The sequence below is a fragment of the Erpetoichthys calabaricus genome, chromosome 12 (assembly GCF_900747795.2).
Source record: "Erpetoichthys calabaricus chromosome 12, fErpCal1.3, whole genome shotgun sequence".
NCBI lineage: Eukaryota > Metazoa > Chordata > Cladistia > Polypteriformes > Polypteridae > Erpetoichthys > Erpetoichthys calabaricus.
The window spans coordinates 10,275,922-10,491,856 of record NC_041405.2 but is presented as its reverse complement, the minus strand read 5'-3'; the positions used below and the strand labels follow the sequence as shown (position 1 = coordinate 10,491,856).

At 38.7% G+C, this 215,935-nt stretch overlaps 4 protein-coding genes and 1 long non-coding RNA gene across 5 annotated transcripts; 1 reads left to right on the top strand and 4 right to left on the bottom strand.

Annotated features, from left to right (window-relative positions):
- Nucleotides 1–6,051: 6,051 nt before the first annotated feature.
- On the bottom strand, nucleotides 6,052–52,359 carry LOC114661850 (casein kinase I). Its single transcript, XM_028815062.2, has 11 exons — nucleotides 52,147–52,359; nucleotides 33,793–33,876; nucleotides 30,865–30,975; nucleotides 24,205–24,353; nucleotides 23,272–23,500; nucleotides 21,874–22,044; nucleotides 19,151–19,299; nucleotides 14,742–14,934; nucleotides 14,325–14,464; nucleotides 13,743–13,810; nucleotides 6,052–9,227 (listed from the first exon to the last, which is right to left on the bottom strand). Exons 2-10 carry the CDS (start codon nucleotides 33,866–33,868, stop codon nucleotides 13,778–13,780), a joined length of 1,251 nt encoding a protein of 416 aa, XP_028670895.1. The 5' UTR covers nucleotides 33,869–33,876; nucleotides 52,147–52,359; the 3' UTR covers nucleotides 6,052–9,227; nucleotides 13,743–13,777.
- Nucleotides 52,360–57,115: 4,756 nt separating this feature from the next.
- Nucleotides 57,116–57,762, top strand: LOC127529800 (uncharacterized). Its single transcript, XR_007936421.1, has 2 exons — nucleotides 57,116–57,277; nucleotides 57,638–57,762. It is a non-coding gene; the product is annotated as an uncharacterized LOC127529800 (long non-coding RNA).
- Nucleotides 57,763–58,237: 475 nt separating this feature from the next.
- LOC114662273 (GTPase IMAP family member 4-like) lies at nucleotides 58,238–65,962 on the bottom strand. Its single transcript, XM_051934597.1, has 2 exons — nucleotides 65,731–65,962; nucleotides 58,238–60,866 (listed from the first exon to the last, which is right to left on the bottom strand). Coding segments are annotated over exons 1-2 (1,101 nt in total). The 5' UTR covers nucleotides 65,732–65,962; the 3' UTR covers nucleotides 58,238–59,766.
- Nucleotides 65,963–69,535: 3,573 nt separating this feature from the next.
- LOC114661837 (putative zinc finger protein 727) lies at nucleotides 69,536–89,926 on the bottom strand. Its single transcript, XM_028815050.2, has 3 exons — nucleotides 89,245–89,926; nucleotides 82,307–82,810; nucleotides 69,536–77,172 (listed from the first exon to the last, which is right to left on the bottom strand). The coding sequence occupies exons 1-3, from the start codon at nucleotides 89,768–89,770 to the stop codon at nucleotides 76,280–76,282; spliced, it is 1,923 nt and encodes a 640-aa protein (XP_028670883.1). The 5' UTR covers nucleotides 89,771–89,926; the 3' UTR covers nucleotides 69,536–76,279.
- A 12,436-nt stretch (nucleotides 89,927–102,362) lies between these two features.
- Nucleotides 102,363–207,140, bottom strand: tnrc6ba (trinucleotide repeat containing adaptor 6Ba). Its single transcript, XM_051934633.1, is given in 24 exon segments — nucleotides 102,363–109,752; nucleotides 113,480–113,619; nucleotides 115,929–115,999; nucleotides 116,112–116,321; nucleotides 118,349–118,447; nucleotides 119,012–119,155; nucleotides 124,854–125,024; nucleotides 130,247–130,274; nucleotides 130,276–130,408; nucleotides 133,963–134,141; nucleotides 134,572–134,697; nucleotides 134,771–134,923; nucleotides 137,856–137,981; nucleotides 138,912–139,061; nucleotides 139,578–139,726; nucleotides 140,867–140,915; nucleotides 142,772–142,849; nucleotides 146,762–146,943; nucleotides 149,297–149,461; nucleotides 149,874–152,768; nucleotides 153,382–153,705; nucleotides 157,694–157,715; nucleotides 165,875–165,962; nucleotides 206,588–207,140. Coding segments are annotated over 23 exon segments (6,156 nt in total). The 5' UTR covers nucleotides 165,932–165,962; nucleotides 206,588–207,140; the 3' UTR covers nucleotides 102,363–109,247.
- Between the last annotated feature and the right edge of the window lie 8,795 nt (nucleotides 207,141–215,935).

Genomic DNA, 215,935 nt, shown 5'->3' with positions numbered 1-215,935 from the left:
GAAGAAAGCAGGCAGATAGATATATGGACATTTAGACAGATAAATAATATTTTATTTGTCCCCAACGGGAAATTACAACTTTAAAGAAGCTAAAGAAAAAAAAGTACAAATATCGTAAACAATGGCCAATTAAACACACAAAAGAACTTAGAATTTTAAATTAATAGCTGCATTCATAATAAAGTGAACAAAATTTTCTTTCTAAGCAAAGTGTTGGCCTAATTAAAAATACCTAATCATGCATTTTCAGAAGAAATGGGAATCAGATTGACTTGTATATCCTGTATTGCTACACTTTCATTTGAGCCATTTATATAGTATTCGAATATAATCCATTGGTGGGTTATACATCTTGTTACTGTTTCGGAGTAAATGCTTTGAAGAAAATAGAAATGCATACTTCCTAGTTGCAATCTTTAGGTACTTGAAATTACATAGAAATTTAAAATGTTGTTTGTCGGATTATATGTTTGGAAAGTTAAATTCCCTACAACTCTGAACATTCAACAAATTGTTGCATGGAGAACTATGTAATGTCTCCAAAACAGACAAGAGTATCGACTATCAATAGGACACTGTTGCAAAGCTGAAGATAATGCAAATATTTTGTTTGTGTCTGTTGTAGTATAATGAAATGGTAAGCAATAAAGGCTACAGAGAATTCAGTAAAATTTGCTAACCCCTTTCGTGTTTATATTTTTTATCCCACAGTCCAGAGACATAATTGATTGGTAATTCCAGACTATCAGCATATGTGAGTATTTCCCTTGATGGACGAGCATCTCATCCAAGGTTGGTTCATATACTGTCTTCATTTTTTTCCAGGATCTGTATGAGATCTCCTGACTCAGTAATGTGCAAAATGTTTCAGAACTAATAAAATAAGATAATTGCCATTTTCATTTACTACTATTAGTTTATTTTAGGTTCACACATTATGTTATTAGTGTGTTTGTGGGGGTGTTAGACAGTTGTACAATTTTATCTTTTATTTTTTTGGAAGAGGATTTGGTGTGATAGTCAAGAGAGGTGCAAATATTGCTCAACTGTGATATCATTTGGAAGTAGTCTGCTAATCATTAATAAACTGCAGAAAGTATGGGTTAGTAGCTAAGGAAGTTAATTAAGTTCAGCAGGCTGAAATCTCACCTCCTCCTTAATGATGCTAAATAAATCATTTTACCTTCCCCAAAGTGTACTTAGGTAAAAAATAATAATAATAATAATTTCCTACATGTATAAAGCTTTTTACATGTTCACCATGAAGGATGCTGAAAAATTCTTTACTTAATGTATTTTTTCAATACTACAGCCATTTGCTTTTATTAATGTTTAATCCTGGTTTCTTGTATTTTATGCATTTATTAAAGGTTTATACACAAATCTAAATATACATATGTGTTGCCTGTTCTGCATGCATGTTTTCTTAGATCTTGTTTTGAACTTAATGAAAAACTTCTCTACATGTCCACTCCCATATAGTTTTGTTGGTGTCTGGTAAGCGTTTAGTGGCACACAAGGCCTGTTAAGAAAGGAAAATTTAACAGGAATGTAGAAATTTAGCTGCATTTCAGATAAAATGGCTAAACTGCAGCTGTACCAAACTTTGGTCAGGTCTGTACTTCCATCTGATAACAGAGTTGAGTAGACAACTTTGCAGAAGCTCAATCAAACAGAAAGGCACTCAAATGGATATTTATCTTCTGCTTTTGACCACAAACTGAACCTGCATGAATATGATGGGCAAAATAACACTCCTATGAGCAGGAACTGGTTCTGTAACTGGAAGTGACATTGACTCAATCACCAGAGGTTACGCCTTTCTTCAAAACTAGCTGCACTCATCACTTTTGGCTCTTTGGAACCAAAAAGCTGATGGGGAGATGGAAGCCAACAAGAAGAGAACTTTAGGGCCTAAGGTCGTGTACCAGAAAGACTTGCTTTTCCATATGAAGCTGCGGAGGAACACAGCAAAGAGCCTAACAGTGAGTAGAGAAAGGCAGCATTGCAGCAAACCGAAAACAAAGGAGCATACAGCACTGAGAAATGCTAAAAATGTCCTCCATTTGAACCTGGAGCAACAATTCCACACAACATCGGATATCATCCTTAAAGACTTGATATTGTAAAACTGCATCTGTGGCAAGATAAATTAAAACTTTTAAGGGCATGTAAACTACAACCTCCTTTGTATTTCGATATATATATGCTGTTATCGTGTTTTCATAATTGTTGTATTTTTCAATAAATTGTATTGTTCTGTTTCTTAAAACATGTGCTTCAGTTAACTTGATACAAGTGTAAAGGCCCTCTCATACCGAAAAGGGTAAGGAAATTAAAGTAGAATCCTTCCCAAATTATTTGATTATTAACATTGCCACAGGCAAAACCGATAATTGAGTTAAAATTTTCTTCTCTCTCTATATTGGGTTTCCAAAAATTAATAAAAGGGGAATTAAAAGCACTTTATATGTGTTTTACTCTAGTTAAAAAAGTGCTAATATAGTGCATGCATAATGGCTTAACATTCATAGTCACATCTACTTTTTCACACCAAAACTGGAGAGCCATGGGGTGAGTTTTTGAAGGTAAAGCAGGCACATACACCCATTTTTGGATATGTTTTATTATTTATATATTTGTTTTTGCAGGTAGCCTGGGATATTCTAACAGACCAATATGACCTCCATAAAATTAGGTCACTCAGATTTGAAGTGAGTTGGTTTGACAGTGTTATTTTAACTCAATGGTTAGCAGTGTTGCAACAGTTTACAGGGATCAAAGTTTAATTTAAGAATTGGTCATTGTCCTGTGGAGAGTACATTTGGTCTCATAACATTTCCCTAGGTATTCTGATTTCCTTCTGCATGCCCAAGGTAGATGATTCTAAATTGGCCTGTAACAAGGGACTGTGGGAGTGGTAATGCATATGCCTTGTGATGAAGCATGTCTTATCCTGCTGTTGAGACAGGCTTTAGCTTGCAGTAATGGAAAAATGGGACAAATGGAAGAGTGGCCTTTTTTGAAATGTAGATACAGTAAATAGTTTATTTACACTTCATATTGTCTCATTTCATGAGTCATTTTAGGTGTATTCATGAGAAAAGTTGAGCATAGCCTTCATGTTTGCATTTGTCTAATTCTTGATGCTTTTACAGTTTATTGTAAATGAAGTAGGCTTTTTGAAGAATGTACAGTAATTAATGTTCTTCATGTATAATAAGTAACAATTATTAAATGTATGTTCTGTACTTAATTATAAGAACAGCATAAAGAGAAGACCCACTTTCTGTTCCCCAAATTTAAAATACAAAACTGAACTGTTATCATTAACAATGGGGTGGTATTCTTTGAATGTGCGCACCAATGGAAAAACATTAAAGCTGTGAAATGGGCAGGGGCAGGCTAGTTTCTCCCATGCTACAAGGGGACTTACAGCCAAGCAGTTGATATGTTTATCACTGTTGGCTAACAAAGCAGGATGTTATTTGAAGAGTTGGTGACACCCATTTGCAGACAGCTGTCTTGGAGACCTGTAGGAGTGCACCAGGAACTGCAAGATCAGGAAAAGTAGCACTTTAAGGTGGTCAACTAGGTGAGTTACACTATCTGGCAGACAGTGTTAAACATCTGTTAGCAGGGCAAGACTAGCCATAGGTATTTTATTTTCTACTGTATATTTCCAGTATTGATCCATCCTAAGTATTACAATATATTATAAATCCACTCTTGTAAATATATGTCTCCTTTATTATAGATTCTCTTATTTTTTCCCCCCTCTCATTAGACAGGCTCTGAGTAGTGTACATTGCCAAATATACAAATATAATCAAAGGTTTTCAGTCTTTTTTTAAGACTGTTAATGTAAATTAAAGAGAGGCCACATAAAGCCAGATGACAGAGAAAAACAAAATTGCAGACCACACAGATGTTAGAGAAAGTAATCAAATTGAGGGATAAAATAGTGTTTAGGAAAAAGTAGACTATATGACCCAAGCCAACAGATCATTTAGGCCCTCCTTCTGTATTGTACAATATACTACTATGCATGTTTATTGTATGATTTTTTTTGTAGGAATCATACAATGATGTGATGATTTACAGTACAGTATGACATTTGTTAACTGATTGGGTCCAATGGCATGCTGGAGTGTATAGTAGATACTGCACAAAGAATTGCAAACCTCACCAGGAAAATATGAGATACTGCTATATGAAAAAAACTAATAATTTTGCTTGATTTTACAGCAGTGTTTATCCTCATTATTTTTTAATACTACTATGGGCTTTGCGATTAATTCAGTAAAAGGATATATTGAGTAAAGAGCAGCCCCTGGAGGGCTATTTAAACAGGCCATTAATAATCACTACGGTAAATGACCAGAGTGAAAGGTTTCTGATAAAAGTTAAGCTAATAATTTAAATGTTTTTTTTTTCTTTCAACCCAAACCATTTATATTTAAGTCCCTTTATATATGTTCTAAAGAGCCTGTTCAAAAACATTTGAGCATAATATTTTTTTTAAATAGACATTTAATCCAATAATGCTCCTTGTTTTTTATCCATTTATTATCTAATCTCCCTAATCCAAGGGCAGGGGGACAAAGCCTAATATGGTAGCAGTTCCACCAATTTCTTGATACCTTTTCAACATTTCTACCTCTATTAATAATACCAACAGCAATCTTTGTCCTCTAGCTCCACACATCAGGTCTTGTTCTAGAAATCTTGGTATCACTTTTGACTCGTATTTCAAACATTATTAGAGAAATGCTGTGTTCAAAAATAGCTTATTCAGCTTAGCGCCATCATTAAAGTTACACCATTTCTAACTTTTCAATGATCTGGAAAAATGTATTCATGCTTTTGTTTCAGCCTATTTAAACAACTGTAGTTCTCTCCCCTTATGTTGTTGTTTGCCACTCATCTCTGTCCCAACTATAATTAATTAAAATTGCTGCTGCCAGAGACTTAACTGGCACTTAAAACACATTCCACATGCATTAGCTTCTCTTCTTTACCTTCCTGTGAAATACAGAATGGATTTTAAGATTTTATTGCTTGTGTTCAAAGCTTTACATGAGCCTACTCTTGCCTATCTTGTTGATTTCTGATGGCCATGCTCATCTGGATCAGATCCTCTATCAATTACTACTGTCTGTTCCATGTACACACTTGAAGCAGTGGGGTGATTTTGCCTTCTATGTAGTGGGTCTTCACAATGGAAAAGCCTGCCCCTCTCGAGAACATCAACTCGCACAACTAATTTTATATCACAGTTAAACACTTAAATTGTATTCAGTTGCTTCCAGGTCACATTGACATAATAGCTTAGCTTTCTACTTTAAACTCCGTTTTTTAACTCTATAACTATTTTTATGGCTGTTAATTTGCGCCATTTGTTTTGGCTGTCTGTTACTTTTGCCTTTATTTTTTTTTAACTCCTTTTTCTTACCCATTTAGTTTACTGTTGTAAGGCACTTTGGTCAACTCTTAGTTGTTTAAAAAGTGCTATGTAAATTTGACTTGATTTTAACGGAAATCCAAGTTTATTAATTTTCTGATTAGCATACTTGGTTAGTCTACCAAGTAAAAAATGCAGGAGTGTACTTTAAAAAAAAAATTAGTAATTAGAATCCCAAGTTGAGCTGGCTGCAAGCTGTATGGACTCTGCTAGGCAATTAGACAAGACAGAGGAAGCCAAAATAAGTGACAAGCTAGGTTGCTAAGCTAAATTAAATATAAAAAAATAAGTTTAAAGTTATGAGAAATGTTCCTAAACACAACTTAAACATTATATTTAATAGCACTGGGTCACATTTTACGAACACTACTCACAAAGCTGTCTGATTAGGAGTCACCACTTTGATATCCTACCCAGGATCACTCTCATTCTCTCTCATTCTCTCTCTCTCTCTCTCTGGAGTGACAAATGACAATGTCTGTTTTTTTTGTACAATGAAGGGAACAGTCTGACAGGTGATACAGATTAGTATATCGCTAGTAGTACATCCCCACCCCCACCTCCAATAAACCAATAAAACTGACAAATGTATTTTGAGCTTTTTTTATTTAACTTTTAATTATTTCATAAAATATACACAAATGCTGTTGTAAATAAAGTTAAATAGTGTTAAACAAAGAACTGTACAAGATTCATCACGCAATACAACAATTGTGTGTCCTGGCTGAGACAAGGGATGTGTCACTCGTTTGAATCCGTACATTACTACTACAGAAACCATCTGTTCCCTAACCCCCCCCCCAAATCGCAGAACTCCCTTTACACCCCCCTCCCACAACTGCCACCACCACCCCCAGGCTTCTCCCTTCCCACGCCAAGATAAACAGACTACAATAACATTTCAAACATCTACAGGCGCAGCAAGCCAACAAGCGATCTGTAAAGCCACCACATTTTCCAGCAGTCCAATCAAATGCATTTTCCCACACCTAACCCAATCAAACCTATCTTATGGTTCATCAGACCGATTCTCAAATTCAACAACAGCTTCTTTCCACTGAAACAAAGCCCATCGCTATCTTTCCCAATATTTTAGGTGGTTTGGAGAGACAGCAACATGCTGTCTAACCCATGCCACTCTCAAATGTGGGTACTATAATAAGTCCAAATTGCCAGCTCTACGAATTTGAGACTCTGTCTAGACAGGCTCCTGAAACGCAGCACCTAAAAAAAATGCTGTCCTCTAACTTTCTCGTGTCCCTTGTGTCACGTTGACCCCTTTAAACTTCTCCTCCTAGAGTCTAAGGACAACACCTTTAGTGAACCAAAGACCATCCAAAAGTGACCTTTAAAAATGAGCCAAAGAGAAATTATGATTATCCTTCAAATAGGGGGAACAGGCTTGAGGTTATGGCAAATGTCTGTTGCATTTTTTGTCTTAGGATTTGTACTGGGGGAAAATAGATCCATGTTGTATATTGGCTCAGTTTGGCAAATAGAGGTCATTTATAGGAGAATAAAATGAGGCACCCTGGGTGCCAGTCTGGTATGGTTAGACACAATCAAATTGTTGTCCCTGCAGTGGGAGGAGAGGCATCCCATTTAACTTTAATAATAATTATAGAAAAGAAAAAAAAAAGGCAGGGAGGTCAAGACAAAGGAGCACATACGGTTAAGCACAGCTCCAAAATTCCACGTACAGCCAACCGCAACCAAACATACAAGAAAATCTTCAGTGGACATTGTGATCACATCCCTCTGCAAAGTTACCTTGTTAAGTCTTTGTGTGTTTTATTTAAACTTTTCCATTTTTAATTTCTCTACATAACATCATTAAAACAATCATCACGTTTTGTCTTTACACTAAAAAAAATATTTACACTTAAGTAAAAAAAAGTCCATCTCTTCCACCCCTACACAAATATTACTTAAATTATTCAGTTATTATGACAGTAAACATAAGTGAGAAATTCAATAGAGTAAATAAATAGGTGGGGGTGGGGCACTGAAAAAGTGAGTGTGTGCAGAAAGAAATAGAAATACACAGCTCAAAGGAAAAAAAAAGTGTAAATGTAAAGGCTGGGAATTTTTGCCATGGGCATGAAATTACAAAAAGTAGATATTAAAAAAGGGGAAAAAAGTGGGGTGGGGTCTACATTCTCCATTGTGAAATGTTCCAGCTGTTTCATAACCATTAGATTTAAAGTAACTGCTCAAGTAAACACATGAGGGCAGTTCAAGCACACAATAATCTGAAACTGAACAGTAAGGGGGTGCAGCAGGGTATGCTAGATGACAGAAGTGAACAATAAAATATATGGAAGGATTTCATATAATTAGATTCTCTGATATTTTTTCCCCTCCCTCACAGATTCAAGAGTCTGGAATTGCAAACTTGCAGAATGTAGGAGTAAAATCAAAACTACTCTTGGTATTTTTTTTTTTTGGTGTTAACTGTCAAATTAAGTAGTCCAAAGTGGCCTCTGCCCACACACACGCACACGTATGTACTTGGCCATCAGCTTAAGGCAAAGTGCCTCTGCATATCATCTCATAATCACTCATTGTGTTACTTGCGCCAGCTACCAAAGTAGGCTGTAAGCCAGTTTTTTTGGTTAAACAATTATGGGACGTATTCAAGATGGGCTACTCCCCCTTAAATATTCATGTTCGGCTTCCTCCTCTTTGCCACAGGGGAAGAGAATAATTGTTTATAGAAATTGGTTAAAACAGCAGCATGGCAAAAAATCTTTAGAAAAAATTATATATAGCATATTAAAAAACTGAATACTATTTTGCCCTGTAAAATAAACAAACAGAAGCTATACATTAAAATCCAGATGCAAGTAAAAGGTTTATACATGAGTGTCACATAATCACATGTATGCTGGTGCAAATAATCCAATCAATGCCAATGGAAAGGGAGTGTGGTGTACAGGAAGCACCACTTTCCTGGGCAACAATCTTGACAGAAGAATCAAAGAGCAAGTCTTGAAGAAAATGATTATTGTTAAATTGGAGCAGTATGCCAACTTCGAGTGAGAACTAGTCATTGAGGAAAGAGAGAGAGAAATAAATAAATAAATAAAAATGGGCAGAACTGGCCAGCTTTGAATGCTACCCCACCCCTCTGCCATTTAAAAAAGCCACTTTCCAAATTTGGGAGGAGTTGGCTGTTTCACACAGAATCCTGAATAAATGTTGCCACTAAAGGGAACAAATCAGAGGTAATGTATGATATCTTTTAAAAGCAGCAATTAAAAGCAATTAAGTGAGGCGATGATCTGTGACTGCTAGACAAGACAGCAGAACATAAAAGAATTCATTATTTCTGCAAGGTGCTGTGCCAAAAGGAGTGCAGCACCCCACGTGGCATCTGAAGAACTTGTCAAAAATGACGCAGATAGATGTGTATCCACGCCCTCTGATTATATCATGTTTTCTGTGCACTAGATTAGCCTCAACACTAATGTTCCTATCAACCATCCTGCATGCTGATGTGATATTTAAACAGAAAAACAAAAACAAGATTTTGTCGACACGTGACCAGCGCTGTCTATTGTCAGTCCCAATGACATGCCTTTCCCAGTCAGTGGAGAAGACTTGCAGTGAGGTCCATTCCCTCAGATGAGCAAGAGGGGTCTTCATGTTTATTGCCAAGCAAATGGGCTCCAGCTGGCGTCAGGCAGGAAGGGGGGGATGAGCTGTTCTGTTCTGCAACCCCACAACTTAAACCAACAAAAAAGGAACCAGGAAAAAAATCCTGCAAAAGAAGATAAATATGATCAGAGGATGGCATTTTGACTTATTTTTATAATAAAAATAAAAGAAATGGCACATTAATACACCCTTATAGATCTATAGGAGAGGCATCCAAATATTTTGCATAGAAGGGGAAAAAAGATTATGCATAAGTAGTTTACAGATAAAAATGTGATAATTACACAAAGGAAAAAACGCCAACTTGATGTACTATAGTGACCTGAATTCACACTTAACACACAACTACCATTTATACAGCAGATAATCAACTATTTTCATTTAAATGATTAGCAAATTTAAAAATAGAAGTAGGAAATAAGCCTCTTTTTGTAGTTACAAAACTGACATTGGGAAAGCTGTTCTACTTCCCAACTTTGAGCTCGAAGGTCGATGGAGCAGGTCTGAACCCTATGTCTGAGTCACTTCAATGGACTACAAAAAAATAGGCATGTTTCTAAGAACCTAGTTACTAATCAAGGGGTCAGGTCACCGACTATTAAAAAGGTGAATGAATTATATAGGGCACTAGAGTATAGATTTGAATGCATTCATACTGTATCATTTGGAGACATTAGTGATATTCAAAAAATGAAATTCTTTATCACAAATTGAACGTTCACAGAGCAGTTCTTTAACATTCCCTTTGTTAACCCATTTTGCATGTATTAATTGTCACATCTTTGGCCATTTTCTTTCAAGATACAGACTTTCCAGACATTACTTTTACACTACTGTAGTTGGAATCTGCCAAAAAATTTTTTATTAATAAGGGTACCCCATCTGAGATATATATACACATATGCATACATACATACACACACACACACATATACATACATTATATATTATATATATTATATATGAGGGGGGACCCAAAAATAACCGGAAATATTTTTAAAATGTGTTTAATTTAATTTTCTGTACAAAATACAATTAGTCTCCTTCAAAGTACTCTCCATTGGCGGAAATACACTTATCTAACCGTTTGTTCCATTGTTCGAAACATTTTTTAAATTTGTCTGAAGTAATGCCCATTAATGCTCTGGTCGTTTCTTGTTTTGCCTCTTCGACGTCAGCAAAACTCCTTCCTTTCAAGTCTTTTTCATCCGAGGGAACAAAAAGAAATCACACGGAGCTAAATCCAGTGAATAGGGTGGGTGGTTCAGGGTTGTCATACCATTTCAATAACAATAGTTTCTGCAACACTTTTTTCAAGAAGAAAACAAAATTTCACTGTCACGCATTGCTCACGATAATCGGCCATTGTAAAAAAACGACGCTTGCACAAAACTACTTTTATAAAAAAATTCACTGAACACAAGCACAACCTTCCAGACTGATGGCACTTGGCAGACTGACTTGTGAGGAGTGTAACTAGATTGCCCTAGCGGCCCAACCCCGTACTACAAGTACCAACCTAACAACAACAAAATTCGGTTACTTTTGGGTCCCCCCTCGTGTGTGTGTATATATATATATATATATATATATATATATATATATATATATATATTGCATTCGTAGTCTGAGTCTCAACGACCTGAATTGTGTTGGTGGTTACCGAACTATGCAACATTCCATGATCTGCTTCTCGCAACTAAAAGAGGGCACCATGGCGGATGTTTGCCGAATGGTAGACCAACCACGAGCGTTACCTGGTAGGTAACCACCCACACAATTCAGGTTGTCGAGATTCAGACTACTAATGCAATTAATGTAAGTAATTACTCCGGACCTACAGGCTGTCAAATAAACGAACTACACACCATGGCGCAGCGTAAAGGGACTCCGTTTCTGACGCTGACGTCCGAGGTTCGATTCCCCGAGAGGGGAGCAGTAGAGTGTGTACACCTTATGAGCCCAAATGAGGGCGAAACATGTGTCGCGTACTCTTTGCATTATTTGACAGTAAACTATGCAACATTATTATATATATATATATATATATATATATATATATATATATATATATATATATATATATATATATATATATATATATACACACATACACACACACACACACACACACACACACACCCATCCATTATCCAACCCGCTATATCCCAACTACAGGGTCACGGGGGTCTGCTGGAGCCAATCCCAGCCAACACAGGGCACAAGGCAAGAAACAAACCCCGTGCAGGGCGCCAGCCCACTGCAGGGCACACACACACACCAAGCACACACCAGGGACAATTTAGAATCACCAATGCAACTAACCTGCATGTCTTTGGACTGTGGGAGGAAACCGGAGCACCCGGAGGAAACCCACACAGACACGGGGAGAACATGGAAACTCCACGCAGGGAGGACCCGGGAAGCGAACCCAGCAGATATAAACTTTAACATCATTGCAAACACATTCTCTAGTATTCTTTTGAGAAGAAACTGCTTTGTAGAATAACACAGTGCAGTGAATCCTTTGTGTAGCAATTTTTTAGTTAATGACAGACTTTTAAAATGTAAGCTCTCTAAAAAGGCCTAAAGCAACTTAAGTTTGTTATATAATTCATAACAATTTAGACACAAGGGAGATGTTTTTAGATTAGAAATTGCAGCAAATGGACTGTTTCTTAGCAATCTTGAAATTTACAAATTTCATATATGTTGTTACAGTTTTGTTTGCTTATTTCTTTCTAGCAGATATCTGAGTAACAGGATTGTAGTCTCAAACGACTGGCACCCAGTCTATGGTTTGCTTATTTAAAGGCACAAAGTGCTTCCAGGACAGGTTTTAGTGCTGTAAAAGCAGACGAGGATTAAGCAAGTTTAGGAATGTGTGTCTCTGCTTCTGATGTAATATTTTATTAATCTAATCATGTCAAATGAACCATCTGAACTATATTAATATTAATAATCAATGGAGGTCTTCAGCAGCAATACTTCCACTTCTGTGAATGTTTGTTCACTAGTAATACTTTCAGATTTATTCCAGCTTTACAAACAATTGAAATAAAGATTAAAATAAAATACATAAAATGCAGACAGATAAATACTCATTTAAAGCTGTTGTTTTTAAAAAAAAAAAAAAAATAAGCAAGGAATTTGAACACCACTGTACTCACAGTGGAATCAGGTAAGCTTTGTTGTTTTTCTGCTTTACAGTGCTCGTACTTAAGTCACTATTAATTTTAATTAAGACTCCAAAGTTACTTCTTTTTGATATGGCAAGTTACCTAAATACAAACCAATACTTAGTAAGTAGAATATTTACTCTAACACACATACCTCAGGACCCAGAAGAAAAAAAAACCACACTACACAGAGTGAGAAGATAAAACTCAATACTTTGGAGCTGTAAAGCCAATGTTACATTACGGATTTCTAGTTGAGGGGTATGTTAAATTTTCCAAATGCAGTAGTTGATCTTGTCACTGGACTATGTCAATTCACTCAACTGAAAGCTGTTAGGCATGTCACATTTACCAGCTGGCGCCGACCCTCAAGCACAGTTGTGCTGCCTGACTGAGCCCATGCTGTACTAAGGTTTAGCAGGTATGGCAAGTTCAGCTGCAATCTCAACTCCATACCTCCTTTTTCCATTCTGTCGTGGCATGGAAAATACAAGACATCAGACAGACTAGATTCTCTTCCATTGGTTAGGGTCAAACCTGCCCATGTTCCTTATTCCTTGTTGCTGTGAGCATGAATTGATTGTCAACTGTCATGCACAAGCCTGCCACTACAACTAACCTAGGCACGTCATATTACGCGACTGGATTCACACAAGTGTGCAGGCAACTACCGACACACTATTATTATGTAAATGAAGGCTATGACTGAAAACTACTAGAAAAGTCTTCAAATGTGACATATCTTTAATGTGGCAGCAGTAGCACTATCCACTGTACCACACCCAGAGTTAAATGTAAAGCATGCATTGGATCATATTACTACATATTTAAATCATGATCTTTTTCAAATGCAAAACTCTGGCGTTGACTGAAAAAGTTATTTTGTCATTTTCTCCATGTGAAAAATGAATAGGGGATAATTGTGAATGCAGTTAGAGAGATTAGAGCTCATGATTTCATGCTAAATACTAAATAAATACACCTTTTTAAAGTGGCATTTCTCCACACAGTTAGTCAGCTCAATAATCTATTACTTTCCAGCAGCTGGTATCAGCAGAAGTCTAACATGGTTTTATTTAAATGTCCAGAAGAGCAGCAGTGGCTGCTGATTCTTAGCTGCCTCAAACAAGTAATTTGCATTTTTTTTTATAGCTTTCCAGTAGCTGTAATTGATTATACATTTTAAAAGTTTCAGTCCAAACTTCTTGATTTGATAAACCGGTAAAAATGGCAAAACAGCATATAAAAATTAATTTAACCCACTTTGTGCGTAGCTCACAAAAAGGTAACACTTTTGCTCTCCTTATGTATATCAGGTGTATATCAATAATATTGGGGGGGTAAAACATGGTACAGTGCCACTAAGCACTATCTCTCTTAATTCATGACCAAATTCAAGCCTTAACAGTAAATTCTGCTTGGTGTTCATGAATACTCACCAAAAATATTGTCTCATGGGATGCTGGCTTTGTGTTCATTTTCCCAAATGGTCAAAGGGCATGCTGGCCTAAGAGAAGTGGAAGCATATATTTACAGAGATGATTATGTACGATCTTGCACACACATACATGCATGCATGCATAAAATAAGATGTCCTCCAAAAGGACAGATAACTTAGTTAGAAAGATAATCTACAATTTTATTTATTTACTTATTTATTTTAATCTTGGTAAAAGTCTAAATTTGTCAGAAATACCCTTTCCTCAAAACTATCTACAAAGAAAAAGGAAAATACAAGCCAATAATCCAGTCCAACAGGATTAGATGACAACTAGAAAAATCACCCGTGGTAACCACAATAGTCTTTGTTGCCAGGTTTAGTCAGAACAATTTTTTTTAAGTTGTAAAGTGGTATTAAAACGTACACACTACAATCAGCAGTCTGTCAAGATTTTCCTGTTAATGAAAAGCCTGACCGACAGCCTACTTAATATATTCTTCATTTACACTTCTCATCTCCTTTTATCAGTACAAACCATCCCCCAAGTCAGGTTAACTGGTTCCCTCTTTGTGCCACTTGCCTGTGATGCAGAAATTCGGGCCACCTCTTGTCTAGCTGTAAGATCGGAGGAGGAGATGTTAGCGGGTGCCCCACGATGCAAACGCATGCTGACTTTCCTCTCTCGTTCTGCGCGAGAAATTGCTCGAGGGGAAGTGTTCCCTGTTTTAAGGGAGTGAGACATGAGTAATGTATTTCAGACCAAAAAAAAAAAAACTCAGCACTGGGAAAGACAACGCTACTGAACACCCTGAATAGCACCTGCACTGTCTGACTGACAAGCCATGACCATTCCCACACACCCAGTATTCCCAAAACTTAACTTCTAGGCAACTATACTAAGGAGGAAATCTTCCGAACACCAACAAAAAAGTGACTTAGCTAAGGCATAGCACATCTCTAGCACTTCATAACAAAGTATGCTGTCAGAAATACTCGCCTGACTGCTGTACTCGGGACACAGGTGTAGACATCACGGGCTCTGGTCCATTTCGTACACGATTACTAGCTGCTCCAGCTGCGGGCCCAGGTGGCAGAGCCCGGGCTGCCGAGCTCCTTGTCTGCACAATACGCTCTTCTCTGTCATGCTCTCGTCTTTCTCTGTCACCCTCCTCTGGTGTTCTCCCAGCACCCTGGACAAATGAGAATGCAAAACAGTTTAAGATTACAAATCAGTCCACAGCATTTCACAAATGCGGTTTTTGGCTGCAGCACCTCACGTCATGCCCTGACAACAGAAGAGGTAAATAAGGCCCTACATTTTCCTTTGTATTTCATATATAACCTTTCACTGTACACAGCATAACAAAGCTACTCTTTGTACAACACAGTTTCTATAAAAGGTGAACTGTCAGGTTACACACTACAGTATGCCAGTCTCCACTACAAAAGCCAGCTTGCTTGGTTTATTTAAATACAAGTTGATAAAAGTCACTTTTTAAAATGTCAAACTGTTTTGGATGAAAATGGTAATTCTCAAAATCCAACTTATATCAAAACAAGTATAGGAACCCCTAGTTATTGTTGTGCTTTAGCATAGTAAATAAAAACTAATGTCTCAATGTAGTAAGTGTTAAGCAACATGACAGGAGCTTCCCCCTGAGTACATGTTCAGGTCATGAAGAAAGAAAAATATGAATAGAATGGTTAGTGAAGCTGTGAGTGTTGTACCTGCTCACTTGTCACTGCCCCAAATGTTTAATAAAAATGCATAACTAAGGAAAAATTATTTCTGTCCACTTTATAATTTGTGATATTTTCTATGCCAGTCAATAATGGAGCATCTCTGCAAGTTTTACTCATGTTATAGTATTTTATTATCTTATCCATTTTTGTGTCATAATGATTGTAAACAACTTGAAATTTTCCAAGCAGTTAAAAATAATTCATATCTCTCTATCGAAGCTCAATTACAATAAAAACACACTTCTTCCTCCAACCTGTACCAAAACTCACAATAGAATTGTGGCACATACAGCCTTGCTCCTCCTCTTCTTCCCTTCCCTTCTTCTCCTTTAGTAATTTCACAGAAATCCTCAAGATCATATGACCAAACATATGAAGAAGCAAAGCAGACCACTATGACCTTTTGTTTAGTAACATTCATTAGGGTTCTACTGTATAGGTGGTTAATGCTGTCAGATGGACTCCCAAAACTATTTTGATAATCAAGCCAATATCTAAATAATCTCTCCACTATGTAATATAACACTAAGGTCTGTGTGTTTATTATCCCTGAAAGACATCCAATTAGTCAGTTTGGCTTTGGCGTAATTGGCAAGTTTACCTTTGGTAATGTGGCAAAAGAGGAAGTGCGAGTGTGAAATGCATGAGGAGTAAAAGGCACATGCTGAGAGAGTCAACTTCAAAAACGTAAAGTATAAAACTGGACAGAAGGGGAGAAAAGCACCTTGAAAATAATGACAGTCTGAGAAGCAGTTTTTATTGGGACACATTCGAGACAAGGAGCACCAGTAAAGAGAGGTTCAGACGCATGCGAATACAAAGGAAAGGTGCTAGAAGTACACATAGGGCAAGAGATAAATATTTTAAAATGATTCTGTTACCTGTGGCTAGTATGATATAAAGATCAATATTAAGTAACTGGAGGCGTAACCTCAGTATAAAGATAATTACAAGCAATCAATGATCCAACTATTCATTTCAGTAATAGTGATAACTATTTTTTGTTTATGCTTTATTATTTTAATGCAACCAGCTAGTACATGCATAATTCGAGTTCTCAAAGTCAACCATTCATATAGATATTAAAATTGCATATATATATATATATATATATATATATATATATATATACAGTGGGTACGGAAAGTATTCAGACCCCCTTCAATTTTTCACTCTTTGTCATATTGCAGCCATTTGCTAAAATCATTTAAATTAATTTTTTTCCTCATTAATGTACACACAGCACCCCATATTGACAAACAAAAAAAAGAATTTTTGAAATTGTTGCAGATTTATTAAAAAAGAAAAACTGAAATATCACATGGTCCTAAGTATTCAGACCCTTTGCTCAGTATTTAGTAGATGCACCCTTTTGAGCTAATACAGCCATGAGTCTTCTTGGGAAAGATGCAACAAGTTTTTCACACCTGGATTTGGGGATCCTCTGCCATTCCTCCTTGCAGATCCTCTCCAGTTCTGTCAGGTTGGATGGTAAATGTTGGTGGACAGCCATTTTTAGGTCTCTCCAGAGATGCTCAATTGGGTTTAAGTCAGGGCTCTGGCTGGGCCATTCAAGAACAGTCAGAGTTGTTGTGAAGCCACTCCTTCGTTATTTTAGCTGTGTACTTAGGGTCATTGTCTTGTTGGAAGGTAAACCTTCAGCCCAGTCTGAGGTCCTTAGCACTCTGGAGAAGGTTTTTGTCCAGGATATCCCTGTACTTGGCCGCATTCATCTTTCCCTCGATTGCAACCAGTCGTCCTGTCCCTGCAGCTGAAAAACACCCCCACAGCATGATGCTTCCACCACCATGCTTCACTGTGGGGACTGTATTGGACAAGTGATGAGCAGTGCCTGGTTGTCTCCACACATACCGCTTAGAATTAAGGCCAAAAAGTTCTATCTTGGTCTCATCAGACCAGGGAATCTTATTTCTCACCATCTCAGAGTCCTTCAGGTGTCTTTTAGCAAACTCCATGCGGGCTGTCATGTGTCTTGCACTGAGGTATGTGTGGAGACAACCAGGCACTGCTCATCACTTGTCCAATACAGTCCCCACAGTGAAGCATGGCGGTGGCAGCATCATGCTGTGGGGGTGTTTTTCAGCTGCAGGGACAGGACGACTGGTTGCAATCGAGGGAAAGATGAATGCGGCCAAGTACAGGGATATCCTGGACAAAGACCTTCTCCAGAGTGCTAAGGAACTCAGACTGGGCCGAAGGTTTACCTTCCAACAAGACAATGACCCTAAGCACACAGCTAAAATAACGAAGGAGTGGCTGCACAACAACTCTGTGACTGTTCTTGAATGGCCCAGCCAGAGCCCTGACTTAAACCCAATTGAGCATCTCTGGAGAGACCTAAAAATGGCTGTCCACCAACATTTACCATCCAACCTGACAGAACTGGAGAGGATCTGCAAGGAGGAATGGCAGAGTATCCCCAAATCCAGGTGTGAAAAACTTGTTGCATCTTTCCCAAGAAGACTCATGGCTGTATTAGCTCAAAAGGGTGCTTCTACTAAATACTGAGCAAAGGGTCTGAATACTTAGGACCATGTGATATTTCAGTTTTTCTTTTTTAATAAATCTGCAACAATTTCAAAAATTCTTTTTTTTGTCTGTCAATATGGGGTGCTGTGTGTACATTAATGAGGAAAAAAATTAATTTAAATGATTTTAGCAAATGGCTGCAATATGACAAAGAGTGAAAAATTGAAGGGGGTCTGAATACTTTCCATACCCACTGTATATATATATATATATATTATTTTTTTATTTATTTTTATTTTACAAGTTCCCAAGGAGAAATTGTTTTTTTGCATGACCTTTGGAGGTCAGTGCACAGGGTCAGCCATTGTACAGCATGCTGGAGCATTTCTGAAGTTAAGACCCTTGCTCATTGGCCCTGTTTAGCAATGTAAATACCCAATTTTAAATAACAAGTGTTCCCAAAAATGTACTATTGCTTTACCTAGAATTACTAAACAAGATAATGACAATTCCATAGTGATAATTTGGGAAAAAATCATTTTTCTTTAGACTGGCATGTATTCCAAGGGATTTCTTATCCTGTTCAGTATCCTATTTAAAGAACAGAGTGATTGAATGGGGGCCAGAAAAAGATTAACAGATCAGAGTGAAGCTGTGACAGTGTCAGATGAACTTTAGGAGAAGTGTTGTTACTATCCTTAACCATATAACAAAATTCCGATCTTGCAGAATTTCAATAGAAAGGTGTGAAAATTGTGCATTAACAATTTGATGATATTTTAAAATCTGTGTATTTAGCAGCTATTTCACAGGGTCAAATGTATTTTTATGTATAAAAATGTTTATTTTACAAATAGAGGCAACCGCTTTCAACTCCATGACAGTGAGTTATTTTACAAGTTAATTACAGTGCCAGTGGAGAAGTTTGAATGCTTTTGAAAATGCATTTGCTAACTGCTCATTTTCTTAAAAATGTATACCTTTTTCACGTCATTTACAGTATACTTCTGCTAAAGCAATTTATTAACAATATTAATATTTGATTACTAAAAATAACTTGTTACAATATTATTATTACACAGATGAAGTCTATTTAGAAGTTGGACAATTGTTTACATTGGCATGATAAAGTATACAGATCTCTAACCAGCCAAAAAAAAGCTTACTACTTACAAATTTGAGCATATTCCAGTCAAACACATAGTCATACGAGAATCCCTGCCGGTGGAAGAGGTTTCGAAAGAGTTGCCTCAGGTATGAATAGTCTGGCTTGTCATCAAACCGCAGGGAGCGGCAGAAGTTCAGGTAAGTTGAAAACTCGGCTGCAAGGAAGCAAACAAATCAATAGAGGTAAAAGATGAATAGGCAACATTAAAGGCAGAAAAAGTAACACACTATATATTGTACATCTACAGGCTCTGGGCTTCCAATCCTGCATCAAACAAAGCATTTTTTTTCCCCAAGATGATTTTGCATTCTTATAACTTTTGTGGCAGACAGCCGGGACGCCACTTTGTCACTAGATCTGGGGGAGCAGCCATGGGTGCCACGCTTCGTCCTTCGGAACCTTTGTTGGCAGCCCCCCTGGGTTGCATTGGGGCCACTTTCATGGAACACCGGAGCTCATCTTGGTTGGGCTCCGTGGCCTCTGCCAGGGGGAGATGCATGGGTTAACAAGCCCGTCTGGGCGGGAGCGCAGCCACAACCAGAAGTGCAGCCAGAAGTAGGTTAATGAGCACCTGCAGCACTTCCGGGTGGGCTATAAGAGGAGCTTGCAGCCACTACTCAGGGCGCCAGAGTTGGGAGGAGGAGGACAAAGCTGCCCTGGGAGGAGTGGAAGACAAAGATGTGCCCCACAGGTGAAGAAAAAATAAATCTTTGGTTCATTTTACATGTGCCTCCGTTGTGAGTGTGTCGGGTTGGCACCAACCAAGCGCCTATATCACATTTTAAATATATATAATAAAAATAAAAAAAACACAGTAATACACAAAAGTTATAGTAATATTTTAAAATACGTATTGCCTCCTATAATACATATGTAGCTATATAAAGCATACTCATTCTTCTACACCTTTCCAGAAAATACAAATGCACATAAATTTTGCTCATTAATAATTGTATTTCAATTTTAAGTTTATTATAAAAATAATAATGCCATTAAACATTATATTTTTACAGAATTACAATGTGTTCGGATTCAGCGGGTTGGAAAATGGATGGATGGACAAATGCACTAGCTCAGTCACACAGTTCATACAGAATACCTGCAGAGTGGTCTGGTACCTAATGAAGTGGATTTTAAAAATCATAAGTTTGCCAGTTCAACCACTGCCTCTCACAGTATATATATATGTACATAAACATACTGTAAATTATCCTAATCTTATAAATTGCCACAGATAAACACATCTGCCAAACAATAGTAATTACCAATAATTGTTCCCTGTGACCCTGTAATTTAAGTGTTTTTTTGAAACTGGAGTTATACACTAATAATTTAAGAAATCTCTTAAAAATGTTGCATATATGCTGAATTTACACTTAAATATGTTCCATGCATTCATATTATAATAGTGTTGGCACAGTGGTGCAGTAGTGTTGTATCAAATTAACTCTAGTTTGATCCTTGGTTGTCTTTTGTTGGAGTCTGCATGTTCTCTCTAAATTCATGTTAGCTTTGTTTTCTAGGAAGACCTTCTTCTGATAAACAAGAGACATGCGATTTTGTGGACTAGCGATTTCACTTTGTTCTGGTATAATTACATGTATAATATGCTTTTTTGATGACCTGTCCAGGTTTGCTCCCTGAACTGGAAAGGTTAGTTCCGGAAAAGGAGTTGATCAAAGGAAGAACTACCCACACTATGACCAGGAAAGTGAATAATGAACTTCATTAGCAGTAAAAACTTGGGATTTTGTGATGATTCACAGATGCTGCCTCAGACATTTTTATGAAAACAGTATAATACAGTCTTCCTAACATTATAATATACCCATTATTCAATATAGAAGGAAAGTATGCAACCCAACTAAACAAGACACATTAGCCTCAACAAAGATTAAGATATACTCTCTCTTTAATTTGTGCTTTAAAATTGCAACTGTAAGCCATATCTCCATGATACTGTCAATAATTTAAATACTCTCATTGTCTAATATACCAAGGTGGAGAATGTAATATTTCTCCACTAGGGCAAAAAGTTGTATGATGTAATCTTAGATTATCTAGATAACTTTTTTTTTTTTTTTGCTCGGTTCCTTACTACAGTGTGTGTAATATCGCAGTTTTTATTTATTTTTATTATTTTTTTCCTCTCAAGATTCAGCAGTTTAGTTAAGTCTAATACAGTTGTCATTGGTCTTTAAACAATATGGAGATTATGCACTCTTACTTGACGTTATTTCTACTCAATTCTTCCGTAAGGATGGATCTGTGTAAAAAAAAATATGTGGAAATGACACGGGGTTGAGGGCAATGTGAGAAAGTAAGAGAGGAGTAACAGCAGGTGCTATGGCTGTGACTAGCAATGCAGATTCCCTTATTATTAAAAATAGTAGGTTGCTAAACCTGGTCAAGTTTCTCTTCTAATCGAAGAAAAGAGGAGTTCATAATGATGTAACAACAAGTATGACCATGTTAAAATAGTGGTACAGGTCTATAAGACATCATGAGGAGCCTGTTAGGCTGCTTCACACCATTCCCGGTCAAAGCAGTCTATCCAATAAAGGTAAAACTCAGGAAAGAGCTTCATAGTCAAGTGGATACTACGACAAGTAGACTTTGGTAATAAATGGCTAGCATCTTATATCGTAGTACTATGTTCTATTTTAGCTGACAAGAAAGCATCATCTTGTGCTAGATAATACTTTTATCCTTTTAATCCAATACTTACAAGGGTAGCCCTTACAGAGCACCTCGATGGGTGTGGACATTTTCTTCTCACTGATTCTCTCATATTTTTGTCTCTTGGTGGCAGCTTTGAGGCCCTGCCAGGGCAGGGAGCCCAGATTGAAGTACATGAGAACATAGCCCAGGGATTCCAAGTCATCACGTCTGGATTGCTCTACAAAACAAACATGTAAGGTGATCAGGTTTAGGCTTTTCCCAAGTAACCTAATGTATGCACCCTAGATAACAAAGAGAAGCATATCAACAGGCATACAAACAAATATTTCTCTCAAGTCACAGTCATTTTATAGACACAAGGATCCACAATTTGTTTGCCATACAGTCATCTACGTCTCCACAGGTACAACTTCAACATTCAACCACACGCTGTCATTTAGTTGCACTGTGTTATTTATTACATTTTAAGTTAATATTTTTGAAATATATACTTTTATGCTGCAAAATGTATTGTCATGTTGCTACATTTCTTAACACTTTTATACTACATTGCTTCTAACCCCCCCCACTTGTTTGTATTTCTATTTTTCATTTGTATCTGTTTATAGATTTTGAAGAAGTAAATGGTAGAATCTGTTGTGTTATTATATTTGTTTGCTTGAGTGCCATGCCACTGTACTCTCTTGTGGTTTTACTCCCAGGAATTAAAATTTTGATATGTTTATATTTCATGTTGATCAGTTCACCTTTAAAGTGTGATTTTTAGTTTGAGAGATTTGCAATTCTTTTGATTGGAAATATCCTCATGCTCACTGATTCATGCAAAAAAGTGTGAAGTTATGTTTAGCACCATTAACTTGCAACAGCGTTAAATACTGTGGCTGGATATATGACTGAACATAATGAAAATGTAAAATATATCCTAATCAAAGGAAATTTATGCCACAGAACTACCTTTACTTTTAACTTACTAATTTTACTAGGATATATTAAATATTGGTCAGGTCTTATCTTTGGGCATAAACAGAAATTGACCAAATTTAATCTCCCCCTGGACATTGACTACAAATTTTATTACCACTGCATATTAAAAAAAAATGGATGTATATTTTGAAATAGGCCATGAATATGATTTAGCCATTTTTATTCAGTGAAAAGGTAACATTTTTCAATTACCTTAATAAAAAACATTAAAATGTAGTATTTTTGATTGCAAAACTGTTCTTCTACTAGAAGAGATTTGTAAAGCCACATTTCTAATAAAATTCATTTCCAACTGCCTGACAGTTTACGCTCCTTGAGCTTCTTTAAGATACAGTTTTCCCTATTCTTACAACAAAATTGTGGTTATTCCTTTCAGCTAAGGAGCCAGTGGTTCTACTGGCCCAACTCAAACGCATTCATTAGGATCCTCCCTTGCCATTGCAGCACTCCCTGTACTTACCAATGCCAAGATGGGTGTTGATAGAGGCATAGCGGGCCGTGCCAGTAAGGTTCTTATTTTCACGGTATGGTATGTGCTGGTGTGTTCTGGCATCACGGTATTTCTTAGCAAGACCAAAATCAATGATGTAAACCAAATTTCCTTTTTTCCCCAGGCCCATAAGGAAATTGTCTGGCTTCACGTCCCTATGGATGAAGTTCTTGGAATGAATATATTCAATCCGACTGATCTGAAAATAGGAAATTAAAGAGATATGCAGGAAGATAAAGTAAAGGTAGATTGAGAATGCAAGAAATATTATAAACAGCTGAGAAAATAATTACAACCCTTCTTTAAGAAGGGAGACAAACTCTTGTCAAACACTTAACATAGATAAACTTTCCATATTTAACTCCCCCACTCACATTCCAAACTAACTGGACATGCACATAGGGATAAATCAAGAGTTAACATGCCTAGCTTTACACATTCTGGTAAATTACATAAAAAATACACAAACATGCGGTTCTTCCTTTATTTACTTTTTTTTTGGTCCCAATTAGTGCAATATAAATATCTGCCCATTTTACTAAGAAAAGCCATCCAACTTTGTGCCAGACTCAACACCACATACAACATTTGTATTCTGAATGTGTAAACTTTCACAAAAAATTTTAAAAAATGAGAAACTTGTAAAGCCCATGAAAATGGGCAACAGTAATGTTTAGAATATGCCCCAAAATCTTACTATTTATGACTAAAGTCATTGCCTATCTAGTGCCTAATGAGAGCAGTGACTCCCTAAATTCTCATTACCATAGGAAATTTGATTATAGTGGTACAGAAACCAAATTAAGACAATTTTGTGACTACTTTGGTAGAGAGGTATTATATTGTGTTTCCAGGAATCAAGTTTAACAAGGTTTTCTAAGAGAAATGGAGTGGGGCACATACCATCTGGTCAGCCAACAAAAGGACGGTCTTCAGGCTGAATTTGCGAGAACAGAAATTAAAGAGGTCCTCCAGACTTGGACCCAGCAGTTCCATCACCATTACATTGTAATCGCCCTCTGCACCGCACCACTTGATGGAAGGAATACCCACTGAGTAAGTGAGGAAGAAAAAGAAAAACAGGTTAGATATGTGTATTTTTCATACATAAAATTCTGACACCCTCACAATACTTTCAACATCCATCCATCCATCCATCCATCTTCCAACCCGCTGAATCCAAACACAAGGTCACGGGGGACTGCTGGAGCCAATCCCAGCCAACACAGGGCACATATTATATGTTAGTACATGTTGGCTAAAAATGCTCATCTGTTTACTTTTTCTGGCACTGGAATGCTGTGTGGCAAGATACAATTTTGCCACATGTCCTGAAAACACTGTGAGGTGTGCTGGTAAGCAGGGATGTACAGGCACCAATGGCCGAAAGTCACTCTGGGAAAGAATGATTTGTAGATCCCTAAAGTAGATAATTACGGAAAAAAAATACTTTGGATAATAGCACCAATTATTGTACTTTAAATACTTTTCAATTAAAAAACAAAGTAATCTTTCTATTGCAAAGTGTCAGAATGATCAACCAAGATTTGTACTGCATTTTAAACAAATAAATTAAAATTAATATACCTCTGAACTAAGAAAATGGAATGCAAAAGTGATGCAATATTCATATGCTTATATATTTATTCTTCACAGTATTTAACTTAAAAGTTCATGTAAATAGGTTGAATGCAGTGGGGTGAAGGAGGTCTATAAAATGGCCCTTATTAAAAATAATTTGTAAATAAAAAAAAAAAGTTGCATTGCTCTTTCCCCATTCATTTTTCATTTGTCACACTGTGCTAAAAAGCCAGAATTAGCTTGCTAATTACCCAGTACGCCATAGTACTTAACCTTCTCTTCTGCTATGTTGCTGATTGGCCAACATGATCACAACAATGTAGCCCTTCATTTATTTGGCAGTGCATGTGTTTGCACAATGATTAAATGACTACAATGCACATACAGCCAGCATTAGCCGACTGGCTTAATTCTACGAAATGCAGGGAATAATGGCTTGAGGAATAATATACAAAATTAAACTAATTCACATACAATGCATCCGGCGCCGCATCTATCTTTAAGTATAATGCATCAAATGATAAAAATAATATTTTTAAACTGTAGATGGCAGTCTTGGGTGATCTCGGACAACACTTCAGCCAAAAGACTCCTAACAACCACTATTCCAGTTCCAATAAAATAAGGTAAAAACCAGTCATATGGTCGTAATTTACAGTGGTCATTGGTAACAGAAGAATACCAGCTGACATTTAGTTGCTATGCTATCTAAGTAAGCAAACTTGATCATCAGTTGCTGTTTAAAGAAAATGTAGCACACAACACACTGTGCTGATATGTACAATAAATCCTTAAACATACAACAAAAAAATAACATAAAACAAAGTAATGCATGGATTTTCTTTTTCCAAGATATTCCTCCATATGACAACTGTTTCTGACAAAGCATTTAACTGAATTTGTGCAGCACATCATTGACATTTATAGGACTGTATCCCACAACATGCATTGTGCACTGCAGAAAGGACTAAAGTTTAAGTGGGTGGGAAGATGGACACAGACGTAGGTTTTAAAATAATTTATATAAATACATTAATAAAAAAAAAAGTTCCATGTAGTCCTTTAGATCAAAAAGAACTTCAACAAATAAATGACCAGCCTTATGGTTATTAGTAAGGCGTTTTATTACAGGTCACAAAAGGGTAAACACCAAAAATTACATACATTACCTGGGAAACTTTTGGGAGATGCAGCAATTAGTATTCCACCTCTCATTTCTTAAGACTACCAAACCAATTTACCTTATTCAAAGTAACATTTCATCAGACTACCAGGTTCTGTGTTGAATTTCCCTGTCAAAATGTCCCTCCAGACAAACATTTTGTGTGACTCACTGTATCTTCTAGTCTGTTCTGCAAATTTGTGCCTGTCTTTTTCCATTGCAACAATAAAATGTGTAAGGGGCCAAACAGTTAGTATACTAACTTTAGTTCAAACAGCATAAACATTAAAATGATCACTTCTGTGTATCCAAACTGTTGTAAATAACTTAATACAAACATTTTAAAATAAACACTTGCTCACTTCCTCTTCAAATTCTTAAGTTCAGAAAAGTTTTCAGGCTCAAACTCCATTTGAAAAAGTAATTCAATGCAGAGATTCGTGTATAACCCAAAGACTGAGGGCAAAACACACTCAAAAAAAAAAAAAAAAAAACAGTTCATCATAACTATTCTCTAGTTATTGCACTTATATTCTTTGTACATGTTTTAACCATAACAGTTTTATTACTTGAAATCAAAACTGGACGAGAAACTAAGCAAAGTTGATGCAGACAACTTTGCCGGTTTTGCGATTCCTCTCATACATACAACACATGGTGTTGTGTTTCATTAACACAGGTCAACCTGCATCTATCTATCTATCTATCTATCTCCAAACAAGTATAAGTTAAAGCCCAATTCAGAATAACACTCCATTTGTTGGAATGCTGATGTGAAAGGGTCTTGACTCACTATGTGGTCTGAAGGAAGTCAGATCACACAACAGTGCCATATATGTGCATGTATTAAAAAATGGGGAGCTAGTTGTATGGAGAGCAGTACATTATTATAAATTAAAAAGACTGTGGAAACTAAAACAGCTTTTTAATAATCTGTATTTCTCTATAAAACACTTTAGAAATCTTATTAACTAATTATTTAAATTATTGGGTTCATGGTTAAAAACAAAACACCAAACATAGGAAACAATGATTAACAAAAATAACATTTTTATTAATAATCATTGAACATCTTCTATTGTCCCAACATCGTTAACTTTATTGTACTTGCATCCATGGAAAAGGCACATTTTCCACCACTGATTACAGCTTTACTGATTCATTTTATTCTAACACCAAAATCTTTGGTACTGTAACACAGCAGTGCTAACCACTGTCCTGTGGTGTTGCATTCTTAACAGTAGTAATGGAAAGAAACTATAATTAAATAGAAAGCAGAGTAATCCAAGACATGGTTCCAGACCATAAAGAAAACATATTTAGGAGCTATTGGATCCTAAGGTTAAAAAAAAGTTCAGAAGCCAAATATACTTGGGTTTTTCCTCTTTGTGGGTCCATACAATGCCTTCTATGTTAGGCACAATTTCAGACAATTTGGGTTCAAGTAAAGTTTTAGTATGTCAAAAATTTGAGGCTGTCCAGAACAAATTTCAACACACTACACAACCAATAATAGTATTCCATTTAATGCACACTTTGTTTATATAATATGTATTATTTAAAAACTGCAGGTATGTAAACCAAATGCACTAGTGAATAATATTTGAAACCTTTTTAGAACTTCAATGGCTTCTAAATTCTGTTTTTACCTAAACAGTTATTCTCACTTCAATTAGTAACATTAAAGCAAATTCACATTAAATTAGCATTTCCAGTTGTTTTGTTTGCCTCGGCCTTTTTTTTTTAACCTAAAAGTTAGCTAATCTTCCCTTCTTCATTTTACTAAGTGAACCTTTGTGTTTTTGTGTATTTTGCAGTTCTTTATTAAGGTAAGCACCATGTTTTAATTGTAGAGGTTCCAAAATTAAAACAACAACAATAATTATTATTATTGATGTAGAGCCTCATCAGTAAAGGCATTTATATATTTAAAAAAAAAAAAAAAAAAGACTCCCCCCCCCCCCCCATATACCATGTTTTACCCAAGTGAAATGACAACTTTAAACTTGTCACCACCTTGTGCTGCCCTACTGAACTTAATATGAATTACTTTTAAAACAGCACTTCTCATGGATTGTGCCATCATAAAGCAATGCGTTGACTAAAATGCATCACTTCACCTTATTATTCAGTTAGCTTATTCAACGATGCAGTTCTTCAAACCAAAACACACTTTTAGTGGAAGGAATGCCATGGAGTTTTTCGGAGCTAAAAATGACTATTCTGTGAGGTTCATGGATTGTGTTGTTTTTCTTAAGCAGGAGACTCATCTGCAAGAGAGCAGGAGTGAACTAACTTCTACAGATGTGGCTTCAGCTCCCTTGTGCTATGTACATAGCACCTCTAAAGACATTTTGCAGGTATTCAGCTACTTAGTTAATACTTTTTTACTTCTTATGTAATAAGCAGTAATATGTATATACTATGTGTGTTTTATGTACTATAATTCAACTTAATTGTACTGATCCCCATTTAAAGACTGTACATTAATATGAATTTAAAAATGTATGTATACATTTAGTGGCCCTAATTTCAGTAGCAATCTCATCCAAGTCAGAGAATGTGTGAATGTTTCCATTCACATGTCTGACAGTTTTGTATATCCATTTCTGCTGGGCTGAAAACTCTATAGCTGCTATTAGCTGACCCTAAAATTTGATAACGCGGGTACACAAGTTGGCTGGATGGTCATTTACTTGACGACTATAATGAAATATCCTCTATATATTTATAGCAGGTTTTGGCTGGTCACATGTCAGAATTTCCATAAGTCATTATAAGGACATGAAGAAAATGCTGTACAAAATATTGTTAACTCCTTTAAATACCATTTAAACTGTTAAATTCTGATATAAAGTGGAGAGAAGTACATTTGTCATTTAATTTGACCAAGCATCTTCACTCAGGCCTTCACTTACATTTATATTTATCTCTGCTCAGTCCGCAATAAATATGACTAACAGTCTGCATTAATTTCCAGCAATCTCTATAAGCAGAGCCCCATTAAATCCATAATTATTATCTTGCTTATTTGAGAGAAAGAGATTAGTGTGCTCTACATACACATGATATGTCTGTTTCTGTGACTGGTTCAGAGCTTCTCTAGATGTCAATCACCAATGCAGAGTGTAAAATAAGAAAAACTGTCGCATTAGCAATGCTTATATCAAAAGATATAACATCACTCATTTCATGTGTCACAATAGGGAAAAATATTTTATGTAACTCAAAAATGCTACCACCAGGCCAAAAGTAATACAGTAGACCCCCGCAAAGTCGCTGTTCTGAATTCGCGGCCTCAGTCATTTGCGGACTTTTCCTTATAACCTATGTAATTGTTAGCGGAAACCGCAAATATCCTCTGCAATGTTTATGGCTTTTTTCGTGGAAATACTGTACTATAGAGAGAACAGGAAGCAACTGTAGAGGAAAATGTGGCTTGGAATGGTGAAAGTAGCCAATAGAATTTGAAAATGCAACTCCCAGCAGTCCCTGCAGTCGCTCTGATTGGTCTTCTGCTGAGGGTGCTGGGGCTGTTGGGGTCAAAGGATGTCAATGCAGCTTTTAAAAGGGGGGCCGATGACCAAAAGCAAAAAAAAAAAGTTTTTGTAATTTTTGTTTCAAGTTCCTGTCTGTCTGCCTTCTGTTGGGTTACCTGTACTTGTTTGTTTTGTCCTGGATCGTTTTGTTTTTGGTGTCTGGATTGTCTGCAGTCTGCCTGTGTACATGAGGACTGTAAGTGAATTCATGGCCATCCTGCAAAGAAAGGAGCGCTCCTGAACCCGTCTTCACCATTTCAGGAACTAGCGATAGGACTATTTTTACATTCCCATTCAACATGCGGATCTCTGGACTATCTATTTTCACCATTACATTTCATCCGTTGCCGTTTTTCATGATTTACTGTGTGTGTTTTGTTTGTGCTTTGTTGTATTTAAGGTGTAATCGCCGTAAAGGGAACAGGAATGGTATCATTTTCATTTATTTCATTTGTTTTCATTACATTCTTTATTTGCTGTTTGATTACCGGTTTGCTTTGTTTTTGTCTGTTTGTGAGTTTGTGCGGGTCGGGCCAAGGCTGGATGCGTCCCTGGAATCTCCAGCCATATGATTAACTCAAAATGTATCCCCACTAAGAAATTGGTGTTTCACTAAAGTCAACATTTCCACAATGCAAAAGCTTTCTTTAAATATCTGGAATCCCTCACCCTTCACCTATCCACCCCAATGTGAGCCTCTGGACATCTTTGGACTCAAACTGAAATTCAAACTAAAGCTGGCCCTTTCAGGAAATTACTCCACATAATGTATAGCCAAGACACTGAACGATAAACCACAAACCTGCCAGTTCAGTACCTAGCTTAACCTGCATATTTTCTAAATGAATATATAAAAATTAATCTCTTTAAACATTTGTTAAGTCACCCTGAATAAGCGTATCAGAAAAATATACTAAATTTGTTCTTACAGCACCAAATGTTTTTTGTTTGATTCACCATACCAAAAATTTGTACTGTTTTTATGTATGGCATCATCAAAAGAAAAAGAAGTCCCATCGCATGTGGACTTGTGAAGGGAAGGAAATCTCCCATGCTGGGGCTTGTGAAGGGCAAGCGAAATCAAGGAAAAGCAATTCAGAGTTCAAACCTTACCTAGCAATTCCACAAAAGAGGACAAAAAAAACTTACTTGCAATTCTTGTAAATATCAATAATTGAAAAGTCTTTGTTTGTAAAGGGGGAATTGGAAATGCTACAGAATACTTTAAAGAGAAAAGGTGAGGTTTAATCTGCTTGTCCAAGTCCTTTTAGGTTTTCTTACCTCCTCCTTGCATCATTTTATAGAACTTGCTCTCGATGTGGAGTTGCGGGTGTTTTGTTTTCACACATTCCAGTTTAATGGCTACTTCCTCTCCCGTAGCAATGTTAGCACCTGAGGAAAAAAAAAAAAACATCTTTTTAATGATGAGACAACTTTGCACTTTCCAGAGTGATCTTTTTTATTAAACCTTATAAATCAACCAAAAAACTAAAGCCTTCTCCAGTCTAGGCCCACCATCTAAAACTATCATTTCAAATTGTTATAGGCCACATTTTCCCTTATGAAATGCTTGCAAAAGAACTCGCCAAGTTTGCCTAGGGACATGACAAAAACAAATTGTGACAAAAGCAATAGAGCATGAAGTTAAATTACCTTTGAAACTACAGCACTTGTTTCATTTCAGAAAAGCTGTAAACAAATTAGAACATGCAAAGGGAATTCAAGATGGACTAGCACTTTATCATGGGCTGTTTAATGCCTTGCACCAAATGTTGCTAGGACTGGCTTTGAGCCCCAAGCAAAAGCCCTATACCCCCATTAAATCTGAAAGCAAACATCCTCTAGTAGTAGGACTGCCCAACTTTTTGTTTGTAGGGGCAGTATTATCATATGTATGATGAAATTCTTAAAACTTGCATGTGCTCTGGGTTCTGTGAAAGCAACAGCATTTTACAAGAGCTCTGTGTTATCTCTGTTTATCTTTGTTGAGAATATATACATACGGCAAATATAAAAAGTCTACACACCCCTGCCAGATTTTGTGTAATATGAAAATAAGATAAATCCTGTCAGAACCAATTCCACCTTTATACAAAGAAAGTGAAAACAAACCAGAAATGGTTTAGTGAATAAAGGGGGAAAAAAAACATACAAAAACCTTGTGTCATTAGTGTGTAGTCCCCTTAATAATCAAGGACATGGTTGCATTCAGAATCAACCAATCACAATATGTTTTGTCTAAAGCAGTAGTTAGTATACACTTGACATTAAAGTGGCTCTGACTGAGCTCAAATAAAGTTTGGCTGTTCCTGTAGGATTATTCCGATATCCTCTTGGTTGCAACATAAGAGCTTTTAAAACATGAACGGGACCTCATCATTGAAAGGTATCAATCAAACATCCAAAGCATTAAACATCCCATGGAGCATGGTGAAGAGAGTCGTCAACAAGTGGAGAAAATATGGCTCAACAGTGACTCTACTAAGATCAGAATGTCCCTCCAAGATTGATGAGAAGACAAGGGTAAAATTGGTCAGGGAGACCACTAAGAGGCCTACAGCAACATTAAAGGAGCTGTAGGATTCCTGGCAAGTAGTGGCTGTTCCCTACATGCAACAACATTCAGTCGTATTGTTTATATGTCTGGGTTGTGGGGTATAGTAGCCAGACAAAAGCCTTTTCTCACAAAGAAACATCTAAACGTTGCAAAAAAAAAAAAAAATTATGCTCAGTCTCTGACAACCATGTGGAAAAATGAATTATGCTCAGATGAGACCAAGGATGAACTATTTGGTCATAATTCCAAAAGCTGTTTTTCGTGCAAAAATAACACCGCACATTATCAAAAGAACACCATATACACAATGAAGCATGGTGGAGGTAGCATCATGATTTGGGGCTGCTTTTCCTCAGCTGTAATTTGGGCTTTAGTCAAGGTGGATGGAATCATAAATAGCCCCAAGTATCAGTCTATTTTGGCACACTACCGTCAAGGATCTACTAGGAAGTTGAAGAGGAACTTCACCTTTCAGCATGACAACGTCCCAAAGCATACATCAAAATCAACAAAGCAATGGCTTCTTCAAAGGAGGATCAATGTTCCGCAATGGCCCAGCCAGAGCCAGACCTTAATCCAAATGAAAATCTGTGGGGTGACCTGAAGAGAGCTATGCACAGGTGATGCCCTCATAATTTGATAGATCTGGAAATGTTTTGCGAGGAGTGAGTACAAAAAAAAACACACTCCAGATGTGCCAAACTGACAAGTCTCTTTCTCTTTACAGGTCTGACTGCTGTAATAAAATCAAAAGGTGCTTTAACTAAGTATCAGTTTAGGGAGTGTGCACACTAATGCAACCAGGTTTTTACATGATTTTTCCCCCCTTTTTTCACTAAACCGTTTCTGATTTGATACTGACTGCAATTTTATGATAAAGGTGGAATAAGTTCTGACTGGTTTTTTCTTAGTTTCATTTTTATTTTATTTAAACACAATATTTGCGATTTTGACAGGGGTATGTATACATACACATAAACACAAATGAATGGACCTTCTGTAAAAAGCCAAATTTCCCTCTGGGGATTAAAAGTTTGATCTCTTCATCTAGTCAACATATCACCACTCTTCAGTGCCATGCAAGTACAACTATATTAGAAGTAATCTAAAACATTACTTTCCCTCAGAATTATAAAAATAAATTGGGATTATTTCAGCTGAGCAAAACTTGTCTTTGTATCTAGAGCCATGTTTATTTCTGCAAAAATTCTTCCCCGCTGTGGGTCTCCACTCCAGCTAGCTTGACAAGAAGTACAGTACACCACTCCATTAACAACGCATTCCATTGTTCAATGAGCTGGCACTGTTTATTCCCCTATTGCAAGAAAATCTGAATTGTACTTTCACCAAATTTTAAAATGCTTCGGTTTCCCTTGTCATTGTCCAATCAATTTGCCCTCCTCCGTAGAACCTGTTCCGTCAACTGCATACAAATGCTGACAATACAGATTTTTACTTCAGACAATTTGACAACTTAAAAAAAAAAGCTACTTTTGAGTCAGTGATGGAAACTCTTGACCAATTGTTAGCCTGGATTACTAACTCCAGCTGTTAAAACAACCTGAAAAGGATCAAATTGGGGAGTAGGCAAAATATCAACATTGCACTTGTGTCAGCTGACAAATTACTAAAATTAAAAAGGGGGGGTATACCCAAATATATATCGCCAAAAGATCCACTGCCAATCTTCCTCCCCAAGCGATACTTGTTCCCCACTCGAAGCTCCATCTTCGGTTTCTGAAATAGGTAAAAAGTAAAAGATAAGTGAAAATGATTATGTCTCACTCAGTGTTAAGCAATAACACAAACAAAGAGTTTTAAACACAGTTCATGTTTTAAATTGTCCTTACAAACAAGCTTTCAAGTATTCAGGAACTAACAAAGCGCAAGCTGCATAGTTACAGCACGTCCACCTAAAATCATATCTCAAAAAATAAATAAATAAATAAATAAAACACAACAGGGTCAGCAAAAACACTCTCTCACACTGTATTTAGTGCCTGTTAATTTGGAAGCTGGTGGCAGCATTTAAATAACATATTGTCTAGTAAACTTTAAAGACAAATGACATGCACATTAGAGCCAAGCACACAACATATGCATGCAAGCCTAAGGCCATGGAAACAAAACATTTCAATTCCTTTCCATAGGAGAAGTACATATTCAAAAAATAGCTGTAAAATTAAAAATAGATCAAACTAATTCTACATACTAGGGTGGCATGGTATACCGGTACTGAAAAAAATACAGAAACACACAAATTTTAGAATGCATTTCAGGAGTTTCAGTAACAGAAGTAAATGTCAGGTTTCCTAGGGAGACCTCACTGTTTCTACTTCGATGTAATCGGGACTCCATGGCTATAAAGAGGGAAAACAATGCATGATGCTGTGCATTAAGGAGTCTGAAGATAGATCATGGAGGGGGGGATTGGAGTTATCAGCTATTTGCTTCTGCACTGTTTTGGTTAAGGTACAGAGGTTTGAAAATTGATATTCATACCAAAGTCAAAATTTTAATGCCACTACAACGCTATAATACACACCAGATATTTTCAGCATCCAATTGGGCATTAATACTGCTTACAAGTATACACATACATTATATAAACACACACACACGCAAAGGCACCAAATACTGATATTCATCTCTCTATATAGATCTATCTAAAGAGACTGTGCCTATGAAAGGATTTCTTTTAAATATTTTTAGTCTTATCAAGAGTTATACATAACAAGCTAATTAATTTAACAATGAAACTGAAGTAAGTTGATCTGCAGACACTAGAATTAACTAATTGCAAAGAGACCTTCACAGCATACAGATCTGGGTAGATTTTGGGCAGGGGTAATACTTTACATTGACTTACATTAAATTTCACATAGGAATCAAAAATGTTGGATTTGAATAAACAGTAGAAGGTCTAAACCTTGAAAGTATGCTTTATGAGAAGGACCTTGGAGTAGTCACTATCAACTGCCAGTGTATGGAAGTGATTAAGTAGGACAAAAGGATGTTAGGCTATCTGTGGAGTGCAAGATAAGGAAGGTTATACTTGAGTTATACATGGCACTAGTGATGTCTCATCTTGAGTACTGTATACAAAGTTCACTAACACAGCTGCATTACAGACAGTCTAGAGAACAGCATGTTGAGATATGAGAAATGACTGAAGTGTAACCAAATGGTGATTAAAAGGTCTCATGATTGACTTATTTAGAATTAGTATATTGGATATCAGCTATTGCTTTATAAGGAGTTCTTCAATAAGACGACAGGGACTAACAAAGATAAAAAACTTAAGGCAAAATGTTACACAAAATTTTTAAGTTTTTCTTTACAAAAGATTACCACAGATATATGAAACAAGAGACCAAGGTGTGTGGTAAACAGGAGTATTTTTAGAGACATTCAAAACTCAATTCAATGTTATTTTGGAGGATCTGGGTGAATAGGATTGATGAGCTTTGTTGCAGTAAATGGCCTGTTCTCTTTGAAATGATTTATTATCAAGTCTCATTGTCTCTAAAAGATGTGTCCGTGCCTATATTTAAGAGGTGGATTGAGCCTATTTATACACAAATATTGATCCCAATATACACACATAATACATAAAAGTTGAATTTGTTAAAAGTAAAATGTTACCCAAAACACAAAGGATTATTAACATGGCTTTTCAAGTATTAACACTTGTGAACATTTCTCATAAGGAACTACTAAGCCTAACCGTACATAATCTAAAAATTCATTCAACTGTGTGCATGAAAATATTTATTTTATATTCTGAAATACAGCCAAAATACAGTGTAAAGTTACTTTATTTCTTAAAGTGGTTTTACATCTTCGAGACAGCCTATTACTCTCTCTTTTGTATATAAACAAAGCATATTTTGTGTTTGAGAATGTTATGTACTATATATTGCTCGTTTTATATTATACATACACACCAACTTTAAAATTTGACATATATAGGCCAAAATCCACATACATCTTTACATGTATGCCTTCTCCTGCTCTGCGTTCAGCCAATATATATGCTATACTGATAAACACATAAACAATTGAACATTCCTAGACACACATGTGGAGTATAGATATGTAGGAGGAATAATCAAGATAGGCATAAATGAGTAACAAACCAAAACAGGGAGTGAAATAAAAAAAAATAAAAAATAATAATATGAGGGACAGACCACAAAAGATTAATGCACCTTTACTACTACAAATCTGTTCTAAATATATCCCCTAGTATGTGCCTCAATAGAAAACGTCCCCTATCACACCCTCAACAGCTATACTGGAGGACCCGCTCATTGCAATAAATAGGTTAACCAACCATATCAGAGTGAAACAGCACATGAATACCTAGCCAGTCATTACTGCATGTAGTCATTTGAAAAAGTAAGTACACGCCCATGAAATACTTTTTTTTTTTCTTTTTTAACATATGTGGACATACCAAGAATTGACTTTAATTTAAACAGTACCTTTATATAAAGGTGATATAATTGGAAAGAAAATTAATATTTGACTGTTAGTTTATTCAATGAAAAATATGCCATTTCCATCTGTGAAAAAAGTTAAGTCCACCCTTGGTTCTAATAGCTGGTATTGCTCCCTCCCACTGTGGAGGACGATTTCTTTCTGTGCCCTCAACTTGACATTTTCGGCTTGTATACAAGCATGCGAATAAACCTGGAAACATCTTTGGCCGAACTAAGAAGATCTGCAGACATTTTTTCACACACCCATGTAAAAGTATCTATGACAGAACACCACCTTCTAACAGGAGAAAGGGAGTGAGTCTTTCAAAGAGACTCCAGCCCCACTGCATCACTACAGACTCCTCTACTTTACCAAATGTTAAACTAGACATTACTACCCATGGAGACTAAGACAGCTCTGCTACTGGTCATCAACAATAAAACACAATCACAATCTCAAACTAGTTTATCAACTTTTTGTCTCTTACACTCCAAACTTTCAGATATACCTGCCACCCCATGAGCAGCAATCATCACCCTATGATATAAAATCCACCCACGGACATCCTGTGTGAACCCCTAGGATGTTCTTTAAGCCATCTGCATTCCAGATGTGTAAACATGTGCTCATGAAAACTGTGCTTGGTTACTCAAGGAAGGTTCACTTTAAAAAGACAGGTTGACCATGTGCAGAACTGCTTCTTCAATAGGCCAGTCCTTCTAATCTCACAGCACTCCTGCACACACTTTGGCAGGGAGTAGTGGGCTGCTCCCAAAAATTAAACCACACAGGGAGAGACCACTAACAAAAACATTAAATGTGAGCCTTGTCTTGATTATAGGGAAATCCCATAAATGCCCAGGGCTCCAGAAACTGCATAATAAGGGTGAGCAAAAATAGGTAAAAGCACAGGCGTGTGTCAGTCTTTAAAGTCTCTCTTCCTACTTTGCTTCTATGTCAATACTTTGACATACAAGTCTGGAATCCAAAAGATGCTAAATAAAATACCTCATGGTTTTCCCAAGTCCTATTTTTTTTTCTTTTTTTCGTTTTTGTTTACTTCTTATCGGCTTGTGTTGAGACCTTCCTCAAGGCACTGTAACCAAATTGCCTTCTGGGACTTAGAACAGCAGCTGAACAAAGACAGAGAAGGAAGAGAGGGAGGAAAGGAAGTCCACAAAACAGTAAACACACACGGCTAGCCAACGCCTTCCCGCCAGTATGTCTACAGAGCTGAGAGATAATGAAGCCAGTTTCCGATCATTCGCTCTTACAGGCTCATCTTGGACAGCAGCAATCCAAAATCTGTCCCCACCCCCTCCAAATTTATCAAGCCATTTGCATCTCCTCTGCCACTTTATTTAAGCATATACTTTAAAAAGGACAACACATTGCTGGTTAGTTAACACAGATAAATCATCAAAGAAAAAGACTGTCTACAGTGGAGGCAACCAGACTCCTGAGCTCCCACAAGGCAGCAACCTCACACTGGGTCAATTTAGCTCTGCACTCCTTACACTACCACCTTAGTCCAAGAGTCCTGCTGGATACCTTGTGACGATAGCCGAGTGTCATGAAAACAGGCAGAATGACAATTCCCTTTTATGCCTGGGTATTACAAGTGCCCAATCCATCCAAGGGAATAACAGTAATGCACCAGAAGCAGAAATATACAAACAGGAGAAGCTGACAGGAGTAAGGCAGTAGTGTGCATGTAGTACTGTAATTTATCAGTTTTATATAGCAATTTTTCAGTGTAATTTTTATTAAATGTGCCAATCACACAATCAGGTGCAGGTAATACCTTACACTGTAAGGAACGAACATTCATTTTTGAAGATTTCCCATTTAAAACTGCCTTTCACCATCCAGTGCGTTTTGCAAAAATGAGTTCACAATCAACCAATCAATTATAAACATTGTTTTCTATTGAGGTCACGGTCTCTGAAAACACACACACAAGCACTTCAGTATCAATACATTTTAATACATAATCTTGCAGCTCGTTGCAGACGCTTTTATCTATGATCAACCAATTGATTGTATTACCCTTTGTATTATTGTCCTTTTACTATCATCACCTTTTCAATGATTTTTTTAATTTAAATTGTAGCCATCATCCTAAAGCTCTTTACGAATCAAGACAGCAATATCTTCTTCTGTAGTGTCTTTCAATATAAGCTCTATTGTGGTGAGGTTTACAAAAACCAAGCTAGATACAATCAGCTATACAAAAGGCCTTCTTCTTACAATAGGCTACAACTGAAATTTTACCTTTAGCTTCCTTCGATGTGACTCCCATCCTAGAGTTCGTTAAAAAATAATACAGTGCCAATCATTGTGATCAACATTCTTCAGCTCTTTACAAGTTCATCTCACCAATTGTTACAAACTGAATGCATTTTCAAAGCAATTTTTAAAAACAAGACACATTAAATCAGTCATTGGCACATACCAGCTTGTGTAACCCCAAACAAACATAAAAGATACGACTGGATTGTATACAGTCCAAAAAAAAAAAAAAAAAAAAAAACAAACGCAAAATTTCTGATATTAAGGCTTCATCCCCACTACAACATTTAAAAATGGCAATTTTAAACATTAATGATCTTTGACTTCCACCGTTTCCAAATTGTTTACAAAAGTATCTCTGCCCACAGTACAATGACCAAAAACACATATAATGTAGCTGTTCATCTATACTGGACATGCATGGATTGGCAGAAACAAGAAATGGAAGCGTGCTACATACTAGACATTCATTTGCAACTTGCATTTACACACAGAACAGGAATGGCAAATACAAAAAACAAAAACAGTTTGGACTGACAATGAGGTACATTTTTTTAGAGTAACTAACGAGTATTAGGCGAGCAAAGCAGCAAAGAAAATGTCATGAGCAGGACCCAATCAGGAAAGAGCCAAGCAATAAATAAGCACAAACCAAACAAGTACAAGTGTGCATTGTCAAAGCTCCCCGTTTTCATCCATCCACACTACAATGCAAAGACACGATTTTCAGAAATATAGCTCTGGAGAGCATTTTCAAAAGTTGAAGCTTTCAGGGTTAAAAATACCAGGGCAGTGTTGACAAAAGGCAAAAACAGAGACTAAATATCTGCAGGGACCCTGGTTCATCTATTGAGTGAAAGACATTTTAATTTTGATGGTCAGATTTTGCATACATCTCACTAGCAACCTACTAGAATGGAACATAACCCCTAAAACCAAGTGTTGCCTTGAAAATGTTGAAAATAATTATACTGTACAAACAGGGAAGCCATTATCCAGAGGGTCTTACAAGTTCAGCATAAAATCGGAACATAGGACAGGTTAAGTGACTTTCTTAAGAGTTGCACAGTAAATTTGTGGTAGGAGTAAAATCCGTTACAGACATGCTGGTTAGGTGAAAATGCATTGCTATATTGGCCCTAGTGTGTGTGTGTGTGTGTGTGAAGGGGAGCGAGTGTGTACTTGTTAACCGTGTGATGGACCAATGCCCTGTCTAGGTGATCTACCAGCTTTATTCCCAATACTTGCTGGATAGGTTACAGCTGCCACGCAACCCTGCTCCGGATATGCAGATTAAGAAAATGGATGGATAGGAAACTAATTACTTTTTATTATAGTGTACTTTGTTGGTTTGAGTCAGCAGTAAGACCTGAACTCATGAGCTTTTGAATCTGTTACTAGTTTGTTTTATATATACACAACACCCATATATATAGGCACGCACACACACACGCATATATATGTGTGTGTGTGTGTAATACTTTAGAGTACTGCTGAAATATGTTTTCAAAAATAACACTTTTTTACATTTACCAAAAAAAAAAAATCAATATTTGGTGCAAATATCCTTTGCCAATAAAGCTGTGTCAATTCTCTTAGATAACTGTCAGGTTGTTTTATTCAAATAAAATAAACAGACAAAACCTCACTTGTTTCAGTCTCTCCAGGTAAACCCAAACAGCCTCCATGATGTGGAGATCATGGCTCTGTGGAGGCCATAACATCAACCCTTATACTTTTTTGTTTAAAAAAAAAAAAAAATAATAATTTGTGTATGTATATATATATATATATATATATATATATATATATATATACACACACATACACACACACACACATACATAAAATACATACATACATACATACATACACACAGTTGTGCCCATAAGTTTACATACCCTATCAGAATTTGTAAGATGTGTACCATACTTTAAAGAAAAGATGAGTGATCAGGCAAAACACATCCAAATTAAAACTATAAGGCATCACAGAATAGCACAACTATTAAACAAAAAATAGTAAAAAGAAAACAAATAATGAGATGGTCTCTATTCAAAAGTTTGCACACCCTTAGTTCTTCATACTGTGTATTGTACTCTTTAGCAGCGTTTCTCAACCTTTAAGTATTTGCGACCCAAGTTTTCAAAACAGTTTTAATCTCGCCCCCCTAACGTTTTTTGAAACCCTAATAAAATTTATTCCTGTATTTTTTGCTGCCGATACACTGCTACAAGTTTAAAATTTCCCTACGAATAGCGAAATTACACCACATATGACAACATTCGTGCCCCCTTTCTTGTTACTTTAGCATGAATGATGGCATGCAGTCTTTTGTGATAGTTGTGGACGAGGCCTTTGATTTTCTTGTCAAAAAATCTCTAGGTCCTGATAATTCTTTTGTTGTCTTGCATCAACTGTATTTTTGAGATCTCCCCAAAGTGGCTCAATGATACTGAGGTCAGGAGACTACAATGGCCACTCCAGCACCTTCACTTTTTCCTTTTGTAGCTACTGAAGGGTTGACTTGACCTCAACTTTTGGATCATTGTGAAGTTGGAAGATCCAAGTTCGTCCCATGCGCAACTTCCACACTGATGAATGCAAGTTGTCCTCCCAATATTTTCCAGTAACATGCTACATTCATTTGACATCAATTTTCACTAAGTTACCTGTGCCACTGTAGCTCACACACCCTCAGAACATTAAGATCAACCTCAATGCTTCACAGTAGGGACAGTGTACTTTTCGAGATGGACCTTGTTGCGTCCTCCCCAAACATAGCGTTTATGGTTGTGACCATGAAGTTCAATTTTAGTCTCATCACTCCTAAGAGACTTTGTTCCAGAAGCTTTGAGGCTTATCTTGATATTGTTTGGCATATTTTAAGCAGGCTGTTTTGTGGCGATGACACAGTAAAGGCTTTTTTCTTGAAACTCAACCGTGCAGTCCATTTCTACTCAAGTACCTCCTTATTGTGCATCTTGAAACAGCAAAACCACTTGTTTGCAGAGAAGCGTGTATCTCAGCGGAAGTGGCTTGTGGGTTTTTCCTGGCATCTCAACAAATGATCCTGGTAGTTATGGCAGAAATCTTGGTTGGTCTACCTGACCGTGGTTTGGTAACAACAGAACCCCTAACTTTCCACTTTTGAACACTAGTGACAGGCATTTTCAGATCTCTGGATATCTTTTTATATCCTTTTCCTAATTTATACAATTCAACCACCTTTTCTCACAGGTCTTTTGACAGTTCTTTTGCTTTCCACATGGCTTGGAATCTAGCAAAGTAAGTGCAGCCTGCATGAAGTTAAACTGACTATTTATACACAGACACTGATTGCAATTAAAGAAGTTACAGGTGTGGACACTCTCCCTTAATATGAACCTGTGTGTTTCAACTTATGTGTATATTATAAGCCCCAACATTCAAGGGTATGTAAACAATTATGTGATAATAAATTGCTTTGCCTGCGCACATTCCCAAATTAAAAGGAATGCTTTCTGCATAATTACTTATATTTTTCAAACAATAGCCAATATTTCACCAATTCTGCCAGGGTACATAGACTTATGGACACAACTGTATATACACACACACACTACATTTATAAATCATTTATATATAGCCCTGTAGACAAATAAAAGCTCCCTTTGCAGCAGCCACAAATATGAAAATAAAATGTTTACCAGTAGCCATCTGCTTCAGGTTGTGCGAATATTAAAAAACCCGCTGGGACATGCAATTGCATATGCCATATGTTTAAAAAATATATCTATAAAAGACAGAATTACAGAATTTCTTTAGGCAATAGGGGGAACAAGATATTTGAACTTTGCACCAATATAACAGTGATATTCTTCTAATATGGCAGTACAAGACACAGTTGTAGAAAAGAAAAATTAAAAAAGAAGTAAATAAAATTAGTAAAAATAAGCAAACCTGGCCCATGCCAGATGAAGATACAAGAGGATGTTGACAAAATCCAGCCAAGACAAATTGCCTCTGGCAAATGTCTATTTACACCTCATTGCCTTCAAATATCTTTCATCATTTGGCTCCATGCGTTTTGTTAATTTTGAAAATATTAAAATGGTCTTAAAAATCAAATTCCACACAACAGAGATGCCTTGTACATTCTATGATGGGACATTAAAAAAAAAAACAAAAAAAAACATGCTTTTCCTTTTCAGGGTCATGAGGAGCTGGTGCTTATCTTTGTAACACTGGGTGAAAAGCAAAACCCAACCCTGAATGGGGCTCCAGCCCACAGGGGCAGTCTCACTCCCGCCTACATTAATCCAACTTTACACACCACCGTCTCACACACACCTAATCCAATTTGGGGTCATAGGCAGTAAAAGCCTACAATTCGGACAGTGGGTTGAAGGCAGGAAACAACCCTGGATGGGCCACCTATCCATTGTAGACTACTGCACTTTTAATATATATATATATATATATATATATATATATATTTTGTTTTAGTTTTTAGTAGTTATTTAGGAGCACCCCAGGTGGCCTTGTTTACAATCAATTTAAACAAGAGAGGGAGTATTAGTTAAGACTTCATTGTGTCCCAAGATGGAGCAGAGCAGGTCAGACTAAAGACAATCAATCAAATGAAAAGATTACATGAATGCACGACTCTGAATAAAATTGAATATCCTGCTCATGTGTCCGTTCAAGGGCACAATCTTTTTTTTTTTTTTTAACAGTATCTTGCACATCAAGATTAGATTAATTTCACCAGTCAGGTAACTCTCACACGGCAAGTGTCACCATTTCACTTTGACAAGAGCTGTCACAAGCACGCAGCTGACCCAAAAAAACCCTGGATCCTCACCCAGTTTCCTAGGACACGTAGGTAAACAAATATCTGCCCCCTCCCAACCCTCAGACACACATCATTACAGAGGACATGACTAAACAGTACACAAAAAGTAACACCTTCAATGGAAACGCCTGTCCAAATGATACTCGGCTCCCAAGATGAACAGTATGAACCACCCCATGATGCGATGCCACACTACGCCACTCCCATCCAACCACTCCACACCTAGCTCCTCACACCGAATAAAGCGCAATCTGAAGAAATCACTTTGCAGAACTCCAATCAAATTTTCTTTGTAGCCATTCCTTGTTTGTTCAATTGGTGCTGTATACAGGCCCAGTGAGCACACGTATGAATGGATGTATGGGGCAGCATGCTCTATAATAACCTGGTGCACCATCCAGTGTTGATCCTACCCTTGCACAGAAAGCTGTCATGAAAGGGAAAGTCACTCAATTGCAAGGTCAGTCCTCTTTCTTTCATGAAAATGCTTAGTATTGATTGTTCACTATGAAAGGCACAATACATTTCACAAAAAGAATATTATATATATATATATATATATATATATATATATATATATATATACACATACATACACACACACACACAAAAACACCTGTATACAGCGCTCAGTTTAAAGAGTGCTACTTTAGTACTGCATTGACAAACTGGTTGCTCAATATGAAAACCACGGCATATATCCTCCGCAATGTAAAAAAAACTTTCCATAAAGGTAATCTCAAAGTTAAAGTTTAAGTTTCCTTATTAGATACACAATAATTGTGCAGGAAAATATACAAAACAAAATACCAACCAGCTTGTTAAACAGTATCTATGTTTGAAAGTTATCATTTAATGCTCAGCTGCCCTCAAAAATGCTACACGACTAGAGACAAGGTTAAAGGGGCTCTATTTAAAAAAAAAAAAAAAAATCAAATCACTCCGTTAAATCACTTTAGATAATCTTTTATGTTAAACCCTAGCATGCACCTCTTCCCAACACAGTGCCTTTCAAGCAGAACTGAAGCCCAAATATCTATTTGCATAAAGAACCCTGCATGAAAGGCACTTTTTAAAAAATTAACCTGAAAATGCTGAAGAGTTACTTGTGACACAATGAATTAAATGCCAGAAACCCTGATAATGGTGCTAATTAGTAACCTATAATCAGCCAAACTGTGTGTAATAAATGACCAAAAAGATAGAACTTCATAATTTGCACACAGGTCTAAAGACATGATTGGCCTTACTATTTTTAGAAAGCATTGATAGGCAACCAGGACTTGGATTAAATGAGTATGAAATTACAGTACAGGTATAAATAAAATTTAGGACCCAGCTCACACAAACAAAGTACTAGCCTACTATAGCAACCACTAAAAAAAAAAAAAAGACAGAATAATAGAACTGTATTTACTAAACAAATACTCATCAAGGGGCATCTAGACTGCAAGTCTGGGTGTGTGCACACGTAAGCTCTTGTCCAGTAGGTTTCTGCCTTACACCTGATGCTGCCAGGATAATGAAGACATAAAAAACCCCTTAAGGCTGAAAGCCTATTTCCAAGTAAAGATGGCCCATACTTAATGGCATTCCTATAACTGTGTGTGGCCTTTACCTACTTTAATATTTTATTGTGCAGAAATGCTGAATTTTTTCAACTTGTCTGACTACGACTGTTGTATTCTATGCAGGGTACAGACAGGAGTTCATATGCCTGGAGCACAATGAAGAAATCCTGTGTAATGAGAGCCTATTGAGCTAAAAGAACCCAATTCCAGGTTCAACACAGCAACTCTAGTGTACAGATTAATGTATTCCTGAGAAAAAAAAAAAACACACTTCTAATTAAAATGATGACGATATTGGCAATGTGTCCAAGTAGTTTGTTTTTTTAAAGCAAAAGGTTACTGGCTTAATCCTCACAACTGAATAAGTGACCACAAGCTATTCTCCTACCCTGCTTTGCTCCAAACATAGAATACTACATGGTGACAAGTGAATTTGAGATCTACTCTATACTGACCCTTTATAACGGTGTTTTACTGTAAATGACGCTATATAAAATAAAGTGTGTGCTTGTATTGTAGAACTACAGTGAATGCAGGTGCCGTGGTTGCTATGCTACCTCGCAGCAAAGACAATAAGGAATGTGTGTCCCAGGTGCTTCCAGCATGGAGTCTGTATGTTCACCCCATGTCTGCATGGGTTTCCTTTGGGTGCTCTGCTTTCCTCCCACATTGCAAAGGCCTGCAGGTTAATCGGATTGACAATGCTACACTGGCCCTGGCGTGTGTGCACAGATCGGAGTTCATTCTGCAATGGACTGGCGAGCTATCCAGGTGTTGTGCTGCCTTGCACGTGATGCTTGCTAGGACAGGTTCCCTGTGACTCTGTTCAGGATAAGCACATATGAAAATAAATAGAAGGTTGAAGTCAATGCAGTAAGTTTTACTGCCAATAGTCTGGATGTTGAGTGCCCAACTATAAAAGTCTAATGATGGGTTCTAATTTCTCATCCCTGTGCTCATTTTTTAACATCACGTGGCAATCCCCATCCAGCAGTGAGTACCTCAGACTGCCTGTATAGGGAGCATCTGAGAAGCAGATACTCAAGCACTTCATCCTCATAATATTTACTTCGTTAGTTTTCTTTTAATATTAACTAATGCAAAATTACTGATCTGTCTTATCCATGTGTGTAAAAGTTCTTATTCCCCTTCTTCTTTCTCTCTCTCTCTCTCCATTTCACATTATAAAGAGCACGCTGTAAATGGTGCTTAAAAAATAAATTAAAATGACACCCGTAATTAAATGCTATATAAACTTAAAACAGTGCTTTTAACATAGGCTCTTCAACAAAATGATTCACATATTATAGAAAAAAATTACTAGCCTACAAAAGAAAAGTCTGTATGCCTTTCAAGGGCTGCCACTGAAAACAGCCAAACAGTTTACTCCAGCTAACCCAAATCCCACCCCACCGCATGCGCGCACGCACACAGCTCTAAAATATACTGAAGAGAGGCAGCTGCAGCTCCGCTTTTTCTTTCCAAATCATGTTGGTCATTTCCAAGATTTCTGTAAACAGTCTGTATTCTGTTCTAACAAGACATCCACAAATGGAAAGCACTTTTACAATGCACCCGACGCGATTTTGACTCTTTCTTTCTTTCTTACTCTGAGGACATCCCAGTCATGTTTATTTTAATGTACTGCATAGATGTTAAATGTACAAAATGCATGGTATAGTGTACATTAAGATTTATTCTCATTCTTGATATGTATATACAAACATATATAAATACCAAGAAACTTTTTGACACACACACAGTATTAAAATTTGCAATAAAATTCCCAGCCCATTAGCATGCATTCAGTTTATTTAATTTACAATTTACAGTACAGCCTCTTAACAAACACACTACAGTATAGCCCCTCTAATATGCATGCACACACAAAGTAAAACAGTTTGCAGTCTCTGCTTACAGTCTAATAATATTTTCCCAATCAGAGCATTTTCTTTCTAGGACAGCCTCTCCTATGTTCTCTGTGGTCTAATGTAACATAATCTATAAAATATTCTCAAAATCCATTTAAAATTTACAAGTACACAGTAATTACTGTATAGGATACAGTGTGTACAGTCTTTATGTGTCTCTCTCTCTCTATAAATATCTGTATCCCATATAAACACAGTACATGAACAGATCGGGGATATACACTCACGTTCCAGTACAGTTAATACAGCTGGTTGGTTACTCCTCCTGCAAAACTCTCAGAGTACAAACCCCATGTGTTCTACCTCCAAAACAACAGGAAACGAGCTGCCCCCTTCATTTCTCGGCTCGGGGCCCAGTTAAGAGGTCAGCCTACAGATTCTTATCACACTCCCCTCCTCCTCCTCCTCCCCTCCTGCCCATTGACCCTCAACTGTTCTTGGGGGTGGGGGCACTAGGATGCAAACACTTTGTTTTACTATCAAAATTCAATCACAGTTGATTTAATAAAATTAAAATTGGTAAAAACACTCTCAAACAGGTGACAAATAAAAATGTGCAAAAAATTAATAAATAAAATAGCTCATATTGGTTTCTAAACAGACAGATGAAATTATTGGTGCTGAAATGGATGAATGAGCGATAACCAAGAAAGTAGAAATCACTGCCACCCATGATTTATTTGCTAAAACTGAAGAACTACAGAAAATGTTAAATGTGGGAGTAGACGGCAGTGCAGAGAATGGATTAAACCTGAATTGCAAGATAAAAGCTAGTACAGCGTTTACAAAAGTCAAAGTAGTGCCAGCATGCCAGTTAAAGTACAATCTGAAAATGTCAAGCAAGTGAATCACTTTTATTATCTAGGGGGCATGTTAACACAAGATAGAAGAAGTGGTCAGGAAATCAAAAGACTGATATGGCAAAAAAGTTCCTATGCAGTTAAAACACATACTTATAAACCAATACAGAACAATGAAAACAAAGCTGAACATTCAAATATATTACATTTGAAACAATGGAAGGTAGACTAGAGTCTGCAAGATGCATTTTTTTTTTTTTTTTTTTTTTTTAGAAAAAAGTTTCGTGAACAGACAAAGTAGCACAGCCAAAGAGACATTTACTGAGTGAGACAAAGAATTGACAATTAAATTATTTGGGACACATCACAGCTGAAGGCATTGGAAGTGTCAACGGCAAGGAGGAGGCAAGGAAACACCATCAGTGGGATTGCTGTGAGAAGGTTAGGGAACCACAAGAGTTGTAATAAGATTTGTAATATAGCAAGGAAACGAGACAGATGGAAGACCAGGATCGCCACCGTCTGCATCCGACGTGGCACTTAGAGAAAGATGTGCAGCACTTTCCTTCAGTAAATCATGAAGAAGAACTGACTTACAGACCTACATAACCACTCCTTTAATTGCTTTTTCACCCCCCCAATGCCATATGGCGTTGAAAAAAACAGCACATTTTTAGAGCTGCTGAAATGGTTTTTATAAATGCGGTGAATGTATCTAGCTGTAATTTTTCAATGTTAGAAATGGTTATCAAAGGATTTTTACAGAACAACAATGCAAGTATGACTGCCTTGGAACCTTTGTCAAATGTATGAGGGGTTTCTTAAATAAGCCATGTATCTGACTTTTGTTAAATGTCGTATGTGCCTTTATAGTACTTCCATGTAAACATAAGTTTGGTAATGGGATCAATAATTTGCTATCAAGATAATTTCAGATGCTGATCCTGTGATGTCCAAGACTTTGAGAGAAGTTAATTTTTACCACGGAGTCTGTGGAAAACTGAAACAAATTTTCACATCTTAAAATTACTATTTTCGTTGGTAAAATTGTGTTTTTTTTTTTCTTTTTTGCCTGATGTGTAAAGCTCCTGGACGACTATAGCTTAGGAAAAATAAAACGTCAGGAAAAGCAGTTTCTGGGACATCCGTCCCAAATACTATGACCTGTGCACAACAAGCACTTCTGAAAAAAATGGACCTATCATCTTCAAACACATTGCATCGCACTTGCCTTCTTACAAGCTTCTGTTTTTGGTCCAGTACTTATGCCCATATCCTTCAAAACCCATCTTACTTATGCCCAGTGATAATGGCCTTATAATTTGTTGACATTAACCAGGATTTTTGCAGTCTGCTCCATTTAGTCATGAGATCAGAACTATTGATTTGCACATTTTTTTGCACAAGTAGTTTTGAACATACACATGCACACACACATATTCATAGCTGACCGATTGTTTACCCTACAAGAGCACATGCTGGATGATGAAGAGAAAGAAATGAACACACACACAAAACACACCACATAGATCTATAAAGGTCAACATGGACTATCCATGTACCAGTCTGTCTACTAATGCAGATTATTCAATTAACTTGACCCAATGTGTTCGGCTTTAAAACAAATCTCACTAAATTTGTTTATTTGATTCAACTTCCACACAAATCTAATGTACTCCATTCTACATTATTGTACAGTACATTTAGTTGTACCGACTTGTAAAATCTTCCCTTCAGTAATTTCCTATGGTAGTCCTAAAGTAATTAACATGATAGTACTGTATGGACCATTTTGCACCAATTTTCCTTCAATGTAAATGGACGTTTGGTGATGGGTCAAAAGTTTGTTGAAGAGTTAAATGCAGATTCTGATTCTACGATGTTCAAAACATCAAGGCATTTTCAGTTTAGTATGTTGTCTGTATGTGTGTGCGAGTTAAAAAATATGTCCTGTGAGTCTGTATCCTTGCTTTTATGTGTCTGCTGCTGTATACATCTGAATTTCCCCTTGGAATTAATGATTTATCTAATCTAATAACTTCTGAAAAAAAATGTACCTCTCTTTTCCAAACAAGTTGCACCAGAGTTTGTAGAAATTGTTTAAATTAACCAGGATTTTTGCAGTCTGCAATATTCTAGTCTAATAACTACTTAATATAAGTTAATGTACATGAATATGTTATTGTACAGTACAATCAGTTGTATTATATTGTAATATGTTCCATTAAGTGATTTCCTGTGGATCAGTAAAAAGTGACATTTACATGCAAGTATTATATGGGCCATTCCCTACTGTGTGTCTGTCTCTGTATGCGCACGTATAAAGCCTCCTACCTCTCTCTCCCAAAGGAAAACTTTTTCTTCCATTACTTCTGTCCTAACCCTTAATTGGATTAATCAGGTTTGACAATATTAAGTTAATACACAACATTTAATCCAAAAGTGAAGTGCATGAATGGAAACCCCTTGATGTCTCTGTTACGAATGTCGGCTCTCGAATCAATCTAACCAACCAATCACACGAGTTTGTCTGGGCGCAGCACGTTAAACTTCTAAAGGACCCGGTGCCACTAGCCCGTTCACATCCACGCCCGCGCCGCCGGATCCGAACTCTCGTGCACTCCTCCCGAGCCAAGTAACGTGTTACCCTGTTTGTACTTTATGTACCCGACGTCTGCAGGCGCAATGCCTCCCCAAGATGAAAGCCAACAGAGACAGACAGGGACAGTCACACACGGATGCTGTCACGTAATTAGGAATCGTAAGAAAAATTGACCAGGAAAGGGGGGGAGGGGGATAATTGCTTAAGAATCATTTACTTAGAAAGCTCAGACATGCGGGTGCGCACATATACACACATATATATATATATATATTATATATATATATATACACACACACACACGAGAGGTAATCGGGGAGAAGCGGGAGGGCGGGTTCTTTACAAGATTACCTTTCTGATAGGTGATCGTGTTTGGAATGCTGGGGGAGGTTGGCATACGACCACGAATGTGACAGAACGAGATTTTCCACCGGCTGAGCCCACAAGTTGGAAATTCACAGTAAACGTCAACGCATTTTCAGAGACGCAGACGCACAACAAAAGCCTAGTCCGAGCGTGTCAGTCTAGCCGGGCACTCGAACATCACGCAAGCCCTCCCGTTTAGCTCGTGACACAAGTACAGGGGAGAAAAATAAGCAAACACGCAACCAATCTTGGGCTCGAACGAGTCGATCCGTCTCGCTTTCCAAACTGTCTTAACACATCCGCCAAAAGATCAGTACGTCTGCGTGCATGTTGAAAGAGAAAGAAGAAGCAAAAAGGCAAAAACATTTGCTAAGCCAACAGCGTGTGTGAAAGGAGGCACAATCCAGATAATCAATAGCTTATCTCGTATACAACAGGCTCTGGCACATCCACATCTCCCTGCACCCTTTGCGATACCATGATATTCACGGAACATTCGGCAGCACTGTAAATACAGCCTGAACGTTTTTATTATTACCAAAAGACATTTACGTATATTTTTGCACATTTCTGTATTTTGAGCGAGATGATGTACACACAGCATTACAACAGCCATTTCCTACAAACCAAAAATCCTGTAATGTGTCCCGAGTCAACGCACAAAAGCTGACCCTGAACGAGACAGTTCCTGATTTATAGCCATATGTATTTCAATAACTCCAACTGCGTTCCCGATCAGTCTCTTCTGTCTTTTTTTAAAATAATTGAGCTGGGTATTAATGTTGGACTCATGACGTTCCAAACAAAGGGGGGAGGGGGGTGCTTCCTTTACCAAGTTTCCTCCTCCTCTTCCTCCGCCGACCCCAGCTGGCTTTGGATCGCCCCCCCCCAACCCAAGCTTCTGAACCCCTCGGATAAAAGCCGCACCCCTCCCGAACACGGACACCCGGGTGGCCCCTTGTTTCGTGAGGCTACCATTCGAGTTCCTCCTCTACCCCGTACCTTCCTCGGTTCCTACCCACGGAAATCAGTCAGTCATTCAGTCCGTCCGTCCAGTTCAGTCCACTAAGGAGGGGGTGTCTTTCCCCTCGGTTTTCGTAGCCTTCTCCGTCAATCACCTACCCGATTTTGGAGTTTTCGGAACGCAGAGTCTGAGTGGGTCGTGATCGGGTGGTTGTCAGGCGGCTGGGATGCTCGGGAGGGATGGATGGCAGCAGATTGGGTTGGATCTCATACCCCGTCTCTCCCGCGGCGCTGTCCGCTCAGTCCCTGAGTGTCGGCAGCTCGCTCTCGCGTTCTCTCTCTGAGCTTGACTCGGGGACGCGCATCTCTGCTCCAGCAGGATGGGAGGTGACGTCAGGCCTCGAAACAGAGCCCGGATCTTCTTAAAGGAGACGCTCACAGTCTGCGGAAAAATCGGTGCACAGTACTCATGTGACTAGAGCTCGTGTTGCTTCGCCGAGGTTTACGTGGCAAACTTAATTTGTCAAAAAGCAGTATGGGATCTGTCCTCTGTCTCTACCAAATGTAATAAAACTATGAATTAGTCTGAACCTGTTTTATATAGCGCCTTTCACGTCCATCTATTATTAGATTCTGTCCTCTATAGTGTCTTTAACATCCATTTATTATTAGTTTCCATCTATCCTCTATAGTGTCTTTCACATCCATCTTTCAAGATAGATTCCGCCTATCCTATATAGTGCTTTTCACAGCCATCTATCATTAGATTGCATATTATATGTTGCCTTTCACAGCCATCTATCTGTCTGTCTATCTATGCTGCACAGTGTGTTTCACATCCATCTATCATCACTATGTAAAGCACTTCTAGAAGGTTAAAAAGTGATATATACACGTGATTAATTATTATTATTATTTTATTATTATTTGGCATTTATGTTCCACATGACTCAATTCAAGTCAAAGTCAATTCAGTTTATTTTTGTATAGCGCTCTTCGCTGAGTGTAGGCTCAGAGTGCTGTAGCAGTTTTACGGGTAAGTGCACAGACTTTATAAATTACTAATTGCATGCTGGATACAAATAAAGACATAGATTGGCTTAAATAGGTAGGAACACAAATTAGTTTAAAATCAAATAACAAAAATGGAGCCTAACAATATCTGTCCTTTAACGAATTGTTAAACTACAGACACTTGACAACAAAGGAGAGGAAAACAGAAACTCCAGTCAGTAGCCAAAAAAAAAATATCTCAATGAGTTCATGGTCAATTATAATAGACACAGTCAGACACTGTCACATTCTGGAGACTTTATTGGCCAACTGATGATACTGTTGCTGGGTGCTCGTGTAAAATGTGCAGACTCAGGATGAGACAGTATGGATTTTTAATGAAAATGATCAGGAAATGAAATGTAGTTAGTGAACAAGAATACATAAGCCAGCACAGAGAGCATGCAAATTCTACATGGACGGTCCTCAAGCCAGAATCTAATTCTGGATTCTTGAGACAGCATCACAAATGACACCTGGAAGAAGGATTATGAGATAATAAAATATTTAAGGTGTGAGAGGATAGTGAACAAGAAGCAAGGCAAATGTAACACTCGACTGAGAGAAGAATTGTTATAATGTCATTAAGGGCTGGAATGTGAACTGTTACCTCAGTCTGAGGTCACATGCACTCTGGAGCAGATGTTTTTTAAGGACCTCTCTGTATTTGGCTGAATTCATCCTTCCCGAAATTTCACCACCATAGCATGATGCTGCCCCCACCATGCTTCACTGTTGGGATGGTATTTGACAGGTGATGAGCAGTGCCTGGTCCTCATCAGACACAATGCTTGGAATTGTACCCAAAGAGTTCAGTTTTTATTTAATCAGACCAGAGAAACTTTTTCCTCATGCTCCCAGAGTCCTTTAAACTGGCATATGCCTTTAACTCAAGAGTGGCTTCCTTCTAGTCACTCTACCATAAATGCCTGATTGATGGAGTGCTGAGAGGTGGTGATCCTTCTGACAGGTTCTCCAACCTCAGCAGAAAACATCTAAACCTCTGTTAGAGTGACCATTGGGCTCTTGGTCACCTCCCAGACCAGGACCCTCCTTGCCTGGTTACTAAATTTGGCCAGATGGCCATCTATAGTGGTGGTTCCAAACTTCTTTCATTTCACAGTTAGTGACAGCACTGAGTTCCTGAGAACAATCTAAGCTTTAGAAATTTTTGTCTCCTCTCATTGTGATCTGTGCCTCAGTTTTGAGATCCTTGGACTTCACGGCTTGGTTTTGTACTGACATGAAGTGTGAATTGTAGAACCTTTCATACACAAGTGTGTATTTCTTTAAAAACAACAACAAAAAACAGCAACAAACACCTGCATAATGGATGAATGGGGAATATTCTGCTTGCTAAATTTAACCAACTTGTGCCTTTAATGCTCCAAAACGTAATACGGGTTATAGAAAAAAAAAAGTGGTGATGTTATATACAGTAGTAGTAAACATTCAGCTGTCCCAGCTTTTTTGTATGGGTTACAGTCATCAGATTTAAAATGAAAGGATAGATAGATAGATAGATAGATAGATAGATAGATAGATAGATAGATAGATAGATAGATAGATAGATATACTGTATTAAAAAAAGTCCACTAGATAAAACAATAAGTAATGTGTTGTTGTTCTGTTTTTAACATAGTGCAGGGTGAACAGAATTTAAATATCGCTGCTTTTTGTTTGTATCAGAATTTTCCATTCTGTTCCAACATTTTTTAAATATATTATGCTTACTTACATTAGATTTCCTCTGCCCAGGCCTTGATGCTATCCAAATCCTGCCATTCAATCTGTAGTAGTATGGTAATAATCATATTAAATGATAGTATAATAATTTATTTTTATTTAGACATTTGTTTTTGCTTATTTTGACATTATGGAATACTTTGCGTGAGTTACATTAAGTACCTTAGGGTTCCATCGTGTAACACACCTTTGGCCTTATAGTAAACGTAGTGCTTTGAATCTTATGTGACGCTTAATAAACAGCTGATTACCTCCTCGGCTCTAGCAGTACTTTATTGCGTTGCTTTTTTTGTCAACATCAACAAGGGCCTTAGAATGAAATATGGCCGGGCGAGTGAGAAAGGTCCGGCTGCTGGTCGCCCGGATACAATTGGGGCGAGTGGGAGTCACTTCTGTGCTACTGCCCTCTAGCGAGCAGAAAAATGAATCGGTATTCGAACGTACAGAACTTTTTAATTCGCGACTCATTTGCTTCGCTTTTATGTTGCCGGATGCAGAGACAAGCCAGCTGCTGCAGACACGAAGTCCTGCAGTGTGTGTCAAAAATGTGAGCCTGTTCGCGTACTCTCGTTTCCAATTCCCAAGGCAGCAGCGTTTATACAAAACAGGAAGAAAGCTGATGTGCTTTTAATGGTCCTCGACCTGGCTGCGCACACATTTGAAACAAAGTTTCCATTTTCTTCTGTTTAACGCGTTGTGTACTTTGTTGACCAGTGTGTAAGGAATCATTTTGGTAAAGGAGCTTGTGTTTAGTGAGTGAATGGCTCTCGACCGCCGTCTTTATGCAATTTTAATCTGAAATCTCCTTCTGTTAAAAAAACTCACAATGGTCCATTCCACTCGAAATAGGGTGGTGCTCAAGTGTCACCCGTTGTACGGCTGTGCTTGGGTCTTAATTTGGGATCCTGAAATGGTTCGTCGTGTGGTGGGTGTTGTATCAAAGCATGGTCCCAACCGCTCTCTCGCACTTTGGATAAAATCATCGAATATATGACTGTGCACAATATCTGAAAAAGAATATTCACACGCTTGAAAGTTAAAATGCTATTATTATGCAACTTTTTTGACAATGATCAACTGAGAACGACTTTTTGATGCCAACGTGAAAGAAGATCTCTGCATAGTGGTCACAATTAATTACATATATAAAACAGAAAATATTTCACCCCTTTCAAGCCACATAGGTCTGTATTTATCAGATTAGTACTGTACATCTGCACGCTGTCATTTCCCTCCAGTCCTTCTTTTCAAAACTGCTAAAGCTCTGCCAGGTGTCATGTTGATTGTGAGGGAGCAACCTTTGTCAAGTCCAGACAAAAATTCTCACTTGCATTGAGATCTGGACACTGACTATGCCAGTCTAGGATATTAACTTTGTTGTTTTGAAGTTACTACTGACATCTTTGGCTTTATGCTTGGGGTTATTGTCTAGCTGCAAAGAAATTGTGCAATTTTGGTCTCATCAGTCCATAGAACTGATGTTTCAGCTGACAACAGAGCCTGCCATGTGCCTTCTAGCCAAGCTATCAGGCATGTTTCAGAAGGATGCGACTGGTGAAGTACCCGGACAACAGTTGTTGTCTGCATAGCCTCTCCAATGTTATCTGCTGTAGCTTGTAACTCCTTCAGAGTACTCAGAGGTCTCTTGGTGGCCTCCCTCATTCACCTTCTTCAGTGTTTGTGGACAGCCTGGACCAGCGGATTTACAGATGTGCCACACTCTTTCCATTGCTTAATGATCGATTTAACTGGGTGATCAGTGACTTGGACATTTTCTTCTGTCCATCCCCTGACTTGTACTTTTCATGAACTTGCCTGGAATGTTGCTTTTGTCTTCATTATGCAGGTTACGCCACCACACTGACTCACCATAACTTGTCCCTTACATAGTGAAGTGCATTTAGACCACAATCAACTGAAACACCAGAGAGGTGATCTCTACTGAACTAATTCTGGGACCACTAAAACCAATTGGCTGTACTGGTTGAGGATTTAGGGGTGTCATAGTAAAGGGGTGAATACTTACATGATCAATTATTTTGTGTTTTATATTTGCAATTAATTACAGTATACAACTTTGCAAAGGTTTCCTTTCACTTTGACATTAAAGAGTCCTGTTGTGCTGATCTGTGTCAAAAAGACTTATTAAATCCACTGAGATTCAATGTTTTAGAAAAATAAAACGTGAAAACATCCAAGTGGGCAAAACACTTTTTATAAACACTACACATAAATAATGCAAATCATTTAATAAATCCATCACCATTGTGCTGCTATAATTAATCCTTACAGTAATACTCAGTTAACACAAGTAACATTTAATTATCTTATGACAAAATCGGTAAGGAAAAAATAATCAAATTAACTGGAAATAACAAAATGCTTAACAGTACATTATAATCCTATAAAATGTCTAACTAGCATCTCAGAAACACAAAATGGGGACACTTCAAAAACAAAACAATAATTGAAATCAGATTATCCATCCATTGTCCAACCCGCTGAATCCGAACACAGGGTCACGGGGGTCTGCTGGAGCCAATCCCAGCCAACACAGGGCACAAGGCAGGAAACAATCCTGGGCAGGGTGCCAACCCACCGCAGGACACACACAAACACACCCACACACCAAGCACACACTAGGGCCAATTTAGAATCGCCAATCCACCTAACCTGCATGTCTTTGGACTGTGGGAGGAAACCGGAGCGCCCGGAGGAAACCCACGCAGACACGGGGAGAACATGCAAACTCCACGCAGGGAGGACCCGGGAATCGAACCCAGGTCCCCAGAGCTCCCAACTGCGAGGCAGCAGCGCTACCCACTGCGCCACCGTGCCGCCCCCAAATCAGATTATAAAAGAAAAAAAAAAAAAAAACACATGAAAGACATTAAAACCAAAAGCTGGAAACCTGAAAATCAGAAAGAGCAAAGAGAAACAGCAATCAGACTTGCTCCAGAGATTTAAAGATACTAGGGAGGATTCAATCATTGCTTCCCGGGGCTGACCCTACCATTTAAACAAACTAGGCAGTCACCTAGATTGGCAAAATTTAGAGGATGGCATCTTTTTAAACAATACAGACTCTTATTCACAAACACACAGACTTAGTACAACTGTTTGACGTTTGTTAACCTCCATCCATCCAGTATCCAACCCGCTATATCCTAACACAGTGTCAGGGGGGGTCTGCTGGAGCCAATCCCAGCCAACACAGGGCACAAGGCAGGAATCAAACCCCACTGCAGGGCGCGTTCACACACACACACACACACCAAGCACACACTAGGGACAATTTAGGACCACCAATGCACCTAACCTGCATGTCTTTGGACTGTGGGAGGAAACCCACGCAGACACCATGCAAACTCCATGCAGGGAGGACCCGGGAAGCGAACCCGGGTCTCCTAACTGCGAGGCTGTAGCGCTACCCACTGCGCCACCGTGCCGCCCTAACCTCATTATATTCTTTTATATTATTTTCACACAATGTACCAGTGATCTTTGGTCTTAACATCCTTTAACCTACACAAGCCCTTTACAGATGGTCATCCAAACCTCAGGATGCACCAAGGGCACTAATTACAGTTTCGTCTAGGGCAGCAAAAATGCTAGAGCTGGTCCTGACGCTGCCTGTAACAGTCCTGCCATAGCATGAACAAAAACACCTGAACAAAAATACCCATAGAAGGGTTTGTCTTAAATGATTTAATAACTCGGTTATGAATGTGGGCACAGCCAAATCTGATTAACGGACCACGAGAGGTGGAGAAGTGGCCAGAGGAGTGGGTCAAACTATGGCATCTCTTGTAACTCCAGTCTGCATATACTCTAGTGCTGCCATGTCTTTTTTGCATTGTTGGTGGTCAGAACTACATGAGAGTCCAGATGCACATTAAAGAGTCGGGGCATACCATCTGTTGATTTGTTTCTCTACAGTTTTAAGATATAACATAACAGTTTATTTAATTAAGCTCCTTTTTAGCAGTAGGTTGCCCATATCAATATTACACTGCACTTTTCAATTGTTTCTTTGGCTTCATCATTATTTGGTATTCCTTTTATTTTGTTGTCAATGCTTACTGGGTCAGCATGAATATCATTAATATAAATTACAGACAGTACCAGCCATGGCCAACATTTTTTATCTCCTTCCCACTAACCCCTTTCCCCTTCTGTGTTGCTCTTGATATCTTTTCAGTGCCAAAGCACATTAGAGATTTCTCCAAGAGCCCAGTAAGCTCATGTCCTATTCCCAGATCTTGCCTAATACTCCCATCAAAGCACATATGCACAAAAATGCAAAGTGACATTCTAGACTTCTGTATTGTCATCATCTCTCTATTTCAAATTACAATTGCATGGGTTATTCACTATTTTCTCCTTCAAGGTAGACCAATGGGAAAAGAACACCCACTCAGTGACTATTTTTCTGTCTTTCAGGACAGGACAGAAATCCCAGAGCCTGAGAGACACCTCGGAAGGGCCACCAGAAGTCCAGAGATCTCAACCCACACCAAAAAAGAGCAAAATGTCCCTCCAGTTAGAAAATGAGGCGGCAAGTACCAAGGACAAAGAAATTGCTGTTGCACAGGAATTCTGCTCGAGAGAAGGACAAAGCCAAAAGGTACAAACATTGACTCTTACAATATACAAAAATCTGGCCTACCATCCTTAGAAGAGAACAATAGTCTTGTCGGATTTACTAGTTTTTGAGTGCCCCACTAGAGGTCACAATACCACAAACAGCCATTTTATCTTCACAGCCCCAATATATACTATACACATTCTCAAATGCATTCCTTATTTGCACATAGTACACTACGACATTTTATTTAAATTTTGTGGACAACTGTAATGGACAATGTTGTCTTCTCACAGCACTTACAGTCCTTTTGCTTGCTATATCCCAATCCCACCATTATGCACTTTAAAGTTAGGGGGATGCCAAACTCCATTGTGTCAGTCCTCGAACACATCTCACCGAGACTCGCATTGACTGCTTGGTTGATTCAGAAGCTCTTCTTTCTCTGGCTCAGTGTCCCTTGAACGAAAGAGCAATCGAATGCCTGCCCCCACCTTGTTTTGGATAGCCTTTACCCCTTTGACTGCTCCTAAAAAGATTTTTAGAAAGATGAGGCTGGAAACGAGTATTGCCTCCTCAGTAAAGCTGTTCCACTTCTCCGCTTCCTCTCTGGCCTGCATTTTGTACTCCTCTTTAGCCGTCTGCTCCTCTCTCTGAAATTGCTCCTCCAGACACATCAATCTCTGCTGCAGGACATCTCGCTCCAGTACTTCCCGTTCCACAATCTCATCCTGCTGCTGCCAATTATTCTCCAGACTTGTGCACTTATCCTTCAACTTTTGAACCTCACTCCTATGCTCACAGTGCAACCACTCCAGCTTGGCCATAAGCAACTCTGTCTGCCTTTGCTGGTTTGCTTGTTCTGCCATTTGGTACAATTCAGAAGTGTAATAACCGCCACTGAGTGAGACCAGGTCCTTCACTTTTTGGAGGAGCTCCTGGACCTGCACCCGGTCACCCATGTCCTGGTTGTTAAATGCATGGTAGCGGTTTCCAAATTTTTCCACAAGTTTCATGGCCTCCACACTTCCTTGCACAAATGCTTCAATCGGCTGGCCCTTCAGGGCATCTCGATGTGTGAAAAGAACAATGGTGTGTTTATAGGCATCACCATCAAAGTAGTTCATGATCCTACCCATAGCCTGCATGTCCCATTTGTCATATCGCCATAACGGTATCACTAAAAGGAAGGCATGAGGTCCTGGTGAGGAAAGAGAGATGCAGGCTTTGACCTCCTGCTTTACAACCTCTTCACTCAGATCATTGTCAAACAGACCTGGAGTGTCAATCACTGCTATCTCTGTGTCACCCCACTGGACCCGACACTTCCTGCATTGCCTTGTTATCCCAGCTCTAAAGTAGTCCCGTCCAAGGATGGTGTTTCCAGTCGAGCTCTTCCCAGATCCAGTCTGACCTAGCAGGACAACCCTGAGTTCATTGTCATCTTTTGCAGTGCCCTTAGAAGTCAGGTCCAGCCTTCGATTACTGCTAGACACTGGAAAGAAAACGAAAGCTTTATTAATGCAAAATGAAAACTCTACATTTTGAAATAATCAAAGGCTACATCCACACTACTACATTTTTTTTATTTAAAAAATGAAATCTCTCTATTTAGAAAAAAAAAATCTTGGAAGTAAACGATACGTGATCTACTCGGAAGACAATTTGACGTCCCGCGAGAGACACTTTAACGTCATGCGAGACAAGGCAGTGAGACAAAAGGACTGCTGCTGAACAGGCTTTTAAATGATCGAAGCGCAGCGCGCAAGCAGAACATGCAGCTCGCCAGCAGCAGCAGGAGAAAGACAGCAGCTGATCAGACCGCATCTCCTCAGCGTGCGTTCAGCAGGGGGTGGGCACAAAGCCCCCTAGTTTTTAAACTAAAATTATCTCCGTCCACAGTAGTACTTTCACATCACTTATGAAAGCACCCACACTACAATGACCGATAGAGCACATAACATACACGTTTGCATACACTGGGCATGAGTGTCCTGCGAATGTCTAGGTCCCTCTGGCTAAATTACATATTTTGGTCACATTTGAAATAAAAAAATAGTAAATGCAACTTTGACAGTTCATAAACTAAAGCCATGACAAAGTCACTCTGAGATTATCAATTTAAAGGAATACTCACCCCAAAATTATTTTTTTATATGCTAACTTACTCCATGTAGTTTGTAGACATGGCTGAGAAAATATGAATCTCATGTTTTCATGTACAGTGATCCCTCGCTATATCACGCTTCGACTTTCGCGGCTTCACTCTATCGCGATTTTTTCTCATACACGCTTACGTCACTACAAATGCGCTTTCTGAGAACTTTTATCTAAGCCCCATGATGGCTCCTAAATGTGCTGCTTTTTCTAAGCCTTCTGACAATGAAACTAAGCGCCGGAGGAAGCTGCTTACCATCCAGGAGAAGGTGAAACTCTTGGATATGATCAAAGATGGCAATACCCTACAAAAGCCTCCTCACGCATATGAAAAGACAGCGCCAGCAACTGCCTATCAAGATGTTCTTCAGCCGCGCACCCAGACACCCACTGCCTACTCCTAGTACTCCTTCAGCGGAAGAAGACAACGACACACCTGCTGAAGATACTGCACCACCTGAAGACTCTCCTACTGAGGTCGTGCCTTCATAGGTTAGTGGTTGTGTGTAAGAACTGCGTGTGTGTGTAATTAAATGTACAGTACAATAATAATAATATGATATTTGTAACGTCTAATATGTCTTATTTTCTCTTATTTTGTCTAATATATTGAGTAATACGAGTGTAATGGTGACTAAAGGGTGTTATTTCATGTCTAGAGGGCTCTAATAATGTTAAAAAAATGTATTTAGAAGGTCGTAAACAGGTTTTCTATACTCTAACTGCGAAAATATTTGATTTATAAATAAAGAATCCTACTTCATGAAAATTCATTTATCGCGGTAGAGTCTGGAATGGATTAACCGTGATAAACGAGGGTTCACTGTACAACAAGAGATAAACGTTTATGATATCATAGAATCCAATGCTGACCAGTGCTGTATAATGGCAAATGATGAGAAAAACATCCATAGAAACAGAAACAACAAATTCTCACGTTACTCGTGTCACATTATCCACAAGTCATTTATCCAGTCATATGCTCAATCTGTGCAAAATGCATGCATTTTTTGATAATTCACTGGTCTACAAAAAATATTTTTTGTTTGCTTCTGGGAACATCAGAACAGCTCGTTATTAAGTTTTTTTACACTGATTGCATATATGAAATTGGAATTAAGCTAGCACATCAGGTTTTTGACATACACATCATTGACGTTTTGACACTTATGAATATCAATATATCAACACGATATCTGGAGTTTGGACTCTATCGCACCAAAATTGTTTTGATGTGGATGATACCAGAGACACGTTAAAGTATATTTATGTCAATTTACCTCAATATAAAAGTGAGGTCAGCGTGCCGAAAAATGTTGGAGGCACTCGCTTTTGCGCTTGTACTGCACATCTGTCTTTCTTTGCAAGAACCAACAGTAGTCACCCATCATGCATGGAGTGAATTTTCCCCGATATCAGTTTTCCATCACCTTTATATCTTGATGAAATCTTTCCCCGTGCTCATCTCTGACATCGCTTAGATTTGGTGGAAAAAAGTTGAGATGAGAATGTAAAAAATGCATCTTCAGTGACAGTCTGGCTCCCGTAAGCTAATATACTTTCAGCATATCCTCCACAAGCTCAGTATAATTCTCTGCTCTGTGACTGTCAAGAAAATTCTGGACAACCTGCACGAATGAGGGTGCTGATTCAGTGGGCTTCAGTTTCTTTTTGAACTCATCGTCAAGAATCAGTTCACGGATTTCAGGGCCAACAAAACACCTTCCTTAATTTGGCTTCACTTTTCTTGAGACCAAACTTATTTCTTAAATGCTGAAACACATCGCCTTTACTGTCCAGTCACCCTAGTTGTCCAAGACCTGGAACACCATAACTGAAAAATGAGACATGTTGGATGAAAACAGATTTCATATTTGGAGTCAGCAAGTGAAATTTGTTAAAGTACAGGTGAAAGAATCCCAGTAGCAAGATGCTTGTTGACCAGTGTAACATATTATTAAGGTGAATTGAAGACAGGATTCTTTACCAATGAATGAATGAATGAAGGGGGTAAGGTAGACCTTCAATTCAAAAGCACAGTATCATGGAAATTCCTGTTTTATGCTGCATGTTCATTTTTCCAGAAGTAACTATCTATATATTATCTATCTATCTATCTAAATATATCTGTATGTATGAACAGAATGTCTTGCACGTCTATTCCCTATACAATCCTACGCCCTTTTATCGAGCTGAACCACATTTTGCATATTTGCTCTCTAGGACCATACAGATAAGATGGACCACTTTGAACCCACAATTTTGCCCCTGGGTAAGTCCCAATGTTTTGTTTTGTTTTCTCTCTCTCTCACCACCTGCTGGTTCAGAGCAAGTGCAACATCTGAACAGACTGAAGCCAAACTAGCAGACAAAATGAGCAAAGGTTACCATTCCTTAGCCAGGCAACGCCATGTGCTGCTCCTGTCTACTTAATATAAAAAGAAGCATTGTGTGCTTTTACAGGAGTGCATTGGGTGAGGCCTGATCAAGAGTCGAAGTGAAACACAACACGAAGGAGAATCAACGGGATGTTGTTTAACGCCTGCTTTGTCGCCTTTTCTTCGTAATTTAAGCACTACAAACTGTCCACCTTGAAATAAGAGAATCCAATCAAACCAAAAAATTAACAAATTCTTGACTCAGGAGAGCACATATTTCGATAGAGACAATGTGGATGACAGATGGGACAGCTAGCAATAACAACAAGGTCACCACTTCAAAAACGCTTTACCTTAACATATTCTACTTATATACCTGATCAACGTTGGGTACTTCGTCTAGTTAACAATATTTTAGCAAACAATGCACTGTTTTACCATATGCAGGGCCGGATTTATATGAAAAGAGGCCCTAGGCTATTCCACTTATGAGGCCCTTTCACCTTCCATTTTTAAGTTTGTAAATTACATGAGAGATAATAAAATTTTGCTAACAATTTGAATGTAGGCCCCTCTTGATCTTGAGGCCCTAGGCTGAAGCCTAGTTAGCCTATAGGAAAATCCGGCCCTGACCATATGGCTCGATAACAGATGTGGATTATGTGACACAACTAAAGTAAGAATTTGTTTCCATGATTGTTTTTCACATCGTTTACCATTGTAAAACACGGGTTGCCATTTTTGCACTATTCTACGTTAATTGTTTTTCTCTCTGTTCTGCATGTTCTGAAATTAAAAGTGTTTTTCGGTCATTACCACAAACTACACAGGGTAACGTATAAAAAAATATAATTTTTGGGTGGAGTATTCCTTTAAATACAATATGCATTTTAAGGGATGATAAAGGAAAAACAGAGGAAATCCGTGCAAAATCCACCTAAAGTAGACATCGCTCTGCTGGAAATTAAACCTGTAGGTGCTGTGGCAACGTACCTCAAAATTACAAGAGTAATTAATTAAAAATATTACCATCTCAACTGCTCATCTGACAGTTTTGATTTATTTAAATAATTTTTCCCCTGGGGACAAATAAAGCTCTATCTATTTATTTAGCACTGCAATCCAACATGCATTGACGAAGTCTACTTAACATAACACAAAGTATTGGAATATTATACCTTACAAAAACCCGTCTATTTAATAATCCACCATTTCAGTGTCTGAGGGGGTCGGAGTCCACTTTTGGGGCACCGTTGGGGGAAGTTTTGTTGTATTTGGAATCCGCCTGCAATTTACTTTATGACATTTCCTCCGATTGGAACGGAAATTCTGATTCATGTACTTTGTCATCTTCCCTTGTTGAGCACACTCACTTGTTCACACACGGCATCAATTTAGAAACGACACTCATCTTAAACGGCGCCTCTTTCAGATGATTATTCCTCCACAAAGTGACACCCGTCATTTAAAACGACTTTTGGAATGCATAATTCAGCGCGAACGCAATATGTCCTGTCAATTAACAGCGTTACATAGTAATGACGTGATCCAACGGAGGTCCCAGACAAAAAAGCTTGACTTCGGAATTATACACCCTGTGAGGAAAATCAGTTTACCAATTGGAGCGAACTCCATTTTTATTTACTTAGGGGAATTAGTCGTTGAACACGAATAGTTCTAGAAGTGCGGTACATAGACTGTATATCCTCTTAAGGAACCCTTAAATCAGTTATGAATTTCCGTTAGGTTTATTGTTCCCAACCAAACCCGAACTCTGTAAACCCGTTAAAACTGCAGCAGTATGCGTAGTTGTGCTTCACTCACTGTTAAAGTCATCGTTCTCACAGCATAAGATATCCAAGTGTTGCAGCTACAATTGGCTGATACGCCGATGATCGCTGCGTACTGAAGTTTCGCGGAGGTTTATTGAAAGGCGGTAGTGTCAATCCTCACGAATTGCCCAATCAGCGTTCGCTATGTGAAGCTCTGCCCAGTTAACATGCCAACGTCAACGTCGTTACCTGACGAGACAAATAGATACTGCTGCACGCAGCCCGCGGGATTGAAGAAAACGCGTCGCTTGTGCTGTACGGAGCCCAGCCTGGGCGTGGTCTTCTCGAGTACGTCTGCAACGTAAACAGGAAGTGGGTGGGGGATGTCGATGACGTATGTGTTTACATCTTTTCACACTGTGCACGGCTAGAGCTGCGCGTGCATTTGACAGACGATAATGTCAAGCCAGAGTGGGAGCTTCGTTGTGGTGCGGCTTCCACGGATTTTGACTACCTTTAGGTGCATTTCCCCTTACCTTAGGCATAGTTTAGGGTAAACCTGACTGCTCTTTCTTAACTGTCACGTTTTTATCTGAAAAGCTGCATGTTTGACCGTCGCAGGTCAGTTTTTACGTTCACTCACATTGCAAAATAAGGTCCGCAGCTTACGGGAACCGTTAATGGACCTTACAGTAGTTTGTGTAGGACAGGGGCGTTGCCAATTCAGCACAATGCATATGCCTTTAATTAATTAATTAATGCTTGCTTAATGTTTTTATTTGAACTTGCAGCAAAATAATAACGAGATAAAAAAACAAGCCAACAGATGATCAGCTACCACTGGGGTCTCAAACAAATCTCCATTTTCACTCCAGCCGATTTGCTATTTAGCTATTCATGAAACATGTTTTTTTATTCTATGGCTTGTTAGATTGATAGATAGAACTTAATTTGTCTCTGACATTTGAAATTTTATAGCAGGTCAATAAATAAAATTATTATATTAAGATAAACAACAAAACACCAAAATGAAAAGTAGAAAAAAACAGGAGTCTGCAGGCCAAGTGAGGCGCTATACAGGCATATTCCTGTGTGGATGTAGATGCCCCAGTCGCATGTCTTCTGCTGAACAGTTCGTTGGCTGAAAGTCCTCAGTATGTCAAGAGAGGATGTGCAGCATTGTTCATAATAGCACTCAGTTTTGTTTTAACTCTTCTCCTCGTCTACGTCCATAGCGTGTTCCATCACTGAGCCTGCCCTTTTAATTTGGACTGGCCATTGCAGAGTTGTAGAAGATGCAAAGGATATAACTTCCTACATTAAAGGAACGTAGTTTCCTCAGGAAGAACTACTTGTTTTGCCCTTTCTTTATATAGTTCCTCTGTGTCGGAGACCAGTCCGGCCCATCATTGATGTGGCACCCCAAGGACTTGTAGGAGTGCAGCACCTCTACATCCACTCTCTGAATAATGACTGGGCATGCAGGATCTTTGGTGTAGTGAAAGTCAGTAACCAGTTCTTTGGTTTTGGTGATGTTAAATTGCGGACAATTCTTTCTGTTCCATGAGACAAAGTGCTCCACCTGCCTCCTCTCCACTGTCTCATCTTCCTTGTCAATATACAGGTGCATCTCAATAAATTAGAATATCATGGAAAAGTTCATTTATTTCAGTAAGTCAATTCAAAAAGTGAAACTCATATATTACATAGATTCATTACACAGAGTGATACATTTTAAGCATTACTCTTCATTTTACAGATTATGGCCTACAGGTAATGAAAACCCAAAATTCAGTATGTCAGAAAGTTAGAAGATTGTGAAAAAGTTCCATATTGTAGACTCCTGGTGTCCCACTCCACTCAGCTAATTAACCCAAAACACCTGCAAAGGGGTCCTGAGCCTTGAAATGGTCTCTCAGTCTGCTTCAGTAGGCCACACAATCAGACTACTGATTTGACGGTTGTCCAGAAGACAGTCGTGGATGGTAAGCCACAAAAGGTTATTGCTAAAGAAGCTGGCTGGTTATAGAGTGCTGTATCCAAGCATTTTAATGGAACATTAAGTGGAAGGAAAAAATGGGGCAGCAATAAAAGGTGCACAAGAAACAGGGATAAGTGCAGCCTTGAGAGGATTGTGAAGAATTTGGGGGAGATTGACGAGGGGTGGACTGCGGCTGGAGTCAACGCTTCAAGAGCCACCCCACACAGATGTATCGGGGATGTGGGCTACAACTGTCACAGCATTCCTTGTGTCAAGCAACTCGTGCACCAGAGACAACGTCAGAAGCGTCTTACCTGGGCTAAGGGAAAAATGGACTGGACTGGCGCTTGGTGGTCCAAAGTCCTCTTTTCAGATGAAAGTCAATTTTGCATTTCATTTTGGAAATCGAAGGTCCTCGAGTCTGGAGGAAGAGTGGAGAGGCACAGAATCTAAGTTGCTTGAGGTCCAGTGTAAAATTTCCACAGTCAGTGATGATTTGGGGAGTCATGTCATCTGTTGGTGTTGGTCCACTGTGTTTTATCAAGTCCAAAGTCAGCACAGTTGTCTACCAGGACATTTTAGAGCACTTCATGCTTCTGCTGACAAGCTTTATGAAGATGCTGATTTCATTTTCCAGCTGGAATTGGCACCTACCCACACTGCCAAAACTACCAATCCCTGGTTTAATGACCATGGTATCACTGTGCTTGATTGGCCAGCAAACTTACCTGACCTAGTCCCCTAGAGAATCTGTGAGGAAGAGGAAGGTGAGAAACACCAGAGCCAACAATGTAGACGAGCTGATGGCCACGAACAAAGCATTCTGGGCTTCCATAACACCTCAGCAGTGCCACAGGCTGATCGCCTCCATGCCACGCATATGCATTGATGCAGTCATTCATGCAAAAGGAGCTCCGACCGAGTATTCAGTGCCTACATGGACAGACTTTTCAGTAGGCCAACATTTCTGTATTAAAAATCATTTTGTTTTAATGGTCTTATTTAATATTCTAATTTTCTGAGATACCGAATTTTGAGTTTTCATTACCTGCAGGCCATAATCAGCAACATGAAAAGAAATATATCACTGTGTGTAATGAATCTCTAGAATATAGGAGTTTCACCTTTTGAATTGAATAACTGAAATTAAGTTTTTGATGATATTCTTATTTATTGAGATGCACATGTCCTCCACATCCTCTGAGAAGTGACCTGCTGTTCTTCTAGTCAGAGGTGTAGAGCTCAAAGATGAGCAGACAGGCCTGCTCCTTGTTCTGCTCACGTGTTGAATCTCACCAACTGCAGGCTGCCTGACAGATAGTCAGTCCATCATGCAGGACAGCACAGGCTCATTCATCCACCTGCATATCTCAGAGTTTACCCCCTTAACATTGATGGCATTAAAGGACCAGGAGAAATCAAAACACATAATCGTCACAGTGCTGTCAAGTGTTGTGGAGCAGATCAAGATGGCTGCATCTCCCACTCCAATCTTGGTCTGACTGGCAAACTGTGCTGGGTCCAGGTGGTCTTCCACAACGATAACTCATACAGTGCAAAGGTCTTCATGAGGTGAGAAGCAAGTACCACTGGGCTCTAATCGTTAGGTGAAAAGGCTCCCACTTTACAATGAAGGATTGTTTCCAAAGAAGTGGCACTTTTTGTAGCCTCAAAGACATACTGAACAGGTGACAAGAGGAGACCACAAAGTTGGTCAGTACAGACCTTAAGAACTCGAGGACGGACCCCCATCTGCTCCCACTGCTTTTCCTGAGTGTGGTCTCCTCAGGTGTCTTCTCACTTGGTCAACAGTTATGGACAGCACATACTGAAGGATGAAGTAGGAATGGTGTGAGGGCTTGGCCATTGGAAAAAGGTGGCAGTGGGAGAAGAAAACCGGTTTAAAAACTGGCTCAGGGTGTTCACTTTGTCCACATCTCCTACTAGCACCTGCATCTTAGATTGTTTGAGCTCAGTAATTAGTGACCTTATTCTGCCCGATTTTCCTTTTGCCGAGATCACCAACCAAATATTTTGTGGGGCAGAACAGAACACTATTTCAGACCTTTATTTATTTATTTTTTTTAAGAGATTTTATTGAGACAGATATTATATAAAAGACACAGGTGCAAATGAGATCTATAGTCAGGCCCATAAGTATTTGACAATTTTCATAATTTTATCTCTGTACAATAGCACAATGGATTTAATTGTACAGCTTCAGCTTTACTTTAAGAAGTTTACCAAAAATGTCACGTCAGCTGTTTGGGAATGACAGCCATTTCTCTGCCTATACACCCCAATTCCCGGGGCTCAAAAGTATATGGACATTCAACTCAAAAGCTGTTCCATAGCCAGGTGGAAGCAGGTCCCTCATTACTTCATGAGCCATTAAGCATGTAGAAGGGCTGAAGTAGACTCCAAGTGTGGAGCTGGCGCTGTCATCTCTCAAGATGAGGTCCAGAGAGATATCCATGCAAGTAAAAATCATTAGGTAGAGAAAACAAAAGAAATCCATCAGAGAGATAGCAGACACACACACCAGGAGTGGTCAAATCAACCATCTGGTAGATTCTTAATGAGAAGGAACACACTGGTGAGCTCAGCAACACCAGAAGGTCTGGAAAACCACAGATGACCGCTCTGCTGGATGATTGCAGAAGAACCACCAATTCACAACATTTAACCAAACCAAGAACACTCACTGGGAGGTAGACCTACCATGGCCAAAGTCTACATGGAAGAAAAGACTGCAAACCACAAGCATAGGAAGGGCAGATTAGATTTCACCAGAAAGAATAATTTTTAAAAACCTGTCCAGTTGTGGAACAATTTTCTTTGGACAAAGGAAGCTAACATCAATATGTGCCAGAATGTAGGAAAGGGAAGAGAAGAAACGACTCACAATCTGATGAATACATCATCATGTGTGAAACATGGCAGAGGCCGTGTCATGGCCTGATCACGCATGGCTGCCAATGTAAGTCGGTCCCTCGAGTTTATTGATGATGTAACTGCTGCCAGAAGTAGCAGGATGAATTCTGAAATGTCCAGGGCCGTATTCTGATTCAGAAAAATGCTGCATAACCGATAAGACGACACTTCACAGTACAGATGGACAAGGAGCCAAAACACACTGGGACAGCAAACCAAGGGATTTTCAAGGAAAACGAGTAGAATATTCATCTATCCATCCATTATCCAACCCGCTATATCCCAACTACAAGGTCACGGGGGTCCGCTGGAGCCAATCCCAGGGTGCAAGGCAGGAAACAAACCCCGGGCAGGGCGCCAGCCCACCACAGGTAGAATATTCAACGTCAATCAATTCATCTCAACCGAATTGGACATGCATGTCACTTACTGAAGACAAAATGGATGACAGAGTTCAGCAGACAAGCAGCACCTGCAGACAGCAGCAGTAGAGGCCTGGTAAAGCATCAGGAGGGTGGAGACCCAGCACTTGGAGATGGCCAGGGGTTCAGACTTCAGGCAGTCATCGACTGGAAAGGATTTTCAACCAAATCATTATATGGTAGTTTGTCCAACTAATTCTGAGCCTCTGAAAATAAGGGAACCATGTATGAAAATGGCTGTCTTTTCTAAATGGCTCATACGATATTTGTGTTAAACCCCTTAAATTAAAACTGAAAGTCTACACTTGACTGCTTGGTTTCAAATCGATTGTGGTGGTGTACAGGGCCAAAATTATGAAAATGGCGTCACTGGCCAAATGCTTAGAGACCTGCCTGTATCTGCAGGTTGGCTTTGCATTTCATTACCGTTTGGCTGCTCGTTGACAAAATGAAACAACAGAAATGGAAGTCACCGTCTGTGCCTTTAGCATTAGTAACTGGATGCTGATAAAGTTTGTGTTCGAAATACAAGCTTGCAACCACTACAACCCTCCAGGGATACGAGTTTGACATCCCATATGTGGGGCATACTAACAAAAATGGAACACCCAGAGAAAGTCCACACACACACAAACTCCAAAGAGTTACCGGGTTTGCATGTGAACCCAGAATAACTGGGCAGCTGTGGCACAGATAAGGAACTCCTTAGTGGGTAAGGCCGGGTCCACAAAATAACACAAACCTGTGTCACTTAAGAACTTGTCCTTCTGACCTGCACATCCTCCAAACCTGAAGCTCAGCGACCGTACGCACGCTTCCATTGTCAGCCATTACAGTTTATTTATGCTGACCCTTTAAGATGGCGTAGTGTTTTTAAGGACTTTTACAGAATCAATTGAAGTGAAAAATTTGATACTAATCCAACACTAATATATAACCCCTAAATTTAAGCTGTACAGACCAATACAATTTTCAAATAATCCATAAAAATAAATTAAACCCACAGGTATGCATATATTTAATTTTTTTCTAAGCACAATAAATTAAAACACAGTGGCCCACGTAATCAGTCACAGTAGTAAAACTAACTCAGTACAGTACAAAAAACAAAATGAAGAAGTCATTTTAAAAATAAAGTAATACACATTTACAGTTGAGGCCTTACGTTTAAATACAACTTGACTGAAACCCCCAGTAAAAACAAAAGGCTGCCTCACACATGCATCAGCTCAGCTCCACAAGTGCCAGCGTTCAGACCAACTCCACCGGCAGGGTGCATTTGTATGGCCGGCTTTCCGGTTTTAATTTCCCTGCAAGTCCACAATGCAGCAGTCGTAGGCCTTCGAGGGCAGCTCTGCGTCTGAACAGAACTTTAACGCAAAATGTAGCCTTCACTTAACTCCCCTGCACACCCAATGTCAACACGTGCAGGACAACTCTCACACGGTGAAGGCCGTCAGCTTTTAGAAGCACTGCTAGAAGGCCATGTCAGAGCTCAGCGGGGGCTTACTTTTATTTTTCAATTTTATTTACATTGCATCTTCTTCAAAATAAAGAAACACCAACGGTTAAAATTTGACAGAGAAATACAAATGTGTGGCGGGCTGTCCAACGTTTACATTATTTTTAAATTGTTAAAAAAAATCATCAAAATGAGAGAACATTTGAGGCTGATATTGTCAGAACAAACACTTGTGTTACGTTGTCTGCTGTGTTTTATTCTTTATATTTTCTGTACTTTAAAAAGCACCGACAATCTGCTCTTCGATTGGCTGTTGGGCATCAGTGACGGACACGTTTGATGGACCACCAAGCGCAAGTCTTAAGATGAGAATGTGGTCAACCGACTGACAAAGGGCTTTCAGGAAAATCTATTCAAGTATTTCATATTAACATTATGGACACTCACAATGTGTTACTGCAAAATCAAATTGTTTTGCTCATCACTAGTTAAGGAAGACTGAAGTTTTGAGGTAAGGAGGTTCTACTCTCTGATCCTGGCACATTGGCATTGCATGATGATTAGCACATGCAACAAAAACGTCACTGGACTCTATCTGTACACCTGGCACTATGGATCCAACAAAAACCTTACATACATATAATATACACACACACATACATATTTTAAATTATATATATATATTTTTTATGGGGTGCCAAACAGGCTAATATAATGATTTTCGGAATATATATAGTCAGTGTTCTGTATATATAACACCAAAACCTGATTATTTAAAGTCAGCAGCGGAATATATAAAAGTCATTCCCAAATTTATAAAGTCAAAACTTGAATATATAAAGTCAACGTCAGAATATATAAAATCATTCCCGAATATATAAAATTAAGACAATTCACAAATAAAATTGTCTAGTTCCATCAAATATTCTCTAATTTCCGTGCTCATCATTTCACTCGTACTAGTGAAAGGTAAAGTTCGAGAGAAGTCGATTGGGCTTGTGAGGTTTGTCCAAAAATGCACCCCTACAAAAAGAATAAATAAAAAGTGTTCAAAATGCCAGGCACATACATAATTTTGAATAAATTAACTAAACAGTGTTTATTTTTCTGAAGATGTTTTTGTTAACTTATTTCATTACGTTATATTAGGAACTCATTGAGTTTACTAAAAATGTGCCCGAGTCGTTTCAATCAATATCAATATAATCTGACTTTAAATTTATATATTCAGGAATGACTTTATATATTCCAACGCTGACTTTATATATTCCAAAAATCATTGTAATTGCCTGTTTGGCACCCCATATTTTTATATATATATCTCTTAACTAAACCTGCTCATCCAGAGCAAGGCCACTTAAGCTCACCTCAACAAGTGTCGGGCACAAGGCAGGACCACCACCCGGACAGAGTGACAGTCCATCACAGGGTGAAGACACACAAAGTTTTGCTCAGAAAGGCCAATTTAGCAATGCCCATACCATTTTCTAAGCCCATTTAACCTGAAGGTGGCTTGAGGGGGGACTGGAGCCTAACTGAGCAATTATGGGGGGCAAGGCAGGCACAATTTGTGGACAAAGAGGCAGTCCACCACAGGGTGAACACACACACACACACACACACCCCTACTAGGGCCAATTCCATGTTGCCAATCCACCTAACCTGCAGATCTTTGGACTGTGGGAGGCATCCAGAGGACATGGGGAGGACATGCAAACGTCACGCAGGGAGCACAAACCCCCAGTCTCCTTACTGTGACACAGCAGCTCTACCACCGCACCACCATCCTGCTCTCCAGTATATTTTGTGTATATATGAAAACAAGGGTTAAATGTTCAATTCAGTGCTGAAAAGAAAAGGTGAAACACAGAATGTTTGGGCTGTATAGCCGTCATCGTGTGTATATGTACACACACACACACACACACACACAAATGTAACTTTTTAAAAATGCCACTTCTGATGAACACCGAGTAGGGAAAAATCTGCACGCAAATTTTAATATTGTTTTGATTTTCACAGTTCATTTGCACGGGCTGCTGTATTGTCATAATCTGAATACTCTGTGCCTCCATCAAACTCGCCAGACGGATCTGTTCATTTAGTTATTTCGATCGTTTTACACGACCTTATGCAGGTTGCACTAAGCATCCTTCACACCAGAGACAAACTTCAATCTTAAACTGTGACGTTGATCATCTCTAGCAGAAATGCCACTACCATCCCACGACTGTAAAGCTAAGGCAGTGTAGTAGCAGTTGACAGAATACCCTCAAACCTGCCCGAATCATTTCAGGGTCACGGGGTAGCGGTCGGGACGGAGGGGGGCTTATCCTGGCCGCACTCACATGCATGTACACTCACTCAACTCCAGGCCAACTTGGTCCATGTCTCTTCATGGACATTGGATTAAAATCAAAGTCCTCCGAGGAAGCCCACACAAACTCTGCACCAGAGCTTTGGCTCCATGAGAGTACAGCGCTAACCACTTCACCAATACCAGCCGATGGAAACTGGCGAGGACACACATACAAACACACAATACTGCTTGGCCAGTTAGAAGACCTCTTACTCCAAATATCTTAGGCTGTGTGACCCCCTCATTTGAATGATTTCCAGTATTCACCTTTGGTTGACTGCAGGACCCGCGGGTCACCACAGATCTTGTGTGTATATACTGTACTATATTTCTGATGAATGATGTGGGAAGATGTTTCAACCTCCAGTGACAGATTTTATTTATTTCTTTTTTAAAACACTATTAAGAAGGAGTTTTAATATCTCGATGCTCACATCTTGTTTTCAAGCTGTCTCAGCATATTATTATTATTATTTGGCCGATGCCTTTATCCAGGGAATCTTGCAACACGTGAGATACAATGGGCTGCATTTCTTTTGTTTCTGTGATTGGAGCACCGGCAGGTGAAGTGACTTGCTCAGTGTTACACAGGACTACAACCCACAACCTCAGGGCCTCAAGTCCTAAACCTTAACCGTAATGCCACCCTTATGTATCAAAAAAAGGGAAGTGCAAATCGACAGCCTGCCACTGATCAAGCCAACCTCCATTTTGCAAACGACCCTCAAGTATCCCGGAGCGCTGCACTTGGCAATTTCCCACAACAATTTGTTCATTTCCTGCCTCTGTTTCTATGTGAACGAGGATGTAAAAATTCAGAGTCACGCACTCAAAATGTCACACCCGCCTTATACTCGATGTGCCAACGGTAATACAAATAAATCATTTCAAACACATCTGAGCGATGGCGTGTACACATTTACAAATAGCTCACAACGGTTCACACACCAGGGTGAAAAGCTTGCTTTGCATTTGAAGGTACTTGAGAAATTTGTGGGAATTGTACAGATTTTATAAAATAAGGGATATACTCAAACGAAGATTAAAAACATAACTGTTGAGCCTCTTTACTACTTTACACAGCTATGCATGCTAGTAACGCAAAAGCTTTTTTTTGTTTCTACAAAGCAGTAAATCACAATGTCACGTGGAAGCGGAACGTCACGCAGCTGCTGGGAACAGTAAGTGTTATTTTAGACTACACCTTCAGATCTTGGATGTTTCATGTACACTTCTGTTACTCTCCAGCTTCTCATCCAAAGTTCTGATTATGTCTCAAATGCACTTTAAAGGACTGACAGTAAAACTTACACATACAATCAGATCAGCAATTTTCCCATCAATTCCCACAACGGAAGGAAGGTTTGGAGCCGTCTACGAGTCTAGCCAATCCCAGAACTGAACCTGAACACTCAGTGGTGCTGCTGCTGCTTCCTCCTCCTTTCACAGATGAGTTTTCTTGTGCTTCTCGAAAGTGACTTTCCCTTTGAACCGACTTCCACATTCGTTGCAAGTGTACGGCTTGATCTCTGAATGAATGAACATGTGCCTGTTTAGATGGCTTTTTTTGGTGAACGCTTTGCAGCATTCGCTACAGACGTACGGTCTCTCCCCGGTGTGAACTTTCAAATGTTTCTTAACGTCACTTTTCCACTTGAACCGTTTACCACACTCGGGGCAAGGATGCAGTTTATCCCCACTGTGACTCTGCTGGTGGATCAAGAAATCTTGCTTATTTAAGAACTTCATTCCACAAGCCAAGCAACAGCTGGGCCGCTCGACTACGTGCATTTTTTGATGCTTATGAAAAGATAACTTCCATCGGAACATATCTCCGCATTGCGCACAAGTGTATGGTTTATCTGCTGTGTGAGTCTTCAGGTGCCGAATCAGGTGGTTTCTCTTGATGAAACGCTTCCCACACTCATCACAAGCGTGTGGTTTCTCACCCGTGTGAATCTTCTTATGTTTCTGAACATCTCCTTTCCACCTGAAATGCTTCCCACATTCAGAACAGGGGTACGGTTTCTCCCCGGTGTGTATTTTTTTATGTTTCTGAACATCGCCTCTCCATCTGAAGCACTTCCCGCAAACATCACAAGAGTATGGCCGCTTTCCAGCATCGACTCGGCGGGGATTCTCAATGGCTCCAGATACATTTAAGTCACTTCCCGACTCTGTCACGATATATTCAATCCACTGGCAGCTTTCTGCAGCATCTCCGGAGGTCATTGCACTGTGCTGTTTAGAGTCTCTAACACTACCCTGTCTTGACTGCCAATCTTCATTGTCCGCTTTTGAATGTGGAGAGAAATGTGCGGAATATTCTCTTGAATCTATTCAGAAAAGAAAAAAATAATAATAATCACCCACTCATACTAATTGTTCCCACTGTCAAATATCTAAGTTCAGGGTTTACAGAGAAAACACATTTATGGCTACAGGTTTCATATTTTTAGCTTAGAACACAAGTACAGGTAAAGATAATTTAAACTTGTAATACGTGACTGATCAGCTGTCCATCTAAGATGGACCATTTTCACTTCAAGTGACTTGATCGGTAATCAGAATATCTTTATTGTCATTGTAACAAATGCAACAAAATTAGGTGCAGTCCCTGCGGTGTCAAAATATAAATATAATTAAAAAAGGATAAGAAGAAATAAGGTAGAACACAAATGTGTGTGAAGACGGCCGACCTCAAATGATTTATTTTTTCCCCCGAATCTGCTTTTCTAAGCTTTATAGTAATCTAGCTGTAATGTTTTTACATAAAGTATTACGGTATTGGAGGAAGAGTACGAATTGTTTTGCTGCCAGAAATTCCTGTAAGACACTGGAGCAACAAATTAACGAAAGGGGAATCTGAGAAGTCATCCACTGCATTGAGAGGACCTTGGAGTGGAAGAAAATAGAAAAGAGAAGCTGCATTAATTAGTAAGTTCAAAGGTTTTTTGGTTTTGTCAATTAATTAAAGCTCGTGTTTAGTACAGCTACTCATATAAGTGATGAAGAACAAGAATATGCCCTGTAAATTCATACTGAACATTTTATTAGAATTGAGGCTTAATTGTAATTATGACAAGCATTTGAGTTTCTTTTGAGCCATATGCATTCCAGGTTTTGTCTACAAATTTTAAACATGTTAAGGGGATTACTTATTTTTAATATTTTTATGGTTACTGAACATAAAACCTATAGAATTAATTTTGTTAATAAAAAATGAACAGGTTGGCAGTTTACTGCAAAAAAAAAAAAAAAAAAAAAAAACCCACTTTAGCTTGGTGGATAATGCCATTACACATCTGGTTATGTAGGAATTTATTGAAATAAAAATTTAAAATTATAAAGAAAAAAAAAAATCAAAAAACTGGCAAATTCTATTAACATGGTGATCGATATTAGCCTAAAAAACCAGATTGAAGCATCCCTGCGTTAAAAATAAAATCGTATAACAGCATCATAACAAATTTTATTCAGATGTAGATCAAGAAACACAAAGGAATACACCACTTTACGCAGAGATTGGTGTTTCTTGTACTTTTTAGACTGCAGAGCCCTAGATTAAAAAAAAATAAACATTAAATCTGTGGGACCCCTATGGAAAGAAAAAAAGGAAATTACAGAATAATCAGTTGAGATAAACATTTTAAATCAAGAAACTATTTATACATGTACATATATACAGCATTTACCAATGTAAAAAGACCCAATAATAAAACCTGCTTCATGTTTCGGGCATATTAGATGTAAATAATATGGATATGCTGACTCTGCCCGTCACAAATCTTCAAAGTTCGCTGTAAAGTCTGTTAAATATGACCTTCACGTAGGCATCGCACCGTAGTTTGCCTGTTTTGATGTTGTGTTTTCATTGCACCTACACTTCAGAATCTCCGTTCACATAAGCATGTAAAAGAAACTGGAGATCCTAAGTGCTTATTCATTTAAAAGGCCACATTCACTAGGATTTTATTACCAAAAATTTAACAAGCAGTAAATTAGTCTTCACATTTTTATAATAAGGTCTGAGGAAAGATCAGTCAACATATGTTTTTCATTGGCAAACAGATCATTCTTTACTTGATCATTGAGATTAAATTGATACAGACCCCACAAAAAAGAACTCTTCATTTCTCTTTTCATTCATTTATTGGGTTAAAGTTATCAAAGTTTAAATTAATTCTTGGGTCTTCTATTTTTGTAAAAATGTCAAAAAAAACTCAACTTATAAAAACCAATTGCATGTAACAAGGAAAAAGGCAAAATTAGAAAAAAAGACAATAGCAATATGAATATGTTCACTTAAGAATGAACATTGCGTTGCATTCATCACTAAACAGCAGTCATGACAGACAGCAGAACCGATGCTTAACATCTGCCCCCTGACTTGTTACTATACATTTAAAGAAGCCATTAAGAAGGCTAACAGAATGTCAGGTTATATAGCGCCTTGATGTGTGGAGTACAAGTCACAGGAGGGTCTGCTCAAGCTTTATAACACACTGGTGAGCCCTCATCTTGAGTACTGTGTGCAGTTTTGGTCTCCAGGCTACAAAAAGGACATAGCAGCACTAGAAAAGGTCCAGAGAAGAGCGACTAGGCTGATTCAGGGGCTACAGGGGATGAGTGATGAGGAAAGATTGAAAGAGCTGAGCTTATACAGTTTAAGCAAAAGAAGATTAAGAGGTCACATGATTGAAGTGTTTAAAATTATGAAGGGAATCAGTCCAGTGGATCAAGACTTATTTTACAATGAGTTCATCAAGAACATGGGGCCACAGTTGGAAACTTGTTAAGGGTAAATTTTGCACAAACATTTGGATGTTTTTCTTTACAGAAAGAACAATAGACACTTGGAATAAGCTACCAAGTAGTGTGGGAGACAGTAAGACGTTGGGGACTTTTAAAACTCGACAAGATTTTTTTTTTTTTGGAAAAAATAAGTGGATAGGCCTGGCGAGCTGTGTTGAGCTGAATGGCCTGTTCTCGTCTAGTGTTCTAATTTTATAGAAACCGGAAAAACCCTTCTCAGTTGGCTAGGTGTGCAATGGGAGTCAAAAAATGGGGTAAATAAACAAGTAATTCAATTTCAACTTTAATACTCCTATTACCAAGTCCATAAGAAACTGCAAAGTTAGCTAGTGTGCTTAATAGCCTTGCAGTCTTGCAAGTTTTTTATGATCCAAATAAAAAAAATGTTTCTTGGGCAGCCTCAAGGCAGTGTCTCCATTCCTCAAAAGTAAAATGTATTCCTGGTAGTTTTCTATTTCCCACATCATAATTTAGTTGCATTAAAGATAGATTTAGAGACAAAAATAGTACTAAGCTGTAATATTCCCACAATCAGGAAACATAATAATACAGCCTTCCCACCATTTGATGCATTGACATCTAATTCAAAATCAAAGGAAGACTTTGGATTACTTGAACAAAGGTTTGCTGAAGCACATCTGACCAAACAAATCACTCATTGGATTTTCTTTTCTTTAATCAGAGAAACCAGGATAATGATTTCTATAATATTAAGCAAATCGGATCATTTGTCTGGGCTTTTTAATTCAGTCTGATACTGACCATATTTGCTGGGCCCATCAAAGCATCTTGCTAGAAATCACAAATTCTAATTTTTAATGCATTTGTAAATTAAAATTGAACAGATGCTCCTGTCGACGAAGACTTGAGACAGGCTGAAGCTCAACTCTTACCTAATCCATCTGTCCACCCATCTAAAACAGTTCAGGGTCACAGCTATACTGGCAGCATCTCCCACAAAGTGGAAAACATCCCAAGACGGGGTGCCAATCACAAACACCCCTCAGAGAGCTAATTAATAACCTTACCTGCACACATCGGAGATGGAGAAAGAGAACCAATGCAGACACACAATGTGTTTATACTTGTGTCTTAATAATCTGGGTATCCACAGAAATCTGGTTTCTAAAATGCTGATCTGTGTGAGGGTTGAACTCAGGAGGCTGGATTTGTTAGGCAGAATGGCCAATGGATGTGCTTGACCATGAATATCTTACTGAAGTGTGAACAATTTAACAAAACAAAACAAATCTCTCTATTAAATAAAAAAATCCTGTGACGAGACGAGACTTTTTGGAAGATTTTTTCAAGTCCTGTGAGTTGAGACTTTGGCCAAGAGATATTTTCAAGTCACGACCTCCTATCAACCATATTCCACCACACTCACGGTCTTCTCACCTCTCATTCGTGTGAATGCTTTTGTCCGCCACAGTTCTTGCTCTCTTAGCTCTTACAAATATTTACGTTTTTCTCACTAAGTTTCCAATTAAAGAAGAGGTATTATGTCTACATCTTATTGAAGAATTTTATCACGAAGGGTTATCAACAGAAAAAAATGAGTACACGGGCAATCCTAGCACAGAGAAACGCTGAAGTCAAACAAATTAATGCCAAAAATGTCGATCGGTTACACAGCAAATTGGTTAAATGCGTATCAATAGACTCTGCTGAAACAGTTGGTGGTGATGGTGCGGAAGATGAAAACATCAACTTACAAAATCATGAATATCTACAACCGATAACACCGTCCGGTCTTCCACCGTACGAATTACTGAACAGAGAAGGACGTATCCAAGAAAGGTAATGTAGTACATCTTCAGGGACAACATAATGACATGACATGTGAATTTCCCCTTGGGATTAATAAAGTATCTACTTTCCATCTATCTATCTATAAGACAACAAAGGAGATCTTGATACGCCATTCATATTAAAACATTAACAGTTTCAGATCAAAAAACAAATCTCAAGAGCCAACCATTCAAAAACGTTTTATTTAATAGAGAGAAAGAAACGAAATTCACTCACGGGCAGTTACACATTGCGTTGTCACGACGAAAGTCCAAACGCAGAATCAAAATTTAATGCGATATTGGCGGAAATTAAAAAAATTGCTTTTACTGAACTTTTACAGTAAAAGTGTAAGTTTAAAAATGTGTGTGTGTGTTTGTTTGTTTCAAAGCCAAACAGAATGAAAGTGTATAACGCAACAAATTACTTTTAATACATGAAACAATTTACTTTCAAATTATTGTGCTTTATTATTTTTTAATGTGGTTAATTACTTGCTGTAATGTAAAATAGTTCTATTATACGTATGTAACAATTCCCATGAAAATCTGTTTAAATTGTACATCCGCATCCCCATATGCGAGCGACAGAACCACAAAGAGGCTAGCGTGTAGCGCAGGCCCAGGGGTTGGTGAGCGAAGCGAGAAGTGGGGGGGCAAAGCCCCATAGTTTCAATTGAAAAAAAAAAAAAAAACACTAACACACACTCTTCTTCTAGTAAAAGGCAGACCTCTCGGCACACAGGACAGTTTTTACTTCATTGCCACTCTCCACTTACCAAGAGCAGCACACCACAGCTTTAAGAGCAAGGTTTACAGTGTACTACAACAGATAGACATTTTAAAAGGTTACGCCTTGACCTACCTGTCTGCACCATTCTGGAGACGAAGGCCGATGGCCCATCCCCATCTTTACTGTTCTCAGAATCCTCCTGGGGACAACAAAGTCCAGACGTGCCTTGCTCAGTGTTCACAGCCAGCAAGTGAGACGCGGTGCTACCCCTTCTGTGAGAGCCACACTGGGAAGATCTACTGGCATCAAACGTAGTGTTGACAGAGAGGGCATTTAGCACGGAATAGTTGTTGTTTAAACTGTGGATGGACTCCACCTCGGAGTCTACTGTGTGGCTAGGGATGGATTCCTGGTTGCTGTCCTCCTCTTTAATATGTACGAGGATTTTATCAAAGCTACCACAACTGTCATGATCGTCGTCGTCGTCCTCTTCCTCCTGCTCTTTGTCATAAATGCCCACATTTGGAGTCCCAGTGTCAGACATACAGATTTCCTGGTGCTGGACCTCTTCTTTAACACATATCAACTTGATACACAAATCATTGTCAGTGGTGAATGGTGCGTCTCCTTCTTCGCCTGCAAACATGAAAAACATCCAAGACAGAAAAAGAGTAAAGCTTACATTAAGCTCACTGAAATTAAATCTGACACACACACACAAATGAGCGACTCTCAGTAAAGACAACAGGGACTCCTCAACAGACATGTTTGGCTTAGTCTGCGCACAGGTGTAAAACTCCGGTCCTCGAGGGCTGCAGTGGCTGCATGTTTTCATTCTAACCATCCATCCATTTTCCAACCCGCTGAATCCGAACACAGGGTCACGGGGGTCTGCTGGAGCCAATCCCAGCCAACACAGGGCACAAGGCAGGAACCCCCATTCTAACCATCTTCTTCATTAGTGAGCCGTTTTTACTGCTAATTAACTTCTTTTGCTTTAGTTTTTATTAACTTGACTCAGGCCCCTTAATGGTCTCTTTTTCCTTAATTAGTAGCCAAACAATAATGAGACATCAAACAAGCCACCATATGACCAGCTCACCCGTGCCCATCACACAATATCTGAAAATAAATGAAGGTGAAGGTCTCAGAAAGGCTGATCTCTCAAGTCATGAAAAGATTTGGTTGGTGTTCTTAGAAAAAACAGAAAAATCAACAAATTTGGAAATGTCTGCTGTGTCAGAATGAGAGCAGCAACAAGCCACTGAATTAAATAACGAATTTAATTAACAGCAAGAATCCGCTTCTCAGTAAGAGACTGGTTGGAGTGAAATTGGTTGGAGTTTGAAATCCCAGTTGAGTTGGTCATCTGTTGGCTCGTTTCACGTCTCATTTCTGTTTGGCTGTCATTTAATGAAGAAACAAATCAATTCAGGGGACTGAATCCTTAAAAACAGAGCAATTGAAATGAAGGAAAAAGGAGTTAATTAGCAGTGAAAACTGATTAGGAAAAGGGTGAGAATGAAAACCTGCAGCCACTGCGGCCCTCCAGGACTGGAGTTGGACACCCCTGTAAAGCACTTCGAGCTGCACACCCTCTACGAAGATGTGCTGTAGAAGTAAGTATTGCTGGTAAAAGATCCCAAATGTGGAACTCTGTATATAAAATATGTAAAGATGAACTTAACGAATAATCATCATCTTCTTTCGGCTGCTCCTGTTAGGGGTTGCCACAAGGGATCATCATCTTCTATATGAACTTAACTAATAATCAATATGGCCTTATTACCCAGGGAAGATAACCACAGCACACTTTACTAAGAATGTCTACATTTAGCTGGCCTTTTATGCCATGGCATTGTATTACGTTAACTTCAAACGCCATTTCAGCAGGATATCATTCACAATTGTGGTTTGGGCTTTTGATGCAACAAAAACATTGTCCACTCTTAAAAAAAAAAAAAAAAAAGGGATAAATGTTTGTGTGTTCATTTGATTAGTGTCTCTCTCATTCCAACAGACGGTGCATCACAAACATCAACACTGATGTTACAAATGCTGTACCAAATGGCACATCACACCGACACATGCACTGCATGGCGCACATCAAACTTTAACTCTGAGGTCTACGTTGATTTAGATTTCAACCTGCCTTAGACAGATAGCGTAGGTAAGTTCACTCTAATTGATTACGTAGTTCCTAGCATGGCCATCTTACTGCCACAGGTTTTTCCCCTTGCTGCACATCTTGATAAGCGAAACAGATATAATAATAAGATGAGAAAAGTCACACACATTAAAAAGAAGTTCAACATAAAATTTAGAGATGAATTCACTGCCAGTGTCCACGTGGGGTAAATCGCTAAAGCTGAACACCTGGTCCTGGTGTACAATCAGAAGTGTCAGGGCACAAGGCAGCGAGCGAGCGAGTGAGTGAAAAGCCAGAACTGCCCCAACCACCACCATCATTATTATTATTATTCTTCTTCAAGAAATGGACTGATGGATGGAAGCCATTTCACCAGAGCCTTCTAAACGGCTATCGGCCCAACGACTTTAACCGCGGGCACAAAGGTCTAGGCGACTGACCGACCTGCCTGGCGTGTGGAGTGGGAGCTTTGAACGCATATTCCCTCCATTTAACATTCTGCCTTGAAAACAGACGCGGAAAACACTGAGCGGACCAAAAGGAACGCATTTCTACAGAGAATGTGTGCGGCTGATGTCCCGATTATGCGTTTAGATTTGATAAACTTCCAGAGCTCAACTTAAACACTAAAAAAAAAAAAAAGATGGCACTCACTAAACAAATAACACATTTAATCCCTGATGTTTCTCTATGCTCCAAATATAAAATAAAATAAAGGAAATTTCAAACATTGTAACAGAACCCTGTACTGGTCAAAACGCAACTGGATGGTGTGGACTGTATGGAAAAACAAGTGCTACATAAACCAAACTCATTTTAACAGGAATCACGATAAATGAGACATACATCTAAATCACCATCACACAACATATGTGGCGGTAATCGGAAGGTTGCCGGTTCAAATCCCGTAAACGCCGGAAGTGACTCTACTCCGTTGGGCCCTCGAGCAAAGCCCTTAACCTGCAATAGCTCCGTCCTGGTGTGACGTTAATCTGCAAGTAGGCCCTCCAGCCTGCAGGGATAAACCGGACACTCCAGCCACCAGAAGAAACCTCCCACGGTTCCATTCCATCTGAATTCGTGTGGTGCGGAGGGGTCACCCGTCGACATGGCTGCACTCGGGTCCCAATCTGGGATCTTGAGTTGGTGGGTACAGCAATGCGCTGGATCACTGTGTGCTCCTCAACTCTCTCTTTCTCTACATTTTTCTTTTTCTGAGCTATGCTTTTTACTTCATCATGTTCACCTCTTTAGTAATTTGCTTTGGATGAGAACGTCTTTTTAAGCAAAGAAATGTGTTGGAAGCAGAAACCTTCAGAACCTTTAAGACGTCTACAGGTGAGATTTTGAGACCACTTAGCTGCACAAGCTTGTTGGACTGAATGGCCTCCTCGTATTTGTCAGATTTCTGAGGCTCCAAGTTTCTGCTCCAGCAACTTTTCTTTGCTACTCTTGTTGCCAACTGAAGTCCTCTGCTCACTCGCGCTCTTCTACCTGCCAACGTACAAATTACGAGACCCCTGCAGGACTGATCTGGCACGCTGATGCTCCAAGCAATGGAAAACTGTAGACGTCCTGTCTGCCGATTGTTAACCGAGAACAAGAACTGAACTTGGTAAGAACATCGCCAAAGATCAGAGCCGAGTGTAGGCAGAAACTAAACGAGCTACAGCTGAGGGCCTCACAAAATTTCGGATGTTTTTCTCTGGCTCTTTATGTGTTCTGTAGTTTTAAATATGTAACAGGTAAATGTAGTCATGTGAAAAAATTCTGTTGTTCACTTTAAATACTTAGCTGCTTTTAACAAGGGGCCTCCCAGCTTTATACAGCCAAGGGCCTCACTAAGTCTAAATCTGCCAGTGGCCAAGGGGCATAAAAATCCCATGGGGGGGGGGGGGGTTTGCTGGGTTGTTGCTTCATTTTGAACTTTAAAAACGCACAAGTAAGGCTTAACAAATAAAAATCATTTGGAGGTGCCTCTGCAGACAGTGAGGCCCGAGGCTCGTTCAGCTTATGTTCAAATCCACTCTGACATTTAGCGTTTTCTTTAGCTCAATTTTCATTCCCGTATCTAAATACATAATTCGCCAGCCTCCTCACTCACTCACTCACTCACTCACTCACTCACGTCCATCCGAAGCCGAATGCACAGTCGCCTTCTGCGCAGCTGCCCGAAAAACCTTACGAGACCGACATCGCATCAGGCGGCAGATTTACGGCCGGGAAAATTCAAAGAGAAAGGCGACTTCAACCAATATCCAACCCCAACATCGTGTCAGGCGGCGGATGTACGACCGCAAAAATTCAAAGATAAAGGCGACTTTGATTAAGGCGGCACGGTGGCGCAGTGGGTAGTGCTGCTGCCTCACAGTTGGGAGATCTGGGGACCTGGGTTCGCTTCCCGGGTCCTCCCTGCGTGGAGTTTGCATGTTCTCCCCGTGTCTGCGTGGGTTTCCTCCCACAGTCCAAAGACATCCAGGTTAGGTGGATTGGCGATTCTAAATTGGCCCTGGTGTGTGCTTGGTGTGTTTGTGTGTGTCCTGCGGTGGGTTGGCACCCTGCCTGGGATTGGTTCCTGCCTTGTGCCCTGTGTTGGCTGGGATTGGCTCCAGCAGACCCCCGTGACCCTGTGTTCAGATTCAGCGGGTTGGACAATGGATGGATGGACTTTGATTAAAGCTCTAGAGCAGGGGTGGGCAAAGACATTCCTGGAGGGCCACAGTGGCTGCAGGTTTTTGCTCCAAACCCAATTGCTTAATAAGAAGCACTTATTGGTCAAGTAACACTTCTGCTTCATTTTAATTGTCTCAATTGGTAAGATTTTGAATCCTTGTTGCTTATTGTAGTCTTAAACAGCTGTATTTTGTTTTTTAATTGCTCCTTATTAGCAATAAGATACAAACAACAAAAGAAACCAGTATTTCTCCATTTAGTTTGTTTCCATTTACACCTGTGTGTATGTATCATGCACTATTGGGTTTTATTAAATACTTGGAAGGAAATTGAAGAGAAAAAAAGTGAAGGACTGAGAATTAGTCATCTGTTTTAGCCTTCAAATCATTTAAAGGATTCCCTTAGAAAGGAAAAAAAAATCTAGGATATGAGAATGACCTGACATGGCAGAGTTAAAGCAGCAACAAGCCATGAAATTAAATTATTGGCATGCATTGTTTTCTAATTAAGCAACTGGGTTAGAACAAAAACCTGCGGCCCTCCAGGACTGACTTTGCCCACCCCTGCTCTAGAGGCTTGAAAGGCGATTTCGACTACAGCTTGAGGCCTAATTACGCATTCTGATTCAATTACACATTCATTCAATACACCTCTATCAGGTTTGTGGTGCTTTTACTTATTACTATTCCACTTGTGCCCGTTTCATCTTACGTTGTCGAAACGGGCTCTTTCTCTAGTTCGGTTTATAAACTCTACGGCAACTACAGTCGACCCTTGATATACGACCGGCCTGACATGCGAACAACTTGCTTTACGACCAAAATTTTTGTTTTGAGTTATGACCAACATTTTGCATTACGACCTGAATGCGGTCACGTGTATCCACTTGTGTGATTGTAAACAAACAGCCGAGAGCGTTTGTAAGCGTCAGTCGGAGCCCAGATGTGTGTGTTTGTGGACGTAATTTCGGTCAGTGCAGTGATTTATATAATTTATTTCGATAATAGCTAAGGAAGGAAGCAAAGGTAACGAAAGTAAAGAAAGCGATCACAATCAAAACGAAGAAGGAAATTGTGTGGAAATATGAGAGTGGTGTTCCTGTGACCGATCGCTAATATGTACAGCATGTCGAAATCCACCATCTCGACAATTTTACAAAAAGATTTGTATAAGGAAACTCCTTCCAAACAATAACCACCTTCCATTTCATTCTCCTCCTCCTTCTTTCCTGCAAGCCAAAGATGTCAACTTAAATGGCGAGTACAGTATGAAATTGTTGTTTCTGGCAGGCTAAGCAATTTTTATAACTTTTTGGTTAGTACATTAAAAAAATTATTGGTGTTTTTGGTAAATTATGCACATTTACTTAACTTTTTTTAATAGAAAAGGTTTGTATTGTGTTGCTGTGGGCAGTTTGGAACGCATTAAGGGCATTTCCATTACTTTTTATGGGAAAAATAGTCTTGACTTACAACCAGCCCTCGCGAACGAATTGAGTTCTTAAGTCAAGAGTCCACTGTATTGAGGAGACGCAAACAAAGGGAAGAGCACAGTGAATCTGGTGACACCTTCACCCTTTGTGTGTGTGTGTACTGTGCACAATTAAATTGAAATAAAAACGGATGGCTGGATGAAGACATTTGGAGGCTCTAAGCAGCTAAAACATTTGGGCGCCACCATATACCGAATATGAGCTGCACTCCCTCTCAGTGGACGACTGAACGGACAGGTGACGTGACCACGACAAGAACAATCACGTGAGCCTCTGTGCAGCATGTGACAGCTACCAGGTTCTAAGTTTGTACTATTCCCATGACTTGTATACATCGTTAAGCTCTAGTATTACTACTACTGTATTAATGTTTATTATTTTGTGTATATATGGATGTTACTTTTGCTTTTAATGTGGGAACCCCTTTTGTGGAATCTGTTATAGCTGTGCCATATGCAGTTTTGCACCATATGGTCCATGGTAAATCCGGCAATGGAAATTTGTTGTTGTGCCCCCCTTCCCTTGATGCCCTAAGCACGTGCTTACTGTGCTTAATGGTTAACCCAGCCCTGGGAAGGAGAAAAAGAACGTTACAGAGTATTAATCCTTACTAGCACTTTGGGAGATCTTCCCACCAAAGCAGAAGGAGCACAACAGGTGAAAGTGTCACAACGCAGCACCGTCCCTCAACCCACTTGGGCACCGAGTTGGAACAAAAGCAAAGGCTGCCCACCCCCTAGAGTCCGACCACTTTACCGTTTACGGAGCTCGTCCTGTCCACTAAACCTTCTCTCCTCAGATGTGATCGCCCCAAATCGGAGGGCACACTGCCCCGTCTGAGCTGCAGACCCTCAGGGCAAGTGTCACGCACTTTACCCTCGAGCTCCTTCTCCCCGACGTTTGCTGGTCGAGACCTTGGAGGAGAAGCCCGTGCAGAGTCCAGCCGTCGCCTCGCCAGCCTCAGTTCACCCTCCACGGTCTCGAGACGCTCGGTGAGCTGCTGAACTTCTCGCTCCTTCTCGGTGATCTCCAGGCACAGCGCCGTGTTCCTCTTGTCCGCGAAGCGCCTAAACTCTCGGAGAACGCCGTCCACCGCCGCTCGGAGTACCTCCTGCACCGAGGCGGCCAGCTGCTCTCGGAGAGCCCGGCGGCGGTCATCACCAAAGCACGGTCTGGTCGCGGAACAGCTCGGCTCGCTCTCGAGAGCCATTAAGAAGTGACCGACGACTAACGTCGCCGCCTCCCTCACTGTGCGCTCCACGAACGAAGCGTCAGCCTCCATCTTCCCTGCTCGCCAGCTCCAGTTAGGCCTTTCAAGCGCACACCGGACCGCCCAGAACGGCGCACGTGCAGACTTCTCTGGGGGCGGGGCGAAACGGCAACTTCCGGCTATCGCCTCTCCTCTGTGTTTGAAAGGCGCATGGAGATCAGCAGCGGTGTGCTGTTACTGCCCTCTGGTGGATTAAAGATGAATTTCACACACTCCGGTTAGTTGGCTCATATTAGAGACGCAGAAAAAGGAAACAAATACGAAAATAAAAGAACTACTGTGAAACGTGACAATAAATAACACAGAACGTGAATATAAATAAAACTGACATGAAATATTTCTTGCTTATTTCTTTGAATTAAATAAAAAAATACATAATGACACCGCACGCAACAATAAACCCTGAAATGAACTGTCACTTTAACCAAAGTTGATAGGGAGGGATCTAGCGAGTCCTGTATTTTAACTGGTGAATCGTCGGTAGAGGGGATGTAAACTTTCAAGTGACACAGCTAACATTTTTAGATACAAACACCTAACGATGAATTCGGAGTTTCTTGATTTAAAGTCACCACTTCACACGGGAATTCTGGACGTTTACTTGCATTCGGCTCGTGCGCATGCTCAGAGTTGTGACCGTGCGAATCAGATACAAGCCAAACCCAAAAGCACATCCACTGTCGGGATGATTCACCAATCACAAGTCAGTACGCAGTACAACCCGCCTTCTCAACTTTGACGAGTGAAAGTGACAGTTCTCTTTTCACATTGCGTGTATGTCACTAACATAAAATAAATAAGCATCAAAATTATTGTGACAAATGTAACTTGTACTCCGTTATTATTTATAAATCTCATTTCACCATTTTTCTTGCGTATATAGCTTTTTTTTTGTAATTTTTTCAGAAATATTCCTCCATAGGTGCGCCTTTGCAAGCCTTATGTTTTGGTGGGTGAATCTTCGACAGAGCGGATGATAGCCAAAGATTTTCAAGGGTCACGTCTACAGGTGAAAGTTCAAAAGAAGGTGCCTGATGATGAACTCGAAGCTTCTCAAATTAAAGCAACCACTTCGCACAGAAATTCGAGCATTTCCAGCACAGACGCGCACAGTCACAAACTGAGCATGCGCAGGACTCACGATTCCCCAGTCATAAAATAGGCCTTGCCAGAGCCTTCCTATGGAGGAATATTTAAGACAAAATTAAATTAAATAACTTTGATGGGTGAAAACGACAAGAGTATTTCAGGTTCCATCTATGGAGGAATGTTTTGGACAAAGTTAAATAAGTAAATATGCAAATAAATACCAGTACAGTGAAATGTGACAATTAATGACTTAAACGTGTTACGAATATGGTTCTTATTTGGGGGCCGTTTCATTGTGACCTGCAAAGCTGTGGAGCAGAGCCGGTTTGCTTCCTTAGGCGAAGTTGTAAATGTCGTCCCGCCACCTCTTTTGATTTGAGAGGAATCTTCACTGCCAGACTTGAACATTGAGATCTGGGGGTTTTGGGTGGGGGCTCGGGTTGGGGTGGGCAGCCAAGTATTTCAGACCTCGAATTCCCAATTTGAGAATGTCGAGTTATAGCAACGTCTGTTTACAAGACTGTCTCGGGAAAATACGCTCTTGAGGGGAGCCATTTCAGAAAATAAGGAGGAACCGGGCTGGATTAGTAGTCTTTATTGCTTTTAATGTTCCTCTAAATAAAAAAAAAAAAAACAAAAAACAGCCCGTTATTGCAAAAACTACAGTTTAGGTTCCATAGTTAACTATTTAAACCATCCGCCAAACCTGTGCCTTTGGACCATGATGTCATTCTACATATGTTATTACTTTAAACTAAGACATTGCCGTAACATATACATGTCGTTTAGCCTAATAAAATAAATCGAAAACTTCGCATAATTCCAACAATCGGTGAAACGGAGAATGCTATATAAATGTAATGAATTATTATTATTATATTATCTTTAAATAGGAGTCTTTACCCACAATTCTTATTTACAGTATGCTCGTGTATGCACAACAACGCAGAACTGCAGTAGCGAACCCGGAGAGAGCGAATCTCACAAATGGTGGCGAGCAGATGAGAACGACATGTGCGAAGGTAACAAGTCCAGTTGGGAGACGACCACAGTTTGGGTTAAGTCGGCCTTTAGCGTTCACTCAAGAGCTACAGTTCTGCTGCCGTTTTAATCGTTTAATTTGAATTTCGCAATGCCTGTTTCTTCTGTGGATTTTGAGGATTATTACAACTGGTATCATCTTCATCATTGTTGTTTTTCGTGTTATTGTTAAATTGTGTAGGTCGTCAGACGTTAAGACCGAAAAGACCGAACTTGGCTAGCAGGCGAAAATAATAATAATAAAATATTATCGGCCATTCGCTTCGAGTCCGGGTGTTCGTAGGGCTGTATTGTATCCTAAAAAAAAATGTTGCATCGCGCAGTGCCGTTTCAGGGCAACAACAGACTGTGTTGTGCATAGTGCAGGCAGAGCAGGCGCACGACACGAACATTTTCTAAACAAAATAAAAATGGCAATCTGTACATGAGGCTGCAGTAATGCGCCCTGTCCACTAGATGGTGCCGTAGGCGCTTGCCTAGACCGCGTATGCCCAGCAACGGCCCAACTGTGGAGGCTCGCCACACTCAAGCCACAGAATACAAGACAAGGACTGGGGTCCTCTAGTTCGGTCCTTTGGGCCCACTATGGACGTTGGCTTTTGTCTGAATATTTTTTTTTCTTTTTATAAAACAAACTGAAGCTTGACATTTTAGATTTTCTACTCACTAATCTGGGTGTCGGAGATCGGTGATGCATATTGATTGGCACACAGGAGAGAATTTCACTGGACTCGGTACACGTGACAATAAGACGTCCGTCAGCCACAGGATGTTTGAGTTCTCATGTGACAGAACAAAGCGGAGACGTGGCCGACTGTGAAATTCGACCACCCAGACGACCCCCTCCATTCATTGACAACTTTCTGACCATCCTAATCCAATTTTGGGTTGAGGTGATCCACAGGCTGTCCTGACAGCATTGGGTTCAAAGCTGGGACAAACCCTGGAGGGGTCGCCAGCACAGTGTAGGACATAAGCGAGCACACCAAGACAGTGTGATGCCTGCAGCTGCCATTACTCACTTGAACCTGGGACACCGATATCACGAAACCGAGATGGACCGGGAAATGAGACGACAGCATACAGCAATAGATGGTACAAACGTGCAAAATGTTAAGAAAATGCAACTACAACGTGCTCAAAGCAAAATGCAGTGTAGTTTCATTGAATAAATAAATAAGGTAAATAATCCTTGATAAATGCAGTGTTCGTGGAGGTGAAAAGCTCTTTACAGAATTGTAACCGTTTGGATGATTAATGTAAGATCGGTCTCTTTAACAAACACCCGTGAGCCCGAGCGCATCCTTCGCCGGCAGGCGCCCTCAAAACTGGCTCGTGATCCGCCGCCGCCACCCCTCAGCCCGCGAGCTGTGCTCCTTTCTCCCGCCGCCATCAGTAGGAGTCCACCACGAGCGCTCGCTCGGTTTCTCGATCTTTCTCGTCTTCACTCATGTGGTCGGTAAGGAGCTTTGCGGTGAGCACCAACACACTGATGCACTTTCAAAACGGGCCCAATCTGACCAGTAGATGGCAGTGTAAGCCAGGCCGCCGGCGTCTTTCTATTTCATTTTCTAACCGGCTTAGTCCACGTGACAGATTGTAGGGGTCAGCGTCCATCCCGACAGCATTGACCACAAAGTAGGGGACCAACCCTGGGGTCAGAGTGCGCGAAGTTCATAACTGGGTGGTCTCGTAGGAGCGACTGTGACTGGGAGGATCTGGCCGGTGATGGTGACTTTACAAATGGTTCTCTGGTCCACATGGACATTAAAAAATATATGTCACCACGTTAGCCAAAGCGACTTAAAATGGACTTACCACCCGACCTTTGTCCAAAAACAAGTGAGGTGTTGCACTTTTGTTTATTATTATCACTGAAGTTCCAGCACAAGCAGGTGAAATGTACTCCCTCAGGATGGTGGTCTCGGTTGGACATTAAACTGGTGGCTGACAATCCAGAGCATAAGCCAGCAGTCTGAGACGAGTTTACCTTTGTGACGTGGTGGATTATCACTCTGGGGAGAAGACTGGTAAACGGTTGGCATGAAGGGATGCAGATGGTCATGTGACAATAACCCAATAATCCGTGTCATGCTGGCAATGACTGATTAGAATTAACGTGTCCAAAGTGTGCCAAGAAAACATTCCTGGACGGCTGACACAAGGCAGGTGGGGTGCAGGGATTCATGCCGTTGGTGCCAAGTTCTGACCTTACCATCTGTGTGCCTCAGCAGATTCCTCAGACCAGGCTACATTTATTCAGCTGTCCATTATTGGCAGCCTCTGGCTGACTGGAGTGAAGCCCACCGTGATCTTCTTTTGTTGTATCCCATCCACCTTGAGCTTCAGTGTTGTGCGTTCTGAGATGCTTTTTTTACAGATAGAATGGTGGTCCGAGTTACTGCAGCCTATCTGTCACCTCAAACCACTCTGGTCTTCTCCTCTGACTCTTCTCAGCAATGACGCATTTCTTCTATCCACAGAACTGTCACTCTCTGAGCAAACTGTAGAGACTGGCCTGCTTAAAGATACCAGGAGATCAGCAGGTACAGAACTCCTCAAACCAGCCCGCCTGGCACCAGCGGTCAGAATGGCTGACATCAGTTCTAGTGAACAATAACTGAAGCTCCTGACCTCAAAGTGTGTATCCACAGGATTTGATGCACTGCACTGCTGCAACATGATTGGCTGATTAGATAATTACATCATCAGCAGGTCTACAGGTGGAAAACTGGAATCCCCAGGGAGTAAGCTGGACAGATACTGTGGGCACACGCAAACGGAACGCATGAGGCTAAATCAGTGAGGTGGCACCCATTAACCTTTCACATACGTGCCACTCAGGTAAAATACCCAAACTAGAAAACACAAAACCTGGTGATGAATAGAAAAATGGATAGATAAGGTCAAAAGCCCATCCAGTCAGGGTTTGGTTCATTTGAATTATTAAGCAGCTAACCAAAGGGCTACTATGGACCCAAGTAAAGCCTGTAGAAATCTGGCAAAGTCCTACATGGGGGGTTTAAAGAAATGCACTGAATAAAAATGAATCAGGGGGCAAAACCTCACTGGTGTGCATCCCTCACGCCAAAGCACTTTGATGTAACTGAAGCTGAGCAGCAGCAACAGCCACCATGGAAAATTCAGATGGCCGTGCCAAGTGTGGCAGAATCACTGAAATCAAACCAGGCAGCCGGCCGGGGCCAGCAGCGACTGTGCAGAATGTCAGAACAGATTTAGCAGGCGGGACGGCGACCTGCTGAGCCTGACAAAAACAACAACAGTCAAGTGGTTCATGGGGGCGGGTAGCAGCTGCTCAAAAGGGTCCGGGACAGGGGGCACAGTCTAACAGAAGGTCCCCTGTATTCCCTTCGTCCAGTTGTTACTAAATTATATAAATTATTGGCTGACGTATTCATCCAAGGCAACTTGCATTTCTTTTGTGTCCTTCCGATCAGAGCACATGCGGGTCAAGCGAGTCACTCGTAGTGACTGCAGTGGGATTTGAACCCAAGTCGGCTTACGACATTAGGGATACGACTGGTTACATTTCTTTTGACCCCCGCAGTCGGAGCTCATGCAGGTGAAGTGACTTGCTTGAGGTCACACAGTGGTGTCAGCAGTGGGATTTGAACCCACAACCTCAATGCTTGATGCCCAAAGTCTCACCCACTACACCCCACTGCCTGCTGTAACAGACTGAGGTGGGGTCAGAGTGCTATTTAAATAAAATAAATTTAAAGAAGGAGTGACACAGAACACAACTTCAAACTTTTAAGCAATGGATTACACTTTTAAGGTGGAGTTTACATTAAAACAAAAAAGTGAATTCATAATTTTATTTCAACATAAACTCTGCTCCCACACAAATATTGCACATGCAATGAATGGCATTTTGTAAATAAAGAGATTGGCTTACCTGAAGTGTATTAATGGTGGTCTCGTTGGGTGCCAAACCGAGCATGTGACTTGGGGGTTGGAGCAGATTAAATGAAGAGCAAACACGCGCCTTTCGGAGCCAAGCGCATGCCGCAGCCCGAATGCTTTTGCTCCAGTTTCCTTCAAGCGGGAAGATGACCCTCCGCCGGTGACACAGTCATCTGCTTTAGACAACACCTAATAAATAAAATAAAAATAAAAAGGAGAACCCCAAAGCATCTCTGGTCTTCAACAACCGCATGTGCACACAGACTGCTGGTCCTGGAATGACGAGACGGCAGCAGCAAACTCGCGTCAGCCATCTCTGGATTACGTGGGATAAAATCAAACGACACGGGCCAACGGATTTAAAAACAAAAAAAAAAATCAAACACCCCTCCCCCCCCAATTATGATGGCAGCTTCACGCTGAACATGAATTACCATTTCAGACTGGATGTGTATTGTAAGAATTAGGTGGATCATCAAATAAACTCTTGTTGAATTCGGTGTGTTTCACTGCTCAATGATGATCCGACACGTCACTTCACTTGAGCTCACAACGTTTTGCTGCTTGTTGTCGTTTCTGCTCCCCGTCTGACGCTTCTCTCTCGCGGTGTCCCAACAAAAATCAGTCAAAGATGGCGCCTCCTGCTTATTCCAGGGCATTCCAACACCGTATCTCCAATCCAGCTCGGCTCGTTATCCTGGATGACATTTTTTTTTGTTGTAAATGTTTTGCTTCCTGAAAATTTCTTGACGATTACGGTCAACAACTTCAAGCTCAACACAAGTACGATTTCAGATGATCACGTGGGAATTTGGAGAAATGTGACCTTTAACTGAACGTACCGTAGTGTGTTTACTCCCTTAATGATGCGGACACACTGCCATCAATTCAGCTGAGCTCCAAGTGTTTTTTTCCGGCTGATTTTCGTTTGTACTCCTCATGCTTCTCGTTTCAGTGTTCACCACCGATGGATTCTGCTCTTCCATTATTGCGATGTCCCACTGAGAACTTTCTCCATGTTCACCAGAGACGCCACTAAGATTGACAGGGAAGAAGTCCAAGTGCAGGGGGGAAGAAAATAAACCTTTAGCGACATCTTGCACTTTGTGGTTTTTGTAAGCTTGTGGTCAATCAATGAGACGCAGAGTGTTGCTGCGTAGTTGAACTCTCAACAAAATCTCTGAACGCCTTCGATATGACTTCGCCCTCACCTGATGGCAGCAGATCTTCAAACCCCCTGCTATTGGTGATGCGTCCGATTTCTGGACTAACAAAAGTGTCTTCCTCCATCTTAGCATCAGTTATTCGTGGAGATTACTGAACTCCTTCACTTTCCCTGTTCATCACTTGCATGAAATGTTCAGTGGTCTAACTTTTAAATAAAAAGGAGGCAAAAATCATTGGGTTTTTTTTGGGTCAACAAGTAGTTTAATGTGCCACACTTTTCTGCCCACCAAGAGGAGCCAGTTCTGTGAGGTTAGTCCAGCTGCAGACCTCCATATTAGCCCAACTGGACAGCCAATTGGAATGCAGGTCTTTGTCAGCTGATTTTCTTGGCTTAAGTCAGGTACCCTCTCCCCCAACCCTAATCTTAACCAGGCGTCCTCATTAACGTATAACATAGACAACCTGCTGAATGGAGCAGACCTCTGGAGGTCTACAGCGAGAGATCCACTCAATGTAATGAGACTGATTAGCAAGCTTGCCCGATTCACAAATGAAACCGGACTTGGGATATCCAAGCTGCGTTCCTACGAGCAGTGGTGCTGCTATTTTCAGACCAGCATGCTGGATATTTCAACAACAGTTCCATGTTCTCAGAAGTTTCTTACACATGTGCCCTGCCATTGCTAAGATACAACAAGACATCTTTCAGGCTAAACAGGGATGGATCAACAAAGAGACCCCATTGCTGTGGATCGTGCACAAAACCTAACGCCGTGCCCGGACTAAACAAAACAGCTACTTTTGTGAGCAACATATTAGAAGACTAAACAAAAACAAACAAACACAACATGAATGGAAATCACGACAGGTGACCAAAGAAAAATGGTACAATCACAGTTCAATTTTTCGATCGGCTGGCTAAATTCGATAAAATACAGCCATAGGTGTCTACCGTGTAGATTCAACAAGCTCAATCAGTTGGACTGATCTGCAAAAACGCATCAGGCCAAAACCAGGAGAAGTTCAAGTTCGGCAGAAGTTCTTCAAACGTATACTACAGAGCTGTATACTCTGTTGGATTGAGGTGGCCAGATATTGCTTGGTTAACACGGACCACTGAGGCAGGGAATTACATTAAAGTGCACAAAAATTTGATCAAATGAGCCAAATACAAACACTACACAAGTGAAGTAGCTGCTGCATTGAACAGCTAACTGCTGCAGGCCAAAACCATTTTCTTGAATTCCAAAAATATTTGAGCAATCGCCAGCGTGATGAACAATTAGAACATACATGCCACGGTCACATATTACCCCCCTTTCAGAAAACGCAGCTTATTTAATCCTCTGGTTTTCATTCGGCCATGTCAGGTCATTTCTGAGGATATCACCCAAATGAGCGGTGGCCCGGAGCAGAGTAATATTGTAATTCCCAGCCCTCCACGTTTAGCTCTTTTCGTTTTTCTTCAAAAAGATGATTTAGGATGAACACACTCAGATGTAATCAGGACCAGGTTAGACGGCAAACTGCCAATTTCTTTGTTATTTGCATCTCATTAGAAGCTGGTTAAGAAAAGCAGCAGCAGCATAAAACGGAGTAGTAATTTAAGTTATGCAAGGCTATTACTAGACAATTTGGACCCTAAGCGTTATATTAGCGATGAGGGGACCATTTTCTGTATGCGGGCTGGGGGCCCAGCAGGTTCAGAGTGCGTGGCAAGATGGAGAACATCAAACAAGATGTTGAGAGAGATGGTCCTCCCTCCATCTAACTTTGTACTGCAGATTTATAGGGTCATTATTGTCAAAAGTACAAACAGGAGAATCAGTGTTGCCAACATGAATATTCTCCCCCAAATGCCCAGCTGCATCAAGTGCCCATCAAAAGGACCACAACATGGTAATTTTAATTGTTCCAATTTGCCAGCCGCTGTTCTAAACTGATTAGCCACTCACTGTCTTTGTGTAAAGTAAATATGGATGGCTATGGACACTCACAAATATCCATCCCTGTATCTATCAACGATTGTTTGACGTTATACTCACTTGTGACATCAATTATCTGCGATACAAAATGCCCGTGCATTTCAAAAGGAGACTGACTGGAGATCTAAAGCACAAATCCACTTGCACTTCTAGTACTGGGCTGCCAATATTCACCCAATAAAATAACTGAAATCGCCTGAAGTCCATGGAACTATGCTGGCTTATTTAGCCGTGGAAATGGAAGATTTGGGGCAGGATTCCCTAAATCCAACACTAAAGCAAGCAAGTTTAAGCAACAACCCACTGATTCAACATCCACTCAGAATTTGCAACACACAAATGACACATTTTAAGACAGCGAAGCTCCTGTCTGTTACACGATAATCACGTAGTTCTTTAACCTAATGCTGCATTTAATCTATGGAGGCCTATAGGGGTTGCAATATAAGTATCTGCATTTTAAAAAATTTTATTCTCTAAAGTGAATTTCCCAGCAATTCAGCTCCACCCCGCAATTAAATACTATAAAAAAATTAAAGAAAAACACCCTACCTGAGCCCTTCCATGTCTCACCTGCTTCTCCGCCCAAGGTGATACTGGTTAGACTGGACGAGGATTCTGACAGCATCTCCTGGCTATATAATCTAATGTTAAATAACATCACCCTGAATGATTTAAAGGATAGAAAAGGATCTAGTAATTAATATTTCAGAAAAGGACTGTAATAAGAGCCGTTCACAAAATACATCCTAGTTCAATATGTAGCAAACAGGTTATAATTTAAATTGTTCACATATATTTTATCTAACATTGTCTATATCCAAGGCAAAATCCAAAAGGTGAGAAATGTTATCAAGATCATTTGGGAAAGTCCTACACTTTGTCTAATTTGCGCCTAAATCATTTGTGGGATTTAAAATAAGTCCAAACGCATTAACAAGGCACCGTCTGGAGCATTCCCAAAAGACAGAAAAGGGCATCTTGAAAACAAAAGTTGGCTGGAATACGAGACACCAGGCTACCGGAGCAGATTATGTAGAGTTGATCAATGATGATGGACTTTACCTCACACTGAAGAGGAAGAGGACAAAACAAAACAAAAGACCTTCTCTCTTCAAGGATCTGCTTAGAACTTGGCGAGAACCTCTGAACCGAATTCTAAAGTAAACACGCCAGACACGTACTTAACCTTTTTTCGCTTACTGTATTTCCCAGAGTTTTACACACAAACAACCACAGTTGCATAGCTCTCTTGGTGGGGTGGCGTATGACGGAAGACTTTTTCTTATGGCTATGAAACATATTGTGCTTTCTGTCATTTCCACTTCAGAGATGTACTTCATAGTTTGTTTTTTTTAATGCGATTGAGAACAAACACCTGCAGCCACTACAGCCCTTCTGGACCAAACTGTACTCTGAATGAACAAAGGCTGACATGTCATCAAGTGTGTGCAGACTTTCGATATACAATACACACACAGCAGATATCCTTTTTCTCTATCATATAAATATTTATGTATAAACATGTATACACACACACAAATCTACATCTACTCTGTCTCCATCTATATATTTTACTGACTAGAATGCCACCCCACAGGGTATATATATGTATACAATAATTAGTCTGTAGATTGTCCGTTTCTCACGTTTTGGTGACCCTCATCTGTTTACTAGTAGAACGGCTCTCACTTGGGCTTCCACCGTTGTCAGCTTACATTTCCTCCGTGATGGCAGAGCAATCCTCACCGTGTCAGGCACACCTACTGCATTATAACAACACCCCCATAAAAATTAAACGAACAGAACTGTTTATAAAAGAGTAAATTATTACTAAATTCAAAATTACCAGGTAATGAAAATGCAAGACATACAATTCTGGCAATGGAAAATGGAACCAGGCTTTGGTTTTACAAATATGGCAACATTACAGAGAAACACAAACACCAAAATTAAATGCTTAGCAGCCAAACATTTATTAATTTTTTTCTTTCCAAGAACCAATTTTTTTTTCTGTAGTTATAATGAAAAGCAACTGGGTTGCATGTAATACAATCTTCAAAAAAGCGTTTTTAATAAAAGCAAAAAACAAAACAAAAAATAAAATCCAGAAAATTCAGTATATATATATGCATTTAGGACATCTTGGATTTATTTTCAAAGGAAAAAAAAAAAAAAGACAAAGACATAAATCCTCTGTATTATTAACTCCTAAATCAGTTTACACACACACACTGATAAAATGTCAACTTTATTTTAATTATTTATAATCCAGCATAAGAAATACAGTACCTTCCATGGCAAAAAATACACAAATGCAATAAGTTTTTTTTTTTTTTTAATCCTTATTAAATTCAGCTTATTTGAACACTAGAGTTCTACTTATTTGTTTTTTTTTTTCTTACACCTCCCCTCCCCATCCACCCTCAATCCCCCAAAGCCAGTGATTTGTTTTCTCGTTTTTCTGTAATGAATTACCACCCAGCAGTGATAACAGACAGGGACTCGTTCCCTTTTTTTAGCTAAACTGTGAAATGTGCAAACCTTTATCATTTTTTTTTTTTATTTTTTAATTATTATTTTTTAAACTTTCCTCTGTGCCAGACTTCCAGCAGCCCATTAGGATCATACAAAAAAAGTCCAAAGTTAACAGGAATTGTTTGTGGGGACAGGGAGCAGCGCTAATACGGCTGCATCGTTTGGGAGCCTGACACATCATCACTGCATCGTTAAAGGGCTGCGCTGGATAAACCCGCATGTTAGTGCAGAACCTGGCGTATTTCTACCTAAAGATTTTTTTTATTTTTTTAAATGAATTTTTTAAATTTATTTTTTGCAAAAGCATCAGCTATTAAAATATTCATGGCCAACTATGGCTTTAAAACGCTGAAACCCAAAACTGTGACCACTTAGTCCTTCACAAAGGTCATGGATACACTGCAAGCTGAACATTGCGATCTGCTCAACTAAGTGACAAGCTGATGCTCTCTTGAAGTACACAAACACCAACACCCCACTCCCACCTACAAAAAAAAAAAAAAAAAAAAAGCACATGGACGCAGCCCCTTGTGCCAACCGTTTGAGGGTATCCTGTTACGTCTCAAGACTCAACATGGGGAAGTCGACCCCCAAAAAGTAAGGCCTCCAACCAACTGGGCGTCAGGCCTCAACAGGTCGGGCGTTAGAATCAGTTCAACGTAACAAACGCTGCTTCCTTTTGTACCTTTTTGTTACTTTTAGACAACCTACAACCATCATCCCTCCCCCCCCCCCCCAAAAAATTAGGCAGACTGAAGCTGAGGGCAGCTCGTTAACAGTCATCTACTTCTATAATGGCAAATCCTCTTCTTCATGAAAACTCTAAAGCTGGGGTACTGTAATATGAAAAAGGAGACTTTTGTTTTTTGGTTTGTTAGGGATTGACGGTTGAGGGCACAACACGAGTTCAAAATGGTCATTCCAACACTGTTGATCTGCAAAACTCTGGCAACTCCTCCAAGTATGATTACAATGTGAAAAAGCTTCCATGGACAAAAGTAGTAATAAAGTCGATACATTTCTTAAGACACAGTGCTGTTCCACTCTCAGGATTGTGCAGAGTTACAACAAAATGATATTTATAGATAGATAGATAGATATATATATATGTGCATGTAGAACAAATGCTCAACTCCCCTTTCAGTTAAACACGAGGTAGGGAGCCTAGTTTGCCAGTCGTGGAGCGGGAATTCACCATCTTCCCAGCCTGCCAATCGCAGCGCACTAGAAATAAGGGCTGGAGGCGTCCAGCATCCAGTGAGGGAATGTATTCGATCAAAGCACTGAGAAAGTCAAGCAATTCAAGTCAGTTGCCAGCGGCAGCAGTGATTAATGGCAAGGGAGTCTGTGGGGCGCTTTTCAAGTACGAGGACCCAAACCTCAGCCCTAAACCTACAACACAAGTCACCGGAAGGCTTCAACGATGCATCTCCACCAAACAGCGCTGGTTCACAAATCCAGAAACTCTAAATGCCACTTGGTTCAGACTGCAGTTTATAGTTTGGCGAGTTTTTAACTTTTTTTTTTTTTTTATTATATATAAAGAGTGTGCGTGTGTGAGTGAATGTGGTTTTTGACCTAAAATGCAACTCAACCTGAAAGCACCCAAATACACGTCAAAACAAGGCGAGAATAAATCAATCCGAGAAAGAGGAAAAAAACAAGAGAGAGAAAACAGAGAATCTCAGAAAGCTAAACCAAGGAGGCCCACAGGACCCTCTGGCACAATGGATGGCCAGTGTTTTTTTTTTTTTTTTTTTATTTCCCCCCCCCCCCACGCCACCCCCCTTGAAATTAGTAACTTTTTTTTTCTTTTAATTTCTTAAAACAGTAACATGAATTTAGCAACTACAGCTTCACAATTCCGATAATGCAGGTAGGAAACAAGACACAATGGTGTGACGGGAATCTGCAGGTACTGTGAAGTTTACAGCACCTTGGAAAATATCCCCAAAAAAACAGTCAAAACAGTGGCACCTCACCAGCAAAGCAATGCAGGTTAAAAAGCACCACTTCGCTCACTCCTGTTGCACTTTCACACGTAAACAAGCCACCATGTACTTTCCATTTCTAGGGAATTCAAAACTTCAAGTACTGCAAATTTAGTAAAATACCTGCCATGCTTGCTCGGAGGGGTTTTCCTTCTATGCTCAAATTGATCCAACATATGGCATTAGTGCAGCAAAGTCTAAGCCCCGGGAACCTTAACCAGACATACAAAAATACGGATTACTTTCTGTGAAATAAATGTAGAAAACCACTTCTAGAGGAAGGCTCCTTCAGTCTCTTAACCCCACAGTTCTTCCCCTCCAATCAGCTAAAAAGTGTTCACATGACACAGATACATACACTGACCCACATTCCCACAAATCGGTGTTGGGGGAAGACAAAACATGGTTAAAACAAAAAAGCATTCATTAGACTTTTTTTTTTGTATATTAAACAAGCATGCATAATAAAAATGGAGAAAGCTCAAGTGAACGCTGCAGGTAACACAGCTGATATCCGTACCTAGTAAGCCCCTAACCCCACATTCCAAACATATGGGAGACTTCACTTCTGGGAAGCTCCCAAGTGTGCACAAACACCCCCGCCCCACAGAACAAATCTTTTATTTTATTTATTTTTTTTATATAAATAAATAAAATAAAAACAAAACACAAATTTGAGGCACATGACCTAAAAACACCAACATTCTCCTAACAGAAGTCTGCCAGTGAAAGAGCCAATTTTTTTTTTTTTATTATTATTTGCTTCTTTCTTTGAGGCTCAGGCACAAAAATCAGCAGCGTTTTGAATTGAAGAGAGAAAAAAAAAAAAAAAGTATATATAATTGCCCCAGATGGCTGCATAGTTTCTTTTTTTATGCTGTTGTCTAGAATTTTACAAAAATGATAGACAAAACATTTGTAGGAATTTAGTTCTCTCGCCCCCCACCCCACCCTTAAAAAAGTGTAACACATCTTGCAACATTAAAAATTCACATTTGCATATTAATACAGACAAAAGTCATATTCTGCCAGACGGAGGCTTCCCCTTTCACCTTCTCAGGAGGAGGATAACGCTGAAAGGGCGTGCATTTTGCCTCTGTTGGCCTTACCTTGTAGAATTATTTTCGTTCGTGTTTGAAACACGTGACTGTTGCTTTCAGTAAGGTTAAAAAGGTTTCAGCAGTCACCACCATGTAGGCTGGTGTTTGCCGCAAAGCTTTAGTAACTTTGTAAACTAGACCTTTAGGCAAAAACATGTAAATAAGCAAAGCTCTTCTAATACAATATGGACATACATCCCTCTTTAAAATTAAAAAAAAAAAACAAAAAAAAAACTTCTTGACCAAAGACTTTCCCCAAATCTGTTATGAATGTCAAATTTAAAGTACACGACAATACCCTGTAAAATGATAATTAAAAGAAAAAAAAAAAGGTGGGGTTCAACCAATTGTCCCACCTCCATCATGCAGCGTGCTGGTTTGTCATTGAACTTAAATTACTAAATCAGTCACAATCACCCTTTAGCCTTCTTGATTTAAAACACAAACCCCCCCCATTCCCCAAGGGGAATGGGGTGGGTGAGGTGGGGTGGAGGGAATCAGAAGTAAAAGCTCCCTTGCAATGCTAAATGATAGGCTTGTTTACATAAGAACCATGATCAGGTAACCAGTAAAATCTTTCACTTGTAGCAAAATGTTCTCCTTACGCTCTTAAAGCGCTGCAGCCAAAAGCATCCGGTCTCTTTCAGAGTTTTTTTTTTTTTTTTGGCGGGGGAATAAAATTATCAAAACCAGAAACCCATAGTCAGAAATGAACCCAGAGAATAAGACTTTGAGCACAAAAAGAAAATCCAACCAACAGCTTCATATCACAAGTCTTAATTGTATTCAGATTGTATTCCAAGATGCTTTGGCCCAGGAAAGGTGTAGGAAGGAGACTGAAGCTCAAAGTTTTTTCTTTTTTTTTTTTTTTGGGATTAATTTTAGCTTGTAAAGAGTATCTATTTGAAAGGCGTCATGGTTCATCATCCCAAATATTGGTATGTGGCCACAAAATGTGTCTTACTGGGTGCTTAAAGCACATGTGCCAACAGGTGCCAGTTCCCGCTTACTTTGATCATCACTTTAAATTCACAACCAAGATGTGCAGAGTTTAGAGGCCTCCAGGAGCCTGGTGGTGGGGCGTTTTGGGGTGGGGGTGAGGGTGGGATGTTTTCTTACTCTCGTTGTTGTTCAGGGCTTCCTTTCTGACAGCAAGCAGGAGGGAGGGTAGGCAGTCAGATGAGGTACCAGTGTGGAGCAATGAAAGGAAAAAAAAAAAAAAAAAAAAAAAAAAACACACAACAAAAATTCAGTTTGGGAGACGAGGGTGCAGCTCTTCTTGGCTGCAGGAAAGAAGCTGGATGAACGTACTCCCAAGTAGAGTCTCGTCTGTTTCCAAAGTCCTGTCCACCACTTGGTGGCAATTATAATTGAGAAATACAGACATCAACACACAGTCCTTCTTTGCATAAGACCCAAGTTATAAAGCTAATGGGCAGGAAGGGAAGAGAAAGTAAACACTGGGTCTTTTGAAAATGCCACATTATAAATAAAACATGCTTAAACAAAAAAAAAAAAAAAAAAAAAAAACAAACACACACACTGAGAAGGGCAGCAAGTTCAAAAATAAACACTGATCAGCATACACCAAACATTTAAGAAGAGAGCGAGGAGAAAAAAAAAAAAAAAGTTTCCTCAGACTTGGCAAATGGGGTGGGGGGGGGGGGGGCGCAAGGCAGGGAGAGGGAAATAAATTAATAGTTTTCATGTCAAAAATACATTCATGGGAGCAGAGAGTGAAAGAAATAACAAAAAAACTTCAATTTAGTTCAGCCGTCAGTGCTAAATTCAAAAATGATCAGCTCTGCTGTATTTTTTTTTTTCCATTCAAAGTAGTGCACACAAGGACTTCTTACCACAGTTTTGACAAAATGGTGTGTGAGTGTGTGTCCAGCACAAAGCAAATGGTTTGGGAATTCTGCTGAAAAGAAAGTTTACATTCTGATCTGCAGCTTAGCCCACCCCACGTTTTTCACATTAAAAACACAATTCCCAAAAATGTATCTATTGTTCACTTCTGGATTAATGTAACACTGCAAGTCACGTGAAACACTACACATCGTGACAAAAATAAAACAAATCCCCAAAAAGCCCTAAACATATAGAGTATCCAAAACCTAAAAAACAACAGGGTACCCCATTTTTCCATAACTTCAAAAAAAAAAAAAAAAAATGCAAACTTCTTTGGAACACAAATCACAGTCTTATCAGTTTAAAAATGGAAAAACAAAGCAGCAGCACCCCTACTCCACTGACTCACAAGCAACATGTATACCACTTGACCATCCATATAAATGTACTAACAGAAGAGTTACAAACACTTCACACAGGAGTGCCAATTGTGGGTGCTTGGAACCTACTTTTGGGGGAGGGCCGGGGGTTGAAAAAAACAATGTATTAAATAAATAATTAAAAAAAAAATAGAAAAGTGCACAAAACTTATTCCAATACCCACAGCAAAAGCTTTGATGTGCTTAAGGAATGACCATACCTGGGGGTAAAGGCCAAAAGGCAGCTGCAGGGACAAGCAAGGACACCTCTGTTACACATCAGCATGTATCACACATTTTGTATTTTTAATCTATAGCAAGCAGCCATTGGGAGATAAAGGAGACACAGATGTGAGAAGGACATTTTTACAAGCATGGGAATCACTCATGAAATCATGATCCGTACACAACACATCCCCATCCTGGATGTTTGGGGATTTGGAATCCACTACAACAAAACACCATCAAATCAGTAAACAGGATCCCGATATGCAGAACAAAAGTTATCATTCTACATTCCCTCCATTTTAATCCTTTAATTTGTTACGCATCGACAGTTCAGGAAGCGTTGTGTTTTGTGGATTGATTAGCCCAAAAGATTAAATATTTAGTCTTGTCTTGCTTGCTGACCTCCCTGTCACCCTCCCCCCCACTAAATTCCACTTTTGTAAACATCTGGATTTTGCTGGGAACAAAAAAAAAAAAGATCAAAAATTACTGGCTTTCTGTCCTGATAATACTGCAGACACACCATCAAAGGTAATGCACAGCTAGCTGTGTGTATACCTCAAACTAGACAGTGGAAAAAGAAGATGGGGAAGGATGGGAGAGACATTTTGCACTGTTATGAGCAAAAGGTAAAACCTAGCACAAAAAAAAGGTAAAAAGTGGCATCCCAGGTAATCCTCAATTAATATACTGCCAAACTCCAAAATGTAAACCTTCAGGAAAGTACTGATGTTTCCTAGTTTTCTGAATCCATCAAAGTGACATTCATGGAAAAACTCAATATATGAAGGGTTATTAAATATCACATTCAAGTCTTTTTAAAAAGGGAACACACCAAAAGGGACAAGTTTCTGACAATTGTAGCAGTCAGATTCAAGTGAGCCTATTTTCACTGAAAAGAAATGGCCATGGTCAGCTCTGTGAGGTATGGGTTTGAATGATGGGGTTTGCAGAGACTTAGGACTGACGGAGTGAGCCAAAGAAGCAGCCAGATGCTTTAAAAATATGACAATGGACACAAGAGAGGAAAAAATAAAAACGACACTAACACTGTATCTGAAACAAACAAAACTAGTGAAATATTGGAGGCTGATATAAATCAATATTAATAAAGCTACCAGGAGAGAGAAAAAAAAAGAAAAAAAAAAAACACACAACCCTTGCACACAATATCCAAAAGGGATCCTTTTTGTGGCATTTGCACCTAAGCAAAGGAATCTGATTTGACATTAGCCTAACAAAATTTTTTCTACTTCTTTGCATGAGACCTTGCTCTCTGTTACCTCCCTCTACTATAACCTCCACACCCAGCACTTCCTCAAATTGCAGTTTTATTTCCTCCCTATTTTTCATAATCCAAAAAGTTTTCAAACACTTTGTTAAAAGGAAAAAGAAAAAAGTGAAATCCTGCCAATTCTGTATAGACCACAGAAAGCTGAACCCACCCAGTGCAAAGAATATTAAATTGATAGACATCTATATTGAATTTTTTTTACACATATATTAGAGGTCTTTTTTTCTCAGTATACAGCACATCATCAAAACTGTAGCACACACACCATCACCCCCCCACACACACCACCACCCGAAGAAACATGCATGTATGCACTTAGCAGAAAAGAACATTCATTTTCTTCTCTTAAGGGAGATGTGGGAGGGTAATGTAACGCTTCTCACTGGTTGAGATCTTGGTTCAAGTATACTTAGAACTTGATATGTTAAATTTATTCTTTCGCATTAATTTGGTATTTATTCCCCTGGTCAAATGTATTAAAAATGAGGCCCAAAAATGCTGATGGTACATAATTGTTTTTGTTTTCAATATGGGTGCATCTATGTGCTTACAATGCCAAAAAACTTCACCTCCCCATTCCCCATCCCTGCCCCTCACAAACCTCTCTAATTTTGGCTTAAGCCCCCCTTTAAAACATTTCTTTATTGCAAGTTGAAAAGAAAAAAAAATACATTAACCCCCCAAAAAAAACTTAAAATATCAAGTTATTAGTGCTGTTGTTCCAGAACACACACACACACACACACACACACTCACTCACACATACACAAAAAAAATGGTTTGAACGAGGTCAGAGTTGAAAGTTTTTTTTCCTCCTCTCCTCCCCCAAAAAAAGAAAAAAAAATTGCTGTTCGTATTTTTAAATTGAGTCAGAGCCTCCTCCCAAAAGATCCCCTGGAAGGAGTGGAGATGGGCTGCTGATCTGGTGGCTGTCCTCAATGCTTGGGGCACCCCATAAACTGGAGGGGTATCCTGAACTGCCCCCCCAAAGAGACTGGCGAGGCACGTCCATGAGGCTCCCAGTGGCTCCCACGCTGCTACTGCCTGCTGCACTGCTCCACTGACTGAAGAGATTTAGGTTGGCACCAGCTCCACTTCCAGTGGGATCTCCTGGGCTGGAACCAGTATCCAGGCTTTGCCATCCACTGCTGCCACCACCTCCTCCTCCTGCTCCGCTTCCTACCGTTGATGGTACATTGCTTCCTCCGCCACTGTTAATTCCACTGCCTGACCCTGGGGCCACCGAAGCTGCCACGGTGGTCTGAGCCCCTCCCGCTACTCCAGACTGGGAATGTGCAAAATAGCGACTGACCTCCTCCTCGCTCACAAACTCTGCTAGAATGGTAGTGTTGCCCAGCACACACCTTTAAAAATAAAATAAAATAAAATAAATAAATATATACACACACATATACACATGGACACAGCAAAGCTTTACAGATGCTACCAATTTTGCTCAAAAAAAATATATATAATATCTGAAAGTGCATAAATGACATATCTCTAAAAGTGTAGGCCTTAACCTTCACGGACATGAACCTGTGACTTAAAATGCACTACTAAGCTCTTCATCTTAAATTATATACACACGGATCTTCTAGGATTATGATAGGTTAATGCACCATTAACAGAATGGTAGAATTATATAAATTTTGCCACAAACACCATGATCAAGAAGGTTTTTCAGTAATAGACGGTTTACTGTGTATTTACAGATTATGATATTATCAAAAAGCAATTTGCTAGTAAAGTGTATTTCTAAATTAATAAACAGTACAATGAGAATATATTAGTAGAATTGTATTTGAAATTTCTAACTGATATAGTGGGGCAAAAAAGTATTTATTTAGTCAGCCACCAATTGTGCAAGTTCTCCCACTTAAATAGATGAGAGAGGCCTGTAATTTTCATCATAGGTATACCTCAACTATGAGAGACAAAATGAGAAAAAAAATCCAGAAAATCACATTGTCTGATTTTTAAAGAAATTTGCAAATTATGGTGGAAAATAAGTATTTGGTCACCTACAAACAAGCAAGATTTCTGGCTCTCACAGACCTGTAACTTCTTCTGTAAGAGGCTCCTCTGTCCTCCACTCGTTACCTGTATTAATGGCACTGGTTTGAACTCGTTATCAATATAAGAGACGCCTGTCCACAACCTCAAACAGTCACACTCCAAACTCCACTATGGCCAAGACCAAAGAGCTGTCAAAGGACACCAGAAACAAAATTGTAGACCTGCACCAGGCTGAGAAGACTGAATCTGCAATAGGTAAGCAGCTTAGTGTGAAGAAATCAACTGTGGGAGCAATTATTAGAAAATGGAAGACATACAAGACCACTGATAATCTCCCTCGATTTGGGGCTCCATGCAAGATCTCACCCCGTGGGGTCAAAATGATCACAAGAACGAAAAATCCCAGAACCACACGGGGGGACCCAGTGAATGACCTGCAGAGAGCTGGGACCAAAGTAACAAAGGCTACCATCAGTAACACACTACGCCGCCAGGGACTCAAATCCTGCAGTGCCAGACGTGTCCCCCTGCTTAAGCCAGTACATGTGCAGGCCCGTCTGAAGTTTGCTAGAGAGCATTTGGATGATCCAGAAGAGGACTGGGAGAATGTCATATGGTAAGATGAAAAAAAACTCTACTCGTCGTGTTTGGAGGAGACAGAATGCTGAGTTGCATCCAAAGAACACCATACCTACTGTAAAGAATGGGGGTGGAAACATCATGCTTTGGGGCTGTTTTTCTGCAAAGGGACCAGGATTACTGATCCGTGTAAAGGAAAGAATGAATGGGGCCATGTATCGTCAGATTTTGAGTGAAAACCTCCATCCATCAGCAAGGGCACTGAAGATGAAACGTGGCTGGGTCTTTCAGCATGACAATGATCCCAAACACACCGCCCGGGTAACGAAGGAGTGGCTTCGTAAGAAGCATTTCAAGGTCCTGGAGTGGCCTAGCCAGTCTTCAGATCTCAAACCCATAGAAAATCTTTGGAGGGAGTTGAAAGTCCGTGTTGCCCAGCGACAGCCCCAAAACATCACTGCTCTAGAGGAGATCTGCATGAAGGAATGGGCCTAAATACCAGCAACAGTGTGTGAAAACCTTGTGAAGACTTACAGAAAACGTTTGACCTCTGTCATTGCCAACAAAGGGTATATAACAAAGTATTGAGATGAACTTTTGCTATTGACCAAATACTTTTTTTCCACCATAATTTGGAAATAAATTCTTCAAAAATCAGACAATGGGATTTTCTGGATTTTTTTTTCTCATTTTGTCTCTCATAGTTGAGGTATACCTATGATAAAAATTACAGGCCTCTCTCATCTTTTTAAGTGGGAGAACTTGCACAATTGGTGGCTGACTAAATACTTTTTGCCCCACTGTATATACGGTAAGCTATTTCTAGATTTAAAAGCTTATGGAATTTGAGTTTTTGAGAATGAAAAAAGTTACTTTAATTATAATGCTAAGTAGGTTTTATTAATACATTTATGGGGAAAAATAAGGCTTCTCAATAAATAGATTTATTTTTTTTTGGTAAGACTTTCACATAGTGAGCATTAATACATTGTTGGCAATGGTACTATGAGACTCATAAAGTGGTGGTTATCTATAAGATATTAAAAAATGGGCGAATGGGTGACCCCTTTCCCCAACGCACATAAATATTGAACCAGACGTTTTTCAAAACCATCCATGTACTGTTGTACTTGAGAAGTTCATGCTATAACAATTAATTGCCCACAGAACTGATTCAATGTGAATGAAAAAGCTTGTACTGAACAAGTGAAATAAGAGTAAAATTCCCAAACCACAGAAACACGTTACATATTGGAGGGATTATGTCTGTGTAAAGCAAACTATACATCAAACTGTTTTACATCTACATGTTCATCTATCTTATACTGTTACAAAAGTCATGAAATAAATAACCCCTGATCATAAAACAAAAACAGGAAAAATGGGGCTCTTTAATTAATGTTAAAAATGATCTATTTCACATATTTAAAATTCAATGATCCACAAATAGAATAATTATCTTTTTATAGTTGCTAAGTTTTAATCAAAATCAATTTAAAAAAAAATACAAAATGGTATTTGCTTTTTGCATATACCAGCTATATCCATTTGCAATAAGTTTTATTATTATTGAAATAATGCATTATGTTCATATATTTTATGCGAATGCATATTATTTGAACTCTCTGCTCCTTTTTCTATTTTCAAGTAAAAGCCTACACAGTATGTTAGTTTAAACAAAGCACTGTACAGAAACTTGAAAATCTCATCCCAGCTTTACATGACCATTAGGGGGATGCCTTAATATTTAGGCAGTTTATAGTCATTGAGGAAACTGTGTAGTCCAACCTGTAACAGAAAATGCCACATGAAAACAGGGCATCTGTCAGTGACCACCACGTCAGGAATGAATCAAAAATAATCAAAGACAGAGTGGCTTCAATGGTAAATCAGAATTTTACAACAAAGTCAGTTTTTAGCTCAAACTAAATGCTGTTGTATATAAACTGTTAGCTTCTGATCGTACAACATTCCACAAATTCAGTGAAAAATGTGCCAAAATACCCTATATAAATGCAGTGTCTGATTGAAGTTACTGCTTCTAAAGGAGGTTCCACCACTTAAATTTAAGAGTTCACATTCTTTATCCAATACTAACCATGAATATTTAAATCTCATGTTCAATAAATAATGTGACAAACAATTACGTGCGTTATCTGTTTATTACTATGACTTACATAAAGATGGGATTGTATTTTTGAGCCATTTACATAGGAATCCAGAAAAACTCAAAAGGGTTCACAAACTAACAAATATGTACACAGAAAAACAAAAAATGGTTAGCTTTGCTCTTCAGTTAAATAATCACGAGTAGAAGCAGATTATTCATATAAGCACTCAGAAAGGGGATGAAAATCTGGTATCACTTGTGATTATAAAGCTGGATCAACCTCCAGTGTAAGTACTTCACTTTTAAAGCAGAAAGTGGACAATTAGGTCACGCCCTCTTCCCACCTTCACAATTACAAGAAAATTTAAGTCAACAATCCATACCCATGCAATGCTGTCTGAGCCTTGATGGCCTCCTGCTTGCTGCTGTAGCGAATCAGAGCACTGCCCTGTGTCAAGTTCAGGTGGAATGTCAGTAGGGGGCCATGCTGCATGCAGATTGTCCTCAAGGTAGAGCCATCAATCTGGACACAAATAAATCATAGACACATGTATTAATTAATACCCACTCAGTCTTTTGCATTTTTGGTAGTTCCACTAAAACAGCAACACCGCATAAGCACAAAACAATACTTTTAAATCAGAAATAAAAGTCAAGGACCTGCACTCTCATCCACATTCACTGTAAGGCGGTGTGTTTTATCTACTAGCTTTATTTAATGTCGCAAACAAAAACTGACCATAAAAGGCTTCATACAAAGCAGAAAGAGCTGTGATTTCAGGTACAATCACCAAGACGTGAAATATTTTTCCCCTACACCTTCCTAACTTGGACTTAACAGGAAAATGTACTTCAGTGAATCTTTAGTATTATGGAACTGGGGGATTTTACAATGGCAAATGATCAAATCTCTTGTTGAGGATCAATATGCATTGGTGATGTGTAATGTCACCTCTGATAACCTTTCCAATATTTGCTTACTGTTAACTTCATTTTAACATGAGGAAAAGCACAGGCATGGTACAAAGAAAACTGTGATTCAGATTTGAGGCCTAATATTTAGTCCTATTTACTACAGCAGAAGATACTGTATATTGAGGATTGATACAGCCTGATTCTTCATGGCTACAGCTTGTTTCAGCATAGCCAAAATTTTGCTTTTTAACATTTTTATCTTGTAGAATGTCTGATGTCTTACAGAATTTTATACTGCTTTTCAGATGTCTTTCTCCATTTCTTTGCATTGTACACAAAAGTTTGTAACAGGTATTATTTGAAACAACAAGCAACAAACAAACCCTGCCATAATCATCTAAAACAGAACTGCAAAAATTCCAATTAGATTTGTTTTTTAGGTAGAGCACTAAATCTGAAAAGAAGTACAGTAATCCCTCGCTATATCGCGCTTCGCCTTTCGCGGCTTCACTCTATCGCGGATTTTATATGTAAGCATATTTAAATGTATATCGCGGATATTTTGCTGGTTCTGCTCTGTACTTCTAAAATTTATATATATATATATTTTTTTATTTCTTACTATATTGAGAAATTGTTCTGTGTACTGTACTGTATTGTATTGACCCCCTTCTTTTGACACCCACTGCACGCCCAATCTACCTGGAAAGGGGTCTCTCTCTGAACTGCCTTTCCCAAGGTTTCTTCCATTTTTCCCTACTAGGTTTTTTGGGAGTTTTTCCTTGTCTTCTTAGAGAGTCAAGGCTGGGGGGCTGTCAAGAGGCAGGGCCTGTTAAAGCCCATTGCGGCACTTCCTGTGTGATTTTGGGCTATACAAAAATAAACTGTATTGTATTGTATTGTATTGTTCGCGGATTTCTGCGGACAATGGGTCTTTTAATTTCTGGTACATGCTTCCTCAGTTGGTTTGTCCAGTTGATTTCATAACAGGGACGCTATTGGCAGATGGCTGAGAAGCTACCCAACTTACTTTTCTCTCTCTCTTGCGCTTGCTCTGATCCTGACATAGGGGGATTGAGCAGGGGGGCTGTTCGCACACCTAGACGATACGGACGCTCGTCTAAAAATGCTGAAAGATTATCTTCACGTTGCTACCTTCTGTGCAGCTGCTTCGTGAAGTGACATGCTGCATGGTGCTTCGCATACTTAAAAGCTCAAAGGGCACGTCTTGATTTTTGATTGTTTGTTTTTCTCTGTCTCTCTCTCTCTCTGCTCCTGACGGAGGGGCTGTGAGCAGCTGCCTTGATTGTAACTGCTTTGTGCCGCGGTGCTTCGCATACTTAAAAGCCAAACAGCCCTATTGATTTGTTTGCTTTCCTCTCTCTTTCTGACAGTCTCTGCTCCTGACGCGCACTCCTTTGAAGAGGAAGATATGTTTACATTCTTTTAATTGTGAGACGGAACTGTCATCTCTGTCTTGTCATGGAGCAGAGTTTAAACTTTTGAAAAAGAGACAAATGTTTGTTTACAGTGTTTGAATAACGTTCCTGTCTCTCTACAACCTCCTGTGTTTCTGTGCAAATCTGTGACCCAAGCATGACAATATAAAAATAACCATATAAACATATGGTTTCTACTTTGCGGATTTTCACCTTTCGCGGGGGGGTCTGGAATGCAACCCCCGCGATGGAGGAGGGATTACTGTAACACTATGTGAGGAATAAAATGTTGATTCAGTTACATATCCCGACCTGTGGACTAATACTTGCCTAAACCTTATTGGGAAGGATTTAGGAGTAATAAAACAATGCACAATTATTTATGGCTGCTCAGGAAAACCTCTTTGCCCTCATATAAAGTGGGATAAGGGCATACAACTATTGATTTAATGACCCAAGCAAATCTGAGCTTTATTACCTGCGGAGTGAGGTTACTAAGCACCAACCAGCAGCTCCCCCGTACCCCACTGTCACTCCAGGCAGCTGAGCCTGCAAACACAAAAGTACCAATTATTTGCAACTTGGAGTTTTCCAGCATCCTTGGAGTGAATACAGCCCCTAAACTAAATCAAAGTTTCAATGAGCCATGCTTTCCTCTTACCTCCGACATATCTACTATCCTGTCCCACACCTCCCCACCCTCTGTTCACTCGAGGGGCACCTGAAGGCCATGGAGACACAGATGACGGCTTCTGGTTGGTCAATCCAGGGGGAGGGCGAGGCAGCGGTGTAGTGTTGCGTGAAGCCTTCCAAAGCTTGTTGTGGCCAATAGGATCAGGTGGCCAGCTAGACTTGTACTCATTGTACTTTGCTAAATATGGAGATAACAATAAAAGTGAATTAACCTGAAAAGCTAAAATGGAAGAGAGAAAGTACAGAGAACTGAGATTTATTAATTAAGAATGAACACTTTAGCTTGAAGACCAAAACCAAAGGTGGAGTAACCTACCAAAAAGTTACTTAGAAGTCACTCAACCTATTAGCTGTGAACAGTCAGTTCAGCCACTTCCTAGGTTTATTTTTAGGATGAAAGCAAGGATGTGTTCCAAATGCATGGAACTGGAAGTTAATCTATCACATACTGAACATTCTTACCCTACCTGTTAAAGGAAACCAGCTAAAAGCTAATGCTCATCAATGTTTAAAACCAATAGATAAAATCGATTTCCCCCTAATGTCCAGATCCATATAATACATATTTTCAGCTATGCCCTGTTGTGACCTAAATCACAGGCATCATGTAACACTCTCTCCAATAATCATCCAAACTTCAGTTGTTGATTTGGCAGCATTTGAATTTCATTAAGTTGTCAGAGACTACTGTACGCTCTTATAGTACATGAACATTTTGCTCCATACCTGGGATTGAAGGTGCAAGGCGTGACTAACTTTATTATATTTACCTCATCCATAGGGAAATTAGTGAAATAAAGGAAAATGTGGCAGAGGACAAAGACAAAGCCAGGTAGGGCTATTTTGGAAAAATGTGTTTCCATTTATTATCTGGTAATTAATTTATTATTTGAATATTGTTCGAAAGTCAAACTGCCATTAGCCATTATTAAGGAATAATGGATTACAGTTGCTATGAATCATTTTGAGTGCCTTATGATGCACGTTTTTCATTAGGAGCAAGAACATATAAATTCTTTCCTGCTCTGGAACTGGCGACGTACAGCTGGCTGTGTGAAAAGCAAGGCCCTTTGAGGTAAACTATTTATGGACATTGCAAATACAATTGCTAACATACTGGAAATTGAAGTTGTTTGAAATGGAAAGGCAGGTCACTGGAAATCATAGGTACATGTGGAATGAAAATGTCCTCTCCCGTTCCGATTCTGGTTAGAATAGTAGCCTCGATTACATGTGGATTACATGACAGTGCTGCCACATTTCTCAAAACCTTGATATACAATTGTATTCTGAATTAAATTAGAATACTGTTTTAGGGTTTTACTTAATTTTTTCGAATCATGATCACGCATTTATTATTTATTTATTAACCACCGAAATTGTAGCTTTGAATATTCACTCTTCCTCTCACTTGGTAATTGCGTTGTGATGAACATCGGAACAGACAAATTTTCTTGCCTATTTATGACATACATACATACATATATACATACATACATGTCAGTATAGGGATACACTGGAAGCACTGTGTATGTACTGTAATGAATAGTGCTTTGCTAAGGCAACATAAATAAATTACCAGTTAAGTAAAAAAACACATTCTATCCGGGAGAAAACAGATAATGATCTCCTAGAATACTATAGTCCAGGTGACCAACAAGATTCGATGGATGCTCCACTCATCTCCTTATACTGTGGTTTCATCTCCCCAAATATTAAATACATGGCTGAAAGTAGCCCAAACAGAAGGCAAAAAATGGCCTCACAATAGATAGCTCCATTTCAGGAAGAAGAGGCCAGCACAGGATTTTCATAAAAAAGGGAATGCTTGTAGCATGTCTTATTCCAGTTTATTGGTTCTTCCTTCTCCATGTATTTGGTGTAATTTAAGTATTTCAATTTTATTTATTTATTTATTTTAACATTTGACCTGCATAGTATATTATTGTGGTATGGCAGGACCAAAAGTGCACGCCCCTTTCAAAGGGAAAAATTCATCAGTCAAACACCACTCAACAATTCAACGTATGACTTGCGATTTTAGACTTTGGCTTGTAAGAAGTTTAAAGTTACAGAAGAATAAAGCCTGTTGGATATTTGTTGAGCAAAGCATGGAAAAAAAAGTACAAACCCAACAGCTTTGAAAGTAAAGAGGTAAAACCTGTCACAAAATGTCCCAGTGGACACAGCAATGCAAATCTTTACCTGAAGGGTTGTGCACATTTGTGAAGGAGCTGTCGGAGGCACTGCTGTAAGGCCAGGCACCGGGTGAAGGCAGTGGGGTGTTGAGAGAGGGGTTAGACCCTGAAAGAGCAAAAACCAAGAAAAAAAAAAAAAAAAAAAAGGAGAGAGTGCAAGAAACAAGATTATAGAAAGAAAAAGAAATCAGCAGATCACCTTCCACGGTTAAGCCCAATGCTGAACCAGAAATGCATAGTTCCATAGCAGTGTTATAATTACCCTGTTAGTCAGTGTGCTTGTAAAAGTGTTGGAACACTGAGGTTTTTTGGCAATGCTGTATTATTTAGTTATTATTATATGGGTTGCAGAGAAAAATCTACTAATATTTTCTTCCAAGCAAAATAATGCTTATGATTTTTTAAAGCCATCAATAAATGACACAGAAGAATAAAACATTAAAGCAACAGGAATGCAAGACGACAGAATGCATTTCAGTAATTAAGGTCACCCAATGGCAAAAGCAAGAATTCATTCTTTGTTTAAGAATCAGGACCTCCAAAAGAAATTAACGTACATTACTAATATTACAGAAAAATGCTGAACCACCCCAATCTCAACTTAACAAAGCAAGCAAAGTTAATAACATAAAACAATACAGCATGTGGACTTGATGACCATGCAGCATACCTGCATTGTCACGTAGAAGCTGGTGGTCAGTATCAACGACGGGGGACCCTCCTGTACCACCCAAGACACTCCCGGGTGTCATGTAAGGGTCAGATTCCGGATCAATGCTCTGGATTCCTTTCCAAGGGACCCCAGGTTGAAACTCTACAATCAGAAACAAAAAACTTGTGGAGCCCATACAAACAGGTTGAAGTAGGCTTGCATATGTACCACCCTACAGAACCATTTTATGAAAATGTGCGAGAAGGCTGCTCAAGTATAGTGCCTTCATTTGCAAAACTGATAGACACACACATCATAATAATCATTTCATAATTTTGATAAAAAGCCATGCATGCTAATGTACAAAAGAATTGTGCTGAAGATACTGAAAAAGAAAAACATTGGACTGTATGTGAAAATAACACTGCAAAATAATTTTGACGTAAAAAGTATAACTTAAAGATGAAGACAGATTTAATGAAGCATGTTTTCTATTATTTTAAATCAAATAATAAACTCAGATAAAATGTTAAGTTTTTTGGTTGACTTATTAGTTTTTTGGCTGACTTAGTGCTTCTGCTGTAGATCAATGAAACAGTGGTTATAAAGTTCGCAAGCCCATAAGAATGACCAGTATTCAGGTATTGAGTCAACTTAATATTTAATCAGATATCTAAATCCTTAAAGAGTGACTCAATTAAACAATACAAAGAACTCAAAATGAGTGCTGCAATGTTTACAGTTACAATCTTTATTGAAAAAAATGCTCTAGAACAAATCTATAAGCATCCCTATTAAAGGGATATATTTATTTCACTGATGTTCTAAGCAAAGAAATGCCACTTGGGTGACTGTTAGCTGCCTTTCCATAAGTTTAAACGAAAACTGATTTTGTACCTCTTGACAAATCATGTCATAGTAAGAGGATATTATGCCCATGGCTGAAGAGAAGTAAAATACATAAAGATGAAAACCGGACATTAAGTGTGCAAGTAAAAAAATTCAATAATATTGCTATTTTTGCCTGGCCAGTATGACTAAAAGAAACTGACTAACTTTAAATCATATCATACAAAGACCTTTTTTTGTAAACGACAAGAATTCACAAACCTCTAACAATTATTGCTCCACTAAAGAGAAAAAAATGTTTACTGTGATACAGAAAGAAAGATATGACGTAGTTAGCAAATTCTTTCCAAAAGAAACAGAGTTTACCTTAAGTCCGCCAAAGACTACCATGATGATCTTACATGTTTGGAAAAGTTCCGAGGACAAATTAGTCAAAATCTGAACGTTTTAGAATATACAAGAACCAATACACCTAATTCCAACAAGTTTGAGGAAACACACTTATGTATGCAACTTTTCACCTATAGTTTACTCCATTCTTCTCTTTAAAATGATCAACTTTGTGGAAGGAAGAAGCTACCAAGCTGAAACATCCTTTTAATAAAACAAAAAAAGAAAAACCATTGCTAAGACCAAGGACATCATTGATCAAATTATCAACTGGTTCAAGTCAAACCAAATGCAAAAATCTGTAGCCACATTTTCGTTCTAAAATGAAAACACTATAAACTGTAGTATGTAAGATGTAACGGAGGAATACAACTAAATCTGACGTGTTAAGCAAAAAATGTGCTTACCAGTGCACAAAATCAATGAACAAAAAATGTTTTTTTAGGCTAAAAATTCCATAAAAATTCTACAGCCTCACTAGCTTACTCATGTTGTGGAAACCAACACACAAGTAATGTGACAGTTAAATACCATTTAGTCCATTAACCTTTATCTACATTTTCCTAAATCTAAAAGCAGTCCCAATGACTCCATCATATGAAGAAGTGCTTCCAGCTTAACATACTTCTCTCTTATTTCAATATGTGATTCACTAATTAAAACAGAAGAATTCTGGAATAGCTTTATTATTGCCTCTAGTAAGTGTAAGACAAAGATTAGATCCTAATGTAACCTCTGTTTCAAACCCAAGTTAATTCCCTTCCGCTAGAGTATGATGAAGTCCATGAATAACTTTACATGGTATTTAAATAAAACACCACGAACAATTTTAAAAAATAAAAATTAAAACATTTTCAACATTGTTATGTTTTGCTTATACCAAACAGGCTTGTGTTTGTATTACTTAACAGCTGGCACGTGTAAGAAATGTACAAAATTAAAACATAGTTGTCTGAAATTACACGTACAGACCCCTTCTTTAGTGCCTTTGCTTATAATTTATATATAAAAACATGTTCAATAACACCATTAGTCTAGTTTCCTTGTGTTAAGTGGAAAAGCGGATGAACACTCTGCTATGGTTAATTGACCTATGAATGTTTTTATTAGTACTTTACAGATTATAGTAAAATGCTCCACTCTCCAGCTTCATGATTAGTGAGTACTGTCTAATAACCTTACCTAGAAACTTCTGTTTCTGTCTCAATGTCGAACTGTTGAGTGCTACTTATGTACACATTGTGTACAGAAGTCAAAATAAAATAATAAAATGAACTCAAAGTCAAGTACAGTCAAAGTGTTACCACATAAGTGATTTGTGTCCAAATGTATTTTCATTGCCTAGACTCATTCCGGACACACACACATTTTATATAACTGTATGTAAATAAATACATATATACACACACACACACACACACACACACACACACTGCAGAGCATTTATGAAGTCAGGCACCGATGCTGGACAAGATGGCTTGGCTCTCAATCTCCATTCCAATTCATCCCAAATGTGTTCAATGGGGTTAACGTCAGTACTCTGGGCGGGCCAGTCACGTTCTTCCATACCAAACTCATCCAACCATGTCATTATGGACCTTGCTTTGCACAGTGGGCCACAGTCATGCCGGAATAGAAAACGGCCTTCCTCAAAATGTTTCCACAAAGTTGGAAGCAAGGCACTGTCCAAAATGCATTGGTATGGTGAAGCATTAAGACTGCCCTTCATTGGAAGTAAGGGGCCTAACCCAAACCCTGAAAAAACAGCCCCACACCACTATCCGTACTCAATCAAATTTCACAGTTGACACAATGAAACAAGGCAGGTAATGTACTCCCAGGATCCGCCAAACCCAGACTTGCCCATCTGACTACCAAACAGAGAAGTGTGATTTGTCATTCCATAGAACACATTTCTATTGTTCCATAGTCCAGTGGCGGTATGCATTACACCATTCCATTCAATGCTTGACATTGGCCTTAGTGATGCAAGGCTTGCATGTAGCTGCTCAGCCATGAAAACCCACTCCAAACCCATTTTTGTGCTTATTAATGCCAGTGGAAGTTTGGAAATCTTCAACTATGGAATCAACAGAGCTTTGGCAACTTTTACGGACCTTTGTAGTCATTGACCCTGCTCTGTGACTTCACATGGTCTTCTGCTTCGTGGCCGAGTTGCTGTTGTTCCTAAATGCTTCCACTCTCCAATAATACCACTTACACATGACTGTAGAATATCCAGCAGGGATGAAATGTCACAAACCACCTTATTGCGAAGGTGGCATCCTATCACTGAACCACGCTTGAAGTCACTAAGCTCTTCATAACACATTTTGTTTCACATATGTTTGTAAATGGAGACTGCGTGGCTATGTATTTGATTTTATACACTTGGGGCAATGGGTCTGATTGAAACACCTGAATTCAACAATTAAGGGGTGTCCCAATACTTTTGTCCATTTAGTGGGTATATACACACACACACACACACACACACACGCTATATAATGTATACACACACAATATGTCCCCTACATACAAACAAGTTCTGTTCTGAGTGCATCAAAGTCAGCCTAGGCCCCATCAAACACAATGTAATCCCCAACCATCAACTCCTATAGCAAACATGTACCTGTACAGCTATTTGTACATAAGAAAATGCTTTTTAAAAGTTATTGTTTGTTACAGATTTCTTGTGTATTTTAATAATAAACAAAATTAATTTTTGTTTCCATTGTTTTTCGTCAGCTGATATCGCTGTTTACACTATCAGGTAGCCTACGCATGCAGACCTAACCTACCTCTTCTCAACTATTATGAAAAACTATTTGTACTGTACAATACACAAGAAAGTGCTAGCAGAAATTAAAAGATATCCAGACTCATATTTAATTTGAATAAAAGTGTGTGCTTTCCAGTTAACTCTCTAGAACACAATACTGGATTGGACATCTTCCCTTTTATCATTGCAGATCAGTTTAAATACCTAGAGGTAAACATCCCAAGTAAACAAAACTTTTTCAAGAAAATTTTGCTGTCTTCATGGAAAACCTTAAGATAGGTCTACCCTCCATCTCACTTTAGCAGGGAGAATTAACACTGTCAAGATGAATATCCTTCCCAAGCTTTTTCTATTTCAAAGCATCCCCATATACATTAACAAGTACTTTTTTTTTTTTTTTTTAAAGAAATTAGATTCAAATCATAACCTCATTTACTTGGAATTCAAAATATCCACGCATCCAAAGGGCGACCCTACAAATATCTAAGGTAGATGGTGGCATGGCTCTATCTAACTTTCAATTTCATTACTGTGTGGCAAATATACAAGCTATAAAAACCTGGACATAGACACAAATAGATTAACACACACAGGCTTGGTCCACAACAGAAATAAAATCCTGCAGTACTTTTCTATATTTCTTGCTTAGTGCCTTAGTAAATACAAGTTATCGCCAGTATACTAACAACCCAACTGTGCTTCATTCACTCAGAATATGGAATCAATGTAGGAAGTACTTCAAGATAGAGAAGCTTTTATCTGTCGAACCTCTGCATGATAACTACCTTTTTCCACCCTCTCAAACTTTAGTTTTTAATGTTTGGAAAATGTACAAGATTATCTATGTACAAATTTCTAAGTGATTTAATGTTTTTGCATCCTATGAACGATTACACTGAAAATTTAGCTTCCCATCAAAAGAATGTTTCCACTATTTCCAAATTTGAAACTTTGCCAAACAAAATCTGCGTAATTTTACTCACCTCCAACCTACTTCTATTCCAGAAGAAATATTCATCGGCCTTGAGGAGTCAGAGCATTTATATAATATATAAAAACATTTTAAAGTCCTTTCCTTTCAAAGATCACAGAGTGCAGTGGGAAAAGGATCTCTAACTCTACATTTCAGAGAAGATCCAACCTGTGAACACTGCAATCGAGCTCCAGCCTCATTGGGCCATGTGTTTTAGGCCTGCACCAAATTAACATCATTCTAGACTAAAATCTTTAAATGCCTTTCACACAGCTTTGGTGTCGCAATCTCTCCTAACACACTAACAGCTGTGTTTGGTGTACTACCAGATGGGCTTAAAGTAGAGAAGGACAAACCAACCGCAATTGCCCTTACTTCACTATTAGCACATAGACTTATCTTGCTCCACTGGAAGAATCTTAGCTCACCTCTTTAGAGAGTCAATGGGTATCTGATGTCATATACTATTTAAAATTGGAAAAAATCTAATTCTCACTTAGAGGATATGTTCAAAACTTTTTTAAAACCTAGCAGGATCTAATTAATAATATTTTAGAATAAGCATTTATATTGAGGAAAAGGATTTTCTCCCCTCTTTTCTACTCTTAAACGTTTTACTGTATGGAATGTTACTTGCTTTTAATAAAGTCAATAAAATAAAATTGCAAGGACATTATCACTGTGTTATTTTTATATAAATTGTTTGTCTGCACTGACACTATGAAGCATAAAATATTGGTATTTGAAAGATGCATGCAAAAATTGCATCTGTCTATCTACTACTAAAGTATTTTATTCATTCAGATTCGGTAGAAATTGCAGTGGTCAAAAATGATTTAGAACAAAAAGTACAGAAATGTACTTACCTGGTGGCCAGCTTGGATTGCTGCTTTTGCTTCCCATCTTGTTGGCAGAAGATCTAGGTGGTAACCAGCTGTCACCTGAAGAGACTCCATGGCCACTAAGGGAATCAGAACTCATCTCGTACTGGGAGAATGGAGAATCTACCCGTACCTTCACTGGTGGTACCACAGCCCCTGTGCCATAAACAGAACACACTGTATGCAGCAACAGCCTTACTAACCAATCACCCCAACTGCTATTATTCCCCTGAAGGACACCACTATTGACGGGGGGGGGGGGGGGAACACATCCAGGCTAACTTAGTGAACCAATCCTTAAAAAGTGAAATTTGCCGGAAAACAAAGTACTCCCTCAGCAAGAGATGCTAGAATCAGCCCTTTTTTTTTTTTATAAAAGAAACATGAAATATTAAAGCAAGCAAGGAGGAACTTGCTGCAGTCCACATATCAAACCATCATTCCTAATTTGTGGGAGAAGTCTAACCCCCTTCCTTGGCACTCACAAAGTCACTTGCTTTTGTGAATACTATTTATTTTTTTCCTTAGCTTGTCCCATTTTTATATGTGACCGCTACTTATATAAAACCCTTTTTGTTATTTTTTGTAGTCAATTACAACCAGAAAAATGTTAACTTTGTGTACATCACAGGTAAAGCAGCAGAAAAAGTCAAAAAGAAAAAACAAAATTTGCTATTTGAGTATATCCACAGTAATTAATTTCATCAGGGGAGACCATATTTCTTTAAAATGTTTTAAAAAGTTTTACAAGGGAACAACAAAAATGTGTGAACAATACTGTATATCTAGACTCTTATGTTATACTAAACTGGTGAGTGCTGGAATTGCTGGTTTTGAAATAATACACACAATATAATTTTCTGCTGTTGACCTTAGCTAACCTGCCTGATCCCCAGTTCCATCAATATAGTTCTCTTTGGAAAGAACTATTTCTCATCATTTGAGAAAAACTCTCCCTATATTTTCCACATTCCCCACAAGCACTCCCTAATTTTTTGTTGAAAAAGAGATGTTATAGTAACACCTGGTATTCTCTTCCCTTACTTCCTTTATAATTTTAGACACCTGTGACTGTTCTGCTAGTTCTCATCATGTAATTTATTCAGTAGAATTTCTCTGGGAACTGCCCTGGCACAGTGGTAGCGCTGCTGCCCTCGCAGTAAGGAGACCTGGGTTCACTTACCGGGTCCTCCCCGTGTGGAGTTTGCATGTCCTCCCTGTGTCTGCGTGGGTTTCCTCTGGGTGCTCTGGTTTCCTCCCACAGTCCAAAGACATGCAGATTAGGTTGCATTGGCGATCCTAAATTGTCCCTAGTGTGTGCTTGGTATGTGGGTGTGCGTGTGCCCTGCGGTGGGCTGGCCCCCTGCCCGGGGATTTGTTCCTGCCTTGCGCCCTGTGCTGGCTGGGGATTGGCTCCAGCAGACCCCCCGTGACCCTGTGTTAGGATATAGCGGGTTGGATGATGACTGACTGACAGGACGATCATTTCTATCTCCTCCTTATAACAAAATGGAGATCAAATTGCACATATTACAGATGTGAAGTGCCATTTGTTTACAGAAATCATAATTATGTTCAAGAATGTACTACTGTCATGTGCATATAGATCTGAAAATGTCCAAGCACGGCTTGCTTGACATTTATTGAACTGTGTTATATCTGAAGGAGTAAACACCAACTCATCACTTTGCATGTTCTAGAGTTTTACTAAGACACAGCTGTACCAGTTACCAGAAGAAAAGAAAAACAGACTCTCAGTAATATACCAATTTTGAAATTGTTTCACACTACAGTAGTCTACATACTAGGACAACAGTGGACAGGTAATTAAGTAAAATGTAAAGATCTGCAAATAGACATTTTCTTATTTTTTTTCTTTTTAATGACAAATATGTTCTGCTTTTTTCAGGTGAGTAAAACCAAAGTTGCAAGATAAGGTAGTTATTTCAGATAGGACAGACAGAAGTTTCAAAGTAAGGCAGCTATACTCACTAATCATGGCACCAAACAACATGTCGGCTAGTGCATGCAAGTAAATATGCATAGTAGTATTTGTATAGTATAAATTCTATAAACCTATAATCCAATGAAATAGTTTTTATTACACTCAGAACAAACACTGAAGGAATTTATTGGGACTTTACTCATATGCACAAAGTACACACACACGCATATACACACACATATTATATATATATATATATATATATATATAAAAATTGTGGCGGACTACCGGGGCCCTTACCCGGTAAGGACGACTTGATAGTGGAGGGGAGAGAGTTTTATTCAGGAAATTATCTCCTTGGGAACGCTAGAGGGCAGTCCCACTCACTTGTGAATGGAAGCTCAACCCTGCTGGGGCCTGTGGCCACCGCCAGGGGGGCACCTGGACATTTCCCTAGCCCTATTTACCAGCACCTGGAAGTGCTGCCGGAAGAAGAATGTTGGATACCTGGAGTCCTTCCAGACATCCTATTAAAGGAGCCCGGCGCCACTACTCTGGGAGCCAGAGTTGTGAGGAGGTGGATGAAACTTGTTGGGTAAGGGAGTGAAGGCAGAGAAAGATGAAGGAGGAAAGGCTTTTTTGTTGGACTGTGCTGTGGGCAGCAGAGAAAAAGGTGCTTCGCCACATGAATATGCGTGTGGTGTGTGGCAAAATAGTGTCTCTGCCTGTCTGTGTCAGGGCAGCTATATATCATGGTAAACTCGCAAAGACCAACCAATATCTATGAAAATTGTCAATTAAATACTGTGGCTAAAGATAAACAAGATGAAACTGATGTGTGTGCTCATTACAGCACATTCTGGCTCTACTTGATTTTATGGAGATCGAGCAGTCCCTAAGAGGGGAGTAAGAAGCCTCTCAAAGCAGAGGGTTTTCTTCTTGAATCTATACTTAAAAATGTCCTCAATGGAGGGGAGACCCCAAAAACCATCTCATCCATCCCAACCACATGTTGCGGAGTCTTCCTATTAGACACACTGTAATTTCCGCACCAGGATGTAATGTAGCTCGTCAGGACACTATCAATAGTGTCCTGGTAGAAGGTGGTGAGAATGGGAGGAGGGACTCTCACTCGCTTCAGCCTCTAAAGGAAATCTGGGAATGGATGGACATTATAGGTCCAATCACAATGCAAAAACATTAAGATTTTTTTTAATGATTTACAATATACAGGGGTGGTCAAATGTAGGTTTACAAGCAGGTTTTGATTTCTACACTCAAGCACACTTTAATAATAAGTAGAAAAATACAAAAATAAATACAAGAATAAATGCATTGTATAGCGTAGTCACAACTGTAAACCTATTTTTGCCACCTCTGTATTAAGTCATATGATATACTACAAAATACAGCAGTATTGTAATCATTCCCTTTTTATTTAATTCAAGATAAAGTCATATTTCAACAGGCAAAATTGCTTAATGTAACACAGCAAAAGAAAAATCTTCCACATTTGAAAGGTTTCATTGGAAAGAGTTTTAGTTGATCTGGATTTCTTATTTCTCAAGTTTCCAGAACATAGTTATGGCTCTTAACACACACCAGGGCATTGTTTAACCTCAGCTATTGGCGACTCCTTGTAAAAGAGGTTGCTTATTTATGTAACAGGGCTGTCAGCCTATAATTATAAAATATGCTATTTAATTAAATACAACTGTGCATTTGTCTGAGGACTATATTCACATACATTTCCATAAATGGTATATATTAGTAGACCATTTATTTACATGTTTTCTTCATACTAAAAATATTTAAGATGTCATACACAAGTAAAAGCTGAAAACATTAAAAAAGTGTCTCTTATCAAATACTGATGAAGGTTCCATATTAATTAACCTTTGGGGAATAAGCAATTCTTGCTTTTCACAACAGTTGCAAGCATTAATAGACTGCAATGCATTTAAATTCCAATAGATACAACTCCACAGAAAACAAAATCCAAAGAATTGTCTCAAACAAGTCGATAATTTAACTACCAAAATATGTTGTTATACTCTACTGTATCAGTTCTCTCCAACAGGGAGCAGTACATGGTCACACCAGGTAGTAAACTCTAGGGATACTCGAGATAAATTTGAAGCCATTCAAAATAAGCCAATTTTTCATTCAAAAGTACATGGTTGGGGATGTCCAAGTTAGGCAAGTTAGGTATTAAATGTTTTTATGTTCTGTTTTTCTAAGCATTACAGTAATGAAAAGTTGTAGTGCTACTACTTTAAGGACGTCAAATGTACGTGTAGTTTTATTGCCAGGCAGCCAGCAAATAGAGGAGCCGGGTTTAGGAGACGAGGATTGAAATGTTGAATTTCCTTTTAAAGAAAGTGGAATAAGCAGAGAATCATTAATCTAAGAAGTTGTCCTGTGCATAGAAATGAAAGGTCGACAAATGTATTCTCAGGCTCAACTTTGAGTGGAAGAAAGCGGGTCTGTATGCTGCAACACCTACAACTGAATGGAAAAAGAATACTGATACAGTTGAAGTATTAGAATGGTGGGTAGTAATTAGGAGGAGCCTTATTTTGCTTTAGGATTTTTGATAATGTCATTTAAATACATCAAATGTATATCCATTTCAGATTATTTTTTTCCTCATAAAACATGTACACAAAACACTAAGGGATATGTATTTTATTTAAAAATGTTATTTTATGGACCCAGGATAATGGGGCATGTAGATTAAATTGCTAGTCATGGTGGAAATGAATGTAAATAAGTGATGTCAAAAATAAATCAATTCTTATGACAATGAATAAGAGAAAGGTAGTGGCACTAAAAACCTGATCAGGGCCTCCCTAGTAGATGGTCTTAACCTTCTCCTCCTTGGATTATACACAAAGCATCTTGTTTTAGGACAACTTTTTCAGATACTCTTCAAAAAAGATTCTATGAAGCAATTTCTTAAATTTGCATTTGCCTTTAGTTTTATTCACAAATTCCCCACACTTGTTAATTAACAGGTAAACTTCAGGGAGACTTAGCATATGTGAAAATCTTTATTACATGTCTAACCAAAGTGTAACACAATGCCAATCAATATATTAAAACAATTTTATAAAATGTGTATGTTTTACAATTGAAGATCAAGCTCCAGATAATTAAAACTTTTTCTTCCTAGTACACTATGTAAAATAAACAATACTTGACTCAAGATTAAGATCAACTCTTCCTGCTTTTATGCTTATAATGAGGCTGCACTACAGAAAGTAAATTCATTTTTCATTTGAAACTGTGAAAATCTTAACATATTAAAATAACACTAGAACAATGAGGATGAAAAAACCTGAAGGTTTAAAAAGAAATCCCAAATCCTGTCTCTTGTCAATTATACAGATCCTGCTTTACAGACCTTTGTCTGCCATTAGGTGGGTCTTACCATTCTTGTGCAGAGGTGGGTTATGGAGGGGATGCAGCTGGAGATAAGCCATCCATCATAGATGTCCACTGCTTAAAACGAGACTGTTGGGATCCTGCATCCTTGTTCCCACCTCCCACCATGGAAGGAAAGTCTAAACTTCCAATATTGACATTGGAACCAAAAACCTTGAAAAGACAAAGTATAGTTAAAATAGTGCAACAAGATATATCCTGTAATAAACGGACCTAAAAAGGTCAGCTCTTCTAAGCTAGTCCATGGCTAGTCCATCAATAGGCAAGAGACAATAAAATTTTCCATACCAGATTGGTCGAGGCCCGGGTTTAACGTTTGTCACCAGTACTGTTAGCCAACAGGGTGCTAGGGGAAATTGGACTACTGTTGGTAAATGGAGAAGAATAAGGGGAAGGCATGTCCAGAGGCAGGTGGAAAGGAAGAAGGTAAAGAGAAAGGAAATGAGGGCAGGAACTTTGAATTTTAGCAGTTTGACAGGTAAAGGGAGAGAGAGAGTTAGTTGATATGAAGGAGAGAAGGAAGGTTGATATATTGTGTGTGTGCAAGAGACCAGACAAATGTGGAGTAACGCCAGGTGTATTGGAGGTGTGTTCAAATTGTTCTACTATGGTATGGATGGTAGGAGAAATAAAAGTGGTTATCCTGAAAACAATTTTAAACCAGACTGTTTAATGCAATCTTGGGAAGTGAGAGGATGCCTGAGGAGGGGAGAAGAAGTGTACTGGTGCAGATTTTAAAGAATAAGGGTGATGTGCAGAACTGTAGTAAATACAGAGGGATAAAATTGATAAGCCATGGCATGAAGTTATGGGAAAGAGTAGTGAAGCTTGGTTAAGAAGGGAGGTGATTAGTGAGCAGCAGTATGGCTTCATGCTGGGGAAAAAGCAATACAGATGCAATGTTTTGCTCTGAGAGTGTTGAAGATATATAGAGAAGGCCAAAAAGAGTTGCATTGTGGACCTGGAGAAAGCATAGGACAGCCTAGAGAGGATAAATTTGCAAAAACCTCAAGTAAACTTTTTTCACGTTGTCATTATGGGGTGTTGTGTGTAGAATCCGGAGGAAAAAAATTAATTTAAATCCATTTTGGAATAAGGCTGTAACATAACAAAATGTGGAAAAAGTGATGCGCTGTGAATACTTTCCGGATGCACTGTATGCTCTAGAGAGGAGAGGAATGAAGATCAGTAGGACCAAGACAGACTACATGGGTGTGAATGAAAGGGAGGTCTGAGGAATGGTGAGGATGCAGGGAGTAGAACTGGCGAAGGTGGAGGAGTTTAAATATCTGGGATCAATAGTACAAAGTAACGGAGTGTGGAAGAGAGGTGAAGAAGAGTGCAGGCAGGGTAGAATGGGTGGATAAGAGTGTCAGGAGTGATTTGTGACAGACGGGTACCAGCAAGAGTGAAAGGGAAGGTCTACAAAACGGTAGTGAGACCAGCTATGTTAAATGGTTTGGAGACAGTGGCACTGACAAAAAGACCGGAGACAGAGCTGGAGGAGGTACAGTTAAAGAGGTTATGATTTGCATTAGATGTGATGAAGACTGACAGAATTAGGAACTAGTGCATTAGAGGGTCAGCTCAGGTTGGACCGTATGGAGACAAAGTCAGAGAGGCAAGATTATGTTGGTTTGGACATGTGCCAAGGATGGAGCTGCTAAGCATGAGGAAAAGGGGAAAGCCTAATAGGATGTTTAATGATGTGGTGAGAGAGGACACGAAGGTGGTGGGTGTGACAGAGCAAGATGCAGAGGACAGGAAGATATGGAAAAACATGACCCGGTGTGGCGACCACTAACGGGAGCAGCTATAAGACAAAGAATAAGAAGACTGTCTCAAGTTGAAAACTCTTCCCACTGTGACTACTAATGCACAGACAGTAACGTGAATCGAGCCAAAACAAGATATTTTCTACACAATTACATGAGCTCCAAAAATGACAAACTATACAAACATTCATAAGTCCTCAGGACTACTGACAATTAGGAATACCCGTCTAGAAGATGTATACATTAATTTGTTTACTTACAAATATATTTGAAGTTCACAATTTTTTAATTAAAATGTCATTACTTGATTTGCTACCTTTCCCCATTGTCTTCACAGCCTACTCTTAAGCATACAGGAGATTTTACTTGAAAACTAAGATAGTTCTTTGTTTAAGTAAGACATTTATTCAGTAGAAATGTTTACATTTAAAATGATTGTAATATTTGTCTCTGTATGCCACAGCAACTGCTTGACTGACCTTGAGCATTTGGAGAAGCATGTTCATTTGTCTCCTGTTCAAGCACTTTGATATGAATACAGATCTATAGAAATATATAGATCTTTCTGAAATTTCTTTCTGGATTTCTGAAAACCCCAGTGTAACAGCTTTCAAACGAGTGGAGCATTTGCTAAACAAATCTAAATGAAAATGGCTTTCTTTTCACTCATGATTTTCCTAAGAAAACTAATAGTTAAACACACAAACAATACTGGTAAGAAGCCACCTTTGCTGGTCACATATCAATATCCATAATACTAACCGAGAATGGTAAACCGGATATGGAAGCAGGTATGCCCGTGGACGCAGGAGACATAGTGCGCAGGCGCCACACAAACCCCCCCCACAGACTACGGAGTCCATAGAGACTACGAACGACGTAACTACACAAACAACAAGAGTCAGCGCCCCACCCCAGAGTAAAACGGGACAAGAATGGTAAACCGGATATGGAAGCAGGTATGCCCGTGGACGCAGGAGACATAGTGCGCTGGCGCCACACAAAGCCCCCCCCCCCCCCAGAGTGAAACGGGACAGACTGACACGCAGGCGCCACACAAACCTCCCCACAGACTACGGAGTGAAACGGGAGAGACTACGAACCATCTGACATGCCGCAAGCAGGATAAGGCGAGGTCAGAAATAAAAGACAGAGTAGGAAACAAAGTAAAACGTCATAAAGAAGTTAAAGAACGGGGCCAAACACATGGAGAGCAGGTTACAGATGATGAAAACTAGAATGCAACAGCTTCAAAAAAACCTAGGCACGAAACACATGCACAGCGAGATACAGAATATAAAAGCAGAAAAAACGACAGTTAAACGTCCACACTACACAGCGGAGGCAGACCCGGAACATACAGGCGCCTACATCACGCGTCGGAAGGCGCGGGAAAGTACGAAAGGCAAAGGCGCCTACACAGCATGGTAAAACCCAACATAATACGGAAGGCGCAGGCGTTTCCGCCATATAGTGAGTGGCTCTACTGCGTAGTGAAGGCGCAGGTGTCACCGCCATATTGTGCGTGGCACTACTGCGGAGTGAAGTTAGGAATAATGTGCTGCTTGGGATCGTACAAAACGCCGAACGCGACCCACCGTCTGAAACTGCGGAGGAAAAGCAGGCACGGGTACAAACCGAACGAGCTCGACTGACGGATATACGCCTACAACGCGCGTCTCAAACCGCAGAAACAGGGCAAGCACGGGTTCAAAACAATGCAAGCTCCTACAACGCGCGTCTGAAACTACGGCTGCCCAGCGGGCACGGGTTCAAAACGCCGGGGGTAGGCGAGCGAAGCGAGCGGGGGCGGAGCCCCCTTGTAATTATCTGTTTAAATACCTTACTGCACCTAAAATACACTTTGCAGTTGCATAAGATTTAACAAACATAAGCTACAAAATACATAATATAAAACTCACCAGGGTACCCAGGTATCTGTCCTTTGGCGTGCAAGTCTGATATCCCTCCACCCAGCCCTGAGTGCACCAGATTGTCTTGGTGTTGCTTAGACAGATGAGAGGGCGAGTGCTTCAAAACCCCACTAGGCTGTTGCTGCTGCTGTTGACGCTGTTGCTGCTGGAGGACATTCATCATTCTTGCCAACTTTTTAGTGAAAGGGAAAACAGTAGAAAGACAGAAACCAAACTCAAAAAACTATTCCTTAAAATACAGCACAGACACTGCAACTTAAAAGAATGAAAATATCCATCAATCAGTATCAAACAATTGCAATTTTAAGAGTTCTAGGTGACTACAGTGTTATAGTATAACCTTTCAAATGAATACTAAAGGTTGTATGTTACTTAGAAAGTCCCTGCAACATTCTTACTGACCTATTAAAATGTCTTGAGTAACTTTTTTAAATGGTATCATAAATGATTTTCATGCCAGCACCCAATGTGTAAACAATAATACTGAATTAAACAAACAGGCCACTTGAACACATGTATAGACAGCTAACACCTACAGATGATCATTGCACAAGTGTTAAGAGTTATGCATGAAGACTACAATAAAAGTCTACTATACTCACCTGTTGAGGGTCTGGCTGTTGTCTCACACTTTGGGGGAATTTTCTCTGGTTCTGAAGGAGCTGCTGCTGCTGTTGCTGCTGCTGTTGCTGCTGCTGCTGTTGCTGCTGGAGAAGCAGCTGGTAGGCCTATGTATTTAAAAAATATTGTTATATTTAAACTCACTAAATTAATTAGGATCTGCAGTATTGTAATACTCACCAACTGGAACTGGTGAATCTGGGGAAGCTGGCTGAGCATGGCTAATTGTTGAGGTGACAACTGAGACAAAGGTGAAAGCTGTGGGGCCACATTGAAAAGCCCAGGGTTCAGGCCACTGTTTGGGGGAAGCTGTTTCAACATGGAGGCAGAGACCTAGGGGGCAGGGGTGGGAAGAAATACAACAATGATTAATCATTCCAAGCTGTGGTAATGATAGACCTGCGCCTTATCCCTATTACAGAAAAATGAAGAATGATCAAAATATTGATCTTGACCTATTGAGAAAAACAGTCAAATCAAAATTTTTCAACACCACATAAAACAACATTAACTACATTATAACGTTCAAAAAGCTTTTCAATGCCACACAAAACAGTCTTGCTGGCGAACACATTTAATTACCCCTACAATATCAATATCCACTATAACGTGGCTAAGCTGATGTCATAATTAGAAACTGTTCTACAGAAGCAGCCCTTCAGTTTGGGGGAATTGGTGGTATTCACATAGTGGCCATATCTGGAGAAATTAAATCCATAGAGAAAGGGGTATTTTCATAAGCAAAAACAAAGATGGAGACTGCCATAAAAGGCAAAGAAAAGAGCAAAACTAACCAGTTAAGCTGACCGTTTCAGCAATGTAATTAATATGGACAAGTTCCTCAATATGATTAAAAATTCTTCTCTTGCTTTTGCCTTCACCCATTCTGTGTAGAACTTGCTACTGCTTATTTTTTCAGGATAAGGCATAACCAACTGCTGTAATGTCAACTATCATACGCACCACTGTTCTATGATTCTCCATCACAATTTGCTTCGTTGTACGATCATTTTCTTTTGTTGTTGATGTTGAAAGCCAGCTAAAACCTTTGAGTCGCCTTTAAAAGATGACCCATCACAATGGAATTCTACAGCACATCTTCTACTTTGATATATAAATAGGACTAGTAATGGGACATGTTGATATGGCAAGAAGGAATCCTTAAAAGGTGCACTATTCTCCAGCATGAGAAATTCAACAATAAAACTCATGATTGAGTGTTTTTTGCATACACTGCAAAACCAAACAAGCTACAAGCTTGTTTTTCACATACTCTAGTACAGAAGATGCCACCTTTGGTCACTTACAAAATCAGCATCACAGAATATCAATTTCAAAGTAAGGCTCAAAAATGTTTGATCACCCCTACTAGCCTAAAAGCTTGAAACACCATTTAAATTGTTTAAGTTTTAAAAAGTTCCAATGGAAGTATTAATTTTAAATATTAACCTATATGACAAACTTTATCATCCAAAAATAGTCACATATTATATATTTATTGACTCAAATAAGAACAAAACAGAGAACATAATTCAGTCCAACTAGCTTATTTAGACCTATGTCACTTTAGTCCAGCAATATTCAGCTGCTGCCTTCATGAACAATCTTACTGAGTCGTATGTAGTCATGGAGCGCTCCCATGAAACTGGTCAAAGAATCTGGCAACTCAGCAACTCACTCCAACTAGTCCGTAACTTGTTTCAACAAATTTGTCTTTAATCAGAGGGGTGGGCTTGGGTCCATGAGCTCCGACCACTAATAAGTGCTCATCTGGAACGAAGAATACGGAACTAAGAACAACAAGGAAGGTTGTTGTTCTGGACCCCACAAACAGAAGAAAAGTTTATCTGTTTTGCATAACATAATGGAATAGGGGAAAAACAACAAAGGGATGAGATTGTGTATGAAACTCACAATACTTGTTAACCCTTCGTACAGCACTAGCTCTGTCAGGCTGCATGCTATTGGCTGTCAGAAAAAGGGGCAAGCAAAACTTTGCTGGAACCTTGACACACCGTCACTAAATTTGACATGCCAAGAGATTTTCAGTTTTGTAAATTGAAATGGTCTGGTGACAAGATCAGTAACTGCATTTAGCAAGTCTGACATACTCTATTGACTAGAACTTATTTAACACAACAGCTTTAGTCAACTTCTAAATTTATGATCTCTAATGTGCATTACCGTTTTTTTTCTCTTTTTCTTATAAAGACAAAATGTCTGCTTCTTGGACATGATTCATAGGTGATTAAAAATTCTGACAAGTATTTGCAGTGAAAACTTTTAATTCTTGTTCCTGTATGACTCAGTGACAAAACTGTGCTTTTGTATAGGAGAGTGCACCTCCAACACTATTACACTGTTTGAAACATCCGACTCTAATTAGATTACAGAGAAGTTATTAGCCTAGATGTTTACATTCTTTTACAGCCTGGAATGTCAAATCTTAAACAATGAGTTTAGTAATAACAATTACTATAGTAGTGCATTTTTTATATACTATTAGTTTATGTTTATTATTGTGGCTTAGATAAAGATCAGAGCACACTTTAAGTGCAGCAATACAAGTAATTCCAAAAGGTTCACAAATGTTTCTTGCAACTGCATACTTATAACCTCATTTTTCACATGTTGACAAATCTGACTTAAGACAAGTTAAAAAAAAATGTGTATTTTGTTTTAGGAAGATGCTGAAATTTAAAATGCAAGGCATAATCATGTTTAGAACATTGAGCATACCAAAAGTGTTTACATGGAGTAAGGAGCCATTTTACTTTGTGAACGAATTAGAAATCCTTAGATCCTAAAAGAAAGTACATGATTTTTCTTTTACCATTTTGGCTGCATGGAATACTGGCTGTCCAGGCCTGCAATAAATTTTATTGGTTTCTGTATCTGTGCAATGTACTAAGTCAAGCAGGATGCCTAGATCTAATTACCTGAGCTAGAGCTCTAAAATAAAAGTGCAGGTATGTACTGATGAGTGACTTACACAAACACTTCCCTGACTGGAATGGAACAGGACAGCTTGCGTTTCACATTGTACAATTTATAACAAGATTTCTCAAAGTGGATATTACACAACTGTATATGTGTACCACTGACTGCCTAATGTTTATACATATGAACAATTATCTCCATTCTTGTATAGGCAAATACTACATAAAATATTTCCTAATCATGGTCTTAATCATAACTCCGAAGAAAGAAATTTCTGCATCTTGAGGTCAACTACTACTAAAAGAGCATAAAAATGTAGACATACCTGAGGGGACAGAAACTGTGTAGGCACTTGGTTTCGTAGACCAGGGGAATTCATTGTGGGCACCGTTGCTGGATGCACACCTCGTGATTGTGTCATTCCGCTACCAAACATCCCATGATTGCCACCCTGCAGGAACACAAAGATGTATGGAAGAAAAAAAAATAAGCCTGCACATTGTCGGAAATCACAAACATAAGCTTTAAGAATCCACTCGAAAAAAAAAAACCCTCTTTACTGCTACTTCCACATCATTATCATTCTGCAAACCTCAAAACTGTGCTTTATTATAACTATTTCCCTACCATAACCTGAAAGGATAACAACATCGTTCAGTTTTCAAAAATTGCTAAAAAAAAAAAAAAAAAAAAAATACTCCACATCAACCAGCAGTAAGAGGTTGGGGAAAAAAAGACATCTGAACACTTGGCAAAGCAAAACTGTAGCAGCCGTTTCACTTAGTATAAGGCAGGCAAGTGTAGGAGGTGCCAAGTTAATTTTACGACAGCTTCAAAATTAATTATAGTAACAACTAACTTCAGTAAAGGTTCACAAAAACACAAAATAAAAATTAACAGTTGTGTAATTGAGTAAACTAGTGAAAAAATGGGTTGATTACACCAAATAAATTTAAGAATTATACACAAGAATAAAACAAAGGTATAAAATCTACAATTAGATTAATCAATATTTGTCAAAATGAATTGCGGAGTAAATCAGCAAGTAAAATAAAATATCAAAAAAAAGTATAGATAAAATAAATCAGTGAGCAATTAAAAACACAAATTATATCTATAAAAAGGTATACATTTAAAAAAATATATAAGTACATATCACAAAATTGTTTCCCCACAAGAACAAATCTGGCAAATTGTACAAATATGACTGACAAATCTATATTGGCATCTTTAATTTTATTAAAATTGTAGAGGAGCCAAAATGGCATTTAAATGCTTTGACTTGTATTTGGGAGAAAGTTGCTTTGAAGGGTGAACAAGATCTTGAAACAGCAGAGCCAAGGCTGAATCTGAGCAATGCAAAGAAAAGCAGGTCCCTTACTTGTCGAACTGCAGAGCTGTAGTGCTGGGGGTTGAACCCAAGTCCTGAGCCCCCCGATGGGGAGTGCTTGAAGCTGGGGGGAGGGGAAAAAGGGGAGCAGGGGCTGTCTTCCCCAAGGCACCCATCCTGATTGGAGAAAGGCAAGGTCAGCTGACAATATAGCAGAGAGAAAGCAGCCAATCAGCACAAATTAGTGAACAAATGACAATCAAGAAAAAGACAGCAGAAAGGCCCAGTGAAGAAATGAAGAGCAAAAGTTAGTTTTCATTAGACATTGTTTTCTTCTTTGGGTGGGGATGAGAGAAAACACCAACACCATTATACAGCAAATTTCAAGTTGTACTAAAAGCAAAACTGAGCAATCTTGATATCAATACGTTTCCAGTGGTTTCTCCACTTAGATATACTGGAAAACTGTGTGAAGATGTAAGATAACAAGTAGAGTCAGGAGTCTCTGCAAACACTAAAGGCACAGCTGCTATTATACTAAAAGATTTATTTCCATAATTAATATAAAAGAGTAAGCCATTAATGCTTTGCACAAAATGTTTCTGCACCACAAAAACATCTGAGGGGTTGGAAAACTGGACAGGTTAAAAGAACTGAGCAGATAAGTGTTGAAAATGTGAGTTGAGGAACAGGCCATGAGAAACTGCACTCACTCACCTTATCATAGTAAGTTCCGGGGTCAACCGGTCCTATGTCTTTGGGATTGGGCTGGCGGAAGACCTGTCTGCCCTTCCTTGGCTCTCCATTGTAGTCGCCCAAGTTCATCCCTCGCTTATCTGTGTCCAGTTTCTTATCCTGCAGTGGGCCTAAAATAAAATCAATCAAACAAAAAGAGTTCTGTGAGATTGCTAGCAATGGAAAATGTTTTATTTCTTCACTGATGACTGGGAGTGCTCCACCTTCAGGCATGTGATGGAGATACTCTCAACAGAACTAAAAAGAGTTTTCACTTAAAATAAAAAATTTCAAAATACAGTATTCATCCATCTTTCAGTAATGCTAAAATTCTGGGATTCTCGGCATGTATGTAGTCACACAACCTGAACCAGGTTACCTTACAACTCACCAAACCAGGTTACCTTACAACTCACCCAATCTTTTAATACTACTGCAAAAGATTCAAAGCAGAACTAACCACACAAACAGCAGTGTGAGCTACGTAACTACTCATCATGACAGTGGCAACGGGACAAAAATAACTGACAGACGACAGTGGCAATAGCAAAAAGTGTAGTGCATATTTGCTACGATCTGCTCAATCTACAGTTATATGGCAGGTGCCTAGCAATACTGCCTCTTCCGATAGGCTCTGTCTACAAAGGTAGCCACACAGTACAAATAAAGATATGACTTTAGAAGTACATTAGAACAATTGTGATCAGAAAAGGATATTCAGCCCAACAGGTTTGCCCATCCTATTCACGTAGATCATCCAAGATAACATTAAATCAAGATTTGAAGATTTCTAAAGTGCTATTCCCTACTGCACTACTTGGTAATTTACATGACAGTCTACTAGTGGTATTTTCTGGAATCACAACAAGGACAGGGTGAATGTAACATACCCAAGCAGAGTCTAGTGACATTGGAAACTACCACTGTTGGATCAGAAGGCATGGCAAGGTTGCCACCACCCACATAAAACTATTCAGTTATGCTGGGCAAAGGAAATGAAGGATGCACACACAGTGCTTTATACCCAACACTCAAGGTATTTCATTTAAAAAACACTGACATTTTAAGACTAGTTAACTGGATAATATAATGTTCAATATTAAAATCTTTCCTTTTTTATTCAAGAACTGAAAGATTTCTCTGAACAGAGAAATGCAAACCAAGAAACTGTGCCTTTGCTAACACTACCATTTTTCTTCCAATCGCAAAGCTAAACTAACCATTACAGAAAGGTGACAGAAAAGAGTTACACACAAGTAATAATAACTTACCAACTGATACATCCATCTTATTGCCAGTGGGATCATCAGCTTGGGTCTGCTGAAATAAATACAGACATTTATAATATTACCCATAAAAATCCACCGACTTGGTTACAAAATATGAAATTGTAATAAATTTCAAACAAATGCAATTTACACTATTGGGTCACCCTGAAAAATTTTCAGAGAAGTATATAAAATCAATACCAACTATAAATTAACAAAGATTAGGATATGATAAATCAAAAAGATAATTTTAGAGACTTGATTTGTTCTATATAGTTGCATTAATTAACCCATGAGCTGAATGACAGCACTGCAAAAAATTAAATCTAAGCAAGTGAAAAGTTTGTCAATCCATTCACTACATTTTGTTTTTATTATCATACAATTTATTAACTTGTCAAGAAAAGCCAAGCAAAATGACACCTTTTATTGGCTAACTAAAAAGATTACAATATGCAAACTTTTGAGGCAACTCAGGCCCCTTCTCAAGAAATTTGTATTTATCTTAATTGAAGAAATCTTACTAAGCAATTCTTGCTTATCCACTGGCTGATTTATTGGCTAAATAAAGTAAAAACTACTATATTATTTATCAACAAAATCTGCCAATAGGGTTAGGTCAGTTTACTTGACAAGATTTTTCTTAAATAAACCATTCGTTGTGAGCTACAATGTTTTAAAAATGATAAGGAAAAATATCAGATAGAAGATGTAACCCAAAAAGTGTACTAATAACATTACTTTTACTATGTATCAAGTAAAAACATTTTAATAAAGTTAAACTTGCAAAATATGGCATACTGAAAATATTCATTTTGTCTATTCAGTCGCTTGTCTCCTATATGTCTATTCCATGCTACACTACTTCACCTGCTCTTACATGCCTAACCTGCTTCATATCTTGTCACAATATTTTATACCAAGTTGAGCTCTTGTCCTATTTTAATGTGTATTTTGCACCACAGTCCCGGAGAACACGTTTTTATGCCACTGTATGCAGGAATGCAGTATATGGATGGCATGATAATAAAGCCACTTGACTTCTAAACTTTGGTTCATTTGCTCTCATCACAAATGTTTATTATTTGCTCATTCTTGTTCAGTATAAATATCACACTGTAGGAACCATTTCAGGTCACTGCTAACTGCAAATAACAGAAATGCCTCTTACTACCCTTGAGCATATTTTGTCATGAATGCAAATGCACAGTTGCCGCCACAATGGTGAAAAACTGTTGAAGTAGTGGGAAGTAGAGAAACCATCTTGACCCTTCCTCCCTAATAGTTCCTTTTCTGTGTTTCTGATGTTTACTGCTCAAAGCATACTGCTCACTAGATTTTGATGAGCTAGGCAATCAATATAGTTGTGGAATAAACAATCAGAAAACTTTAAAGTGTCTTTTCGGATATGAAAATGACTCTGGTCCAAGAACATGGAAACATAAAAGGGATAAGGTTACAACTATAAATAAGGTATACGTGTGACAACAGCAGAGCTGTTAAAAAATAAAAAGAGACAACTTCAACAGTGAAATAATTTTCTAGATTTTTCTTAATTTGGTATAGATCAGCTATGCATACTCTTGTGACAAGCACTGAATATTTAAGTCACTCACCATAGCAGATACAGAATTAATTATGTATATGAATGAACAATTATAGCACAACAGTGCAAATTCTAAAGAAATTGGTGAGCAGCTGTTGGAAAATTCAGTCCTATATTCTGTGAAGAATATTGGTAATATCCAAGCTCCTTTGTGAGGGATTTGCCTGGTACTTTAGAGCTTAATAGAGAAAATTAAAACAATGTACCAAAAAACAATTAGTTTAGCTTCTTTATGCATCTTCCTGTAAAGGATCGCAAGACACTTAATGAGTATGGTAATGACTCTCTTCGTTTTGCCTTACCAGTAGTCCCATATTTGAGAACTGTTTGGATAAAGAGTTCATCCATGGTTCACTACCACCTCCTCCTTTTAAAGATCCCTGCACAAAGAAAAGTTTTTCATTTAGTAAAATTTATATGCATTTAATTTTACCTATTCACATAATTTTAAAGTAAAAAGAAAAAAAAAAGCAAGAAAGATTAAACAAGTCTTACAACACCTACAACCATTCCATTCTAAGAAACCTGTACTACGTGTTGACTAATGTTGTTGGGGTTAGGGGGTGGGTGAGATGAAGTGCTATAAACATGAAGTGTTGTGTAAAATTAGACAAATGTAAAAATAGTTAAAAAGTGTTATTTTATTTAGTGAATGATTAGCTAAAGGCATTCATGATAAAACTAAGTTTGTTTAATTTTGCCAGTACCTGTAATTTTGAAGTAGCTGGCACCACATCCAAGACTACTCAACGCTCATTCCTAACACTATGATGCTACTTTACATGCCACAATTAAGTGTTGATCACTGAATTTCACTGAAGCATTACTCCCAGCAAATTTGCTGCATTTGCCCTTGTTCGTCATATTATTTACAAATAATTTGGCTGATATATATATATATATATATATATATATATATATGCATACACTATATATAGTATAATTTAATTATAGTGCCCCATAAAGCTTTGCGAGGCCAGTGCAACACCTAACATTGATGGGACTGCCCCCCGGGTATATAATGCTGATCATCTGCATCACAGACTCTGTGGGACAAATGTATGTGTGTGTATGCTAGTAACCAAATGTGCAGGTCGATCTTTCAGTTCCATGTCAATATAAAAGAAGTAGGTGCATGCCTTAACCAGGCAGCATGACGAGTGAAAGCAAACCTAAAGCCCACCCCAAAAAAGGAGACTATCCATATTACTAACCGAGAATGCTAAACCGGATGATGGACGCAGGCACATCCGGCCATGGGCCGTAGCTGCAAAAAGACGTACTGCGCAGGCGCAAAAAGAGTCCGCGAGAGTCGGCTGAGGAGCCGAGAAAGGCGGACAAAAGAGGGCGAGAGAGGCGGATGAGGGGCCGCGAGTGGCGGACAGGACCACAGAAAAAAGGAGTGAGCACATATAAAAAGGAGAAATGAGGCGCAAAGTCAAACGCAGGAAAAGCACGAAACACATTGCACACGAAACAAGACCCGAAAAAAAAAAAAAAAAAGAGGCTCGCGCACAACAGCAAGGCACCCAAAAAGGGCACCGGACGGGACACACACCAAGAGGGGGATTCAACAAGCCCATGGAACACAAAAAAAAGAACACAAAACCACCCCACAGACCCTACAAGCGAGGGACGGGACACACACAAAGAGGGGGATTCAACAAGACACAGGAACACAAAAAGAAAGAAGACGCTCGCGCGACAACAATCCTCAACAATCCCCCCCCCCCCCCCACATCCATACGAAGTCACACCCAAAGCCACATATTCTAAAGTGAACGTCAGCACCTTCACACTAGACAGCATAGGTGTCAGCATTGGTGGATCTCCTTACAATAAAGCACTATTAACCGTTCAACTGCAGAAAAGGAAACATATTAACAGTGACTGCGACCCTCCTTAGAAAGAAACAAGTCATGAATACACGGTCACGGGTACAAAACGAAAAGGAAATGATAACAGGAACAAACACACGAACACGAAAGAAACAACAAAATAGACGGCTATGCGGCATAGGTGGATCTCATTACAATAAGGCACTATTAACCGTTCAACCGCAGAAAAGTCTCCATATTAACAGTGAGTGCAATACTCCTTATTACTTATCCATATTTCTAAAAGAAAAAATGTCTCGACTCCAAAAACGCAAAGCTCAACTAAAGCTTCTAACTAACGATGTACCTAAAAGTAAAAACTTTATGAACTGCGTTAGATCCTACAATAGTTCATTTGCTTTTAGTAAATATCAGGCCACCAAAAGGCAATGGCCCATACTGCTTTCCCATATGTGCACAAATACTGCATCGCATTGGAACAGTGCACCCTGAAACAAATCAACAACGCAAATATGCACAAATCTACATCCTGGATCCACATGACGCAAACTATCAATCAAAGTGCTGCATCGCAACAGGCACGGATTCAAAACGAAACACCTCCCGTCTCAGACATACGTTAACGGCAAGGAAGGCTACAACGGGCGTCTCACACAGCACAGGCAAATCGATTACAGATCCAAAACAACACGTCCCAAATACTACACATGCAACAACGCGCCTCTCAAACAGCACAAGCAAAACATACACCGGGAAAATTCATTCGGATTAATGAATGTCATTTGCAATCATTGTCATTCAGTTCACTTCCCTGAAGAAACAACTGGCAATACAAGTAATACATTTAGACGTTGTTGTCAAAAGGGTCAAATTAGACTGCCTTCTTTACATTCATATACTGAATATCTACAGAAGATTCTAACTGACGATGTACCTAAAAGTGAAATCTTTATCAACTGCATTAGATCCTACAAATCGGTATCCACTATGAACATTAACGGTGGCACTGCACGTGACATCCGTCTTGAAAAAATGTTGTTTATTGATGAATGTTCAATGGCATGAAGTCACTTACTCAACACCATTCATAAACTTCTACAAACGTTTATGAATAATAATATTCGATTTGGAGGAAAGGTACTTTTATTAGGAGGAGATTTTAAACAGTGATTAGCTATTCTTCCAGATGCCATGCACTCAGCTATTGTTCAGTGCACCTTAAAATACGCAGACAATTGGCATTGCTTTCAAAAGATACAGTTAGTAAAAAAGATACGATGTCCAGAACCAGATCATAACAATTGCTTATTACAACTGAGAGATGGTACACTCACCAATACAGATGGACTTCAGCCACATATTATTACAATTCCTCAAGCCTTTATCTGCGACGACTTAGTTACAGAGAGATTTGGAACAGCAATCTCATTAGACCAAATGCCCCTTTTAACACAACGCACTATATTATGTCCAAAAAATATTAATGTGGAAAACATAAATACCCAAGTCATTCCATTACTTCCTGGAGAGACACAACTCTTTCTAAGCACTGACAAAGTTGACTCTGATCACGATAATGACCATCTTCATTGACCTTACAAGTTCTGACCTGGAATTACCTTTTACACTTAAACGGCGTGTACAAAGAAATTTTCCAATAAACCTTTACACTGTGCCACACACTTTATTGTTTGCTTTCTATTTGCATCATCTACACCGTCACACTATTCTATATCTCATTCATACATCACGCTCTTTGTCATTCCCAACACCAGGGGTTGGCGAGCGAAGCGAGCAGGGGGCGGAGCCCCCTAGTGAAATAATAATGAAAGATTTATTGCTATTTATGTTTCTACCATTTTGATAGAAGAAAAAGTGCAAAGCATCAGCACAGACAGCTTGGAGAGCCATCAGCACAACTTCAAAAATTAGAACGAAACTGTAACTTCAATCATTTCACGCCACTTTAAAATTTCTACTTTTAAAAGAGCTACTTATTTTTTCTGACTTAACTACAATTTCGGAATTTCTGCTTTGTTTTGACAAAGTATATGACTGCGCGTCTGACTGCGTTCTTTCTTCTTTGACCTCATGGAGACACGGTGGTGCAGTGGTTGGTACTGCTGCTACACAGCCGAGGTCAGGTCACTTTTTGACCACAATAATTGTTCCAGTATAGTTGGCAGATGTTTTCCTAGCCCTCAGGTACACTTCAAAGATGATTGCACCAATATAATCCAGTCAAATCGAATTCAGTTAGACCTTCTGCAATAAATGTATTGCATTTCACCAAGTTCGTCGAATATTGCGAATGTTTCAGTGAAGCAAAATCGGCAATGTTCGCTCATCACTGGTCACAAAGACTTGGAGTTCAAAAACAGATGCTTTTGTGCTTGGCTGACTTACAAGAGGTTTAAAAGCTCTGTAAAACATGGCCCCACAAGATGCAAATACCTTAGGATTGGCCTTTTTGTTTCCTCCCTGGCCCCAGCCAGATGAATTGTAAGAGGAATTGCTGCCTTGAGAACCTGCGCTGTTCCATACACCGCCATCTTCATCCTCTTCCCAGCTGGGATGACGGGTTGCTGTCACTGAACTTTCGCTCTCACCCCAGCTCTCTTGCATAGATTTCGAACCTTTTAATAGAAACGGAAAAAAAAATAACACAAAAACCTTCATTAACAATGCCAATGCCATCGATAATTGCTTTTTTCCATTCTTAGTTTTGCGTTTCAACCAATTATAAAGACTGGTATTTTTTGATATATACTTTTCTTATTTAAGAATAGCAGAGTTGCTACATTTCAACTATTGCTCAACTCAAAAATAATTATGCCTTCCAATATTTACTGTAATAACAAAATTAGATTCAAGGTTAGTCCCCAATTCCTCCACATGCTCTTCCAATTCTGTTTACACAAATCTCAAGTGGCATTTAAAAAATGTCTCCTCCTGAAAAAACTGGAAACCATGGAGTTAGATTTTTTTTTTTTCCTCACAAGTCTCATATGAGCTTTCATTAACAAGCAGCACTATAAGTAACCTATAGGTCTGTTCTGGAGATTGGTCCATTAAGATTTCTTAGACAGTATCATTTTGGTAAAAAAATTCTCCAGATATTCCTTTACATCACCAATATCATAAATTAAAGAAGCTACTACAATGGGGGAGCTGGGCTTTTCCTAATTTTATTTTCCAAAACGGATGTTAGATACAGGTTTACTCAATACATACTTACAACTATACTATACGTTTTCATTGATAGACTACACTCAAAATCAAATTGCTCACAAGTTTTGAGGGTTCTTTGTGGAAAATGTTGTACAGTAAACCCTCGTTTATTACGGTTAATCCGTTCCAGACTCTACCGCAATAAATGAATTTCCACAAAGTAGGATTCTTTATTTATAAATCGAATATTTTCGCAGTGAGCATAGCAAACCTGTTTACGGCCTTCTAAATACGTTTTTTAACATTAGAGCCCTCTAGGCATGAAATGACACCATTTAGTCAAAAGTTTAAACTGTGCTCCATGACAAGACAGAGACGACAGTTCCGTCTCACAATTAAAAGAATGTAAACATATCTTCCTCTTCAACGGAGTGCACATCAGGAGCAGAGAATGTCAGAGAGAGTGAGAGAGACAGAGAAAAGCAAACAATCAAAAATCAATACGTGCTGTTCAGGCTTTCAGGTATGCGACGCACCACGTGGGAAGCATATCGTATATCATTGAGGAGTTTTATTTAATACATAGTACGTGCTCTGGTTGGGTAGCTTCTCAGCCATCTGCCAACAGCGTCCCTTGTATGAAATCAGCTGGGCAAACCAACTGAGGAAGCATGTACCATAAATTAAAAGACCCATGGTCCGCAGAAATCCGCGAACCAGCAAAAAATCTGTGATATATATTTAGATATGTTTACATTTAAAATCCGCGCTGGAGTGAAGCCGCAAAAGTCGAAGCATGATATAGAGAGGGATCACTGTATTTTGAATTAATCTCTGCACCGAATTATTCGTAAATAACCAAGTCAAATTTCTTCATCTTCCTCGCTGGTTGTATAGTACTCCATTTCAGGACAGAGCATAAGGAAATATCCATACTCAAACTTAAAAAATGCAATACATCATTTTTTTTTTTTTTTTTTTTTTTTTAAAAATAACAGTTTAACCTTATGCCTTAATATCTGTGGGCATTCATAGCTCACCAAACATCCATGCGGTACACAGTCATGACTGCTGCTATAGTGGTCAAATATCTCACAGAAACTTGCTTTTGAAAAATCTGTTTCATCTGCTATAGTACCAAGAGGATATTTGGTAATAAGAAAGCACAGATGCAACTATGGCCCATGAAATAAGATTTTTTTTTTTGTTTGGGGGGCTCACGTCCCTTTAGGGGCTCTGTAAAAATGCAATTTTAAGTAAAATATGTGACTGATAAAGGTTGGGTACAATACTGCACAGGTGGTGCTACTGTATTCTTCCATATATTTCAGATACACTGACTACAAAACATTCTACTTCAAGAACAATGATGTCTGTAACTGACGAGACATCACACTGCCTGAGATCATACATGCAATATGAAAATCTTCGTAAGACTGATATTTACCAATGATCAGTACAAAAATGAGTGTTTACACAAAGCTACTTACAAACACTGTTACAAGTCTCAAAATTACCAATAAAGTTTTTGTTTTTTCCCCCCAGAGACCTGGTATGCAAGATTACATCACAGGGCACAACAAACCAGCATGGACCGAAACACAGTATGTATTTAAATAAATTGCATTCAACATTATTCACCCAAGTTGCAAAATCTAGAAACGTTGTGAATTTTAGAGTAATACTTGTCTAATATTACAGTAAGCCATAAAAACATACTGCATCAATATTACAATGAATTCAAAAGGGAGAGCTTTAACATTTTTATTAGTGTTCTTGTTTTGATAACCAACAATGTTCATGTGTGTAAGCACTCACCAGGTTTAACGGGGTTGGCAGGGTTTGGAGAAGGGTTTCCCCAGCCACTTGCTGCTTTCCCAGTATCTTCTGGATCTCCCCAGGTGGAGCTGGTGTCCGTAGGTTTTCCCCAGGCAGCTGTGCCATTGTCAACTGGAGGGCCAGAGGGAGAAGAGCTGTTCCATACTGGAAAGAAAGAGGGATAAGATATTAAAGTAAACAAACTTATTTGATACAATTCCTCTATAGTGAACACTATACCAAGGTGCTTTGCAATTATACAGTCTTAAGTTCAAAGGTTAAAGTTTTCTGCTAGTTTCACCTAACAAGATAAATCCCAAACACCTATTGGGAAAAGAAAGTGAAACACAGCAAAAAGCTGAAAACAACTTCACATGACCAACTTTTTTTGTTTTCTTTTTTAGCATGGGCTTAATGATCAATGACTACAGGATACCGTAATTACTTCCTATGTGCCCTAACATCAACAGGCTGCTTATGCTTTCATCCACACCAACCAGATCCACTAGAAGCCATTGTTGTTGGTAATTTTAATTTGAAAACATGCAGCATAAAACAGGATAAGTGCTTCACCTACCTGAGCCAGGAGTCTTTCCAACTGATGAGGGACCTGCAATAACATCCCGAGGAGGTGGCTGGCCAGCTCCACTTGGCTGTGAAGCTTGTTGCTGCATGGATGATGCCACTGGTGGTGGCGGCTGCTGAGACGGTGGTGGCTGGGCTGCTAAAGATGCACTGTTCTTGTCCCACAGGTTGACATTCTTGTAGTTGTAGCTGCTTGGGTCCCCCCAGGCTGATGTTCCATCATCAATGTCCATTTTCCGACTGATGGACTGGGGAGATGGCTCTTCCCAACCACTTGGCTCATCATCAATATGACCTGGTGGGGGGAGAGGTCCAGAAGTCCAAGACTGTGGAGGCGGGAGTGAACGTCCTCCGGGTGGTTGACCCCACGACCCCTGGATTGCCGAATCCTGGTGCTGCGAAGACGTCTGTGATAGTGGCTGTTTGCCCCAGTTACTGCATCCACCCTGCTTCCCTCCTGATTCCCCCCACCCTCCTCTCCCTGTAGGTTCATCCCAGCAGCTGGGACCTGAGGTTGCACCAGGCCCAGGCCCAGGCCCAGGCCCACCACTGACACCTCCACCCCAGCTACCCATCTCTCCAGCTGCTACACTCAAAGGGAGGCCAGCCTTTCCCTCTCCTCCAGTCCTCCATCCTGGTTTGTTAACCACAGGTTCTGGTTCTCCCCAGCCATTGTCATTTTTATTTGCTATTGTCCAACTGGGGGTGCCACTGTTGCTGCTACCCCCTTGCCTTCCCCAGCCCCCTTCTTTACTGCCTTCCTTCCAGCTGAATGATGAACTTGGTGGGGATGCTGGTACATTCTTGTCTTCAGAATTACCTCGCCCAGGACCAGAATGGCCAGGAGGACCCCAGCTTGAAGTTCCTGTAGGAGATGGCTTGTTATAGTCCCCCCAGCCACCCTGGCAGCTGCTCATTCCTGGCCCACCACCCACACTTCGCTCCCTCCATTCTGCATCACCCCAGCCAGAAGTCTTGGGCTGCCCGCTGCTTTGGCCTGGGGGAAGAGGCTCTCCCCCCCAGCCTCCTCCATTACCCCCTGAGTTCTTGGCTTGAATGGCTGCACTGTTGGCGACCGATGAGCATGTGGTGGTGGTGGCAGCATGACCACTGTTTGCTGCAGCAGGATTGGCTGAAACAGTGCCAAGATTGGCAGGATTAGCAGTTAGGGTGCTGTGACTACTCTCCCACCCTTCGGTCCCTCTATTATTGTTCTCCACTTTGCGGTTTTCTCCAGCAGCTGTGCTGTTCACAGGGTTTGCAACTCCCCCCCTACTTTCATCTAAATCCCATGCCACATTCTGCCTGATTTGGGTTTGGCCCCAGCCCGAGTTGGACAGCACTCGGGGATCCAAATCAGTCCTGCTTAGCATGCTTTGTAAGGCCGCTTCCGGGTCATGTTGTATAGGCCTTTGGTGGTGCCCCCGACTGCGGCCCCCTGAAGAGGAATTATGACCTCCATTACCACCTCCACCTCCTCCCCCTGACCGGGAGTTGCTTCCAGTGCTGCCCTGACCCCCAGTCTCACTCCCAGCAGAGCTAGATGAGCGACCCCAGCCGGAGGCGTTGTTACTCCCTTGGCCGCCACCTTCCATTTGCAGTCCCTTTTGATTGTCCCATGCTCCAGTAGTGCTTGGATTGGTATTACTATTAGTAAGGGGCAAACTGCTGCTCGCAGGGACCCCACCTGCTCCCCACTCCCCCACTGAGAGGTCCTCTCCCAATGCTGTGCTGCCCCATACTCCCTGAGTTACTGCTGCTGCAACTGCCACAGTCTTTGTCCCCTCCCCTCCTCCATTGCCCCAGGCTTTACCCCCTTTCCCTCCCCCATTACCACCATTGTCCTGATTTCCATAGCCCCATGAAGTGCCACCACTGCTGCTCCCCCAATTGTCCCATGGATCAGTCCTTGATGTGCCCCCTCCTTTATTCTGAAGGGCTGGCTGATGGGATCTCCAAGAGGAGTCCTCCAGTGCTGTACTGACCTCCCCTTTACCACCTTCATCACTACGGGAAGAGGAAGAAGGTGGAGGTGGGCCTCCATTGTTGCCACCTTTTTTTGGTCCAGCAGCTGGCTCCTGGCTTGCTGCCCAGCCTATCAACTCTTCAGTCTCCTGCTGCTCCCTCGGTGTGGACGGGTTCTGGTGGTGAAGATGGCTTGCCGAGTTGATGCTCGAAGATGGGGCAGGTGTGGTAACTGAGGTGGTTGTGGTGGGATTCAAACATGATGTTGCTGCAGGAGGGGATTCTGAAGCAGCCCTTGCCTCAGACTGGCCACTGCTGCTAATGCAGGCTCCATCTTCCAATTCACCTCCAACCTTTCGCACTGACCCTCCACTTGAGCATCCATCCTGAACTAGCGCAGGCCAGGCTGATGGGTTGCTATTTGGATTAAAGTTGGTACTGCCAGTGCCTTTCCAACTGCTTGTGCCACTATTTCCACCAGCAGTCCCATCTGCTGCTGAAGGACTGGAAGATTGTGTGGGTTTGGACTTGGCTGCCACTCCTCCTCCATTCACACCAGCAGTAATCAGGCTCCAGGCCCCCCCATTACCGCTTCCTTGCGTACATTCATTGCTCTGCATCACAGAACTGGAATTTGCTGCCCCTTGTTGCAGTCCCGACGACGGCTGTGTGGGAGCTCCTGAGGCACTGGGGTTGTTACCGATGCTGCACTCGCCACTACTGCTGCTCTCTGCCGGTGATGGCACTGTCCCACTGCCTCCTTCCAACTCTTTCCCAGCAATGCTAGGCCACTCCTCCAAGTCTGACCCGTCTACGATCACTTTGTCCCAGCACTGAGTGGAGGCAGCCGCTGGCCCCCACGTGGAATTTGCATAATTTGAAGCAGCAGCAGAAGAGGAGGAAGCAGCCCCCAAATTAGAATCTAAAAAAAAGAAACAAACTCAGGGGTAGCGCAAAAAAAAAAAAAAAAAGTCGCCTACATGACCTTTCACCTAACCTATATTAATCACAACTGTCCTCTACTGACATTTTCTTTCACATGCTACGTTAAAGGATTCTGCGAAGTTCTTCTGGATACTGGCAGTATTAATTTCTACTAAAAAGAGCACAAGAGTGCAACTCCCGGGTCTGTCTTCTGTGCAGTTCCATATCCAATTTTGCATGTTATACAGCTGGTGGCACTGGGCTGTTCTTCACATTTCTATTTTCCGTTGCTGTCTTTCTGTATGCTGCTCTTTCCTCTCCTCTTTTATGGCTTGTTTCTATACTCCTGCATACTCTTTTCCTGAGATTTCTTCACACCATACCTCCTCTGTATGTATGTGTCTCTCTCTCTCTCTCCCTCTCTTCCTCCCTTTTTCCTCCTGGTATTTTGTACTCGGACCATACTGTGCCAAACATGATGGTCCACAAATCTGCACTGGCAAGCACACCCTAGACTTTAACTCTTTAAAAGGAAAATACAGTACCTTCTCCATATAACCACAACCAAAGAACAGAGTTTTAGCTAGAAATAAAACCAGTAATGAACTCACCTGTGGGACTTCCATTGTCCCCCGGGTTGGTTGTAGAGGAAGTCTGTGGGTGGCTGAGGGGGGCCGGCCCCCCACTCCCGAGCAGCATGCAGGACGGGGGAGGGGGCTGGCCCCGTTTCAACAGCACCTTGTGATCCTGCTGGCAGCGAAATCGCGGAGGCACCTCCCTGGGCATGTAGCGCTGGGCAGGGGCACTAGGCGGCTGTCCGTTCGGCAGCGCCACCCTCTTGGCATTGTTGCCACCGTTGGCGGGCGGCGCAGGGCTGCTGCCAATGAGGCTGGCGGCCGGTGGCTGGGAGGGGTTTGCCTTTGTCACCTCGGGCACTGGATTGGAAGGAAAAAATTGCATTAATAACGCATCATTCTTCTCTTTAAATGCAGAGAACATGTATCTTCTAGAGGTGTAGGTGGAAATTAAAACACTTTAGAAAAATAAGAATATTCATGCTTTTCCATATTAAAGGAGAGTAAAATAAAATGCTAAGTAGTCTGAAAAGTTAGCAATTCTTAATAAATTTAAAAAGTGACCAATATTAAAGGAAAAACTACTCTATTTTAAATTTAAGGTTGTGTCATTGTCACAAATATCCTAAACATATCCTGAGTCTTAGAATTACTACCAACAGGACATTAAAAATAACACCCTTAAACCTGACCATATACTGTAGGCTGCGGTGGGTTGGCACCCTGCCCGGGATTGGTTCCTGCCTTGTGCCCTGTGTTGGCTGGGATTGGCTCCGGCAGACCCCCGTGACCCTGTGTTCGGATTCAGCGGGTTGGAAAATGGATGGATGGATGGATATACTGTAGGTCTATGCAAACTATGAATGTTCCTAGCAAAACAGAGCAATGCGAATATGTGGCAGTATCCTTTCCAAGGTAAGGAAGCCAGTTCTCTTCCCTGATTTTCATGCGATTACTGCCACCAGTTAACAGGAATAGATGAAAACAGCTTAAAGTACTCTAAAGCACAAACTCTTAAATATGAAAATAACCAGTATCATAACTAAAATGGCATAAAATGCACATACATAGGAAGTGAAAATAAAAAGTTTTTACTTTTAAAATTAGCAAATTCAGCAATTCTATAAAACAAACAGGTTGGAATGTTCTACCAGTCCTTTGTGGACAGTGCACTATTCTATACTATGGTATGGTAGGAGAGTAACAACAACTAAAGGGATGTCAAACAGATGCATAAACTGATCAGAAAGGTGAGGCACAGTACAGTAGTGATACTAGAATCACTGGCAGAAGAAAAGGATGTTGGTAAAAATCAGAGGCCATAATAGCAAACGTTCCTAATTCTTTCCATAAGGCGTTGTCCTGGAGCACTTTTACCCATAAGCCAATTCCACCATGGTGAGCTACAGTTGTTTTTTGCCTGCAGTCATAAGACTATGCAACACCGCTCACTGTGCCAAACATCTCTACTTTTACTGGTGATGGTAAACTTTCAAATGGACAGTATTTCTTTATATATCATAATGTTAGCGTATAGTTTTGGGTCTTGTATTTATATAATTGTTCGCATTTTTTCCTTACTATGTAAATCAATTTCCCCTTGGGATTAATAAAGTATCTATATCTATCTCAATAACTATAGCAGTACTGTTCGGAATTTTAGAATGTATTCATTCTAAGAGGGCATTGAAAAAGTCCTTACTGCTAAATTCACAGAATTGCAACATTTCAAAAGTTGTGGATTATATCTTCTTGACGGAGGTAGAACGGGTCCATTTATTGTACACATTGGAACAAAAAGTAGGCAATATTTGTCAATATAGTAATTCAGTGTGTGGCAGTCACCAATAGAATTTCTCCAGGGACAATGAACACAAACCTTTGGATCACAATGAAAGATACATTAGCTTTCTGACATGTTCAAAAACATAAGTACTCCCACTGTTCTGCAGAAAGGAACACTTAAGCTCCAAGCAGCATGCATCTGTGTTTGAGACACTGGGCTTGGGTTCTCTTACCATGCCCCCTGTTCTTATATGCATCAATGGCAACAGGCACTCACCAGCCACAAACAACTCCAAATGACACATCTCAGGTAAGAAACCCTATAAAAACATCTTAACTTCACCCTCTGGATATCAATCATCACAAACCAATCAAGAAGTTGTAAAACAAACAAACACATAATTCTAAAACACACACCTTCCAATCCCGATGTTGAATGACACACTTGGCCTATGCAAAGGAACCTGGGAGCTATACTTCAAAATTCTATAAATACACAGGCACATAAGCAAAAGATGTGAGGCAACAGAGGTACTTTGCACATGGCTCCTCTGGTGGAACTGCAACCACACGTGTGGCCACCTCATTCCCAGAAAAGAAAGGGGGAAAAATACTATCACATATCAACAATGAGGTAGTGTGGAACTTGAAAACATAAATAACTCAAACTCCAAAGGAAAAAATAAGTGTTCATAGGAATAACCATAACAAACATACAATTAAATTGAGCAGAATATAACAAGATTGCATTCATAAGCACACATTAAAACACAGCAAATAACTCTCAAGCAGAATTGTGAATAGTCCAGAGAAGAGCTTTTCAATCATATTTACATTCCCCATCTGTCATATCTCAAAATGTGATTAATGTTATTCTTGAACAATGAAATGACATACCTATTACATAAGGCAACCAAATGAAAACAAAATGTGTTGGTAATTATTTTCAGCGTAACATATCAACATCAATTAGGTGCTTCATCCCTACTTCTGTCCATTAGACATTGATTGGTGTCTACTTTATAATCAATATCCCAATGCTGACTTTACATGGTCATTCACTTGCAGCTAAAAAACTACAAGTCCACTACTTGGAAATTCTGATATCTACAATAAGCTATATGTGATTAAAAACAAAAACATCACTGCTTAAAAGGACAATGTATCTCAGATGAGCAACCTGCTTCTGAACATTTTACTCTTGTTATTAATTATGCTTTTATAAAACAACTTGACACTACATTTGATGCAACTTGATTACTGGAAAATGAAAAAAACACCAATAGGAAGGAATCCACTATGGGATACCAAGTACACGGCACAGTTAAGGGGCAACAATTTTGTGATCGAAGTCTCTGGATCAGAAAAGCACATTGTGGCAATACAGAGAACAGTAAAGGTCAAATCACTGCCACCAATTTATGGTGCTCACAGAAACTGTCGTTTGTCTTACTAAATGCTGTACAGTACTCTGAAGTGCTCTTCATACCTTGTGGACTTCATGCATTGCCTGTCCATTTGAACTCTGCTTGACAGGTTAGGACAAATTCAATTTCCCTTGTAGTATAGTTTAATTGCCGTTTGAACACACACACATTTTTTTAAGACCCACCATAACAAAAGATCAAAGAAGAAACGATAAGCAGTAGGATGAAAATGGACAAAGCTGTAAACTGATGGTTACCACACATGATATTAAATTCATAATGCCACTTGTAGGCCAGTTCTTTACTAAACAAACATTCCCATATTGAGTTTCCTTAATTCAAAAGATGACCCAACAAAAATCACTTTTTCCGGTGTTAAATGTTTTGAGAGAGGTAAATGACTTTTTACTTTGTTACCTCTACTTAAATTAACCCAAAAAACAATTTTTCAACCTAACTTGAATGAAAAAGCCACATAACCACTTTATTTAAAAAGTACTTCAGACTTTTGATTTGTTTTGTGTTGTCTTAGTGACTTAAAATGCTCTTTTAAGTAACCTTGCCTTCCTTGCTGATGAAAACTGGCTGGCATTTTCTGAGATCATTCAATTTAAACATATCACTTACTCACTTTATTTGCTATTAAAACACTGAAGCAGCCTAGCTTGCAGGACTCCTATGCATAAACTACAAGTATATTCTTATCTTAAAATTGATATCCAACTATCTTTTAAGGGTACATTTTTGACATCACTGTTCTGGGAAGCTGGTAGGTACTGCTCTGCTTAAAGGACTCAGGGCTGCACTACCACTATTTGTAGATGTACTGTTATATCCAGCAAGCAAGCACTACATGCGTTTCCAGTGGAGAAATGGAATCTCCAAATTAGGTTGATTGTTCTCATCTCCAGGCAGTTGGTAGATGGGAAATTGAAGGCTTTGGATCAAATTCTTCCAAAGGAGACTAATTATTGTGTATTTATGAGATGGTGAAGTATGGTAAACAAAATAAAAAAAAAAGAAAAAACAGAAAAGCAGAGACAAATGGATACAGAGGATAACTTACCTTTAACCAGAAACAAGAAGCATAAAACCATGCAAAGTAAATTAAAGGGTCTAAATTAATATAAGCTTACCTTTGGTTTTTTGTTCTGTGACCTAAAAGGTGGAAAGAGAGACAAAAAATTATACTAAGTAATAAATATAACATTTTACTGATGCAACAATTATTCAGAAGACATCAACAGGTGAAGAAAAAAGGCCAATCTTATAAACTAAAATATTCATGTAATTTCAAAGGGATTAATCAACTCCAGGCTGGCACACAAGTCCTTTTCACATGCTTAATAATAATGCCCTAACAGAAATCAGAAGAAAGCTTGAATATGCTGCTAATGTCAAATGTGAGAGTAGGTGGACAGAATGAGACTTCTCTACTTAAAGGAAAGACCTACAAACAAATCACATATTACATTGTTTTTAGTTGTATAATTTTCAGATTTGTGAGAATATTAAGAATAAAGAAATAATACTAGCTAAAAATATTCTATAAACATTTCTACCAATGTGCTACAGGGAAACTATTCCTGGAAAGCCCTTGGGTGTCTGCAGTGCATAGTCTTGGCTGGCAGCACAAAATTTTATACCAGTCTTTGACGAAAAAACATTTTGATTTTGCTTGTATGGATCACAGATCTTTTAAACATTGACACCTAGAACCTGAAGTACTCCTCCTCATTTCAAATGACTTAATGAGTGGGTACTTTTTAAAAACACATTAACTGATGAAGTAAAAAAAGCAAAGGCATATGCACTGAATCCCTTTTAACCAGTTGTCCACTAGGGTTTTTTTTAGCATTATTGTACCTACAGAACATACCCAAAAATAAATGGCTATTACTCTGGCTATATAATATAGCAGCTGAAAATAGCTGAAGAGTAGAGAGTACAACACTTGAAATTTTTTTTAAGTATTTATATGATTAAATACTTTGTATACACCAATATCAATTAAATAAAATAAAAATGGAAGCTTCAGGGATTTCTCTCCCAAAAAAAACTGGGTTTTGCAATACATAACCAAGACATTTTATGATGGACAGCCCTGGAATCATTTTTTTGTGCCCAAATCTGTCAGGCATCATCACAGTAACAATTTTATTTTATGTCATAACTCATAGCATTGCAAAGTTATACTGTTTGGTACAAGGTGCCTTCTTGTTTGGGAAAAATACTCTGCCTTTTTGGAAACATTAAGTCTTTTGTGCCTAAACAATCTCTCAAAACATATATTGTGGTGGCAGTTAATGTTTTATTTTTTTTAGAGATAGCTAAATAAATAAATACACACACATACACATATGTACACTTTATATCAATCTGAAGCAACAAGCAAACAATTTGTAACTATTAATCATAATCTATTTTCAAAATTATTTTTCATGCCAGTCCTTGAAACAATTTGTTTACCACGAGACACAGAGACCTGACATTTGGTACACAAGATTGGGGTTTCTGTGCTGCAATTCACACATCTTCTCCTACCTTCTGTTGCAGTTGCCCTGCAGAAGTTCAGTGCCTTTTTATTCATTTTTCTTCCTGTTGTTGCTTTTTTCTTGCATTTCAAGTCTAGAATAAACTTAGTAAAAACATACATTTTCATACTAGCTTCTTCCAGTGCTGGCATAAGGGTGGAGAAAATGCCTTTCCTGGCAGTCCTGACCACAGGGAGTCAGGAAGGAAACAGTTGGAGGCCAATGACTAGATCATGACTGTGGTAACAGTCGTAAGACATATCTACCAAAAAATGCAGATCTTTAGTGATGGATTGCGGTCTTTTTTGGTTACCAACACATATAAGGGGTCTTTCAGCATATACAATACATATCAGTTCTTCTTGTCAGTTTTCCAACAATGCATTGCTTGTCCAATCACAGAGCTGCACATCTGATGTGAAACTAAGAAGGGAGTTGAGTTACCTGCCTAAGCATATCTTTGTACCAGCATGCTTTATAATCAAGCATGCAGAAGATGGTGAATTTCAACATAGTCAAGGGAAGTTAACGTGGACATATTCAATGAAACTCAAAGATGCTCCATCTCAGGTAAGTATTTCAGGTTAGTATTTAGGCTGAAATGTCATGAATGCTTTACAAAGTGTTAGATAGATAGCCATATTTGACAGCTAAAATCAAAAACTGCCAGCACCTTCTGTAAGACATGGGACATCTGCTGCTGTTCTCTTTTCATCACCTTAGTATGTGATCTGATCAGCCCAATCACAACTGTGACTGTATTTTTAAATCAATTGAATAGCAATTTCCCTGTGGGATTAATAAAGTATCTCTCTCTATCTAAAAACATTATCAGTTTATATCAAAAACATGGACATTTCTGGGGGTGTCGAAACTTTTGACCGGTAGTGTATATAAATGTTGTCCACTGTTCCTGAAGTCCATTACTCTTAGGATGCACTGTATCATTTTTAGGCCCATTGTAAAATTTATCTGAAATGTTTTACACTACGCATATTTTCATTTACAGTCTATTATGATATTTTGTACATCGATGCAGAATTGCTCAAGAAAGAATTATCATGCATCTGAATTTTTTTTCCAGCCCTCATGCAGTAGAATAAACAGACAGGTTAACAACACATAATACTAGCAGAACGGGAATTTTTCAACTGGAACGCAGCAAAGTATCTTTAAAAGTCACATAAGTCAGAACCTGATGAATATATATCAGCTGTGCGATATTTTTATATGCTTAAATTTTGAGGGTGCTTTAGTTCCAGGGCACCCACAGAGCTGGCATGTGTGTTGATTTCCTTCTCTTCAACATTCAGCTTATCCATGTTACAATCGGGACAGTCGGAGAGTCTTTCATTGCACACTTTTCTTGTTTGTTTGTGCATGAGAGGGTAGAATGTCAGTGCCTGATCCACATGATTGATGCAACCATTGTGTTATTGTAGGGTACCACAGCAAAAGGCTTTGTGACTTTCACATTTGCCATGAACATTGACAGTTGTTGCATTGTGAACATTGCTTAGAGAGCCAATTTCTTTCTTTCCTTCCACTTGATGGCAATCATTTTGCTTTTTTGCCATGCACCTACCTGCACCGCAGTGAATTTTTAAGCGACTCAAATCACTAGGCAAATAATAGTAAGTTGGTCGTACAGCACCCTATGCATCATTTTCACCATCTGTGTCAACATATGATGAGTAATTCACACTATCATCACAATCACATTATTAACTAATGGTTCAGTTTCAGTTTGGTCTAAAATTGGCTTTACAGCTTTTCATTTTCAACATATTGTGTGATTCGGCTGAAGGCTCCCACTCATAAATACTGAATTATAACAGGCCGGCAAAACACTCAAATACTCAAAGATTTTTTCTGCCAACATAATGCTATTTTATCCATTAGATGGCAGTAGTAAATACTGTCCCAAGGATTATTTGGGCTTAACACTATACATTGGATCATAATAGTTTATCCCAAGACACAGTCAGGCTTAACAGTTTTTTTTTTATATATATATATATATATATACACAATATATATATATACACAATATATATATATATATACACAATATATATATATATATATACACATATATATATATATATATAAATATATATATATATATATATATATATATAAATATATATATATATATATATATATATATATATATATATATATATATATATATATATAAATATATATATATATATATATATATATATATATATATATATATATATATATATAAATAAATAAACAGAATTCCAAGCCTGAGAGATGTTTTGGATTAACACCAAAATTCAGATAGAAGAAGTATATGCAAAGCCTACCTGTAACCCACAGAAACACACACAAAATCGGCTGTGATTACTTAACACTAGAATTACCAGAGCCTACGAAAAAACTCGTATATCCGGCCCACCTTAAATCGCTTCTTAAAACCTTTCTCACCTCTCCGCCAGCGTCTTTTGTCATCTAAATGTACTGATAAAGACAAGCTGCCAGCAGCCGGCTATTCCATCCCCCCCAACGACTTAGAACGTAAACAGGCTTTTCCCAGCTCTTGCCTTGATTGATTATCTGGGAGTGAAGTGGAGTTTTAGAGTAGAAATAATAAGATTGTTATTTGAAATACACGCATTTCATATGTGTTGCATTTCTACAGTAATCTGTGTAAACACATTGTTAAAACAGAAACGTGTTATATATTCTAGTAGCAATTGACAAAATGTAGGCATAAACTATATAATGTATGAAGCCTGAAGTCCAAATATCAAAGACACACTTTCACAAAAGATACAAAAAAAAGCCACCGCCAAAAGAACCCGCCTTAGTGTGAGACATTGATATGAATTAACTATCACTGCTTCCGTGGCGTAACAGTATCAGTTACTGACTACGCATCAGAAGGTCATGAGTTCGATCCTGCACAACTCCCATTTGAGAAGCGTTCTTATTTTCACTAATTTAGAATAAAAAGATACATTTGATTTCAGTCTGTAACAGCTGGTGTAATTTATGATATTTGTAAAGGTTAGCTTTATTTTTTTTAAATTCACTTTTCATTGTCTCAGTCGCGTTCAGGATCCATCCCTACCGCCCCCAACCTGATGCTGCGGTTTTTACATAAAGACGCGCTATAGTACTGCAGTGTATCACGATACATACGACCGCGTGTTTTTTCCCCCCAGTATTGCCAGTCCCCACGTGTTGCTGTATGCTGTTTCTTTTGTACTCCAGGACATGCAGAGGAAAGCATAGTAAAGAGCAGTAACTTCAGCGCTATATGCAATCATCAGACACTCCCCATCTGACACTGCTGTTTTCACATAAAGACGCGCCAAAGCTCTGCAGTGTACTTGTGACTGCATTGTCGTACCAATGCTTGCGAACTGAAGCGTCTGCATGCACTTTTCGTGGCATTACACGCATATTTTTTGAGCATGCCCATGTAGCTCAAACACAGGAACATATGTTGATGCAAAAGTATAACAAAACAAGTGCACTTTTATTCAAGACTATAACCGAAGAAAAAAGAAAGCAAGTTACAGTAGGCGGTTGATATGACAGCTTGCGTGGTGGAATGCTAAGAACTGCTGATTTCCATTCTGTGCTATATAACTTAACATTTGAATCTGATGATTGCATATAGCGCTGTCTGATTTAGTGTGCGCAAGAACATGCAGGTGGCCAGTTGCTGAGTGCTACAACGCACATTTTTAAAAAGAAAGAGCCAAATATATGTGACGTTTTGAAGAAATCATTTTATGACGCGAACAGTACCAATCAGAAAACATCGTCGAAGTAATGCAATATTATTTGAAAACGAACAGCGTCAGGTTGGGTGTGAAGTTATACTGGCGCTGTTTGAGTCAGATCAGAAGCTGAATAAGCTGAAAAAGCTCCTGTTCTGACTCTAAGTAAAAAAGCATGAATTAATCAACAGAAATAACCGCGATTGACATTTTAAAGTTAACGATTTACAGTGCATGCCAATTTATAAATTCAATGTCCGTTTGAGGAAAAAAAAATCACTTTCTTCAAAGCTGGGAATCGAACTCGCGTCTCTGTGGCACAGTAAGGCAGTGGTGCTCCAAGTCAGCAAACCGTCTTTATAACTTATTTTTTTCAAGATCCATAACACACAGACAGACAGAGCACTGCGTAATACAGAGACAGACAGGCAGAGATATACAAATAAACAGGGAAGGCACATGTACTGAAAGAAAAAAAAATCAACATGTGCGTTGTTTCTGCAGCACTGAATGAGCTCACCTGGTCTAACATCACCCCTCCCTCCCGATCTGACTCTCTAAGTAACAGCGCAAGTACAGACACAAATCAAGTGCATGTGTGTACTGTATAATATTAACAAAAAGAGCAGCTTACTACTGAAAACGGCAAATATAGGAGTGAGTGGGGATCGAACCAGTACTCTTGATTACACTTGGTTTGCGTCTGTACTTGCGCTGTTACTTAGAGAGCCAGATCGGGGGAGGGGTGACGTTAGAGCGGGTGAGCTCATTCAGTGCTACAGAAACAACGCACATGTTGATTTTTTTTTCTTTCAGTACATGTGCCTTCCCTGTTTGTTTGTATATCTCTGCCTGTCTGTCTCTGTATTACGCAGTGCTCTGTCTGTCTGTGCGTTATGGATCTTGAAAAAAATAAGTTATAAGGACAGTTCATGTTAATTGCAGTCTCAATTGTTAAAAAAATATTTTAAAAGGAGCATCCCACATGAAAATATAACGATCTCATTAACTGACAGTGCATACCAATTTACAAATTTTATGTCCGTTTGAGGTTAAAAACAAAAAAAAGAAGTAACACTTTATCCCCAACGGGGAATTGAACTCATGTTTGTGAAGCAGAGAAAAGCTACTTGGTCTGAGAAGCAAGTCTTAGCGTGCTACGCCACAGAAACTGTTATATGGTGTGTGAAGCTTTTGTGGAAGTGTTTATTTGATCTTAGGAACTCGGGCTTTACACATTCTACATTTTGTAACATTTATTACTAAAATATGAAAAAGTTTCTGTTTTAGCAATGTGTTTACACAGATTACTGTAGAAACTGAACACGCATGAAATGCATGTATTCCAAATAGCGATCTATTATTTCTATTCTAAAACTCCAGCAGTTCAGTCACTCCCAGATAATCAAACAAGCCATGAGCTGGAAAAACTTAGTGAACATTCTGCGACGGTAGGGGACGGAATAGCCGGCTGCTCGCTGCTCCTCCAAATCGGCACATTTAGAAGACAAAAGAGAGGTGAGAACGGTTTTAAGGTGGGCCGGATCTACGAGTTTTTTTCGTAGACTCTGGTAATTCTAGTGTTAAACATGTTAAATGCAATCAAAACCTATAAACGAGTCTGAATATTTATCAGGAAACTGCTACGTTAACAATAAGGAACAACATTTTAAAGCAAAGTACATGAATTATTCCTATAGTTAGTTCCACTGCTAGACTGTAGGAGACAGAAAAATAAATAAATAAAATTAAAAAAACCATGAAGCTGGTGGTACAGTGTGCTGAATCTGAGCTAATTCTTCAATACTGGACACTTCAGAGTAATGGGCAGGAACAGACATTGAAGGAATGATACAGTACCTAAACTACCTGACTTTACAATTAAACCAAAAATGTAATACAAGTTGCCTGAATATTTGCATTCTGCATCTTTCTTCTTTTAAGTTATGTTTATCAAGTCAGCATTCGACTAAGAGACTATACAATGCTGGTTTGGCTCAGACAACTAAAATGAGCATTTCTGACTCTGAAATGACACAAATTGTGGTCTTAAGACACTCATTGCAAGAAAATGACAATTGGAAACCTGTTTTTGCTTGCTGGCTATGGATGCTTAACATTTTTAGCAAAAACAAAACTAAACTAAAAGATCTCAAAAGCAAGAATGACTTTCAAAATGCCATGGAATTGGTTTAAAATCTGTTATTTAGAGCCAAGCAACATAAATGCAGAGTAAAAAAAAAAGTGTCCCAAAGCAGTGTGAATGGGGCTTGTTGAATACGTAGAAGACTGTAGGTTTTCACAAGGATGATACAAACTAAGGATTCATAAATACAAAATAAACAGATCTTGAAAGTGGTGTGCGCAAAAAGCGCTGTAAAATACTGCAAAATTGCATGGCATATCTAGAAGTGCACTTCACTTGACTTAAGTGCAATGCGTACTTCCCCTTTAAACCCCCAAGACAGCCTGGAATTGAAGATGTATTGAAAGAAAACACCATATACAGTGTAACACTTTACTGCTTTGCCAACCTCTTATTTAAAATTGTGCCCAAAAACTCAAAACAGGCAACTGCAAGATGACCAATGGTGAAAGGCATCAGTTTAATATAGAAAGTCAGCTCATATACAAATCAAGTTAGTCATAGATTCCTGAAAAAAATTGCCCCTTTCCTATCTCCATTAGTTCAACTGCACCATAACAGGCGTTTTATTTTTAGTAATATATACACTCCCAAATTTTTCTGAAGTCCTTAAGTTCTATACACCTGAATGCAGATCTTAACTGGGGACACCCAATCCTAAAGCACCACTACTCTACCAGGCTGCAGCACCAGAACATATCAGCCACTATAGAATTTGAAACTCCAATTGAAACACAGTTTCTCCTACCAAATCAGAGATGATAATTTTTATATGACTTAAAAGAAGAAAAAAAATCTACAGTTAACTGCATTTTTCATAACTTCACTCTTTTACTCACACACTGCAAACAGCAGAAGGCAAAGTTTAATACACACCTTCTGACCAGCGTCTTTTTTCTTTCTTTCTTCTTTCTTCCTTTTCTTGTCTTCCATGAACTACTGTTCTTGTTCAGGCTGTTTTTCGCTATGGACAAAGCACACCAAGATAGATCACTGAACATGCATTTGGAGAAAGCAGAGTGAAAACAGTGACTAGAGTGATTTATATTCCAGATGAAAGTGTAAATCATTAATACCTGAATATCTAGATACATATAGATCTAGTTACTCACACACACACTATATACACACTGTATAAACACAACATTTTACAGAAACCTTTCCAGCTAAAAATAAAACTTTGGATGTTATAAAAAAAAAAAAAATGTTGCAACTCTGGACTTTTCAGGATACATGGTAGCCCCCTCACATTATCGATTTTGCCTTTAAGACATGGAGTGGGTATTGAAAACCGGCATTAAATTGGTATCAGTTCCAGAGTTGTCAGTACTAAAATAATCAAGTTCCTGGAAAAACAATGCCGCTATACTAATTATCCCCTAATGAACACGACACCTCAGGCACCAGGCAATCACTTTTTAGTCTAGAAGTTGCGTGTATACATACTCTGATCTCCAGTCATCATGACAAATAGGCTAAAGCGCTTAGTGTGGCCTCACTTTAGCAAATGTAATGATAATGCAGCCGAGTGCATTGTGTGTAAAAAGGGGTAAAGGGGGCAACATTAGCAACCTTGTGAAACACAACATAAATGTGAAGCAGTGTAGCGTGTTTTGACTCTTCAAGACAAAGGCTGCTGAAACATACTCACACTACAGCCTCCCAGCTCTGATGCTGCTGGAATTTGCCTAACTTAAAATGCAACTGTTTAGACATCATTAAGTCAAGGTAACACTCATCATCATAAAAGTCAGTCAGTAGTTATTTACCCAAGACACACAAAGTGCATAAGTTTTAATTTGTGTTCAGACAGTGTCCGTCAAGCAGCAGCCACACCTTCGTCAGTGGATACCAGAATTCAGACACTCATCCCATTCTACATAGCTCGACGAGGAAAAACAATGAAGGAAAAAACAGCAGAATGTAACAGGGCTGAGGCGAAGTTTATTGTGAATGAATTACAGCCCTTCACCCAAGTGGAGTCGAGTTGGTTTAGGCATGCATAGCATAGCACAAATCGCTAACTGCTATGCAAGTTACCTTAAGCTTGAAGTGAGCTGTCCTGACAACAAAGGATAAGTTAATTTATAACCATAACTGTTGCCCTTTAAACCTTGAGTTACAAGGTGATAATAGCAATGTTAATGATATAATTAAAATTGGATTCAAACTGTTTATTTTATTATGCAGATTGTTAAATTGTTATGTAATTATATTTAGAATACTTTGAATTTAAAGTAAAACTCTTGTACTTATGCTAATTTATTTTATAGGTCTGGACGGTAGCTAATGAGGGAATAGCTCAGAGGAGAGAGGAAAAAAAAAAAAAAGGTAATCGGGGAGTAATGGCGTGGGTCTCGGTAAAGTTGTCGACAAAATAACTATATGTAAAACTTTTACCATAAGAAATTTGGTAACCTTAAAACAAACAGCTGATTCCAGCACAGACTTAACTGTCGGGAGAGAAAACGTGGACGTGCTGGTGATTAGACGTATTTTGTTGAGAATGCCAAACTGCTGAGCACCGGGGAGCCATCCGTGAAAGGCTGAACAAAGCAGACATAAGCGGGCATTGGAGTTCATCTTCACTGTTGGATGTTGTTGCAGCTGACCAACTATCACAGCCAACTTGACACTTTCCACTACATATAGGAATGTCTGCTTGCTTCCGCTGGGAAGTCAGTCACCAAGTAAAGCTGCAATCTCAAGCAAGTACCAGGCCGGCAAAGTTTACGTGTGGTAGCATTTACATGACTTTCTTCTTTTGCTGGCTTAAGTATAATAAGAGCATTTTACTTATTTTTTTCTTTATGCTTTCAGAGAAAGAACTGTGGAGTAAACAAATTGCTTTCTGGTCTTAAACCTACTGAATTTATGATTTTGTATGGGACCTATACTGTATATGAAAATACAAGTTCATGCAATTAAACTAAACAATTGAGTTCTTGTGTGTTTTTGATAATTGGCGTAGCCATAAAGGGGAAAAGAAGGCAGGGATTTAGCATGTGGCTGAAGTATTATTAAATGTGGTTTAGTAACAAGGGGTGCAATTCATGGTAATGTTAAGTAAATTATTGAGTTAACTGATTAACATATTAGTTTTTTTTATTATAGTATGAGTTCAGAAGATTATAATCTTAAGATTTAATAGTTCACTAGATTATTAACATAGGTTCGTTCATTAAAATATAGTGCTGTGTATAACAAGGTCATGTTAAGATTTATCATTTGAAAGAAAAAAAAAAAAACTAAACTTGGATCAGCTCCATCAGTAAAAGCTATGGGGTGGTACATAAGCAATGCAAAAATGAACAAAATTAGTTCTCAGTTGTAAAAAAACATTTCTTCAGCTGTAGGGAGATGACGACATCCCTTATGCCCAGTTACCACCCCTCTTCAAGAGACACATTATCTCACCATATTATGGAGAGTGGTATCAATAAAAGAATCAATAAGTATCGGTATCGAGACGCAGTACTGATATTGGTATTGATAAAATCCTAATGATGCTCATTCCTACTTAAGATATTGAAAAGGTTTGTTTTTGCTATAATATCAATTATGTACATCTACATACAAGTAACTGCATCTGGAAGTAAAACAATCTGACAGTGAGGTTAAATTCTGCCTGTCTATTAAACTGAACAACATATCTCAAAGCAAGTATATCAGGTGTTGCAATGCAGTAAGCCAATAAAGCTTTCCAACACAAATTTAAATTAACCATATAAGACAACCAAGTTTAAACTCGAGTTAACTGAGCAGCAGTTAATTATTAACAAATGTTATCCCACATATCCTAAGGTTATTTTATACGCATTCAGTAAACAACTGGTTCTGCACCTACATATAGGCTATAAACAAATGTCTGGATTAATTTTCTTCTGACCACTATTCACAGGTGGTTTCCATTTAAGAAACAGAACCAAACATGCAATGCTTCAAGTGTGATAATTATGTTATGTGCTATAGAACTGCAAATCTGATACCAATTGGACAACATGCTGCTTAAAACAGTCACTGCATTTACCAGTAGGGAATACAGTAGTAATCAAATCTACAGCCACCACTTTTTTTTCTTTTTTAAATTTTGCATGTCTCAGAAGAAAGGTGTTGGGCACTCAAATTTGCATTCACAGCAGGAGGCGTCCAAGATTCCTGTGCTACGCTACTTTAGCAGGAATGTGCTGTAGGTTTGGAAATGCAGCCTGATCAGTGTGTCACACACAAAATTTGAATGAGTGCAGGTAAACGCGTAGCACTGCACCATTTTGTTGCTCGCAGGCTTCAAGTGCCCTAAGTTGAGAGCTTTATGCCAATAGGGCATCATGATCAACAAGACAAAACTCCTGCACCCCAAACTCACACACCATTCCCCCACCACCCCATGTAGATGTTACATGGGTAGATCAGCTAATTACTTGTAATCCACTAGCGTTTCTCGAACAACCCCAAACTACAAAGAGGGGTTGGTATCACACATTGGTGATTTTTGCAATGGTGATATGAACATTTAAGACATTGCATAGCCCTAAACTCAATCTTCCGAAAATAAATAAATCCACCATTTATAACAGGGGGACAAAAACACATTGAGTGAAAAATAAAAATGTAAATACTGATCAATCAGGGCACTGGTATTATTAACCATCAACATTTAGTTTTAGTTCTCTAGTTAATGAAAATGTGTTGAGTAGGTCTGATGAAGAATACAGAACAAAAACAAGCTCCCTGTTTCCATGTGTGTAACAGCACTGTTTAACAGGTATATTATTACCCAAGAGAAGAATCCCATCTACATTGACTGTATCCAAGCAGAAGGTGTTTTCTTTTGTGGACAACATATATAATATATATATTAAAAAAAAAAAAAAAAAAAAAAAGTGTTTGCAGTTTGAGAAAGTAGTTTCCCATCATCTAATTGTCAAAATACATGCATGCCTACTTCCCAATTGCCTGTCACTTTTGGGTAGCATATACTGCAAGATGTTCCTTTCCCAATATTTGTCTTCAATTTTCAGAAAAGAGCCCATAAAAACAGAGCACCCAATGTGATTAACATGATTATTATCCATTTCCTTCTCCAAATGGGCTGTCCACAATTAGGCATCCATATGCATTTTTTAAATCATATTATGTTGAGAAATGGTTGCTTTTACCAACACATCTGAAACAAAGTGAACTGTGCTCATTATTAGACATAAGTAGCAGTCACAGTACCATTTTTGCAAATCTGATCTTCTTTAATCTGTTCTCTCATATAAGGTTGCTTGAACAAACAATCCTGTTATCTTCAAGCAATGCCATTTTAATGGTTTTTCAGTGTTTGCTTCACGCCACTGCTGTATAGCCCAAATTAGATACTGGCCAATGGTTGTGTAATCAAGATCAAAATAATAATAAGTCTTTGCATTTATACAGCGCTTTTCTCACTACTCAAAGCGCTCGGCAATTGCAGGTTAAGGGCCTTGATCAAGGGCCCAAAAGAGGAGAGTCTCTATTGGCATTTACGGGATTTAAACCGGCAACCTTCCAATTGCCAGTGCAGATCCCTAGCCTCAGAGCCACCACTCCGCCTATAAAAATAAAATAAACCACTGCCTATTTAAAACTTAGAAGGGAACATAAAACAGTCTAACAAGCAGCTCTCTTCCAAAGGCCATACTGACTATGCCTCCCATTCATATTCAAAAAGTTATTTTCAAAGCATTAAATTAGGGGCAAGCACGTCATCTTGGCTCTCAGGGAATTTTATTACTTCCTAATGTAGAAAATAACTGCAGAATCATATGTGCAACTATCTCTATGCATTTAATTTAAAAACAAAAATCCTTTATTTCTATTTGTCATCTTTTTTTCTGCAGGAGTAACCCTATGCTTCTGTTGATGGAAAAGTGGAACCATCACTTTTCAGAGGAATATTTTTGGTCTTCAAGAAATGCAGATTTTTTTGAAACCTTTACCTTCAAGAATACTGACAAAGTTTTCTCTTGAACCTGAATGATGTAATATTAATTAGCTGTTTTGTGCTATCGTGTTTCCATGATATGTAGTCTTTTAATTTCAAACATTTTCTTATACAAAGCCAAGTCTCTGAAGGAAAGTGAGATGTGATAAATACTCTTTTTGAACATATGGCAGTTTCCATGTTTGTCACTATTTTATATGAATGTATATCAAAATAGGCAATGCAACTTAAATGTATAAGCATTATTTTACATTACAAGTTCGCATGCGTGAGGACATACCTTTAACTTAGAACCCTTCATATTAATTCTGAACATTTAAACTAAAACACAATAAAAATATATTTTGGAACTAATGCAAAACTCTTTCCATTAATACAGAATACAAGGTATGTAGGAATATCACTTGTAAAAAATAGGAAACTGTCTTTTCGAAAGTAATTTACTGTTTAAACTGCCTTAAAAGGTAGAACTAAATTTTTATAATTTAAGGTAAAAGCCAAAATGTTGATGATCATCTGCAATAGCAGGAGCATGTTCATGTGATAAAAGCTCTTAACCCATGGCTGGCTATGGCTTTGGTAAAACATGAAAAACTGAAGTCTTTATTAGGATTAGGTATTGCTGCTGCATTCCAGCATTAAGTGCACAATATATTGCTACCAATGAAAGATTTCTAGTGAGCTTTATGATGGGTAGATAGCCTAAAGATGCACTTCCTAAATTGTTAATTGCAATGAGATTGCAAAATTCACACACAGAATTCTTTCCACATATAAAGTAAACCAAAGGACAAAGAACCTTGCCTGGTTAGCAGAGAAGGGTTGGGCGGTGCAGCACACAGCTCCTTACTACAAAGGCAAATGCTTCAGAAAAAAGCAGCTTCTGTTAACAGCAACTAAGGCTTCTGAAAAAGCATTTTCTGCTTTTACAGCTGCACTGATTTCTAGTTCTACTGCTCCCATCTTCATGCTAGACTGAAACATCTGTAGAGTATAAACTTAAGAGTTATGTCTTGAAAGAGGTTGTCACAATAAATATTAGTAGAAGCCCAGCCAAGTGTACAAATTACAATTAAATTCTTACTTGCATATCTCACAAACACCTTTAAGAGAAGCATAATTGTATTGTCTGTCACCACTTTTGGTTATGCACAAAATGAACAACAAATGCCCAAACTTCTTTCAACTATTCAGACTGACTGCTTAATGGGGAGAGAAAACAGTCTTTGTTGTGGAGCGCCTCTGCCTTATTTGGTTTGTAGCATGCACTGAACTCTTCCACATGTTCCCGTTCCCAGCTGATTTCAAATAATGCAATAAAACTAAGAAAAGGTTTCTGAATTGTAATTAGTTAGTTCTGCCGTGCAAAAAAAGACAATGCACACTATACAAGTATAGCCAAATAATAAAACAAAAACCTACTTTAGTTTTAGATATACAGTGTGTATGGATCCTTTAAGAATATTTCATCCAAAATGGTTCTTGCAAAAATATCAATGAGTTACAGGAATATATTAATGCTTAAGTATTTTAAAAGAAAAAAAGTGTCAACATAAACTGATACTCTTCTAAGAAGTTCTTTATAGAGCACTGCAAAAATGAACTTGTGCATTAAATAGATGATGACTGAAAATGTTGGCTAATGGCACATCAAAACTTCATTTGTAGGCTTAAAACTAATAGTTTCTTGGACATTTTTAAGACGACTTCTGAGAAACCTGTAAAGAAACTTTGACCCTAATGGCAAAGACGTGTACACACCACAAAAGTAAAATCAGAATATGTGTGTAATACAGTGGTAAATATTTTTTACTGTAGTGCAGAACATTCTCAGAATAAAGATGATTATTTTCAACTTTCAAATTACTACTGGTGTTATCGCTATGGCAATGAATAAAGAAAAACTTAAAATTAATTAGATCTTTAAGTTTTATTAAAACTTAGTAATTACAGGTTTTACAATATCCAAAGTCCAAAAATCAAAACTTCAATTTAAAATATTGGTGAACGGAAATAAATCCCAAGGAAAGAACACAATTTACAAATACTTATGATGGAACCAGAAGCAACATAAGAAAAACCTCATTAAAATTAAGATTAGAAACTAACCAAAACACACACACACACACACACAGAAACCTCATCCTTGATGGAAATAATACAGCTTAACCGAAAATTGACTTTTGTTGGTTCCACCCTTAGAAGACAGTCAGCTAACCAACACATCACTGACTTTATCAGAGACTTGCATGTGCCTCATGTGACTCTTCTACCTCTGCGATATCTGGTCTGGGTTGTTAGGCTATTCTCCACCCAACAGCTGGTACATGTGATTTTTCGGGCGTCCTTTAAAAGTAAGGTTCAGTCAATATAAACTCACGAAAGCATTCAGAGGAATGAACAATATTTATTTCCTAACAACTAAAACAGCAGGACATCACTAAAGATTTTTTTTGTAGTGTAACTACACCGGTGTTCTGGAGAATGAAAGCGGATGCATTATTTGGATTATAATCTAACAGTTTAGATGCTGGACGGTCATACCATTAAATAAAACAATGTGGAATGAAGAACAGCTCAGAAAGCATTATCCTCAGTTTATAACAGGCGACATGGCCATGAAATGCTTCATGCTACAGTAGTTTCCATTTCCTAACATGTTCATAGTCAACAATAAGCTGAATAAACTAGAATCAGTCCACATATTATTAATAATGTGGCGCTATATTAAAAAAAAAAAAAAAATTCTATAAATATATATATATATATATATATATATATATACACACACACACACTAATACTGGCTTAGCCTCACATCGTGCTATAAAGGATTGGCATATAAAAAGGCTATACAGAGAAGCATATATTGGGTTTTCTTAATTTGTTATCTTGGATTAGTGGGGAAAAGACTTCAGCTGGCACTAGTCAAATAATAACAAAATGAAGGGAAGTTCACTGGAAGACATAGTAAAACATAAAAGGAAACATTTAACAAAAATTAGTGAACATCCATCATGCTTAAAGATTGTTACAATGAAACATTTAGTCTAATTGGTTTACAGATGAAGTCAGCTCAATAAAGACTTGAAATGTCTCAATTTATCAAAAAGAGAGATATGCATATTTCCTATATTCTACCCTGTATTAGCAAAAATGAAGCATAACTGGAGAAAGGGAGAATCTATTAATGACTGCATCTACATAATCAAAATCAATTATGTCTGGGTTCCATACATGTACTACATACAGGTAGGAGCCAGCGTGTATGGCTGCACTTTCACTTTGATTACATCACTTTGCACTTGCAGTGAACCTGGTTTCTGAAATAATCAACATATCAACATGAGATTATCAACATATCCCACAGCCCAGAATCTGATTAAGCATGTTTAAAGATGCATCATCATCTATATATACCCAGCAACATCAGCTCAAATAAAACATTTCTACAAAGTAGTCTGACGCGCAATTTTGTAAGCTTTCAGTCTTGTATTTACCTATAGTCTGAAATATTACAAACAGTGCACACAGGAAACTTTAAATGTCACTATAACATAAGCAGAATTGGGAGGAGTATGGGTAACAATAATGGCATATTGCAGGAATTCACTTACAAAGAACTTCTGAGAAGAGTCACAAAAGAATGAGCTAAATGCTTAGAAGTTACTATAACCAGTTTATAGCAGGCTTCGGATTATTAAAGGAGAGAGCATTACGAGTGTTTCCTGTCCGATTTTTGTCATGCTCACTGCAAAAAGTACAATAAAGGCTCCATCTATGAGATTTTATAATAATGGTGTTCGGCCTCACTTGTCGTAATTTCTAGAGAATTTCTGGTCACAGAAATGTAATGCCTAAACAAAATAAAATTCTTCCATTAAGCATATTTGGTATAAAACAACCTATATCTGTTAATTGCAAATAAAACAAAGTGCAGCAAAAGATTAAAATTAGATCAAAAGAAAAAGCCAGTGTCTCATGCACAGAGAGGAGTGAAAAAAACACAAACAAAAGCTTCTGTGAAGACTCAAGTGATCACAGAAAACCACTTCCTAAAATATGCTGCCAAAGTAATGTATGTACAAATCACCTGGCTGCTCAACACATCTGCTCAGAAACAACCGGATGTAGGTTTGTTTAAGAACGTTCCAAGTACAGAAAGCTCCTTATGAGCATGACATAGAAGTAGGTCACTCACTACCACCTACAACTGAGCAAAAAACCTAGGTCAACTTAACAGTTCCAATAAATAGTAAACATAATAATAAAACATCCCAAACTAAACACAAGTCATGTTCCTAGAATTATGTTCCAGAAAAAAACAGGTCAGTTGCACCATATGCAAGCATTCTAACAGAACATCATATAGTAGTATGAGTATGTATTATTTAAGTACATATAACCTACATAATTAGAAAACAAACTGGGTGGAGAGGGGAAATCTCATTTATAAGCAGATGAACCGAGATTTATGTTTCTTATAGTGAGAAAAAACATAGGCTTCATAAAAAGCCTGAACAAACTGCTATTAAGAGAATGTTGCTAAAATCTAATTTACCCAACTATTAGCCACATGAAAAAAAAAACAAAGTAGTGGTACTACTTTTGATAGAATTCTTGTATCAAAAAACACAAACAAACCAATCCAATCTTAGACAGGGATGCTCCAATCAGGATTATTAAGGCCAATACCAATCACCAGCTTCATGTTACTTGATCGGCCGATTCAGATATGAGTTTTCTATTTTTTTTTACTTTTTACACTAAGCGCCAGCATAACAAAATGCATAGAAGCCTTATGAACTATACTAAAGTGTATTTTTATAATTAAACTAAAAAAACGACATGAGTTAACTGTTCATTTTTTTTTAACAAAATTTCGACTCATTGTTCAAACGACCAGAAAAATATCAAAATAAATAAAATCTTAAAATTCATACTTTATCTAATACATATACAAATATGTATACACAACACATATGGCATTGAAGAAAAGGCTTCTCATAATTACAAGCGGTTATATTGTTTAATTTAAAACAAGGCTTAATTAAAAAAAGTAGTTTTCACCAATTCTCTAACAAAAAAGTGCATCTATATATATAAAATTCTTTTCATGTTTGAAACGGAAATTACGTATGAGTGTTTGAAACAGAAATTACGTATGACCACAGGGGAACAGGAAAAACATTCTTAATAAACCTGATTGCTAAGAGAGCGAATGGTGACATAGCTCTGGCTGTAGCATCATCGGGAATCGCTTCTACATTATTAGATGGAGGCCATACAGCACATTCGGCATTGCAATTACCATTAAACCCGCTCACGATTAAAATCCAATTTGCAACATACGCAAGGGCTCTGGAAAGGCAAAAAAGTCTTGCAACATTCAAAGATAATAGTTTGGGATGAGTGCATCATGGCACATAAAAGAGCTTATGAAGCCTTGAACCGAACAATGCAAGATCTCAGAGATCCTACCAAAATAATGGGAAGTACTGTCATTTTACTCGCAGGAGATTTGTCAAACATTACCAGTTATTTCACGAGGGACACCAGCAGATGAACTCAACGCGTGTTTAAAATCCATGCTTCTCCCACGGTCAGTTATATGTCGTGTGTTCTCGGGTAGGTACACCAAAAAATTTACTTTTATGCACGTAATGGGCAAACAAAAAATGTATACCCGAAAGCACTGCAGTAGTACTCAATGTATCTTTACTTCTTAAATGTTAATGTTTTACTGTTTAATAATTTATACGCTTCTTACATGTTGTTCAAATTTTTATCAGAATACCAGTAACGGCGCACTGCATCGTGCTGTGAATACACTTGACTTGAGCTTTCATAGTATTCACCCTCTTTCTCTGTACGTTTAGCATTCGTTTGCTCAGAGGTTGATGTGCCTGCTGCTTCCTGAGCAGCTCTTCTTTACACCACCCTAGCGGCCCGCTGCTTCTCTTTCGTCAGCATCTTTTCGCGTTAAAACTGATTGTTAGTATTTGTGTTGCAATTACTTAGTACATTTACTTTAACCTTTCACTTAATCTGGCACTTAAGTCTTCAATCTGCCTCAAGAATGATTAGCGAATGTGGTAGGGAATGAGAATGGTGCCCATATGCATCCGCCGCCCTGCTGCACGCTGCCGAGAGTTGATTCTACAATAAAATAAAATAAAGATAAAAAGAGTAATAAAATCATCACCCCGAAAGCGGATAGTAGACGTCATGTAGTATATGTGTACCAAATTTCAAGTCAATAGGTGAAACGGTTTGCAAGCTACAGGTGATTTAAAATCCTGGACAGACAAACGAACAGCCACAATAGTGTATTATAGAAGATTTTATGGTTTAATAATTTATATTTATATGCAATGTGCTTCTTATATATTACTTCATATTCTCATATGATAATGTTAATAATGTTGTTTATATTAATTTCTATGTTATTGTAAGTGCTCTTTATTTGTTGAAAAATAAAATTGGCAATTAAACTTATTTTGATAAATACTACATTTTACTTTTTTCCCTTGCACTCAGTGAGCGAAGCCACTGTGTAATCAGCTAGTGTATAAATATTTTTCCCCCACTCACAGTCAATTGATATTGGCAATTAAACACTGCTTAAATGTAAATATACTTGTACTTACAGGTTTTAATTTAAATAATTGCACTACAGTTTTTTTTGTTTGTTTTTTTTTAACTGTTAAAGTACACATTTACTATATTTATATAGGTGCGTGTTTATTTTAAGTGCAAATGTTCACAAGTTGCTCATCAAGAAGACTTACAAGCACAATAGATTTATAAGTAAAAGACGCACTTGCTGTTAAGCTAACACGCCTATTGCTTACTAAGTGGCAATTTCAAAATTGTTTTCATCTTTTCATTTTCCAATTAAAAATGTAAGCTGCTGCATTTAAAAGAAGCTTGCTGTCCAAGCTGAAAGTGTCCATTTTAATTAAAAAAACAAAATAAAAAGGTCTGAATTCATTAATGTAGCTTTCCCTGCCATTTGTCTAATTGCGCAAGACGACTTCTCCAATTCTTTTTTCTCACTGTATTACTCAACTTTCTTTAATGCAAAGGCTACTCCAATCATCCCTCGCTCTCTGTTGATGCTACAGAAATTTTGCTGGAGGGAAAAACTAAATAAATAAAAAACACACACCCACACACATCTGGCTCAACTACCATAATACATCATTAGTAAAGGAACATACAACTAAATTACTGCTAATATTAGAAGAGCAGGTGCAGAAAAGATAGATTTTTTTGTGATCAGCCAAATTACAGATCACTGAGTCTTTTGATGTAAATCAGTCCATTCAGATCAGCGACCGATCGATTGGAGCATACCTAAATTAGCTTTCAGTCATATATGATGTATGCCGTCTGAATTTTTGAATCATTTGGTTTTCAATTATTGGATTCCACATACAATTGTCAAATAATGCATTGGAGGCAATGGGCAAAAACAGAGAAAGTCAGCACAGGAAGCAGACTAAAACACTACACTCCTCTTGACACACTATTTCTAAACTGCAGGAAAAGCTTCAACCAAACACTACGAATAATGCACGTGATCTTGGAATCCAAGTACATGAGACATAAAAATGACAGGTATTTTAAGAGGAGTGAATTTTGCTGCAATTTCGCCCAACAATAAAGTAAATCACAATAGAATAGCTACCTGTGTTCACTTCACTCAAACAATTTTATTTTATTGATAGAGATAGATAGATTGAGATAGAGATAGATAGATACTTTATTAATCCCAAGGGGAAATTCACATACTCCAGCAGCAGCATACTGATACAAAAAATAATATTAAAGATTGATAATAATGCAGGTAAAAACAGACAATAACTTTGTATGATGTTAACGTTTACACTAGCTACACTGTGTACAGTTTCCACAAGGTGTGCTGGTTAAACATGGTGCTATGTGAGTTAAACAATCTTCTGCTTGACTTGAAATGAGGAAAGCTCCCTTACTGCAAGCCATGGAATTGGTATCAAGCTCATCAAGGAACAAGTTTCACAAAATTATTAAGGCGGCATTTTAATGATGGGATTACACAAATGATTAGCAGCATACTTTTACATAACCAGGATTTACCTGATGTGGATATATGAAAGAAGTTAATACTTTCCAATATAATGAAAACTTAATATTAAAAAAATACAGTCCCAAGTAGGGTTGTCATGATACCAAAATGTTAAACTTTCATAAGATACTACTGTATTGAAATTTGATACCATTTTCAATACAGTATATAATGTAACTCAAAAAAATAAAATTGCAAATCTTTATACATTCACATTTTTACATTGATGGAAACAAAGAAATTTTAGCCATTACAAGAATAAATACTTCAACTAGTTCAAACTTCTGTAAAAGGCAAGAGTAAAGCTCTGCAAATAATAAAATGTAAAGATAGTTAAATGCAAAGTTTTTTTTTTTTTTTTTTTAAAAAAACACTGATGAAAATACTGTTACTAAGGTAGTATGTACAAAGTATAAAAAATTAAAATATGAAACATTCAATTATCATTTAGAAACATTTGTAACAAGCATTACAATCTTTTGTAAACTATATACAGTGGAACCTCGAGATACGATCACCTCTGTATACGAGAAATTCAAGATATGAGGAAAGTATGAGCGAAAAATTCAGATCTAAATATGAGCATTGGCTCACGTAACGAGCCAGGCTGTGGGTATAGGTCGCGGCTTAGCGAGGGGGCGTGGTAGCAGTAGCGAGCCGCAGGGCGATCTGCGTTTCTCACCTAAGTGCACAGGTGGGAAACTGCCCACATCCATGATTGTTCCTGTGGCTGATGGGCTGCAGCTGCCATGTCCTCCCCGCATATATAGAGAAGCGCGAGCCGGTTAAGGGGGAGAAGAAGTAAAAGAAAAGAGAGAGGAGAGAGAACGGAGGTTGCAGGAGGAGGCAGGAAGCAGCAGCAGTAGGAAGTCGGTGCGGGAGAGCGAGCGAGTGCAGACTCGCGTGTAGCTGAACAGTGAGCTGAACAGGCGAGCCAAACAGCTGAAGCAGGGCGGTGTAGAGAAGATCAGCTGCATTAAGAGTGTCTCGCCTGTTGCAGAGCCCGCATGGGAGAAGCAGGTGAGACGCTGACGCTAACAGAGAAGAAGCACCGGGGATTGTCATCTGTTTTTTAAAGACTGCTTCCCGTTGACGTTTTAACCTCGTGTTAAAGGATTGTTATTCTTGTGTATTTTAAACCTCCACTTCACAACTGTTTTAAGGATTATTTATTTAAAGATTTATTGAATACTCTACTGCACTTTGGACACCGGTTTTGATTCTTTTAATAATCAGTTATATTATTTACCAGTGTTGTTTATTAAAGGTAGACTACAGTATATATTATTTATCAGTGTTATTTGTTAGGAAAATTGATTTTTATGTTAATATTTTTGGGGTGCGGAACGGATTATCTGGATTTCCATTATTTTCAATGGGGAAGTTTGTTCTAGATACGAGAAATTCGCTATACAAGCTCAGTGCTGGAACGAATTAAACTCGTATCTAGAGGTTCCACTGTACTTAGAAATATTAAAACAAGCTTTACACATTCAAAGACAAGAACAGCAATGTAGTAAACTACAAAAAACTGTTCAGAAAATCAACATACAAACATATCACTAACACACTTAAAGGTTTTGAATAAACAGAATCACACAAATAATCTATGTCTTTATAACTTCCAATTCCCCCCGCCCCTCAAGAAAGACTACCCTATCAATGTGATCTTCTGTGAAGTGTGATTCAGTTGTCCTGCAAATGAGTCCTGACATACTAATTACACACTATGAGGCACAGGTGGAATATGTGATTCTATGAAAAGTAGAAACACTATTTATATAACTGAGCACTGAAAAATTATAGCTCCTTACATTATATAGTAAATGTGATTTAATACAATTTTAAAATCAACCACAATAAAAGAATGTAACACATTATGGTAGCGCACTTCGCAGCAAGGAATTAAAAACTGAGGGAGGGACTGTGCTCTACTGCCAAATACTGCTGATGCAGCAAAACAGAACTGTCCTGGGAGGTAAAAATAATTGCAGACGCCCCCCATCATGATGTATTAAATGGTTGCCTGACCTAAAAAAAAAAAAAAAAACCTGTTGAAAAAATAAATGTCTCATCCCTACTTTAAATGCAACAGATTATAGGTTACCTATACAAGTATAAATAAGATACCTCTCAAAATTTTTTGTACTGATATTTGACAATCTTTCATGCATTTGGCTGATATTATGTAGTACCAAATCTTACATCTTGCATACAGAGTTGCATGTATCTTGTAGCTTTCTGTCCCCAATTGTCATGAAGTCAAAGTATTTACAGACATCACTCTAGCTGCCCTCTTTATTAATTAATCACGCTGGTAAAAACTGAAGACAGTGCTGAATATAACATCTTATTAACACCTACAAACTGAGCCATGCCAAATGACAGCCTACAAAGCCCAACTTTGAAAAGTCAGACCAAACTGGAAATGCTATTGCAATATTTGTTGTAGAACTGAAACTATCAAAACGGAGTACTGAAGTAATTTTAAAATGTTAAAATTGATACTTACCGATACTTTTTATAACCCTAATTGCAAGATTAAAAGACCACTGTAAACATAACCATAACAGTACAGATTTACATAGAGCTGTCATCTGAGATTCTAGTGAAGCTTGTTAACCTGCTTAGCATTAGACCAAAGCATCACTTAGGCTGTAAAAACAATGCTAAAAGAGTTACTCCAAAGGAAGGCATGTCTTGCGTAAGCATCAGGTCCTAGTGTTACCTGGACAACGGTAGAGATGCGTCTTCTCCTAGACTCATAATGCTGTTTTGTAAGAAACGCCTCTCATCAGCAGTGATGATGAAGTGAATCTGTCTTTAGGCAGTTAAACAAACAGTCAGTGAAACCGAAAGTGATTGAGGGAATCCGAAATTGGCACTCACATAACTCACACATGTGCAGTGTGTTCATATTATTGTTATAATTCATTATAATTATTTATATCATTATACTTTTTACACTTCTGAATTTTAGTTTTTTTGTACATTTCACAGATGAGATTTAATAAAAATGTCATTTTTCAAGCCAAAAAATGCAATGCTTTTTTTTTTTTTTTTAAATGCAATTCTAAGGAGGTTCTAAATTACAATATCAGAATGTTCTAACTACAGTGTTTGTGAAGGAGATCACTAGATAATGATGTACCAGAAGTAAGAGACTGCAAGTTGCGCCAATCTATCTATTATAAATAATAAAAAAAAAAAAAAAAAAATCTTTGGGAGGGAGACGAGACGTAGTCTTCTTGGAAGACAATTTTAAATCCCATGAGAGACACTAACTTGCTCCTAGCTCTTAAAACAGTGACAGGCAACAAGCAAAACATGCAGTTCGCCAGCAGCAGAAACCCAGCAGATGATCTGACCACTTCTCCTTGTGTTCATTCAGCCACCTAACATCCCCCCGACCCCCCCCCCCCATAAAACACATGAGCGGGCAGAGACGCGAAATGGCAGAAGGACATCTGCTGTACAGGCTTTAAAATGATCGACGGCAGCGCGACAGCAGCAGCAGTAGAAAGACAGCAGATGATCCAACGGCATCTCCTTAGCATGCGTTCAGCCGCCCTCTACCCCCCCCCCCCCCCCCCGCCAACCTTCCACCTTTGACAAAACGCGAGCAACGTTATATGTCCTGCAAGATAGAGATTTAACCACACCCGGGGCCAGAAATAAAGGACAAGTATTGTTTTTTTAATGTCATGCGAAATAAGGCAGTGAGACATCATTTAAAACAAGTCCACAGACGTCTAACCTAGCAGATGTTGGATTGCTGTTGGCAGACATGTTTCATGAGCTCCCAGCTCTTAAAACGACGACAATGGACAAGCAAAACATGCAGCTCGCCAGCAGATGACCCGACCACTTCTCCTTAGCGTGCGTTCAGCCGCACCCCCTTCACAACGCGAGCAGCAGTATACGTCCTGCAAGAAAGATGTAACCACGCCCGGGGCCGGAAGTAAAGGACAAGTATTGTTTTTACAAAAGTTTTAAAGTAAAAGTGAAAATAATGCATATGTAACAATTTCCATGAAACTAACAATCTCTTTAAATTGTATATCCGGTAAACCAAACCCGGGGGGTGGGTGAACAAAGCAAGCAGGGGGCAAAGCCCCCTAATTTAAAAAAAAAAAAAAAAGTGTGAAGGAGCAAGACAGACAAAATACAAAGTTATTAGCAACCATCAAATGTAAACAAATTCTTCAGTAAAAGGCAGGAACTGTTACACCCATGTACGAAGCTCTAAGATGCAGAATTAATTAAATCACAGAGGCATTACTAATCATGCGTCTTATGCCTTACTATTTATATCCACGAAACCAAACTGCTGGCTTCACTTTTCCTGCATTACATGATGCTGTAACTCTACACTTCCTCTTTCAAATCAGAACACACTTGTAGCTTTTCTTTAACCAGTGAAAGGAGACCCAGCAATATTAAAAATGTTTAAACATAAGTTGGGGAGAAGAGAGGCTTAAATAAGCATTGTAGCATGTCAGGGTGAAAGTTACGACAGCAAAATGAACTTAACCTTTAATACAGACTTCAACCTTTCAAAATCTACATGAGCTTAAGTAAACTGGTTGATAAATAAGCAAGTTGACACAGGCCATTCTTTAAAATGCGACACTCTGCTTCTGTCTGTACTTGTAGCCAGAGTAAAGAAAAGAGAAAAACTAATAGTTGCATTTAAATTACAATTTTGGATTTGGATCAAATGTTCTTTCTTGTTTGGAACTACAGGTGCAGATCACGCTGATGCGATAACATTCGATCTGTCTGGGAATGTAAATGTTTGACCAATGAATAATGCAAGAGACTACAAATATTCTCGTTGAATCTTTGCTGTAATTCTTTGGTGTGTGGCAGTGGAATATATACAATCAGAGTAGGAGATAATTTAAGAGGCAATTTTTGTCCTCACCAACTGAAATTAAGAACATTTTATAAACAATTTGGAATATTTTGTGAAAGACAAAAAAAGTGTTTAAATTGATCACAGTAGTGCATAGCATCTTTAATTTCAACAAAAACAGAAGCAAAAATTACAAATGTATTAAAAAATTAAACAGATTAAATTTCCTCTCTCATTATATGTAGTACTAGGGTGTTGTACCGTGTTAGCCATTATGAATGTAGAGAAAAGCCATATATATATTTATATGAAATTAGTCAAAATATAAGCAATATACTAAAATAAAAATTTGGATGAATTGTGTACATTTTAATATGGGAAGGTTTAGTGTAATCAGTGCACATTTTCAGAAATTTTCATAAGGACATTTTCATTGTCGTCACCAATGCTAACATTAGCCAGCCTGCTGGCTAGCTGATTTAACCCATTCATAAACCATTATCAAAGAGATTAACCAACATTCACCATAAGCAAATGCATGACGCTTTGCCGACAGCTGATGAAAACAAGTGCATTTTTTAACATTTCACCTGCCCTTCATAAAATTTGCTTAGGACTCCTGCTCTGAAGCTACTGCAAAGGAAACTTCAAGTTTTTCAGTATATTAGAAGTATTTTATCAGCACTCCTGTCTACTTCAAGCCAACCTAAATTTTCAGTGAATAGTAGCTTGACTTGGTTAGCAGTTACAGACTACTGTGTTGAAGGTACTGTATTTTATTTGGGTAAGTAGATGGTTGAAGGAATGAATGATAAAATTTTAATTGTATATCAGTCATGGTATAATTATTTTTCCCAAACAATGATTTTACAATATAGGAATGTTTCTTGAATAATTCCAACAGATTTTTTTTTTTTTTTTTTTTTTTTAAAGTACTGTAAGACTTGAGTATGTTTAATGCCTGGAGTTAACTATTAGATTCTTATGAACTGTTGGTTCAAAGCGAGAGAGTAACTTTTTGAGTTCACCGATAACTACAGTATACCAACTGTTTTTAAGAGCTTGTTAGAGTCAAATGAGAAGTGCACTATACAATGCCAAATGCTTTTAAAGTTGGGCAGTATGAGCCTAAGCATTTGCAGTTTCTGAAAACAATGGAAAACTTTCAGGGATCTGTGACCAAATACAGTTATGCTGTGGTGACTTTGTGAACCGTTATGAGAATAGTGTATGTTGCACCAAATGTGTCAAACTGATAGTGAAAAAACTAATACTGTGAAATTTGAAGCTTCTTGCCAATAGTTGTACAATAAAAAGCTTTGTCTGCTTTGTGGATGTGTGTTATAGTCCGCATCGAAAATAGCTTAGTTGAAAAAGGGCAAAAATGACCCAGAATTTGACTGTTGAGTTGTCATTTTGATTCTGGTGTGTTCATTCCAGTTACTGTATATAATTCTGAACAAATTTGCCTGGCTGATATATTGAAATCTGCTATGTTTGGAATTGTTAGTCTTTTAAGCACCCAGTTGTTTGCTGCAGTCATTAAAATTGTTGCCATTCTATTCAGTTTTCCATGAAAGCAAATGTATATGGTGTTCTCACAAATATTACAAGATCAGATCAAGCAATGAAATTGTTGAAAAGTATTAACGATACTCTGATCAGGAGTTTTTTGAGGCCGATACTGATCACTGATATGTTATTTGAACAGTCGATTCAGATTTTTTAAAATCCCTTTAAAAACTTTTTACACTAATCTCCTGCATTACCAGACAAATAGAAGTTTTATGTTAAAAATTTATTTGTATAATGAAACTATAGACTACGGGTGTTAATTGTTCATTTTTTATTAACAATGAAATTCTGGAGGCTTATTGTTCAGTGACCATAAAATACTAAAAATACAAATTTCCTTAAAATACATACTTTAATAAAATATGTACAAAAACATTTATCCATTAATACATGGCAAGTATGGACATGTCCATCTGGGTCTACCCTGATCAGAAGCCCTGGGATGTCAAAAGTACTCCAGTGCCAGCTCAGGGACAAAAACACCATTTTCAGGTCTAGTGATGGGGCACAATATAAGCACTGGTAGAGCCAAATTGAAAAAAGGCATAAAAAAGGCTAAGGCTGCTTACAAGAGGAGGATTGAGGACTGCTTCTATAGTAACAATACAAGGCAGCTGTGGCAGAGGGTTCAGCACTTCCAACTAGAAATCCAGCAACCCCTTAGCTGCTGAAGGGGACGATTTGCTGCCTGAGAAGCTGAACGACTTATTTGCCCACTTTGAGGTAAAGTCACCAGAGACAGCTACCTTACATCCACCAGCCCACAACAGTCACATCCTTGTGGTGGAAGAGCATGAGGTCAGGTGCACACTGAGGACAGTGAACCTGAGGAAGGCTAATGGACCTAATGCCATCTGTGGTCCAGTGCTGTTGGATTGTGTGGATCAGCTGGCTGGAGTCTTCATCAAGATCTTCAACCAGTCCTTATCCCAGTCCACCATTCCACCCTGCCTGGAGTCCTCCATTATAGTTGCACTGCCAAAAAAGTCTACCACCATTAGCCTAAATGAGTGCCGTCCAGGTACTCCTGTGATCATGAAGTGCTTTGAGAAACTGGTCCAAACTAACATCATTTCAAGCCTTCCACCAATGTTAGACACACACCAATATGCTTACAGGGCAAACAGGTCTACAGAGGATGCCACAGCCCCAACTCTCCATACTGTCCTAACCCACCTAGAGCAGCAGGGGAGTTACACTAGGCTGCTCTTTTTAAACTTTACCTCAACATTTTGATAGCATCCCCCCTCATAAATTGTTGAACAAACTGACAGATCTGGGTATGTCTCATTCCATCTGCCTCAGAATTATGGACTTCCTCTCTGATCGCTAGGAGAGGGTAAGAGTAGGCCCCCACATCTCCTCAGCCATGGTTCTCCATAGGGCTGTGTGCGGAGCCCCCTTCTCTTCATCCTCTACACACACGAGCACCAGCATCACCATTGCAGAGGACGCCACCATGGAGGGGGCTCATCTCTGGGGGAGAATGAGTCCACTTATCAGGACAAAGTGAAACGGTTGTCTGGGTGGTGCAGACAACACAATCTAGTTCTTAACACAACAAAAACCAAGCAGCTGATCATTGACTTTAGGAAGGGGATTGTGTGGAGAGGGTCTCAAACTTCCACGTCCTGGGTGTGCACATAGAACTGGACCGGAATTGGAATGTTAACACTAAGGAGTTGGTAAAAAAAAGGTACAGCAGAGGTTTTACTTCCTGAGGAAATTCAGGAAAAACTATTTCACCCAGAAACTGTTTATGTCCTTCTACTATTGCATCATAGATAGCATATTGGCTTATTGCATCTGTGCGCAGTTTGCCAGCTGCACTGCATCAGAGAGGAAAGCACTGCAGAGGGTCATCACCACTGTCCCCAGAAGATCACTGGAAGTCCTCTCCCATCCTTGGAAGATCTTTACTTCCCACTGCCTGAAAAGGGCCTGGAGCATAATTGAAGATCCATCCCACCCCGGTCATGCTCTGTTTGAACTGCTGCCTTTGGGCAGATGATTTAAGACAATAAAAACACTGACAAATAGGCTAAAAAACAGCTTTTACTCAAAGGCCGTGACTGCACTAAATGATACTCTCACAGTGAAGCTTTAAATGGAAAAAATTATGCAATAAACACCAGCAGAACGTGAAAAACATCTTGTTGTGTAATATGAGGTTAGTTTTGCTTTTCCACTTTTAGAATCTCTTTTATAAAACTTTATAATTGTATGTTTTTGTAGTGTTTTAATTTCTTGCTGCTTTGCACTGATAGGATACAACTTCATTGTACTTGTGCAATGATAATAAAGATATTCAATTCAAAATAAAATCCTAATGAATCAGTGTGTGAGAATAGATTTTTTTTATTAGACAAATGTTGAGAGCTTTTTTTTTTTTTTTTTTTTTTGATTAAGCTTTGTTTAAGTACATTACACAAGAAATTAAACAATGACAACTTGTTATTATGAGAAGCATTTTATTTTATGCCATATGTATTATGGATTAATTTCTATCTACATACTTTAGTAGTTAAATGTATTTTAAAGAAAGTTTATTTTAGTATTTTTATGGTCAATGAAAAACAATCCTATAGAATTTCATTTTGGTAATAAACAAATATGTAACACATGTGCTCTATGGTATAATTACAAAAAAAAACAAAGTTAACACTTTAACATAGACCATAAGGCTTCTATGCATCTGGTTATGCAGGAGCTTACAAAGCATAAAAAGCTTAAGGGAAAGGGAAAAAAAAAAAAAAAAAAATCTTAAATCGGCCAATCCAGAAACATGAATTAGTTATCAATATTAGCCCTAAAGAAACCCAATCAAAGGATCCCTACCAGAATGCTCACCGAAATATATGCTACTATTGTTGACCATGTATTCAACCACAGTCCAAGTATGGCTGAGACAGATACATGCAGCCTCTGGTGAGCTGGTCAACCGTGGCAAGCACAATGCGGACATTTGAAAATGAGAAGAGCCACTATAAATACTGTAAATTCATGTAAAATGCTAAACAAATGCTGGACCTTTACAATACTGCTTATTTATTGCTTTTGAATACCGAAAGCTAGGTCACTGTATTTAGTACTGAGGCTCTACAATCTCCACTAACATCTGAAATGGGGGACATGACTTACTTACGCCAAGTGTACTTTTTAAAAATACACAGTATATTCACATCTACTATGTATCTGGCACAACCAATTTTCAGATTATGCAGCATGGGTTATAATCTCTCAATTTTGTGTCCATAAGGCTAAAGTAAATTGTCTCATGGAGCACTATGAGAGGTAAATATACAGCAGTTCTGCATTTCACACATGGTTAGATTCACACATTTGATATTGCACATCACAATCACTGGGGTTTCACAATCACTGAGCTATACTCACTGGTATTGGGCCACTGAAGTTTACTTCACCATGTTTCACTACACCTTTAGAGTCAGGTGCAGGATATCAAACTTTTGGCAGTCATTCGGCACACTTCAGTGTACAGGACAAATTAATAAACTCTGTGGTACGTACCAAACAAAAAAAAAAAAAAAAACCACACACACCAGACATTCCACAAGTTTATAATACAAAATAAAATCACTACAAACGAAGGACTCAAAATGCTAAGTCTGTCACTGGAATTTTTACATGTACTAGGCTTAAAAACAAAATGCAACAGACATTCAAAAATTTAAAGGAACAAAATCAAACTTTTCAATTAAATTTGGTTAATTCTAATATATAATGCAAACAACCCCATTTATTTTATAAACAGACCAAAAAATTAGTAAGAGCTTATTCCATCCTATACTTATAAAAGCAGTGATAGAGAATTTGTCAATTCCAAATGTCAAAAACAGACACTTAAATGACTCAAGTGGCAAACGCACCATTTTAAATAGATGAAGGCCAGCAGTTTTATAAAATATATTAATCATCATAAAGCCAACAATAATGGTCAAACTAAAAACACGAACTACAGCATTCTTGATTAGTCTCAAGACAGCAAAGAGATAACACACAGAGAGCACACGCAACCATCTCATTATAAAATCTGTCTATTTTGAAAAACATCTCAAAACTAATTGATTTAAACATTTAAAAAAAAAAAAAAAACTGATTCAAACTAACATACAGCTGGCATACAAAAAACACTGGAAATGGATTAATTATTTGGATTTTAAATGATTCATAAATGCATACGATAACCTGCAATATTTGGACATTCCTGACAGTTGTAAACATTAATAAATGTATATAATATTAGATGAATCTCACAGAATTTTTTTTTGTCTTGGAATCCAGAAAAGAAACCTCTCCATCCCCCTACCCCTCAGAAGTGTACACACCCACAGATATTAAAATCAGCCTTTTTAAGATTAATTTTAACAACTTTAATATGCTTTGAAAAAAATCTCTCTCTCTCTATTATTATATATATATATATATATATATATATATATATATATATATACACACATACATACATACATACATACACACACACACGCATATTAGGGGTTAAAAAAAAAAAATTAACACATACACAATAACATCCTCATTCCACAGTTGTACTGTCCAAATACATTCTGCTAAAAAAAACAGTCATGCAACCTCTATGAAAATATCCAAGACTAATTATCTATTTTATACATCATCTTTCTATAGTCAACACCGCTCCAGTACATGATGAAATAACATCAGGTTGTGGTAAGAAGGATGGACATCAATGATGGGCATTAGAAATAAATTTATTGCAAATATACTGCAACACACAAACTGATCTTGTTAATACAGCCACAACTGCATATACCCTAGTCTCATGTGGCCTGATGTGATTCTCAAATGATAGCCCATTAGAAAGTTTGAAATTAATAGCAGCAAAATCTGCCACAGCAAAGGCTATGCCTATTGAGCTTCTTTGTAAAACACCTGCCTTCGTTCCCATCAGCTTGTGTACTTTACGCCACCAGGGTTTCAGGTAGAGGGCAAAAAAAAAAAAAAAAAAATGAGCAAAAGACTTGACACTGAGTGAAAATAAAAACCAAAAACTGCAGTTATCAATTCAAGATCTCAGTAAGAGAACAGAAGCTTAATGATTAATTTGTACATTGTAATGAGCACTGCAACAAAGACAGACACACATGGCCTAATAAGAGCAAAGAGCTTAGATAAGCACTGTGGTCTAACTATATTCTATGTGTTAAAATGCTACAGCTATGTATATTCTGGCATGGCATGTGTGCATTTCCAAAGTGACAGTCAGGTTACCTTCCATTTGTTATTCGTTTAGATATGCAATCAGAAGGTTGGCGCTGTGCAGCCTTTTCCATGCTTCTGCTGGTGTCATTTGGCACATTAGTTGATTTGGGCATTTTGAGTACTGAAATCTACATGAACTGTGGCTCTTCATATCAGTTTTCTTAACAGCAGTTCTTTTCACCTCCTTTTCACAGGGTATAACACATCATCAACTTCAAATACATATTTTGTAATTCATATTTTTAATAACTCAGGTGCCAATTCCTTCAATCTTGCATCAAATACTACACTACTGTCATAACTGAACACCAGTGAGCACACACTGTGCCTGCTGCAACATACCATTCACTTCTACCAATTCTCCACTGATGTTTTTGAATACCAATGTATAATATGATAGAGAAAGGTTTTTGCTTGCGACAAGCTATGCTTATGTTTAAACACATACAATGAGCTCTCTGCTCATGACAGACATTTAATCAGGGTCTTTTAGACTCTGGACAGTTGATCATGATTGGAGCCTCCTCTCTGTCAGATCAGGTTAACAAGAGCACCAGAGCTCTTTGCAGATCAAAACCACCGTCCCAACTTTGAATGTCACTTTCTCAAGGTGTTGAATGGGCTGGAAATGACACTCGGTGAGCAGCCTTATTGTGCCGACCCAGATTTAAGCAAAATTTATTCATGGTTGTATCCAGATGTATGTATTATAAATCTGGCTCAACAAGAATAAATGTACCCAGACAGACAGTCAAGGTTACTTTGCTTAATGAGGAGACCTTGCATTCTGCAATTGTTTTTTACATACTCGATCTGTTAGGGTTTAGTAAACCATTAAGAAGGAGATAAAAATCTTAACTACAAGACTGCTTGTGTTGTAATGGTTAGCGTGCTTACATTTTATGCCGGAAACTCATGTTAGATTCTCACCAATTACATTTTTTTTTTTTAAATAATCAAGCTCGTATTTCACGATTTTTGTCATAGCCCCAAACTACCCTTGACTGCTGTAGTATTTCGTAAAATCTTACATTAAAATAAATGACTGTGTTTAGACTAAATATGATCCTAATTTGTTAGAAGAATTCAGTCGCTTATGGAGTTTCAACCACTCCACTTGCTCCAATCTCTATGCTCTCCACCCTGAGGGTTAAGGGACACTTTGAGGAGACAAGACAGAGTTATGTCAAAAACCTGACTAACTACAACAGAAAACAATGCTGATCACACTGTGACAATGTACTCCCACCCAGGTGGCTTGGAGCCATAACAAAAACAAAAAAGGAAATGCTGGATTAAAGATAAAAAAATCAAATATTATGGGCAGGAATCCAATCTTTCTCCCAGCTTTGCATGCTGAATGTGTAAATACTTTTATATGCAAAATGTACCACTTTGGTGCATGAAAGGCACTGCAAAACCAAACATGAACAACACAATATCTTATAACTACTAAATCGGACTAAAGTCACTTTAAAATCACTCGGATACATCAGCTTGTTATATAATACTTTTACTACAGACCAGTTCCTGTCAGACATCCAGCCCACAAAATTAACTTGTGTCCATTAGAAACAACATTAAACCTACAACTAGGGAGCACACCATTCAACTTTACTACAGATGGCAATTTCTCCTTTAATGCTGGTACCAATGCTGTGAGGCTGTCCAATTTTGAAACTCCTCAGCCCTGAAGATAATATTTTGGACTACTGGCTAAAACCTGGTGCTTTTAATTTTTTTATTTTTACCTTTTTTTTTTTTTTTTTTTTTTTTTTTTTTTAACACAAATATCTTTAGAAAAATAAATGGTATTAAAATGGTAACACAAACTTTTACAAACAGAAGACTGTTGGCAGTAGATGCTCTACTATAACTTCGATGTTAGCAAACTAGCACCTTGTTTAAAACATTTTGACTACTACAGACTTATATCAAATGTGTTGTTTTGACTTAATATATTTCCCATTTTTCCAATTGTTTCAAATGTCATTAAACTCTACATACCTCAGCCATCATACATGCCACAGGGTAAGGATGGGCAAATGCCCAGATTAGAGATTAATGGCATTCATGAACAATCCACACTAGCAAAGAAAAAATTGAAAATGGTGTTCATTATCAAAAGTTTTTCTGCTATAGTATCTTTTTAGGGATAGAGCAATGTTTGTTAACGAAGAAAACAATAAAGCATGAAGTAAATCAAAATGTCAAAAACATTAAGAAAACAAAGAGCTCCAAACTAGAATTCTTTGCTAGAGCAAACAAAGTACTACTGCTTCTAAAGGTTACAAATTAGTATGAAGTAGCCCAAGCCATGGAAGATATTAACTGGGAGTTCTGCCAAAATAAACACAAATTTGAGTGTTTCCAGGCATTGTTTCCATCAGCTAATGCAGAGAAGTTAATAAAGATGTGATCACAGACAAAATGATCACATCAAAATCAAAGTCTGTGATAGATTAGATGATAGTCATGCATTAGCATTTTCAAAAAGCTCAGTTTTCCCTATCCACACTCCAGCACAGCAGTTGTGGTTTTCAGCAATCACACGACTTGAATATCATTTTTTTGAAAAGATCAGTTTTTCAGTTGTTGAAAATATGAAATGTGGATAAAAGGCCAAAATGAATTTTAAACAAAAAAAGTTTTATCATCTGTATTAGTGTGAACCAGTCCTCAGTCTCTGGATGCTGTTTTTGTGTAAATCTTGCAATTCAAACTTAAATTCTAACTTCTGCTCATCACAATAACAAAAAATTATGTCCATTTGAATGAGTATTTTGTATTTCAGGCATTTTTTTTAAAGATTTTTATAAATTTATAAAAGCAATGTAAAGTGCTATCACAGCCAAAATAGAAACTTTGGCAAATGGTAACGCTGTTGATACATTAGTCCCCATCAGGGGATCCGTGTGATTTTGTATCGCCACAGGTTATAGGGCATGAAAGCACTGCTCAACCCACTGATGCCTACAACCAACAATCACTGTCCAAATAAATTTAATAACATGAGAAAAAAAAAAATGCTACATATGCAGTTCATTAGATGACCTCAACCCACACAAATGCCAGTGAGGATTAGCATTACTGGTGACAGAAGATACCAATACTGCTAATGCAATTACAGTATGCATAAAAGCTTGATAATTATTATCTTAATGGTATGGTTGTGCAAATGCCTTGAAACCTGTCATTTAAAGGGCACCAAGCTGAAACACTGCCTTGTTTGAAGACAAGTGTTGAAAATTTGTTTTAACCATCAAATACACAAAGCAATCCAGAAATACGTCAAGAAAAATCTGCATCACTATGATCATTTACAATTTTAAAAAAAAAAAAAAAAGCACTACAGTATTTGACCAATTGAGTAACTGAATCTGCTTAATCCAGTTCAGGGCCTCAATGTTAGGGGGCTGGGGGCCTACCCATGCAGTATCAGGTGCAAGGAAGCAACCAACGCTGGACACAGTACTAGTTCACTGCAAAGCACACTTGCACGCACACAATGTGAATTTTGTATTTTCCCTTAATGTTAATTAATGAGGGCGATTTTAACATGGTCTTTATAAAGCATGATGGTCATTATGGACAATGTGATTTACCTTAACATGTGTATAAACTAGTTAATCGCCAATACTGTTGGGCTGGTAACAGGAAAAATGCATATTAAAACTAACATTAAAAAAACAAAAATTCAAACATTATTATATCCCTGCCACATATGAGTGCAAACCATGATTATTTACAATATTTTATTAGCAAAAACTCTAAGGAGGATTAACACAAAATTTCCAAATGAGTTCTATCAGAAAAATCACTGTTGGGCTTGAGGTATTTGTTGAGCAATTTATATTTGCACTAGTATACTGTGAAAACATAACTGTTAAATCAGACTTAAAGCATACAATGGAAAAGATCAGTTAATAAAAACAAATGTCACAAATACCCAAATGCTTTAATTTTCTCTATTTCGTCCGCATTTGTCCCAACTCTGATGCTACCTTTATGAAATCAACTTTTTCTCTCTATTTTATTAAAAATGTTTTCTGTTGTGTCTGCATTATTCAGCCTTGACCACTCTCCTCCACACCACTCACCCATTCATTACTCCTACTTTGCACATCCTCTCTCCATACCACCCCGTTACACTCTCACTAGTAACTCATCCTTCAATGCAGTTGGTTATAATGGCAAGGCAGAAAAGCAAATTATCCATTCAAGAACTTTGAATATTACATCTTGATAGAAAAAGAGCAGCAAGAGCTGATGAAGAATGTCAAAAAAAGAGCTGCATATAATAAAAATGAAGGACAAAGAAAATTGTCCAGTTAACGAAAAAGAGAAAAATATCCCAAACAACATGGGAACACAAATGCAAAAAGCAACGTTTACAGAATGTAACTTAAGAGGATAAAGTAATTCATATTGTTTTTGATAAGTGTTCAATGTAATTTTTTATTTACTTTTTATTAAGTTTTACTTTTTTACTTCTACTTTTACTTTTTACTACAATTTCTTATTCAATTGTATTTAAAATAGACAGCTGTAGTGAATTACTCAAGTAACCGATTTTCTATAATAACTACAATAAAGACCAAACCGTCTTCCTCCTGTGCTCCACTGCATACTCTTCTATATACCACTGCTTTAAATACAATCGTTTTCTCTAGTGGAGGAGGGCTGCAAGAGCCTTCAAGTGGCTCAGCGGCAAGATAGCGGGCACCCAACGCCCATCCTCACGGGGGGCAAGTGAAGCAAGTAGGTTATCTCAAACTTCCTTAAAACAGAAAGTGCTCTAGTGTTTTCAAGGTGCCTTGCATATCTGAGCACAGTTACTTACTGCTTATGACTATGTACTTAATCATAATTAGCCATTGAACAGGACTAACATTAACTGCAATAATGATTCGTAAATTGTGACGGTATCCCATTCATTCCTGAATCATTCAAATACAGTATGGGTTGCATTTCCCGTGGTGCGGAAGTAGACAAACTTATTAGAATGGATATGGTTTAATGGAAAAAGTACAGTCATGTCCATTACATACAGAGGAGGAGTATTAACACTTCATTTCTTTATAAAATATCAATAGTGTTTCATTAAAAAGCAATTCATTTATCACTTCCAATTCAAACACCTAATTGAAAAAACACAAGTTAAAACGATTGCAACTTGTGGGTGGATTGTCACGCTATGTTAGTTATGCACAAAGCAAATACTTTTATTTTTGAAATAATTCTGTAATAGTATCAAAGTAACAATCGCAAATGCCCTTTTGCCTTGAGGAAGCTACGGGTTTCCTCACTTTATTAACTTAAACTGTACTGGATTTGTCAACAGGCATAGCTCCCACAATATAACGATGAAATCTTCCTTAGAGACTTTGAAATTACTTGAACACACACAATGCGATAACCAGAGCGCTTAGAGAAATAAATATGCAAAGTACACACAGACAGTACCTGAGCTGGCATCCGCCAAAATGGGCTGGATTAACCAGTATTTCAAAATGGCCCCATGTGATTATTTGCATGAGTGGGCCATAGGATGCACTAAATGGTGAAGTGTCCTGGGGCCTCATGTATAAATGGTGCGTACGCACAGAAATGTTGCGTACGAACGTTTTCCACGCTCAATCGCGATGTATAAAACCTAAACTTGGCGTAAAGCCACGCACATTTCCACGGTACCTCATACCCTGGCGTACGCAATTTCTCCCGCTTGGTTTTGCAGACTGGCGGGCACCCAGCGTCAAAGCAGTGCTACTGTTCCTGTGTGGTTACCCTTTGTTTCTTAGATCCACATTCCTGACGTGGCTTTATAAATACACTGAAACTAACTGCATATCATTTATTAGTGTAATGCATCTGATTGTAATTAACCTGCAGCAATATAATTGTCCAGGGAATAGCCATAGTATTCCAAATACCATAACTGCTTTAGCATTGTTACTCTCACTGCATCTTCTTTCTTCAGCTGCTCCCCATTAAGGGTTGCCACAGCAGATCATCTTTTCCCCAGATTACTCTCACTGCACCACTCAGCAGTATTTATATCACTGTATCTGAGTGGGGAATCACAGCAGCAGCTGATTGGAAAGAGAATTATCGGTATACAGCATGAAGCAGACGCTGCCTCAGCCATGGCAAAACACTTCAAAGCCTTTCCTGCTGTACAGACCTCGCGGTTCAGAAAAAGTTTCATCCCAAGAACTATAAACGCACTCAATCAGTCCATCAAGTGCTCCTTGTAGAACTGTTTGTACTTATAAGTACAATTACCCCACTGTAAACTTGCACTACAGTTATAATATTGCACAACCTGCGCCACCTTATAAAGCGTGTATTTACATATGATGACGATATCATTAAGATGAAATGCAGCATCTTATACACAGATAAAACTTAACTTCATTTAAATAATCTGTATTGTTAATAATTAAACATGTGAGGACACGGTGCCGCAGCGCTAGCTAGTTCAGGGATTGTTCCTGCTTTGCGTTGTATTCTTGCTGGGCTGACGCGACACTGAAAGGGCAGACGGATAGAATAATTAAACATACTACGAAGATATTTCAATGTTCCTTAAAAGTTTTTGAAGAATCTGCGTTCTAAGCTTACAAATGGCTTCATGTCTATTACAGAGCTGATTGTGTGGCGATTGGGTATTTGGAGAAAGTAAGGACAATGAATTGGAGGTTAGTACATTTGAAATAGACAGTACTTCTGTAATAAATTATTTCATCGAAGGTCGCACATGGCACAGAAAAGCCTCTTGCATGAGACATGAACAAGCACTGCGCCACCGTGTTCCCATGTTTAATAACATGCTTTCATTCTTATCATGAACAAGATATCAAGTATACATCTCAGTATTTTAATTATTCAGAGAGCTATAATATCACGCATGCAATGGATTATGTGTCCTGTTGGAGAAAGAGAAAGCCCATTTAAGAAGCAGGTAGTGATTCACACACAGTGCACGAAGATGATCAAATACAGAACAAAGCATTTAACGTGCTACTTATTTATGATGGGATTTGAGAAATTAGTTAAACGATTTTAAGATGAACTTTATGATGTTCTAATTTAATGGCAAAATAAACTACATGATTTAAAGTGGAAATTTCAAGATTAAAGTTGACATTTCGTGTTTTTTTCCCCCACTGTGTGCCTATTTTTTTTGTCTGTACCCTAATAAACTTTCATATGACACTCAGACGGGTGGGCTACAACACGCCTTTCCACGGCGACTTTGATATGTGACTTTTTTTATTTCGGGCACTGTGCGACTTTGTGAACTTAAATTTTCAAGTTTCTCCGAGACACTGTCACTTGATCAACTTCCTTTTGTTGTTTATATCACTGTTTAAACCAACAAATAGTACGTTTTTCCTTTGCCTCCACTTGGTATTCGTAAATTCTTATATTTTCCCCCCGTGCTTTTCCCATTGTCTTTTCACAGAAGGCTGAGCTTAAGGGCTATTTATATTGATTTGCATATTCAAAGAGGCGTAATTCTGGGAGGGAGTTGGGGCGGGACAGAAGGCGCGTGCACGTGCGTTACTTTTCACGCTGATCGGGATTTATGTAGCGGAAGAACGTGGAAGTTTGCGTACGTACATAATCTTGCATCTGGATTTTTCTGTGCATACACACATTCCCACTTTTGTGCTTACGCCATGTTATAGTGTGAGTTCTATGCACGGCTATATACATGAGGCCCCTGGTCTGTTCCCTGCCATGAGCCAAGGGATATCAGGACACGTACATTACTACCAGATGGTAAACCTTGGTGCATGACCAAACTGGCTATAGTATAGTGACTGCAGACAGCAGGTTTAATCTACACCAATTATTTGACATGCAACTATGAAAGAATTAATAAACCTGCTCATGGTCACATGGCAGGGAAAAGAGTAACATGTATACTGTACTTTTTTTTTTTTTTTTTTTTTTTCACCTGTATTATTATCATTCTTTAATTTAATATTATTTATTGTATCAGTATGCTGCTGCTGAAGAATGTGAATTTCCCATTGGGATTAATAAAGTATCTATCTATCTATCTACTTCTTGGGTCTAGTACGTTATTGAAATATATGAGTTACACTTTGAAAGTACAAGCAATTATGTGCCATTATGAAATCTCTACTCAAGCTGTTTTAAAAGCCCACTATTAACATCTCATTGACTGTATTCAAAAACTGATACTTGAAATCTGAAGCCATAAACTTAATATTGTGTGTGTGTTTTTAACTTGTTCTCATTAAAATCTAATGTTGCTATATTAATGTGCTGTTCTACTACACTGTCTTCCAGTGACCTATTCACCTGTACTTAACATAAAATCCATATGGATCCTTGCAGAGAGAGCAACTATTTGCTGCAGCAAATATTTTACACACTAGGTGTGTTTACTTAAGGGTTAGAAAGGAAGGTAGATATGGGATTTGAATGCTTAATGTTCCTAATTTCAGGGAAGCTACTGGGGGAATTTTCATTTATACTGTTTTAAAACATAAAACCATAAATAAAAATACAAAAGTAAATGAGTTACTATTCTTAATATGCATCTTCTGAAAAAAACACAATGCTTCCTGTTAAAATAATCATTAAATATTTTCAGTAACTTACCCCACACCTAGAATGCAACTTTGCTCTACATATCCCCACATAAGCATGTGTGGCAATCAAGATCTGACACCAATTTTACTGCCCTGAAGCCTCATTACAGAATTTGTTGTGAATATGTTTAGGTTTGGGGGTCCTACTGGCTGGAACTAAGCACCTAGATGTGCTCAATCAGTACCATCAAATTTATAATTTAAAAATTCTACAGAACCACATTCTATCTCTTCTAAATTAGAGCTGTTCTTCCACTCTCTCAAGAAGGACCCTGCCAAGCTTTAACGTACAGCAGCTTCTCTCATTTCAGCTGCACTCTTACCTACTCATGCTGACCAAGTGTTTTCAAGCTTCCTCAGCTATATTTACACCACCTGTTTAGTCACACCAATTTTTTGGTATATTTCCAACACAGATCAAATTAATTTTCCCCCACTGCAAAAGTTGCAAAAAGCCCAGATAGAATGTGATCCATGAAATATCAAATAAGTACTTTATTGATGATACTCATACAAATTAAATATATCAATATAAAAAAGTTCAAAAAAGGGAGAATGGTAATATTTCCAAGAAGCCCACAAACAAACAAAAACACACAGACATTAATTAAATACTACAAATAAGCTGTCAAATGAATGCATTTCATAGGTTGTTTATAAATAGTATGCAAGTGCTACATTAAACAGGATACAGTGGTCCCTCACTTTATCGCGCTTCGACTTTCGTGGCTTCACTCCATCACGGATTTTAAATGTAAGCATATCTAAATATATATCACGGATTTTTTGCTGGTTCGCGGATTTCTGCAGACAATGGGTCTTTTAATTTCTGGTACATGCTTCCTCAGTTGGTTTGCCCAGTTGATTTCATACAAGGTACGCTACTGGTAGATGGCTGAGAAGCTACCCAACCAGAGCACGTATTACGTATTAAATAAAACTCCTCAATGATGTAAGATATGCTTCCCACGCGGTGCTTCGCATACTTGAAAGATCAAACAGCACTTATTGATTTTTGATTGTTTACTTTTCTCTGTCTCTCTCACTCTCTCTGACATTCTCTGCTCCTGACGGAGGGGGTGTGAGCAGGGGGGGCTGTTCACACACTGGCCTGGAGGATACGGACGCTCCTCTAAAAAATGCTGAAAGACTACCTTCACATTTCTCCCTTTCTTGCAGCTGCTTTGTCTGGCGGTGCTTCGCATACTTAAAAGCCAAACAGCCCTATTGATTTTTGATTGTTTGCTTTTCTCTCTCTCTCTGACATTCTCTGCTCCTGACGCGCACTCCTTTGAAGAGGAAGATATGTTTGCATTCTTTTAATTGTGAGACGGAACTGTCATCTCTGTCTTGTCATGGAGCACAGTTTAAACTTTTGACTAAAGGGTGTTATTTCATGTCTAGAGGGCTCTAATAATGTTAAAAAACCTATTTAGAAAGCAGTAAACAGGATTTATATGCTCTAACTGCGAAAATATTTGATTCACAGTATAAATAAAGAATCCTACTTCACGGAAATTCATTTATCGCAGTAGAGTCTGGAACGGATTAACCGTGATAAACGAGGGTTTACTGTAATTCTGTTTTGAATTGACCTATGACAATTACCAGACAGAAAGTGAACAAAGGATGGGGTGGATGCAATGCTAATAAAAACGTACTTGAAAAAAATATTCCCCAGATAAAACCATTGTCAACAAAAAAATATACATAAAGGCAACAGACAACTTTAAGTAATGTGCCTGTGTGTGTCTCCGGTTCCTCCGAACAACGTGGTCACTTCGGCTTTTGTGACATGATCGAAAGGGTTAGTGTGAGACACACAATCAGGAGCAAAGGCTCAAGAGGCACTCTAATAGTTGTCGTTAAAGACGAGGAGTGGTCAGGAGGAGAACAAGGCACCTCAAAATGACAAGAGCTCTTAGAAAACAGACTTTACAGGAACATACTCGAGGGGATAGGAGAATAAAAAGCAAATGTGTACAAGGTACACATAGGGCAAAAGATATCGAATATTTTGAAATTTATTCCATTATCTGTCTTTGACAAGTAATTTGGCTAGTATTATTAGAAAGTTAAGTTGGTTAAACCCCTATAATTTTAATTAATAAAAGGTTATAAAAAACATTGGGGATCTTTTTTAATTACTCATTAGCTCTCTGCACTGACTGAAGGTGGGGGTTTTAATGTGATTTATGATTACAAATCTGTAATATATGGGGTAGACAGATAGTGACAGAACACAGTTTTTAATTGTTTGAGATTTCTTTTACTAAATTTTACTCTTGGTTATCATATTATATAACAGTTTCTGTTTTACATTGATTTAGGTCAAAGAAAAATAAAGATTACATCACGTGTCAAATTCACATTGATTATTCTAAAATAGTACCTTTTGGACGACTGGAACAGCAATTTGAAAATGAAAAAAAAGGAAGTCAGAAATGTGTATTCATTATCCAAGGGTCTCTCCGCTTCACTCTTGAATCTACTCATAATATTTCAGATTGATTTTTTCCTTTCCTCATTTCATAATCTCATACATACTGTATTTTAATGTTTATGATCCTAACATGAATATGGGTAATGAGTATTTTTTTAACTATGCTGTGGGGGCTTTACACGTGTGGTATGTAATTCTTCGACTTAACTATTTATCGGTGCGTATTGGTTTCATTACATCTTTCTTCTCTAAATGCAAGTACAGACTACTACTCTTGCTTAATTACTCCCAAACCTTGATTTTTGCATAAAGAAGCAAATCACAATTCTATTTACGTATTATATGTTCCTACTCGATTGTGAATGTGAAAACAATACTGTTGATCGTGGTAAAAATTGTGGACAAGATTCAACCAATCTTCTGCCATAATTAACAATCAGCAAGTGGCATCTCTTAATGAGCTCAAGGAATATTTCTTTAACCCAAGAGGCTAATAATGCTGATGAGGTCTTGAAGATGAGGCAGCATGCCTTTCCATTCCAAATCTTTTGGTACTGACATGCATTGTCACCAAAGGGTGAATGCTGTAACACCACTCATCACAAACGAACAGCAAGTACCTGGTCCAACTGAGCTAAAGAAACACTCACCTTGGATGCCTGACTATCAGGCCCTACGACTCACACAAACAAGAAGATACAAGTCTAAGGTGTCATGTTATTTTTAGCACTACGCCCTTCATAGCTCTAGTCTAGCTGGGTTCAAATCACAAAAAGAAGATCAGAACAGGGTGAAGACAAGCTAAATAAGCAAAACATCAAAACATTCTGACCAGTGCCATAAATTATATTAACTGTATAAACCAACAAATACACTGGCAGTTATATTAGATAAAGAACAGCCTAATGTATTTGCATCACAAACTTACTGTTCCACGACTGTTAACCCTTTAACATTTAACAAATTGGGTCATTTTCCATGTTTAATATGGAGCTGTTGTTATAATGTGCTAAAAGCTGATCAGAGTGCACTTATGTCTGTGTTACTTTGAAACAATGTTCCATTTATAACATTAAAGGGATAATACATGCATCTTGTTGCCACTACCCAACCTTTGATATTGGAAAAACATTAAGACCTGTCAAAAACAGAATTGTGGGACATAAAAGCAATATGTGTGCTGACTTTATTCTGCATCCTACATATAGTAATTTTGTACAGGAAAAAAAAAATCTGCTTCCCAACTTTAATATGTAGTGTTGCAAATAGTTACACTATGCATTAGGGTGGATACTTATTACTCATTTATTGAAAACTGAAGCAGCCTGGCTATTTAAGTAGAATACCTAAGGCATCAAGACCTTGATTAGACCAATAAATTGGCCTGCTACCTATAAAATGAAGGTTGGTAGCTAATTGATATTGTTGTTCACACCATATCTTGCCTCATCTTCAGCTAGTCCTGCATCTTTTGTATGCTACTTAAGATATTTCTACTGGCCTCTAGACTATTGGTCCTTAAGTATTTTAATTATTTATAGATGTTTAAATAGTCATTTGGTGTATGAAATATCCAGTGACCTATATTTTATTCTCAAAAAGGCAAGAAAAAATGAAGAAAATTAAGGTAATTTGTTAAAAAAAACACCTTGTAACTATTATTTAGTATTTTTGACTAAGTCAGCATTATTTATATTTTTTCCTGTTTTTGTTTTTTTTTTTTTGTAATTTCTAAAACTAAACTGCGTGGCTCCAAAGTAAGGACAACTTACAATGGAAAACAAACCTTCCTTGTATGCCCTAGCTCCAAAGAAAGGACAACTTACAATGGAAAACAAACCTTCCTCGTATGCCCTAGCTCCAAAGAAAGGACAACGTACAATGGAAAACAAACCTTCCTCGTATGCCCTGTTTTGTGCTCCATCTAATACTATCTATTGTCAATTTACCAGCAAACCAGTCATCTACCAAATACTTAAAAACACAGAACCTACGGTTGAGCAATTTTTCCAATTAAACCATTTAATTTGAATTATTTTAAAAGTGATACTCAGAAATAAAAAAAGTGGTTTTCAACTACCAATTGGTACAGTTAAGCAGTTGAGTTAAAGAAAATAATGCAAAGACTGCATCTCTCTAATGAATGAGATGCTGCAAAAAAAGTATAACTTTAATTCAGTTGTTATTTTGCATATTAATGATCATCCATCCATCCATTTTCCAACCCCTGAATCCGAACACAGGGTCACGGGGGTCTGCTGGAGCCAATCCCCAGCCAACACAGGGCACAAGGCAGGAACCAATCCCGGGCAGGGTGGCCAATCCACCGCAGGACACACACAAACACACCACACACCAAGCACACACTAGGGCCAATTTAGAAACGCCAATCCACCTAACCAGCATGTCTTTGGACTGTGGGAGGAAACCGGAGCGCCCGGAGGAAACCACGCAGACACGGGGAGAACATGCAAACTCCACGCAGGGAGGACCCGGGGAAGCGAACCCGGGTCCCCCAGGTCTCCCAACTGCGAGGCAGCAGCGCTACCCACTGTGCCACCGTGCCGCCATATTAATGATCAGATGGGACATAAATAAATGTAAAACAGTTTGCTGAATGACAATAGCCATTCAAATTGGCAGCACATCCAGTTTATTTCAGCACCTAAAACTGAAATGCCTAGCGGAAAGGAATAAATACAAGAAAGCATGGGATTAAAGCTAAAGTCTGTACTCAACAGACAGCTTTGACATATTTTTCTCACTGCTTCATCATTTACAACACAAGGCATGACCCCCATTATACTTCTGTTAGACAGCATGATTATGTTAGGAAGAGAGTGTTCTTTATCCAGTGGAGCTGTCCATCATGCATTCTTCGCCTGCTTTGGTGACTGGGCTATGGTAGGGAGAAGAACAAGCAGTCTGCACATAACAGGCAGTCGGGAGAGCTGTCAGAGTGCCCCTAAGAGGATGGGTCTCCTCTACGGGTGGATCACTCCGGAGACCTCAATTTGTAGTACAGGGAAGAAGCTATCTGGTGTGCTCTGCAAGCTAGTGTTTGAGGAGAAGTAGCAAAATGAGGCACGGTATAGGGCAGACCATGGTGCAAAAACAGGAAAAGCTGTAAAAGAAAACTGCAAAGTTATAATGTGTTGCCCAGCATAGCATTATTTTCTTATTTTGCTATAATTATTAGTTGTAGGTTCATCTTCTCTTTTCCATCTTCTTTATAGGATTTGGGAGCAGATTTTTTTTTTAAATAAGTGGCAGTTGATGCGATCCTTTTGAAATAAAACCAGTCTTGTCAATCAACACAGTTGGTGTATTATCCGTTTCAGTACAAACCTGCATGCTAGGTTCAAAGACGTCTAAACTGGCTCAATGTGATGGTGTTTGGTCCAGGTTTGGTTTCTGGCTTCAGCAAGGCCAAACAAAGAATTGCAATGGCAAACCCATGGGTCTAATGAATTTCATATCGTCAATCTAGTAGCGTCTTGTTTTAAACGTCTGTGGTGGCAACATCATGATTGTCTCAGGATTAGCTGTTAACGCAAATTTAACGACTTACGGATCCAGAAGACGCTGTGAAAGTTGTTTCTATGAAGACAAACATCAATTAGTAACTACAAGACGTATTAAATCGCTCACATGACTCTAGTCTGACGCATTTCTCGCGTCCAGATTAAGGCTAGCCAAGTGGCACTGCAGCAGCATTACGCTTCGTTAGGCTAGGACACCATAAACCGGTTATTCTTTTAGATGTAACCCTGTTTACAAACAGGTTTCGTAGATTTGCCTAAATTAACGTACAATACACTAGAATTCGGTGGCAATTTCACCTTATGCAAAAAACACATACATAAACTTCCGAAACACAAGATAATGACCCTCCTGGCCAGACGCGTAAGGAAATCCAAATAAACAATTTATGACTCAGCATCACAGTACGCCCCCTTGTTAAAGGGCTACGGATATTTTAATGAATAGGCAAAAGGTGTGCAAAGGAACAAACTGCGGGGTGTGGCTTTCCGAAGGTTCATCCGTTTAATAATTTGAAATTTGCGTTTCCTAGCTACGGCTCCCTAACAGCGACAGGCCTACTAGGCCCCCTAGCAGTAGCGCTTCCGCCAGACCTAGGCCACAAGTAAACACGAACGTCCTGAGGGCAAAGGAGGGGATATAAATCTGCACCAGCTTCCCCCGCCTATTCGTATGGCACGTTTTATTTCCGACCCAGGTGTCGAACGGTAGGCGGATGAAACGTAAAGAAGCACAACCGTCACCTACTGCAAATGATCTCCCGTCAACCGCAGTAAACAAACACAACCGACAACAAGGCCTCGCTTCCGCACCGCTCTGGACTGACAGTTCACAGCCGAAAGGGCGTGAAGAACTTCGGTGTGCGGCCTACCTTTCGGACAACGGGAAGGTTCGTGCTATTCACCTTCAATAAGCAAAATAAATTCAGCGGTAAAAACACTTAAGTAAAAAATGTCTCAAACCCCCAAAAACTCTCATATAAATAAAAACTACGGTCTCAAATACACGACGGCTGAATGTTTCTATATATTCAATATAGCAATGCGAACGACAACAGGCAAACGCACTCTAAGCCTGCAAGCCCACTGACACCCAAATGCAAGCATACATGCATAGATGCAGTAAATTGTAAAAAAGTATTTAATTATACAGTAAACCACACACTCGCCATTATAGCCAAGTTTGAAAGAGTCTTACTTACCTCAGGAATAATATTGATAAAGTGCTTCAGTGCGAAAGTCCAGCAAGATGAGGCATTCGAAGGCAACACAAAAAAGGAGAGAGACAGACAGAAAGGAGCGAGAGAGAGAGAGGGGAGAAATTGTTTTCACGCCCCCTCCCCCCAAAAATAAAAAATATAAAAAATAAAATAAAAAAGCCTACCCCCGTCCCCAAACCCCCCGTACAGTGTGCAGAAGACGCGCTGCGAATAAATCCCCGGCTCTGGGGGGGTCCGGCGCAGGCTGGCTATGTATTTTTAAACCGCTGCGGAGCTCTCCGGGGCTGGTCGGCCATTTTAGTGCTTGGTCTGTGTCTGCTCCGCTCTGCCTGCCCCCCTCGCGCACACGCGAGCGCGCTCTCGCTCTCCTGTAAGAAAAGCCGCCGCTGTGTGGTGTGTTTTTTTTTTTTTTTTTTTTTTTGACCTTCAGACTTGCAAAAAATGATTGACGAGTCACTCTCAAAGCTGATTGCTTTCCTAAAAAAATGACTGACTAGCAATGCTTGCATCTGATTAGTTCTTGCACGCCATACCTCGCAGCTTATTGGTAGTCTGTAAACCGATTGTCTGGAACCCCGCCCAAATTCCGATGCCTTCGGGCTACAGACGTACTCGACTGCAACTCGGCTCTTGATACGATTGGTTAGAATTTCTGTCAAATGAACAGCTTGGTCACACCTTCTTAAAGGGTACCGCGCCTTTTGGAAAGCAGCCAACACAGAACAATGACTCTTGGTGTCCACATTGCTGGGTTTAGTCTTTAGGAGATCAAACCGTAAAATTCTGCACATTTTAGACCCTCTCAACCTCTCTGGCATTCATAACGTAGCCCTTAAAGTAGCGTGTTAAGATGTTTCGACCCGATTTTCTGTAAGGTCCATCTCTTTATAGCAACGCATTAAAAAGAGCGGTGCATTGTGTGAGTGCATGTACCCACCAATTGTACATTATAGTAAATGCATCTACAGCATGGTTTCAACCTTGTATATAAAAAAAAGTCTATTTTTAGGATCATGTTCAGCCGAACATATTTCTACTCTAGAGTTATTTGTATTTGTATTGGTTTAACCCTAGTCTTCTTTTGAAATTATTTTTCTTTTAAAATAAATTGTTGAAAATGGAAATTTGAACATTAAAACAGTAGATCTTCATGCAAACAGTGCCTACAGATAAAGGTGATATACTTGAACAAATGACACATACGACTGAGATGGTGTATTCATCCTCATAATCCAAATTAACCAAAATTCTGATTTTTTTACATGGAAAAAGTAAGTCCACCACTACATTTGTCATCTCTTCAGCATCATCACATTAGAGTCAGGTGTTCCAGATTAGGTGGCAATAATTAGTACCTCCTTATCGAGTATGCAGATGGACCCTGACTTACATATACAGTGCATTCGGAAAAGTATTCACCCGCGCATCACTTTTTCCACATTTTGTTATGTTAAAGCCTTATTCCAAAATGGATTAAATTCATTTTTTTTCCTCAGAATTCTACACACAACACCCCATAATGACAACATGAAAAAAGTTTACTTGAGATTTTTGCATATTTATTAAAAATTAAAAAAATAGAGAAAGCACATGTACATAAGTATTCACAGCCTTTGCCATGAAGCTCAAAATTGAGCTCAAGTGCATCCTGTTTCCCCTGATCATCCTTGAAGTGTTTCTACAGCTTAATTGGAGTCCACCTGTGGTAAATTCAGTTGACTGGACATGATTTGGAAAGGCACACACCTGTCTATATAAGGTCCCCACAGTTGACAGTTCATGTCAGAGCACAAACCAAGCATGAAGTCAAAGGAATTGTCTGTAGACCTCTGAGACAGGATTGTCTCGAGGCACAAATCTGGGGAAGGTTACAGAAAAATTTCTGCTGCTTTGAAGGTCCCGATGAGCACAGTGGCCTCCATCATCTGTAAATGGAAGAAGTTCGAAACCACCAGGACTCTTCCTAGAGCTGGCTGGCCATCTAAACTGAGCGATTTGGGGAGAAGGGCCTTAGTCAGGGAGGTGACTAAGAACCCGATGGTCACTCTGTCAGAGCTCCAGAGGTTCTCTGTGAGGAGAGGAGAACCTTCCAGAAGGACAAACCATCTCTGCAGCAATCCACCAATCAGGCCTGTATGGTAGAGTGGCCAGATGGAAGCCACTCCGTATTAAAAGGCACATGGCAGCCCACCTGGAGTTTGCCAAAAGGCACCTGAAGGACTCTCAGACCATGAGAAAGAAAATTCTCTGCTCTGATGAGACAAAGATTGAACTGTTTGGTGTGAATGCCAGGCATCACGTTTGGAGGAAACCAGGGCACCGCTCATCACCAGGCCAATACCATCCCTACAGTGAAGCATGGTGGTGGCAGCATCATGCAGTGGGGATGTTTTTCAGCGGCAGGGACTGGGAGACTAGTCAGGATAAAGGGAACGATGACTGCAGCAATGTACAGAGACATCCTGGATGAAAACCTGCTCCAAAGTGTTCTTGACCTCAGACTGAGGCGACGGTTCATCTTTCAGCAGGACAACGACCCTAAGAACACAGCCAAGATATCAAATGAGTGGCCTCAGGACAACTCTGTGAATGTCCTTGAGTGGCCAAGCCAGAGCCCAGACTTGAATCCGATTGAACATCTCTGGAGAGATTTTAAAATGGCTGTGCACCGACGCTTCCCATCCAACCTGATGGAGCTTAAGAGGTTCTGCAAGAGGAATGGGCGAAACTGGCCAAGGATAGGTGTGCCAAGCTTGTGGCATCATATTCAAAAAGACTTGAGGCTGTAATTGCTGCCAAAGGCGCATCGACAAAATATTGAGCAAAGGCTGTGAATACTTATGTAAATGAGATTTGTCAGTTTTTTTTATTTTTAATAAATTTGCAAAAACCTCAAGTAAACTTTTTTCACATTGTCATTATGGGGTGTTTTGAGTAGAATTCTGAGGAAAAAAATGAATTTAATCCATTTTGAAATAAGGCTGTAACATACCAAAATGTGGAAAAAGTGATGAAGCGCTGTGAATACTTTCCGGATGCACTGTAAACTGCAGATATAGGGGCCTGGTGTTCTCTTTGCTATTGACACATGTAATGTTATCATGCCAAATTCAAAAGAGTGCTCTGTGCTCTCAGAAAGAAGGTTGTGGATGTCTATGCTTCTGGCAAGTCATTGAAAAGATTGTCAAATTATCTGAAATCAATCATTCCACTTGAAGGAAAATCACATACAAGTGTCGTAAATTTCAAATGACTGCTAATTTGTCCAGGACTGGACAGCTCAGCAAATTCATCCTAAGAGCTGACTGTTTGATACGAAAAGAAGGCACCAACAACCCCAAACTTTCATCAGGGGATCTGCGGGTAGCTCTTGCAAAAGTTTGTGTCAAAGTACATGCATCTACAATCAGAAAGAGATTGCACCAAATTTGACCTGCGTGCAAGGTATGCCAAGAAAAAGACTTTGTTGTCCAAAAAGAACATTACAACGAAGACTAGAGTTTGCCTTTGAACATCTAGTCAAAGACCAGGCCTTCTGGAATAATATGCTTTGGACAGACAAATCAAAGATAGAGGTGTTTGGCCACAGTATCACTGACGAGTCTGGCTCAGATTGAAGACAGCATTTCAGAAGAAGAACCTCATACCACCTGTGAAGCATGGTATTGGAAATGTTACAGTTTCAGGCATATTTGCTGCCTTAGGGCCTCAGCAGCTTACAGTCATTGAGTCAACTATGAATTCTGTGTCATATCAAAGTGTACTTGAAGAGAATGTGAGGCTATTTGTCTGTGAGTTGAAACTGAACCAGTAATGTATTTTTGAACAATATAATGATCTGAAATACACTAGCAAATTCACCTCACCCAAGATTGGCTCAAAAAAAGCAATGAAGGGTTATAGACTAGCTTAGTCCAAGCACCAATTTTAAGCCCATTGAGTTTATGGGGCCTTTTGAAATGTACAATACAAGCAAGAAAACCCACAAACTTCTTGAAGCTGAAAAAAATTGCATGGATTGGTGGTCAGATATTTCACAGAGTCAGGGACTGGTGGGCAGTTATTAGAACTCCTGCAAGATTTTATTTCGTCTAAAGAGGGTAGACCTTTGTGTTGTATTATGTAGTAGGAAGTGATACAAAAATAGATAAGCTATAATTGACAGCTAAAATGTGTTATGTTCAAAAATGTTACATGATGGAAAAAATGGCTTTCATTTTTAACTCTGCACCCAAAAAATTTATAAAAATCACATGAAATAATCAATACAATATTTTCAGGGTATGCCCTGTATATTTTATTAATTACAATTAATATTTTTGCTGTTAAATATATGCTGCGGATGCTATGCAGATTTTATGAGTCAGATTGATGCAGCTTTAAGCTTATTAACCACTTGTGTGACATTAAAGAAATCATTTGAAGTGCTTTGAACCTGTGAGTTAACCCAAGATGCACCCAGAAACAGTTGAAAGAACCGATCTTGGTGTTCTGTAATTTACAACTCAATGCCTACCAATATAATTGGCAAGAAAATAAAATGCCCTCTTTTACAGGGATTTCAAGGCACCTGCCTTTCAACAGAAGTGGCCAAGTGGCAATGCTGGCAAAAAAAAACTCACACAGAGTCAGTTCAGAAACTTCTGGTAATCCAACATCCAGGTCTTGGATTCGGGAAGAAAACTGGAGTACCAGCATAAAAATGCACCCAAGCAATGGAAGAATATAAAATATAACAAAAACACAACACAAAGATCAAAACCCAGTGAGGCAATAGAACTAAAAGCTACCCCACTTCTGCCACCATTTGTGACGGTTTTCTCCACACTCCTCCCAACTTTTTATTAGTTCATTACTGTACAGTTAAAAAGAGATGTATGCAATATGTAAATACTGTATGATATATTTTTTTAAATTATTGCTACTATCAGTTTGGTTGAATTCTATACCCAAGGCAACTTCTTAGATCAAGGCATGTTGCAACTGTTTATTTTCCTTTTTCCAAATGGTGCACAGGCAAGTTAAGTAACATTCTCAGGGTCACACTGTTATACAGAGTTAAAAATTGAACCTGTACTTTTGTGGTTTAACAGTTAGTGCCCCCGTGACCCTGTAGTTAGGATATAGCAGGTTAGATAATGGATGGATTAACATTTAGTGCCCTGTAATAATAATAATAATAATAATTCATTACATTTATATGGTGCTTTTCTTATTCATTATGCTATACTGCCTGTCTTTTTGGTTTAGCATTCAATCAAAAAATAGATAGACGAATGAATGTTTAATGTCTATAAATATGTCTGAGCCTGTTGCCACAGATGAGCACTATACAAGAATAAATTTAAGTAATAGGTGACAGATGGCTCAGTGGTGCAGGGATTAGCACTGTTTCCTCACAGCTCACGTGGTATGGAATCTGTGTACTGTTCATGTCGATAAAGAGTTTATAAAGTCATATAAAAGGTAAGTTGAAATGTTTTTTTTCATTTTTTGACATATGGGAACATAAATGTAATCTTCTTTTAAACTGTATCCTTAGATAAAAGAGATGTAACTGAAAAAAAGGACTTTTTGACTTTGTAATTCTTTATTCAATGAAAAATGAACAGTTACAATATGTAATTTCCATTGGTGGAATAAGTTGGACCACCCTTAGATCAAATAGCTGGTATTATCCTCTTAAGATGGTGTTTCCTCTGACTGCCTAGCAGGCCCTGACATTGACTGGGAGAACTTTTTTTCCCCACTCCTCCATGCATAATTCTTTCAAATGAGAGGTGATTAAGGGGTGTCTAGAGTGCACAGCCCATTTCCAGTCCCAGTCTTAATGGGATTCAGATGCAGATTTTGATTTGGCCACTCCAGAACCCTACTTTTCTTTTTTTCAGCCATTATTTGGCACATGTAGTGTGCTATGTTTAGGGTTATTGTCATGTTTCAAAGTCAACGTTTGGTTGAGCTTCAGTCTTCCGTCAGATAGTCTCACGTTATACTCAAGCACCCTTTATAGCACTATGATGGTGAGCTATCCATAACATTTCCAACATAATGCTTTAGATTTGCTGTCAGGTTCTTCTGTTCAAATGGTGTCTTTGGTTTCCACCAAACATGTATTCTGGTACTGTGGCCAGATAACTCTATCTTTGCCTTGCCTGCCTAGAGCACATTGTTCCAGAACTTCTGGTCTTTGTGTAGTTGTTCATTGAGAAAGTTGAGAAATCTTTCTAGACAGCAAAAGTTTCTTTCTAGCACACCTCTTGTGCAGATCTTATTTGTGCAGCCTCATTCTCATGGTAGACTCATGTACTTTGATATTTCCAGTGGGAAGAGCTACCTGTATGACTCATGTTGAAATTCTACAGTTCGCAGAGACTTCTTTAAACATCGTACTGATCTTGATGGTAATGTTTTGAAATCGCCTGCACTTGTGTGCAGCTCTAACACCATCATTAAGTTTTCTGATGAGACAATGGGAAAGAGTCAGCTTACAGAATGGAGATACAGTGATTGGCAGACTGTTGTAAGTGCAACAATATGTCTTACAATATAGATAAGACAAAAGAGACAATTGTTGACCTCAGGATGGCCACCGAGGGCTTTGTGATGGAATTAGTCAAGACGACCAAATTTTTGGTGTGCACCTGGCAACTGCCCTTAATTGATCAATTAACACCACCTCCATAGCTAAGAAGGTGCAACAGTTCCTCCATTTTTCTTTAATGGCCGAGAAAAGCAATACACCTACCTACCTCCATTCTCACCACATACTACAGGGGCTCCATCAAATGGCGTTCTTACCAGCTGCATCACCATCTTCTTTGGAAAATGCAGGGTCTCTGACTGCATGGTCCCAAGATAGAAAGTGCACACAGCCAAAAAGATCATTGGGATCTCTGTGTCAAGTGTTTCATCTATGAAGGACCACTCCCTTCCCTCTTTGTCCCACTTCCATCTGGCAGAAGGTTCTGTAGCGTCTGAACCTGTTCTGCCAGGTTCTGCAACAGCTTCTACCCCTTAGCTATCTGGACTCTGAAGTCTGTGCTGCGCTCCTGCTCTCAGATCTGCTCCTAGTAGTTTACTTATCTGAAGTACATTTGTTACATTTGCTATTATTGTTGTTTTTTATTATATGTTTTTATTTATTTATTAAATCTATTTAGTTACATAGTATTTATTTATTTACTTACTTATCTATTTATCGTAAAATATAGTTTATTACTTGTCTTGAACTTGTCCTGTGTTTATGTATATGTTGCACTGCATTCCTAAAACGTTGTTTCGTACCAGTGTATACTGCATTATTGTGTATGGACGGTAAGACAATAACACCCCTTGACTTGACTTGCCCCATAATCAAACTCCATCCATCCATTATCCAACCCACTATATGCTAACTACAGGGTCACAGGAGTCTGCTGGTGCCAGGGCGCAAGGTAGGAAACAAACCCTGGGCAGGGTGCCAGCCCACTGCAGAGCCCATAATCAAAATCCATCCATCCATCCATTTTCCAACCCGCTGAATCCGAACACAGGGTCACGGGGGTCTGCTGGAGCCAATCCCAGCCAACACAGGGCACAAGGCAGGAAACAATCCTGGGCAGGGTGCCAACCCACCGCAGGACACACACAAACACACCCACACACCAAGCACACACTAGGGCCAATTTAGAATCGCCAATCCACCTAACCTGCATGTCTTTGGACTGTGGGAGGAAACCCACGCAGACACGGGGAGAACATGCAAACTCCACGCAGGGAGGACCCGGGAATCGAACCCAGGTCCTCAGATCTCCCAACTGCGAGGCAGCAGCGCTACCCACTGCGCCACCGTGCCGCCCCCATAATCAAAATGATAAAGTAAAGTGGAATATCATGTGGTTAAAGACATGTATCAAATGTTCTCCCCCAGATAATAAGAGAATAAAGTATTCAATGTTTCCTACAACATCTTCTAAAGCTGTAATATAACAGAATTAAATGTCCCTCCTACTAGCAGATGGAATATAATACCGGATCTACCCAAAACAAAAAAAAAAAGAAAAAAATCAATTCATCAGAAACTCATCTCTTCAATAAAATGGGAAAAACAAATATATCATGGATAAGTCCCCTCTTGAATAAAATACAAAATAAATGAAACAATGTGTCTCTTCCTCATATCCCCTCATGACAATGGAATGGGTGCCCTTTAATATTTCCCCTTGAATATCCTGGGTTTTTCTATAATGCCTAGCAGCAGCGGCGTGACCCCTCAGTTGTCCCCTGCTTAGGTAACAGGGCTTGGTCGCTGTGTCGGCACACTGTGGTGAGTGTTCAATCTTTTCCTTTTCCGGGTTTTGTGCTGATGTGCATCAAGCTGGGAAACACAAAGGATCTCCCTGTCTTTTCATCCTACAGCTGGCTACATTTCACAAAAGCAAATGCAAAAAGGGGTGGGCTGGCCTTTGTGTGCCATGGGTGGAATGTAAAAACAAACCCCCCCCCCCCCAAAAAAAAACACAAAAAAGCAGAGCCGTCAGACTCAAGCCATGCTTTATTATTTGCTTTTCTGCTGATCTGTGATCATTTGGAAGGAGCGGGTGCATCATGGTGACGGGTGGCAGTATTTTGTTTTTCTTTTTTCTGTTTTTTTTTAGGTGAGTTTCAGATCAGCAGTTCCATACAACTGGCATGCTGATGTAGACAGGAAAGCAAATAAACTACCTCTGCCTTTCCCAAAGCAGGAAATTGTGGAAAAGGGCATGTCAGTGCCCTGTGCAGGGGAGAAGTATAGGGAAGAGGGATTGGTAGAACCCCTCCCCACAATCAGTGAGCAGGTGGTTTGCTAAATTCAGGAAAGGCTGGCCAGGCCATGACCCCACTAAATCTGCACAGGCTGGGATCTTTCTTAGTACATCTCCCTCCCACAACAACATATAGCTCTGGGGGCCATTGATCACAGCTTTGGTTGAAGGGTCACAATCAAACTTGATATAGATTGCCTCCCCACAATAAAAAAATGTCATGCATTTCACTCCAATGATCAGATTGTAGGCATATTTCTAAATGGATAGATCACAACCCCTCTGGAAATCCTGTTATGCAGATTCAGCAGTTCATAGCAAGGAGTGGTTCTACAGATAGACATTTTTTTGGTTTAATGGAAGAGGAATCCCCCAGTTCACCATGTAAAAACTAGGAGTTGAGTATAAAACACAATACACATGCAAAAAACAAAAAAAAAAAAACAACTCCCACCCTTACGCTACTCTCTCTGATGTCCTTATCCTGTTATGAAGTTGTCCATCTGGGCCTTCTTCTTCTTTTTCTGTCCTGGTTAGATCCCGT

Excerpts from the sequence above, each read along its gene's own strand:
- LOC114661850 (XM_028815062.2), bottom strand. The coding sequence starts at position 33,868 with ATGGAGCTTCGAGTGGGGAACAAGTATCGCTTGGGGAGGAAGATTGGC. Across the intron at positions 22,045-23,271 it reads CAACACCCATCTTGGCATTG|AGCAATCCAGACGTGATGAC; the intron begins GTAAGTACAGGG and ends TTTGTTTTGTAG. Across the intron at positions 14,465-14,741 it reads GTCCCGAGTACAGCAGTCAG|GGAACACTTCCCCTCGAGCA; the intron begins GCGAGTATTTCT and ends CCCTTAAAACAG.
- LOC114661837 (XM_028815050.2), bottom strand. The coding sequence starts at position 89,770 with ATGGAGGCTGACGCTTCGTTCGTGGAGCGCACAGTGAGGGAGGCGGCG. Across the intron at positions 82,811-89,244 it reads CAGGACGAGCTCCGTAAACG|GCGAAGAAGGAGACGCACCA; the intron begins GTAAAGTGGTCG and ends TCATGTTTGCAG. Across the intron at positions 77,173-82,306 it reads CTCCAGAATGGTGCAGACAG|ATTCAAGAGAATATTCCGCA; the intron begins GTAGGTCAAGGC and ends TTTTCTGAATAG.